Source organism: Pelodiscus sinensis, chromosome 15 (assembly GCF_052426305.1).
Source record: "Pelodiscus sinensis isolate ZL-2025 chromosome 15, ASM5242630v1, whole genome shotgun sequence".
Taxonomy (NCBI): domain Eukaryota; kingdom Metazoa; phylum Chordata; order Testudines; family Trionychidae; genus Pelodiscus; species Pelodiscus sinensis.
The window spans coordinates 26,187,728-26,476,085 of record NC_143066.1 but is presented as its reverse complement, the minus strand read 5'-3'; the positions used below and the strand labels follow the sequence as shown (position 1 = coordinate 26,476,085).

At 41.9% G+C, this 288,358-nt stretch overlaps 2 protein-coding genes across 6 annotated transcripts; one reads left to right on the top strand and one right to left on the bottom strand.

Annotated features, from left to right (window-relative positions):
* Positions 1-83,442: 83,442 nt before the first annotated feature.
* Positions 83,443-262,286, bottom strand: TRRAP (transformation/transcription domain associated protein). Of its 5 annotated transcripts, none has more exons than XM_075899522.2 (74): positions 262,148-262,286; positions 261,564-261,660; positions 260,500-260,656; positions 260,100-260,149; positions 257,003-257,113; positions 254,978-255,082; positions 253,851-253,934; positions 252,248-252,304; positions 248,088-248,213; positions 246,543-246,620; positions 246,217-246,305; positions 244,348-244,444; positions 243,806-243,944; positions 238,720-238,798; positions 234,378-234,612; positions 230,777-231,098; positions 230,580-230,677; positions 228,799-228,993; positions 226,680-226,871; positions 224,012-224,177; positions 221,032-221,288; positions 218,760-218,960; positions 215,499-215,650; positions 212,809-213,008; positions 211,739-211,956; positions 211,427-211,624; positions 210,496-210,756; positions 207,968-208,129; positions 206,299-206,395; positions 205,007-205,128; positions 200,695-200,865; positions 199,370-199,438; positions 194,950-195,003; positions 194,802-194,822; positions 193,622-193,741; positions 193,207-193,326; positions 192,747-192,911; positions 190,390-190,571; positions 189,895-190,093; positions 188,661-188,789; positions 187,599-187,865; positions 186,597-186,803; positions 184,931-185,089; positions 184,705-184,839; positions 184,387-184,497; positions 182,358-182,504; positions 173,598-173,811; positions 172,487-172,612; positions 170,334-170,480; positions 165,879-166,081; positions 164,067-164,188; positions 160,252-160,465; positions 157,336-157,515; positions 155,182-155,328; positions 152,124-152,243; positions 151,526-151,813; positions 148,553-148,690; positions 148,046-148,158; positions 143,449-143,584; positions 134,365-134,556; positions 125,135-125,363; positions 124,584-124,849; positions 122,904-123,004; positions 118,151-118,352; positions 115,840-116,004; positions 112,921-113,011; positions 110,785-110,984; positions 108,578-108,839; positions 98,542-98,767; positions 97,637-97,854; positions 95,717-95,901; positions 93,891-94,094; positions 87,265-87,459; positions 83,443-84,710 (listed from the first exon to the last, which is right to left on the bottom strand). In XM_075899522.2, exons 3-74 carry the CDS (start codon positions 260,597-260,599, stop codon positions 84,426-84,428), a joined length of 11,616 nt encoding a protein of 3,871 aa, XP_075755637.1. In that variant the 5' UTR covers positions 260,600-260,656; positions 261,564-261,660; positions 262,148-262,286; the 3' UTR covers positions 83,443-84,425. The 5 variants fall into 5 exon arrangements, with proteins under 5 accessions (XP_075755637.1, XP_075755638.1, XP_089638450.1 ...); XM_075899523.2 differs by having other exon boundaries at positions 125,168-125,363; XM_089782324.1 differs by lacking the exon at positions 261,564-261,660 and having other exon boundaries at positions 262,148-262,273.
* A 164-nt stretch (positions 262,287-262,450) lies between these two features.
* Positions 262,451-284,414, top strand: TMEM130 (transmembrane protein 130). The gene is made up of 8 exons (XM_006112822.5): positions 262,451-264,217; positions 268,215-268,517; positions 272,221-272,389; positions 273,270-273,439; positions 274,458-274,542; positions 280,230-280,432; positions 283,068-283,180; positions 284,024-284,414. The coding sequence occupies exons 1-8, from the start codon at positions 264,136-264,138 to the stop codon at positions 284,210-284,212; spliced, it is 1,314 nt and encodes a 437-aa protein (XP_006112884.3). The 5' UTR covers positions 262,451-264,135; the 3' UTR covers positions 284,213-284,414.
* Positions 284,415-288,358: the final 3,944 nt, after the last annotated feature.

Below are 288,358 nucleotides of genomic sequence, written 5' to 3'. Positions count from 1 at the left end.
TGTGGGTCCAAAAAGGTCTACATGATTTCAGGTGCCGGTGAGGGACACTGATAATACTAAAGCCTTGGAAATATCCTTGATTTTTTCCCCAGTTACCTTCCAAAATAAAACCGTGCTTTAAAAGATGGGGAGCTAAATATGACAGCTCCTCAAACATGATTAAAGCTACAGAATAAACAAACACAAACGGACAAAAGCACTTTCACCTGGCGGCAATTTCACTTCCCCCAAACTCTAAAATTCAAGATACAAAGAAGTAAAATATAGATGAGCTAGAAATTCAGAAAGTTTTCCATAGAAATGATTTCCTGCATAGCTCTGCAGGCAAATCGAGGCATGATCTACTGTCAGACATGGCTCCATAGTGAGCAGCAAAGATTATGCTTACTGCTAGATAAAGCCCTGGAGAATGCCTTCACACCGCACAACTTGAGCATGATGTGACAAAAGTGATGAGTAAGTTATACAGCATCTTATTTCAAGGTCTCTACTCAATGTGGAGCTAATTGCACATCCCACAGATTCTCCTTATGCTTTTAGGGTTTGTATAAAAAGAAAGCAATTAAGGTCATAGTCACGCTCTCTGTTTTCATTTCTCCTAATTTGTCTAAGTTAAATTAGCTCTTTTGCAGTTGAATAGAAAATAATTTTGACACCATAAAACATGCAAAATCACTACAGAATTTTGGAGGATAATTGTGGAAACCATCATTCCAAGTATCTAGAATTTACAGCCTCTTAAGCTGAGTGAAGTGGAAAGTGGCTTACAAAATTTGCCCATAAAGCTGTATTCCTCAGCAAATCACTCACTAACAAATTTTCCTTGCTTTATTGAAGCTCTGCTTGATATGAAATGATTAGGTACTATCATTCAATTTTAGGCAACATAGTATGCTCATAAGAATTAGAACTGGGCAAGTGCTGTTATGCAAAAGCAGAACAATTGCTATTGTGATGCTAAAAACAGAAGTGGCTTTTTAGTTTCTGAAGTTGGGGCGAGGGGGAGGGGGAGGTGACTAGAAATTAGAATTCTCTTATCAGAGTGAAGTGCAGAACATGGGTTTGGCGTGTGGCAGCTTAGTCAGTCATAATGAGCTCCTTCCGCTCTTCAAAATCTATGACTGTGCGTATGTAAAGGCCAGATCATCAAGAGAAGCTGCATTAGGAGTTCAAGAGGGCAGGATAGCTCTGAGGATCAAACTATGGGTGTTATATGCATGTAACTTAGGGCAATTTTCAGTCATCAGGCTCTGTGCAGAGAACTAAGTGCAGAGTGAATAACTGCCCACTCCTCCCTCCTATATGTACTGACAGAGTAGGGGGCTCTATTAGAGATCACTGCTTTCCTGTGACAGCTATGCACAGGATACATGTGCTATAAGTGTGGATCCTGTGGTATCTCCCAAGTACACAGTCTATGTGGCATCTCCCTCCTCTCTACTGTGAGGTTCCAATGTCCGCCTTGCACAGCTACACCACACATTCATGCCACAGTCAGTTCCATAGCAGTGGTCTGGTGGGCTTTACACCTCTGTGTGTATTTCCTCTTTAGTGATGATTGGCTATGGGACGTCCTTTGCCCTTCGTGACAGACCACCACCCAGCTCAGAATGGCCTCATGCTGACAGTGCTGTGTTCCAGAAAGGGCCCTATTTGATACCTGGTGGGAAAAGTGAATTAAATCTTTGTAGGTGTTCCCTCCTTGCCCCGTGTGTCCTACACAATACATACTTTAAAAAATGAAGAGAAGAAAACATTATTTTATACAGTACCAACTCTCAGACAAGACTTCATCACAAGGCTTGCAGTCCAGGAAAACAAAAGGAGTTATTCCCAAACAGAAGATAATCGTTCTCTCACCATCTGTGGCGGTTGAGTGACCAAGTGGCTAGGTTTCTGAGTAAGCAGGCAGGAAAAGGAAGGTGCAGGCCCCCTTTGCTCCTGGCCCAGCAGCTCTGAACCACCACTCCTTATTCAAGTCCTTAAGTTTGGATGTGACCCCAAGAGTCCAGATTCCCCTTATTTGAAGCTTCTCAGAAGGTTTCCCCCTTTTCCAGGAGGGGTGGGGGCTTACTTGCTCCCATGACTGCCAAGCGGACAGGAACTGGTTCATGTCCTTAGACTGCTGAACCAGGCTCCTGCCTCCTCACTAGTCAGCTGCAAACTGAGCCAGGCTCCTTCCTTTTCTCCTCCCTGCAAGCCTGGCATTGGTTGCAGGTAAAGTGGAGCAGAGCTAGCTGGGCCAGAGGCTTTCTTTAACTCCTGGGATGCTGGGCCCTCCTTTCTCCACTTCCTCACACCTTCAAATATAAACAACGTCAATATGGGTTCTCTCTCAACAGTAGGGCTTGTCAAGATGCCAGAGTAATTCTTGTTAGGCCATATTCCTAGGCCTCTTCCACTGTGCCAATGCTTTTCTACTCATTGTAGATACCTCCCTAATACTTTCTGTCCCCCAGTTGGTGCCATGTATTGATAGGCATTTTTCAAACCTAGGCACCTAGGGAACTTGCAATATGCCAGGGACATCTGAAAGCCCAAGACAACAGCTTCTAACTATGGATGTAAAATCCCATTTAGTTAGTTGACTGGTTAAATGTTAAGTTTAACTGGTTAGCTGATTAAATGGGGGCAATCGGAGGGGGTCACCATGGCCAGGCTGAAGCAGCTTCCCTCCCCCCACCTCCTACCATAGCTGAGGGCTGCTTTAATGACGCTAGAGTGCCCCTGCCCACAGTGCACGCAGACCAGTCCCACTACAGACAAGAAATGCCCCCTGCTAGTCTGGAGCACCTCCCCCATCCATGGCTGGGCCTGTGGGGTTGGAGCAGTTCCCCGGAGGGTAGGGGGCTGCTCCAGTCCCCACTGGTTAACCGTAACCAGTAAGCATCACCTATGAAGGGTGAAGCTTCCCTGTTAATCATTAACATCCCTACTTCTAACACAGCAATGGAGCCAGGCAAATGTATCAGGGTTAGCAATAATGATAGGCTATTTCTCTCAATTGTTAAAAAAGTGAAACAAAGGACCTTAATGCAGCTAAACAAGCTTTCAGAGATGGAGACTATCCCATAACAGCTGTATTAAATTTGTTCCTTTGTGGTTATCCAAATACATCAGCACTTCCCCATCCATTTGTTATCCTGCTACCCACAATGGCCAGTGAACCCTCCCTTTTAAACACCACATTATCAACTTAGCCATCTTTTAGTCCTATCCTTTAACCAAGGGCAAGAATATAATGAATGAAGCTAAGAACCACTGTCAATAGAACTCAAGACCACCGCTTGTGTAACCACAACAAGGAATGTGGCTTCCTCAAAAACTCAACAATATATTAGAATAAGAAAACTAGGTTAGTAGAAAGATCCTAGAGAGCAGGGTGTAAGAAAAGGAAGTGGGGATCAAAATCTTCATTCTTCTGAAATTAAGTAAAACTCCCATTTGCAAAGCAAATATGGACTGTCCCAAAATAAATCTCTGAAAACAAACTCCTTTCTCAACTGAAATAGATTGATCTTTGAAGACAAAAATGGAAATGTCAGGATACACTGAAGACTTCTTCCTTGCATGGATACGTAAGTATGCAATGCTTGTAAAATTAGCTTTTCACTTGTGCACATGTGAGTAGAAGTCTCTGTAGTGCAAGTTGACATGGATGCTTCTTTAAGAAGTGCCTGTCAATACAAAACTGAGGAGATGCTATGTGTTGCAAATGGACAGAGATGGAAGACTAGCTCTGTCTAGGACAAGAGGCTTGAAGTTACTCCATGCAAGTATCTCCCAGGAATGCAATTGGTTACAGTCATCTCTTCACCTCTCACATCACTACTTCCTGTCACACAATCTTCCTCCTTTAAATTAAACAGGTTCCTGTAATAAGTTGAAGGTCAGTAACAAAATCAGCAGGCCTGAATAAAGGCCTGAAACATAAAAACAGCAGACCTGAAATCTAGTGAGCAAGACTTTGGCTCAGTGGAACTGCAAGCAGGAAAGAGACTTGGCTAAAGAGAAATAGAGGAAGCCAAGTCAAGCATAAAGAATGCCAAAAGGTGCCAGGCACAGGATGTAAGCACATTCCAAAGGGGTTGTAACAGAACACCTCGTAAAGAAACATCTTGGTACCAACCACCTCCCCACAAATAACGTATATACTGACTTAGGTTCAGGGTCGAAGTTGACAGCATTCTGGATAGTAAGTAAACCCCCTTTCTGCAAGGTAAGGGGTTGTTACGAGGTAACAGAGGGTGGCAACCTGACACATCAGGAATGATATGCAACTTGTTTATACCAGTGTATAGAAGTGCACCGCAAAGGATGATCACCAGCTGACCATAGTGGAAATCCAGGGAACTTAACAGGTGTTAGTCCATTGCCACGGATTACATAATGTGTAGTGGCACAGTGGCAAGTTTGTTTGCTGACAACTATTATTGCAGGTCATTTGGCAATACATTTGCTCGGGTGATTTCGGCCACTTTTGCACAAAAACATGCTGCCTGTCTACACTGGCAGGGAGTTCTTGTACAAAAACACTGACGTTCTAATGTGTGAAATCAGTGCTTCTTGCACAAGAACTCTGATGCTCCCACTCAGGAAAAAGCCCTCTTGCGCAACTGTTCTTGCACAAGAGGCCAGTGTAGACAGACAACATGAATTTCTTGTGCAAGAAAGCCCAATGGCTAAAATGGCCATCGGAGCTTTCTTGCACAAGAGAGCATCTACATTGGCACGGATACTCTTGCGCAAAAGCACATGCCAGTGTAGATGCTCTCTTGTGCAAATATTTCAACGCAAGAACTCTTGCGTTAAAGTATTTGCGCAAGATCATGCCAATGTAGACATAGCCTCTCTGACTTGTGGTCTCTGGGGGCTCTCTCGGGAGTCTGTCATGTTAACTAATTGCACACAGTTGATGCGCTCAACGGGGGAGCAAATGCTTGTATGCATGCAGCCAAAAGTTTATCATCATTGAGCGAGTAGAAGACCTGTCAGGAACCCATTGGGACAACCCCAAATCCTGACTGACAACAGATCCTTTACTTACTGGAGGCAGCGCTCAAATTAAGCTTTGGGAGCCCACAGATATATAGTACACCCCACTTCTCCAAGATCATATTCTATTTACCCCCATACACTGCCCCAAGATTAATGCCACCATGTTGCCAAATTCAGAGCTGAAAAGCACCTAGCAGGAGTATCAACAGTCTCAGGCAGCTACTATTCCATTTTGGCCAAAAGAGGGAGCTACTATCACCAAGTTCTACTGGCAACCAGACAGCAGGGTTGAGGACCTATCCTTGACTTAGCAACTTCAGCCTCAGGAGGAAGGGATCCCTGTAAAACTCTTCCTTCCACTCCTCTTCCTCTGTCTCACATTTCTGTTGGAGATTGTTATGACCTTTGGGCCCTAGAAATCACTTCTTGCTTAAGGTGAGAGGGATCTCTTCTTGTCCCTGAATTTGCTCCAATCGGTCACAAACATGAACACCAGGATGGTCATTTGAAGACATACGGAATGGGGCACCAATATAACTAAAGTGGAGGCAGCATTTTTATTTAAGTAACTATTGATGAATAATTTTTTAGATCTTCTGTTGGCTCCATTACATATCGTCCCTCTACTGATGAAAAAAAAAGATTGTTGAAAAATTGGAAGGCATTCAAAAGGAAGCTAGAAGAATAATTCAAGGCCTGCAAAACATTTGTTTAATGAGAGACTGAAGATGTACAAACTATTTAGTTTATCGAAGAGACGATTACAGTGATTTGACAAAGTCTTTAAGTATGTACATGCAGAACAGATTTCTGATAGCAGAGAGGTCTTTAATCTAGCAGGGAAAGTCGTAACAAGATCCAGTGATTGGAAGTTGAAGCTAGACAAATTCAGACTATTCAGGGAGCAAATTTTTAAACAATGAAGATACAGGTTGTATTTCCCTTATCCGGCACCCTCAGGACCTGACTGGTCCCGAAGAAGGGGATTTGCTGAACAAGGGGAGGTCTCTCCCAACATGGCACGTGCAGCTCCTGGCTAGGACCCCAGCTGAGCCCTGCTGCTGCCTGCCTGGCTATGGTACCCCAGGTTGGAGCTCTGTGACTACTAGGGCTGCCGGGGGAGCCACAGCTTGTGGGGCTGCCACAGCTCCGTGGTGAGTTGCCTGGTCACCTCCTGTTCATAATCTATTCAGGATGACTACAGAGCCCCCTTTCTCAGCCTCCATTGATTATGATGTTAGAATTGTTTTTGAGGCTGTGTATGGCATTCTGTTCTGCATGACTGAGTTTGTGTGTTATATATTGTTGTTTGCTGACAATGTCAGCCCATGCACGTTTGCAGAAGCAATCGATGTAAAAGTCAAGACTCTCATTATGACCATTAGTAGGGGGTCCACATAGAAGCCTTCCTCTTCTGTGGGATTGGTGGGGGGGATCTTTAAGGTAAGTGTACATCAGTGTGTAGGAAATATTCCTTTAGGCGGAGGCGGCGAAAAAAGGCCTCCAGATCTCCATAGAACTGAATCATATTTGTGGGGGTGGTGGGGCAGAAGGAAAGTCTTTGAGATAGTCATTGAGATCAGACAAATTCCTCTGCTGGGCTAAGAGTACGGTTGGATAGGTTGACAATGTTGCTAGGTGAGTTGAAAGCACCAGGAATGAGAGATTGGTCCTGCTTTGGGCAGGGGGCTGGACTTTATGACCTCCTGAGGTCTCTTCCAACCCTATGATTCTATGATCTAGGAGTTTGGATAGTTTATTGTCCTTTTTCTTTTAAATGGAGATGAAGTGATCCTTGTAGGTGGCTTGCTGGGTTTTAATAAAGTGCGGCAAAGAGGAAATGTATGTGTTTGGGGAAGCTTGGCTTTTTATGAAAGTTTCTAATGATGAGAGCTCCTCCTTGATTTTCTTCTGTTTGTTGTATAGTATGCTGATAAGGTGGTTCCTGAGTGCCGCTGACTTGAAGATATAAATTGTCTCTGAATCGGAAGTAGTTGTGGGTGAGGACAAAGTCACAGATGTGCAGTGGTGTCATCAGGGATGGTGTTCCTGGTAGCCTGTAATCTGTCTTCATGTGGAATGTTGGTGTAAAGAGCTTCTGCACACCCATGGTGGCCAGGATGGTATTTTCAAGAAGATTACTGATGTTCTGTAGTTTCCTCAGGAAATTGGTGGTGTTTTGAAGATAGCTAGGTGTGCTGGCAGCATAGTATCTGAGGAGAGAGTCAATATGTCCATATAATCCTTTTGTAAGTGTGTCAATGCTTGAGATGATGGGTCATCTGGGATTTCCAGGTTTGTGTATCTTGGGTAGCAGATAAAAAACTCCTAGTTGGGGATTAGAGGGTTGTGTACATTTGGTCCTAAACAGTATCAGGGAGATTCATGAGCTACTGACCTTCATGCCTTCACTTACCTTCATGCCTCTAGCTTCCATCCAAGACACATTTCTCAATCTATTGTTTACAGCCAGGCCCTAAGATACAACCAAATTTGCTCCAGTCCCACAAACACCTCCAAGATCTATATAGAGCATTCTTAAAACTGAAATACCCACCTAGAGAAGTGAAAAAACAGATCAAAAAAGCCCGAAGAGTACCCAGACATGAACGACTTCAAGACAGGCCAAGAAGAGAAAACAAGAAAACTCTACTCGTTCATCACCTACAGCCTACAACTTAAACCCCTCCAATGCATCATCAAGAATCTACAACCTATTCTGAAAATGATCCCTCACTCAGGCCTTGGGGGGGAAGACCAATCCTCACCTACAGACAACCCCCTACCCTCAAATAAATTCTTTCCAGTAACCACGCAGAACACCTCCATCATAATCATCCAGGAACCCACCCCTCCAATCAACCCCGGTGCCAACTCTGTCCTCACATCTATACAAGCGATTTCATCACTGGACCCACTCACATCAGCCACTACATCAGGGGCTCATTTAATTGCACATCCACTAATGTGATCTATGCCATCAAATGCCAGCAATGCCCCACTGCCACGTATACTGACCAAACTGGACAGTCTCTATGGGAAAGAATTAATGGGAAAAAAATCAGATATCCAAAAAGCAACACACAGACAGAGCTGGCCTTACCATGAGGCAAACTAAGGCAGCTGCCTCAGGTGCCAGACTGTGGGTGGGTGGGGCACCACTAGGACCCAGAGAATTGAGACCTTTCAAAGTTTTGGCCCAAGCGAGGGGGTATGGGGGCGTCATTTGAGCTTCCCATCTCTGGTGCCAAAATGTTGTGGGCCGGCCCTGTACACGGAAACCTGTTGGAGAACACTTTAACCTGCCTGGGCACTCATTAATGGATCTCAAAGTCACCTTGTTGTTTCAGGCCAGTTCCACAAGCCAAATACAAAGGGAAGCCTTGGAACTTAACTTCATTTACAAGTTTGGGAGCCATCACAAAGGTATGAATAAAGACATTACCTGGCTAGCACACTACCTTCCACATCCTAATGACTAACCAACCAAAGAATGGATAGTTAAGAACAATTTACACCTTCTTTATCAGCTTCTTGTAACATGAACACTAACTCACTATTTTTTCCCTTCCTTCCCCGTACCACTCCATCCCCTATTTATTTTGTAACTGGACTTTTAATAATCCATTTATCTGAAGAAGTGGGTTGCACCCACGAAAGCTCATGACACCATCTACATGTTTTGTTAGTCTTTAAGGTGCTGCAAGACTATTCGGGGTTTTCTTAAGTTTCTCCAGTTACAGACTAACTCGGCTACCCTCTCAGAAGCTTATGAGAACAATGTACATAAGGACATGACAAAGTTTTCATTACTTATAGTTTTAAAGTCAAGACTGGATATTTTTCTAAAATATATACTAAAGCTCAAAACATTGTATGGTCTGGATGTTTTGGGCTGTGTGATGTTGGAGGTGAAATTAGATTAGCAGGTTGATCCCTCTTGCCCTTAAAATGTATGAATGAATCTATGAACAGTGTTAAAACAGAGACATATTCAAAAGAGATCAGGCAGAATACTGCCATTCACATGAGAGGTAAATAATGTGATCAAGTTAGGCAATATGTGAAACTGAGGGATCACTCCAAACCAACACCCCCAATTTTTTGTAGTGATCCAAATATGATTTTTTTCCCCAGAAAATTGACAGAAAATGGTGTGGCTCAAACAAAATATTTCATTCAGCCCAAAATCAAATGTTTCATTTTTATTTTAGGGGGGAGGGATAGCTCAGTGGTTTGAGCATTGGCCTGCTAAACCCAGAGTTGAGAGCTCAATCCTTGAGAAGGCCATTTAGGGATCTGTGGCAAATCTGTCAGGGATGGTACTTGGTCCTGCTATGAGGGCAGGGGACCTTTCAATGACCTTTCAAGGTCCCTTCCAGTTCTAGGAGATAGGCATATCCATTCATTTCATTTTGAACACTTAAAACAAACAAAATCAAAAGACACTTCAAAGCCAAAAGTTAGTTGGAATTAAAAATAAAAACCCAAACATTTAATTTGTCAAAATGAAACATTTTGGCTTATTCTGAATGTGTAGGTTGTTTGTTGTTCATGTTGATTTGTTTATTCGTGTCACTGTTATTCGTGTCACTGTTTTACCCAATCAATTCAGCAAAACTGACAAATTTATGAAACTTTATGGGGGTCATCAGATGTATTTTCCAATTAAAGATGAAACATTTTGCCCAACTCTAGCCCATACTGCAACTAAACCATTTTTCTTGCTATTCGCTATATATGGCAATTAAATAGTGACTTGAACATTAGGGGAAGGTGGCAAAGAGACAGCCCTGGGAGCTGCCATACTTCTTTTATCCACAGAACAGGTTCAGCAAGGTCCATTGCAGCAGTGCAATTCCCCCATCCTGTGCCTCCTCAATGCCTTAGTGTGCGGTGGACAGACCAGTTCTTGGAGAGTAGTTCATGTTCAAAAGCTGATCTCTCTCTGCCCTGTGGACGAGGGTTCCTGTTGGTGCTAAATAAGGGTAGTAAAATGTATTCAGCTGAAACGTGTCCATGTTCTTTCCTGCACATGTGAGAACATTTCTAAGCACAACACTCCTCAGGGTGTTCGTTCCCCAGCCAAAGCACGCACGCCGCTGGTGGAGCTGAGGCACCTGAACCCCACCTCTTCACACACCCAAACTCTGCTTGCATTAGCTGAGGAACACACACCCTATTGTGAGCTTTTGCCTCCTCAGCAACACACCAAGAGCAAGCCACAGACATGCCTCCCAGCCCCTCTGTACTGAAGCACAGAGCTCTCACTGTTTACTTTCAGCCATGGGCTAAATTCTTGATGACTGACTGTTTACAGAGCAAATGGCCACATTCAGAAAGTTCAGCAACCCCCACATCTCTATAATTATCTTGTTTTCTACGGTTTGGCCAGATGTGGGATGCACGTTGGTACTTTCCAGACATTCTATTTTCATCTTGGCATCATCCGGTGTCAGGAAAGCACGTCTGCACTGGGAACCACCCTGTGACAAATGAGATCTAATTTGCCCCTAAACTCATGAGAAAGGAGCATGTTTCCTTCTTCACCAGCTTTTATACAGAGTTACAGCAAGTGCTGCTGTCTCAATATTTTATTTGGATAAAGGGCCACATAGCCAGGCGGTGTAAATGGAGGTCAGCTTCAGTAGATTCAATGAAGCAATATCCATGTACAGCAGAGAAAGATCTGGTCTCAGAGATGTCTATTCACATTTCCCAGCAGGACCGAATAAAGCACTAAACACTTGTCATTTGGAATTTCAGTTCATATCCTATTTTCTTACTCCCTCAAAGAGACCACAAAACAATTGTAAAAAAGCCAAGTTGAGTCAAAACTCAGTAATACGGATGGTTTTATTATTAGAGAGACTGAGGGCAGTGTTGGCTGTAAGCTGAGTGCTTGGGCGGCCACTCAGAAGCGATTAAAATGCTGCCCAGCTGACTAACAGAGTGCTCAGGTAGGTTTTTTTGCTTCTACTGCTGGTGCACATTCGCACATGCCTCAGGGCACATTAAAATTTATTCTGCACATGATAGAAAAGATCAGAGAACGCTGGCTGTGGGTGTAATATTTTTCCAATTTAGAATCTTTTACTATTGTAATCTTAAAAGACGACTGCTTTTTTCATTGCCTTCATTTACTTTATTCATTCTGAGATGCCTGTCACAGGGTATCTGGAATGATGACAATCTGCCAAATAAGGTAAGCTAAGAGAGAAAGGAGGTGAAAAGGATAACAAGCATGATGGAAGAGAGGCTCAAAAGGGAGGGAGAATGGCTGAAGGAAGTGGTAACCCAGTGGTTAATGTGCCAGCCTAGAGCTCATGAAATCCCAGTTAAATTTTCCACTCTGACATGCATCTAAGTGGGTCTTTGCCCACGAAAACTTATGCTCTAATACATCTGTTAGTCCATAAGGTACTACAGGACTCCTTGTCACTTTTGCAGGTCCAGACTAACATGGCTACTCCTCTGATACTTGATAGAACCCAATATCTCAAGCCTTGAATACAGGTGTGAATAGGATGACATGGGATCAAACCAATCCACATAGAATCTGGTGATAGGACAGAAAGGAGAAACAACTGTCTCCCAGTAACAATGGTCTCGAGGCAAGAGAGATGCTTTGGTGTCTTGCACAAAAATTACGAGAGGGAGATACTTATGCTCAAAGAACAAGGGATTAAACTCAAATTCCCCTCTCCTTGTTTAGACAGCCAGGGTGCAGGTGATTAAGGCTTGGATTAAGGACCCCAGGCTTCTGGTCCCAGTTCTGCTACACAGATGTTGTGTGCAACCTTGGGCAAGTCATTGAGACCTTTCCTGGATTCAGTTCCCTCTCTGTTAAAGTGGGTACAATTACTTCCTTCCTTCCATTTCATCTAACCTGTTCGGGATAGGGACCATCTCTTATTATAGGTATGTACAGCTTCTAGCAGAATTGGCTCCTGGTGTCAGCGGGAATAGAAATGAGAATAGGAATGAACCATAAGAATGGCTGCTTGCAAGACAGAGGGGAAAGTTAGTCTTTAGGAAGTATCCTTAAATGTAGCCTACCCCAAACAAGGTCTTTTCAGTGTGTAACCAAAGTCTGAATCAACAGTTGTCCAGAATTGGAGTTCAGTAAGATCGTAAGGCTTCCCCAGCCCTTTAGCCTAGTGACTCTCCTGTCAGGAGGCCATGGCTGAGTTCCTTCTTTTATTTCCAACAGCCTGGTGCACATACAACGCCCTCTTCCCAACCTCTGTATAGCCATGGCAGCTGACAGCCTCCACGGGCCCCTGGGCAAGGTGTGTGGGACACAGCTGCACACTCCCAGAAGGGGTGGGGCCAGATCAGCTGGCTCTCTGCCATCCAGACTGTGGTACAGTCCCCACCTCAGCCTTCAGAGACATCAGGAACACACCTGCGGTGCTCCAGTGGCGATTTAAAGGGCCCAGGGCTAGGGCCCTCACTGCTGCCACAGTAGCAGTGGATGGGACCCTCAGGTCTCTTTGAATGACCAGGCCTCAGGGCAACTGCCTGCTTTGCCCCCCCTCTGTGTCGGTGGGCCTGGTTAGTGCAATCTGATGTAACGGAGCCAAAGCTTCACAGCCACACAGGACTCACAGTGCACACACAATTCTCCCCTCTCGGGAGAGATGAGAAAAAGAGCAAACCTGATAGTCTTATCCCTTAATACACTTGCCAGAAGGCCCTTGGATACCCTGGTGATAAAGGTAAGATGAGAACCTGAGTTGGCTAGAACAGACCACAACTGGGGACTACACCTTCTGGGGCTCCTAACCTAAGGATTGTGTCACTGAACTTCAAGCAGAAAAGATTCAGGTTTTTCTTACTGATATCACCTTATTTTATTCTACCATAAGCGGATGCAGGAGAAAGGCCTGGTGTTTCTTTCCTGCTTAACCAATCTTCCCATTTACAAGACTTCAACTGGAACCTGAACCAAATCTTTTTCTTTTTAAATGAAATCATTTCAAAATGTTAGTTCTTAAGGGTCTTGCTTCACACAGTGGCTATGCAATGTTCCAAGCAGAACAGTGATAGAAATGTAGCCGTGTTAGTCTGGGGTAGCTGAAGCAAAATGCAGGACAATTGGATTTATACTGGTTCCTTTCTCCCCTTCCACACAGAGACTTGGCAGAACAGGGAATAGCAGAACTAACTGGTTGCCCAAACAGCTGCCAGGAAAACTAAAAAACTAGTGGCTGCCATAGTTTAATCAGTTTTGCTTATTGGGGCTGTAATGGGGTCAACTCACCAGCGTGGCACCGTTAGCTAGATGACCTGTGGAATTAGCTGGCTGTTTCGGTGAGTGCCTTTCTCCAGCTGGTGTCTCCCCATGTTCTCCCATCAGCATGGTGTCCTCTTCAGGACACTGCCCTCCGGCAGTGCCCACTCCGGTCTCTGTGCCCCCTTCCGGGGGGAGGGGGGAAAGGTGTTATTTATCTTGTACACTCCAGGGTCCTCCCTATTCCCCGGGACCCCCAGTTCTTTCTCCCCAGGAACACCCAATTCCCCTGACTCCCCCCCTGCCTCAGTGATCCACTGCCAGTCTTCCTCTAGCTCCTGCCTCTGGGGAAGACTACAGTCTGTACTGGCCACTCACTCCAGGCAAAGGGTGTGGACCTGCTACCTCTACCTACCAGGCTGCCTTTCGCAGCCCTGCCTACCATGGCTGCCTCTCACAGCCCCAGAGGCTTCAGGCCTTACAGCCTGGGGCTTTCTTGCCCAGAGCCTCCCCAGCCTACCATGTCTGCCTCTCGCAGCCCCTAATAAGCTTCAGGCCTGGTAGCCTGGGCTTACTTGGGCAAAACCTCCCCAGCCCTGCTTTCTCTCCAGGAAGCCTCTCACTTCCCTAGCAGTCAGGTCCCTACTGCTCTCCAGCCACAACACCAGGCAGGTCTCTCTGGCCCCCCTCCAGGAGTCCCTCTTTATATCCCCCCAGCTGGGCCTCACTCTGTTCTTCACTCTCAGCCCCTTAAAGAGCCAGTGCAGGGCAAATGCCCTGTCGCAGAGCACGAAGGAAATGCTCCCATTATGAGATACTGCATTTGTTCCTGGTGGAAGAGATTTTGCTCCTGGAAATGGTACATAAAATGTTTGATTTCTATAAGAAATGATACAATGGATATACTTGATAAACTATTGCAAGTACTGTATGTACTTTTTTTTTTAAAACCATCTTTCTGTGGCTCCAAAGGAAATAGGAAAAGTAAAACAATGAGAAGGGAAATAATCCTGTGGAATTAATGAAAAGAGAAGGATAAAAGTGCTTCTGTCTGGGTAAAGGACACTGGCAAACCCAGGTGCCAGCGCATGCCAGGGCCTAACTGAACACTGACAAATGCATAGCTGGAAAGCAGTCTGATTCACCCACGTGTTAGTATTGTTAAAACAGGTATTAGATTTATCAATATGTGCTTAGTACTCAGACGTTATGAAATGTGCTGAGCTGCTGCATGCAAAAATCTCTCTTACAATATTTGTATCCCATGTTTCAAGGTGACATTTAAGACCATGTCTATACTTACCTCTGGATCGATGTTCTGAAGGTCGATCTTCTGATGTTCCATTTAGCAGGTCTAGTAAGGACCAGCTAAATCAAATGCTGAGGGCGCTCCCATCAGCGCCAGTACTCCTGCTCCTCACAAGGAGTAAAGGAAGTTGGCTGGATCACTTCTCCCATTGACCTTCCACTGTGGGGATGGCATCAAAGTTCGAATCAAGATATATCAACTCCAGCGACACAATTAATGTAGCTGGAATTGTGTATCTTAATTCAGCCTTATCCCTTTGTGAGAACCTGGCCTCAATTTTTGCTCTAAAAATATAAATCTCCATTTGTCAGGAAAGAAACGTTACCAAGTGTGAAATTTCCCACGGGAGGTGTCATCTCCATGTACGGAATAAATTTTGTTATGTGCGCCACGGCATGTGCAGATATGCATCACCAGTAGAGAAACATGCTGCTGGATGTGGAAGGCTGTGGGCACTCTGCTAGTCAGGTGGGCAGTATTGGAAACTCTTCTGGGCAGCCACCCAAGTGCTCAGTTTACAGGGAACACTGGTTTTTACACCACATGCACATACACAGGCTTGTCATCACATGTGCACTCACAGGGAACCTGGGAAGAGGTCTGGTTAAAAGGTAAAAGTTAAAATTATTTCTCCTTTGAACATCAGGGATTTAAAATGTGTATCAAAGAGTGACAGTGGAAGCGTTAATACTATCCTATCTACAGCTAAGTCACTCTGTCTTGGGATTTTCTAAGGTACCAATTACTGTGATATCTAAGTATCAACAATGAAGACCCTATTCTCAAATAATAGGAGCAATTTAAGGCCAATTTTCATGTCAGTTCTATACAGAATGAATGCTCTCCTACATAGCTCCCATAAAGGGAGTATTTTTTTTAAAAGCATGGAATTCCTGTTGTGCCACTTGCGGGACAAGCATTGAAAGGAGGATGTTCATATCTCCATGGCCAGGAAGTGGTTTCAAAAGGGCCAAGAAAAAAAATCTATTAACTCATGCTTACCACATTGCTGCAATCGATGTGGCAGATGATGAACAAAAGCACTGACCTTGCTAGCATGACAAAAATAACCTCCATGCAGAAAGTGTCATCTTGGGCACTTTATCCCATGTTTAAGTCCCAAACTGACTTTACACCAACATGGGGCATGTGGTACTGGTCACCAGAAAAGATGACCGGACCCTGTAGCAAATGTACTGCTGGTCTGTGTGAAAAGTAACGGTTCTATGAGCGATGCCATGGTCTTACCATCAGATTACTGTGCAATGTTCATGTCTTCCATCTTCATCTATAGTTTACTGTAAACCTTATCAAATAACAGCACATATTCCTTCTCTATTTGAGCTCACCTTTGTGTCTCTCAACTTAATCCCAAGGAAAGGTGTTATGCTAGTAAACCAGGTGCCAGATCTTGCCAACTCCATAGGCAGTGGTGGAGCAGTGATAGATTCCTAGCTGGAAACCTCACCTATATGTTAGCACTGGTCAAATTAGTGTTAGACTTTTAAGGATGTGTTTAGATTCTATAAAATGCTTGTAAGTGGCTGCCTGGAACCTCCCACGTAACGTCCACATTCCATGCTACAAGGCAAAGTAAGTTTGTTTTATGATTGTAAAAGTGCTGTATCCGAACTTGTGAACTCAGAGGGGAAGAGCGGATGATCAAAAGTAAGTGGGCCATCACAGAAGAAAAGCTTTGTTAACTCTCCCATCTATCCCATGCACTGGAGAAGTGCATGCAGGAGGCCTCATCACAGTAGTTTGAAGCTGGAAGAGGGATATAAAAATGTTTCATCTGTTTGTTGTTTGGATTCTTACAAGGGCCAGAGACAAGAAACAAAAAGCAGAGGTCCCTGTGGACAACCTGCATTAATCCCTAAAAAGACATTCAGTGCGGACACCTTTTGAATCAGAGGCTGAAACTCATTTATGCATATATGTTGCATGCTTTAACATGTAAATAACTTATTTCTTTTTCTTAATTAAACTTTAGTTATTTTATTACAGAATTTGCTCTAGACACTGTCTTTGATGTGAGATCTAAGGTACAAGTTGATAAGGGGTAAGTGATTGATCTCTTGGGACTGGGAGAACCCTGAATATTTTGTGATGTTTGTAATACTATTTTTCACTAAGTCCAGCTTGCCTGGGTGGCAAGATAGATTAGAGAGCCCAAAGGGAATCCATGGGAAGACTCTCACAGTGATGTAAGAGCTCACATTTGTTACAGGGGTTGGTGCAATCTAGTAACAGAAATTTGCTGTAGATGTCTCCTTCAAGACTCTAGTGCTTTAGCGTTTAGCATAGAAAACACAGGAGCTCTGCAGTCTTGATGGATTAAGTTTTTCTCTATATATTATACATGGCTGCACCAAAGGACCAGCAGCAGTGGAACAGAAGCATGAGAAGGGTCAGCATCAGGAAAAAGCCATAGGGTGACAGCATATCGAATTGGTTTCCAACACTATGAAACCAACCTATGCTTCTCTCTAAGATGATGGATGCTAGACAATGCTGAATTTCTGCAAATGAACATCAAGGGTTTTTTTTAAAAGTATCTTAGGCCAAACTTACAAAGCATCTAAAGAAGCTGAACGACACTCAATCCACGTCTTTAGGTGCCTAAATCTCTTTGTCAATCAGGCCCCTTGTTAATCTCTAGCCAAACATTAAGGTGCAATCACATATTTAAGGTATTTTATTTTCATAGTTAACATGCAGAAATGGGACATAAAACTTTGGGGAAGATCTGTAGTTCAGAAACACATGTGCTGCACATCAGTATGCAATAAAGATTATCTAGACAGGTCATGTCAAACTCGAAGCCTACTGAGGGCCGCACAAACAAATACTGATAGAAGTACATTTTCTTTGGTAGCCCTGAAAGCTATCGGAAAGTCATAATTATTTATTACAGACTATGCTTTAGGTATATTTTATAATATTTAGGTCTTGTTTTAATATAATACAATAATTTGATGTGTAAAATTGTTATTTGCCCATATAAAATAATTCTTAATTTAAATATAAATGTAAGGTACTTTTTAATTTTTTTATATAATACATAACTTGTTTTGTTGAAATAAAAACAAGTATAGACTGTGGTAAATCAATTAAAACATGCTTCTGTGAAAATTTCACATACTTTGTAAGCTTGAGATTTTGAATAAACATATAATATTCATGCAATTGCAAAAAATTGACATTTATTGATATAAAATTAATATACATTTTGTGATTTTATTTGGGAATAAATAAATAAAACACAAAATGTTAACAAAATATCCTCCTCCTCTCCCCCAGAGCCAGGCACTCCCATACCCCCATTCTAACTGAATCCTCCTCTGCTCCCCCAAAGCCTCCCCCCCCCCCCCGCTCCCCCTCCAGAGCCAGGCACTCCCAGCTCCCCTTATCCTAATGCCACTCCCCTCCCCCAGAGCCAGGCACTCCCAGCCCCCCTTATCCTAATGCCACTCCCCTCCCCCAGAGCCAGGCACACCCAACCTAATGCCTACTCCCTCCCCCAGAGCCAGGCACTCCCAGCTCCCCCAGCCTAATGCCTGGGTCCCGGAGCCGCCGCCACACATTTCTTACTCAGGAGGTGGGGCAGCAGAAGCACAGCAGCCAGCTGTGAGCAGGCGCTTGATGCCTATGCAGAGTAGCTGGCCAGCTGTGAGCACGTGCTGGAGTGGCCAGCGCAGGGCGGCCCGGCCGGTCGTGAGCAGTCGCTGCGGTGCCATGTGCAGAGCAGCCGGTCGGCCAGCTGTGATCTGCACTCAGCCACGTGCTCCAAGCAGCCAGCGGGTCGCATGTTATTCTTTTATAAAAATGCAGTGGCGGGCCACAAAAAAATGTTGATTGGGCCTCATGTGGCCCACCCGAGGCCTGTTTGGCATGCCTGATTTAGACCATAGAAATCCCAGTAATAGAGGCAATCTTAACTTGCACTCGCATTATAACTGCTAATAGTATCAGAGACTTGCACAGCTTTCAACCTTCCTTTGTCTAAAGAAAGCAGATGGGCTAGATTTTTTTTAAAGGCTTTGGTCCTTAGCAGGGCCTCGCTACGGTTGGGCCTCTCAGGACCTGTTGGGAGGTGGGGGGGTTCATTTAAAAAGAACATTGATTGCGCTGATCGTGTCTGGAAATATAGGACATAGATTCAACCTGACAATAGCTGCCAGCTACAGGAAAAGAGCAAACCCACCTCTTGACTCTGCCATCTCTATCCATGGGTGACACGCTGAAGGGTCCATATCTACACGATTACCGTAAGTGGGGTGGGCCCGGCAGCGAAACAGTGAACACCTTCCTCTTGCTTTGCCTAAAACCACCACACTTGAGGTCTGGCAAGCAGCAGCTCATTCCAGCCGATCCTGCCCAAACTTCCAAGCAGAACCTTAAATCTGGGTGGAGCTCCCCAGACGCCAATGGGATTGTGAGTTGCCTAAGACTTTGCCCACAAGCACACTTTCAAAACTGAACCTGTTCAGACAGAGAGAGAGACATCCTAGTCTTTACAATAATATGGCATTAGGACTGTTAGGCTGAAGAGGCCTAACAGAGAGATGGGGTGGGAGGAACGAAAAAAAGCACGAAAGAGAGAACTGAATGGAGAATTATCACGAGTACCCAGAAGGGCCAATATTCATGTGTTTTGTCATGTGCTTGAGGCACAGAACAGCTGCTTAGCTAATAGCATTATGCAGGATCATGACAGAAAAGAGAATGAGCAATATTAGACTATAGGAAAGGGAAGAATTATTGTCAGCGTACTTTTTCCCAAAGAATAACATAATGAAAAGAGTTCAGCTCAAGCCACTAAGGCACCCTACAAATCATATATATTATAAATCCGGAAAGCCCAGAGGCATCATGTTTATATAGACACTTAAATTTAAAATCAAAATACTCAATCTTTGTTGCTAGGAACAGAAATTCAATTACTTTGAGCTCTACGGTCTGAATAATATGCAGCATAAAACTAACTTTTGTCCCCAAGGTATCGCTCACTTGCGGGCCATTTAAATCACCTAGTTGCACGGAGGAGACAAAACAAATTAATCCAAAAAAGTAACACAATTAGCCTTTTATCCATGAAATCTGATCCAAATTGCAAAGCAGACGATGTGCAAAAACCATTCAACGTTCATCACGTCATGAAGCCCTCATCATCTCCATTATTTCCCCCTTTCTTTAATTCTATAAAGCACTTCAGACAAAGACAGGAAACATTTTATTACTAAAACGGCTTGAGAAGTCGATCTTAATACTCTTATTGCTGTCTAGGTGAAATAGTGCCAGATAAAAGCATAATGAAATTTCAAACACAATGTGATAGAAGGTATTCTGACGACAACAGGGAGGTATTTCAAGACTATTCTATAATTGGAAAGATTTTAATTCAAGTCAGAGATTGGCCACACAGGCCCTGAGCCTGTAAGAGGAGGTTACTCGCCTATGCGGTAATGACTGATCTTCAAGAAATGTGTCCCCGTGGGTGCTCCACTGTTGGTGTCGGGTGATCCTGGATCTGTGGTGCTGGGATGACCCAACACCAACAGTGAAGTCCCTATGGGGTTATCACTCGAAGAAGAAGTGATGTTGCATGAGCAGATCCTTGTGCCTACAAACAAGGTGACTGAAATCACCGAGGCATCACACCGGCACAGGTGACAGGAATGGGGCCAAAGACCAAAGCTGGATCCAAGGGAGCAGACACCCTCCTGGGCCCTGGGCAAGGTGCGGGGGGCTCATCTCCATGCTCCTGGAAGGAAAAGATGGGGACGGGGGCAGCCAGCTCTCAAGTGACTCCCGGATCATGGTGCACCCGTGCTCCCAACACTCGTGTGGCACTCTGGCAATGATGAAAGGGCCAGTTTCTGGCGAATGCTGCTGGTACAATAGCAGTGGCAGCCTTCAGGAGCCGAGGCCCTTTGAATTTCCAGGCCTCTGGGCAGTTTCCAGGCCCCTTCCCTCCCCCCACTGTCGGCAGGCCTGGCTGGCTCTAAACTCTTCTAATATTTGGAGGACTCACATCTGGGGGTTCCACAGATCTTTGACAGCACAGTGCCATAGTACAGTACCAACATGGCAGAAATGTCATTACTTTCTTTCCCACCCCCTTGTGTAAAATATTTCACGGCAACCTTGCAAAAGTCTACTAAGTCTGGGCAAGTCATTTTTGCCCCCTTCGTTTTGGAGAGTAAAGAAAATATCAGAAGTCTATTTACAACAAAGGCTGGGCCCAGGAACCTTGGCTCCTGAGCCACTACATTTTGACAAGGTTTCTAGAAACGTTAGCTGTCGTAGGGTCGCCATAGCAGCAGCCAGGTGTATGAACGTCAGAGTAGTTCTCTCATGCAGAATTCACCAGCCTACCCTTCCCCTGTGGCATCCAGATTCACTTATCCAAGGACAGGAGAATCCAACAGTATAAATCATTTTACTCATCCCTGCCAATTACAGTGAAGAATTATTTTCCTTGGCCAACTAATTCTTTCACACGTATTGCGTGCATCAGATTTCACCAGTCTCTCTACCCCATCTTACCCAAACAATTCCCTCATTATATCTTATTTAGGAAACAGTTGTATGTTATTGTAAACAACATATTTGTGTAAGGTTAGATTACCCAGCAAGGTAAGCATTCAAACACACATACCCAGGTTATTAGTGCAAGTAGGCTTGCAGACACTTGATTTGTGGCATGAAAATGGATCTACTGATGCATACTGTTATCCAACATGCATGTGAATGTGCCCATACCTGCACATTGATGCTACACCAAACTTGAAGTCTGATCCAGCCCCCATTTAAGCTAAGGGAAAGATTCCCAATACTTAGAGCTGGACCTGGATCAGGCCAAACATCTAGTCCTTTATGTGCAGGTGATGATCGTGAAAGTGAGGAATTACTGCTGAGTGGAGCAAAGCCAGGAAAGAAGCCGGTGTAGCACATGTTCCTCCAAACAGCTCTGGCAGTGCACTGTACCATTCTATTACTCCCCTCCATTGCAGTCCTGGGCTGATACAGTCAGGTGCGCTCAATCATGACTCACTGGGTAATGTTCATTAGCAGGCACTGTGAATCTCACCACATGTTGCTGGCAGGCTGACACAGGTTTTGAATTCATGGTTCAGATCTTACCCTTGGCCCAACTCGGGAGGCCTGGCCAACGATCAAATTAAGCCTTTGGCCTTCTTGATCCTAAAGCTTCTGGACATCACATCCGACCCAGCTGGGTGTCTCCAAGGTGTCAGGACACCGATCATACCCATATTCAGGGACTGGGAAAAGAGAGCCTCTGTCATATACCTGTGCTATGATTCTGCCTACAGCAGAGCTTGGCCAAAGGTTACTTTGTGCTATTTAAGCAGTGGAAAGCAGCCATGTCGGAGCAGAAAATCTGGCTCCCTAATCCCCAGAGGCCAAAGGTGAGTGTATTAAACCACTGGGCAAGGCCAGCTGATATATATATCCATTTTATTCAACTGAACTCACTTAAAATATAGCTTGCTATGAAGAAACTGGGCCACAGTATTCAAGAAAAGTAATGAGCTGTTCTTCTGAAGTCAGATGGCACTTTAATATTCTTGCAGGAAAGCAAGAGACAAAATATGTTTAATAAAAAGTACTGTGTTCCATTCAGATAAGAGAGAGCAGATGCTCAATGTATTGGTGATGTTTGACTCAGAGCAACAATAAAAGTCAGATCAATAAGTGATTCTCTCTCCTCACTTGGAAAAAAAAATCTGACTACCCAAAGTATCAGCATAAAGCACACAGGCAGGAAGAGCATGTGATGCCAAAGGTGCCCACTGAAGAAATATTAAGGGGAGGCTTTATTCTAGATAGCTGGAAAACGTCAAAGCAAAGCAACTTATTTATGTGTCATCTGTAAATAAAATATAACAGTGGAAAATATGAAAATTGAGTGGAAAATATGAAAATTGAGTTTGAAACAAGTCAGGCAGCCATTGCCTGGCAAACAAGCTGGTCTTTTCAACTTACCACGTTTGTCATGGTCATCAGCCAGCATGTGAGCCTAATTCAATTAAATGGAACACTGTGAACTTGAGAAAAGCCAAGCAGTCGGAAATAATAACTAAAAAAAGTAGAAGAGCTTTAGCAGAGCAACGCAAACTACTTCAGGAGAAGCTCAGGAGACTTACTGCTATTTGATTTGGGGTGCAAGAGAAGACATTTTTGGGTCTTGCTAGGCAGAAACCGCAGTGAGCGCATTGCTCATAATTTTCACTTCTCTGGGGCAGTCCAACATGGCAGTCCTAGACTGATCCAAATTCAGTGGGAAAATTCCCATGGATTTGAGCAGTGGATCTAGCCCAAAGGGTTTTACAATTAGTATAATAATTTATTCTTTGTATCACAGTAGCACCCAAGGCCTTGTGTGTTAAATAATCAATACAATAGGCTCCAAGTGAGATCAGGACCCCGACAATCAAAGTATTGTACATACATGTAGTAAAAGATAGTTTGCACCCTGGAGATCTTGCAAACTAAATAGAAGCAGTCAGAAATAAAGGGTTTTTTATTTGCCCTATTTTACAGAGGGGGAACTAGAGAACTGGGAATTCAACTGGCTTATCCAAGGTCACACCATAAGTCTGTGTCACAACCACGAAATGAAGTTCTAGTCCTGTGCTTGAACCACAAGACCATCCTTCCTTTGTTAAAGAAATATATTTTTTTAAATCAGTCTGCTCAGCATCCCATGAAGCTAAGGAAGTGCCACGCTCATGTGACATATGGAAAAATTGAGATACAAGGAAGTTCAAGTCAATGGGAGCTGCTGGGTGCTCATTGCTTTTGAAAGTCAAGCCACTGACCTAGATGCCTATCTTAATGTCCCCATTCTTCTAAAATGCTGGCCACGATTCACTATCCTTGCACTAAGTTTATTACTGTAGTGTTTTGAATGGCTATTATGAAACACGTTAGTACTCTTTTAAAAGTACAGTTATACCATTGCCTTCTTCAGACAGCTATCTGGATGAAGTAATTCCTTGATACTTATTTCAGGAAATATCAGTTCCATGTAAGTTGGAAACAAAAGAGGGTGACTCAGAGATTCCTTAGATGAAAAAAACAAAAACAAAAACAAAAACAAGCCACTTTTAGAACAAGGAGATGGAGAAAACCACAGCGGGAAACTTTGTGGTGCAACTTTACTAAGCTAGAACTTAGCCACCAAGCGGGTTGTTTGTAAGACTGAATTCCTCCTCTCCCAAGTGTGGATAGGCAGCTGCTTCATATTAGGGTTACACTGCTAGTGCAATGCCATAAAGACAGGGATTGGTCCAAGCAAGCATTTAATAGCTAGGAAGTTATTGCTTTCTCCTCTGCCAAGAACATAAATGTAATTGGTAACCAAGCCCCAGAATATACATATGTTTTACATAGGCCAACAGCCAAATGAATGTGATTTTCCTCTGTCTTCATAAACATGACAGATGCCACATCCCTTAAACTACTGCATTTATCAAAAACATTTTTATAATGATAAATGTCAGGATTTTGTTCTAAATGGCACAGAATAAGCAATGCAGATAATGGAATTAAAAAGGTATAAACACAACAGCTGATAGATTTTGGTCCGATGACAATCACTGAGAAAAGTCCCTTTGTTTTCTGGGAAGTATGCTGAGGATTGCTTTCATCAGCCTTAAAACTTCATACCACTACCCAAGCCTTACAACTCCAGGGGTATTGCCTCTCATAATTACAGATGTGACCACAGCCTTTGAGGAACAGTGTCACTGGACACACAAGATTTATTGCATGGATCCTGCTTAAAGTGCAAATAAAAATCAGATAGAAGGATATGCCTTTCTGGTTGGAATACAATCTGCCACCACATAGAACAATACCAGGTTGCTATTATCCTGTGGATTGTGTGTCATAAAGAACAAACTACAATGCCATTAAAGAAATGAGCTCTGGTAGAACTTGGGTTAGAGAAGTGACCTCTGCTCTCCTTTACTTTTCATTGTGGTTATAACCTGGCAGTAGACAGTTATAACGCTTCAAGAGAGCAATGTAGCAAAACAGATGAACTAAATACAAAGCTGCCACTGATATGAGAAGCAGCCTGATGAAGAACCATCAAATCAAGACTGTGATATGAAATCAAAGACTACAAAGAGATAGCAATCAAGGACCAAATTCTCCTGTCAGTTATTTCAGTGAAATTCCATAGAATTGAGTGGCTTATGAGAGCAAACTTTCACTCCATCGGTTTGTTCTCAAAAGCGGATGATGACTTTTTTTTTAAACTTAACTCTGACGTGTCTTGCGTACATAAAAAGGTCTCAGAGGGATTGCCATGTTAGTCTGCAACTTTAAAAACATCAAGTAGTCCTGTGAGACTAACAAATATGTAGGAGCATGAGCTTTCATGGGTTAAAAAAAATCACTTCATCAGATGAGTTGCAAGTTGTTGGAGCTAGGAGAGTAACCAGTTCCCTGGTGGCAGATCTAGTCTCGAAAATTCTAAAATGATAAACTTTGAAAAAGAGGTTAGTCTTCTGATTTCAGTTATATGGGCCTCATGTATGGTATGAGATTGGGAGATGTGCGTGAAGGACTTGACTTAAGCTTCTTTATTCCATGCATAATCTAGGGCTGTTACCACTCCTCTTCCATCCTTGGCAGTCTCTTACTATAGCGTTAGCTTCTCCTCATTGTCATTTGCCACTCTTGTTGGGCATTTCCAAGTTGTTTTTGGTCTGCTCCATCATCTGATGCCCGGGGGATCCAGTCCAACTCCTGTCTAGTGCTGTTCATTTCTTTCCTCCAGGTGTATCACAGCCATCTCCTTTTTCATTCCACAATTTCCTGTCCTCTTGGCTTCTGATTCATCTACAGCACCTATTCGTAAACTCGTGGCATTGACATATTATGATGTTGACATCAAGATGGAGTTTTATCAAATGTAATGGAGAAATACAGTAAACTGAAAGGCAAAACATTCACAGCCTAATTTACCACTGCATTACTCCTGTTGCTCATCAGGGCGAGACCATCAAAGCTAGTTTTGTGTGTCCCATGTAGCCAGAATTTGAACCTGTAGCGGACAAAAGGTCACTAAATCAATACTTTTGCACCATCTGCCTTCTCTCTCATTTGTTTACACATTTTCCCGCTAGGAATGGCAAAGGAATCATCATTGGTGGGAGGCTCATGCCAGAGAGAAATTACGTGTGATAAAATTCGACAGGTTTTAGAGGTCATGGCTGACTTGGATGCTACCTCATTGCTAAACTACAGGGAGATTTATTAGTGGGGAAAGCAAAGTGTAAACCTAAGTCCTTGAAAGCTAAAGAGAAATTGGTGGAACAATCAACTAGAAACAACAGAGAAAACTATCTAGAGGAGGAAAAGAAAAGACAATTTTCACTAGAATGTCATTCATCTAGCAGCATGACAACTCAGGACAATGTAGGTCTCATGGATGTGATAGCCTTGGGAGCTTAAATTATGTCCATAGCTTTCTGAAAAGCCTTCCAGCTGAGTTACAATATTTGGGATACCATGGAGGAAGCCGATGGTGGACAAGAGAGAACCAGCATCACACAATTGAAATTGGTGAAATCTCAAGGTAGGACAAGGATTATGGCCCTGATTCAACAAACCCTCCCTTATTAGCAAAGTAAATGCACATGCCTAACTTTCAGCATGTTTACGTCCCATTGCTGAATCCAGATAGTAAATGCACATGAAGAACGAGCTGCTAATGTGCTGAGGTGGTTCCATCTGGATCCAGAACGAGGCACATATCAGCCTGCATTGTAGCTTTCCACACTGTCAAATGTTTTTGTGTTATTAGTGATGATATTCGTCTTATATATGTATGCCCATTGTACTCATATTTTAACAGACAATGGAAGCCAAAATGAGATCAATCGACACAACAAAGTTGAACAAGAAGTTTCTAACTTATTGAAATGATTTGACAGTACCAAAGTGAAACAATTCAACAGCATCGAAATGTTGCACTGGTCCTGGATCAACATTTTTCAGAATGTTTTTGTTCTGCAGGAAATGTTGAAATTTGTGCAGATTCTGAATGAAATATTTTTCCAACATGTCAGAAGTTCCAATGGAATAGATATTCCTCTTGAGATCAGATCTAATTTACAGTTCCTCAGATAAACAACATAACTACCTACATATTTCTAGACCATTGACTTTTTCCAAGTGGAGATTGCAGGGGGCCCTGACCTGTCTGAAAGGGGGTTCTGTGCTCAGTCAAGAGTTCCATCTATTAGAAAGCTAAATGGAAAATGTTACAAGACAAAAGGCTGCCTGCAGGACTCTTGTGTGACCTTCTTTAACAACTCAGACCTACGTTGGATCCAAAACACGAAACAGAAAGTCCCCCAAGAATACTTTTTTTTGGGGGGGTGGGCAAATGGGTCTGTCTTGTACCTAAGAAGGCTCAGCAAACTGGGGCTAAAGAACCAGTAAATGTGAACTTGCAAACTACCTTTCCTTGCTGGTGTTTTCATGGGGACTCCCTTATTCATCAACTTTTTAACAAAACACAGAGATGATGAGACTCCACCTTACAGAACCTTAGTGTTGTGGATCATCATCGCTAAAAGATGCAGATAAAAACATCATATTACAGCATATTAGTAATGAAATGCCATGGTTTAAATGACAGCATATCCACTGAAAGAAAAATCCAAATGACCTGAGATTGCCTCTCCATCAATCATGTTCTGCATGGCAAGTTTACTAGATTTATTTATTTTTCTGGAAATGATTAATAACATTTAGCAATCTGATGACTGACTTTCATCAACAACAATTTGCTCCAACCGACTCCTGCGTAATGAGTTCACATGAGAAAATCTGCTGTCGTGATCGAACTTGGTAGTTTTGAGAAAGCTCCAACGTGATCATTTAAGTCAGCTGACTTCCTCAAACTACAAAATTCCTAGTGTTCATCATATGTGAATTGCTCTACCAGATTTATACTGACAATTTCCTCACTGATTCTATTTCTGTCTGTGCAGGAGGAAGGGTCACTTAACAGAAGCTCTCTATTGTTTCATTCATGGTTTGCATAACTAGAGGTGTGTGTCGTTGCTAAGGACCTGGAGACATGTAACCATCTAGGCTGTGTCTAGACTGGCAAGTTTTTCCGCAAAATCATCTGCTTTTGCAGAAAAACTTGCCAGCTGTCTACACTGGCCGCTTGAATTTCCACCAGAACACTGATGATCTCATGTAAGATCGTCAGTGTTCATGCGGAAATACCGTGCTGCTCCTGTTCGGGCAAAAGCCCTCTTGCGCATATTATTTGCGCAAGAGGGCCAGTGTAGACAGCACAGTACTGTTTTGTGCAAAAAAGCCCCGATGGCTATAACGGCAATCGGGGCTTTTTTGTGCAAAATTGTGTCTAGATTGGCCACGGATGCTTTTCCGCAAAAAGTGCTTTTGCGGAAAAGCGTCCTGCCAATCTAGAAGCGCTTTTCTGAAAATGCTTTTAACGGAAAACTTTTCCGTTAAAAGCATTTCCGGAAAATCATGCCAGTGTAGACGTAGCCCTACAGTCCTGCTGAAAAACATAATTGTTCATCTCCAGCCTTATTCTGCCACACTAACACTGGGTAGAACCTACTTAAAAAGTTAGCCACTTCTCAGTGTGAGCAGCACAGGCAGAATCCAGGTGCAGCGTACACGCTGAGATTCCTATTTGCTCTGTGGCTCAGCAGCAGACTGACATTTTCAGAGAAGATTTATAAACAGGGTAATCAATCTCCATGCAGCAGCCCACTTTTAAGATTAAAAAGAAACTCCAACCCATTCTTTTGTTAGCAGTGCATTGGCCACAGGGACTGGAGCAGGGAGGCGGAATAAAGCAACTGAATACATGCAGCAGCTGTAGGTGTATGGAGAATAGAACACTCTGTGTTTTTTAATTATCTACAAAAAATAAAAAACCCAACCCACACACCAGTCAAAATATGTCTGGTTAAGCAGAGGGGAAAAACAATAGTTTGTATCCTGCTGCCCACTTCCTTTGGTCAATCCTAGAAATAAACTTGCTACAAGAGGCATAACATCTCCACTCTACTTCCTCTCTCGAAGGATTTGTGGTAGATCCCAGAGACCACAAAGGAGAAATACTGTATTACACATACATATATATGTAAGTCTATATTTGGAAATAATGAATTAGAGCTCCCCTGACTAGTTTGTTCCCTCACAAAAACTGTAATTAGGTAAAGACAGCCTTCCTGACTTTGACAGCACATGGCATGTCTGAAAATCAATAGAAACAAACCCCACGCTCACCAGAGTTTAGAGAGAAACTAGACAGGAAATGGCATTGACAACCACCAAACAAAACATGACAGAGGTCTGATTTGTGGCTGTCAGCTGGAAATGTTTATAGGGAGAAGAGGGATGATATTTTTCTAGACATCTCCAGAGGGAGGAGGGATATAACAATAGATAATTCTGCCTCCTACACCACTGAGAGAAGATTTCAGTCATGAAGATAATATACCAGAGAACTTCCCATGCAAAGAAAAGCACCACACAGGGAAAATAAAAACAAAGAGCTGAACAAAATCCACCTCCAAGTGACATATTAACAGTTTGGTAGGGGGGAAAAAATCCCTTAGCAGGAATTACAAGAGTAAATCCCTTGAAGATAATAGCTCCATACTTGACTGTCATTTGATGTATCAGCTAATAAGGATGAGAGATTTCTGTTCCTCTTCTGCACAGGTTTGAAATCAAGATGGCATTTGGGTAGTAAAGGAAAGCTTGGACAAAAGATAGGTAGAATTATTAATGGGAGATGATGCGCTAAACAGGACTGTTTTTAAGTGACAGGCTCACTGGGCAACCTGCACTTTAGACCCCTTTTAATTCATCGCAGGGGTGCTAGGTAGGTGACAGGCTGGTTTCCTCCCCACCACACTCTGGGCTGTACCAGGAAGTCCAACCACTCCAGGATTCAGTCTCTGGGCAGCAGCCACACAGCCCAACTGTGTCGGGTACCTAAAAGCCCTTTTTCTCAGGGACCTTGTGACAGCAGCTGATGAAAGGGATTCGGAACTAGCCTCTTCCAAACAAAATAGCTTGTAATTGCCAAAGGGTTCACAGGATTTAGGAAAATGGGGTAACACCAAACAGTCCCATATGTGTATTTCCTTACTAAATTCAACTCCTCTATGGAAAGCTCAGGCTGGGCGGGTTAATTCCCATCTCTGGGTTGGGAAGCCTGTCTGCTAGCTGCAGTCCTTGGGTCTTGCTCTTCTGAACCTTGGCAAAACAAGCCAGGGGTTGTTTTTTTATGGCAACATACCCAGCTTTTGGGGGGGGGAAGGGAATGATCCTTCTCTCAGCCATTCTTTCACCTTCCCTGCTTGACTCCACTATCCAACTTTTCCCTCTAATTCCTTAGCAAGAAGCCCCTTCACAACAAACATGCCTTGTGTTTAGAAAATAGAATACAGCTATTGCCCAGCGCATGCCCAAGAGTCACCCTGCAAACAGGTTTAGCTAATGAAATCTTCCCTGGTACCAAAAAGAGTTTCATTAACCAGATTTCGGAGGGCCTAGCATGGTGGCAGAAAGGGTCGCCACTCCCATACTCAACATGCAGGTGCTGGGAATTGGAGTGGCCCAGCAGCCTGCTCCTCTCTGCCCTGCTGCCCTCCTGGCCCGTTGCACCTCACTTCTCCACTTGCCGCTTGGAAGCCAAGTACAGCCCGCTGGGGAGGGCAGTATGATGGGGCAGAGCGGAGCAGAGCAGGCTGCTGGGCTGCTCCGGCTCCTGCCACCCACTTGGTGACGATGGGAAGGCAATCCCTGCTGGCACTCTGCCATGTCTCCTGTCATCCCGTGGTTCCCTCCATCAATAGGACGGTTGGGGCAGCCTCCGCGGGTCCCCCAAAAGTGCGGGGCCTGGGACAGCCGCCTTGGTTTGTCCTATGGTTCTGGCTATTCCTATGAGTATGGGTTGCCGCATTGGCCCTAAGACTAACGAAAGCTCACGTAGGGCGAAATTAGCAATAACTGTCTCAGGGAAAGGTTACCATGCTACCTGGCAGGAGAATACAAGATTTCAGGTGACATAGCGAGATGTGAAAATAAAAGGCTAAAGCTATCCAAAGAGGGGATTTTACATTTATAAGACCCCCAGGTTACAAAGCATCCAAGTTGTCATTTTTATTTCCAAAACCAAAGGCATTTCCAGATACAAAACTACCTTCTACAGCTTCTTCGGCAGGGCTTCAACTTTTTGCCCTCCTTCATATATTCATGTTTTTCTCAAGGTTGAATATTTAATGATGATGGCTTGATAAGAAAGCCACGACATGCAATTGCTAAAGATAGAAACCTCCAGTCCCTCCCATTGCTTTCCAAAGGATACAGGCATATGGAACGTTGCTATACAATAAATTGTTTCATGACATTTTTCTGAAACCTGTTACGCCATGATCCACTGAATCCACTTTCTCCCATCTTTGTTTCCCTTTATGGGGATTCTATTTCCTCTGCATAGCTAGATTTTCAGAATTGCTTCTCTCTTTTTCTTTAAGGCAGCATTTATCTCCCTGATCGCTCCCCCAGCCTTTCAGGTAGTGGCGTCAAAGGATATAATTTGTAAAAGCACCTAGGTGATGCACGAGCCTGAGTCTCATTTTCTAAAGGGACATTGGGGGAGATAATTGAAAGCACCCAATGGCTTGTCTACCCTACAGAGACAATGAACCCTCCAGAGGTCGATGATCTAGCGTTTGTAGCCCCCAAATTGAACACTGAGTGCAGCCCCCGCCAGCGTCCAATACTCCCCATTCTGTGAGGAGTAAGGGAAGCCGATGGGAGTGTGTACTCCCATTGGCCTCCTGCAGTGTAGACACTATGATGGCTCGGCTTAAAGTAAGCCGATTCCTGCAGCACATTTTGCATAGCTGGATGGCCAACCTGCCAGGTCTAGTGTAGACCAGGCCTGAGTGAGTTAGGTTTGGATGCTGTTTTAAAATCCTCTCTCTATTGCTTTGTTCCAGTTGCTAAATCAAAACACTTTGTTTTATGGCTGCTGGTCAGTAAATCACTCATCACAGGGTCCTGGAGAGAAGAAAGGCAAAGGCATGAAACCCAGTTGCATCTACCTGTAGGATAATATGGGTACCCATAGAGTAGGGAACCCGGGTCTAGGTCTAACACAGAATGAATTGTGAGATTCCCCCCCCCCACCAGAAAGAAAGGCAAGAGACCAAATACTTGACATGAGTACACTCAGGCCTTGTCTATTGGAGTACATGTAGCTAGTGAAAACCAGACTGCAGCCACACTGCAGTGGGCAGTTACAAGGAGCAACGATGGCTCTGGCATGAGGACCCGCAAGAGCCTTTCTCCACTTTCTCTCCCCCTACCAGAGTCTCACCCTGACGTGGAGGAAAGCTCCGACATCTGCAAAACAGCAGGGTACTACACTGCTAAAAACAACGGTATGGTCAGAGAAGGCACAGCATGGGCAGATAGGGTGCATAACCTCCACGACGGTCTAAGGGTTCTGACATGTCTGTATTCTACTTACCTAAGCAAAGCCTCACTGTCTATGCTGGTGTTTCTACTCGAGCTGGGGGGTAGAGAGTATATTCAGTGTCTGTACTCTACTCGCAGGGTCTGCACTCTGAGCGTAGCCAGATCTTCGCAGAGATCAGAAAGGGGCCAGAGCTGCAGCTCACACTACACCCTAGGGGATGTCTACACTAGCCCCCTAGTTCGAACTAGGGAGGCTAATGTAGGCATTCGAAATTGCAAATGAAGCCCGGGATTTAAATATCCCGGGCTTTATTTGCATATTACTGTCCGGTCGCCATTTTGAAATTCCACTAGCCTGAAGTAACTGCCCGTGGCTACACACGGCAGTGAAACGGTAATTCAAACTAAGTCCTGGAATGAGGTGTAACAGTTAATTCAAACTAAGGAGTTAGTTCGAATTACCGTTTCACTGCCGGGTGTAGCTGCGGGCAGTTACTTCGAGCTAGTGGAATTTCAAAATGGCGACTGGACGGGACCATGCAAATAAAGCCCGGGATATTTAAATCCTGGACTTCATTTGCAATTTCGAATGCCTACATTAGCCTCCCTAGTTCGAACTAGGGGGCTAGTGTAGACATCCCCAAGGAAATCAAAATGAACCACCAGTATGTGCAGTATTGGAGAGCATGAGTATGCCTACGTGAGCCTTGACTCCACTCGTGAGGAAAGAGGGGACTGTTAATTCATGCTGAAGGCTATTAAAGGTCACCGACACAAGACTTTTGTTTCAAACCTTTCCGGTGCAGCACTTCTCAAAGCAAAGAGTATCTCAGTCCTCAACTCCGTACCCAGGAGGCCTAGAAATCATGGAGAATGAAACTGACACACAAGGAAGTGGACAGCTGGTTTCCACATGAAGCTAAGTGGGGGATTTCACTAGCGATTAAAGGACATCGCTTCATTGCTGAGAATTTGGCTGCCCAACGCTAACACTGCTTGACAACGCGGCATTTAAAACTACAAAATGCACTAACAGATTCCTCACCTCGTCTATGTCTACATTGCACAGTTATTTCAGAATAAGCTAGTCCAGGATAGTTATTCCAAAATAACACATCTACACTGCAGGGAAGCCTCAAAATTAGTCCAAGGCAGGCTTCCCTAATGTAGACGTGCTATTTTGATTTCGAGCCCCAGAAGGAATCACTTAAAATGGCCCTGGTGAGGGGCTATTTCGAAATAGCAGATGTGGAGTGTCTACACATGCCTTATTTTGAAATAGCTATTTCAGAATAGGCGTTATTCCTTGTAGAATGGCATTTACAGATTTCAGAATAAGCCATCTTATTTCAAAATTATTTCGAAATAACAGAATGGCTGTGTAGACGTTCACATTGTTATTTCAAAATAACATTAGTTATCTCAAACAAGAGTGCAGTGCAGATGCATCCCTAGTAAGATATGTAACACAGCAATGTAGCATGTCAGAGATTTGTTGCTTCTCTTGGTTGTGTGTCTTTTGAATATGTCCTGGACATAGCTCTTTAAAATAACTTCATGCACAGAGTTAAAAACTTAGACTCAGACATGAAATATTCACCTTTAGAACTTGCTAATGAGGTGAAAATTGCTTTTCTTCAGAAAAGTGAGCTAGAAATGGCCAAAAAGAAGGTTTGCTTTCCAGATTAGGTGCTAGCCTGGTCCAGACAGCTACTTATATCAGAGAGTTATTCTAGGATTTTTGTTCAGAAGGGTAAGAGAGGAGCTAGCAAACCTCAGGTGGAAATAATGCTGCAGCATGCTATGACATTAACCGAGGGACAGCACTAGCCATACATGGCAGCAGCAGCTTGCCTTTGCTATAAAATCTTATTGACTATTTTTAGCCTAAACAGAAGATTGTATAGAAATCAGCAGAACTGGCTGAAATAATGCCCTTTCTCTTTCCCCATTTTTATTAAAAAAAAAAACCCCACATACAACCAAAGTTACCATTTCTCTAGACAAATTCATGGAGAAAAACAAGTAAATGCAACCAGGTAAAGGACCACGCACCAAAGAGGGAAAGCAAGCCAATCATATGTTATCACTGCCTCTCTCTTTCCGTAACAAGCCAAACCCACCTGTCCTTCACAGACTCTGCTGTTTGCCAAACAATTTGCACTATTAAAAAAAATCTTAGAGCCACAGGTTATTCCTGGCCTACACACCATTGGTGGCCACTGGTTCCTATAGCTTCCAGTTGTGCACTAGAGATTCAGATTCAGCCCCAGAGAGATGATCCAACCCAGGGGCTGTTACTTTCACACACGCAGGCACACAGACATGACAAAGCCACAGCACAGTTCTTGGCGTAGCATTATGTAGTGCCCAAGCAAAGAAAGTTTTACATGCAGTTGCATCCTGCGAAATTAATTCCCGTAGATGTGAATGAAAGGCCTATTCCTGTAACACGTTTACCCCCATGAGTTATCCCACCAGAGGAACTGGGAATTGAGAGAGAGAGAGAGAGAAAGAGAGAGAGAGAGAGAGAGAGAGAGAGAAGGTAACAAGAGAGCCCTAGATTATTAAGAGCTGGGCTATGAAGGCTTTTAATTACATTTTCAAGTGTTCCATGGGCAAACAGAACACATTCCTGGTGAGCAGACAAGCAGCAGAAGGGGTCAAAATTCTCCATTACACAACCAATCAGCAAGCATCAGCTGTGTGAAGTATGTAGCACTTCTCATAACAATTAGCCTAATAGTGACTGCAAATATTGCAACTGGCAGCAAGAGGAGCACTAGTGAGCCCAGCTCCTTGAATTGCTCTCTCTCAGCATCTGGCACTCCTGATGCAAACAGAACAAAATAATTATATGCTCTGAACCTGTTAGCCATGCGTGCCAATAACCCTTACCTGCTTCAGGGCTTTCAATTTAATCATGGCTGTTGACGTGTCAGAATACACACAACATGATATTCACCAATCTACAGAAATACTCGAGGACGTGATGCCAGCAGGACCACCTGCACGCCTGAGGCTGAATCCTGATAGACTGAAATGCCATCTAGAGGGCTGAAGCAGGTAAGGGATACAAGCAGGCTGTCTCCTCCCATTCTGCTGTTCCAGGCAGGAACAAGGCCTTGTTTTGAGCATGGGAAGGTTAACGAGAAAGAGGCTGTCTAGACTGCAGGCTTCTTTTGGAAGAAGATTTTTTCAGAAAAGATCTTCCAAAAAAAACTTCTTCTAAAAGAGAGCATCCACACTGCAAAAGTGGATCGAAAACTGAATGGACACTCTCTCACATGAAAGCTGTGATTACTATGGACAGAGTGGCTACAAGGGCGCCTGTGCTTTTTCCTCTTCTTTCGAAAACTCCCTCTTCCCCATCCACACACACCTTTTTGTGAACGAGCTCTCGTAGAATGAGGATTACCCATGCGGGAAAAACCCCTCTGTTCTTTCGATTTTCTCACGGAAGAACACAATTGCAGCATGGACATTCCTTAAGTTGTCGGAAAAACAACCATTTTTCCGACAAAACTCTGTAGCGTAGAGATACCCAGAGTGAAGAAATGGGTCCAGACCCAGCTTCTTCTTTGAACACCAGTATAACAGACAGCCACAACTGAGCCCCATTCTAGACATTTTCTACCCATGATTCTACACACTGCATTCAGCTCCTCTGGCTAAACAATTAATTTTTAGCAACTTGGTATGACAACTTGCTGCACTTGGAGGCCCAGATTTCCTAGAGAGTTCAGCGCCCATAGGCCGAGCCGGGTATTTAAAATCAATGATCAGGTTTAACAGCTCATAGGAACAGTACCCCAGGCTCTGCACTGAATCACATCAGTGATCTGTTTATGGATTCCTTGTTCTTTCTTGCAGTTTGCATTTCTCCTTTAGCTGAAGGGACAGTTCTACCTCACAGGCAAACTCCTTCCAAGGGGGCCAATTCATTTTGTTTTATGCTCTCAGTAGGTGAAAGCCACTGCCCTTGTGGAGAAGATCTTTGCCAAGTGAGACTCTAGATCTGCACACGTGAATTCTGGAGACATTTGGCTCCAACATGCAATTCAACTTGACTAATCTGGTCACTTAAGATAACAGATACGAGCTTCCTTTTTCCTCCCTTTCACTTCCATCAGACTTCTAGCTTGAATGCAGTTCCCTCTTCTCTTCCCTACTCACCACAGTAGCAGAGATTCACAGAGTTAGGAACCAGTTCCTTAGCCAGCTGAAATCACTGTAGTTCCATTGATTTCAAAGGAATTAAGCTGCATTCTACAAGTTAATGAGCAGGCATTAGGTGTTTTAGTCCTTCCTTTGATGCATTTGGCACATTAGCCAGTTTGAAACAGAGAATCGGACTAGACGAGCTCTATGTTGTATTTCAGTACAGCAATTCCTATGCTCTCAATAGGTGAGACACAATGACAACCTTGTACGTGGATTTAGTTTCTCTATCTGCTATGAGTTTATGAACTTTAAATGATGGAAAGATTCTATAGTTCTCAGACACTACAAGGCTAATGCCTGACTGCTTTGCATTATTCAGTAGGACGCATACAATTAGCTCCTTATATGTAAAGCGGTATTCACGTCCCCATAAAATATAATTATGGGAAGCTGTAAATATGGGCCCATCTTCCTCTTGCTGAAAACCAAGGACATCCCTGGTATCTCAGAACAGGGGATACAGCTCTCTGTTCCCACTACAGAGGGCAAAGCCTCTGCAAAGAGAAATCCCATGGCACATTCAGAGATGCACTGACCCCAAAATGCAACACTACTAGAAGCAACAGGACAGCAAGAGGACATTGCTGCCCAATCATTAAGCGGGCAGGAGCCTAGATCTTGCGGGGTTTGGGGGGGAGGGGGAGAAATCTAGCTTTTATTCTGCAGCCACAAGGACATTTTCCTAGTGAAAAATGTCACCAGGCCATGGGTTTGGGTGGCAGATTTAAACATTCTACAAACTGTCTCTATCCTCCTGAAGTGTTCTCCCGCCCTCTCACCTGCCTGCTCCATGCTAACCCCACTGATTGCCATGCTGTGGGTGCAGGCATGAGGAAGAGACACGGAAGAAATGTGTGGTAACAAGATAGCAAAGTACTTTGCCTTTTGCATCCTTAAGTTCTGTTTCTTATTTTTGCTTAGGATTCCCAGTGTCGTGGCTGTCCAACAGCCTTGCAGACATTTTTCCCAGTCTGGGGTCAGAAGAGTGCTTTCTGTCTCACCTCCCTTGGGGGAGAAGGGGGAGCAAATTTGCCTGGAACACAGTGCCCCTACGAAAAAAGTTGATTCCTTTACCACTAAATCAGCTTTGGGGAACCTATCGCCTCACGTTCAGATGACAGCTGCTCTGATTATTCCACATCCACAAGCTGAAAGGGAACAAAGAAAAACAAGGAAGGGTAGGAATGATGAAGACACACGGAGCTGTCAAATGCCAATAGAGCAAGCAGAGATACTGGTCTTTTGAATGTTTTGAAAGCTTCTGAACACAAGTCCAAAACCTCATCCAAAATCACCAAAGACTTTGAGACTGGCTGGGCTGAATAAAGCCCATTGGAAAGACTGTCTCAGGTTGAAAGGTAAAACCATTTTAATCCAGTTAGAAGCACTTCCATGAGCAAAGTTTCAGTGCTTCAACCAGTGCCTGAGGATTGGATTTGGGTTGTGGACTTCTCCATACCTTGCATTCACCTGCAAGGAGTGTAAATTCTAGTGTGCACTAGCTTTTCCAGGCACTAAGGCTGCATCTACACAGCAGGGCTTAACTCGAAATAATCTACGCAAATTGAGCTACGTCAATTGTGCATCTTATTTCAAAATAGAGAGTGTCTACACAGCACTTATTTTGAAATCGAGCACTCTTCCTCTGACTTCCTTTACTCCTCATACAATGAGGGTTACAGGAGTCGGAGTAAGACAACCTCCAGTTTGACAGTATTTTGACACTCTTTTGAAATAACTGCCTCCTGTGTAGATGCAGACTAAGCTATTTCAGAATAGCGCTAGCTACTTCAAAATAGTGTTGCAGTGTAGACGTACCCTAACTGACCTGTGAGACACTGCTGGTGTGCACTAGAACTTCCCTAGTGCAAGTGCTGTTTGAAATTGGACTATATCAGCATGCACTAGGGAGCTTTTGGTACATGACTGCAGGGTCACCGCAGTGAGTGTGCAGTGGTAGTGCACACTAGAATTTACAACCCTCTAGCATGGACTAAGGCACCAGATAGACAAGCCCTCTGTTTACTTCACAGAGCAGCGTGGCCCAATGAATAGATATAGGTTCTGTACCTGGCTCTGATGCCGACTTGCTGGGTGGCTTTGGGCAGATCACTTCATTACCCAGTGCCATAGTTTCCTTTCCTGTAAAATGGGGATGAATGATACTAATCTCTTTTCTTAGGAATGTTGAGATCTACTGATGAAAGGTACTACCTAAGAACTAAGGACTATAATTAATAATTCCTCAGAGGGTTTTTGGCCAATGCCACCTACTTGTCTTCATTAATCATTTAACCTGAACTTTCTCACCATAACATGCTTGGCAATAAAGTATCATCCAGCGCTCCCTAGTGGATCATTTTAAACAGCATAAATCCCAGAGGATATGCAGGTACGAATTTACACCTCACCTCACTTCCGTCATCTTCCTGGCTCCCCATTCCTGCTGTCTTGGGTATGCTTTATGGTACTATAAAGAGGCAAAGAAAGCCACACCATGTTGTGTAGGCAGGCCTCAATAGGCCATAGTCCTATGGTAATGGCTTCCTGAAGTCTCATCCAGTGAACGAAATTGGCAAATGGGATATCTGAGAGTGAAAAAGTAGGCTGCACTGTACAAGAGGGAAGTGGCATTTGCATGGACCCACTGTGCCAGAAGTTCTATTGATTTCCTCATTCTGATGCATTAGTACAATGGGCCAAGCGACATGCACAGATTGCGCCACCCATCACTCCAGACTTCACCTCAGGACTAAGCCGTAAGCTATGCAGAAAGCTGCTGATTGAGATGAATGAGTCTTGGTCAAACCTACAGCACCTTTTTCAGCTTTTTGAATCCAGAAACAGGACAGGAAAAAGCCAGAAGGTTGGAAACAGACAATGGCCATTGCATTCAAACCTGGTGCTGGGGAATTACCCCACCCAGAAATCTTTAAAGGGAATATCACAACTGACAGTGTTCGTTAGCTGGGGAGTTGTTGACAGAGATGTAAGTTGAATTGGATCTTTCTCCTCCCCTTGCCATCTAAGAGAATTGTTACTCTCTTTCTCTTGCAGAGTATTAGCTTGTTTTTCTTTCCCTTTTAGGTAATTGTCTATGTTTTCCCATTTACAGGAGTTTTTTTGTTTTTTTGCCTGGGTTGAGATAAAAACACCCTCTATTCCATGTGCTGGCTCTCCTGGGAGTGTTATTTTCTCTCTCCGTGTCCTGTGGTAAGCCTGCAATCCTGAGATAGCACAGGCCACAGCCCACACCCGTACTGGGAAAGCTAGTTGCACAATTAGTCCGAAACACAAACAGGCCAAAGGAAGTGTATTTATAAAACAGTAGTTCTTATAAGGGCACTGCCTACTTAGTTTTTTTTTTTTTTTCCTCCCCAACAGGGACAAAATCAAACATTTCAGTTTTTTGACAGAGCCCTCTTTATGCAGTATGGGCGCGTCTAGACTGGCAAGATTTTGCGCAAAAGCAATTGCTTTTGCTTACACTGGCCGCTTGAATTTGCGCAAGAGCACTGACTTTGTAATGTACAAAATCAGTGCTTCTTGTGCAAATACTTTCACGCTCCCGCGTGGGAAAAAGCCCTCTTGCGCAAGAATACTTGCTCAAGAGGGCCAGTGTAGACAGGGAAGAACTGTTTTGCGCAAAAAAGCCCCGATGGCGAAAATGGCAATCGGGGCTTTCTTGCACAAAATCGCGTCTAGGCTGGCCACGGATGCTTTTGCGCAAAAGCACTTTTTGCGCAAAAGCACCCGTGCCAATCTAGATGCGATTTTGCGGAAATACTTTTAAAGGGAAAAAAATTTCCATTAAAAGTATTTCCGCAAAATCATGCCAGTCTAGACGCAGCCGCTAGCTTCATTTTTTAGGGACTTTAACTCTGCTTTACAAAAATTCGGCGATGCTCTTCGGCTTCCTTCCTGATATATGCAAGTATCTTTAGGGAAAGCCCAAGAATGCTATCCCCACAATGCATGGACCCCAGCCATCATCCACCTTCCTTGCCATGCATCTACCTGTTGCTGCCATTACTGGCCTTTTACAGCCTCTGAGGAACAAGGAACAGATAAACAAGTGAGCTGACAGCCTCCGTGGATCCCTGGGCAACATGGGAGGGGGCCCAACTTTGTGCTCCCAGAAGGGGCAGGACCAGGGCAGCCCTCAGCACCATCTAGAGTGCGCCATGCCCAACCCCCACCCTTAGAGATGCCTGCAGCATGCTGCATGGCACTCTGGTTGGGATTTAAAGGGTCCAGGGCTCCAACCGCCCACTGCTGATCACTGTGCCTCAGGGAAATTGACTTCTTCATTCCCCCCTGTGGGCAGGCCTGCAGATGAGCTCCGCGCAAGCAGTGTATGCACTTGCCAACGTGACCATGCTAGTACTAGAGTCAGCAAGTGTGACCGGGCTTCACTCACAACAGTGGTACTCACAATACAGTACATGATGAAATGTCTCAAATGTCCCAATTAAGCAGACTGGAACTAAATCTTTCTCTGCTGACTTTTATTTATACCATCTTTGGTGTTCCTTGGGAAGCCCAAACGGTGTTAGATGTAAATATGATTTTCCAGCTGATAGGATCCCTTCAATAAAATGGAAACACATGACAGTAAATAAACCTTCCGTGTAAAGGCAGAAAGCCTGATGGACTGCAGTGCAGGTTCGTTCTATCAGTAGTCTGTGCACAAAGGCAGAAAGAACAGTCATTTGATTTCATATCTGGGAGAAGTCCATTTACATTCTTGCTTTGCGAAATCCCTGCTGTGTTTAACTGAGGTGGAAATTTAGAATGAGCATAATTATACTCAGGCAGTGATCTTCCCAAAGCCATGCAATGTAATTTACTAAACATACACACATGGGAGCTAATCCACAGTCCATCAAAGTCAGTGGAAAGGCTCCCATTAACGACAGTGGAGTTGGATCAGGCCTACAGTAAGCAAAAGATTGAACTACGATCCCAAAAGTCTCAGAGGGATAGCTGTGGTAGTCTGTAACCTTAAAAAACAATGAATAGTCCTGTGGCACCTTAGAGACTAACAAAAAATATATAAAATATAAATATAAAAATATAAACATATATATGATATTATATATTTGTTAGTCTTTAAGATGCTACAAGAATAGTCGTTTTTTATGATCCCAAAGAGAAACATAACTTATGTCAACCCTAAAATTGCCTGCAACACATGTCAAAGGGCACTAAGGGTCCGTCTAGACTACATGCCTCTGGCGACAGAGGCATGTAGATTAGACTACCCGGCATAGGAAAATGAAGCTCATGAGGCATACCTGGGACTTTGATGCCTTTGATGTCGACTGCGGAGTGTCCAGATTACCGCGCTGAGCCGACAAACAGCTGATAGGCTCAGCGCGGCAGCTATGTAAATTTAAATGAAGCAGCGATTATTTAAATCGCCGCTTCATTTTCCTATGCCGGGTAGTCTAATCTACATGCCTCTGTCGCCAGAGGCATGTAGTCTAGACGTACCCTAACTCAAAACAAAGAACCATGTAAGCATGTCTATTGTAGGCCCCACACTACATGGACCTGAACACCACCTTCTGTGAGTATATTCACAATATGTGGGATTGTGGATCATTGGGCGGGGTCACCAAGTGTTTCCTACCTCCGTAAAGGTGCCATTCAGGGGCAAGTCAAGTTTTGGAAAGGCTCTTGCTGTCTCTAAGGCAGTTTGTCTAACTTAACATTACACAAAAAGAAAGGAGAGAACAACATATTGTTAGAAACTCATTTCTTTAAAGCTTCTATTTTATCACTGATAGAAACCTACCCACCAACTCGTCTGTGGAGATTATAATGACGACCATGACTAATATCTAAGGCACAGATATTCAAAGGTACTTAGGTGCCTAACTTCTACTGGGGGAATTGAGTGCCTAAATACCTTTGAGGAGCTGGGCTTCAGGCCCTAACCCATACAAGCTAAGGCAAAGGCCTTTGTGGATTTCACAGAGTCTCTGGCACTTCGTAGTTGAGTTCTCAACTATATAGGGCATACTGAATTACAGATTCTCAGATCTTCCAGCAAATATCTATTTCACTTCTTCAACAAAGCCGTTTAATGTGATCATCTAATTTTATTTGTTGTTGCAAATTCCAGAAAAGAAGAGGGGATAATAAACATCACATTTTAAATCCCTATTTGCTTTTCACTATAACAAAAGCTTAAACTGTATGAGAATTGTTCGGTACCTTTGGTAACATGAGGAGTTTGTATTTCCTAGCAATGTTGCTAAAGAACAGTAAGGTGAACTCGTGTTATTTCAAAGCCCCCAGCAGGAACTGAGAGATAGTAAGATGATGATGAAGGTCACAAAAGGGAAATACAGTACATTTAAAAGCACTGCATTAACATTAAAAAAGAATCTGATATATTTTCAAAAGAAAAATAATCATGGTTAATTTACAGAAAGCATTTTATCATGAACCATAACAATAATTTTTAGGCCATATGCAATAAGGCCCTGATTAGGGAAAGTACTTAAGCATGAGATAAAATTAAAGCACCTACTTACAAGCCTTCCTGCACAGGAATGATTTTCCACTTCCTATGTCTATACTGCAGGCTTCTTGCACAAGAACTTTTTTGTGAAAGAGATCTTTCACAAAAAGTACTTGCGCAAGAGCGCGTCCACACTGCCATGTGATTTTGCACAAGAGAGCATCCACAGCACCATGGATGCTTTTGCACAAGAAAGCTCTGATGGCCATTCATAGAATGGCCATCAGAGCACCTGTGCTTTTTCCTGATAGGGGTTTCTTGTGCAAGAAACCCCTGTTGTCCTTCCACACACCCCTTTTTGTGCAAGAGAAAGAGGAATAACTCTTGCGCAAAAAGCCGTCTTCTGTCAATCTACTGTTTTTGCGCAAAAACTCTGCAGTGTAGACGTAGCCTTAAAAGTCCAAAAAGGTTTGCTCCGAAGCCACTTGAAGTCTATACGAGTCTTACTGCAGCTATCAACAGGTTTTAGATCAGGCCCCAGCTTATTACTGCTCTTTCCTATACTTTATACATAGTCAATGAGGAGTCCTGTGGCACCTTAAAGACGAATAGATTTATTTGGGCATAAGCTTTTGTGGGTAAAAACCACTCCATGCACGTGATTAAGTGTTTTTACCCACAAAAGCTTATGCCCAAATAAATCTGTTGGGGTACATCTACACTGCGGGCTAAAGTTGAATTAAGCTATGCAACTTCAGCTACATTCATTGTGCAGCTGAAGTCAAAGTACCTTAACTCGGCTTTAGGCGCTGTCTACACAGCAGGAAGTCGAAAGGAGAACACTCTTCCTTCGACTTCTCTTACTCCTTGTGAAATGAGGGTTACAGAAGTTGGAGTAAGAAGCTCGCTATTTTGAATTATTTAGAAATAACAGGCTCGCTGTGTACACATGCTCTCTGTTATTTCAAAATAACATGAGTTATTTCAAAGTAAGCGTGCAATGTAGACGTAGCCTTAGTCTTTAAGGTGCCACAGGACTCCTCATTGTTTTTGCAAATACAGACGGACGTGGCTACCCCTCAGACTTAATACAGAGTGTTGGATTCTGGGTAAAGTTTGAAAGCACAGCTGGAAGGCAAACAATATACCTTGACCATAAAAATTCCTAGGAAAATTTTTCATTGAAAAACACAATTGTATGATTAAAAATGCAAAGTTCAGTAATGAATTGCAAAACGGATAAGGGAGGATTTATACTAGCCTATTTTACTGTTACTCCAGTTTTCATTTTAACACAGATACTGTGATGGGACTGATTAAAATCCCTTTAATTTCTCCTGCTTTTACTGTCAATTAAATTTCACTAACATAGGGAGTGGAGCACAGCAACAATGCAAAAATCAATTACCTAGAACAGAAACAAGATGATAATAAATACTGTGATATGTGTGTGTGTGTGTGTGTGTGTGTGTGTGTGTGTGTGTGTGTGTGTGTGTGAGAGAGAGAGAGAGAGAGAGAGAGAAATTTTTTTTGCAATACACTAAAATAAACTGGCTCAGCCAATCAGAATCTGGACATGATTTGCAGATACTGATGAATAACTCAGAAAATATGATTTCCTGCACTGTGTGCAATCATTGCACAGTTATGCAAAACCTGTGCTTGGACTAAAATGTGGCTATCAGCCAGTCAGAGCACAACATTTTTCTTAATCGTACTGATTAGCAACTATTCGTTCAGCATGAAAATCTTTGTTCTCTGATTGGCCAAAATCATTCATTTGCTTTGATGGGTTCCGGTACTCGGAAATGTTAAATGGGTTGACACCAACAAAAATGCCATAACAACCTCAATACCCTTCAAGAAATACTGAAACACACAAGGAAATTTGAAAAGCTCCCCCAGCAGGTCAGGACAGAGGGTCTGTTGAATAGGGAAGTGGTCTACAAGAGTAGGACACTTTTCTACTGGGCCTCCAACCTTCCTCCTCCATCTGCCCTTCCATGCACAAGCCAGCCAGATGCTTGTTCCAGGGCAACTGTGGGCCAGCTTGCCCCCTCTTAAGTAAAGAGGAAGAAAAATGGGAAGAAAAGCATGTTTCACTGGGCAATGTCTACACTCCACATTTATTTCGGAATAAGATATTCCAGAATAGTTATTTTGAAATCACTTATTTCAAAATAGCACATCTACACCGCAAGGAAGCCTCAAAATTAATCCAAGGCAGGCTTCCCTTATGTGGACATGCTATTTTGACTTGGAGCCCCAGGAGGCACTGGAGAGGAATAACTTAGCCCTCACCAGGACCATTCTATTTCAAAATAGCAGAAATGGAGCGTCTACACAGCCCATATTCCAAAATAACTATTTCAGAATAGGTGTTATTCGTCATAGAATGAGGTTTACAGAAGTTGGAATAAGCCTCCCATTATTTCAAAATAACACTATTGCTGTGTAGATGCTCGCATAGTTATTCCAAAATAACTTTGCAATGTAGATGCACCCCTGGTGTATTCTTTATAGTTCTTAATGGCGGGAGGAGCTAAGGTGACTGCTGTTTTTGAAGCTATATGCCACTCCTAATCTCAGTGATCACGGTGATCTACCCGGAGAGGATACCCATTCCATGTGGAGCCTGAAGCCATCATGCTGTTATGGCCTCTGTACCATTGCTCCCACTACATCACCCTGGCAGTGCAGCTGCAGCAGGAATCAGGTTGTCATTGGCAAGGTTACACGGAGTGGCAGTGGCAGACGGAACCAGGGGGGAGGTAAATACTGCTCCTAGCTTTATTATCTCCCATGTGGATTTCCACTTGGAAATCCAGACACACTGCAGGGGAGGGTGCTGTAGGAAGCAACATCTCCCTTTTCCTCCAAGCCCTCCCGCGCCAAAAATTGGCAGAGCTCCTGTGGAGGGTTAGCCGCACAGGGTTGAGGGAAGGCAAGAGAGCTTTCATCCTGGGAGTCTATTCAACACAGGATATGGTTATTAGCTTCTCACCAGGAAGCCCTCTTCAGTTATCATAATAATAATGCATGTCTCCATGGATACATTGCTTTCTTGATAGTAATTCACCCATGAAAAGACAAGAAAAACAGTCAAGAGAAAGCTTTGATATATTTTCTTTTCTATCTTCTTTTATTTTTGTTTCAATCTCACCAAATAGGAATTCACTTCATGTTTTAGGCATCATTAGGAGCCTAAAGACTGGAGCAGCTTTTAAGAAATTGGCCACTTACACCCAAGTTGCAGACACGTTTCTGGTGAGACGGAGTGCAGATGGCCCTGCATAAGAATGAGCAGGTCTCTTTTACAAAAACTAACAATGCAGTGAGCACAGAAGGACAAACCAAGAAGGTTCAAGTTCTAACCCTGAATCCATTACAGGCATACTGTGCAAATCACTTCACTCTCCATGCCTCAATTTTGGGAAAACGGGGATCCTATTGCTGTAAACAGATGGAGTTCCCATCCCCCTCCTCATAAAACATACATGCTCTTGGCCAGATACTCAGCATAGCTATGGTGAGGTACTTCTAAGCTATCTTTCTGCTTTGTCCAGATCCTGAGGCCATGGAGGAGCGAAATTATCTCCAGTATAAATTTAGAGCAGGCCTTAGGCTGCTGGGCATCACACTGGTCACAGCAGTCCAATAGGAATTGCTGCATGCAAGAACTGGGCAATGTGTCATGCATTCCAGTCCCCTCTCTCTCCACACCACGCACCAGGAGAGCAGGGGTGTAGAACTGGCTGCACCCATCTTTACTCTTTCCATGGATTTCTCTGTAGCAGCAAAGCCATTTAGCCCTGCTCGATATGCCAAACTTATCCCCTTTCTGGGGAACGGCTTTGTTGATAACCAAAATGGCAACCAAAATTGATAACCCCTCTTCTCCCCAATCCTCACGGTTTTTAGTGTTTTCTTTCAATCTCCTCCCCATTCCCACCCTTGTTTACTCTGCCCCACAGAAATGCTCAAACCCCTTTGTAAAACCCGCGCTAGAGATAAGTGAGTCCATCTGATAGTAAAAAATCAAAAGTACTTCCATTGTGAATGAATTATAGGAATAGAATGGGAAGTAACTATTTCCTTGTTCTTTTTTGTGGGTAACTTGGTATCAGTTGAGAAATTCACTGTGTCATTACAGAAAGGTTCAGCCAAGACCAACTTGTCCTGAATATTCAAGCTCACTGAGCTAATGCAACTCTGCCACGCCCAGCTCACTCAATGAAAACTGCTCCTGAATCTCCAAGGCTCTTGCACCAGGTGAATCTCTGGGTGGGCTAAAATGACACTCAGAAAAAATGCAGTAATCCATTACTGCTTTTCCTGGCAGAATTAGGAAATTCTGTGTGTGTGTCGGTCTGTCTGTCTGACAGGAACTGTGGTCACCCTGCTCCCCATCTTCCTTTCCTTGCCTTTTGCTCAGGGGAGATGCACTCCTTTAGCTTATCTGATCCCCTTCATGACTACAGAAGAGAGAAAAGGATTTGGGGCTTAATCTAATGTCCACTGAAGTTAATGGGGGTCTTTCCACTGAGTTCAAAGTGCTTTGGATTACACCCCAAAAAGCCCTTAGTGTCTGCTTACACACGACTAGAACCAAATTGTTTTCCAAAACAAGAGGGAATGCATTCCACCACTACAGCACCCAACAAAAAGTAAAACGCACGATTTCACTGGCAGGCCTGTATATCAAGGCCAGTTTCTAATTCAAAAATTCTAAAGACAACATGACAGGAGCCAAAATACAGAGTTTTTCAATACAGTAGTAAAGGACTTGGACTACACAAAATTGCACCAGGGTTTTTGTGGGGTGTGTTTTTAATTGTGAGGAAGTTAAACCTGCATAAGCCTCTGCATAGATGTTCTTGTTCAGTGTAAACCCAACTTATAACACTTTTACTAAAGTCAGTTTCCTGACAACATAAGACATATTGATATAAGACAGGGTTCAACAGATTTAAGAGTGTCTTTGTTTGTATGAGTTTAATTCAATTTAAAAAGTGACTTTAATTATATCATTGCAACTTTTGTGAGGAGATTACAAATCACAGCTAGAGATAGTTTGGGATACAAACAACCTCGTAAGACATGATGAGGCATTTCTCTAGCAATAACAATGGACAGAGAAAGATTGAAGGAGATTGATAGGGGAAATGAAAATGACGACATAAGCGCTGCATTAAATTTAGTGAACAGCTTCGCTCGGCTACATATAAATGTGATTTTTTTTTTACCACCGTCTCCATTCTGGCGTCTTTTGATGTTGAGCAACATATTGTATTAAGGCAAGATACTCTATTCCATTCCCAAATTAGTTGTCTTAGAAGCCTGGAAAACATAATAAATTCACTCACATTGGCTTGACCATGTTGCTTAGTTAATTTAGCGCAGTTTATCTCTCAGTTCATGCTGAGAAAAATGTAATTAAATGTTTGCTTGTTTTTATTCCAGTTATTAAGGACTTTAAAACTACTGTTTTGTGAATGTGTACATGTAAAGTGCCATTACCTGTATATTTATTTCCCCTAATACACTGTGGTAGCTTTCAGAAATTAAATAATAATGATAATATTATTATAATAAATATAATATATCTTGTGGAAATATTCATGTGTCATATTTTGACAGTTGTAGGGACAGTTCTCATGATTTTATTTTGAACCTCACAACATTTGGTGCTGTTCTTAAAGACCCACCTCTTGGAATCATGTGAATACGAGAACTTTCACTCTCAAGTATAAAGAAAGAAAAGATTCTAGGCCTCATAATTATGGAAATAAGCTTTGAAAAATATGACCAGTGTGCACCCTAAAGATAAAAAAACAGAAGGTAATTTTTTTTAATTATCTTTTAAAATCATATGGGTTTTTTTTTTAGCCAGTCCCAAGTTTGTGGGGCCTGATTTGTGAATGTTTATCCCTTGCCTTACTGTGTATATTTAAAGTATAAACAAACAAAAAATCAGGGTCCTATTGTAAAGGACACTGTAGAGGTTCAGTTCGATGACAACCAAGATTTATACAAATATATATATATATATTTAGAAATAAAGACCTGGAGGTCAAAATACCTGTTTAGTATTTTTATGTAACTGGATCAGAACCAATCCAGGTACATCTACACATGCTGCAATCACACCTCCTACCTCTGGGATAGGCAATAATTTTTGATGGGGGCCACTCTAAGAATTTGGTAAGCGGTCGAAGGCCACACTCTTCCATTACATTCATGGAGGAGGTGCAGGAGTCTAGGATGGAAGCTGGGTACAGAAAGGAGCTTAGGGTAAGGGACTGGTGTGGGGGATCTGGGAGGGAGTTTTGGTGAAGAAGGGGATTGTGACTAGAGCAACAGACTGGGGTGAGGAGCAGGTGGAGGGTGTGGGAGGGGAGTGATCTGATGATCTGAAGTAGAGGTGCAGGGGTTTCAGTTGTGACCAGGGACAGCGGATTGGGGTGCAAGGTCTGGGAGGGAGGGAGCTGTGACCTGAGGGGGGGCGTAGGAAGGGAAGCAGTGTCTGGGAAGGTGTATGGGGGCTGGAGCAGGGTTACAGAAGGTTTGTGTTACATGGGGTAGGGATGCAGAAGGGGGTCAGAAGGTTGGGGAAGGGAGAGGGTGGGGTACCCAGATGTAGGTTTGGGCTGGGAGACCTCACCTGGCTACCAGACAGCAGCCTCCTTAGCCAGATTCCTTGCCTGTACTGCTCAGGGCACCTGCAGGGGCCACCTTTAGCGCCCTGAACTGAATGCTGTGGGCCCAGGGGTTGAGAGAGGAAGAGCACTACATATGCTGCCTGTCCTGCAAACAGGCAGCTGCTATTGGCTGGAAACTGGCCAATGGGAGCTACTCGAGACGGGGGGAGGGGGGACAACATGAGAAGCCTTTCTCCCCTCCTTCTAGGCTCTCAGCATTCAGAAACACACACGTGGCCCTGCAGCTGGCTTTCCTGAGTGCCGAGCTGGGGCAGGGCAAGCAGGGAGGCAGTTGTGGCTCTTGTGGGCAGGATCTGGCAGCTTGATGGGCCAGATCCAACCCACAGATCATCTTTTGCCCAGCCCGGTGCTAGCTGCAGGGTAAACATACCCACTACTTCCAGTTGTAGAAGTGTGCACATCACCAAAGCCAGCCCCCATAAAAGCCAAGAGCTGGCAGCTGTTTCAGCTGAAAAAACAAGGACACAAATAGGCTTGGAGAGACTGAACTTGTCTTTTGGCCTTTAGAAATTATTTGACCTGTTCAGAATAAAGGCACACGGGTAAAGAGGAGTTTGTACTGTCCCTACCGGTGCTATGTGATATGCTTCAACAGAGACGGACTTAATTCTCTGTCATCCTGGCACTTTTCACACCCCCAATATGGAGGAGACACAAGAGAGAAGACATGGGAGAAAAAAATATATCTTTTTAAAATTATCTGATCGCTGAAAGCTCTGGCAAAAAGCCTCATAATAGCCAATGTTTATGCACAGTATGTTGCACTGTACATCCGAACACTGTTTGCTCTTGTGCTCTGTCTGATGGCTCTGCAGCAGCAATTAACTAGCAAATGCTATTTTCAGAGCTGTACCAACATCACGGATAATGGTGTGCAAACAAAGGAGTGAGCACAGAAAGCCATGTTCATTGCTAGCTCTGCTAGAAACCTGAGGGAAACTATTTGACAACTGGACAAAGCATGGTGGGGGAGAGATGTTATTTTGGGGGGTCCCTTTAAAGGCATATTATAAACTAGGGAGAGATCTTTTAAACACACACATGCAATAATGTGGTACGGAATGGGGTATTTTAGAAAGTAAAAGGAACACCTTGTGTATACTTACCCCTAGTGGAAATTCCCATTGAAAATTTGCAAATGGTTCCTGCTATTTTAAGGTTAGCAGCAAGGTTTTGGAACTGAGCAAAAAGTCTAATAGTCCACTGGTCCCTAGGGTTAACAACACACAGCAGTAAAACCCAACAGAAGCCAGTAGATAGAGACCCACTGAAAACTTATGACATTTTTGAAAGATGTTACTCTCCAAAGGAATTATGTTCCATAACTTATGCCCACCTGCATAATTATCCCAATTACAGTTTCATATTATTGCACAATATAAATACTATATATATATATATATATATATATATATATATATATTGCCTTTCCTCAGAAGACCACAAAATCCTATTACAAAGTTTTCACAGATATTAAGACAGATCCAAAACCGGGGGCGGACTGGCAATCAAAATAGGCCCAGGAAATGGGTTGAGAACGACCCACTTTTTCACATCAAAGAATTTTTTTTAAATTTACTCTTTGACCCTCATTAGCCACACTCCCTGACTCCCATTAGTCAGGCCCTCTGGAGGTAACGCTCTCGGGGCAAGATGGACACATGACCAGAAGTAAAAGGTGTCATGTGACCCCTCTAAGGACTTTTCCCACCATTTTCCTATCAATAGGGTTTAGTTTGGCCCCCTCCAAACTCCCTCACGCAACTATCCTGCAATTGCAATAACCCAAAGTGTGTGACATTAACTTGGGGGCGGAGAGGCTGGGGGAAGTGTTCCCTCTAAGAGTTTCCTCCCATGAGCAGAATGAATTTTGTGTTGTACACCAGTACTGAGTTCATGTGGCTTGTTTAGATGTGCTACTGTGGCACCCAAGTTATTAATAAATATCTTATAAACCTCTACCTTTTCCCTCTGCTGCCATGTCTCCTCCCCTTGCTCTATCAGCTCCCCTGGTGCCTGCTGTCCCCCAATCCCACAATCCTCCTCTGCTATCCTGACTTGGACTCTTGCCCTTCTCACTGCCCTCAGCCCTCCTGAGACCTGCTCCCCTCCATCAGCCCTTCTCTCCCCCCTGTGCCCACTCCTCCAGTAGCCCCACTCTGATCATGTGAGCTACCCCTCCTCATCCCCTCTCCTAACACCTCCCTCTACACACCTGCCCTGCCTCTCTCCTCTGGTGCTGGTCTCTCCCCTGCAGGTGTCTGCCCTTCTGGTTCACCCCCAGAATACCCTGGCACCTGCACCTTCCCTTATCCCTGTACCCTCCTAGTACCTCCCCTTTCCCTCACTGCCCCTGCCCCCTTTTTCCCTGATGCCCACCCCCTCACCACCCTCTGCCCCCGTGCCCCTCATGCCCCTGTGCCCTCATACATGACTTGCTCCATCCCTGCCTTCCTCATGCCCACCCCTTCTTTCAAGCCTTATCCCAGCACCTCCCCCTCGAGCCCCCAATGCCCTTACCCTCTCCTCTCCCAGCATCACCCCGTCCCCCCTCCCACTGACACCTCCCCTCCTGCCCTTTTCCTCATTGCCTCCATTTGGCCCCCTGGCATTTGTCTCTCCTCCATCCTGTCCCTTGGTGCCTTCCCCTTTCTTCTCCTGACCTGCCCCCTCCTATCAGCACAAGCCCCTTCCTCTCCCACCCCCTTCCTCCTATTTTCCCCTCCTCTCCACCTACCTTCTGCTTTCCAGTTTGCGGGGCTGGAGTCTGTGATCGGGTCCCAGCTGCTTCCAGGGCTCCAGACCACATGTTGGGCCTCGAACTGGGCCACACGGTGCAACTCTGGGCCGAACACTTTTAAAGTCCTGGGTCGTGACGTCACACCATGCCCGGGTATCTCCCCTCTCTGACGCTGCTCATGTGCTCCCTCGGCCCTGCTGTGCCCTGTACATGGGAATTTAAAGTGCGGGGCTGTGGAGCCCCATCATAATCCCCTTCCTCTTCCAGCAGCCTCCAGCCAGCCCTTCGGAGGACAGCCCGCTGGGCCAGTCCGCCCCTGTCCAAAACCTACAGAAGCCAATAACTTCACTGAATCCAGCTCATGTTTCAGAGTGTGCACGGTCCTTCACCTTTTCAGGTTATCAGTATATTGTATCAGAGATTCCCCAACGTAAGTACCTGCTGAGAATGAGATACAGAAACAAGGGGACAGCCACCTACGTTAAATGAAAAAAAATATGATTGATAAAAGAAAATACTTTTACCCAAAACATAATTAACTTGTGGAACACATCACCCCAAGATATCACTGAGGCCAAGAGTACAGCAGGATCAATTTAAAAGTTTAGATTTATCTATGGGTCATGAGGACATCTATAATCACATTTGATGGGAAGGTTGGTTTTACTTCTGGGGGGGAGGTTCCCTCAAAAAGGGATCCAAGAACTCATGCTTTAGGACCAAGACCACCCCTTCACTGATAATGCAGGAAAGAAACTTATTCTGTATTAATTCCATAATTATGCTCTGTTTGGTTTCTTCTTCAGAGGCCTCCAGTATTGGCTGCTATCGAGGACAGAATGAAGATGGATGAACAATTGCCCTGATCTGGCAAAGCAACTCCTCGGCTTTTACAGCTTTCCATACATCTTGTTATTTTCACTTCTTTCCCCAGAACACTTTTCTACCACATGGCTTCTCATTCTTTTTTTAATGTTCCCTTTTAAAATGTTAAAAACATTTGTTCCCATCCCTGACGCCCTAAGGACACATCAAACACACAGAAGATGTTTCTAATGTACGATTCTATAAGGTTACTCCGTTTGGGGGTTTCTGTATTGTATTTAATAAATCTGCCACAGAAAGCTCCTGGGATTTACTGTCCCATTTTCAATCACTTTGTGGCATAGAAATAAATAGCAGGAGCTATTGTTAGTATGCAGCAATGTATAGGATTTTGAAGAGCGATTTCCCTCCTATTAAACTGAATTATAGCACAATGTTTACCTAAAAATGAATGGTGTGGAATATTTTTTGCCATAATGATCCCTGGATTTATTTAAAGCATAATCCTCTGCAATATCAGTAACTGAGCTATGCTCCAAAGCCTCCGTGCAGTGAGCTTATTTCTTTCTACTCAATGCAATCAACATAATGTTTCTTTTATGTGTGAGAATTATTGGGGATAATAATCAGTAGTTACTTCTTTTTAGTCCAGTGGTTCTCCTTGAAGATAATAATGCTGCTCTGGCCCCATCTCCATGACCTACCACTGCTGGGTCTCTCAAAATGCAACACTTTCCAGAACAAGTGGAGCAGACATTAAGCAGTCTGCATTAGGCTGACATGCCATGTTGCCTGCTGGCACTGGCAAACGGGGATGGAGAGCATACAGCAGAGATGGGCAACCAAGACTAGAGAGCAGGCTGCATGAGTGACCCTCCTGAAACTCAGTGGGCTACAGGACTGAAGGTGGTGAGCAACCTGCAGCCCCCTTGGGGTTCCACCTCTGCCTTGCACCCGCCCCCCAACCTCCAGCTTCCAAGCCTCTTACGGATTGGGGCACTGGAGCCCCGCACTTACCTACTCCTCCTCCAACTTTTAGTGCACCATGAATCCTCTGATTCACGGTCTGTCCCGGCTCCTCCTCCTCCCTCTCAGAGCTTGAATGCCGTGAATCAGCTGATTTACAGCACTCAAAGTGCTGGGAGGGAGGATGAGGAGGGAATTGCAGCTCTCCAGTGCCCCCAGTGTACGAGAGGCCTGGGGAAGGCAATAGAGAGGGGATGCGCTGGCCGCAGGTGAAACCATAACGGGCTACATGTTGCCTACCACTGGCAAATAACAAAAGCAGGGCAGCCAGGTAAGGAAACAATGGGCCTTCTCTTTTCTGTGCTCAGAATTGGTTCAAAACTACAATATTAATTAGACTGGACAAGTTTGCATCCTATCCCCAACCCATTCACCCACTCAGGGATACATTCAACATTCATGCTGAAACCCTACTTTCTGTGGGTGAATGGAGAAATATGGTTGTATGGCAATTTCACACCCAAGATTAAGGCAACTGATGATAGGTTTCCAGGGTATTTGATTCATTGTAGAGACCATCTGATCTTAATTAGAAGTCAATCTGTTAACTCTCCATATTGAGTGGTTTATCTCCTTTTCTTATTTTGATACACACACCATATGGTTCAAGTCTGCTCTGTATACTGGTAGGAACTCTCCCAGGTGAAATATTATGTTTACAACTCTGTCTAAGTAAGTCTAAATTACTTTCATCAGCAACCACCAACCACTGAAAAAGCTTCACGCTCGTTTTCAGGTGCATGTTGGTTATTTTATCAATTGCTCATGATCATTTTCCCACCTGGAAAAATGCGGGGAACATTTGCAACCCCTCGTTTCAAGATGGAGCTGACAGAGATTTCCATTTTTAGATCACAACTGCATTGAAATGAGCTTGATGTCCATTACAGTTTTGAAAGTGGTTAGATGCTGTTAGCGAGAACAAATGATCTATGTGATACAGTTGTTTCTCCATAGGGACCTTCAGACTCTTTTCCCATGGGTCAAGCAGGAGCCACAGCTAGAAATAATGTTGGTGACTCATGTGAGTCAATGCTACTTCATAGAAGTAAGTGCTGCAGCACGCGCACACACACACACACACACACACACACACACACACACACACACACACATTAAAGATGATAATATCCTACAATAAGGTGTCTGACCAGGAGATGCATCATCTTGGAAAGGGTTAGGGATACATAAGGAAACAGAAGCTGGGCCCAAAGTGCAGAGGGGGAGATTGTCCTCTCTTCCCCTGGCTGTCAGTGGCATTTCTTTGTTTGTTAGTTATATATTTATGTTTGAACAATAAATGGGGTTCCTGTTCATCCATCCAACACAGAAGTGGCTTGAGCCCCCACCCAGTAACCTGGGAGATTCACACACCACCCGAGCACCTCTGAGAGGCGATGCTTCCCCACTCACAAACACAGAAAAAAAAACTTCAATGAAAGGGAGGGAAGTAACTTGGCATTACTCTGGAAAAACACCACAGAGTTCATAAACATAAACCACGAGTAAAAGTCCCACCCCAAGTAGGTTAGGCAGTTTCCTTTTCCTCTAAGTCCAGCAATGTAAATATCCCCTTCACATGCCCAACCCTTCTCTGCATCCCATTCACAGTTGCTGCCCTTCGTCAGGGCAGACCCAGAGTTCAGAGGGACATCTGCAGAGTTCATCTCCCAGCCTCAGTGGGGGAAGGTAAAGAGGCATCTTACTCACTCCGCTGGTCACTTGCCATCCACTTGGTCACTACTCTCTGCCACCACCCTGCTGGCTGCTCATCACGCCTCTGCTCACAGTCTTCTAGCCGCTCATCGTGCCTCTGTCGCCGCCCTGCTGGCTGCTCATCATGCCTCTCTGCTCATGGCCTTCTAGCCACTCATCGTGCCTCTCTGTCGCTGCCCTGCTGGCTGCTCATCACACCTCTCTGCTCTCAGCCTTCTAGCCGCTCATCGTGCCTCTCTGTCGCCGCCCTGCTGGCTGTTCATCATGCCTCTCTGCTCATGGCCTTCTAGCCCCTCATCGTTCCTCTCTGTCGCCGCCCTGCTGGCTGTTATTCACTGTCTGTTGCCATCCATCTCTTAGCTGTGACATCTGCCTATCAGTCTCAAGTGATTTCAGCACCCAGTGATTTCGACACTTAGCAAGCAGGGAAGAACGCACACAGCTCCAACACAATTAACATAAGACGAGGACTCCTAATGATGTCCATTTAGCATTGCTTTTTGAAGGGGGGAGAGGGAGAGAACAGGTGACACCAGTCCAAGCAGGGGAGAATATTATAGCCTCTTGACCAGAATAACCTCCTCTGACCCCTTCTTCCTCTCATGAAGCTCTGACAGTTGAGCCTCTGCTTAGCAAGGGTCTTTCTGCTAACTGTGAGAACAAACTGAGCATAAGCCTGGCCTTTCTGTATCCCCACAACATTACAAACATCAGGAACCATATTTCAGCTGTCCCTGCATTTAATACAAACACAGCTGGTGTTGGGCCACAAATTAACTTGATTACAATGAGCAAAATATCACTCTACATGCTGAGCAACACGTCTCTGTAAGCAGGTGTAAACTGTATTTACATCAACATGCCTAGAGTCTCTCCCCCTTTCCAGCTAGCTGTCAGGGAAGCATTCCTTCTGATCCTGCTTACACTTACAACTCCGGTTAGCAGGTTGAGTACAAGCCAACAGGGGAACCTGGCACTCAACGTGAGCCGATAGCCTGAGTTAAAAGACAAGTTGCCATCACTTCATTGCTATTTTTACCTGAGTTGAGAATATGCTTCCCCCCTCACTGGAGATGGAGGCTAAGGTGGCACATTGGGCTGGAAAGACAATTTGATGGGGAAGAGAATATGCAGAAGAAAGGTGATAATTCTGGTCATTTTTACCCCCTCACCCCTTCTTTGCCCATCCTTGCAAGGGGCACGTGTGTTAATAAACATCAGAGAAATCTGGCTACATAAATAGCATGATCCCCCCAGGAAATGCACCCTCAGGCAGGCAAAGACCTTGCAAAAGCAAGGGCAATGTCTAATCAGAACAACAAATAGAATTTATATTGAGCACAGAACGGGTATGAAGAAGCTAATCTCTCTGTTCAAACAAATAAACTCAAACACTTCCAAGAATCCCGACTGCTGCTGGGCTGTGGCATGGCAAGGATTTCAAGTTCAATCATTGCATAATACATCAGTAATGAGCTTCTCCGCTCTCATTATGTCTCTGTCAGATGGTAATAAAATGGAGTATTTGTCTCTGTTTGTGGTATGCTTGGAGAATATGCAGATATGCCAGTCCTCATTATATCTTGATAGAAACAAAACCTATTAGCACAGGTGCTGTAGATTTTAATGAGGGAGACACGTAGCAACGAATCCAGGTCAGTTATAATGAAATGGTTGCTCCTAGTTGAAACTGATAAAAATCTAATTATGTCCATATCAGTAGACTGCTTCATAGATGCACTGTGTTGATCTATTCATTGCAGGAATATATAATGGGTTTGTACCTAGAGAGTCGTTTATGATGGGCAGGTAAGGAATGAGCATGAGATAGGGGCTGCATTTCAAGCGGATGTCCATGTTTAATGGAAGACATTTCCTCTGGGGAAAAAACTGTTCGGTTTTTAAACTGCACTTTTTATGAACCTCAACAGAAAACATGTCCTAGAACAAGACAAGTTTATTCTTCTGATATGATGTAATCAAGGATGGAATTTTGAGCGGGTAGGAGGGTAGCAGCCATGCGCTCCGGGACGGGATGTGGACGCTAAGGGAGTGAGGGGAAAGTACCTGCATTCCATGCATTCCTCTCACACCTGGTTGCTGAAAGGAGCTCACCAGCCAGGTGAGAGGGGCACGCACAGAATGCAAGTACTTTCATTTAGTGTCTGGGGCACAGGATGAAAAGGAAGCCGCATCCCGGAGTGCACACCTGCTGCCCCCACTGCCCACCCGAAATTCCACCCTTGGATGTAATCAAGGGGGCTGACAGAATTTCCAGGACCCTGGGCAAGGTTTGGAAGGCCTGGCTCTCGGCTCCAGAAGGGATGGGGCCTCAAGTGGAAGGGGTGGCAAATAGCTTCCCCCCACCAGCCCTTCAGCACCGCCTCAAGTAGGGTTCTGGCAATGATTGAGGGCCCAGGGTTCCTAGCCACCACTACCACGACAACAGCGTCTGGGAACCCTGGGCCCTTTTGAATCACCGGGCCTAGGGGCAATCACCCTCTTACCTGCTCCATCAGCAGGCCTGCATTTGAATGGAAAAAGCTTTCAGTTCTGTCCAGGGCATAGACGCCTAAAGTCTGAAATCCTGTGTATTTGTAAGACAACCTATGGCCAGTTCAAGAAAACCAAGAGCCCCCAGCACAGCCACTCCTAGGTATCCCTCTGTCTGTAACAGGAAAGATTCAACCTATAGCCACCCCTCATCCACATCCCAAAACTGCTCTGCCATGCCATGGGGGACAAGAAGATGGAAAATGTCCAGACCAGTGTGTGTTCAGAGGAGGATGCTGCTGGGGACATAGTGGCAGGCCCTCTCAGAGAATAACAGAGGCCCAGGCCACTTTGAGTTTAAAGGCCCCAGTTCCCCCCCAACCCCACCCCACCCCACACATATCTAACTTCTTATCCACAGGTAGGGCCGGCCCACAACATTTTGGCACCTGAGGTGGGGAGCTCAAATGACACCCCCATGCTCCCTTACTTGAGCCAAAACTTTGAAAGGTCTCTTGTACCCTCCTTCCTCCAGCACAGCTCTCCACCATCTCTGTGCATCTAGAGCAGAGAGAATGCATATGCACCATCAGCAGACACAATTCAGACACTCTGGCTCCTAGTGGTGCTCCCCCCCCCCCCAGTCTAGCACCTGAGGCAGTCACCTCAGTTTGCCTCATGGTAGGGCCGGCCCTGTCCACTGGGTCATACTGAAACCAAAATAATACATGAAAATGAAAACTTGAGACATTTATTTATTAACCATTAAGTCATTATAGCAATAGCACGTATATTAAAAATGTAACTTTGTGAATTTCCACTGCAAGCAAAACTCTTCATTGTAGGAATGCTTTTCTGGCTGTGTGCGCAAACTCGTTTATAATTGAGGAAAAATCTAATTTATGTGCAACATCGCTGTTAATGTTAAGCATTGCGAGCCCATTCAAATGCTCTTGTCTCATTGTAGAATGATGATAGTTCTTTACTTTTTTAACACTTTGAATGTGCAGTCACCTGAAGCCACTGATGCAGAGAGACTGACAAAAATACATAATGCAATAGTGATATTAGGAAATACAGTGGACAGGCCAAGATCAAATATTTCTTGAAGCCGTTCTTTTGGCTTACAGTCTGATTGAAAGTTGGTGGAATGTATACATTTCAGGAAGATGATCTCATCACAGAGATCTCTTGAAATTTCATTGCTGTACCTTTGTTGAAATGGTTCAGCCACTGATAATAGATCTTTATCACTTAGTTCTTTGAACTCCCAAAGGAATCCAAAAGAGTACAAATTTGTCACAGTGACTCAAATTGGTGTGTAAGACTAGTTTTGATGGCGTCAACAAAAAAAAACCCCAAAACATTGACTCGATGATGCCTTTCTACATCAGATTGAGATGTTAGGCTGTGATTGGTTGAAAACTCAGATGAAATGTCAATAGCCTGTGCTATGATTTGAATTCAGAAAGGATTGTGTCCCATTGATCACAAATCTTTTGAATATCTTTAAGAAGTTGTTCAATGTTATCCCTCTCAACATCTAATGTAGCACTGCATACTTCAATTACAAAACTAGTTTTGTGGATAATTTTTAGCAGCTTCATCCAGATGGACGACATTAAAATGCATTCAAATTTGAATGTATATTTCTGAATTGACTTAAGCTCAGTGAGCCTGTGCTGTGAGAGTAAGAGATTGAAGCTCACTTAAAGACTCTCTCTGAGTCCAAATGCTGTGCAACTGGTTTAACGCCATCAACTTGTGCTGACTGTCTTGTTGTCAACATGCTGTGAAGGGAAACATGCAGATGGTGCTTAAGAATTTCCCACTTTCAAGGACTGCTAGGCTACATCTACACTGCACAGTTATTTCAGAATAAGCTATTCCAGAATAGTTATTCCAAAATATCTTATTTCAAAATAGCACATCTACACTGGAGGGAAGCCTCAAAATTAGTCCAAGGAAGGCTTCCCTAATGTAGATGTGCTATCTCAATTTAGAGCCTCAATAGGAATAACCTTAGCCTCTCACCAGGGCCATTCTATTTTGAAATAGCAGAAGTGGGATCCATTGGCATAGGCTTGGCCAATGCAGACTTGAAAATTTAATTTGAAGCCTCCCAGAATTTTTAATACACAAGCGGGGATTTCTTTTCCAGTTTTTTTTTTTCATGAAATTATCAAACAAAATTAATTGTTCTTTAATTGAAACCTTAGAACTTCCTGTAATTGTAACATATCAAACAACCAAAATCATCTGTTCTTTATTAGAACAGTCTGGAATTGCATCAATAATAATTGAAAAGTACTTCGCATGTTGTATCTTTTGAAGAATTTTTGTTTGCATGAATGTTCCACACAGCTCAATAAACTCATTTGTATTCTGGTAGATAGATAATGGACTTGTATACATTTTCACTCTTGTAATTCATGAACACACTTAACATGGCCTGATAAGAATGGGTCATACTTGCTAAGAAGATCAAGTATACCAAGAAAGTTTCCATTTGTAGGGTCACCGATACATTGACTAGAATCAGACAAAGCCAATCCCCATTCAGAAAGAAAAAGAATGACATTCAATACGTGCTCAAGTAGTTTTTTCCAGTTACCAGTTTCTGTGTTTATTTCACTCAGGAGTAAGTTTTCAATTGAACTGTCAGCTAGTGCTGCTCTACTAGCTGAGTTCCATGTAACAGTTATCTTTCTGCGATACTGAAGTTTCATGTGCAGGTATTTGGTCTTTCAACCTCCTCCAAACTCTACGGATGACCGGATGGATCAGACAGGATTGATGCATTTGAAGTATTACTGTTAAAAATGAAACAGGGTACACACAGTACAGAGCCTGCTTTTCCATGCTCTAGCAGAACCAGTCTCTTATGTAGATCTCTCATTAGGAAGACTTTGTAAGCAGATGAATGGGAAAAGCATGATTTTCAGCATCTTTCGGTATATTACTTGGAATCTAAAAACTAACTTTGAGAAACGACTGCATTTCAGCAACATTGCTCTTATCAAGAAGTCCAATATCAGGTTCTGATGACACTGTTGTTACACTGTGTCCTATACTAGTCATAAGTTCATGCTCTTGCTGCACAGCATCTCCAAGGTCCTAATTTTCTGCCTGCACAGTATCTAAATTGAGCATAGATTCTGTTGCTACTGTTGGCATTTCTATGTCTTGATTAATGACCTCCTCGTTTAGAGGTAGTGGCATTGAAATGTCATTTGTGGGTACAAAGATTATCATCAGAACTGGAAGTGTCACTACCAGTATGGTTACTGTCTAATGTCTAAGGTGTCTTTTCTACGAGAAATGATATTATTGGCTTTAAACCCTTAACTGCTGCTTTGCTCTGTTGCTTTTGCTGTCTCTTACTTGCATCACTTTCAAATCTTCATTTTTATTAAGCGGTTCTTTTAAAACACAGTAACACAATAAATTAATTCATTAAAGACTACTGGTTATACAAAATGTTAATTGTGTAGACTTAACAATTAATATTATATCAAAACAGTTTGGGGGTGTTATTTACTAAAGCCCTTATAGCCTTATTTTGAAGTCTTGAAATTTCATCTGGTAACATGTTCCTGTTATTAAATTTCTCTAATAACTGGTGCGTTATTATGAATATCGACACAGGGCAATTGCCAGATTAGATATAAAATTTATTAAACAACTAGAATTAAAAGTTTACCGTCACAAAAAAGTTTTTAAAGGTGAATCTAAAACTGGACGAAGAGGTAGCTTACAGCTGAGCCTGATATGATTATTGTATACAAAGACACACAAGAAAAAACAGGAATACAAAAATCTCCTACGTAGAGATAAACATCTAATTTAAAGGTTAAACTCACCCTCAGACCAAGCAAAATCACTTTAGAGTAACAGAATTAATTATGACTTTCAAAACCTCTAAACTATGAAAAGACTGTAAACAATGTTTCGTAACAGAGAATCACTAATCAGAGAAGCTACTCTCGTCACGCAGATGAAAACTCGGATGTGGCTAAAAGATTGGCAAAAGTTCGAGGTCCCATAATGATTTAAATCAATTTTTGCAGGTGTGTGTCACTTCTTTTGTTGTCTTTGTTATAACTGCAAGGTGTATAATAAATGGAAATGACTTGGTAGAAAAATGTCAAAATTTGAGGTCCCTTTACCTCTAGAGGCCTGGGCTAAGTGGCCCTCCTGGCCCCCTCTCCTCGGGCCTGCATAGTGTAGGGGAATGCTGTGACATGTCCCAGCCAGACTAAGATAGCACGGGAATCTTGGTTCCATCCCACCCATGAGCTGACAGTCAGCACAAAGCAGCTCACACTGGGCACGATGTGGCAATGCAGCACGAGAGTAAATATCACGCCAGAATTTCAACCCCACCCTGATAAATAGTGACCCTCCCCAACTGTATCTTTGGCACATTGTTTGCACTGGCCTATAAGCTGCTCAAGATGCTGCTCAAGCTGCTGCCACCCTACTGAAGAGAATAAGACAGACAGGATAAATCCCCCAAGCCCAGGCATGGCTCCCTGCTCAAGATGAGGTGTGAACGTTTCCCTGACATTCCCTTCCCTTGGCTGGAGTCAGACTGTGACCTGGTGTTCGAAAGGGGAAAGGCTCTTTCTTTTCTTTGAGATACAGGGAAATACAACTGCTACTGTGAATGGAGTCCATTGTGAGCTACTGGACTGGCCCGAGCTCCCATTAACATGCTTAGAACCCACATGAGTGTCCAGGCAGCCCAAAGTAGACCACTGCACAAAAGCAATCACACAAGTTTAACCCCAAACCTACATGCTGATTTTGCAAGTTCATACACAGAGGCAACATCCCAGGGTTGTATGCAGCCCTTTTGAAGGCAATGGGATTAAGCACATATGTAACTTTAAAGATATGAATAAATATTGTGCTGGACGGAGACCACAGAATTCTAAATAAAGGTATTAACAGTGTAGCACCATATCTTTGACAATAGACAATAGCCAATGATTCAAAGGACCTACCTCCAATTATACAGGTTCCATTTTTGTATTTGCTTTACCTCTGGGCTAATTTACTTCAGCCTTTTGTTTCCTGTTCCTTGCCTGGTATGCCTCACAGAGTAGCTGATCACCCTCTCATGGTTTACAGAAATATTTGACTCCAACCATTTAGCCTAATATCGTGCACTCACTACTGAATGGCCTCCCGATTTATTTCTGCTATTTGTGTACCACTTAGCAAACATTCTCCTTTTCTCTCGGTACCACCCCTGGGGAGAATGCTAAGTAGGCGCTCTGGTCTCTACAGCCACACCATGCATTAGCTCCTCAAAGGTAAACAAAAGGCAAGAGCACCGTAATCCAGCTTATATAGGTTTTGTTAAGAGTTGTTTAAAAGGCAGAAAAGCATTAAATAATAAGATGATTGTTGGAACAACTTTCGCTCAAAGGAATTTAGCAAACTGTGATTTAAGGGGCCATTTTTTTCAAGGTGAGTACAAACAATGGCTTCCAGGAAGCAATCTCCCATTGCTTCTCACACTTTCTCTCTCTTTTACATCAGAACACTGCCATAGGTACGGGGACTAAGGGTGCAGGAAGCTGCTGCCACACTCCCTGGCTTAAAGTGGTTTCCATTATATACCAAATTACAGTTTGGTTCAATGGTTCTCAGCACCCCCACTGTACAAATTGTTCCAGCGCCCCTGGTTACTGCCAGCATATTTGCAGAAAACCCATCACTATGTTTCAGAATCTTCCTCCTCCATTCACTCAGGTCACATCTTCACATGCTGCACTGGAGATCGATCTTCTGGTGTTTGATTTAGCAGGTCTAGTTAAGACCCGCTAAAACAAACTCCGATTGGTGCCAGTAATCCTGGCAGTCACAAGGGGTATGGGAAGATGATGGGAGTGTTTGCTCCCATTCGCCTCCCTCTGTGAAGACGTGCCAAGCTCGGCTTAAAGTAAAGCCAATTCCAGCTATGTATTTTATGTAGCTGAAGTTGCATACCTTAACCTGACCTGCCAGGTCTAGTGTAGATCTGACCTCAGAGAGGCAGAGGCATGCACACCTTGAACCTTTCCCCTATAGGTACCTCTATGTTGTAATAGAAAACCTGAGGCACTAGTCTCAGAGCCATGGGCTTAAATTACAGGGCTACAATTAGCAAAGTAGATGTTCAGGCTCAAGGTATATCCTGGGCTCTGGTACCCCACTCCCTGTGGAGTCTCAAACATTTCCACTGCACTTTTATAGCCTGTCACCCTGAGCCCCATGAACCTGTCAACTGACTCAAACCAGCCCGTGAGGGTAGACATATCTTAGGCCTCATTGCACTCCCAGAGGTGAAGTGACTTGCTCAAGGCTACTCTGTGACTCAATGGCAGAACTGGGATTACAACCCTTGCATTCCTTGGGACCCATCACTATGCTCTAGTCTAGTATATAATTCAACAGATTGTATATTAAGGGACTGCTGAGTCTTAAGCCTCTCTTTCTGACATAGGAACATAAAAATGGCCATTCTCGGTTAGACCAAAGGTCTATCACACTATCCTGTCATCTGACAGTGGCCACTTCCAGATGGGAATGAACAGAACAGGTGATCCGTCAAGTAATTCATCCTCTGTTGCCCATTCCCAGATTCTGGCAAACAGACGCTAGGGACACTATCTCTGCCCATCCTGGACCTATCCTTTATGAATTTATCTACTTTTTTATCTTAACTTTCACATCATCATCTGGCAAGGAGTTCCACAGGTTGACTGTGTTGTGTGGGGAAAAAAACCTCTTTTTGTTTGGTTTTAAACCTGCAGTCTATTAATTTCATTTGGTAACACCTAATTCTTGTGTTATGAGAAAGATTAAATAGCACTTATTTTCTCTATATCAATCATGATTTTACAGATCTCAATTATATTCCCAATTAGTTGTTTTTTTTTTCCAAGCTAAAAAGCTTTTCCAGTCTTATTAATCTCTCCTCATACTATATCCACTGTATCTCCGTCGTCCATATGCTGGTTGACCCCTTGTGACGTCACGTCGAGGTTCCCCCACCTCTGCACCCAGTAGTGGCAGGAATAGAGAGAGTTTATTGCTTTTCCAGGATACAGCACAGCATAGATGTAATCTGGTTACCGGGCCAGGCCTAGGATGCCTCAGCCCCCCCCCCTTGAGATGGGGGGGAGACTGGGCCCCTAAATCCCAGCCCCTTGCTTAGGCTGCTTCCTCCATGATTCCAGACACAAAACTAAAAACTCTCTTCCAGCCCTGCCCCCCAGCCAGGTGTTGGCCTCCGCCCTCCTTCCTTTGTCTCCCTCCCTGGGAGGCTGAGCCTGGGTGGCTGGGTTAATACACATTTGGGAGTCAATGAGAATCTCCCACAGAGCAGACAGCCCCCCACTACGCCACATCCCCTCAGAGAATTCCAGTAGATTGGTGAGACATGATTGCCCTTTGCAAAAACCATGTTGACTCTTCCCCCAACAAATTATGGTCATCTATAGATCTGACAATATTGTTCTTTACCAGAGTTTCAACCAGTTTCCCAGTACTGAAGTCAGGCTTAATGGCCTGTAACTTCAGGGATTACCTCAGGAGCCCTTTTTAAAATTCAGTGTCGCATTACGTATCCTCCAGTCATTGAGTACAGAAACTGATTTAAAAGATAGGTTACAGACTACACTTAGTAGTTCTGCAGTTTCACACTGGAGTCCCTCCACTGACTCATTTCGAAGCCTTGGACATATCATTTAAGAGCCATGTATCAAAAGCCTTGTGTATAAGATGGAGATAAAACACGTCACAGGGTCATTGGGAATACTACTTCTATGTGCAGATCTTTTAAATGTATTTGGATTTCTTTCAACCAGCCATCCTATGTTCTCTGACTTCTTTAAAGAAGTGGGAAAGGCACAAAAATATGTGAAAAAATGCCTCTCTCACCTTTGTTCTATTTATTCTTATTCATCACTGCCATCACAATCATAACAGCAGCCCCATAGGTATCCATCTTCCCATATATTTTAAATCCCCCTCTTTCTACCAATGTTCCTTTAAACACACACACACACACACAGAGGAACAGTGTTTCCTACCAATTGAATATGCAATCTGATTTCTCTAGCATTTACCACAATCCAGTCACAGGGAAAAACTCTCTCAGGAAGCTATGTGCTGTGGCAGAGAAAGCTATAAGTGAATATTATACATGTGAAGTTACATATTATTTCCTGCATCCGTTTACTGTGTTCACCTCTTCAAAAAATTCATGCCTCGGCTTTTGGCTATTATGTTGGTTTTTCACTTTAAGATCAAGTCTGGAACTTGGTGTGTCACTCGCTGATATTAGATTAAGTCATTCTGCATCATCTGACAGCCTTAGTAGCAAGGATACTATATTGGAAAGCTTAGCTGAATGTTGATAAATAAACCAATTATAGATTTCAACAATCAGGAAATAGTTTTACCAATTTATTCAACGGCGTATATGTTTCCTAGTGCAGAAAACCTGTATATAAATTATGAAGGGTGCTTGTCTTTTTATTATTTATTAAAAAGAGATTATTTAGAAGTTATCAAGAATCCATAAAAACGCATTCAGCAATGTAATTGCTTGGAACCTTTTCTGCCTTTCTGGTGTGACATTTCTCACCTTCAAAGGGACATTTGCATCAAGAGGTGAAAACAATTTCAAAACTCAATGCTGAGAACACCTGGAGTTGCTATTGCTCATCTTTGCCAGACACTGACAGTTTTAAAACTCCTGAATACAGAGATAGCTCTGTAATTTCCTAAGGGAGCCAACTGCAGTGAGACAGCGCATTGTTTTTCCCCATGATAGCAGTTCAAATCATCACACCGTCGGATTCTATGCATATCTACAGACACATGTGATTGATTGAATGGAGTGTGGGAAATCCGGCTTAAATTATTCAATTTTAACTAAAATGTACTTAAAAAAAAAAAAAAAAAAAGAGGGCAAACCTATCCCCTCAAGATTTTTGAGAAAAATGCATAATCAAATTGTTATTTCTAATGCAGTACAACCAAGGAACAGCCGTCACGGTCCAGGATCCCGTTACGCAAGGTGTTATATAAACACAGAACAAAGTTACATCACCCCCCTTTACTGAGGAGCTTATGATCTTCCATTAGAATACCATTCTTAGATTTCATGAGAAAGAACACAAAATAGAATGATATAAAATAAAATCTATCAATACATAATTGATACGTGTTTCAATTCATTTTTAGGGGAAAAAACCTGGTGGACAGAATCCCCATAACCATAGGGTTTTGGTTTTTTTTAATCATTGCAGGCACCAGGGATAGATTGGGACACAATTCCTAGTATGGAATAAGCAAGGATATTGCTCCTGAAGGGATGCAAGAGTCCACACTGGCACAACACACAAATGATTCCTTGGCAGTTTCCATGGAGTTTTGCAAGGAATTAATGAAGAGATCAGAGCAAAGGTCTTTCAAATCCAGCAGTTGCAAAAAATGGGAATCAGAAGTACTAATCTGAAAAAGAAGAGGTGGATCTAATGACCCTGCGAGGAAGTGAATTTTGGATGCATGACATGTTTTGCTTCGGTCAGGAAAAGGTGCTGTTCAGATGAGATGGTAACCACTTGAACCTCTGGGGAACTCAATCTGGATTCAAAGGTGTCAGGAAAAATGCCTCAGGAATCTAAAAATCCAGGGTGTGGGTATGCAAAATATGATGAAATTGAGACCCAGCTGCAGGCATCTGAGCTTTGGGGAGGAATCCAGTGACTGGCTGACTGCAAATTGAAAATGGCTGTGATGCTTCAGGCTAAGGTCTACACTTCATGCACGTTTTTGCACAAGTAAAACGAAAGAACAGAGGTTTTTTTCCAGTGTAGGTATTCCTCTTTCTACGAGGAATAACTCCTTTTTGTGCAAGAGCTCTTGTGCAAAAAGGTGTAGGTGGATGGGAAGCAAGGTTTTTTTGTGCAAAAAAAGAGGCAAGTGAAAAAAGCCCAGGTTCCTTGGCGGCCATTCTGTAAATAGCAATCAGAGTTTCCTTTCGAGAGAGTGTCCATGCAGTCTGGACGCTCTCTTTTGCGAAAGCGCATCACTTTTTCAATGCGCTCGTGCAATGTGGATGCTCTCTTGTGCAAGAAGTTTTGCAGAAGTTCTTTTCTGCAAAAAGCTTCTTGCACAAGAAGCCTATATTGTAGACATAGCCTCAGAAATGCACTCTTTCGGGTAATAGTTTGAAAGCTCGAGGGAGGAGCAAGAGTTTTGAAGGTGCCAAATTGCAGACATAAAATAGATAAAAAGTCAAAAGGTAATTCAGAAATGTGAACTACACCCAACATTTCCAAAATCCTGCCAATAGTCACTCAGCTCATAGCCAAAGGCTTTCCTATTGAGTTATAACTACTAATGTAACTAGATTGTTATATCCACGTAGCTTGTATTCTCCTCCACTGTTAAACCTTTTCATAAATCCCCAAAGATTTTCACAGGCTCAATCATATACAATACCTCGCACCTTGGGGCTCTGCCTTGCCTAGGAACTCCAGATATTACTGCAATACAAATCATTAAGAGCAATAAAAATTCGAACAGAATCTAATCGATTTTTAAATTGTTTTCGAAAAGGAAAATCATGCCTCACCATCTACTAGAATTCTTTGAGGAGGTCAACAATTAGATCTAACAGAGCTAATAATTCTAACAGATTTATTTAGGCATAAGCTTTATGGGCCCAAATAAATCTGTTCGTCTTTAAGGTGCCACGTGACTCCTCAGTATTTTTGTGGATGCAGATTAACAAGGCTGCCCTTCTGTCAAGGGGCACCTCGCCCACCCGCCAGAGAGGGCAGCAACAGACCCTTGGGCACCCCTCAAGTTCCTTCTCTGGGTAGAGTGGCCTAATAGCCACAAAGTCTATGCGGTGCAACCTGTGTTTAGAGTAGTACACCCTAGTGGTCAGAAAGTTAATATGCAATCCCCTAGTGTTCAAGGTAGTACAGCCCAGCAGCCTCAGAGTCAATATACAGCCCCTCTAGAGATAGATTAGTACAGCCACAAAGTCAATATGCTCTCTCTCTAGGATCAGGGTAGTACAGCCCAACAGCCACAGAGTCAATATATACCACCTCTGGAATCAGGTTAGTATGGCTCTGTCAGGGCTGTTCCTCACTGCTATAAGCGTCTGCTTAAAAGTTCTCTCCAAGGCTACAAATTCCCTGGCTTTTGAGATAGCTGCCACCACCCAGTGAAACAAGAGAGACCCCTTTCTTCTTGAACCCAAGAAGGAAGCACTTGGACTTCTTCAAGAGGGGTATCCCCAAGCTCTTTTACCACAAGAAAGCTTGGAAAAAAGAGAAAAACTGTAGCCTCTGGTAGCTGACCTCTAAGTCTTAGGCATGCATACATAGACAGGACACAAGAATCAAATCATCGCCTTAAAAAAGGTGATTTTATTAACAAAAACAAAAAGATATACTTGATAAAGCATACTTGGGTGCTAGTGTTACAGAGCAATTAAGCAAAGAACAGATTAAAACAGAGAGAGAAAAAATGACAGCTTAAATAGTGAATGGAGTGGGGGAGAATATGGATTTTACACAGAAAAGTTTTACCAAAAAGCAAAATAAAGAAAAATAACCTGATCGCGACTAAATATACGTTTTCCTTCTACTCATGATCCATACTGATCCATACTTCAAGGCCCAGTTCACTCCCATGTCCGATATTTTTTATAGGCATAGTAATTCTTATTACGCACCTGCTCCCTCTGGCCCTTAACTTTAAATTTCCACACAAATTGCGTAGGAAAGGTATCTACAGTATATGCAATTCAAATTTCAGCCCTGACTGAGCAGCTCTAGAGGTTTTTATAGCCAGCCTCCAGTTGGAGCATGCCCAGCATGGCTTTGAGGGTGGGGCATTCTCAGCCAGCTGGGCCAGGTTAACCCCTTTGGCCCCAATGAGGGGCTGATACACCCCACCACATCTAATAATAATTTGGGCATCATTGATTCATGAACATTTGGGATTGGCCTTATTGCCACAAGCCACTCTCTTCTCCATAATTTTATATATAAACTGCCCCAAAGCCCATGTACATGCTTATTGCTCCACATGCTCCCTAGCCGCAGCCTGTTATAGGTCATGGACAACCAAGATCCCTTGCTCTTTAGACAAATCTTTCAAGTTTTTATTACTCTATCCTCACTAAACCGGGGTGGCTTTTTTTGGCTCAAGCAATCTCTGATCTACCACAAATTCATATGATCAATACTATTTCCTTTCTAGCTTTAATTTTAACTCCACTGTGTTTCTGTACATCTGTAGTCACTGTGGCTATGTCTACACTCGCGGCTTCTTGCACAAGTATGGCCGTTCTTGCGCAAGAATCTGCAGAGCGTCCACACTGCCCACCTGCTCTTGCGTAAGTAAATTTACAGAACAGCGTGGTAAGAGAGGGCTCTTTGCACAAGAGCTACACTCTTTTTTAACAGGTGTAAGCCCTCTTGCACGTGCTCTTTTTTAACAGGTGTAAGCCCTCTTGCACAGGAGTTCTTGCGCAAGAGAGCAGTGTGGACACTCGGCAGGGATTTCTTGCGCAAGAAAGCCCTATGGCTAAAATGGCCAACAGAGTTTTCTTGCACAAGAGAGCGTCCACACTGCCATGGGTGCTCTTGTGCAAAAGCACAGCTCGCACATGGCAGCGTGGAAGTTTTCTTGCGCAAGACTTCTTGCACAAGAACACTTGCACAAGATGATCTTGCGCAAGAAGCCACCAGTGTAGACATAGCCTGTGAGTTCAAGTTACCTTACAGTGGTTCAGTGGGAACTCCAGCCTATACCCAGAATAAAAACAGCCAACACCTTGATTGATCCAGTGTTGTGCAAGTTTACCAATGGCTATTCCAATCAAAATGTCTTCATGGCCACCAACAGGTTCTTCTGTTGGAGGGATGGGGGAAGGTTCATTGCCTCCCGGAGAATGTGATGCTTCAATGAAGCCAAACCTAAATTCTAGGTCTCTTTGTTTAGGCAACAGAAACAAAGAACCTGAAAAACATCTACTTGAACAGGATTGTAGCCTTCGAGCCTGACAAAGGAAAAGGCAGAGACCAAGATAAACAGTAAGGAGTCAGGAAAGACTCTATCCTCTATTCTCAATAATAAGAGAGTAGAGGACACTCACGATACTCAATAGATCAGGGATTAAAGTTGAAAGACAAGAAACAAAATGTAGCCATGGTGGGAGTCCACTAACATCTATAGAATTCCTCCAGGGAGGAGTCTGCCCAAGGAGATAAAAAGGGTGCCTTTTTATGGACAATTCAGTTAAACTTTTATGCCCATTCATCCTGCATAAAACAATAGAAAAAATATTTCCCTCAGCTGCTGTAATCAAAGTAATTGGGTTTCCCATCAAAATCATTTGTTTTATTTACAGAGGGTATATTTGTGGATTAAAGGATTAAACTCTCTCTGAGTGCTTTGTCCGGTATATTGCGCATAATATTTAGCGGTCCTTAATCTGCATCTCATTAACACAGTATATGGATCTGCTCCTTTTTTTTCTGCATGATGTGTTGTTTTGGTTGGGTATATTTGTGATGTGTAACAGAGGTTCAAGATCCCAGAATTCTTCCTTCCTCCATTGAGTTCAATTCTGCAACCAGTTTTGCTGATGTTCGGTGTGTTTCATGGCCACAATTTCTTTCCTTCTCTCCCCCCTGCCCTGCCCTCTCTCTCCCCTTCCTCCAAGCCCCACCCTCTTGCCCCCTGCAACACAAGCCAGGGGATTACTGGGAGCCAGATGCCAGGACTGGTGTCCCTTCTCCCCTATCCGCCGCCACACACACTCACTGCAATGGCCGGAACTGGAGTGGCCCAGCAACCTGCTCTGCTCCATGCCACCGCCCTCTCAGCCCACTGTCCCCACTTCGCTGTAGCAGCAGGAAGAACACCCAGGGGCGAGCGCTTTGCTTCCTGCTGCCGCAGAAATGTCAAGCATAGTGGACTGGGAGAGGGCAGCAGGGCAGCTCCAGCTCCCACCACTATGGGGAAAGGGCTGCAACCCCTGCTGCCACTATGCACCAGGTCTATCTATAGGATGGTTGAGGCAGCTGCCGTGGGGCCCTGCAAAGCACAGGCCCTGAGGCGGACACCCCGAACCAGCCTGTGGACGGGACGGCCCTGGCTGCTGCTTAATGTGTCACCATCTCTGCTATAGGTAATAAGAGGGTGACCAGACATCCCATTTTTAAAGGGACAGTCCTAGATTTCAGCCCTCCAGCCAGAGTTCCTATTTAAAAAAAGAAGGGGGGGCAATTGTCCCATCTTTTCTGTCTATCCTCGCCAATCAGTACTGGTGGGGCCAACTGCTGGCTGGATCCTTGCTCGCCAGCAAGGAGGAGGAGAGAAGTCAGGGCTTAATTTGTAATAAGAGGTGCTGGAGCTCACCCCCACTCATACTTTCACAATTGATGTGGCAAGTCCAGATGTGAATGGCCAAGCCTAGGTCACTAGGGCTCTGCCCTTGCCTATATTAAGCAGTGGGGGAAAATTAATAAATCAATGAGGTGGATGAAATTGATGACAACTCAAAAATGGCCAAAATACTAACCAGTTCTGAAGTCTACCTGCAATCAGAACCAGAATGCAGCCTGAACGGAATGTAACCTGTGACAGTATCCCAGGGGATGGTGGCATGGCTCAAACAAGGCAACTCTTAGGTCTGGAATGCAGACCAGACACACTACACTGGCAATAGTTCCTTGTGAGATCATCCATCACTTCCGCAATCCACTAAAGATCTAAAGATCAAGGCAGCTGCAATTTGCACAATTTTTGCTATCAGGGCTCAGACCTCATTCTTCTGGCAACATGGACCCTTAGCGGGGCAAATTTTCTGCACCCAACTCTAAGGCTCAAGGCAGTTATTTCCTGAAAAGAATAATATTGAGTTTCCTTTCAGGAGAATGGAACCAATCTCACCGCCCCTGACCTAGACATCTTATTTTATACATCTTCTAAATCGTACCTTCTGCACCACCACACCCCTGGGAGTCCCTGGGGGCATGCCCCACACTTTGGAAAACAGTAGTAAAGATCTCTCTAATGTGAGCCTCCTTCTCCATCCTTATATGGTTTGATAAACAATGAAATAGTTCATAATGCTGACATTTAAAGCATGATTTGAATTCACCCCCAGTTGGCATGCACAGGGCAGTTCTCACTACAGAGCTATAATTCAGGCTCCCTGCAAATTCAGGCAGATATCTATGCATCATTTACACTCAGGTCAATTTTTGAGAGGTCTCATCTTCGATAATAACTAGAAGCTTCTCCTTTTCTTCACTCCCCCTCCATGGAATTGAAGAGGTTTATTCATGCCCCTTCTTTCCCCACCCCCTCCAGTTAGCTCTTTGCTATGGATGCACTGCTCACTTTGCTAAATGTTGCTAGGCAAAAATCTTATGTCATACCAGTTTGTTACTGCCCAATGAAAATGAGCGAAGCAACAATAAAATTAACAAATCTCCCTGCCCTCTCTTTTATTTATTTTTTTCAAAAAATGCTGTTTAGCAGGTGCCTGTGTGGGTTTGTTTGTTGTTGTTTAGGATTATGATGCTTGTAAAGTGTATTTCAGATCTCCGTCTTCTCCTCTTTTGTGATTAAATCCATAAAAGCAGACAGAATAATAATGACTTAATTTATGTTCATATGCTTCCTCCCACTGGTATGCTGCTTCTCATCTGAAATTGTATTTGATTCATGAACACCACCTATTAAAGATGGAGGACAGATATTACCAATCGTGATGAGAGATCACAAAATGAGGTTCCCTATGATAGCAGGTCCATTTGCACAGTTTTATTGCTGATTCATTCTCTCGTGCTGTACACTCTGGTGCATTCATTGTTAGCATTTATCCTTGCTACTTCGGAATTATATTTTAAAGGAGGATATAGAGGTGAACTGTACCACTCTCCATATATGGTTCCTATCCAGTGATTCAGGAAGAATATGGGAATAATTGTTATCTAAATTCTATAGATGTACTGGGATGAATGTACTAGGAAAGGTTTGGAGGGCAAAAGCAATTAACTCATGGTGGTTGCTCTTTGTTGAAAGAATTCTGCCACCTTAAACCTACCTAAATAAATAAAATGGGAAGAATTAGAGTGAATGTACCAGGGATAGCATTTTCCCCATGTATCTACGTGGTTTCTTTCCCGCAGTAGCCGCTACTGAACATAAACCCATTATTATTAACAATATAGTAGTATATAGAGGCATCATCTGAGACTGGGGTCTCCTTCTGCTAGGCACTATACAGCCTATAGAACTGGGGTGTCCAATACACTAGCAGCATGTGGCCATTTGGCTGGTTAAGTGTGGCTAGTTGTCTTGAACAATGTGGCTATTTGGCCAGTTGAGTGTGGCTGGTACGCTATAGCAGTAGCCACTATAGAGGCTTCAGAACTGGTTGCACACCATGGCTACGTCTATATTGGCAAGATTTTGCGCAAATACTCTTTAACGCAAGAGTTTTTGCGTTCGAGTATTTGCGTAAGAGAGCGTCTACACTGGCATGTGCCTTTGTGCAAAAGATGTGCTTTTGTGCAAGAGCATCCGTGCCAATGTAGACACTCTCTTGCACAAGAAAGCTCCGATGGCCATTTTAAACATCAGGCTTTCTTGCGCAAGAAACTGATGTTGCCTGTCTACACTGGCCTCTTGCGCAAGAACGGTTGTGCAAGAGGGCTTATCCCTGAGTGGGAGCGTCAGAGTATTTGCACAAGAAGCACTGATTTTATACATTAGAACGTCAGTGTTCTTGTGCAAGTACTCACGGCCACTGTAGACAGGTGGCAAGATTTTGCCAATGTAGACGTAGCCCATGGGTATAGAATAAGAGTCCCTGCCTGGAAGCGCTTATTAATTACGAAGATAAGACAGTGGGTGGGAAGGAAAACAGAAGCACAGACTTCTGTGACTTGCCAGAAGCAGACAGGTTGAACCATCAAAAATAGAACACAGGTCTCCAGGGCCTCAAACACGTGCCCTTGCCACTAGACCTCACTGCCTCTCACATGGCACAAGTGGCTACTCGGCAGGAATTCATTTACAATTCATTTAATTCCATTCCTAATTAACTAATTAATTTTTGTGCCACCTAAGTGGAGCTCCATTTAATCTAAATTCAGCATTAGCAAATGGGAGTGTGAGGGTTGAGAGCTGTCAATGTCGCAGTATTCTTCAGCAAATGCAATCTTCTTCTTTGCTTAAATGTCACTGAAGTGACCAATTAAGGGTAATCTCAAATCAAATAGATGTGTTGATGCTTTGTTTCACTGCAGTCCAGAATGAAGGGCTATGACATTCACTGATAAGATATGCGAATGGCTCTGAGCAAAATACTGTAATTTACAGTTCTCTCTTACTTTACTAACAGCAGATCTGAAAATTGGTGTGCACCTTGTACAGGTCTATTTTGCTGTGATGAATGCAAAGGGTTACAGGAACAGACATTTCATAACCCAGCATTAAGACTGATTGAGCAATCATCTAAAAATTATTTTCTTTGCATAAGCATTTATTAATGCATTTGTGATAAAATGTACAGTTAATAAATTGGCTGTCACGCTTAAGATGGATTCCCTTCAACATCTATGAAAGAGAAAGCATATTTTACTGATCTACAAGTGTGCTGAATGCAAAAGGAAATTCTTAAAGTTGACATTTTGGGTAAAATGCTTTATCAACAGTCACTAACATTGAGATTTCTCTTGGAGCTGAAACTCCTTAGACAATCTGACAAACAGAGTTTGGGGTCTGTGAGAGCAGTGATGTTTCATCCTAATGATTTCATTCAGCTTGGAGATCAGCATTACGGTGAGTCAGGTAGCATGTGTCTCATCTGCCAAACGAGTCTGAATGAAAACAGCCACATGAAGTTAACTAGATTTTTTTATATATATTTTCCCTGGATGAATGATGTGCCATCTTGAAAACTGAATATTGAATTTATGTTTATTTTGCTAGACCCACAGCACCGAAAGTAAAAAATATTTCATCTAACTTGGTTAATTAAATAAGCATGTCTGAACATTCTTTAATGGAAAGTGAGAAACTAGTCGTCTCTTTTCTCCAAGCTTGCTTTTAAACTGTTACCGAAGTACTGAGTGGCTCAGAAGGACTGGTAATAGGCTACAGACTTTCACTGCTACACCTTCACTGCAGAGTTAAGATGAGCTGGCTACACTTGTGAGAACTCCTCTCAAAGTAACCTACCTCAGGTGAGAGCAGCTGCACTGCAAAAGACGACTCAGTCTCCACAGGGAGAGGTGTTAGCAGCTGACAAAGTATGTTCACTTGAGCTTTACCTAAATCCCCTCTCAGGCTGGCCAATTCGAGCTACTTGAGGAAGGGGTTTGTGTGTGCGGACAGGATTCAAGTGAGGGGCAACACTCAAGTAATAACGCAAGTTAATTCTGCTGTGAAACAGACCCCGAGGGAATGTCTTCACTGGACAATTGACCTGGGTGCTTACTGGGGTTTTAGCCCAAACTCCTTACCATCCACACAGACAAACTTCTGACTGGGGTTTGGAGGTTCTTTAAGCTTTGATTACTTTATGTAGCTGGGATAACATTTAGAGCCCAGTCTCCACTTTCATTCAGGCAGTGCAGGAAATATCACTGACATGCTGGTAGTCCACCAATGCCGTTCCTTTAGCTTCCTGAAAGTTCTTTCACAACTGATACAAATAATAGGGGAAAAATCCTACGGCATCTCAGCACAAATCACCGTGGGATAGCGTGAGCCAGGCGCGTGCAGAAACATCTTTTCATATGCACTCCCTCCCAAAAAGCTTGCTCTTAATGTCAAGAAATTTCAGTGTCCACGCCCGGAAGGCTGAAAGAGTAAAAGCAAGAGCAATACATCTCCAGAGTAAGAGCAACAGACTGAGTTGAACTGGTAAAACTAGTAAGACTGTAGTGCTTTTCACCCCAGGACCTCAAAGCTTTTTACCAACAGCATCACGACACCCATGTTAACTATCTAATTAGCCCTCTTTACAGATGGGGAAAGCCGATGGGATGAAATTGCTTACCCGAAATCACTGAAAGAGCCAGAATCCTGGAGCCGAGGGCCAATCCTTTCCGGAACCTCTTGACGACAGACAATTCTCTTCTCCACTCCCACTTAAGCTGAGAAAACGAAACAATGCAACATTCATTAAACATGATATTTTAAAGACTTATCTATAAAAGTATGTCACCCACACAATTTACATCATTTTAATGCAGCATCTGTCATTTTCAACCCCATCTTTATGTGGTAATTGCTGTGCTTATGAAAGGAATCCAGGGAAAGTTGTTATTATATACAATGAAAGAGGCTTACCCCACTCATGACATAGCTAGACCTCAATTAAAATCTCTAGGCAGCCATATATTGCTGCATATGATACTTATTCACATAGCTGACCTCTTCTAAAGTGGCCTTTTGAACTGCGACTGATAAGGAAATCTTGCTGAATAAGCAGATTTCATTCTTTAATGCCAACGTCTCACAAATAACGATGCTGGGTAATGGATGGAGGCAAAAATTAATGCGTTAGCATCAAAAGAAATAAATAGCCTGCAAAGGTCTCTGTCCTCTGCAGATAACAGACTGAGAGCCCTTCCTTAATATAACTTGTGAAGTAATGTCTCATTGTGGCTGGAATGAGGGTAAGCAAGGATTGATTGATTGAGGCAGAATTCTGACAACAGCTTACTGACTCTGGGTAAATCTCATACCTTTAACAACATTTTCTTCAAAAAAACCCGACAGCGCATTTAAGAACAGGAATCAGATGGCTGGGGGAAAAAAACCTTGTTTTATTAGCAGTTTGCTATGACATCTGATTTCCTAACGCTGGATTAAGTAGAGAGATCCCGCTGACACTGATTAAGAAGCAAGTTATGTATTTGCACCAAGTGCTAAAGATGCTCCTGTTGTTGAATGTGACAAGAAATAGAGTCTCTGTCCAGAGGTGCTCATAAAAATGAACAACTAGACTGCAAGAACATAGGACGGGACCCATACGCTAATGAGTGCTTCTAACTCAGACGTGCAGCAGAGAAGCCGCTGTTTAACAAAGCCAGACCATGCTGCATTGACAAAAACTGAAGGCCGTACCAAATGAAACAGTGGGATTTAGCCTGTCTGAACACAGTGCTGCAGCTGGAACATAACCATGACCCCTACTCTTACAAACAGCACGATACATCTTCCAGGACTACACAAGGACAGGAGAAAATTTTACATCTAATTTTAAAAATGGAATTTCCAGCAGCACTTGTCACTGCAACTGACATGCAGACATACATCCCTCATCTAGCCTGGATCCACCTAGCCCACTAGAAGTGGTGGCGGAGCATTCATTAGGGTAGCCCACGTTATCCTGGATTCATTGCAAGTGAAGTCTGATCAAAGCTAGGTTGAGGACCTACGCGCTCGCCATGACAGCGGGATCCAGTGCGGCCCAGCAGCCGGCTCTGTTCCACTCTACTGCCATCTCCTCGCCCCAGGGGCAGATGACCATTTTGCGGGGCCCAGGGCAGCCCAATTTCGCGGGGTCCCCCTTTGCCACGGCACATGCGCGGTGGCGCTACAGCGCATGCGCGGGCCTTCTTGAAGCGCGGAGCCTGGGGCGGCCGCCCCGCTCGCCCTGCCCTATATCCGCCCCTGCCTAGCCCGCTGTGTTTGGCTTCTCCGTGGCAGCAGGAAGCAGAATGCCCTAGCTCCAGGGACATCAGGGGATAGCTGAGTTAGTCTGTTACAGAAAAAAACAACAAAAGGTCTGGTAGCACTTTCAAGACTAACAAAACATGTAGATGGTATCATGAGCTTTCATGGGCACAGCCCACTTCTTCAGACCACCATTCGGAAGCTGAGCATAGCAAGCCAGGAGAAGACAGTGGGGCAGAGTGGGGTGGGCTGCCGGGCTGCTCAGGCTCCTGCTGCCACAGTAAGCGTGAGGGAGGTGGGGTGACCCTTGCTGCCATCCCATGCCAAGCCCTTGGCAATCTCCCAGTTTGCATTGCATGGGGCAAGGGCAAAGGGATGGGGCAGAGGTGGAGTAGGAGCAGGGTGGGTGTGGAGTAGGGTGCAGTGGGGGGGAGCAGGGCCTGCGGTAGGTGGGGTTGTCCCAGGCCCCACGCCTGTGGGAGTTGCCCCACGCTCCCTGCCCCCATTAGGGACAGCCTATCTACATGCACTGTAATCACACATCCCTCTTGCGGCGTAGACATACCTCAGAGAAAAGAGTGACATCTACTGAATAACCAGTGGTATTGTCTGCAGCACTCAAATCTCTCTCTGTGGACTTCCAAGCCAACATCTTCAAAGTGCATAGCTTATGAGAGCAGAGTTTCTCAAAATCCAGTCTTATGGCTGAAGAAATATGCTAGAATGTGAATGTAGATATTGTTCCTCAAGGCATAACTGGAAGTAGACACATAGTAATGATTTCTTCAGTTCACTCCTGTTGATCATGGATGGAACAAAGATATTGAAGTGAAGGATGAATGCAATGCAGTTAGTGAATGGATAAGAATTACCCTCTCCCAATTATTTCTTAAAATCTCCATGGGAAAGCTCCATTGACTTTCATTGACATTGAAATGGCTAGGGCTTTCAGATTTCACCTTATCTTCAAAGTACTCTCACAGGGCCACCTACCATTTTACCCAGGCTATTTGCTGACACTCTTGTACACGTATGCATGTAAAGCACCCTACACACTCATTGAATAATAATAAATCACATGTAACATATAAATGAATTTACAAGGGCTCTTTCAAACCTGTCAGAATGCTAAATGCACCCTCACAGATCTAATTAAAATACTCATATGTTAATGTGAAAGTAACATTGTTCATTTTGGGATTTTGCCCTCTGAATAGGCTCTTGGACCACAAAAGAACATTTTAAGCATCACATTTGGAACAGATCACAGTTCTAAAAGCAACCTTATTCTACTGCCATTACAAACAGAGCTTTTATTGTCTGCTGCTGAAATGCTTTGAGTCATCTTCTTCCAATAATAACTAAGCTCTTTCTCTTTGCACCTGACAATTCACGGACAGCCCAATTACAGGGGAGCAAAGCAACATAACAGTATTGGAGGGTGGAGAAAAACCACCATCTAATGATAAATTATTTCATTTTGGAGTATAATTTACTTAAGCAAATTAACTAATACTCTAGCCTACTTTGAAAGTAGATGAATTCTAGAATAATAAATGGCTGAACTGCAGTCTCAAATTAGGACAGAACCAAAATATTGTTAGAAAAACGTCCAAAGACTCAAAAAATACTGTCCGCTCGAAAGAGCTGACAACTAGAGCCCGATGCGGGTATAAAATTGGTATATGCCTCTGCATCCATATTTGCAAAAATGAGCCAGGGTGCAGATACCTGCAGATATCCTGAGATCTGTAGGGCTCTACTGACAATTATGTATTGCCCATCCAAGTTCCCCAGTCCATGCTTTGATATACCATGTTTCGTGGCAAATTTTCAATACAAAAAAACTGTCTCAAAACATTAAGGTTGCTAAATCAAGCATTCAAAAATGAGGGCACATCAAGTTCAGCCTCACTGTGCATTATGATAAACTGCCTTATTTTCATTATCAAATTTCTTTTCCACAGAACCTTTGACTCAGTGCATGGAATGGATTTGCTCTGTGAATTAACCAAGCCTGGGTAGTGCAGACTTGTCTGTCAGACCCCTGCCTAATTTGTTGCAGAAGTTGGGAGCGTATCCTGCATGAGGAGGGGATTTTCAGGAAGAAACAAAAAGTGATCACAGGATTAAATCAGTGAAAGCTGCCCTGAAGAACAATATTCTACCCTAGCTTCTGCTGCAGAGTTCCTGGGGGATGCTGGGCAAATAACAAGCCAAACTTTTCACAGATGGTCACTATCTGGGTGTTCCAACACTGGGACTTGGTTAGCAGAATCAGCCCACATAACTACAACATAAGTCAATAGGAACTGTGCTCAACTATTTAATGCTAAGTACACTGTATGATCAGGACCTTGGAATTTCAAATTGGACATCCAGAATTAGTGTCTACTTTTGATTTGAATCTCTCTGGGCACATCTACACAGCAGGGCTAACCTCAAAATAAGCTACACAACCTGAGTTACGCTAAATGTGTAACAAGCTGAAATAGCTTATTTCGACTTTTGATTCTATCTATATGGCAGTTATTTCAAAATAGAGCACTTTTCCTTTGGCTTCCCTTATTCCTCATAGGCTGTGTCCAGACTCAGGGTTTTTTTTCGAAAAAAGTAGCCTTTTTTTGAAAAAACTTCACCTGCGTATAGACTGCAGCCGCGTTCTTTCGAAATTAAATCGAAAGAACACGGCTTTTCTTTCGACGGCGGTAAACCTAATTTCATGAGGAAGAACGCCTTTTTTCGAAAGTGCTCTTTCGAAAAAAGGCGTTCTTGAATGCAAACGGGGGTTTTTCAAAAGAGAGCATCCAGACTGCCTGGGTGCTCTCTTTCGAAAAAGCGGCTTGCTTTTTTGAAAGTTCCGCTTGCAGTCTAGACGCTCTTTTTCGAAAGAGGCTTGCAGTCTAGACATAGCCATACAGAGTTACAGGAGACTGAGTAACAAGCCTGTTATTTTGAATTTATTTCACAATAATGGGCTTGCTGTGTAGACGCGTACTATGTTATTTCGGAATAATGAACACTGCTGTGTAGACATATAGCCTCTGTGTCTCAGCTTCCTATGTGTAAAGCAAATCCCTCACTTTACTAAGCCCCTCTGAAGATAAATTAATGTTTGTGAAGCACTTGAATGCTATAGTGATGAAGATCATAGAAAGGCCCATGTGGAAATTAATGTTTATGTCTTCACAGCAGTGTTTCAACTGTGAGCAGTAAATGAATGCAGGGGGCTGCACATTCAGCAATGAGAATAAAATATATAGTAGTCTCACATTAATTGAGCACTGTCCATCCTGTGCACTAAAAGGGGCAGGCAGAGATGTACCTATGGGGTGCAGGGCCTGGAGCAGAAATGATGAATACGTCCCTTCTGGAACCACCACACCAGCCAATCATGTCAGCCTATGGAGCCTGGCATGGTCACCCCAATTTTCTGTACCCAAGGGGTGACTCTGGCTGTGGGGGTTTTGTTAAAAAAAAAAAACCAATAGTATGTAAATTAAAGACTTATAATGTATCACAAAAAACAAAGGGTCATATTAACATGGGTGAGGCAACTTTAATTCTGGGGTTGGAAAATGTTGGTTGTTTGACCTTGCAATAGTAATAATGTTCTTTTAACATAATGTATGCGCAAATATATATATATATTATCACTTGAATCATTACACATATCTGTATCTATAGATACAGGGGTGTGTGTGTGTGTGTGTGTGTGTGTGTGTGTGTGTGTGTGTGTGTGTGAGATAAAGTGATACAGGTGTGATTTTACTGGAGAAGAAAACCTTAAAGGCAGTAAACATGCCTTCAGAGCTAATCTACAGTTGATGTATTTGACTTTTAAGTATCCATTCAGCAGCATGAGTATTGCTTAATGTATCAAGCATAGCTGTACAGACAACCTCGAACAATAATCATAGAAAATGAGATGTACTGATAATAGACAAACATATAATTAGTTCTTAACGACAATCAGGAATTTCATTCATTATGTACTGCCGTACGTAAAGTTACCTATTAAGACAATTACAGATCATACAAGATGGAAAAAAGCTTCCAACTTGATCATGTCTCCCTCAAGAACAGTCATCTATAAAATAAACATTAATAGTAACAAATCTACCAAATTTGTCACATGAAGAGTGACAAATCTACCACTTTGGGGCCAGCACTGGTGCAAATGGTAGAAAATCACATAAAAAAGCATGAAAAAAACCCAGACACTAAGGGTACAACTACGCAGCAGGGCTAAAGTTGAATTACAATTCCCATCAATGCAATTGCCTTTGTTCAGATCACAGGCATTTTTTGCCTCATTTATAGTGTTACCCATGGTGTGGGTCCTTTGACACTTATTTCATTTTCCTGTACCTAAAAATATACTACATTGGCATAAGTACCATAGAGCATTTTACAAAATTATTTATTTTTAAAAATCACCCTGTACAAATTTAAGCATAACATTCTCAACACTGAAGGTTTATAAAAACGCTAACAGAACAGAAAGACTCAAGTAAAACATTAAACTGAGGTTGTTTAAATTACAAAGAAGTTACAACAGATTCTTTCTGAGGAAGCTACAGTAACTACAGAAGTCTAATCAAAAGTATCAGACCAGTTCATTTTATAGCTTTTTCTGCTTTTCTTTATACCATTTATGTCACATACATGTACCAATGGATGAGTTCTCCCTTTATAAAAACTTCTTTTTATATGTTGTCAAACACTTAACTAAATATCCAAAATTGCTTACACTTTCACTGTACATAACTTGGGCTCCAAGAAAAGCCAGCAAATTGTTGATCATTTTTCTGTATACCTAACAAAAAGCCATTGCTATACATTTTGTTACAAAAATCTCTGTACAAACCAGCTTTGCTCTTGCAAATTTCTCAAAGGATTAAAACTGATAGTATTTAAACAATCCAGGAGTTCCTTCATAGTAGTATCATGAAGGAAAATGATTTAATAAAATTTCACCAGGTAAAATTGAAGATCTGGGAATACTTGTTTCTTAAAGTGTATAAAAAAATTACATGCTGTAGATTTAGGATATGCCATTCCTAAAAATCTAACAGTGCTAGTATTATAGCACTTAGATTCTTCTGTACACATTTTAAATCTCCTTCCCTCATTTTAAGCTATTTGTGAAAGCTGTCTTTGAATGATGAATCAGCACAATTTTTTATACATGAAATACCACTGACATGGAAATTAACTTAAAACAGTAAAAATGTAGTACTTCTGTAAACATGATTAAAATGAAAACTGAAGAAAAAGGCAGTTACAGGTAAGCCATGGTTTGAAATGAGTTCTTCACATTTTCCTCTGACCACAACACATGGCTCACAACACAAGAGCAGCAATAACGAGATCTACAGTTCAAGTTACAGCCAAGGATGCCAGGCAGGGTCCATACGACAGAGATTATCCAAGCTATTTGCAGCTGCTACTAGAGTGTTGACTTTGCTTTCTCCTCCCTCGAACTGAGCAAGATTATGTAGTCGAGTCATAATAGCAGTAACAGCTTTCTGAACTAGTGAAACCAGCTGCTGACTGTCCATGTTTTCAGGTTGCCCGGCTGCAGAGAGTGGAGAGGAAGTATCCTCTTGTGTTTTCTTGTGCCAAGCAATTATTTCATCCCGTAGCACAGTTTTCAAAATGCCATCAACCTGCATGAAGGAGAAAATTAGATAATTATGTTTAACTAGAAGACGTGTCAAGGGACTATGGATTTTTAACTAAATTGTAATAAATTGCATCTTGACATTTTGTTCTCTTTGTACTCTTAACCCATTAGTGGCTGACTGCTTTAGAGGACAAAGATTTGCAGTAGCAAGTTTACTCTAAGAGATTATTCTTTTCAAAGAGAACTTATAAAATGTTGTGACGTTTCTCCTATAAAATATTTTTCATACCTAGATTGCAAAACTGAACATATTAATACAATTTTACACACACTTTTGCCAAATAGGTGATTAAGGTTTATTTCAGAAAAAAATAATGTTTTATAATAGAAATAACTTGCTGAATGATTTGTATGTTATGTTAGCCTGAAGTTATTGAGTTTAGTCAGCTCTGACTCTTACCACTGAAGTCTGGAAAGGAAATTCTGGTGCCACATCTTACCCACTTGCATAAATGCAGCATATTTCCCATGAATGTAATTAGTAGTTACTACACCCAAAGTTGTAATTTCTCATTTTGATTTGTTTTAATTGTGGATTTCTCAACTGAATTTTTAAAGTTTCAACTAAATGGCATCTTAAGGGCACTCTATTGTTATTGACAGGAAATGCACAAAAACAATTTCCTTTTTTCTCTCTTCCATTGACAGCTGATTTCTTGGTAGCAAAATATAAATTCCAGAAGTCTGAGCTTTTGAGGCTAAGATTCATAGTTTATAAAACCAAGTCTTTCTAGCTTTCTAGGCATCCCAGATATCTCTACTTGTAACCAAAATAGTATTTTGGAAAAAAAAGAATGAAAGGAATTCAGCTTACTACAGTTAAACACCAAGCCAAATTTTCTCAAGTCAATATGAGTGCTAGAAGTGCTATGTTTCATAACTCCAAATGAAGTCAAAGGAAGGTGTAGGTGCTCGGCACCTATGAAAGTCAGGCTTATGATGTTTCCAACTGTACGCCCCAACCCAGAGGAGGGCAGGGGGCACACAAAGGTCACATCAAAAATCTGTCTGCATATGTAAACATGGTATGTCACTCATACAAAAGACCTCACTTTCCCCCACTGAATTTTAAAGAGAACCACCACAGACTGTATGAGAATGCCTAATGGCTACAAAAAAGTAATTGCACCAAGCACACTGTAAGTTGCTGCCTAAGTGCAAGACACCTCATTTTTGTAAAACATACGAATTTAAGGAATTTAAGCCAATTTCTTTTGTAAATTCACTCTGTCAAGAGCTAAACTCCAGCAACATACCCTTCTTGTCTAATGCAGCCTGTAAGGACAACCTTGCCACCAGATGGTGCTCACTCATAAATGCTCTGTACTCTTTGGAATCATTTGGCAACTTGTCCACAACTTTCAGCACTTAATCCTAACAACAGTGGTTCTAAATGGCCAAATCCTGATGATGAATAAACTTTCTACCAAACTAATCCAATTTCTCTGTGTCTTTGTCTCTGGGGCTAGATCTTTATTGCCTTTTCATTCACAGATGTTACTACCAAAGCTCCTGGGTTTAGGTGTGAATAAAAATACTAATGACTCTGGCAGTGAGTATGAAGGGGAGGGAGTTTGACAAAGGATTCTAGCAGGCCTTAAATGGCCTAATTACAAGAAAAGCCAATCTAAAGGCCCTTTCAGTCACTGATGACATTGACAAGTGGGTGTTGAAGATGGTATTGGTACCTGGGAATGGTACCACATGGTAGGAATATAGTTGGTACACCCTGCATGAATGGTGAGTCTGGAATGGATAGGCAAAGTGGGTCCCTGGTAACCTCAGATGTCAGTGCCATCAGAGCAGAATCACCATAGACTAGGTCAATGCTGTAAAACAGTGTTTCTCAACCAGTGGTATGAGTACCCTTAGGGGTACTTGAGAGAAGTCTGGGGGGGTATGTCAATACAACTGAAATTTGGAGAAAACTGAATTTTTGTTTTAAGTTTTACAGTGCTTTATTATTTTTGTACGTTTTACACCCAAAAATGTCATCGCTCGCCTGGCTATGATTAAGCTGTTTAAACAAATGTGTTGCAATGGTAGAAAAAAATTGTGTCTGAAAATTGTACGTACTGGGGTACTTTTTTTTTTTTAAAGGGGTATTTCATAAAAAACGGTTGAGAAACACTGCTGTAGAAGTTCCTAATTCTGGAGTTAGAGACAATGGTATCACGTGTACAATTTTACAGTGCTAAACAATGAATGGATACTGGAGAACTTCTAATTAGAGCTGGCTTAGCTCTAACTTTAGGCTGATTCTGACAGGGATCTAACCCTTAAAAATGAAAGCGGTCTTCTGGCTAGAAGATAAAAAGAATCTGACTCCTGCTGATTGGGTAATACTGGAGATGGAGAATGGTGTCTTCTCTTCAGCTCCTTCCAACGGCAGGATGCCATCTACTGTGGTGAGGCATTCCAAGGCAGAACAGAACCAGAATTCCTGCATACCAAGCATGCTGATCTCTACGGTATCCATTTAGTGCAAGTATGTTGTGTCTATAAAACACTCCTAAAAAGGTAACTATGGTACATACCTTAAAGTTTGGCTGTGCAAAACAGCGAGCCACTGCAATCATTGATGCAGTCAATGGGCCAGACACGCCAATGGTTGTAAGGAATTCAGAAATGTTTGGTGTAAGCCGGAATGGGACAGGACGATTGGCATCCAAATCACCAGTCGCATCATTAATGTCAAATCGGAAGTATGCCACGTTGAGCTTGCCGGTATCCTAGTTTTTAAAATGAAACATGGGTATGAATCTTCATATAAGGAAAGGAAAATAAATGTGTAAAAATCACATTGATTTAAAAAAAACACACAAAAACAATCAGCTAATACTCAGAGCAATACCAGAGGGTTACTCACTTTGTACAGTAACAGAGGTTCTTTGAGATGGTTCTTTGAGATGGTTGTCCCTGTGGGTGCTCCCCTTACCTTAGGTGTTTGGGCGCTGCTGCATGCCTAGTTGGAGATTTTTGGTAGCAATGCTCTCTGGTGAAGATGCATGCAGAGCAGATGGTACATATGGTGCTGCCAATACACACGCACAGCAACCGTCCCCTCAGTTCCTTCTTTGCCCCGGAAAGGGAAATCAACCAGTCTGAAGCAGAGGGGAGGAAGGGCAGGTGGTGGAACACCCACAGGGTCAACCATCTTGAAGAACCTCTGTTACTGCACAAGGTGAGTAACCCTCTCTTCTTCTTCTTCTTCGAGGAGTGTCCCTGTGGGTGCTCCACCTTAGGTGACTAAGAAGCAGTACCCGTGTTGGAGGGGAGAGCTTCGGTTAGATATTACTATGCACAGCAGCTAGGATGGTGTGTCCAAAGTGGGTACCCCAGGAAGGGTGACTGTCCAGAGCATAGTGTCTAGCGAACCCATGAGCGGAAGACCACATTGCTGATCTGCACATGAGCAGGATGCCACATACGTAGGCTGTAGAGGCTGCCATGTCCCTAGTTGAATGTGCCCGTAGCTGAAATGGAGGTGCTTGGCCATAGTGGCATAGGCTAGTTTCACCCACTCTATTATGCACCTAAGATATTCTCTGGGTGGAAATAGGCATGCCCAGGGATCTCTCTGAGGTGGAGACAAATAACCTGTTTGTCTTGCGGATTGGTTTAGTTCTGTCCAAGTAAAAGGCAATCACACAATGAATGTTCAGAGTGTGCAGTGTAGCCTCTTTGCTATCAGCATGAGGCTTTGGGAAGAAAATAGGTAAGTTTATGGGCTCATTAAAGTGGAATAAGGTGGGGACCTTTGGGAGGAACTTAGGGTGAGGACGGAGAACAATCCTGTCTTTGTGGAATATGATGAAAGGAAGGTCTACCATGATCTCACTAACTCTCCTAGCAGATGTGATGGCTACCAATCAGACCACCTTCATAGAGAGATAGAGCATGTTGCCATGGGTTCAAATGGTTTAGAAGTGAGCGCCCAGAACCAAGTTGAGGTCCCATGATGGAACAGGAGGCTTGGTTGGTGGGTATTTTGTATACCCCTTCAGAAATGTTTGGTTGTTGGATGGGTGAAGACTGATTTATTATTAATGGGTTGATGAAGAGCCATAATGGCTGCGAGGTGAACCTTCAGGGAGCTGAATGACAGCCCTGATTCTTTCAACTCTAATACGTATTGTATAATGGCAGACAGCGGTACTGTGGCTGGTTCTAAGCTTCTTTGCTCTGTCCACTGTGAGAATCTTGGTCATTTGTAAAGGTAAAATGTTCTCGTTGTTGTTTTATGGCTGTTCAGTAAGATTTGTTTGATTTGATCAGAGCATGTTGTTTCTACTCAGGTAAGCCATTGAGGAACCATGCATGAAGGTTGAGTGCCTGTAGGCTTGGATGATGAGAAAGCAGAGAGAGGCACCATAGTCATCTCGTGTACCAAGTCTGTCTCGGCCACTCCAGGGCAATAAGTATTACTGTGGTTGTCTCTGATCTAATTTTGTTGACCACTTGATGGATGAGCAGGATGGGAGGGAAGGCATGGAGAAGCGTTTCATTCCACTGTATTATAAATGCATCTCTCAGGGAATGCGTGCCAATGCCCGCACATGAACAATATTGTGGACACTTCTTGTTGGCACTGGTTGCAAACAAGTACACTGTGGGGAACCCTCATTTGGTGAACAGTTGTTATAGGATTGTGGGGTTCATTTCCCATTCGTGATTGGATTTGAAATCCCTGCTAAGATCATCGGCAGTGAAGTTGTCCTTGCCCAGTAGGTATGAGGCCTGAAGGTACATGTGTGTTATGCACCAAGTCCAGAGACAGCCAGCCTCCCTGCATAAATAGTAATATCTGTCCTTCTTCCCTTCCTCCTCCCCCCTCCCTCCGCGGCCACCTGTTGATGTAAAACATTGCTGCCTGATTGTCTGTAAAAATCTGACAATTTTATATTTTGTGTATTCAGTATAGGAAGTGTGTTGGCACGCATAGAATACCACCTTGAGTTCTAATACATTTATGTACGGGTTGGATTCCTGTGGGGACCATTGACCCTGAGTTGTGAAAGGGCCTAAGTGAGCTCCCCAACTTGAGGGAGGCATTCGTCGTGATAGTCATGGATGGAGGACATCTGTGAAAAGGCACCCAGAGCACACATTTCTTGAGTCTGCCACCAATCTAGAGAATGTTTGATTCTGGCTGGGATGCTATTGTATTGTGGCCCATACACCATCCTCAGCCATAACTACATTGGTCTCATATATAGCTTATGTGCAACACCACTGACATGGCTGCTGCTATGTGCCCTAGCAGCTGCAGGCAAGTCTTCACCGTTGATCATAAGGTGGTCTTCAGAATCACTTCGAGGTCCTTCATAGTATGAAATCTCTCGTGAGGTAGAGATGCTATGGCCCCCACACAGTCGAAGTGAGCCCCAATAAACTCCATTGTCTGAGATGATTGTAGTTTGCACATGGAAAGGGTTATCTCTAACTCTAGAGTCTGAAACAGAGTTCTGGTCAGTGAGACTGCTTTTTGTGCCTTCAGACTTGTGCTTGCTCTTATGAAGCAATCACTGAAGTACAGGATTATGGAGATCCCTTGTCTGCGCGGGTGTGCAGCAACCATCAGCAGAACCTTTGAGAAGATTCTCAGGACTGTGGAGAGTCTGAACAGAAGCACTGTATATTGGAAGTGTGCCCTGCTAACTGTGAATCTGAGATATTTGTAATGTGCGGGTGAATGGATACGTGAAAATAGGTGTCCTGGAGGTTGAGAGTCAATAGCCAATCCTCTTTGTTCAAGGCGGGGATTATAGTGGATAGGGTGACCATCTTGAATTGTTGTGGTCATATTTGTCTGTTGAGCCTTCTGGGATTTAGAATCAGTCTCCACCCCCTCCCCCGACTTCTTCATCATGAGGAAGTAGTGGGAGTAGAACCCTTTCCTTTTGTATTGATGTAGTACATGTTCTACTGCACTGAGGTGGAGTAGATGTTCAATCTCCTGGAGAAGGATGGCATCCTGAGATGGTCCCTGAAGAGGGATAGGAAAGGTGAGTGGAAAAGAGAAGTAGAAGAAAAAGGGATGCAATATCAATTTTTTACAATATTGTTTACAGTACTCATCTGTTGGCCTTTACGGAAGACCATTGATGGTAAAAGGGTGCTAGACTCTGACAGAATAGGTGAAGAGAGTGAGGTTGCCCTGAGCAAGGAGATGTTACCAGATTCTAGACCTAACCTTCAAAATGTTTGTCTTGAAGTAGACAGCTAGTAGGTGGAAGGTTGATCAGAACTTTGATTCCTCCTAATCTGGTGTTTTCTCCTGTTCTCAAATTGCCTTTGCACTTGGCTAAAAGGAGTGAGTCTATACCTCAGAGTGAAACTTCTTTCCTATTTGTGTTTTACTGCAGGGACATGAATACCAACCATCTTCAAGGTAGCACTGGAGTCCTTCAGAGAGTAAAGGGAGGCATAGGTGGTGTCGAACAGTGTGGGTCCCTGAAAGGGGAGATCAACTACGACCTGGACCTCATGCGGAAAACTGGACAAATGTAGCCATGACAACCTCCTCATCACCACTGTAGTTGCAACAGATCAGAAAGCAGCATCAGATACATCTAGCGCGGCTTGAAGGGCCGTGTGTGAGATAAGAGTGCCCTCATTAATACTGACAAATCCTGAATTGGTCTCTTTTGTCCTCTGGTAGTGCCTCAATAAAATGTATCATCTGCTCGAAAAAGTGATGTGTGTATTTGGTCAGTGCGGCTGTATAGTTTGATGTGTGTAGTTGTAGAGATGCTGAAGAATATGCCTTCCTCCCTATGAGGTCAAAGTGTTTCCATTCCTTTTCATAGGGGATGCTTCTTGTCACAGCCTGCTTGTTCACTGCAGTGCGGTGTGCAACTTAGGCTTTTTTTGGTGCTAAGGAGTTTTTGATTTAGTCTTCTTGGGTGCCAAGTCAGAGGCGGGCAGTGCTGGCTGTGCTGAGTTCGACTTAGGCTTGTCCAATGTCCTGTCAGCCACCCTTGTGAGGTTCTTAGACCCTCAGGAACCATGATATGTTGATGGTCCCACTATCTCCCTGTCTGGAGCCTTAGACTGGGTTGGTGCTGGGGGTATTTCAGGCGTTTGTCCCTGTTTTTCTGAGGGGGAGTTACCCTTGCTCACAGAATGAAATCTCTTCCTGGACAGGTCTAGGGAAGAGTCTCGAACAGAAGAGGCAGATGGGGCCGCCTTCTTGGACATGGCCACTGGGAAAGGCTGCCAAGGTGGGGTAGAATGTTCTGGATTGGAGGCTGGCCCTACTGTATTCTCCAGGGAGATCAACTTCAGTTGTAGCTCCTTGGCCTTCCACGTCTGGGCCATCAACTGCTTGCAATATTGGCACTGAGCTGTGCCGTGTGCCTGGCCCAGGCACTGGACATACTGAGAGTACCCGTCTGAAACAGGAACGGAGAGCCTGCAGGATAGTTAATGTTTGAAACCTGAAGAACCTGGCATCCCAGGGAGGAAGGGTTGTGAAGGCAAAAATGTAGCCTTAACAAGTGAAAAAGAGAAGAGGTGTGGTGTGGTGTGTGGTTTTTTTTTTTTTTTTTTTTTTTTTTTTTAAGAACACTGTTTTTAATTATTAACTGTAACAACTACGACTAACAGGTAACTCTACATTACCTGAAAACTAGAAAAAAAAAACAATTTTTGTTGGAGAGATCAGCGGTTCCAACCGACACCGGCAGAGAAGGAACTGAGGGGATGGTTGTTGCGCATGCACAGTGGTGGCACCGCATGTGCCATCTGCTGTGTGCGCACAGCCCACCGGAGAGCACTGCTACCAAAAATTTCTGACTAGGCATGCAGCGGTGCCCAAATACCTAAGGTAAGGTGGAGAACCCACAGGAACAGTCCTCGAAGAAGAATTTAGGCTTACTCCATCTGCATCAGTGAAGTGCACTTAAACCGCCATATGCCAGGTATCCCTAATCTAAGAAGACTCATGGTACAGAGGAGGAAGCACCTTTGCGCACTACCACTCTCACTTCCTTCCTCCCAGCTGGGGGAACAGCAGTGCATAGAGCTACTTCCCCTGAGGCTTTTCCCTGCTGCCCCCATGGTGGTAGGGGGCCGTGCCTGGGAGCACTGGGGACGTGGATCCACGTGTGCTCTCAGAAGTGGGGCAGCAGGTAAGCGCTCCAACTCTGCCGCCTCATGTCCAGGCTGCACAGTGCCCTCGCTGGCCTAGCAAAATCTTTACTCTGTCATATCTTGTTTCCAAAGGGTTGCCAAATTAAAGAGGTTCAATACTTGAACAAAAATGGGTAACTAGAATTTCAGACATATACCAGTCTCCTACAAATCATGTGAAAAAAGAAGAAAACTAAGAATCACACTAACTATAGGGTATCAGCCTATCAGCCTAAAGAACAGGCTCTTTTGCGGCTGTTGTGTTGGATGAGCAAGTAGAGGCAGAAAGATAAATGTTCATGCTGTTCACATCTCAGCAAAGCACTGCATTGTTCACTCTGGTAAGCACCTGAAAGCCATGGCTAAGTTATGGGTATTCATTAATCTTTTAATTGTTACATAGAGTACAGCTCTCCAAGCACTAAAATTATATTAAGATATACCATCTTTGCTCTACTACGTAGGCAAGTCTTATGTTAGATGTTTATGTTAAAGCAGAAAAACACTGCCGAAGGGAGCTGCAGTTTGATATGATATTAATGCTAAAGAGGGGGGAGGGAAGAAGGAGGAGGAAAAATTGAGTTAGAAAATGAGTATTTCCCATAAGAATATGAAGCTCTAAAATAAGTTCTTCAATTTAATCACTTGATATTTGACACAGAGAAATAGCCAAGACAATGATTGTGGAGAACGGAAAAGGGAATTTGATACTGCATATGCATCTACACAAACATTAGTTAGATTTCATGAGGTTTTGAGACACTTTTGGATGAATAGGTACTGTCCTTCCAAAAGCTGAGAATTCAGAGGGTAAACATATGAACCCACTGATGGCATTTTTTATCATTGCGGTTTTTTTGCATAATCATGTAGTGAAAATAGAGGCCTACTGAAACACACTGTTGATTAGACTCAGGTCTGTACATCATGTGAAGTCAAATTAGTGTACAGTAATTTCAAACGGAACTTACAAAATTCCAGTCTATCCAATATGTTAAAATGTGCATCGGCAGTGACTACAACATACCTGGGCAATCTGCAACATCTCAGGGTTAAGTCTATTTAAATGGAACACAAATTCTGCAAAGCCAATTAATGCCAACTGAATTGTGAACATCTTTCGAAATGTCCAGTAATCGGTAGCATTTGGGAATGTATGTAAAGCCCATTCCTTAAGCATACTGCGTGGCACCATGTTACTCTGTACTTCTTTAAGTATATCTCGTAGAACCTAAAAGCAAAGCAAAAAAGACAAATGATTTTTAAACCACTATTCTCTATTGACTGGTCAATTTAAAAAGATATCAACACTAACTAAAGTGCCAGCCTGTTCTGCCCCAGCTGTTTGATTTTTAAGGCAAAATCATGATTCAAAACTAAAGAGAGATGTATTCATGCCAGTATTTTTTTCTAACTCTTTTATAAACATGTTTACAAATTTTGAAAGTATGTATTCCAGACCCACCGATGGCGGGCGAGGAGAAGGGGGAGAGAGGGAGCAACTGCTCCAGGGCCCAATGATTCAAAGGGGTTCAAGGCTCCCAGACACCCCCCCATTGAGGTGGCCAGAGCCACGGGACCTTTAAATCACCGCTGGAGACCTATGAGCTGCACTGCAGAGCCCAGGATGGCAACACTCCGGATGGTAGAACTAGGAGAAAGCTGCAGAATACAAGATCTTCGGAGCAAAAACGTATGTTTATACAGCACTTAGCCCAATCCGGTAGCCCTTGCAATAACAAAGCTAAAGAAAGGCTTACAACCATTTCTATAGCTGCACACTGTGCTATGGCATACTCCCCCGAATGTAAACATCTGCAAACGACTACCGTATTTACTTACTGTAGCATATACTAGTCTAATTAATTAGAAAAAGAAATAAAGTTAGGATCTTTTTCATTGCACTCAAAAGAGAATCATCATCACACTGGCTTCAATTAAATGACTGTTAACGATGAAGTTTCATAACCTAAAGGAATCATCCTCAGAATAGAAACAGATGTAACATCTCATTTTGTTTTTTTAACACAGAAAGGCTAAAAGACTTTATTGAAAACACCACATTCAGCGGATAAGCATATTGTCTATTTTACCAACCAATCTGATACTGGATGGGCACTGCTTGACTGGGTGGCTCCTGGGAGTTAAAATGGGATCTGGAGCCCTCCACTCAGCAAAGCTGAATATTATTTAGGTTCAAGTTAGCGGTGACTTAATATACTTTCCCTTTGATTCTGGTGAAATAAATCCATGGTTACAGTTCAGCTTCTAGTGAAGAGGCATCCACTTGCCAAAATCTTACCTCATGACTGTCACGATTGTACTCTCACACAAAAAGATAAACCTTACTCAGACATGCATCTGACGAAGTGGGTCTTTGCCCACGAAAGCTTATGCTCCAACACTTCAGTTAGTCTATAAGGTACCACAGGACTCCTCGCCGCTTTTTCAGATACCACAGAAGAGCAGCATAAGGAAACTTGCACCCATAGCTATCAATACTGTATCTGTTTATGTGGAGCTAGGAATTCTGCTTCGGGTGCTTTCAACTGATACCTTTCAGGTGTACCAGACATCCGACTAGAAAATAATATACTTAAACACCGCATTTTTATTCTATGGTACTTAGAGTTACAATTATGTAGTTAATAAAGTAGACTAGGTAGTGAGTCTTTTTTGAGGACATAAAAGTTTCCTAAAATCTTTAGAATACTGATGAGATACTGGTGCTAAAACAAACAAAAACCAATATATACACACTGTATGTAGCAAACACAAGAAAAGAAAGCCAAGTATACTATCACAGTGCCCCATAGACGTTAGTTTGGATAATATTAAGCACAGATTCAATACCTGATGGCTGGCTTGGGTCCCTCGTGCTTGGACTGTTGCCAATCTGTCATAGTAACGAGAAATAGGGTTGTCATGCTCGATGCCTTTCTTGGCACAGCGTTGCTTATAGATTTCCACCAGGGAAAGAGAAGAGGGATTGTCTTCAACCAGACGCATCTGTGGAGAGACTGCCACAACACGGGGGACTAAAAATAAAATTTTAGAAAAGGAAGAAAACAATTAATACATAATCAAAATACTAAGAAATGAGAATTAGCAGACAGATACCAGCCATTGAATACTTTTGTGATAATCAACTGAACTATGCCAAGTGGAGATTTTCACTCCTCATAAGGTACTAAAGAATTCTATTTTTTTTTTTAAAGGAAAGCTTACTAAAAGAGAAGCATTTTCTTTTTCACTTGATGTCATACCACACAAAGGAATTTGAGTGGGAAAAACATTTCTGTACCACACTGACTGGGATGGTTGAATTCCCTACAGCTACCCCATCTCAGTAAAAATCTAGGGATTTACAGTTCATCCTGTGTTTCTTATTTGCAGAGAAAAAAGGAGAATTTTTGGTTCACAGACTAATCTAACTACTGCAAACATATGTTTTCAGTATCCAATGAAATCACTCTGGTCTCACTCCAATATAAAAACACAACTTTGAAGAATATATGCATTTGTTTATATATATAAAAAATTAATAGAACTGAGGTGAACCCACAACTGGAGAGAAAGAATATCACAAAAATCTTCACATGATAAGATTACTTATCTGAAGAGATACACAGTTAACATCTTAAGTGATTTAGAAGCCAAAGGACTTAGGTAATTTTGCATTTTTTCCTACAGTCCAGTTGCAGAACTGATCCTAACTAGGTTTTGCTAAATCACACAATGCATGTCTGCTACTTGCATTATGCACACATTTTATGAAAGAAACAAACTAGAGCTCTTTTGTAACTAGTTTTATATGGATGATAATATTTCATTTGTTTGGCAATCTTGATCTTTTGGTCATCAGATAGATTGTTTTTTTACTGGGAATGAAAGTCTTGAAATAATTGATCTCAGTTTACCTGTAATGAGTCCCACCTTCTAGCCTTCACTTCCACCCCCTATCCTTATTTCAACAATTTGATTTGGTTTTCTCCAGTCATTTGACCCTCCCTCCCCCCGGCCCACACAATATAATTTGTATTACATGCAAAACTGTAATTAATAAGTTAGTTATTCTCTTGTGCTTCCATTTAACCCTGGGAGAGAGGGGCAGACAGGAGATTTCACTTGTAGGCTCTGTCAAAATGTATGATAGCATAACAGCAGTGTGTACTGAATCCCCTCCCTATAAAATAGATATCTGAATTACTGAACTCATAAATGTTTAACAGTAAACAGTGCTACGCAGTGCTGATGAAGCCTTTTATTTTAAAGCTAAGAATTAATAATAGCCTCATAGGTAGAATATGGAAAGCATACCAAATTCAAAGTTTTACATGACCAGTTGTCTTCCAGATGCTTAACATCTTCCCATTGCCTTTGGATTATCTAGATGTAGATGGGGAGAGTCTGGAATTCACACATCACTAGTTTTATTTTAAACTGTGCAGCGAATGTTACCGGGTAGCTCCACGTATTACCATCCCAGCAGACATAATGCAGAGATATGGTCAATCACTCACAGATGCCTTAGCTCAACACAGTATTTGTAACCTCTTCTAAAAATGTCACAAAATACCACACATCCCCTTTCTGTTTGTACAGTGGAGTCACCATGCCTGGAGAGCCTCTGTGATCAGCAGGATTTACTTCAATTTATTCTGATGTCACACATTTAAAACTTTAATTTAAATATTAGATCTTCTCAAGTCACCTTAAGAAAGGGGATTTTCATAGGCACAAAGCATTTTCTAAAACCTGCTCTTACTGTACCTGTGAAAAATAAATGCCTCTTTGTGGTTTCTTTTCTTTTCTCTAAGCAGGGGTTCAAAAGGCGAAGGAGCTGTAATACTCGCTCTTCTCTGCGAGACTCTGTCAGGCAAGCATCATTCATTACTAGGTATGGGTAAATCTTTCCATTATGGCCTCGTATATAGAGTCTTCTGGCTGCAGTGTTGTGCTTCTGCACTATCTCCACTCTGGGCATAAACCTATCAAGAAAATAAACAGATAAAAGCACCTGAGCTTTTAAAGTTTAAAGCTTTTGTTTTCTTTTGAAAGATTTTTTTTAAACAGAAATGCCATATTTAGAGGTAGGAAGAGACACCTTGTTTGCTCTTGAGATTCTGTAAAACCAACATTCAACTATGACTTCTTTAAAATGAGATGCATTCTTATTGTAAGTTACATTCTTAATACAACCCAGCAGAGATTTGTATTCTGTTAAAAGTTATGAAGAAAGTTTTCATCTTTGTCTTTTCCACATTTGAGAATGAAGCTTTCAATCCAAGCTATTTTCTTGATCAAATTTTGAGAACCACAACACTGATAAACAAGACTACCTGTACTGACTATAGCAGTTAACATAAATATTCTGCATTTATACTAACATAAAGGAGATTACAATGAACTTAAAAATATTATCCTCCAATCCTATTTAAAGAGTAAGAAAATTATTATATGAAATTATTATATGGATCTAAAATTAGTATTGTGGTAAGACATGAGAATAAAACATACCATTAGAAATTTCATTAAGTCATTTCATTATAGAAACACACAGTGTGCATTTCTGTCATTGGGATTGATAGTGTATCACAAGAAAGGGGGGGGGGAGCATTTTTAAAAAAACCTTTATTTTCTTAGTTACATCTAAGTTTTACCCAATGGTAGTTTACCTTGCAATTTTGATGTAATAATGTGTTGGCTTTGGCATAAGGAACTCTCCAGGAATCTCCACTTCTGCTGTTTGAGCTGAGAAATTACTTAGAAAACGACACTTCTCTTCTATGAGGAAGAACTTTGGAAGCTGCTTAGTTTTTGCCTCTAGGATTTTGATCCACTTCTTCAGTTTAGAAATAAGATTATGAAGTTTCATGGAACCTGGTACACTGAAGTCAAAGTCTGAAAGAAAATATTTTTAAAAAATATATCATTCCGAATGCTCTACAGTATATTTAGCTATCAGACATTTGAAGCTGGCATTTTAAAAGTTCTTCCATCTTTGTGTCCTCAAGCAAAACATTTTTAGGTGCACCAGATACAGCACACCATTATACATTAAAGTAGATAAACAGTGGTAAAGTGGAGGAAAATGCTAAAAATGGTTCACACACACACTAGAAAATTAGCAATTTCAACACACACACAAAAATTGCCTTACCAAACAAGTCAGTGAGTATGAGCAGTTCCTAAAAATAAATAATGAATAACAAACACAAAACAAAAAAAGCAGATATGTTCAGATTAATTTTGGGGAGACAGAATGGGAACTGAAACTACTTGTGAAAAGCACTATCGTTGTTAAATATCAGTAGAGTACGAAGCATAAATGAGCTAGGGATCTAAGTACTTCAGCTGTACAATCACAATTCCATATTGCATACAGGTATGCTTCATATAGTTGCAAGGTTCTGTTGGGTATTTCATCTCTGTATGAAGTTTGGGTATGGAATCTTATAGTAACAAATAGATGACTTAATCCAGCAAACTCTGTTGCTTCCTTTTCCTGTACAAAGCTCTAAAACATCTCCTTGTTTTCCAAGCTCTTTAGCCTACATGGATCTCTCAATATCCTGCTTCATGGTCTTGGGGACATTAGAAATTAATGCAGTGAAATCTTTGAGTATTATTAGTGTACACGATTCACAGTCTTTGGTTTTACATAGTTCACCAATTGAGATATCATGGAATGTGCGGGGTATGGATTAGGCTGGATTAGAACAAATCATATAGACAGAGGAAAAAAGGCTGATTCTTATTTTCCAATCTAGTAATATGATCTTCCTTTTGACTTAAAATAAAATTAACTGATATTTGATACAGCTAACATCTTTTTTGTCCTATTTCATTCTGTATCTGAGTATAGACACAGTTTAAAAAAATAAGATGGAAGAATACCAACGGTAATCTCAAAAGTCTGAAATAATTCCAGAGTGGGAAAACTGCTGTCTGCTATTCAAAACAATTCTTATTTCTTACAGCTCAGAATAGAAAAATATATATTTTTTTTCTTTTTCCAGGTGTTCAATATTTGTATGAAACTACTAGGAGAATGGATAAGACATCCAGAACAGAAATGCCACCACGCAAAGAAGCAGCTCTATTAATCCTTCACAATGTCTCCAAACTAGCCTAGTGCTTGTCTAAGATCAGGTCAAGGACGAACAGCCGGTTGAAGCTGAATCCAAACAATACAAAGTTTACTGTAGTTTACAGAAGATTTGCATCAACATGCTATCCCCTCTAGTTTAAGATACACAACCCACAATTAGTCAAATGAATCTGCATGACTCTAGATTCTCACTGATGCTACACACTCACATATGCAAATAATGCTTTCTGCTATTTATGGCAGGCTTGCTAAGTGTTCCTGGCCTAAGTAGTACAAGACTTTGTTACCTCCTGATTGGATTACAACAATACAGGCTACCGGGCGTGAATGATCAACCCTCTGGAAATTCTAGTAAGTACAGAATGGAGCAGCTCTTTTTAACAACTCAGATATTGCTAGAATTTCAAACTCTGATTGCTAGAGTGGCTCTCTATAGGGTATCATGTCCAAGTCAAGATTTTCATCCTTATCTTCAGATGTCTCAGTGAGATTATTAAGTATCTTAAACGGTTGCCTACAACCCCTGGATGAGAACTAGGATCAACAACTTTATCTCTCAATGGAACCATCAAGCACTAGGATAAAGTGTGGCTTTCTAGGAGAGCACACTTTCCCCAGGGTTGATCTGAGACTGTAGAACAAAATCCTTGACTGTAGAACACTCATCTTGACCTTCTCTCACTGCACAGTTTAAATAAAAATATATTTTAAAAATTCAAGTAAAAATAAAAAGTTTAAACCCACACTGAATTTTCCCCTTGCAGAGAGGCAGAAAAAACAATCCATGTGTAAAGTGCACTAGTGGTAGGTGAGAGAGAGAGAGACAAACAAAGTAAGCAAAGTAACCTTTACTATTGGACCAACTTCTGTTGTTTGAAGGCGCAAGTTTTTGTACTACACAGAGCTGTTCTTCAACATCCAGGAAGAAAATCAGAATGTCTGAAACTAAAAAGCTTGTTTCTCTCACCAAAAAAGTATTGGAATAAAAGATACTGCCTCATCAACCTTTTCTGAGCTAAATGCAAGTCAGAATAGATTGTTAAGCATAATAGGGTCACTAGAAATGAATAGGACAATTTAGGGTGAGTTGTTATGCTGAAGAAGTTTGAAAATATGTAATCAAGAGTAGCAGGCAAATGTGGTATGTTACAACCAACTTTCAAGCAATTCCCCAACCGCATCATCAGAAGCAAGCTCGCAACAGACCGGGATATATCAAGGCAAAGGAGCACTAGACCTTGCCAGAATAACAGATGCAGAGCCTGCAGACAGAGCTCCACTGTTTGTATGATCAATACCACAGATATCATAGCATTCAAAATCCATGAATCCTGTGTGTGGTTAGTACAATATATGATGTACTTCATCCACTGGCCCAACACCTACTATGTGGGTGAAACCAGACAAATACTAAATCTTATCATTTTGTGTGTGAAAGCATTGAAGACGAAACACCCCATCATTCACGTGTGAGCAACTTTCACAAAGTGATCACTCCTTTTGTGGCCTTTATAATTATAACTGTAGCCCTCAAGATGGGCAAGTTAGTATCTTTTATTGGACCAGCTTTTATTGGAGAGACACAAAAAAGTTAAAGCCACACAAAGATCTTCTTCAGGTTCAGGCAACATACTCTGAGCAGCGAAAGGCAACAGATTGCTTAGCATAAGAAGAGAGTATACTGGGTCCATTCAAGATAGAGAGGCCTGTTAAAACTTCTATCTTATGCTTAACAATCTGTCCCAGTTTGTATTTATTTCACTTTTTCTCCCTAGAATTGAAAAAAATGTTCCTCTGCCAACAGAAGTTCTTCTAATAAAAGATATTACACCTTATCTGCTATCTCGTCTTTCATATCCTGAGACCAATGGCTATTGCAAGCTACTGGTAGGTGCAGAGGTACCCAGTGCTGACAACAGGATAAGAGCCCATATAGAACATAATTTATGAGATAAAAGCTGACATTTGTGTAAACCTGTTACTTTGTCAAAACACACTGCTTGTTTCAGTTATTCTCAGAAATGTCTTCCTTAGCTTTACTGGGTTAGAAATGCAATACACATTTCCTCAGAGGCTATATGAGATTCAGTTATAGTCGAAAATTTCTGCATGCAAAATGTCCAATATGGCTCAATACTAGAGAAAATTAACAGATAATCTCAGAGATGACAGCACATTTAGATAGTTCAGAAACTATTGTTCAGCCTGTTACATAAGTAACATTTTTCTAGGTCTCCCATATAACTAACTATTAAGCACTCGAGGGAAATACATTTAAGTAACTGTGAGAGTAAAACCTGAGAGCAAAGAAATTGGACCACAAAAATCAACTGTGAACATCCATATATAGTGCACTAATGATGAAAAAATTACATGCATGCTACAATATTTACAAACACACTGGGGCTAAATTTTCCACCATAACCCTAACTAGAGGGGTCACAAAAAGCTACATTTTGTACATAAATTTGGTAACTTTCTCTACAAGAAAATTTTATAGAACCTAAAGACACCATGTTTTTGTGGATGTACCTCTTATGTACATAATAATTGGTCCAATACACTTTTAGACACAATTCAACAAGTGAAAAAGAGAGAGACAGAGTGTGGGAAGTGCATACATGCATGCACAATAATCTCCTAAAAAACTGACAGTTGCTACAAATCCCTTAGCTTTTTAAAAGGTAATCACCATGTCTTCATACACTATGTATACACACACACACAGCCCCTCTCCCATGGGTGATAACAATTTAATGTATTCCTTACGGTATAGAGGTTTTTTTTTTTAAATCATAACAAGATTTATCTTCTATTCAGATTTTTAAAAGTCAAATTAAAAGAAGTTATTTTCTTTGTATCAACATTAATGGTATTTTATACTCTGCCGGCTTTACAGCAGCAGCTACTTTAAAATTACTGTCAGAGAAGTACTAGTATCCACAACAATGCTGATACACTACATATTTTGGCATGACAACATCCTATATTAAAACAAGATTTAAATATTAAATTTCAATTTATTTCAAAAGATTAAAAAAACATAAAAGGACATGTGCAATTCCCAGGTTACAGATATTTAGAATAATTTTGTGTTGGACTCTAAAAACTATTACTGTAGTTAACGCTCAGTCCTTTTTCTGTTTTTATTCAGTATATGCAGCACAACTATAATGACTACAAATAGTGTTATAGAAATAATTGATTATAATCCCAAGCCTACCCTCTAGTGAGCAATATAAGTAAATGACTTTACAAAAAAGTGACAATAGGACTTCATCATTTATTTCTGTAACTCCATGAAGTGCAGAAAAATGTCTCCAAATTACAACTATAGTATTCTAGTGACATGCAAATAACCTGCATGGTAAAAATATGCTAGAGTGTTCATTTTTTTACACCACATCATTCATTTCACTATAGGAATCACTCCAGTTTGGTGAAAATGTCAATTAAAATGACTTTGTTTTGTTTCTCAGTAGCAGACAGGAACCACAATGAGTGAGCACAATTAATTCATCTTTTTCGTTCATGTAACATTGGCTCCACAATAGGGATATAAGTGACTAATCAACTACTGGATAGGCATAACCTTATCGGATAGTCGAGTAGTGACTTGACTAGTTGCTTCCCCCCTTTGCTGCCTCTATCAGAGAAGCAGTAAAGGGGTGGGGAACAGGAGCCAGCTCTGGGGGGAGCCAGCTTAATAGCCGGTTCCCCCCAGCACCATCGGGGGAGGGAGGTAGGGGAAGCAGAGGTGCAGCCGGGGGGACCGGGAGCGAGCTGGGAAATCAGCTGTCGTGGATTGCTACCCCACCTCCCCCTGGCACTTCTGCTGTCCCGGCTTGCTTCCCCTGCCTACCCCCCTTTTGCACCTCTGCCATCCCAGCTTGCTTCCCCCCCCCCCCACTATGCCTCTGCCTGGTGTCTCTTAGTACATTTAAAACAAGAGGTGCAGTGGGGGGAACCAGCAGTGGGCTGGGAATCAGCTGCTGGGGCCAGGAGCTAACCCCGCTGCAGCTCTGCAGTTTCCCCCATTATTAACTAAACGAGTAGATGATGGAAATTACATCGACTATTCGAATAGCTGATTACATGCAATGTAACACCCCTTACTGCACACAGAGCCCATCTGAGAGGAAAATACGTAATTTCAGCTGTAAAGAAAAGAGGAGAAATATCACTGGCATATCATTATGGTGAAAAGACTTCTAAGCTTTTCTTTGCAGACAGCTTAATTTCAACAGATGATGTTTTATGTATCTATTTGAACTGCTGCTAAAAGCTAAGTCTTGCTTCTTGAATTAGTTCAAGATTTATTAATTCAATGAAGAAACCATACTTAAATAAAAAACATAGAAAATATCAGAAAAATATTTTTTTTTAAAAATGTGGGATTGACTATAGATACCACCACCATTTTATTAAACACATTTGCCTATGTGAATCGGTATTTTCAGATCACAGCAAACATTTTTACAATTACTAACATAAAAATCATCAAATTACCAAAAATTATATGCATGTATTCATGTTCTTAAAAGAAGTCTGTCCAGCTATGCAAGTTCAGAATCTTAGCATGTAGCCATAAGGAGGACTCACTCCCATAATCTCTTTTCTCTCTTTTCTTATAACTAAGGTTAAGAGTTTGCCATGGTTATTTTTACTACAAGTCTCGCACAGGTCATGGAGAATAAACTAAAATTCATGGAAGCCTGCAACCTTTGACTTTTACTAATAATGACTGGGGTGAAACTAATGGGGGGGGGGGAGAGGATGACTGAAGACCAAGGCTTATTGGGGAGGAAGGTGTATCCAGCAGCTGCAATTGTTGAGAGCTCCAGGGTCCTCGCTGCCCACTGCTCAGTCATTCCCCCCACCTGCAGTGACTGATGCCTTGGGACCCCCAGAGTGGGGTAGGGCTCTCAAGTTCCAGTCAGCAAACTCCTCCAGCCCTATCACTCCAGGTGTGGTGCTGAAGAAAAAATGTCAGAGGTCTCTGACCTCCCTGGCTATAAATATAGGTTATAGAAACAACTGAGATAGAAGGTGCTCAATTGCCACAGTAATAGGTGAAGGTAATAAAAAGAGGAATGGAACAGACCAACAGACATTTGCAGTGAGGGCGCCAACACCAGACCGCAATTAGGGTCTGACCATAGCATCTAGTCAGCCTAATTGCTCTGAGAAATCTTGACAATTTTCAAGGAAAGGGCCCCAAAATCCAGCAGGTAGAACACTGAGTATGGCTGACACCAGTCATGCTATGGTGCTAGAGTTAAGTCTCTAGTCCATACTAAAGAAAATGCCAGGGTGTCTGTTGTTTTCTTGGCCCCGTGGAGTTTAACTGTGACAAGAAATCCTTCTGGAACTCTGCAGAGCCAAAACTAATTTGGAAGGAAAACCCAAGAGCAACTAACATCTTTTCAACAGTAATACTGTCAGATGTAGATTGCCTGGCTCTGAATAGACTATGACACTAAAACCCATACAAATTTAGTACTTGTACAGAATAAGAGAGTCTCTGAGACACTGGAGAGAGCTAGAATGCCTATCACTCCAAGAGAAAAACCTGTTGCAGTTCTAGCAGGATTTGAATCTTGGGGCCTTCTGCCAAACCTTTGGGGTATGCTGAAGAGGAAGACCAAGGAATCAGTCCTAGGTAGGAATTCCCAATTTGTGAAATAAAGTGAAAGGGAAACTTGTTTAGGATGAAGTGAATACAGTTGCTCTGTCCTGAGACATAGGCATAGAGAAGAAACTTAAGCAGTAGAAGATCTTCTCCTTCCATTATGTGCTGGCTTTGGAGCACAAGGTTGTATAGTGTGCGCAACACAGACTAACAGACACTGCTGAGAAAAATCTACAAGAGTGTTCAGGCGCACACACATCCTACAGTGGAGCACCCACAGGGACAAATACTGGAAGAAAACAGCTTTTTTTCTGAGGGACCCAGAAACATATAGTTTCCAAAGATATATGTAAATCAGTTAATGTTAATTTAGAAATGACTTAAGAAACCACAGATTACTTTTAGATAGATTCTTAATTGAGATACACGTCACAGAAGACTTGTCACAATAGATGTTGAGAATTATAAATACAAACATGGCCACTTCTAAATGTGACAGAGAGCAGTTTCCCATTGACTAAGAATGAACAGACCCATAGCACAAAGAAATATAGGCACAATCATTGTGCAAAATGTTAATACATTTGCTATGTCCAGTAAAAGTAATTAAGTTTCTATTAATTTGATATTGTAGTTTCTACCACTACTGCAAATTAATCACAAACCTAATTTCATGTTCTGCATAATAAATTAAATTACAGAAGACTACAGAAAGGAAGCACACTCAATTTAATTTCATCAATTTTTTTCACATTTCAATTTTGAATTAAACCCCAATTTTAATAGATTAGAACATAATCTCATCTAGCACTAACTAAAACAACTGTATTAATCTTGTAACCACTCATGCTTAATCATAATTGAAAAATAAATTTTGAAGTCTGCAAAGAAAAAAAAAATCAGGCAAATTGCTTATTCTTAAACTGAAATTTAAAAGGAACACTTTGTATCTTGATTACTTTAAAACATTCTTTATTTCATTAAATAGCTCCAGAAACAACTTCCCCGTTTTAGGTTTGTTTAAACACTGATGCATATAATTTTTCTAGGAATCTGACAGGATCAAAAAGCTAAGAAACTTTAGATGTCATTTATAAACCTTGAAATTGTGCAAAGAAAATACATACAGAATAAACTGAACATCTAGTAGTACAAGATATTTTCATTCTTAAGATGGACACTACAAAATAATTAATCTTAAATCTTACAATTTTTTTCCTAAGAGACTGGGCATTACTATTTGTATTTTGTATTTTAAAGCAACTACTTCCTTCTATGTTTCTCTTAGAATTCCAAGTCTAACTTCATAATCATTCTGCTTTAAAGCCAACAAAAATTAAGATCTCCCAGTTGTTGTATCTGGAAGGAAACAAAATACTAATGAAATGGATAAAAGCTAAGGTAATATAAAAAACCACTATCAAAACAATATCTTCAGTGGTGACTAAATATTTCCTAAAGGCAGTTGCAATATGCAAATAAATGTTTTCAAAAATAAAAAATCCTTATTAACTATATTTTGATTCTCTGTAATTTTCAGACAACTGGGGATATGTGAAATGCCTCAAACTACTGTTTCCTTTCTCATAGCCTTTATCCATTAAATTTAATCATATGGTTCACAACTTCCATTATCTACTGTCATGCAACTGCTGTGCTTCAAGGAGTACATCATGCAACACATAATGTGCACAAGGTATGTAGGTCATATCTGTGACTGGGAGCTACTTTCATAAGAATCCCAACAGATCACTTATTTTCACATCATAGTCAGTATGATGCTTCTGAAAAACCACTATAACTCTACCTACTGAACTCAATAAAGTGTGCAGTAGCAATTCTGACCTTGAATATTGACTACAGTAAATTCCATAATTACTTATGAATATTAACATCTAAAATTTTAAAACAAATGAATCAAAGTACGGTTTAGAACAATAGTTTAAAACTTAGTTCTACATTTAAATATGCCTTTCCAATTCAGAAGTATGATATTTTTCTGTTGAAAGAGTTCTATTCCACTTTATCTAATTTTTAATCTTCTGTCAGGATGAGACAAGGAAGTATCATTGCACTAGAAGCAAATTTCTACGATCTGAGAAGCCATGAAATCCCCTGCCATGAAAAGTCAAGCTTCTGTATCTCACAGACAAACAACAGCTGACTGGCCTTGATACTTTTGAGTGTTTGTTACATTAAAACTGCTTTGTAGTCTTTTCTTAGGAAAATGACTAGATTTCAGTTGAATGTCACAGCCATATAAAATATAACAATTCTGCCGGCAAATAAAATATGAAATACCAAAGCAGCTACTTCCCAGAAGGATCCTTTTTATTAGACCTGAATATTGTTATGGATTCAATTTAACTAACACAATTACGTGAAATTTGAGTAGAGAATTTTATAACCTAACAATCCAATATTAATATTACTTATTAGCTGTTGATATTTTTGGAAAACTACAACTGTTTGTTGGGATTTTTCAGTTGACAATTGCCATTACATTTTAAATGACTTACATTGGAATGCTTTTAGTACAGTAAAGTATTTAAAATAAAGACTATTGAACTATTAATGGTTTTCATCTGTCATTCACTACAACACTCAGAGTGTGTTTACTCCTTTCCTGAAATGCTGTAATTTACTTATTTTTGTCAGTAGGTGTAATTTGACTATAGTTACATCAAGAATGGAAAGACTACATATGTACTATAAACGTTCTTTCCTTTATAGTACATACTGTACTATAAAAAGTTGTGGTCTAATTTTCTTTCATACTTTCCCAAGAGTACAGGAATGCACAGTAACTAGAATATCATAAGTTCTTAAATGATTTAAATTTATTTGTTCCAAGTCATTTTTCTTCCTCAGAAGAGTAAAAGTCTATTTTCAGATCTGAATATTGGACAAATAATATTTTAATGGTAGATTATTAATATAAACTTGAAAATACATTGTAAGATTTTACCTGTTGTAAACTGCCCTTTTAATTTCTGAAATACAGGGTCTTGAGCGGTAGCCTGTGCTCTTCTAGCTAACGACTCTGAAGCTGCACTGGAAAACATAGTGGAGACATTGGACACATTCTCCAATCCTACTCCAAAGGTACTGACTAACTTTTTGACAAAATTTAATGTGTGGGGAGTGATTTTGGCATCTGAAACTGCTCCACTTTTCTCAAAGGCAACTGAATAGCACTTTGCCAAGCCTTGTTGCAGTTGTCTAAGAACCTAATAAAAGAAAAAAGTCAGGTATGTTAGATCTTTTGATTTGACACAAATATACATTAATGCTATAATGTAATGCAGTACTAGAATACATTTTCTAACAGTAAAAATATCCTGTACTTGAATCTAGATTATGAATCTTATTTATATAAGGCCTCTTTCTGCTTCTATTCAGTCACTGGAAGCAAGAGCTGTCCTTTTAGTCAAAATACAGAAGAACTTTGTTTATTTGAAGTAATGACTAAGATGCAGTTTAGCAAAGGAATCAATATGGGCCTACTACTGAGAGTTAAAGCATTGAGTCTTACCATTGAAAAACAGTAAATTACACAGATGGTAGCAAATAAAGTTCAGTACAAAATATATTTTGTTCATTTGACAATTGGGATTTAAATTCTCAGTATTCTGAAGTACATTCGTAAACATAATGAGGGTTTTTCAATAAAATAATGAATTGTTAGTAATATGAAACCTTATTAAAACCTATTATTAAACCTTTTCTTAGATGGGATAAGAAACGATCATCTTTTGAGGCAAATGCTCAAGTGGATAATCTGGTCAAATAAAATTCCATTGTATTATATCTGCTATACAGGCAGTCCCCGGGTTACGTACAAGATAGGGACTGTAGGTTTGTTCTTAAGTTGAATCTGTATGTAAGTCGGAACTGGCGTCCAGATTCAGACACTGCTGAAACTGACCGCCAGTTCTGACTTACATACAGAATCAACTTAAGAACCCCAGGCGTCCCCAAGTCAGCTGCTGCTGAAACTGATCAGCAGCTGATTCCAGGAAGCCCGGGGCAGAGCAACTCTGCCTGGGGCTTCCTGTAGTCAGCGCTGGTCAGTTTCAGCAGAAGCTGACTTGGGACGCCTGGGGCAGAGCAGCTGGGGTGCTGCTGGGTTGCTCCAGTAGCGCCGCTCCTCGGTGCTACTGAACCAACTCAGCAGCACCCCATCTGCTCTGCCCCAGGCGTCCTGATTCAGCCGCTGCTGAAACTGACCAGCAGCGGCTGAATCAGGACCTGGGGCAGAGCAGCTGGGGTGCTGCCGGGTTGGTCCAGTAGTGCCCAGAGCGGTGCTGCAGGACCAATGGGCAGCGCCCCAGCTGCTCTGCCCCAGAGTCCAAAACAAAAGCCTGGTCTGCTGGGGGCGGGGGGGAGCACACTAGCTGCGCCCCCCCCCAAGCAGACCAGGGACACGGGGAGCAGAGTCGCAGCGGCAGCGGGGTGCCGCGCCTCTGAGGCTTTGCTCTGGCAAAGCCTCAGAGGCGCGGGACCCCCCCGCGGCTGCGGCTTCAGTCCGGGTGCCTGTGGTCTGCTGGGGACCGTCCCCAGCAGACCACAGGCACCCGGACTGAAGCGGCAGCAGCGGCGGTTCCCCGCACTTCTGAGGCTTTGCTCTGGCAAAGCCTCAGAAGCGCGGGAACCCGCCCGGTGCCCCTGGTCTGCTGGAGACGGTCTCCAGCAGACCAGGGGCACCGGAGCAGCTTACGAACGGGGCTTTCTCGCCCCGACCTCTGGGGCGAGAAAGCCCTGTTCGTAAGTGCGGATCAGACATAAGTCGGATCCGCGTAAGTCGGGGACTGCCTGTATTTACTTCTCAAAATACACAGATCAAATTTAAATTTAGACTTTGTGCAGTAGCTCCCAATTCTATATCACAAACCATCACATATAGAGGGAAACACATAATTCAAGAATTTAGGTTTTTCCAGCATCTACATCACTTCTTGAAAAATACAGAAATAATAAACTGCTTACAGATGAAGGCAAAATTGTTAGGGTTATTTTTTTTAAACTGACCATTGTCTCATGTACCAATTTACTAAACAAAATCTATAGAAAATATTGCCAGATATGAAAAATAGTCTAGAAACATACATCTAAATTTGATTGGCATTTTATGCATATTAAGTAATTCTGAATAGTTACATTATGTCCAAATACCTCTTCATGCCAATTCTCCCTGAACCAGACCATTTGATCTACAATGCCTTCCAAAGAGGACAAAAGTGTTGGATGCAGTTCTCGCTGCATATGCATAATTCGGCTGCAGCGCCACATAGGGGCAGTGGCTCTTATTGGCCCAGGATCTGATGCAGAATGAGACTGATTTCCTACTGAACTTGGCTGCTGCTGTCCAGAATCTGGGTCAAAAGTCAAACAACACAGTTAACTTTCGGAGAACTATGAAAGAGATGACTGCATGGTATTCAAAACATCCTGAATTTGCTTCCAATGGAAAAAAGCTAATTTTCTATAATGCAGTGGAAAATAAAAGATTAAATCAAAATTGTTTAAAACATAATTTTGCTGCAAATGGTTCTTTGTTCTTTCATAAAGTTAAAAGCAAATAATACAGTTTTTATAAAATGAGTGAAGACTTGTACCTTTAATCTTTTTGCATTGGTTTGTACAATCCATTTCCTCTTAAAGCTAAGATATTCAATTCCTTTCTGCTTTCATGAAACCTTATACCATAACTGGAACAACACTGATCTATTATCAACAAGTAGGAAATTTATGCTCCAGAACATCTCTTACTAAGGCTAATTTCTTATACAAAGACCACTAAATGATATTATAATTAACCGCTGAATTTCAGGCTATGAGCTTGCAACTTATTCAACAATGAGACATAGTTTCAAGTGATACTATATGACTAAAGATCTCTGTTTCGGAACATTATTTACGAGTTTAAAAGTATGAGTCAAGAGAATGATCAGCTATCATCTGTTATACATAGAGTGCTATCATTATTTTGAACGCAGAACATCCATTACAGTATGTAACAAAAAGATAGCACACAACTAATAAAGAAATAAAATGTAATTTCATATTATTGTACGTGAACATTTTTCATCTGTAGAACCACATAGAGGAAAATACTTATTGTTACTTAAATAGTGCCTTTTAAAAAACATACGCAGAACTAAATACACTTATTTCACAAGTGAAATGAGTGATTATCTAGACAATGCACTTGTAATAAAAAACAATAGCTATAACAAAAGGAAAGATTTAAATTGCTGAATGGTATTTTTGGAACTATTTTTGAGAGACTGCGCAGGCCTAAAAAAAAAAAATAAGTAGGTTCTGTGGAACTGCTCTGCACAGAGATTTGTTCCTTAAAATAGTTGCCCATATCTGTCATCTCCTCTCCACCCCCAACTGCTCAAAATCCAAAATTGCTTCAATTTAGTTTGCACTCTTGTTTATTGTCCTTGAAAATACAATGTGACAGTGAATTTTAGGGAGCATTTACAGAGGAAGTTAAATTAAAAGTAAAAATGCAGAGCGCATATATGGCAAGAAAAGTTTCTCTTAAACCCAAGCATATGCACTAAAAGCTGATTCTTAATGAGTTATACTCATCCAATAGGGAACAGAGTGGCATGAGACCTATGCATCCGATCAAAATAGGTTTGCCAGGTGTCCGGTTTTGAACCGGACAGTACAGTATTTGAGCTTTCTGTTTGGGAAACAAATTGAGAAAATATAAATGTCCAGTAATTTTCTAAATAAGATGTAATGTAGATTGTGATGTAATGTCAAGGGTGTCCAGTATTTTTCTTGAAACCATCTGGCAACCCTAGATCAAAATGATCCAAAAAGAAGAAAGGACAACTTCCTGGTCAATATTGTGGATTAGGAATCTGGATACGTTTAGCTGCTTCTCTGATAGACACCCTGCGTGACTTTTCAATGATTCTGTCTATGCCTCAGTACCCTATTTGCAAACTCAGGATAACAGTACTTCCATAACTCATAAGAGTTTAATGAAGATAAAAATACATGAATGATTTTGCAGTCTGCAGTTATTACAGTAATGAGGGCACATAAGTATGCAGAACTTAATATGACTATATTCAACAAAATTGTTAGGTATTCATAGCTATTTGCAGACAGACACATGCTAAACCCAAATGAGTTTACCATTAATTATTCCCTTAGCTCTAAGCCTTGATAAGTAGCTACCCTTCCTAATGAACTTGATTTACCATGAAGACAGGGAATATCCACTGGATAGGCAAAGTTGCAACTGCCAATTGAGCACAGTGAATTTTAGTACTAACAACTCACCACTTTTGTAGCGTTCTCGTTGTTCTATCTTCAATGTCAGATAGAGGGTCCTGATAGGGAAATAGACAGCCTGGGGATAGACTCTTCCCACCTATTTGAATATAAACACATAGGAAATACTAGTCAATATTTTGTGGGTATACAAAAACAATCTATAAAAAATACACAAGAGATCAAGTATATAATTATAGTAAACAAGTGTATTTCAATAATTCCGTTTTATTTAGAATTTATTACTAAAGCTCATTTCAGAAAAAAAAATCCAAACAAAAAAAAAGAGGACATAGAATCATAGAAATGACACAATGCATATCTGCACACTGTTGTAAGAGTATCAGAGGGGTAGCCGTGTTAGTCTGAATCTGCATAAACGACGAGAAATCCTCTGGCACCTTCCAGACTAACAGATTTATTGGCGCATAAGCTTTCGTGGGCAAAGACCCACTTCATCAGATGCATCTGACAAAGTAGGTCTTTGTCAAGAAAAGCTTATGCGCCAATAAATCTGTTAGTCTGGAAGGTGCCACAGGACTTCTCGTTGTTTATACTGTTGTAAGAGATAGCTAATTAGGATTCCCACTACTGTATTGTCTAATAAATCTCAGAACAGCTTAATGCAAGAGTACTTGACCAGCTCAAAGATCTTATTCATGCACATAAGAGAAGAAAAACAGACATAATGACACCAGCTAGCCTTTAAAGTAGGGCACAGTTCCCAGTTAACCCAACGTTGGGCCCAATAGAGTAATCTTACTCCACATAATTGTAGCACTGAATATGAAAAATAGCCACTTACTGGAAAGTGATACTACTTTCACCAAAGGCTTTCTGGTTCTTATAGAAAAAGCTGAGTATACATTAACATGAAGTTTCTGTCTTTAAATCTATAAATCTCATTGTCCATTAAATGAGTGCAACAATGTATATGGCTCGGCCATATGAGGTAGCCAACCATAAGATATGGCAAAAAAAAGTTTCTTAGCAAGATTCTTCTTTAAAAAGTATTGAGAGAGTCAAATATGTAGAAACAATCTTAAAATGTCCATTTATAACTGGACAGTGATTACTGACATGATGTTTATGCAGTCTATGGAAGCAATCCAGGAATAAATGATTTTATGAGAAACGTATCTGTTGTAAAATCTCATTTCCAGTTAAGTATCAGAGGGGTAGCCGTGTTAATCTGAATCTGCAAAAGTGGCGAGGAGTCCTGTGGCACCTTATAGACTAACTGAAGTTAGTCGCCTCATTTCCAGTTAAGTTCATTTTTAAATTTCTTCTGAAGCCTTAAGGGCACAAATTAATCACACACAAAACTTTGTTCTTTTGCACATTTCATCCTGTAATCACAAAAGAATGTGAGGGACTTATAAGCCCAATGACTTTCAATGGGACATGAGATCTTAAGTCACCCAGCACATTTCAAAATTTTTAGAAAAGGACTTGATATATATTTGTCCTCAACAACTTGGAGAAATATTCTAAAGCAAGAAGAACATGCATCAATCCTCAGTAGACTCCTGTTTTGCAAGACGCACCAAGACATAATGAAATCAGGAGTGTGACCCAAAATACTTTGCTCCCTCAAGGATGCAGGGGAGTATCCCTCTTCTAAATCTCCATTTTATTGTAATTCTGCTATCTTATATTCTTTTTTAAGGCACAGTAATTTTCTCTTAGGACCCTAAAAAAGGAAGAGGCAAGGACGAACAGACAGATCATAGAAGCACTGCAAAAAATAGAAAGGGAGTCATGAGAAAAGGGATGATTTTTCCCCTTGGCAGCATCCAAGGGATTGAAGGGACACTGAAGCCCAAAACAGCCTAAGCTATAATACAGCTGGTTACTATGATTTCATCCATTAGCTTGCATTTCAGCTTTGCATTAGCTTGGATTTTCAATCATATTAAGATTAACACAAATTATCCTTTTTTACTATGAAAACAAGGGTCCTAGGTAGGTAAGAAGCCTTCACTTGACCATGAAGAGCTAACATGTTTTAAACTGATCTAAACTAAGTGCTAATTCCTATTCAAATGATAAGCCAACAATATCTGAAATATGTTAACACGTTTAACCAAAAACAATCAAACAATCTCCTCGCTCCTACACCACTCTTTTTCCCAGTCTAGAGAGGATCCTAGTGTCGGTAACAACATGGCCAATAATGGGGGAATTGAAGGTGAGATGGCACTACGATGGCTCAGTTCTGCATTCATGCCATAAGAATGGACGCAAGCCTCTTGTGAAGACTACTGCAAAAGTGGTCTTAACACTTTATAGATTGGTAAACTGAGATTTAAGTGATTCACCCAAGTTTATACAGCAAATCACTCAAAGAGATGAGTCCAGGAGTCTTAATTATTAGTTTAAATCCTTTAAACCTCATTGTCACTTCTCTAAAAAATTTCATAATGCCGTCTCTGAGTAAAATTCCACATAGGCTTTGCTTATTATTCTTGCAAGACTAGGCATTTTTAAAATTTTCAACCAGTATCTTAACCCCAAAAGCAACCCAAAACAGTATTTTTTTAAATCGTTGTAAGTTCAAACAGAACAATTCTGACATTCCTAATCCTGAATTATATGCATAATTTCACTGTGCATTTTTAAACCTGGACAATTATATTCACAACAATGTAATACGGAGCATAGCTCCAGAGGGAAAGTTGTAATGTTCTGTTGCACACATGATATACAATAATAGGTTTTATTACATCTTGTTTTTATCAAAAATTCACTTTGAAATTAAGATAGCCTGCTTACATGGGAAAACATGCTCATAATTGTATACTCAATAACATTTTGAAACCTTAGCACTTCCTTCATTTACCTTTTAAAAATATTTAAACTTACAAAAAACAAAATTCGAACTACAAAGAACTAGAAATTATCATCTGTATCATATGTCCACCCTACCTGGCTAATGAGATTCAGAAGCAGCTTCCCCTCTGAGCCGACCAAGCACGTTAACAACTGTGGAATCCAAGCCAGCCACTGGATAGGTGGGACACCAATACAATATTTGTCTACTGCATCAGCTAGTGTGTTCTTATCATCATCAAAACTCAGAAGCCAAAGAACCTAAAAGAAGAAGAACAAAAAGAAGCTTCAAGATGACATCTGAATTTGTATCTTTCTGACAAAGTATTTTTAAAAGATGATGTATAGAATCTAGTCACTAGTAATGTACATATTTTACCCATAAATAATTGTTTAGGCTCTAAATATTATTTAAAAAGTTACAGCAGAAGAAAGCCCTGCAGTGTCAAGGCAAAATTATAATAAATGGAAAAAAATATTAAAATTGCCATTTACAAAAGTGAATCTGCACGGTCTGTGGAATCCATACAATCATTACAGAAATACATCTATTATATTTTATATTAGCGTCCAAATAAAGAACTTCAAAATGATACATCCTCAGGAAAATTCTTTAACTGTACAAAAAAGCTTCAGAAGGGTAGACAAACTAGTCTGTAACTAGAAAAACTTAAAAAACAACAAATAGTCTAGCAGCACCTTAAAGACTACCAAAACATGATGGTGGTAGCTTTCGGGTTGTGACCATGAAATCTCATACTACCAACTACATGTTTTGTTAAGGTACGTCTAGACTACATGCCTCTGGCGACAGAGGCATGTAGATTAGGCTACCAGACATAGGAAAATGAAGCGGCGATTTCAATAATCGCCGCTTCATTTAAATTTACATGGCTGCCGCGCTGAGCCAACAAACAGCTGATCAGCTGTTTGTTGGCTCAGCGCGATAGTCTGGACGCACGGGTGTTGACAAAGGTATTTGTCGACCACCCAGGTAAACCTCATCCCAGGAGGTATACCTGGGTGGTCGACAAATACCTCTGATGTCGACACCCACGCGTCCAGACTATCGCGCTGAGCCGACAAACAGCTGATCAGCTGTTTGTTGGCTCAGCGCGGCAGCCATGTAAATTTAAATGAAGCGGCGATTACTGAAATCACTGCTTCATTTTACTATGTCTGGTAGCCTAATCTACATGCCTCGGGCGACAGAGGCATGTAGTCTAGACATACCCTTAGTCTAAGATGCTGCTAGACTGTATGAACAAAGATAGGAAATGGAGAGAGGCAGGGCAGGTGTGTAGAGGGAGGTGTTAGAAGAGGGGATGAGGAGGGATAGCTCACATGAGCAGAGTGGGACTACTGGAGGAGGGGGCACAGGGAGGAGAGAAGGGCCGGTGGAGGGGGACAGGTCTCAGGAAGGCTGAGGGCAGTGAGAAGGGCAGGAGTCAGGACAGCAGAGGAGAGTGAGGAGTTGGGAGGAAGCAGGCACCAGGGGAGGAGATATTTCAGCAGAGGGAAAAGGTAGAGGTTTATAAGATATTTATTAATAATTTGGGTGCCACAGTGGCACATCCAAACAAGCCACATGAACTCAGTACTGATGCACAACACAAAATTCATTTTGCTCATGCGAGGAAAGTCTTACATCCACAAGCCCATGGCTTGCTCGGTCCCCCAACCTGCCACCTGAGCCCAACACTCCCGAGACTGGAGCCCCCTCCCCGAGCCAACATCCTCTTCTCCTGCATCCAAATTCCCTCCCAGAGCTTGTACTTCTCATCCCTTCCCATACCCAAATCCCTCATTCCCACCCACACCTCCTGTCTCAACCTAGTGAGAGTGTATAAGGCGGGGGTTAGCAAGTGATGGAGAGGAGGGGAACAGAGCAGATGAGGCCTCAAGGAAGGGGAGAGGGATGTTGGGGAAGGAATGTGATTTTCATGCATTGGTGGGGATTTTCATGAATTGGTGGGGTCCTCCCCCACCCCTCCCTTTTTTTTGCTTGTCAAACCTAGGGGTTCCTTGAAATTCTGAAAAGATGAAAAGGGTTCCTCGGCCAAATAAAATTGGGAAACACTGTTATAGACTAACAGATGTATTGGAGCATAAGCTTTCGTGGGCAAAGACCCACTTCACCAGATGCATGCATCTGACGAAGTGGGTCTTTGCTCACGAAAGCTTATGCGCCAATACATCTGTTAGTCTATAAGGTGCTACAGGACTCCTTGTCACTTTTACTTTTAGAGATTATTAAGAAGTTGTACAATGTGTGTAAACCATACCAAACGTGTGTTTCATCTTATTCATCTGTGCTGTCCTCAATGCTGATGTTCCAGGGGAAAAATTAGGTCTTATGAAGCTGTACAATAATCATTTTTTAAAAACAATATTGTTTAAGTCTTACCTTTGCTAAATATTTTCTTGATTTGCTCTCATTCTGATGGCGGCATGCATGTAGATAGCAAGTAATGGCTGATACTCCGAGGTGCAGCTGACGTTCTTTCACAAAGATATTCTCCAAGTAGTCACCCCACATTGCCCAAGCCTTCACTAACACATCATGCATCTGCACAGCTGCCGAAAAAGCTTTGTTTGCTTCTTCAGACCTGCAGGATTACAGTAAGTGACTAACTGGAATATTTTACCTTAATAAAAACTAAGCTGTATAATAATAAGTAACACAGTAATAATAAACAGGACGTTCAACCTGCTTATTTTCATAATACTAAAATGCATTTTTATTATTCAGTTCTCAAGTAATGATTTTTTTTCCACGCTGTTAGTTTTCTATTAGCTTTCTTATGCAAAGTAGAATGTTTATGAAAATAAATGTTTCATAATAGGAAGACGGAGATATTGTTACACCACTTGGAAAAATGAAAAATCTTCCCGTTAAAAAAAAGCAACCCTGTCTGTATTTTCAAGCAAATTCTCCTAATAAATAATGAATATGGAACTAAATATACGAGCCTTCCTTTAGAATTCACCTGACCCTGCCATTTATCCTCTCATCCTTTGAAGTTAGGATCATCTCTGCTGTCAAAATCCAAATTAATGCTCTTCATACAATGTCTGAATTAGTCTCCTACTACAAAGGGGAAAATAATTATTATTAACTCTTATAATATGTTTACAATATATGCCTCTTGTGTTTAATTTCATTGTGGGAACACCACACTTTCTCCCTCATTTTTCTGCAAATTCTCTCTCTCACTTGTTTGCTTAGCAGCAGGCATGGTATAAAACCAATTCAGTCCTAATCGATTTCATTTAACTAGACTACAGATAAGGCATTTTGTCAAGGGAAGATCTTTAGTTGGGAGGGTAAAGAGAAACAAACAATAGTTTTCCACATTAACATTTTCCCAAAAAGTATTTCAGTCACAGTGGAGACTTGCTCCCAAGCTGCACTGCGTTGTGTCTCAGAAGCAATAGCTGAAACTGCTTACAACTCGGAGCACGGCTGTTGCAAGGCAAACAAGCAACACTTGTTTGCAATACTGGTGGAGAGAAAGTGGGGAAAAATGACACAGGAAAGGTGAAGGAAGGGTGCAGCAATAAACATTTCTCCAGAATGCACAAGGGGCAGAAGAGGAAAAAAACAAAACTGGGGAAGTGCCAGGCTTGGACTGGTAACCTATTGGTAGTACATCCAAATTCCTTGTCCAGCACGTTCAGGAGTTGAAGATGAAACTCATATAAACAAGCAAGAGAGCTTTTTGCAGAAACCTGAGGGGAAGAGTGCGGGATTCCCACACTGAAATTAATAAAGCACCAAAATCAACATGATTTGGAAGTGATTCCTTTCATTTCTCCAAAGCCGGAAAATGTGGCTTTCAAGTAAAAAGGTGAAGGGGGGATTGAGGAAGATCACAGATCTGACAGAATTAATATCTTAATTTCAGGAGAGAGAAAAAGTGAAGGTTTTGGGAAGTAAAAGTGTCTCAGAAAACATGACAAGTATCATAGAGTTATAGATTCCAAGACTTGAAGGGACCACTACGATAGCCTGAAAACATGTGTATTGTAATACAGTCCATTTAACGTTTCCTAAAATTGATAATCTTAAAACCTTAAACATTTCCCATTCTGATTTTTTTTCCTAATACAGAAGGTTGTGCCTTTTGTGCTAATTATCCCAATAGTAATTAAACTCTTGAATCTGTAAAATATGGTGCACAAACTAAGTACATTTCAAGCAAAACAATTTTAATAAATAAAAGATGAAAAGCTTCATTGCAGCATCAATTTTATCTCTCTCACATATGTATTGCAACAATGAAATGAGGAATCCTTCAAAGCTCTTTGGGCTCCTTTGATATAGAAGTGCTCTAAGATAAATACATTCCTTTTACTAGATTAGCACTGGAATAAAACACGCTAGAGTTAAGTAACGCTCATGTCTCTCTATTAACAGTGATCCTTAAAAACCTAATTTTAATACAAAAATATGAATATTCAATTCAGAAGACCACACAACTTGTAATTATCTGTAGCACTACAAAAACGAAAGTGACTAGCATTAGGGAAAAAAAATGATGTAAATTAAAGTAACCTTCCCTGTCAAATAGCTTATTAAAAAACTAATTACCCTCAATATTACACAGCCACTTTATTTTCCTCCAATAGCTTTCCATGTCCTAGGTTGTATAGTCTTGGAACTGATTACTATGGGAGCAGTCTGATAAATGACTCTCTTTATCACTACTTTCCATTTCTACCAACAGGCTTTGTTGCTAGTCTTCTCTTTCTCTCCCCTTTCCCGTATTATCTATCACTCTGACACCTCAGATGACTCTCTATTCTACTTCTATCACCTTATTCACAAAGTGGGCGGCAAAGGGGGATGGTACACCCAGAAGTGACCTTTCCCTTCCAGTTCAGTTGATAGGTAGTAAAGAATTCACTCATTCACTGGGGGACACAAATACAAAACTGTCACTTACATTTCTGAAATTCTACACTTAATTTGATATATTTTTGCAAGAAAGTGAGAAGAGTAAATATCTTATAATTGCATTTAAAAACGTACTATTCTATTGCATAAATGTGATTGGATTATAGACAGGCAGCATCAATTATTCATGTCAACTGCCCACTTTACAAATTTAAACTGCCTATCTTTCAGACAAAGTGTAAAATTAAGACCCATTTGTGGTCATTAAAGATCCTCTTGAACTTCTCATCAAAGTAATAACATTCTGCCTGTTTAAAATTCCTTGCTACTTCCATTTGAGAAGAAGATAGTCACCATTTCCTACCAACTTCACTCTAGGAGTGGCTACTTTGTAGTGGTACTTAAAGTGATTCCCCTGCATAAAGCATACAAGAATGATGACTGCATGAATGGGTATGCACATTCCCGATGAATTCTACTGAGACTACATAGGTACCTCAGGATAAAATTTGACCTAAAGCTTATAAAGTAATTTGCCCTCTGGATTAAAAGTGCCATATCCTTCTCGACAGTAATAAAGCATTTATTAACATGGAGGGAAAAACAACAGATAGCAGGTACCTTTTTTGAAATGAAGCCTTAGAATTAAAGGTTTTTAATCTGCTACAGGCAAGACCTTTACAGTGCATATCAAGCTTTCAATATGATTATCTAAAAGCAGTTTGTGTATGGCACCGCCATATTGTATAATATAGCACAGTGTCTAAGTCAGAGGTGGCCAACCCGAGGCTGGAGAGACGCATGTGTCCCTTCTCCCCTCCCCAAGCGCATTTCGCAAAGCCCCTCCAAAAATAGCCCTCTCCTTCCGGCACCCTGTACTGACATTGGCAGGACCTTGGCAGGGGAGCCGTCTGGCGCAACCATGAAAGCTGCAGAAATAAAGATGGCGGCTGGAGCCTGCTGTGGCCAAAAAGCCTCAAAACATGTTTAACTGCAGTTTCTTAAAGGGGCAGAGCATGGGGCTCCTTTTAAAGGGGCAGTCTTTTTTTTTTTTCCCCTCGACAACTTTTCCCCAGCTCTTTGCACTGGATCCACTGCTATCTTGGCTCTTTGCCCAGAATTGGTTGGCCACCTCTGGTCTAAGAAGACTCATTCTTGTCACCATTTTATTTCTTATTCCTTTAATAGCTATTGTTTCAGAAAGGGATGTACAGTGAGCACAAGCCATAGAAAAACAATACCACTTTTGTTCAGCAAACAGCTCAGAGTTTAAGGGTTGAGCAGGATTTTTTCATAAGTAAACTAGGGAATATCAGGTATCAGGTAACTGAATACTTGTGTAATCACACAAATATTGTCGGTCACATGACTATTTGATAGTCCCCTGGGGTGGGGCCAGCAACTAGTGCACTACCAGCCCCACTCCCAGGGAGAACCCTGCCATCCTGTGCTTCTGCCTCTATTATCAGGAGGCAGAAGGAGAGAGAGGGTGGTGGTGGATCTGCAGAGCTGATGAGTATTGGCCAACCCCCTCTCCTTCCGTACTGCTGCATCTCTGTGGGGGGTGAGGGAGGAGGATAGGCGGATTCAGTGCTCATGCGGAGCCAGCTTTTAAGCTAGTTCCTCACAGGCACTAGCTTCCACTCTGCCCCCCTTGCTGCATCTGATACAGAGGCGGCGGCCAGGGGGGGAGGGGAGAAATGAGTTTAGTCAACAAGATTACCTGATAAGCCTAGGCTTATCGATTAATTGTATAGTTGACTACACGTTGACATCCCTAAAAGTGAATAATTTTCTCAAAATAATTCTCTACCCAAAAACTTATTGAATCATATTGGATGTCTGCATTCAGGAGCTTCCATCTTACTAGGATATTATATTTATCATATAAGACAACCCCAGAAACGACAATGCAAGGAACTAGGCAGAGAACTTCTGAGTCCTAACTTCAGATCTGTCCCTGACTCACTGCGGAATCTTGTACAAGCCAGTTGACTTTGCCTTTTCTCAATATGTAAAACTTCTCTAATAGAGGGGGTGGAAGGTTTACTTGACCTAGTTTCTCCACAGTATTTTGAAGTGATGTATATTACTATAAAAAACCACAAAGCAGCTAAGAATTGGTATGCATATTCACTTTTATCCTATTTTATACTGGTTTAACATTTGAACAACTTCCCTATTAAAACATGTTGATAAAATATGTATGTTGCACTTCTCCCAGATGCATGCTGCTATTTCATTCAACCAACATACGTACTTGTTAATCTGAGCCAAGAACATTCCCTTCAGTGCATAGAACTCAGCCGTCATTTCCTTGGTGAAATACTTCAGATTAGTTGATTCAATAACTTCAAGGCCCTATTAAACAAATTTTTATGAAAAAAGCTTGAACCGTGCATTCTGTATCAATAAAAGGAAAAAAAGCTTCCTAAACAGCTGCCAAAGAGAAATTCCCTTTAAATTTAATAAGCAACCATTTGCTAGCATTATTTCATTTATTTAAAAATTCTTTCTAAAAATCTAAACATATGCAGAATTTTCTTCAACTTTTCTTGACCTTTCTGGAAAATTCTTTACTGGGGCCTACCGTAAACTAGTGTATATAACCTGCACTCGTGTATAACCTGCACCCATGCATAACCCACGGTTTTGCCTGAACGTGTAAAAAAAGTTTTAGACAACCCGCGGACATGTATAGCCTGTGGGTTATATATGCTACTTTAAGATAATTGCACATACCAGGATAAACTGCATCTTCTGTTAGGTAGCCAACCTGCTGCCAGCAGGGGGAACGTAGAGCGCAGAGCAGGCGAGCTGGCCTGCCTGCAGGAGGGGAGCCGCACTTGCGCCCAGGCTCCGCGCAGCCACAGCCAGGCACAACCCACCCTCCTCCGGGCGGGGGGAACAGAGAGAGCAGCGCAGGCAAGTAAAAATAAACTTGTATACCCCGCAGAGGGTGAGGGTTATAAAAACGTGTATAACCCACGGGTTAGATACGCTAAAAGACAGTATGTCTTATACTTGGTACGCAATAGACTATATTTCCTACTTTTAATTTCACTAAACCTAATATTTAGTCCTGGAATTCGGCAACTGTTGCACTTGGGAGTATGGATATAAAATCCTGTTTAAAATGTTAGCCAGACAAACTATATGTTTAACCAGCCCACCTCATCATGAGTGGGAGGCCACTAGAGCAGGTGGGATCAGTCAGGTTGGTGCTGTACCAGCTGGCTAGTCACCAGTTAACTTGTTACCTTGGGGTAAGCATGCCAGTTAAGCAATGTCTACCAGGTAACCAGTTAACCGGTTACCCCTTTACATCCGTAATTTGGAGCTACTGTTAAATTCCCCCAGAATTGATTATTGTGTATCAGCTTCTTTTGCTTACCATCATATTCCTTTTTTCTTGTCATTTAATTTACTTTTACTTTAGTATCCTGATGCTCATCACACACAGACAATAAGTCAAAATATAATTTAAATTTTCACTTTGTCTTGTGACAGTCTTTCCCCCAACCTCTGTGCACACAGTATATCTTTAAATTATCTTCTATTTATTTTTCAGAACATTCATTTTCTCTTTTTACTTCTTTTGGTGATTACTCTTACTATGTTCTGTTCAAATACTTTTAAAATAAAACTCTATTTGTTACTTCAAATGACCATCTTTATTCACTCATCTGATGAAGTGTTACCCTCGAACGCTCATGATCCTATATATTTGTTAAGTCTCTAAGGTGTCATCTTTATTCAATTATTCATTACTTCCTGCTTTATACTACTAAACCATTTCTTGCCTTATTGGGACCAAACTGTACCCTTGTTCTTTATGTGGTACAACTACAGAATCAACGGAAATTACATCCAGCTTGATGGTATATCAAGCCTTCAAAGTCCCCAGCAACATGCCTTGACAGAGATATTAGTAATGTACCTGCATACACTCATTTTTGCCCATGACTCCTGCCAGCTGAAGGTAGCATTTAACTTGCTGCCGAATCTTCTGAAAACAATCCACAATAGGCACAGTAGGGATAGTATGAATACGACTCAGTATGTCCAGTGCTACATTGACCAGTCCTTGTTTTCGAGCTATCTTTCCATACTGGATAATTGCTGAAGCTGAAGCATGAACTCCTAGCATAGCATTATTGGAACTGGGATCATGCTGAGAGCTATTTTCATAGGCAGTTACAATGGCTAGAGATACAAAAAGTAAAAAGTTAACATAAATCAAACGTTATAAAGAGAAAATACACGAGAAAATGAATTATGAAAATGGAAATTTAAGATATTCAAACTTTTCTTAGCTTTGAAAATGTATGTTTTTGATACAAAATATGTAACACTTTAAAAGTGAGTTTTATTTCAAATTGAAAATTTAAATATCAAAATTAATTATATTCTTGAGTGACTGAAACTTACGAATGGGCATACATTTACAAAACTAATATTTTTAAAACAGTGGGTGGTCTGGAAAATTACATGATGAATGCATGCTGGACCAGGCAGTTTTACCCTGGTAATGATGCTGTCTCCACATGAAAATGCTGCTCCAATGGGATAAGTCATCTGACACAATAGGTAACCTGTTCCTCCAAGTTTTTACAACAGTTTTCATATCATGCAGGCTGTTATTTCTCCCTAGATTAGTTGGTTGCAACCCTGCATTTATTTGTGCTGCTTCTTGAAGTTCAATGATTTGCTGTGCTGCCTAAAAGGATTAAGGAATATAAATCAGAAAACATACAATCCTGGTCAGTAAACAAGAAAGTCTATCTTTAGTCTGCAGAAGTACAAGTTATTTTATCAGATGATTACCCACCAATAATTTGATTAAGTCAATTAGTACACAGCTGAGATACTGACTAGCTATTTTTCTCTACAATAGTATGAGTTTGTGCCAATATCCCTGGAAAACATTTTTGGCACCAGCTAAAAGGGTAACTAATTTGGGTAGCTAGCTAGCATGGCTCTCTCACATATAAAGTGGAACAGGCAATATATTCTATTTATTTTAGTTTGGTCTAAAACCCTTTCCACAAATCTTGCATAAGAGCTCTGTGCATGTAAATACTCAGTTTTTCATGAAAATGAGAAGCAGCAGACGTGGTGAACCTGCTGTTTTTTGCATCAGTATTTCTTTCCCCACACATCACTAACCCAAATGACAACATTGGCTGGCTAGATAGTTGCCACCCTAATCACCAAAAAGAAAACCTTTAAAATTTATTTAGATTTGCATGTGATTCAATTATTATTACTGCTTGAAAACAAAGTAAATCTGACTGGAAGTCTTCTTACATCCAATCTGATTTTATATAAACTTCGGATGACCAGAAAATAACAGCCTCCACCCAGTTTATGATAAAGTAGCAGGCGGGAGTAAAAGTACTGATCTTAAATCAACGTTTAACAGAAACATTTTATAAAATCTGTAAAAATGATTACTAGTCCTTCCTAAACTCCATCACTTATTAAAATACGGTCTATGCTAGCTTTAAACTAAAACACTTTGTATATGTTAATATTCCTAGTATTTAACCAGTTTAAAAGTGACTTTTACAGCCATCCAGCTCGCTCAAATCAAGGAAAGAAACAATCAGAAGATGGCAGCAGTCACACACCTACAAGAAACAGCAGACATTTTGTTGGACTTCAACAATCTACAGAAAACATCCACATACTTTACTGGAATCATCTGTAGTACAATTAAACCAATATGCTATTATCTAAACTACATAATAGATAACATTTGTATTCACTGTTAATCAACTCAATAAAATAACTGGTCAAAAATCAGTTTACATTTACTAAGTTAAATATCTTGAAACAAAATAAATTAAGGAAAGTAATATTTTCCCACAATCATATCAGTATCAGCTCACACAAAATAGCTTAACCTTCATCCTACTTCATTCATCATGTAAATTTAATTTTCTTGCAGGTATTTAATCACACACTATCTGATATAAAAAAGTAATTACTGCAGTGCAAATTCATTGTTTGGTGTGTACTTCATCATTCACTGCCCATTTTTATCATTTTTACACTGGGGACATATACAGATTATTTTAAAATACTAAGTTTAACTGATGTCACATATGTGGAACCTTTTAAATATTTTATTTAGCAACATTAATCCTTTCATGCTGGAGGGCCTCGGCACATCCATTACCAGTCTTTTGGGGGGAGAGGGGAAAGGAGAGGGAGGGAGGGAGGGTGGAAGCTAAATAAATTCCCAATTCTTGGCAGCAAGGAGTCAATTCAATCAAGACATTCTCCAGATGGAACTTCTCAAAGAAATGAAGAGTTCTGTTATTATTTATCAAAACTGTATTCTGACACACACATTTTAAAATGTAGAAACCTTATGTATTCTTTCACTCTTCATTTGATGTACCACAAATTATTAGGAAAATTCAGGGAAACAGGCTACTTATATAAGACATATTCACACAAGCATAATGATTTCAGTTACATATTACAGATCTTTCATATTTACGACTTGTCGTTTATGGATTATAGCCAGTACTAAGAATAAGGAAGGGAGACCTATCTTAACTCTTACAAGAGCCACAGATAGTAAGGGAAACTTCATAAAGCATGACCACCCATTAAAAACGCTCAAGAGGCTTTTTACACATATGTATTGTTCGTGCAAGGTGTCAGATTCTTAGTATAAAAACTAAGTCCAATTTATGCGTAAAACAGATGCACCACAGGTAACAACTCTGCAAGTTTTCTGGAATTGTCCTGACATATCTTACCTTCTTTTGTATGCACCATGTCTGGGCTTAAGAACTACCTTAACATATAATCAATTTAATATTTTCTACTAAAATTACCAACAAAGGCAAAGGTGGGTTTTAATGACATAAGGACATGTCCAGTAAAAAATAAACAGGTAGTGCTATCTTTCAGACATTATTGCACAGGACTAGCTTTGAAACAGTAGCCTAAATGTGACAAGTTAAACTTTCTAAAGAATAACTAACATGAGGCAACTTTCAGTAACTAGTAGACTTTGTATGACACAAAAATAAGAGCAGAAGGTAAAATTTTCAAAAGTGTCAGGAGCCTAAATCAAATTTTATTAAGTAATTTTAAGCATGTAGGATCCTCCAATTCAATGAGACAGCGTCCTAAAGGCCTCAGTCACTTTACCAAATGCTCTTAACTCACTTAGACACCATTGAAAAATCCTGGCTTTCCAGGTTTATCTGTCATTCATAGACACTCATATATTTTACACTTTAGACTGTGGAAGTGTGCCATGTAGTCAAGAGTGTGATGAAGCTGGAAAACACATGCTAGCTGGTAAAGATGGAGCATAAACTATTTTCAAGGGCAGTTGAAAGATATTCAAATTTTAACAACAAAGTGAAAGAAAGAGTTCTATTAATAATCAGAATATCCAAGTTCTGACCTTTGAAGCTTTTAGGAAAAAAAGTTCCCCTAATTTTATTTACAAGTTTACAAGTCTGATATTTGAAAGCTGGGTGAAAAATTAAAAAAGGTAATTATTTTGCATATGGAAAATTCAATGTCATTATTTTTCTCTGTGTCCCCCACCCCCAAAATTAGAGTCAAGAAAAACAGATCACTAGCTCACAAAAGTATCTGGATAGCTAAAACGTCCCCTCCACTTGGCAAAGATACTGATTCACTAAAAAGTGGGGAAAAGATATCTGTTGAAGCTCTAAAATGTTTATACAGGCAGTTAAAACATTTGAAAGATATGAAATTTTAGTATTTTGTACTGCAAGATGTGAGGTTGGAGTCCTTTTTGGCTGTAGTGTAGTATTATGAGCATTGTGGAAGAGACAACTAGAAGCTTAGTGTTTGGAGACAGACGGAATAATAACAATGAAACATGCAAGATGTGCCAGTCCTTACTGAGTTAGCTATAATATCATCAGCACCTGTCATGACTCTTTTTCTCCTTTGTCTATTATGACTCATACTTGCTGTGTCATGTTGAACATGAATTGCACACTTCTGGGGAGAGGCCTTTAAAATTTGTGTAAAGTGCCTCATGAAGACATCTCAGTGCATAAAAGAAGTGTTCTCAAAAAGGTTTTCACAACCCTCCAAGGGTATGACAAGAAAAAACTCTTTCCTATTATTTTTCATGTGGATCTTATTTTTGAGTAAGGTGTACATAAAGGAGAAAGATTAAATATACAGATTTTGAATATGCCCATAGTTATTATACAGAGTTTGAATATGTCCATCATTATTACCTGAAATACCAATAAAAACTAAGTAGACATAATGAATAAAAAACAAAACAAAAAATAGTACCTCACACCACATTATATACATGCCAGAATCTCTAGCCCTGAGTCCTAGCAGGTTTTAGAGAAGGTCATTAAACATGACAAGAAAAAGGACTATTTTTTTTTAAACGAGCCTTACATAAACACTCTCAAGGTCCTGTCTAAGAAGGGAGAGAAATACAGGCAGTCCCCGACTTACGTCGGATCCGCACTTACGAACGGAGCTTTCTAGCCCCGGAAGTCGGGGCGAGAAAGCCCCGTTCGTAAGCTGCTCCGGTGCCCCTGGTCTGCTGGAGACTGTCTCCAGCAGACCAGGGGCACCGGGCGGGCTCCCGCGCTTCTGAGGCTTTGCCAGAGCAAAGCCTCAGAAGCGCGGGAACCGCTGCTGCTGCCCCTTGAGACCCGGTGCCTGTGGTCTGCTGGGGACGGTCCCCAGCAGACCACAGGCACCCGGACTGAAGCCGCAGCCGCGGGGGGTCCCGCGCCTCTGAGGCTTTGCCAGAGCAAAGCCTCAGAGGCGCTGGGAACCGCCGCTGCTGCCGCTCCAGTCTGGGTGCCTGTGGTCTGCTGGGGACGGTCCCCAGCAGACCACAGGCACCCTGACTGAAGCCGCAGCCGCGGGGGGGTCCCGCGCCTCTGAGGCTTTGCCAGAGCAAAGCCTCAGAGGCGCGGGGAACCGCCGCTGCTGCCGCTTTGACTGAAGCGGCAGCAGCGGCGGTTCCCCGCGCCTCTGAGGCTTTGCTCTGGCAAAGCCTCAGAGGCGCGGGACCCCCCCGCGGCTGCGGCTTCAGTCAGGGTGCCTGTGGTCTGCTGGGGACCGTCCCCAGCAGACCACAGGCACCCAGACTGAAGCCGCAGCCGTGGCGGGGTCCCTGCCTCTGAGGCTTTGCCAGAGCAAAGCCTCAGAGGCGCGGTACCCCGCTGCCGCTGCAGCTCTGCTCCCCGTGTCCCTGGTCTGCTGGGGGGGGGGGCGCAGCTAGTGTGCTCCCCCCACCCCCCAGCAGACCAGGCTTTTGTTTTGGACTCTGGGGCAGAGCAGCTGGGGCGCTGCCGATTGGTCCTGCAGCGCCCGTGGGCACTACTGGACCAACCCGGCAGCACCCCAGCTGCTCTGCCCCAGGTCCTGATTCAGCCGCTGCTGGTCAGTTTCAGCAGCGGCTGAATCAGGACGTCTGGGGCAGAGCAGATGGGGTGCTGCTGGGTTGGTCCAGTAGCACCCCAGCTGCTCTGCCCCAGGCGTCCCCAAGTCAGCTTCTGCTGAAACTGACCAGCGCTGACTACAGGAAGCCCGAGGCAGAGTTGCTCTGCCCGGGCTTCCTGGAATCAGCTGCTGATCAGTTTCAGCAGCAGCTGACTTGGGGACGCCTGGGGTTCTTAAGTTGATTCTGTATGTAAGTCAGAACTGGCGGTCAGTTTCAGCAGTGTCTGAATCTGGACGCCAGTTCCGACTTACATACAGATTCAACTTAAGAACAAACCTACAGTCCCTATCTTGTACATAACCCGGGGACTGCCTGTAGCTATTTATGTCTATTATTCCAAAGAAAGCATTCCTTGCAGAAATATAGATAATAGCATGTCTGCTTCTGAAGTCAAAATAACTTCTGTTAAAAACGATTCAAGAGTTGGGAGTTCAGAAATAGGAAATAGAAAAGATAAAAGATAGCATGCCCTAAGTAGCAAAACAGCACAGAAAGGACAGTTTAGCCTAGTCTCTGTTTACTATATGCTTGGTTTTCCATCTGAAACAGCATTTGTCTCTATACACAGAAGGCAAAAATTAGCGTGCACGAGACAGCATATGTATAATTTAGAATCACAGAATCATAGAATCCTAGGGCTGGAAGAGACCTTAAGACTATGCATAACGTACTGCAGTTCCACTAAAAAGTAGTAAAGTCTAATGCTACAAACATTTTCTTCCTACTTTTAAAATGACACCTTGATATTTGCCAGAAGAGTTATGTCAGTTGATATAAGTGGTATTGAATGAGTTATTTCTTTTTCTGCTAGAGGTTCCTGCAACCAAGAATTAATGAGTTATTCCTCACTTCTCTCTCTGTATAAGTCACTGCAATGCTCCACAGCAAGAATTTTAGGTCCAGAAACACCCCATTTCAGGGGTAGGCTGCTTCCACTTCTAGCTTTTTTTTTTTTTTTTTTAATCCAGCAGGATGTAGTTGATTTTTTTCTGCAGTAAAAGCAGATTAATCCCAAGACACGGAGAACTGTGATTCCCTGGTCTGAGGATGGACTGTTGCACCTTTCCTGCATCTGGCATTATCCACTGTATCTGAAGAACAGCTGAGATTACCTTTGCACAAAATACAAGCATGCTTCTTATTCTCCAGGATACATGATGAGATGGCGCCTACATGAGCTTCCCTCCTTATATCAGCACAAGAGATAATTTGATGTAACCATGATCAGTGCTTCTACACTATGCTGCTATAGAAGTTGTCCCATTTTAGCAGCTGTAGTGTAGACATACCCTCAAATACAGAAGTATTCCATCTGCCCTTCCTTTTCCTCCTCTACAGCACTAGGGGAAATTCTCTGAAGGAATACTCTTGTACAGGCACTTGCTGTTCATCCAGGTACATCACAGAGCTAGTAAAGCAGGATGTGAGCTGGTGGCTCCTGCTCCCTTTCATGAAGGTCACCACAGAGGAATTTCAAGGAGGAAATATGAAGTAGGCAAGCAGTACTCTTGTAGATCATCTGGCTCACAAAGTGGATTTGAATCGGCCAACATACTGAGAAAAAAGATGCTTCTGTAGGCATTTGACAATTATTTTCCTACATAGTCTCCCAAAAAGTCTGTTGGAAAGAACTTTTCCTTGGTGTTCTGACACTGATTTTCATGGTCAGACACTGCAGGAGAGAAGTAAAAGAGAAAGGGCTGCAAAGGAGTGAGAAGGCACCTAGTCTCCTAGCTGTCTGATATGCCTGGTGGAGAGAGGAGTGAGTCATTATACAAAATGGAATCTTTAGGAGAAATTCTTCCATTATGACATGTGCAAAGGGACATGAAAAACCAGCCTCTGGGGAAGTCTTGATTTTGACTTCTACATGGAGACATGCCAGTTGTCTGAACAAAGAGCTTCATTCTTTCAAAGGAGAGATCCTCCACCACAGTCTGCATCTGGTTCAGATGCAGGTAGTGAAGTAATAATGTTAATCTCATCACAACAGTCATGGAAATGGTCCTGGCACCTGTATCAGTGACACCAAGCACCTACTGCTAAGCTGGTTTTGCAACCAACTGCCCTTCCTAGATGACTGTGTTCAAGGAAATCTGGTAGCTCTCAGTTTATCAATAAAGTCTTGTAGTTTACTGTAATTCACAGAGTCATATTACACTCATATTTCATCATGAATGTAATCAGAGATTTTAAACTAAGGCATAGGTGCCAGATGATGCTGGTGTCAGGAGTGCCAAGGATACTGAGCAAGATGGCAATTGCTTTCAGCTATACCTGAGCTTGCAGAGGGAACTTCCCACTTTCTTTTTTGATTTGTGAGGAGTCCCTGACTGTTTCTTCAACTCACTTATCCTTCAAAGTTGAAAGATGAGAAAAGACTCATGCCTGCCAAAGAGTTGGGCTCAGAGAGTCACCTCTATAAAGATAATTTTCTGGCAGAGCTCTCAGTCCTTGCAGGATTTTGGATGCAGCTCCTAGCAGAGGGAATGCTTTTTGGGGACATGGTCCTCACTGAGGCAGTGAATACACTAGGATTGCTTGTCAGTGACCAGGGTAGCTTCAGTGCATGTGTTACACTGCTTGAAATCTGAAGGGTTGGGCATACCCTTGTCCCAGGGGCCTGCCTCTCCTTCCCCGTTCCCTGGGGGAGGATACAAGAACAGAAATGTTTTCTTTCTTCTTTCTGTTTTTTTTTAAGACATGGCCAAATAAAAGTAAAAAAAAGAGTTTTAAAAAAAATAAAAGCGTAACAACTGAAAAGTAGAGTTAATGATCCTCTAATCAATCATATAATCATAGAATACTAGGACTGGAAGGGACCACAAGAGGTCATCGAGTCCAGTCCCCTGACCTCATGGCAGGACCAAGTACTGTCTAGACCATGGGTTCCCAAACTAGGGGGCATGATGAAAGTCCAGGGGGGGCGCAAGGTGACCCAGCCTCCCCCCCCCCCAGGTTTTGCTGCTATTTTTGTTTTTCAGCCACGGTCAGTTCCTTTTGGGGGGGGGGGGGGGGTCAACAAGTTTTGCTGCTATGGGGGGAGGGAGGATTTCTCAAAAATCAAAAAGAGGGTGTGATGCCGAAAAGTTTGGGAACCACTGGTCTAGACCATCCCTGATAGACACTTACCTAACCTACTCTTAAATATCTCCACAGATGGAGATGCCACAACCTCCCTGGGCAATTTATTCCAGTGTTTAACCACCCTGACTGTCAGAAACTTTTTCCTAACGTCAAACCTAAACCTCCCTTGCTGCAGTTTAAGCCCATTGCTTCTTGTTCTATCCTCAGAGGCCAAGATGAACAAGTTTTCTCCCTTCTCCTTATGACACCCTTTTAGATAGCAGTTTTCAGGTATCATGTCCCCCCTCAATCTTCTCTTTTCCAATCTAAACAAACCCAATTCTTTCAGCCTTCCTTCACAGGCCATGTTCTCTAGACCTTTAATCAATTAAGAGCTAAATGCTCCATCTATCCAGGGACAGTTCAGAAGGAACTGAAGCCCCCACATGCTCTGGGCTAGCCTCCTCTAGGTCCTCAATGCATATAAAGAGGCAGCACGTGTGCAGGCCTCATGGACTCTGTTACCGAAGTTCTCCACTCAGCAGTGCAGTGATACAGATACACCTACAGCAAAGCACCTACAGGCACACTAGTCAAAGAATAGTTTCCATATGAGGCAAGATTAAAAGAGTGGGACCATTCAGCTTGGAAACGAGACCCAAATATGGAGAGAGGGGAGAAGAGAAGCAGAGGTGATATAATTAAGGTATATTACATCACGAATAGTGTGGAGAAAGTGAGTAAAGGAAGTAGTTATTTACTCCTTCACATAACTCAAGAGCCAGAAGTCACTCAATGAAAAAAAAAAATCAAACAAAAGTACTTTTTCACACAATGCAGAGTCAACCTGTGAAACTTGTTTCCAGGAAGATGTTGAGCAGGCCAAAACTATGCTAAGGTTCAAAAATAATTAGGGATGTTCATGAAGAACAGGTCCATCAATAGATATTAGTCAATATGATCAGGGATGCAAAACTCCTGCGCCTCATGTCCCTAACCTCTAACGGCAAGAAGCTGGGAGTGGAAGACAGGGCATGGATTTCTTGATGATTACCTGTTCTGTTCATCCCCTATGAAGCACCTGTCACGGTCAGAAGACAGGATACTTGGCTAGATGGACCATTGGTCTGACACAGTATGGCCATTTTTATGTTCTTAATCTCACCTGGAGAAGGGGAGTGTGGACATGTGACACTACATGAGGGAGCCTTCGCCACTCTCGAATGGCTAAACTGCTGGCCATTTCTACCAAGCGCTCAATGAAGTTAAGTTGCTGTTCTTCAGGATGACAGATTGCTAGATAGCCTCTGTACATGTTGACCTTCCATGCCATCTCTTTTGGACAACTCAGCTCCACCTAATAGCAAAACAGAAAATTAGCTATGAAACACAATGTTTTTTGCATAAACATAAGAAAATCTGAAAGCAAAAAGAAAGCTGACATGGACATACAACTTAATTTTTAAAACTTGATTTTTTTAAATTGACTATTTTCTAGAAATTCCTGTTTCTGAAAGAGTATGCTTTAAATAGTATTTCCTGAAATTAAAAGTCAAAATCTTTAATCTGTGGGATTTCTGCTTACCTGTTGATAATCATATCTTTTCAGCAACATAAATTGACTTCACATGTCAACATATTGCACAGATGCTAGACTACCTAGCTGGTCTTGTACACATCAGAAAGTGTTTTAGGAGAATAAGCGGACAACATTTTTTTTTAAATGATCTAGCACTAATTATATGATTATGTGAAAACAGTATCTGCATACTGGGGCTCAGTCAAAAATGACACTCAGAATAAATAAATATAAAGCTATTTTCAGAGTCTTTTTAAACACAGGAAATAGCAAAAATAGGACAATTAGAAGAAGCAATGCACAATTTAGGCGTGGTATATAAATGTTTTGCAACAAATGTACTGAAAGGTTGATTATTGCACACATTTGAGAGCATCTGACTAAAAAGTGTGAACATTGAAATTAGCTCAGAAATATTTGCAAACACTCATTAGTACTCAGAGCAGACAGTAAAGGCCTGATTCTGTATGCCTTGAGCACTCAATTATCCCAGTGCAGCCTCCCTTTGTATTCATATACTGTACTGCAAAAGAAATTCCAGCTACAGTGGCTTTGTTTTGGTTTCATTAGCTTAAAAATATCAAAGGAATCACTTTGATTTGTTAAAGTAATGTATCAGTCATTTTAAATGTTGCTTCAGCTTATCTTCAACTAGCTTATAAGCATGAGCCTGTAAAGAGAAACCTACACTTATATAAAGAAAATCACCCCCCTCCTCCCCATTATATGATACACTGGATCATTAAACACAATGCCAGTTTGAGCAAATGAAAATGAGACTTGGGTCCTATATCAAGGGCCACTTGTTATTTTAATGCCTCAATTTTAAAAGGTAGATTATTAAAACTGTTTCATAAAGATTTAATAAAATTGATATAAAAGTGACATCTTTTCTGATAGTTCCCTATGGCTCAAAAGTGGAACTACATAAAATGAATACGTTTACTAGAAGTTGTCAAAGTCAGATTCAGAACTATCAACTAAGAGTATAAATATAAGGAAACCAGTAAGTCTATCAAGAGAGAAGTAATTATCCTTTCACATCCTGCTGTTTATGAATACACGTTCCTGATGCTATTACATGAATCCGTCTATAGCCACAGAAACCCAATTTATAGCTTCAACATGTTCTCTTTAGTCCATTAGTAAATGTCCCATTACTGAAAGTATCTCATTCATACAACTCCAGCTAAAAGATATCTACAGTTACTGGTGATTGTCACTTTTACTTAAACTGCAAGCCATCTGAAGTAGAACCTGTCAGACATGATCAATTCACTCAGCTACAACTCAAAGCTTAAAATCTTCTGTACAAGATTTTCTTTATTTTGCTGCCATAGAAAGCTTACCACAAAAGTGTTTTAAAAAGTTCTGTGTAATTATTCAAGAACTAGTGTGCATACTTGAAGTAAAAATAGAAAAAAATATAAATTAAAATTGTCTTGACAAAGCCTTGGCTGGGTTGATTTAGTTGGGACTGGTTCTGCCATGGGCAGAGGGCTGGACTTGATGAACTCCTGAGTTCTCTTCCAGCTCTATGACTCTAGGCCTTAACTGGCTGCAGGTTTGAGCAAACCTGGGGCTTCTAGCAAGTTCCAATTTACCCCAGGTGCCTGCCTGATTATGCTGGACTATGGGTACGTCTAGACTACATGCCTCTGTCGCCAGAGGCATGTAGATTAGGCTACCCGACATAGTAAAATGAAGCAGCAATTTAAATAATCGCCACTTCATTTAAATTAACATGGTTGCCGTGCTGAGCCGACAAACAGCTGATCAGCCTCCTGGGATGAGGTTTACCTGGGTGGTCGACAAATACCTTTGATGTCGACACCCGCGCGTCCAGACTATCGCGCTGAGCCGACAAACAGCTGGTCAGCTGTTTGTCGGCTCAGCGCGGCAGCCATGTAAATTTAAATGAAGCGGCGATTATTTAAATCGCCGCTTCATTTTACTATGTCGGGTAGCCTAATCTACATGCCTCTGGCGACAGAGGTATGTAGTCTAGACGTACCCTCAGGCTTTGGCCTTTTGTCACTTGGGGAAGACAAAACTATCTATCCAAGCTCCAGCATGTATTCCCTCCACCAGTGAACAGCATATGGTTGGCCTGGGTCTGTCACAAAAGACATATAATCAAGTTACACTATACAGTGACTGTGATATGTACTTGGAAACTCCTTTCCACTCATGACTTAATGCACTAGCCTCTCTCTTTGATGGCCTGGATTCAATATCTGGCTTAATTTCCCACACCAAGGCTATGTCTATACTTGTGGCTTCTTACGCAAGTATGGCCGTTCTCGAGCAAGAATCTGCAGTGTCCACACTGCCCACCCGCTCTTGCGCAAGGAAATTTACAGTATGGCGTGGTAAGAGAGGGCTTCTTGCGCAAGAGCTATGCTCGGCAGGGATTTCTTGTGCAAGAAAGCCCTATGGATAAAATGGCCACCAGAGCTTTCTTGCGCAAGACAGCGTCCACACTGCCATGGGCGCTCTTGCGCAAAAGCACAGCTCGCACATGGCAATGTGGACGTTTTCTTGCACAAGACAAGACTTCTTGCACAAGAAGCCGCAAGTGTAGACATAGCCAGAGAGTCCTAACTAAACAAATCCGCTCAGCCTTAAGGAATTCTTTTTCTCCAGATGAAAAACCTTTCAACTTACTTTCATAAAGATCTGGATAGTACTTCAAATTCAAAGTAAAAATAATCCAGTAATTATTACAGAACTGCATGTGTACAAATATACCAGAAAAAAATGTATTTGGGTAGCCACATCAATCCTATAAATTTTTTCCAAGTGATCTAAGTCTATATATTCTGAAATTTTTAAGTAATCCCAGAAGAAAAACTGACACCCATCAGTTGCATAATACAGATGGACTTTTAATAAAAGTGGCATTTACCATATACCTGGAACCTTAGGGATGCAGCTTTAAGGGTGACTTATTGTACATGTTTTACTTATTTAAAATTGTTTAAAAGTTTTCTCTCAAGTTAAAGTATCTACCTATGGTTGCATTATGTCTTAACTTAAAAAAATGTTTAGTAGCCATTTAGCTTTATAAAACCTATTTAAATCTCTGTATTCCTGACTTCTGAACGCCTAGGGGGGAAACACTTCTAACTGACTAAATATTTCCCCTATTTTTTTATTCTCTTACCTTCTTATCCCCCCCTCTCTCCCTTTGTACTCTGGACCCCATACTCCATTCATCTGAAGAAGTGGGTTGTGCCCATGAAAGCTCATGATACCATCTACATTTTTTGTTAGTCGCTAAGATGCTGCAGGACCATTCATTGTTTTTAAAGTTTTTTTTAGTTTATCGACTAACATGGCTCTGAATTCTTTAAATATGTTTGCTATATGCAGCATGTCTCCTGCCTTTTGATTGCTCTGTAACAGTCAAAACTTAGTGTATTATATCTAAAACACAATAATGAACTCTAACAAATCAGCAAAGTCAACAGCTGTCAGCTGCAAACCACACATTTTATCAATCACTATGTGAAAAATAAGATCACTGCACTCCCCTTCCACACCTGGTTCCTTATCTACAAACAAAGAAACAGTACCTGTGCCACTTAATGAATTTCAGAAAATCTGAAGGGAAGAGGGGAAATATTTACTGTAGGCTTTTAAAGGTCACATACTTAAAATAAGACTCACATTAAACTATAAAAGCAGATTCAAAACCTGTTATCTCCAATGCATTTAAACACATTTTGAATCTGAAGTCTGAAGACTTGTTTGATTTTTAAATCTTGGCACATTGAGGCTTATCAGCAGTAACTTCTGAAAGGTGTAAGATATGGAGCTTCTTACAGTAGCTCATATCAGTAATGCTAACTTGATGAAGTCATACCATGCTTTCTACCCCAGGTTCTTATTACCAGAAGTTAGTTAATTTGTTATAATTACAGCAGAATGGGGGCTATCCTGTTTATTGCACTCAATGTAGCATGTATGATTACCTGCCCTCAGGGCGGGTGGCATATACGTGAATTTGGTGCAAAGAGCTCCTGGCCCTCAGAGACTGTGTACGGGCTTTGGAGGCCAGGGTGGCTGAATTGGAGGAATTAAGGGAGGTTGAGAGGTACGCAGATGAGGTTTTCCGGGACACTATTGTATGAAAGGCTCAGGGAAGGAGAACATTCAAAAGGAGCAGAGGGAAATGATCCCATAGTTGGGACCCTCCTTCCAGAGGATGTTATGATATCCTCTTGCACTGAGGATACATCTCCAGGGGAGGGAACTCCAGTCATTAGGAAAAGGCAGGTAGAAACATAGATAGCTGGATTTGTGACAACCAGGAGAACTGTATGGTGACTTGCCTGTGCGAAGGCTATGGATCTCTCGAGACATCTAGATAGTCTTATGTGTAGTGCTGGGGAGGAGCCGGTGGTCGAGGTACATGTAGGTACCAATGACATAGGGAAGGGTAGGAGAGAGGTTCTAGAGGCCAAATTTAGGACCACCTCTATGGTAGCGTTCTCTGAAATGCTTCCAGTTCCACTCGCAGGGCCAGGTAGGCAGGCAGAGCTTCAGAGTCTCAATGCATGGATGAGATGCTGGTGTAGAGAGCAGGGGTTTAAATTTATTAGGAACTGGGGAAACTTTTGGGATAGGGTAAGCCTATGCAGAAAGAATGGGCTCCACCTAAACTAAAATGGAACCAAACTGCTGGCACTTAACATTAAAAAGATTGTAGAGCAGTTTTTAAACTAAGGGCTGGGGGAAAGCCGACAGGTGCGGAGGAGCACATGGATAGGACAGAGACATCTATTAGGGGAGGTTCTAGTCATAGAGATGCTCTATGTTCTAGTCAGGAGGAGAGGATGGAAGTATAAGTTGGCTCAGATGATACACAATCAAATGAAAAAGAGTCTAACACATCAGGAAATGGCAGACAGATAAATAGTGACAAATTATTCAAGTGCTTATACACAAATGCTAAAAGTCCAAATAGTAAAATGGGTGAACTACTAGTATGCCTAGTTTTAAAGGAGGATATTGATATAGACACTACAGAAACCTAGTGGAATGAGGACAATCAATGGGACACATTCATACCAGGGTACAAAATATATCAGAAGGACAGAACAGGTCGTGTTGGTGGAAGAGTAGCACTATATGTGAAAGAAAATGTAGTATCAAATGAAGTAAAAATGTAAATGAGTCAAAATGTTCCATAGAATCTACAGCATAGGAATTCCATACTCCAATAATAAGAATACAGCAGTAGGGATATATTATCGACCACCTGCTCAGGATAATTCAACAAACCACCAATAAAATCACGACTGATATGGAAAAAGTGAATAAGGAAAAGTTACTTATATATTCCCACAATAAAAGAACTAGGGGTCACCAAATGAAATTAATAGGCAGCAGGTTTAAAACAAACAAAAGGAAGTTTTTCTTCAATCAGTGCACAGTCAACCTGTGGAACTCCTTGCCAGGGGATGTGGTGAAGGCTAGAACTTTAACAGGGTTCAAAAAAGAGCTAGATAGATTCATGGAGGGTAGGCCCATTAATGGCTATTAGCCAGGATGGGTAGGAATGGTATCCCTAGCCTCTGTTTCTCTGGAGGTAGGTGATAGGGGAGGGATCACGTGAGGATTACCTGTTATGATCCCTCCCTCTGGGGCATCTGGTATTGGCCACTATTGGCAGATAGGATACTGGGCTCAATGGACCTTTGGTCTGACCCAGTATGGCCTTCCTTATGTTCCAGGACAAAAATTATCAGTAAAACCCTGAAAAAAAGTTGTCCTTCTGCCTCCTTCTCCACCTAACTTATCCTAATTACCTCCTTCCTACCTCAACTCCTTGCCCAGCCAGCCCAGTTCACCCCTTCAAGCTCCTCATCCAATTTCTCCTCTCACCCTCCTCTGGCTTCCCAGACCTCATCAAATCTTCCATCTCCCCTCCACACCCCTCCGAATCTTTGAGCATCTCTTCTCTCCTGGCTCCTTGTCTTTGCTCAGCCAGTCCAAGTTCTCCCCCAATACCCTAGCTCCTTGACAAATCAGCTTCCTATCCACCCATTGTTCAGCACAGTGGTGTGTAATCCAGTCAATCCCAAGCCTTCCCTCCCTCCCCACAGTTCCTCATTCAAATCTCACTGTGACATTTCCTACCTTCCTTTTCCATCCATGACTCCCAGTCCCATCCTCCTCGCCCATCCACTACCAGTCCCTCAATATTTCTTGTGTTAATATACAGTTCTTTGATGGGCTTTTATCGTTTCTGCTTTTTAATAAGATGGCGCTCTCCTTCATACTGACTGGGTCCCAGCAAGGGATTCACTGAGACCATAGAAGAGAGACTCCCTGCTCTAGTGCCTAACCCCCCTCCAGCGCAAAGCAGTGCTACTCAGACCCTCATTGGTTCAGGTACCAAATTAGCAAACAACATCACCTAAAAAAAAGACAGTAGTGTCAAATTATTGTTATATATCTATTTCACACAGCAAAAGGAAGAAATTTAAAAAAATCACCCTAAGGCAGACACCCAGCATGGAAAATTACAGCTTAAACAGTTAAAGATTGGCAAAGTAATAAACACCGGAAAACAGGGTCTTATAATGAGAAGTGTCAGGCAACCTTAATAAGAGATGGTGCTAGCGGCCCTGCCTAATATATGGTTGTTTAAAATGTAGTTTTAGAGTTTAGTGGATTTGTTGTAAAATCAATATTTGAGACTCAAATTGAAGTCGACTCAAAATAAGGCCAAATGAAAGGTGAAACCCAACAGTTACTTCAGAGGTCTTTTAAAATTTAAACAGAAAGTGGAAGAATATTAACACAGGAAGCAGTCCTCATCCAATAGGTGTGTCTGTATAAATATCCTTTCTGAAAGCAAAATAAATTGTGCCATTGCAGAGCAGAGCAATGAAATTTGAGGAAAAATTAGAACAGGTATTTGCCAAGCATGTAATTGCAGTATGTCAATCATAGCACATAAACAGCCTGCAGAGTCAGTTTGCAACACTGACTGGTACTATCAGCAGCCTGTGATAATAGAAAATACACTCCAAATCTCAGGCATTCAGTATTTAAAACGTAGCAAATAAAATGTCATGTGGGGCTTACTCAGTTCTCTTTTGCTCTTTTATAGACCCAGCACCAGTGTGCCACTCCTAGTAACCAGCATATTAATGACAAATGGGGGCAGAGAAGTTGCTTTTGTTGAAGTAGCTTGTGCATTAAATATTATGCAAATCATATCTGAAATGAAGTATACATTAAAATATACATATGTATACACACACAGACACACTAAAATATATACATTAAAGTCTACATTAAAATATATACAAGTTTTAGATTTTCAGCTTTATGCCCTAAGGCTGCCTTTGAGTTCTACTCCTGCAAGATTAACAGTGCGGATCTGGTTGAGGAAAACAACATAGCAGCTCTATCGCATACTTCCCATTTCCCCAAATCACCTGAAAAACTTGCACCACAACTCCACAGAGCTGGAGTCCCACAGTTGTGCAAGGAAGCAAATCCAGGCAAAACCCTGGCTGAGATGATTGAGTTGGGGCTGGTCCTGCTTTGGGCAGAGGGCTGGACTCGATGACCCCCTGAGGTCTCTGTCAGCACTGGGATTCTATGATTCTGACAAAACTGGGGGGTGTTTGCTTTACATGCTATTATTTCCCCCTCCTCAATCTCATTTTTTAGCAAAATGAAATGCTGACTATATCACATATTATGCTACTTCCCCTTCATATTATGCACACACCTGTAACAAAAAAATACCCAGCATAGGTCGGGGGGGGGAAATAACTTGCAAGAAGTTCAAAAAGCCAAGGAATGTAGGAAGGGGCACTGGACCACTATGCAAACCTTGGAATACCAGACTGCTCTGGAGTAAGCATCCTTCTCCCTACAAAAAGGGTCAATTAAGAGAAATCAAAATTTATCGAGACAGTTTCCTGGGTGCTTACACAGGTTTTCCTATGTAGGTGTCAATCTGGGCCACTGCACACCATAACAGACTATTCACAGTAGATGGTTGTGGAAGCAGTAATATTTTATTATAAAATTCTGGAAGAAAGATGATGGGAACACCTGGCCCTATGCAGAGGGCTGCTCCAGCCCCATAGGACCCACTGCAGGCAGGGACTGCTCCGGCCAAACCCTGTCCATGGTGGGCCTGCCCTGCCCTGCCCCCGCCCCACCTCCCCCCGGGTGTGGGTATAACCGCTAAGATTTGCAGCAGTTACAAAGTTTCCTTTTTAACCAACTTTTTATAGCCCTATTCCCTATATATCACCACTGCCCCCCCCCCAACATGTTCCCCAGTGGGCCACTCACTGCTTTTTAACCATGTGACACCATACTGTAACCTTCATCCAAACAGGTGACTAGTACCCTGCTACAAAGTATCAATTCTGAATTATAAGTAAGCTTTGTAAAGACACTAGGAGAGAGAGAGGAAGGGGGGGGAAGGAGAGACTTGAGTTTGTCTGTTGAAACAATATGCTTTGGTTGCCAAAATGCCCAGCTGTGTATTACATAGAAAAAAAATCCCTAAAGAGCAGTTTACTGCTTCTCTGAAATGAGTTGTAATGCTGAGTTGGAAGAAACACAATCAGTACAATAAACAATAAAACCAAACATTATCTCTGTACATTCTCAAACAAAAATATTCACCTGCACCAGTGCTTCCTTCATAGCAGTCCAGTTTGAGACCCTCCAGGCACATTCAAGTACCAGATAGGGATTTATATGGCCCTTGGATTGTCCATACTCTGTCAACGGTTCCCACTGGTTCAACTCTTTTGAGCAGCTATGAAAATGAAAACACAGTGTTATTAAGAGTTACTTAAAAGTGACTGCAAGTATTTCATATTAGGAGATTCATGTACATTTGAAACATGCTTAGAAGGCACTGGAATGGTTGTAAATAGACTGCAGGATTTAAAAAAAAACAGTGTCTCCACCAACAGCAGATTATACTTTTGCGTTGATTTACGTATAGCAGTTCTGAAGTCAATTAAGAGTGTAGCAGTATAATATTTTTATTCCCCTGAGTCACTCTATCTTAAACGTGCCGGACTTAGTTTATTTTAGTAACCAATTGTGATGGGGCATCTGCCCTGCACTGATCCTTTAAGGGGTAGAAACCCAGACCAGAGGAAGGGCTGAGAGCAAAACCCACAGCTGTGGCAGATAGTAGATAATTAGGGCCCAGTTGGGGCTACATAAATAAGGGCTCCTGGAGGGAGGAAGGGAGACTCTTGCTCTAGCTGCGGAGCAGGAGGGACCTGGCTGCTAGGGAAGCTGGGGGCTTCCTGGGACAGAATGGTGCTGGAAAAAGGCAGGCAGGGCTGGGGAGCTCTGGCCTGGCCTCACTCCCAGGCTGCAGGGCCTGAAACAAGGCCTCAGGGTTACATAAGAACGGCCATATTGGGTCAGACCAAAGGTTAATCTCGCCCAGTATCCTGTCTACCAACAGTAGCCAATACCAGATGCCCCAGAGGGAGGGATCACAATAGGTTATCTTCATGTGATCCCTCCCATCATCCACATCCACAGAAACAGAGGCTAGGAATACCATTCCTACCCATCCTGGCTAATAGCCATTGATGGACCTACCCTCCATAAATCTATCTAGCTCTTTTTTGAACCCTGTTAAAGTTCTAGCCTTCACCGCCTCTCCTGGCAAGGAGTTCCACAGGTTGACTGTGTGCTGAGTAAAGAAAAACTTCCTTTTGTTGGTTTTACATGTTCTGCCTATTAATTTCATTTGGTAACCCCTAGTTCTTTTACTGTGGGAATAACTAACTTTTCCTTATTCTCTTTTTCCATACCAATCATGATTTTATATACCTCTACTATATCCTCCCTTAGTCTCCTCTTTTCTAAGCTGAAAAGTCCAAGTCTTTTTAATCTCTCTTCATGGGGGATCTGTTCAAAACCTATAATCATTTTTGTTGCCCTTTTCTAAATCTTTTCCAATGCCAATATATATTTTTTGAGATGAGGCAACCTCATCTGTATGCAGTATTCAAGGTGTGGGTGTATCATAGTTTTCTATAGAGGCAATAAGATATTCTCTATCCCTTTTTTAATGACTCCTAACATTCTATTTGATTTTTTGACTGCCGCTGCACACTGAGTGGATATTTTCAGAGAACTATCGACAATAACTCCAAGATCTTTCTCTTGAGTAGTTGTAGCCAAATTAGTCCCCATTATATTGTATATATAGTTGGGATTATTTTTCCCAATGTGCATTACTTTACATTTATCAACATTAAATTTCATTTGCCATTTTGTTGCCCAATCATTTACTTTGGTGAGATCTTTTGGAAGCTATTCACAGTGTGCGTTGGTCTTAAATACCTTGAGCAGTTTGGTATCATCTGCAAATTTTGCCACTTCATTGTTTACCCCTTTCTCTAGATCAGTGCCCCCCAACCTTTTTGTGGCCAATAGCACATTCATGTTTTCAGAAGTGTGTGGCGGGCGCCAACAATTTTTCAAGGCTTATTTAGTATTTCTACATTAAATAATATGAAAAACATCATATTTAATATATGAATCCATAAGATAAAAAAGGTAATTTTACATGTAAAAGGTATTAATTAAATTATTCGGCAATTACTCTTTCGCCTTACCATGTGAATTTCCTATTTTCATATTAAATGTGAATTGGGTAAATTTGATAGAAACTTAATTTAGTTGGATAATGTTTATGTTAATTATATTGTAATTAATTTTTAAACAAAATTCTGCATTAATAAAAAGGGAGGGATGTCCAAATGCTGTTGAGCAAAAAAAGCACCCTCCCCCCCCAAAAAATATCATGGCACCTTTAAATCTCACTCTCCCCATCCCCACCATGTCTCCTCCTCTTGCTCCATCAGCTCCCCTGGTGCCTGCTGCCCCCCAACCTCCCACCCTCCTCTGCTGTCCTGACTCCTGCCCTTCTCACTGCCCTCAGCCTTCCTGAGACCTGCCCCCCTTCACCAGCCCTTCTCTCCCCCGCGCCCACTCCTCCAGTACCCCACTCTGATCATGTGAGCTACCCCCTCTCTTAACTACCCTCTCTCTTAACACCTCCCTCTACACACCTGCCCTGCCTCTCTCCTCTGGTGCTGGTCCCTCCCCTGCAGGTGTCTGCCCTTCTGCTTCACCCCCAGAATCCCCTGGCACCTGCACCCTCCTGGTGCCTCCCTCTTCCCTCTGCCTCCCCTCACCACCCTCTGCCCCCATTTCCCTCATGCCCCTGTGCTCTCACACATGACTTGCTCCATCTCCGGCTTCCTCATGCCCACCCCTTCTTTCAAGCCTTCTCACAGCATCTCCTCACTCTAGCCCCAACGCCCTTACCCTCTCCTCTCCCAGCATCACCCTGTCCCCGCTCCCACTGACACCTCCCCTCCTGCCCTTTTCCTCACTGCCTCCACTTGCCCCCCCCCCCCCGGGGCATTTGAATCTCCTCCACCCTGTCCCTTGGTGCCTTCCCCTTTCTTCTCCTGACCTGCCCCCCTCCTATCAGCACAAGCCCCTTCCTCTTCCACCCTTTCCCCCTATTCTTCCCCTCTCCTCCCTCCCTTCTGCTTTCCAGTTTGCAGGGCTGGAGTCTGCTGTGATCGGGCCCCAGAAGTCCCTGCAGCCTGGGCTCCAGACCACGTGCCAGACCTGGAGCTGGGCTGCTAGGCGTTCAGAGCCCCAGCCCATCACAACACGACCACCCCGCCAGGTGTGCTCACCGCCATCCCACCTCTAGTCAGGCACTGCTCCCCCAAGCACCACTCAGCACATCTCCTTCCTCCTCCTTCCCCGATCCACATCTGGCCGTTTTAAAAAATGGCGCCACACTGACGTGGCACCACCCCTTCCGGTACGTCGCACGTGACTTCATCCCCGGTGCAGTCCTGGCTCCACCTGGGTTGACGGCGCATGCTCACACCTCTCATAGCCATGCCCGCTTTCCCTCCCCTCGGCCCGATACCTTCCCCGGCCGGGGTCGGCTTGCCGGCCTCCTCGTTGGATTCCCTCGGCCCAGTGGAGTCTTCTGGCTGGGACAAAGATGCCAGCAGCGCCCTTACCGGCTCAGGTGCAGAAGTGCGGAGCCCTGCGGCTCTGTCCCTCCGGGCCAGTCCGCCCCTGCATTAGGGTGTGCCTAATGCAGACTAGGCGGGTGCCCATAAATGCCCCAGCGGGCACCATGGCACCCCCGGGCACCATGTTGGGGACCACGGCTCTAGATCATTTATAAATAAATTGAATAGGATGGATCCCAGGACAGACCCTTGGGGGACCCAACTAGTTACTTCTCTTCACTCGGAAAATTGGCCATTTATACCACAGGGATGTTAAATTTTATTACATTATGGTCGCTATCTCCAAGCAGCTGCTCCAAGAAGCAGTCATTTAAGGTATCAAAAAATGTTATCACTGCATCCCATCCTGAGGTGATGCCTATCCAGTCAATATGGGGATAGTTTAAATCCCCCACTATTACTGAGTTTTTAAATTTGACAGCCTCTCTAAGCTTCCCTGGCATTTCATAGTCACTATCACTGTCCTGATCAGGTGGTTCATAATATATCCCCTACTGCTCTATTCTTATTATTGGAGCATGGCATTACTATCCATAGAGATTCTATAGAACATTTTGGCTCATTTAAGTTTTTCTTCATTTGATTCTACATTTTCTTTAACGTACAGTGCCACTCCCACCATCACGACCTGTTCTGGCCTTCCGATATATTTTGTACCCTGGTATGACTGTGTCCCATTGATTGTCCTCGTTCCGCCAAGGTTCTTGGGCTGTGGGGAGGGGGCCAGGATAGGCAAAGGCAGCAGGTCCACCCCCTTGCCGATGATGAATGGCCACTTCAGACTGCAGTTTTCCCCTGAGGCAGGTGCTAGATGAAGACTGGCAGTGGGTCACTGAGGCAAGGTGGGTATACGGAAATTGCTGGTTCCCTGGGAGGGGAGGACTCCAGCGTACAGAGACTGATAAACACTGGAGTGGGCTCTGCCAGAGGGCAGTGTCCTGAAGAGGACCACGCAATCTGAGTGATGCAGGTCTGAGCTGGAGTGTGACATGAGGACATGGAGGGGCACTCGCCAGAGGGACGCGCCCTGCTTCCAAGCTAATTCCCAGTACCACCAGCAGGAGGCACCATGGCGGTGAGTGTCTGCCCTGTGACACCAATATTTTAAACTACTAGAGAACTTCTTTTATATAGCTTTGTAACAGCATCATTCAATACTGATTTTAAAATCTTACCGAATCCAATGGTCTTCCCAGAGTTGATACTCAGGGAATATAGCAGGGGAGGCATTATTTCGTTCATGTTCCTTTTTGGCTTTTTCCATAGCTTTTTCATAAGATTCTTGTGCCTTAAAACAAAAAACAAAACAAAACACTTCATTTTAGTTTTATAGGGGCTCTAAACATGTACCTATCCTGGCATTTTATTAAGGTGTTTTTGGAAGACACATACATAATTTTAAAATTCATTTTAAATTCTTTTATTATAACCCCCTATAATAATTAGGAAGATTAACTTATTTTTCTATTAATAACTTTATGCTTTTTGGTCAAATTAGTAATGAACTGCTGGAAACTAATTTTGATTATACTATAGCCTCTTAGAGACATCATCCTCAACTCAAAATAATTTTCTATTTGTGAACAAAGTACACATTTTGCAAGCTTTCACAGTCTGCTTACTCAAATAGTTAATCTACATAAATCAGGATTTAACAATGTGCTTATAACTGCAAATACTACCTGTTCAAAGAAGCCATGTTGTTCATAAGCAATAGCAGTTGCAGTCTCTGGAAATTTACAGCGCTTCTGCCATAGTCCAGCCCACATATCCTCTTCTTGTAACAGAGAATAAAGCTCAGCTAGGGAATCCAGTATTTCCTAAAAAATACAGCAAGTAATAAAGCACATACTTCTCAGGTCAAAATGTTGTTGTAATCTTCTGTGATCAATTTTTTTTTATTAAGTAAGGGTATGTCTACACTACAGCGCTATTAATTCAAAATAGTTAATTTGAATTAAGCTAATTCGAAATAACGCAACTATACACAAAAACTACTTTGAAATAGCACATCCACACTGAGTGGACCGTGAACCGAAGTTAAGGCTGGCCGGAACCAGTGCTGCAGGACATCAGGTTAGGACTTAGTGTGTGGAGCTACTGTCTGAGGCTAACTGAGCTCCGGGCTTAAAGGGACTCTACCCCCATCCCAGACAGACAGTTCTCAGGGTTCCCCATTTGCTTGTCTACCTCGATGAGGGACAGCAAAGCAGTCCTGGCTTGGAGTGCTGAATGCCTGAACTCGGGAAACCACAGCACTCGGCCACATGGAGCCAGAGCTGCCCCTGGGCACGCTGGTGAGTCTCGTTGGGTCACTGCCATCAGCCCGGCTGCACTTGCTGCAGGCTGCCATCTGGGGGTCCATCGGGAGGCTGTCAGGATCCAGGAGGCTCTGAGGAGAGTGTCTACCTCAAGGAGCCCTCAGAGCCTCCCCGGTCCTTCCCTCCGGGGGCTCGTGCCCCATTCCTCCCTCATGTCCTTCCACTTTCCCCTCCCTAGCCCCCTTTCCTGATGTCAAATTAAAGACATGTGTGTTCAAAAATAGAAACTGGGTTTATTGAACAAAACTGGGGGAGGGAGGATGAACCTCTGGGGTGACTGGGAAAAGGAGGTAGGAGAGGGGGGAAGAGAGGGTGGGAGAGAGGAGGGGGAAACCTGGGAGGAGGGAGCTGGAAGGGGGAAGCAAGGGGAAAAAGGGGGAGGGGAAGCTCAGGGCTCAGGGTTGGAGGTCTCACCGAACCAACTTGATTTTCATGCAAACCTGCTCCGAGGTTCGCATGTGTTCTTTGATGGCCAGGCTGGCAGCTAACCTGCCATAGACAGCCGCGTTCCTCCATCAAATGCAGAGATCATGGACGTTGGGGGTATCCTCCCCAAACCTGAATAAGGTCCATGATCTCCAACCTGGACCAGGAAGGCGCCCGCCTTCTCCAGCCCCTGTCAGGCTCCTGGGAGCTGGCAGACTGTTCCTGGGGAGTGGTGGAGAGCTGGCTTCCAGTGGCTTGCTGGCTCATATTCAGGGGCCCTGGTGGCCACTGCTGGCTCTGGGCTGGCAGGCTTGGAGCTGGCACAAGCACTTTGTCCATGTTCTATCCCTTTAATGGCTCTGGGGCTGGAGGAGAGGAGAGTAAGTTTTCCTGGTTATGCCCAGAGTGGCCACCAGGGCTCCCTGGGAAGGGCTGGACGCCCCTTATTTCGAATTAAGTGTCTACACAGCACTTAATTCAAAATAGCTATTTCAAATTTGGCGTTACTCCACGTAGAATGAGGTTTACCAAATTTGAATTAAGGGCTCCACTATTTTGAATTAAATTCGAAATAGCGGTTTGCATGTATAGACACTATTAAAGTTAATTCGAAATAACAGCTGTTATTTCAAATTAACTTTGCAGAGTAGACATACCCCAAATGTCTTACACATTAAATCATGATATTTGGCATGCTTAAAGTATGATATAAACCATTCAACATATTGTAAATGAGACAGACAAGAAAATGACAGTTAAATTTTAAATATGACATTTTTAATTATATGTATAGACCTCCACTGTATGATCACCCTTTAAAAACCTAGGAAGTAAGCAGTCTATTATCATCTGACATTTTAAAAAAATAACAGTTCACCATCGGCTTCTCTCAAAACTTGCACGTGTTCAGCTGTCTTGTCTCCACTAGTATATTAAGTCATATTATGGCAATTAACATGATATTCTACACATTATTGCACTTAGTATGGACAGATACTTCCATGGTTAACTTGTGTCAGCTAGCTGAAGTTCAAGTGCTTTGGAAGATAGGGTCAAAATTCAAAATCATCTAGACAAACTAGAAAAATAGTTTAAGGTAAATAGAATGAAGTTTAATAAGGACAAATGCAAAATGCTCCACTTAGGAAGGAACAATCAGTTTCACACATACAGAATGGAAGCAACTGTGTAGGAAGGAGTACTGCTGAAAGGGATCTAAGAGATAGTGGACCGCAAGTGGACCATGAGTCAACAGTGTGACATTGTTGCAAAAAAACACATTAATCTGGGATGTATGAACAGGAGTGTTATTAGCAAGACACAAGAAGTCATTCTTCCATTCTACTCTTTGCTGATAACGCCTCAATTGGAGTAGTGTCCAGTTCTGGGCACCACATTTCAAGAAAGATGTGGAGAAATTGGAGAGGGTCCAGAGAAGAGCAACATAAACAATTTAAGGTCTAGAAAACATGAGCTATGGAGGAAGACTGAAAGAATTGGGCTTGTTTCGTTTGGAAAGGAGATGATTGAGAGGGGACATGATAGCAGTTTTCAGGTATCTAAAAGGGTGTCAAAGAGGAGGGAGAAAAATTGTTCTCCTTAGCCTCTGAGGATAGGACAAGAAGCAATGGGCTTAAACTGCAGCAAAGGAGGTTTAGGTCAAGGTGGTTAAACACTGGAATAAGTTGCCTAGGGAGTCTGTGGAATCTCCATCACTGGAAATATTTAAGAGCAGCTTAGCTAGACATCTATCAGAGATGATCTAGATGGTGCTTGGTCCTGCCATCAGGGCAGGGGACTGGACTCAATGACCTCTCAAGGTCCCTTCCAGTTCCAGTATTCTATGGTCAAGTTAGCTTACTAAAGGTGGAGTAGATCTATCATAATTGAAAAAACATTATGCATTACCTGTTGAGGAGGAGTTATGCTTTCCTGCTCATAAAATTCTGTTGTCTGCTTAGGTTTAATCTGAAGACTCAAACCTTTTTCAAAGGCTTGATGTTCTAGCATCAATGTGGAACGGAACCACAGGTTGTGAGTTTTACCCAAGTACTTAAGCACACAGGGCCTGATGGGAATGGGAGGAACACACTGTGACATTGCTTCCACAAAACAGTTTAGTGCACTTGGTTGGCAGTCTCGCTGCACTTGGTGGCTACCACTGCATAAGAAAGGGCTTATTTCACCTGCGAGAGCCTGGAATATAAAAAATGGAAACAGTGAATATTTCATTCAGACCATTCCAATACTGAAGTAATATTTGAAGTCTTACTAATGCCATACAGATCAGAATTTTCATATAGTAGTTAAAACATGAAAAGATTAATTCCCTTTGAAAACTGAAGAGGCCAATTTCTTTAAAAAAAAAAAACAAACAAAATTAAGATGTATAGCAACAAGAAACACTATAAATGGATCTTTTAAAGTGAAAGAACAAGTAATTATGGCAGAAAATTATCTACTAAAATGCAGCTACTATTAGAAAAGACTAAAAAATTATTCTTACATGTTGCTGTCTATCAGATAAGATCTTCCACAATCGGGAGAAAAGCTGGATCCAAGTCTTCTCTGCTAATGGTGTAGATATATGACACAACTGAACAAAAGCACTTAATAATGCTCCAGTCTAGAAATAAAAAGAAACAATTAAGGCTGCAAAAGAAAAAAGTACTTTCAATGAATCTGCACCATGAAAGAGTTACTGTATGATACTGCCCAGCAGCTAAGCTTCACCAAGACACGTGGGAAATTGTGTTATTTACTTTCCAAAGTGTTCCATAACCAATACAATTTTTCAAAAATTTCCCTGAAGTAGAAAGAGAAAACTACAATGAAATAAATGTAATCCTATTTGTGTTAAGACAACAATTCATGACTATAACAGCTACAAGGAAGAAAAGAGAAGAGGGTGATCATTCAGGTTGCTGATTATTTGGTGATAAGACAAAACAAATGCAGGCTATGGTGCATCTACACTTCCATGAAGATTGATGCTCCAGAGGTTGATCTGGCGTTCAATCTAGCAGCTCTGGTAAGAACCAGCTAAATCAAATACTGAGGGTGCCCCGTTGATCCCGAGGAGTAAGGGAAGTTGACGGAAGAACTTCTCCCATTGACCTCCCACTGTGGGGCTGCTCCAGAAAAACTAATGCAAGGTATATTGACTCCAGCTATGCAATTCATGTAGCTGGAGCTGTGCATCTTGCACTGATTTTCTCTACCAGTATTGACTTGGCTAGATTTACTCATACGATCAGAGAATCACAAAATAGCACTCATCTAGCAATTAGCCACTTATGAAATAAGAGATGGCAGTAGTTTTCTTATCAATATATAGTTCAATTTTAAATGCAGGAGGCATATTGGAAAAACCCTAATTTATGCATACTGAACTTAAGACCCCATCACCTGATTTCACCCATTCCAATGCAGGATTTATTTTCCAAGTTTATTCACCTTTGGCCTTTAACACTTACTACCAGCAAAACAGTACATAATTTCCACCAACAAAAGTAACCGGAAAAAACAATTAGCAACATTTCAAATTGTCAGTATAACTAAGCAGTTCCCACAATTTTCCTTAATACTGTAAAGGCTCTTATTCGGCTTGTTTAGTCTCAGGGCTTTGGACATTAATCAAGACCTTACTTTTGCTTGTAAAAGCTCAAGACTATTGAGGCCAAAGCACTCAGTACCACAGACACCATGGAGCAGCAGTGGCAGCCACGAAAGTGACACCAAATATTTAGTGGCGGGATAAAGCCAGGTAAAATGGGCTACCAACATTACATACCTTGAATCTCTGAGCTCTACTGTTTGCAGAACTTGTGCAAAGTGAACATTATGCTTAGGAAATATACAGTATTAGCATAACATAAAATGAACAGTGGAACTAAAGAAACAAAAAAATGTTGTGTCTGTGGCTCATTTTGGAGATTTCAATATTTCAGCAATTGTTTTCATTGTGATTGTTGATTAATCGCAGTTAATCCACTTTATCAACTCAAAGAATGAATCACTGTTTAAAAATTAATCATAAGTTGCAGTTTTAATCACACCATTAAACAGAATACCAATTAAAATTTAATATTTGGAATGGTTTTCTATATTTTCAAATATATTGATTTTAACTACACAGAATGCAAAGCGTACAGCGCTCACATTATATTATTTTTAGTACAAATATATGCACTATTAAAATGATAAAAACAGAAGTAACAGTATATTTCATTTTACTTCTACAACTATTGTAGTGCAATCTCTTTATCTTGAAAGCACACCTTACAAATGCTGATTCCTTTTGTTTTGGGGCACGATTATGTAACAAAGTAAAACTTTAGAGCCTACAAGTCCACCTAGTCCTACTTCTTGGTCAGTCAAATTGCTAAGAGAAATAAGTTTGTTTACATTTATGGAAGCTCATGCTGCCTGCTTATTTACAATGTCACCTAAAAGTGAGAACAAGATGTTCACATGGCATTTCTGCAGCTGGCACTACATAGTATTTACATGCCAGATAAACTAAACATTGTATGTCCTTTCACCCTTTGGCTATTATTCCAGACGACATGTTTTCATGCTGATGACGCTGGTTTAAAAAAAAAGTGTTAATAAAATCTGTGACTGAACTTCCTGGGAGAGAACTGCGTTTTCTCCTACTCTGTGTTTTACCCTCATTCTGCCATATATTTCACATCTTCAGTAATGACTCAGCACATGTTCTATTAAGAACATTTTCAATGCAGATTTAACAAAAACATACAGGTACCAATGTGAGATCTCAACATAGCTACAGCACTTGACCCAAGATTTAAGAATTTCAAGTGCCTTCCAAAATCTGAGAAGGACAAGAAAAGAAGCATGCTTTCTTAAAAAACTCTGATTCAGAAGCTACAGAACCCGAACCACCAAAAAAGAAAATTAACCTTCTGCTGGTAGCATTTGACTCAGATGAAGAAAAGGAACATGTTTCTATCTACACTGCTTTAGATCATTATTGAGCAAAACCCATCATCACCAGCTTGAACACATGAAGGGACATATGAATCTTTAGCGCATCTGGCATACAATATCTTGCGACACCAGCTGCAACAGTGTCATGTGAGTGCCTGTTCTTATTTCCAGGTAACTTTGTGAACTCTCTTCTGAAAATGTAAACAAACTTTGTCAGTCATTGGCTCAACAAGAAGTAGAACTGATTGGACTTGTAAGCTATAAGTTTTACATGGTTTTATTTTTGAATGCAGGTATTTTTGTACACAATTCCACATTCGTAGGTTTAAGTTTCATGATAAAGACTGCACTCTAGTACTTGTGTTAAGCAAATTGAAAACTACTGTTTTTATTTTTACAGGGCAAATATTTATAATAAAAAATATAAAGTGAGCACTATACACTTTCTATTCTGTGTTGTAATTAAAGATCAATCTATCCAAAATTAGGTTACAAATACTATTCTATCATTGCACAAGAGCACAATTAATCACATGATTAACTGTGATTAATTTTTTTAATTGCTTGACAGTCATCGTTTTCATGCTATGTAACCAATAATCTGGACCAACCTTAACTTCTCGAAGAGAATCAAGAAATTTGTCATGCCTATTGGTCAACATGTGTAGCTGGTTGCCTATGTCTTTCTCAGAAAGTTCCTTGGTTTTAGGCGTACTAGTCTGATCTCCCGGAGCCAATTCAATGTCAATCTCCACATCCTATACAAAAGAAAAGGTCATTTATAATGTTGATAATTCGAGTAAACAATTATCACAACTTCATTTCTGTACAAATACAAAAAAAAAAAAAAAAGTGTTCTGCTTATTATTTCAGCTTTTTTTTTTTTTATTAAAGGATTTGGACAATTAATTCCCACTGTTAAGGGAGAAAGAAAGGGCCAAAGCAGTAATCTAGATGGAAAATTAAAAAAAGACACTAAAAAGGGATCACAGAGCTAGCAAGTTAAATAATAGTAAATTACTCTTTAAAATGCAATTTTTACAAGTACATCTATTTAACTTCATTCTTTGTGCACACCAGGAGTGCTGCCAGAGTCAGTGAACATCACTAAAGCCCTAACAAATTCATGGCCACGATAAAACACATCTCTGACTGTGAAATCTGATTTTGTGTGTGCTTTTACCCCACACTACAGGCACTCCCTGGGTTACGTACAAGATAGGGACTGTAGGTTTGTTCTTAAGTTGAATCTGTATGTAAGTCGGAACTGGCGTCCAGATTCAGCCGCTGCTGAAACTGACCGCCAGTTCCGACTTACATACAGAATCAACTTAAGAACCCCAAGCGTCCCCAAGTCAGCTGCTGCTGAAACTGATCAGCGACTGATTCCAGGAAGCCCGGGGCAGAGCAACTCTGCCTCGGGCTTCCTGTAGTCAGCCGCTGGTCAGTTTCAGCAGCGGCTGAATCAGGACGCCTGGGGCAGAGCAGCTGGGGTGCTGCCGGGTTGGTCCAGTAGCGCCCAGAGTGGCGCTGCGGGACCAACCGGCAGCGCCCCAGCTGCTCTGCAACAGGCATCCGGAGAAAAGCCTAGTCTGCTGGGGGGGCGTACTAGCTGCGCCCCCCCCCCCCCCAGCAGACCAGGAAGACACGGGCGGCGGAACGAGACGCACCGCGGTCCCGCCGCCCGGGTCCTCTGCGGCTTTGCTCCCCGTCTCCTTGGTCTGCTGTAGACCAGCAGACCAGGGAGACGGGGAGCAAAGCCTCTGAGGACGCCGGCAGAGGGACAGCCACGGCGCGTCTGGGCTGCCCCCCTGCCGGCTTCCCCCGAGGCTTTGCAAAGCCGCGGAGGGGCTCGGGCAGCGGAGCAGCCCATGCGCGCCTGGGCTGCCCCCCTGCCGGCTTCCCCCGAGGCTTTGCAAAGCCGCGGAGGGACTGCCTGAGCCCCTCCGCGGCTTTGCAAAGCCTTGGGGGAAGCCGGCAGGGGGGCAGCCCAGGCGCACCTGGGCTGCTCCACTGCCCGAGCCCCTCCATGGCTTTGCTCCGTGTCTCCCTGGTCTGCAGACCAGGGAGACGCGGAGCAGCTTTTCTCGCCCCGGAGTACACAGGCGGCGGGACCACAAGGTCCCGCAGTCCGTGTCCTCCGGGGCAAGAAAAGCTCCGTTCATAACTGTGAATCCGACATAAGTCGGATCCGCGTAAGTCGGGGACTGCCTGTATCCAGATTTCACAGAGAAGTTGCAGTGGGGGATAGGAAGCAAACGGCTTACAAAGTTATTTTATGGGGGTCACAGTATTCGGCTACCCTCTGAAGCTCCTGAATATGCAAGGCACTGCAGTCAGCCGTATGGAGTGGAAATCCATCAACTTCACAAAGAAACTTGCACAGATCCAAACTGATATCATCTTCCTTTATTTCGAGTTTTCATATCCCCAACTCATAAAGCGCAGCTTTGAAGGCAGTACCACTGTAAGCAGCAGTGCAGAATTAAGGGTAACAACCCCACTCTACAATAATCTTGCAACCCCACCCACAACTCTAGTTTTGGGTGAAGATCCCTACAATTACAACATTGGGAAGTTTCAGATTTCAATACCCATAATCATGAAATTTAATATTTTTAAAATCCTAGGACAGTAAAATTGACCAAAAATGAACTGTGAATTTACACACATATATAGCAATTCAGACCAGCTTTATGAGGTGGCCTATAAACAGTGCTTGGTAAGACATCATGGTCTCCTGTAAAATAAAAATAAAACGTTACCTCTTCTTTGGATTCGCTGTTTTCTCTTTCTCGGGGCTCTTGTTTGACATGGGTTACCATAGCAAATGCTGCCCGATCATGACTGTCAGCAAGGTTGATTACATTAGTGATAGATGGAAGCATAGCTCCCTGACAGCTTGTGCCAATTGTAGTATTTCTTTCACATACTGCCAACAGGAGCTAAGAAATTAAAAACAAGGAAAAGGTTTCAACCCATTGTGTGTGGTGTATTTAAGAACACATGCACATGATTTATTTTTTATTACACTTGATTTATTTTTTTTGCCTGACATAAGAGAATTTTGTCCTTCCCAAAAATAACAGTGAACAGGGGCAGGGGAAGACTGTTTTAAAGCTTGAACTCTTGACCTTCCCTTTAGAAAGTGAGTTTGGATGTCAACTTGGCCTGAGACAGAATTTTATCTCCTTTTCATCAGACCAACTATTCCTACCAACTAGTTCATGAGCAGAAGTTAAGGGTTGACTATTTACAATTTTGTATTAAAAGCTATTGTTGCTATATTTGTGATATTCCTTGCCTCCCTGCATTTCTGAAACAGGAACAAATTCAAACAAATCTGAAAAAAAAACCCCACAAAGATTTAGACTTAAAGTAAACTCAGTTACAGTCTCTGCTGTCTGTGTTCAAACTCTAATGGATCAATAAGGAACAGAAGATGGCAAATAAAGTTGCCTACCACTTGGATAGTGTGAGTTAGTACGATGGATCTTTGGTCATTAAGCCACACCTGTATTGGCTGTCTCAGTAGGGCTAAAGATTTAATGGGCATGGAGACATGAGTATCTTGTTTTTGATAAACATGCCTGTGACGGGGCATCCTCGCCCCGTCCCTTCTCCGCGGCTGCCGCAGCACTGGGCAGCTGCCGCGGCGAGGAGGCTCACCCGTGCGCCGCCTGCTCCCACGCCACTCAGCTGTCGCCACGGGCTGATGTCAGAAAGGGCGACATCAGGGGTGCCCTGGGGCGAGCGGAGGGAGCGAGTAATGGCCCCGACCCCAAGGAAGGAGGCGGGGTGCGCCGTCCCGGCCTGGGGGCGTGACGCAGTGACGCTGGTGTTGGGCGGGGCCGGGGCAAGCCATCGGCATGGCCCCTGCCCATGATAGGAGGGCCAGGACGGCGATTCAAAAGGGCACACCAGCCCAGACCAGGGAACTGAGACTGGGAGAGAATCCCGAGCCCGAGCGGCAGGTCCAAGGCCAGGAAAAAGCGGCCAGCCACCGCCAGGAACCGTTGCGCCTCCACCAGCAATCCTGTCCACAAAGGAGAAGGTGAGCTCCGTGGTAGAGGGGCTTTCGGGGGAAGTAGCTCAGGGAGGAACCCGGTGTGGTTGGCGGGTCGGTGCGTTTCGGCGGCTCGCCCCACTGACCGGACCAGATCCTTCACGGATCTGAGTCCTTCGGGCCCTGGGCTGGGGCCCGTGAGCTAGGGCGGGTCCGGGCTCCCTTTCCTCCCCCCTCGCATTACCCCTTGTCGCCATAACGAGGGTGTTGTGACGGCACTATAAGTGGGGAATAGAAGGTCGCGGTTGATAAAGGGGAGGGTGATGGTAATGCCGGTGATGAGCACCCGAGACAGACTGTAGGCAGTCCAGCGAAGGACTGAATGAAGACAGTCGATTGGGGCACTGAGGCACGGTGTGGGGAGGCGGTCATGGGAGCGCCTCCTGACAATGCCCCTTCTAGGTCAGAGTTGAAGTTTATCAAATGGGGAACAGCAGGACTTCCAGCCTCTCATGTCAGATATATTCAGATATAGAAGTGGACTTCCATCTTCTGTCACTGGTAATGTGGTGAGTTCTGCAGCCTTTGGAGTTTCCATTTGACTGTAGCTCCCAACAGGAAATGCACTTCCACGTTAGAATAGGAAGATCAGAGATGGCATAAGGATGAAGTTTTCTGCATCTAAGTGCTGTATTTCTATTTATTTATTTAGTGTCCAAGGGCATGCCTACACTACAAGCTTATTTCAGAAAAAGCTATTCTGGAAGATATCTTCCGGAATAGCTTATTTTGAAATAGAGCGTCCACACTAGAGGGAAGCCTCCAAATTAGTCCAAGGCAGGCTCCCCTAATGTGGTCTCTTGATTTTGAGCCCCAGGAGGCACTTGGGAGGAATAACTTAGAATGGCCCTGGTGAGGACCTATTTTCAACATAGCAGCAGTGGAGCATCCACACACACCCTCTTCCAAAATAGCTTTTTCGGAAGAGACGTTATTCCTGAATAATGCTGCAGTGTAGACGCACCCTAAATCTACATAATATATACAATTTTCCACTACAATACAGGGCTTACTTAAGAAGAGATGTAGAAGATTCCCACTGTTCCTTGTCACACTGAAAGCTGCTCTGCGCTCTCTCAAATGATGAAGTTAAAAAAACCAGCTGCTTTCTTCTTAGTTATTTTATACTCAAATTTTGATACAGATAATTTCAAAGAAATTTGTGAATAAATGTGTTCAGAAACCAGGTTTCACCAACAGGCAAACTTCCTTTAAAAATCTCTCATTCACAGCTCTGACACACCATTCTCAACGGTCTTTTAGGAGTCAATTTGTCAAAAAGATTCCTCCTCCAGTCATTTTTTGAGAGTCATTTTTTCCTTAAAGAAAATCTGAACACAGACTATGCTTTTCTCAGCTAAACTAAAGCTTTAAAGCCTAAAACACAGCCACTGGAGTCATTGTTAATTGGATTCAAGAACATGGTTACCTAGGCATCGACTTTTTAATATGAACCAAGCATCTAAAATGGCAGCCTTGTTATGGAGAATTTTACAGGGTTATATCCTTTTTCAAGATATATACCACATAAAACAACTGCATATTCATAAGGGAATGGAGGAGAAAATATCACTTCTAAAACTACATTCAGTTCTCATAAAAATGAATATCTTACCTCAATGCACTGCTTGATCCAAAAGTGGTTTCCCATTGCTTCCCAATTTTGAGAACAAGTTACGTAAAGGAGACGTTCATAGACACGACGCTTCATGGAATTATCAAAGACTTCAAAAAATTTGGCTCGGATGAGAGGCTGAGCACAACGCAACCCCGAAAGGAACGCAGGTTCAAGTTTAGCAGTGAGTTCACTTCCAGAAAGATTCTCATCCCTAGGAAGAACACATAAGCAATTGATAATATATATGCCTTTAAAAAAAGTGTCACCTATTTTATTAGACAAAAAAATATTTTATTTTGTTCTACCTGTTTCTGGACTATGGTTAATACCTAGAGACAAGTCTAGCTTTGACTACTAAAAAAAACCAAAAAGTGCAAGCATCTATGACATCAAAAATCCCCTGAGAACACCTTACATGAAGGCAAATCACAGCAACGAAATGCCACAATAGTATGGTGACCATATTTTCTCAACCAAAAAGGGAGATACATTAGCCAGATCCCCTGAACCCTTAAGCCCCACCCACCTGCCACAGGAAGTCCCACCCCAGGGGGTAGTATATCCGGGGTCAAGGTAGACACATCACCGGAAGTAAAGGGTATCATGCGACCCTTCTAAGAACTCCTCACACCGCCCTTTACCAATAGGGATGGGTTTTGGCCCCATAGGACCCCCCGCCCCATGCAACTATACTGCAATTGCATTAACTCAGACTCCAGACTCAGACCTCAGTCCCATGGCTGCAGTGCTATGGGTCCAACCTCAATTCAAAATGAGATCCAGGATCCAAGACCCGGGGGTTTCGCAGGCAGGGACTGTGCCAGTGCCCAGAGCAGCCTCTCTCCATTGGGAGTCCAGCCTGCTGTGATGAGGGACTGTTCTAGAAGGGGCTGGGAGCTGGCACCAGTCCCAGTGTGACCTAACATTAACCAGTTAACTGATTTAATGGGCATTTACATCCCTAATGAGATGTACTACAACTGCATTTGTTTTGAAGTTACTGCAAAACTATCAAGCGTCCTCCATTTCTACAAGTCATAACGACAATACTGAACTAAACATGACAATTACAGGGTGGAGAAGACCATGTCACTAACCCCTCACAACCGCTGCTTGAAAGGTACATTTGGGGCTGGGCCATTTTATATGTAAAGCTATTGAGAAATGTATATATCAATACCATGATGGCAATGCCTATATTATGTAAATAATACCTAATAATAGTTGCCAAATGAGACCACTTCCCAGCCTGCTCACAAACGGCCTGATCTAATTTAAGCCTTAAGCTAGGATCGGGCCCAAAGAAATCTGCTGACATTGCCCAAGAAGATCTAGTTAACATTTAGTTAGTCTTCAAAAATATAAGGGACCAATCAGTCAAAGCCCCTCTGCCTGGTAGAGGCAATTTTTGAAGAAAATCAGAGAGCCTCTGAATTGATTCCTCCTGACAGCAGTGCTCTCTCTCACTGGACATGGGATCTTTAGCACAGGTTTCACTTTGCATGTAAGAATAACTTAGAAATGCATTGTCACAGCTAACTCCATTCAGGTCTAGGCAATGTCCAGCCCAAAGACAGAAAAACAAATTCCTTGAAATTGGAAGTCAAAACATCTCATCTCCTCACAGAGCTCACAAAGGGCTTGTTTACCCAAACACACAAGTCATGACAACCCTCTCTGTAGAGACACAATACATCTTGCCTCCCTGTGGACGCAACAAGTGTTTTCACATGGCCTCTTAACACGCTGTTTAAATGATCAACTGCTTGGATGAGGAACACTCAAAGAGTCTGTCCATCATCCACACTGGAGTGACATGGTGATTTCACCTCTGTGGTAAAAGATCTCTCTGTGGGCTCTTGTGGAGCAGCAGGGAGCCTGGGGTGGAGAGGGCAGGGTGCCTCTATTTCAGTGGTTCTCAAACTTTTTGGCCTGTGGACCACTTGTCTCAATGTAAGCCTTTCCATGGTCCACGAGTTGCTAATGGAAACACGGTTTATAACATAATTATGCCCAAGCCATTTTCCTAGTGCTGCAGCCAGGGAGAACTGTTTAATTTAAATTATTACACAGATTAAGTGTTTTAACTTTCTCATGTTAGTTTATCAAACTTCATTTTAAATAAAGTAAAATATTAATTTATTTCCAACACAAAAGGTTACAATGTTTTCTTTATTTATAGCGGGGGGGAGAGACCTTTTCTGGACCAGGGGGTCAATGACCCACAAAAGAATCAGTTGGGGACGACACAAGTAAGAAGGAAAAAAACTCTTTCAAAACCCCTCAGCCTTCACTGATGTGGCCCCCAACTGAGATACTTCACTCCTTTGATGCTCCAGCCCCACGGGGAGAGGAGGAGGAGGCAGGGACACTGGAGGTTCAGGGTTTCCCATAGGCCAGAATTACTTTTCTAGGGTTCCAGAGTTACTGGATTTTATGGACCCCTTTAGGCTCTGGGATAGGGACAAAAATGAGGGGTTCAATGTGAGGAACAGGTCTGCCAGCGAAAGGGACAGGAATGGGGTGCAGGATCTGGGAAGGAGGTGGGGTGCAGAAGCAGGCTGGAAGTAGGGTGTCTGACCAGGAAGGAGGAGGTAGGACCAAGGGAGGGTGTTTGAGCAAGCTGGGGTGCAGGGTCTTGACGGGGGGGGGAGGAGGAGATTGAGGGGGATTGGGTCTGGGCATATGGGGGGATGCTGATCTGACTTCACACCCCTTTGCAGTGGGGAAAGGTTATAGACAACTCGCTGCCATTCCCCTGTGGGGTGGAGGGGGATTTAGCTTAGCCCCCCACCTACAGGCACCCCTTAGCATGGCCAAACCACCCCCCGCAGTGATGAAAACTCTCAATGGGGACCCCTTAGCATAGTCAAACTGTTCCCCACACAGTGATGGGAACCCCCTAATGTTTTCTCCATGAATACACTGTCAAGATGTGGGAAGCTGGAATTTTAGGCGGTGGAACGGTGATCATGCCTGTAGTGCCCCAGTGGTATCTTACTCGTGAACTTCTAGCTTGTTTGTATACAATGCTAGTCACTGGAGACAACATTGAAAGCTAGGTGTCATGCATCCAGGGGCAGATGTTTCAGAAGAACAGTTAAAGAACATGTGTACATGACACAAAACTCCCCTAAAATCAGCAAAAAAGTGATGGTTAAGTATAAATTTCTACTGTAGACATGGCAATCTGTGATTTGTACTGGTAGAGTTTATTTCTACTTGATATACCAGGTATGCTTCATTGACACAAACTGCAGTTTGCCTTGTCTATATTTAAGAGTTTGCACTATTGCTACTATTCTGCTAGCTGGCTGTGAAAAGCTGAAAATAAGGCATCAGTTTAAAATGTAATACTCCTTAGCAGCCATTATAACTTACTAGAAGCGAACACAGTATCTTGGGTTAAGACCATTATAGTAAATGTTTTTCTATACAGGGCTGGAAGACCCAAAAATTGTGGCTATATAACTAAAAAAAAAATACCCATTACAATAAGCTTCCAGGAGAAAAGCTTTGTACAAAGAGGAAGGAGAAACACTGCACTAGCAGTCAATGCAACACGATCAACTACGAAGATGCCATAGCGCCTTTTCTTTTTTCTTGAAAGAAGGACTGTGAGACGACTTTGTATCTCAATATCTAAGTGACTATGTAAATACATTCACTCCAGTCTCAGTGAAATGAACTTATTGTGCATTTTATAACAAATCTAATATAGCCCCAAAAGATGGATGGCCTGTTATAAAGGTCATGTAAGGTACAAATTATGAACCAATAAGCTGTAATACTTGATTAATTGCTATAATTACCTATAGACATAGTTAACAAGGTCTAAGAACTGGGCATTTAATTCAAGGTCTTCTGGAAAACGCTTTTCAATGTAGGTCATCATTTTCACTAGTAAAATGGACTTCTCCCGGAGAGTAGGTGTCTGTTAAAAAAAAAAAAAAGAAAAAAAAAAAAGAGAGAGAGAGAGACATGATTAATTTTCTCAATTCATCTTGAAACACAAGGAGAAATGGCATGTTCAAAGTACATTTCAGCCTTCCTATACACCATTTTTTTACTCCTACACTGTTGAAAAATGGCTTGAGACAAGGTCATGCTTCCTAAAAGTTAAAAAGTGCCAAACCCCAAAGTATTTATAGTTCTAGAATAAATGATATGTTGGATCTGTAAATGGAGGCTTGAAATCATTAAAAGATAAAAAGCTTAATTGTTTAATAGCTAGTGCCACTATATAAATCCATGGTACATCCATACTTTGAATACCGCAGGCAGTTCTGGTCAATCCCATCTCAAAAAGATATTGGAAGGGGATGTAGTACAGAGAAGGGCAAAAAAAAAAAAAAATGGATCAGGGATATGGAACAGCTTCCACATGAAGAGAGATTAGAAAGACTAGGGCAGTTCATATTAACAAAAAAGATGACTAATGGAGGATATAATGGAAGTCTATGCAATCATGCGTGAATGGTGTCGAGAAATAATCAGGTGTCATCCAATGACATTATTAGGTAGCGGGTTTACAACAAACAATGAAGTACTTTTTCCACACAGCACACCGTCAATCTTAGGAAACCAGGTTAAAAAAAGAATTAGATATGTTCATGGAAGAAAAGTCCATTAATGACACTTAGTCAAGATAGTCAGGGATGCAATCCCATGCACTAAGTATCCCTAAACCTCTTGACTGCCAGAGATTGCAACTGGATGACAGAAGATGGAGCATTCAATAAACTGCCTTGTTCTGTTCATTCTTTATAAAGCTTCTGAGACCAGCCACTTGCTTATCACAAAAAACTTAGAAAAGAACAATGTGGGGAAAGAACGCTACACTTAAGACAAGAAATACAAGAATAAAATGGTTTTGGGTAACTGCATGAGAAAAGTGCCCACCATGCACAAAACAACAGACATACAAATATGTACCCATCACACCACAGCAACAAGATTTTCAATACTCTAAAATTTTCAGCCTGTAAACTTAGAAACTTGTATCAGAATCTTAAACTCATTTTGGACCTTATTCACTGCCAAATTCTTTCAGAAAGTTGATGTATGTAAGGATAATGCATAATGTTATTGCAAGTGATACAGATGGTAAGATAAAGCTTCACCTGCAAATACAGTAATTCCTCACTTAAACGTGCTCACTTAATATGTTTTCGCGCTAGCACGATTTTTTTTTTTGAACATTTTTCAAACACCACAACTCCGTCTCCGCAATAACACAATTTCCCCTCGGGCCGGCCACCGGCCGGCAGCTGCGCAAGGTTTACCCTGCCTCCCTGCAAAGCAGCAGAGGTTTCATGGGCAAAACTCAATTCTTCAGATGAGCTTGAGTGGAGGGGGAAAAAAACAATTTTACATAACCCTATAATACTTGCTTTTAGACACTTTAACCTCCGCCCCCCCCCCCAGCAAAGCACTATTTCACATGAAAGGGAAATGTGCTTAGCATTCTTAATGCCCTCTTGCTTAGAAACCCAAAGTGTTCTTGCAGATTTAGGTCCTTACAGAAGTCTTTAACAAACACTGAATAGAAAATGAAAGTTACAGGTTTTCATTAGGTATTGATCGGAATACGGATTTTCACCTCATTTAATTTTTCAATTTACCTGATTGGCTGCCATTGGAGAATTGTTTTTCACCCACTCTTCCACTATTTTTACCACTGCACGAAGAATTTTAGCATCAGTAGATTTTTCAATGAGAGATGTTAGAATAGCTTGTATAAAATTTTTCCTCATCTCCATACTCATCACAGCAAGACGAGTTTTCACGAGATCCAAGCTTAGCATTACAAGTTCACTTGTACCTGCTAGGAACAGAAGTGTGTAATTTTATTATCAGTCATTTCATATATCAGAAAAAATATTTTCAGTGTGAACTGAACTGTAAAACTTTCTAGTTCTAACTTTGCTAACAATCTACAAAGCTCATAACTGCTAAATATCACCTCTTCTCTCAGGCTACAGAGAGGCAAATAATGAAAACTTTAAATAACAAACACAGAATCACAGAAATGTAGGGCTGGAAAGAATCTCAAACTAATCTAGTCCATCACCCTGAGCTGAGGTAGGACCAAGTAAACCCAGACAATTCTCACAAGTATTTGTCCAATCTGTTCTTAGAAACCTCAAATGACAGGTATTCTACAAACTCCCTTGGAAGCCTACTCTGTACTTAACTATCCCTATACTTAGAAAGGTTTTCCTAATATGTAAACTAAATCTCCCTTACTGCAGCTTTAGTAGGTTACGTCTTGTCCAACTTCCAGTGAGCATACAGGGTGGATAAAAAAAGAATCCAGTGATTCTCCCCCCACCCCCAAACAAAAATTGGATTTTTAAATTTAAATAGGATTATTTTTTATTTTTTAAAAACCAATACTAAATTTCTTGTTTTAAAACAACACTTACAATTAAAGCTCGCCACAATATGCTACTCTTACAGTCTCATAAAAATGAATTAGTCTGTCCAGCCCTTGAAAGTTCTGGGCTTTCAATTTCTGTTTCTCATCAGACTAACATGTGCAAAGACAGACACAGGCTGGATAGGATTGTTTTTGTTCTGGCTTACATGGTGGTGGCCAAGAATGGCATAGCTAGTTAAGACACTGTGTTAAGATAGGGATAACATATAAGAAAGGATGGAGGCAATAGGGAAGGCCTTCTCGTTCATACTGAGAAAATAGGGCATTAGCTAGTTATCTTAGGTGCCTGTACACAAATGTAAGAAATCTAGGAAACAAATGGGAAGAATTGGAAGTCCTGGCACCATTAAGGAACTATGATGTTATTGGAATAAGAAGAGACTTTATTGGGTTACTCACATCATTGGAGCACTGTCATGAATGGGTATAAACTGTTCAGGAAAGACAGAGGGGAAGAAAAGTTGAAGGAGTTGCACTGTATATAAGAGAGCAGTATAATTGCTCAAAGCTCTAATAAGAAACTGGAGAAAGGCCTTTTGAGTGTCTTTGGGATAAGATTAGAACTGAGAATAAAAACGGTGATGTTCTGGGGGACTTCTACAATAGACCATCAGACCAGGAGGATGAGGTAGATGAGGTTTTCATTGGACAATTAACAGAAGCTTCCAGCTCACAGCCCTTGGTTCTCATGGGGGACTTCAATCACCCTGACATTTGGGTGGCTAGGCATAGCAGAGCACAGAAATCTTCTCCAGGAAGCTTTTGGAGAATGTTGGTTCCACCAGAATTTGACCCAGGAAGTCATCCCCAACTAGAGGCCATGTCCCTTTTGACCAGCTTATAAACAGGAAAGAATTGATAGGGGAAGTAGAAGTAGGTGGCAACTGGGATGATCAAACCATGAGATGGTCAAAGTCCAGTATCCTGACAAAAAGCAGGAAGGAGAGCATCAGAATATGGACCCTGTACTTCAGAAAAGCAGACTAACTCCTTCAAGGACCTGAAGGACAGTATCCCCTGGGAGGCTAATATGAGGGGGAAAGGAGTCCAGGAGATCTGGCTGTATTATAAAGAAGTCTTTTTGAGGGCACAGGAACAAATCACCCCTATGTGCAGAAGGAACAGCAAATAATCCAAGCTGGTCACCTGTCATAACAGAAATCTTTGATGAGTTTAAACAGAAAAAGGAAGCTTACAAAAAGTGCAAGCTTGAACAGAGGACTAGGGAGGAGTATAAAAACATTGCTCAAGCATGCAAGGGTATAATCAGAAAGGCCAAAGCACAGCTGGAATTGCAGCTAATAAGGGATGTGAAGGATAACACGGGCTTCCACAGGTATGTTACCAACAAGGTGGTAGTTAAGGAAACCACTGGACCCTTACTGAATGGGGAAGGCAACCAGGAAATGAATTATGTGAAAGGATGAAGCACTGAATGCTTTTTGTGCTTCAGTCTCCACAGACAAGGTCAGCTCCCAGACTGCTGCACTGGGCAGCACAGAATAGGGAGGAGGTGAGTAGGCCTTAGTGGTGAAAGAGCAGGTTATGAACTATTTAGAAAAACAGGACATGCACAAGTCCATGGGACCAGTTCTAATGCATCCGAGGGTACTGAGAGAGTTGAATGATGTGATTGCAGAGCCACTGGTAATTGTCTTTGACAGCTTGTGGTCATCTGGGAAGTCCAAGATGATTGGAAAAAAAGGCAAATATATTGTCGGGAACTACAGACTGGTTAGACTCACCTCAGTCCCTGGAAAAATCGTGGAGCGGGCATCCAAGGAATCCTCTTTGAACACTTATAGGAGAGGTAGTCAACATGGTAACCTAACTGCTGCTATGATATATAACTGGTTCTGTAGTAATGGGGAAAGCAATGGACAGGACATACCTAGACTTCAGCAAAGCTTTTTATGCAGTTTCCCACAATATTCTTGCCAGCAAATTAAAAGTAGTATGGATTGGATTAATGGATTATAACGTGGTTAGAAAGCTGGCTAGATCGTTGGCTCAATGGGTAGTGATTAATGACTCAATATCTAGCTGGTAGCCAGCATCAAGAGGAGTGCCACAGGGGTCGGTCCTGGGGCTCGTTTTGTTCAAGATCTTCATTAATAATCTGGATGATAAAATAGACTTTACCCTAAGCAAGTTTGCAGATGACACTCAGGTGTGGGGAGAGATAGTTACTGTAGGGTAGTGATAGGATCCAAAGAGACCTAGAAAACTGGAGGATTGGACCAAAAGAAATCTGAGGGTATCTGAGAAAACTGCAAACTTGCTGAGGGTACAATCTATTTTATCATCCAGATTATTAATGAAGATCTTGAACAAAACCAGCCCCGGGACCGACCCCTGTGGCACTCCTCTTGATGCTGGCTACCAGCTAGATACTGAGTCGTTAATCACTACCCATTGAGCCCAACGATCTAGCCAGTTTTATATCCACATTATAATCCATTAATCCAATCCATACTACTTTTAACTTGCCAGCAATAATACTGTGGCAAGTCAGCCTGGTGGTTGACTCTAAGAACCGCGTGCCAGAGGCAGGGAGTGAGAGATTTCATGCTCCCCCCACCCCCAAGCCAATCATGACCTGGGGGCGAGGGGAGCGTGCAAAGTCTCCTCCCACCCTGCAAGGGGCTTGGCACTTAAAGTCAACCACCAGCTGTTGCTCAGCTGCCAGGTGACTAATAAGCACAGCACTCCCTTGCAGGGTGGGGGCAGACTTCGCGTGCTTCCCCCACCCCCAGATCCTGATTGACCTGGGGACAAAGGCAGGAGCGCATGAAGTCTCCTCCCACCACCTGGGGGTACGGGTGCCTAGAGGAAACCACTAGCTGTTCAGAATAGCTGGTGGTTCTCTTGGGGGGAGGGAAGACTTCACATGCTCCACAAACGAATGAGGGTCTGTGGGAGGGGAAACACAGAAGTGTCCTGGCCCCACCTCTTTCCACCTAAAGACCCGCCCCTTCCAGGGAAGCCAGGGCCACTTCAAAAATTTCTGAAGTGACCACGGTTAAAAATTATTGCCCCTCCCTGAGCTAGGCTATTCTCAGCGGTGGCAGATGTTAGAACAAGGAGCAATAGTCTCATTTGCAGTAGGGGAGGTCTAGGTTGGATAGTAGGAAAAATTATTTCACCCTGAGGGTGGTCAAGCACTGGAATGGGTTACCCAGGGAAGTGCTGGAATCTCCATCCTTAGAGATTTTTTAAGGCCTAGCATGACAAAGCCCTGGCTGGGGTGATTTAGTTAAAGGTGGGTCGTGCTTTGAGCAGGGGGTTGGACTATATGATCTCTTAAGGGCTCTTCCACCCCTAATCTTCTATGATCTAATTATTTTTATATATACCTCACATCAAACATTTACTAATAAAGTGAGATTTGACTCAATAATACGTTATAGTTTTATTTAGTAGGTATTCAGAACACGTTATTTTTTCCAGTCAATATTTTCAACAAGATTTCTCATTTTTAAATGGGGCAATTTTCAAATCATTCAATACACTATGGCATTCAAAACCTTAACAAATACACAAGCATCTGAAACCACTGTAAATCTCTGCATTACGAAGGGATTACATAATTTAAAACCTTTATTGACTTAATGGCTTAGAAGCCCTGTATTATTACCTGTGTTTGCTTCTGCTGTTCCTGATGTAGCCTGTGGATTCAAATGTTCCCTGACCATTTTCTGTAGAGATCGCATGAAGACTGAAATCAGCCTGTCTATGTAGCTTGGATTGTTACTGCATGCAGACTTCAGAATCATTAAAGTACCTACAATATAAATAAAAACTCTTTAAAGGCAACTAAAATTATTCCAAATTGTGTAACCAGATGCCCTACTTTCAGTAAACTAAACAATTCTGTGTGTGTCCCTGTGAAAGGTCAGGCAGAGTGCTCTTCTTTAGGACAGTTATGTCCTAACTCGGATATACAGTGCTCTCTGTTACAAAGACAAGAAATCTACACAGATGCATGATAGAAAAGGCTAGCAAACTAAGATAAATTGCAATATTTTTCTATTTAGCACTCTCAAAACGTTCCTTTCTGTACAGTCAGAAGCTTAGTTTTTTCTGAGAAATATATCAAGCTATTTAATTGTTGACTTTTGACTTATTAAAATGGCTTTTTCATGCCTTGGAACAGTGTGAGTTCTTAAATCCCACAATATGAAAACAAAGCATCATACTTGTGGGATATATACATAGGAGGATTACATCGTGTCATTAATTAGTTTCATGTATCAGTTACTCAACAAATAATAAATCACCCATAATTAAGAGTACGTACTTGAGCTATGCAGAATTTGTCTTTTAGTGTTAAATATGTTTCCTAAGTGTCTGTCTTAGAACAAATATGTATTTTTCCCCTCAAACTGTACATTTGTTAACAATGCCTGTGCACATATATTGAGTATAAATGTACACTCATTTGAAGTTTGTTGGTGTTCATGTACAGCAGCTGATTTTACAAGATACATAGCAACACCTGTTCTCACACTATCTACTGTTAAGACTAGAAACTCTATTCTGGCAGGATCAAATATTTCCCACTTTGCTGCATCTTCATAATTCCTCAAAACCCCCACATCAATATTTAGAGTGTCAGTGTTTTGTTAACAGATAGAATAATGGCTTTGAAAGATGTATCTTAGTTTATCCCTCCTTCCCTCCTCCGCTCCTCCCCGCAGATTTGCCTGAATTCAGATAGCTTTTAAGAGTCTGGGCATTTTTTCTACAAAAGCATCAATAAGATATATACTGACTCAGGAAAAATAGTAGAATCTAACCTTGGAGTGTGCTTTGGACAAATGATAAAAAGTCTCTTTCCTTGGTTAGTGTGTTGTACAGCACATCCTGACACCTGACAAATAGGCAATTCCCTAAGTGAAATTACACCTGCCTACACAGATCACAAAGTAGGATATTGAAGGACATTTGCCATTTAAAGCAGAAAGCTTTTCTAACTTGTGCAATTTCAAGTCTGCACTATTGACAGAACCAATTCTGCGCCAAACTTGCTATGACTAGCCAAATTATCTAATCGTTCCAACATATCTCAGTTGTAGTCACACATTCAGACAAGAACTGAAGAGATGTGTTTCCTGGTCATTTAATCAATGTAAATAAATATTCAACTAGGAATGCATTTCATCTTTTCAAGAATGTGCTTAATAAAAGTACATTCAGAATTGTTTTCTTTTCCCAAAGACTGCATTGTATCTGAGATTTTTCAATATTCAGAATCCAAGTTATAAATAAAGATGACTGTTACGTGATTTAAATCAGCTAACATTACTATGCCTTCTATGCATTCAAAAGAAAAATACTGGACAAAAATGTTTAAGTGTATTTACTTAATAAACATACAATAATATGATCTTATGCACCAAAAATATTAAGTGTAGATTTCAGCTGCTTCAGCTGAAGTTTTCAATAGCTTTTACTTTGCAACACTGTTCATTTAAATGCCTTTTCTCCTTCCTTTATGCCCTTAGTAACAAAGATACCTATCCAGCCACCAGTATTCATTTGCAATACTTACCTTCAAGCCACCTACTTGGAATGATAGAATACAATGAGCCCTGTAGTCTTATTCCTCAAGGCTGTCAGCTTTCATCCCATGGTCATGTCTACATCCAGATTTCCCAGGGCAGCACATAGCACTATCTACATGGCTATCCAACCCCCTTACAGAAAATAAAATAAAACCTAATAACAAAGAACAAACCGATTAGCAAGCCAATCCATATGCATATATGAAAGGAACAAGAAACTCACCGAAGAGTTGGGAAGGATTAGCATTGGTGGCTTTTTCATAATTAGTGAGTCCTTCATAAATGACCTTCCCAACTGCCGCATATAGGCATTCCAGCTCTTCGTATTTTGACGCTACACTTGAAGTACCTGGGACAGAGTCAACAACATAATAAACAAATATGTTTTTATAATATAGTAAACTTCCGATAATCCGGCACCTTTAGGACCCACAGGGTTCCGGACTATCAGATATACCGGACTATCAGAAGGGAGGGCTAATGAGGGGCCTGGGGTGGGGTGGGGTGGGGTGGGGTGGGGGGGATGGCAGGGCGGTGCTGCGGGACCAACCCGGCAGCACCCCAGCTGCTCTGCCCCAGGCATCCCCGAGTCAGCCGCTGCTGAAACTGACCAGCGGCTGCCTCGAGGAAGCCCAGGGCAGAGCAGCTCCAATTGTCCAGCTGCCTGGAGCACATCCGGGTTCCAGGTGGTGCCGGACTATCAGGAGTGCCGGACCACTGGATGCCAGACAACTGGAGTTTTACTGTATTATAGTTATTAAAACGGCAAGAGGGGCTCTTTCTGAACTTTCTGTATTTGCATATATAAAACCTCTATCTATTATACAGCCACTGTGGCGTCTGTATTGGGCATCACTTCCCCAGAATGATCACCAACATTTTCCTAGTAATAACACGATTTAGATTAATTTAGTAGTGCTATGACAGGACTTATCCTTGTCAAGTGTTCCACTGAAGCCTCTCTTTACACCCAATTTCCCTGTCTTGTCCTAGTAAAACCGTGATGTTCAACTACTGAGACAAAAAAAGCATTTTTCAAAGCAGAAAAATGGTAATTGCAAAAGACATTAAATTTATAGCAGGCATTTCTTGAGTCAAAGTAATGACTGCCACAGGTTATTAAGTTTTTATGTCAATGGATAATGATGTATGCCACACTATTACTTAATTCAACTTTTTTTTCAAAAGGTTGAAAGTGCAAGCTAAAATGGACCATAAATGCAGAACACATAAAACAGAAGATTAGCATATTAAGAAATGCCTCCCTGCTCCCGTCCCGCCAACCACTTGTTATGTAGTGATAAAAGAAAGAGGTGGAGGAAAATACCACATACTTGGTTCTGTAGGGAATATACTCATTAAGCGAGAGAGTAGACTGTGGACAGCCCTCAAAACCTTGGTGTTTCCACATGTCATACAAGCTGCTACTCCTCGTTGCAGAGGTTTGAAGCTGCTGAGGATAGCTGGAGACTGCAGTACAGTTAATAGGAAACTTAAGACCTCTAACCCAGTGCAAATGTTGGCAAAGTTGGCCTGATTGGGCTGTTCCTAGAAGGACACAGTGGAAAAAAACAGAGAGGCCATTAAATGTGTTAGCTCACATCAAACCTGTGTGAAACCTATAACAAAATGATTTCAGCCTTCCATATTACAAGAGTTTCAACTAGAACATAAGAACGGCTATACTGGGTCAGACCAAAGGTCCATCTAGCCCAGTATCCTGTCTACTGACAGTGGCCAGCACCAGGTGCCCCAGAGAGGGTAGACCGAAGACAATGATCAAGTGATTTGTCTCCTGCCATCCCTCTCCAGCCTCTGACAAACAGAGGCCAAGGACACCATATTATCCCCTGGCTAATAGCCTTTTATGGACCTAACCTCCATGAAATTATCTAGCTTCTCTTTAAACTCTATTATAGTCCTAGCCTTCACAGCCTCCTCTGGCAAGGAGTTCCACAGGCTGACTACACGCTGTGTGAAAAAGAACTTTCTTTTATTAGTTTTAAACCTGCTACCCATTAATTTCATTTGGTGTCCTCTAGTTCTTCTATTATAGGAACTAATAAATAACTTTTCTTTACCGGCCCTCTCCACACCACTCATGATTTTATAGACCTCTATCATATCCCCCCTCAGTCTCCTCTTTTCTAAACTGAAAAGTCCCAGTCGCTATAACCTCTCCTCAGATGGGACCCATTCCAAACCCCTAATCATTTTAGTTGCCCTTTTCTGAACCCTTTCCAAGGCCAAAATATCTTTTTTGAGGTGAGGAGACCACATCTGTACACTAGTGATAGAAATGTAGCCGTGTTAGTCTGGTGTAGCTGAAACAAAATACAGGACTATGTAGCACTTTAAAGACTAACAAGATGGTTTATTAGATGATGAGCTTTCGTGGGCCAGACCCACTTCCTCAGATCAAATAGTGGAAGAAAATAGTCTCAACCATATATACCAAAGGATACAATTTAAAAAAATGAACACATATGAAAAGGACAAATCACATTTCAGAACAGAAGGGGGTTTGGGGGGGGAGGGGGAGAGTAAGGTAAATGTCTGTGAGTTAATGATATTATAGGTGGGGAAGGGTATTCAAGATGTGGGCGTACCATAGTTTTATACAGGGGCAGTAAGATATTCTGAGTCTTATTTTCTATCCCTTTCCTAATAATTCCTAGCATCCTATTTGCCTTTTTGACTGCCGCTGCACTCTGTGTGGAAGTTTTCAGAGAACTGTCCACGATAACTCCAAGATCTCTTTCCTGATTTGTTGTAGCCAAATTAGCCCCCCATCATACTGTACGTATAGTTGGGGTTATTTTTCCCAATGTGCATTACTTTACACTTATCCACATTAAATTTCATTTGTCGTTTTGTTGCCCAATCACTCAGTTTGGTGAGATCTTCTTGGAGTCCCTCACAATCTGCTTCTGTCTTGACTATCCTAAACAGTTTTGTATCATTTGCAAACTTTACTACCTCACTGCTTACCCCTTTCTCCAGATCATTTATGAATAAGTTGAAAAGGATTTGTCCCAGGACTGACCCTTGGGGTACACCACTAGTTACCCCTCTCCAATCTGAAAATTTACCATTTATTCCTACCCTTTGTTTCCTGTCTTTTAACCAATTCTCAATCCAAGAAAGGACCTTCCCTCTTATCCCACGGCCATGTAATTTACACAAGAGCCTTTGGTGAGGGGCTTTCTGAAAATCCAAGTATACTATATCTACTGGATCCCCCTTGTCCGCATGTTTGTTAACCCCTTCAAAGAACTCTAATAGATTAGTAAGACAGGATTTCCCTTTACAGAAACCATGTTGACTTTTGTCCAACAAATTATGTTCTTCTACAAGCTTCACAATTTTATTCTTTACTATTGTTTCGACTAATTTGCCCAGTACTGAAGTTAGACTTCAGTAATTGACTACAGACTTCAGTCTGTAATTGCCAGGATCGCCTCTAGAGCCCTTTTTAAATATTGGTGTCACATTGGCTACCTTCCAGTCATTAGGTATGGAAGCCGATTTAAAGGATAGGTTACAAACCACAGATAACAGCTCAGCAATTTCCCATTTGAGTTCTTTTAGAACCCTTGGATGAATGCCATCCGGTCCCGGAGATTTGTTAACATTAAGTTTTTCTATTTGTTCCAAAACCTCCTTTAATGACACTTCAATCTGGGACAGTTCCTCAGATTCATCACCCACAAAGGACAGTGCAGATTCAGGAATCTCCCCAACGTCCTCAGCCGTGAAGACTGAAGCAAAGAAATCATTTAGTTTCTCCGCAATGGCATTATCGTCCTTCATTGCTCCTTTTATAGCTCGATCATCTAGGGGATCATCTACAATTTTCTTACACCAGCCAAATTTTCCAAATGTGCAAAATATGAGACTTTATAAGCCACTGACTGCATAGATGAAATGTAGCTATTAGCTTGACATTTTAACATTACAGAGGTGGAGAAAGCAGCACAGAAAGTGGCTCTCACTCTTGCCTACCTAGAAACTGCTTGGAGCAACAGGCTGCATTGTACTTGCCTGTTGAAATACCTTAAAAAGAAAGATCTTGGAAGAGAAGATATAGAACAGCCTATTCTGATGGACCTTTAAAAGAAGTGCTTTTAAGAAACAGATGCTTCAAGCCCAGGAATGGATTGTTGAAACTAAGCCAGTCTAAGGACTGGAAAATAAGATTTTGCCAGCTCTTGTCTCCCATCCTAAAACATAACGCCTATCACAGCAAATTAGGCTCTATGACTTCACCTCATAGAAAGCAATATATGACAATTATTATTCATTATTTGGCTTACTGTAGTGCCTAGGAGCTCTAATGCCAGGTGCTGTGCACAACACAGAACAAGACACTTGCAGTTTCAAAGAGCTTACCATCCAAGTGTTATACAAGAACTGTGGCCACCCACCTAACTGCCTGTCTACTACGAGGTGGGCAATAATTTTTGCAGGGAGGCCACTTCACAAATTTTGGAAGTGGTCGCGGACCGCCCGAAAGGGCGGGATCTCAGGCGGATGAGGGTTGTTCCCTCTGGTACTGCACAACCCTGGTGAGGGGAGGAAACTTTCCGCACTCCCTCACCCCCAAGTCTTGATTGACCAGGAGGTGGGTGAGCATGTGAAGTCTTTGCCCCCACCCCCGCCCTACCAGGGGCACGTGGTGCCTAGAGAGAATTGCCAGCCGTTTTGAACAGTTAGCAATTTCCTCTGGTGCCACGTGTCCCTGGCAGGGGAGGAAACTTTGCATGATCTCCCTACCCCCAGTTCTCGATTGGCCTGCGAGTGGGGGAGTGCCAGGGCAGCCACAGACTAGATCAACTGGCTTGGTGGGACAAATCTGGCCTGTACATCCTATATGGCCCACTTCTGGTCTACTAAGTGCTGGATGCAGCGAGCTCTGCCTTTTCCAACTCTGTGATACCTACAGGACAATAATAAGCAAGTAGAAAATTTGCACGAAATGACAAACCAGAAGTCTTCTTCTCCAGAGCACTGGAGGGGGTTAGGACAGACTGCAACTGGAAGCCCCAGATGACCTTGCTCTCTCAGTTGCTCATGCAAGTAACTTTACCAGGCTTCCCATCACTCTTAGTTCTTATATGTATCTGGAAAAGGGCTGTAGGAGCTTTCTCCTGCACATTATATAGCAATCCCCCCCTTGCCTCCTGTATGAAGTAGGCAACTGAATGATGTTATCATTTGCTATAGGCAGTGTTGATTTGCTGGAAGCTCCACATGTAAAGAACAAGAACAAAACAAAAAAATACCATTATTTTAAGTCGAACCAAAAAAAAATGGTGAATAAAAGTGAGAAAAAACTTTGTTTCGCATATTTTCAATGAAAGCAAAGGAAGTGAAGAGCTACATTTACACAACAGATCTGGAAGATGTGGGGGAAGTGCCCCAGCTTATAATTTTTAACCCAATGGGACAAGGAGACCTTCAAATCTCCACTCGTGAACTCAGATCTCCCTGCTCCCAAGTGAGTACCCCCAGGATAAAGGGTATTATGATGTGGTGATCTCACATCTCGTGTTGAAACTTTGTATAAGTAGTCATTAGGCCAGAAACAGAGAATGACTCTATAATCCAGTGGTCAGAAGTAGGAATGTAATAGTATAGTCGATTAACCGATAAGCAAAAGCTTATAGGTTAACGCTATAGAATACACGCATTCCTCCCTCCCCCCGCACCATCACCACGACCTGCCAGTAAAAATTTTTAGTATGCTGGCCAGTAGTCCAGCTCAGTCCCGGCTTGCACTGGCTCTTGGACCTACCCCAGTGTGGCTCTGCATTTCAAGTTTATTAGAAGCCAGACAGGCAAGCAGCCCAGCTCAGTTCTGGCTCGTGCCAGGTCCGGAGCTCAGACCCTGCCCCACCAGACAGGGGCTGCCTGGGGACTATAGAATAGTCGACTAACCGATAAGAATTCATGAAGTTAACTGACTATTCAATTAACCAATATTTAACATCCCTAGTCAGAAGACTTATCTCACGTGGGCCGGGACACGCTTGGATCTTAGGTCTACCTCACTGAATCTGCTATACATTTTAGAGAGTTTATACATCGGTCTGTCTTTGAGTTTGTTTGTTCAAGAACTCCTCCTAAACAGTAAAAGCTAGAACCACCAAATTTGGTATGTAGCTTCTTTTTATCATAACTTAAAGCAAGGCCAGGATTTGGTTGTGCCAGAACAATGTATGTGGAATGTTTTGCATCAAATGGAAAGGGGGAGGGAGATGTCATACAGGGGCAGTAACACTAACGAATGACCACAGGAGGGCAGAAGAATGGGCCCCGCCGCCCCAGAAAGCGGCCACCCACCATGCTGTGCTGACCCAGGAAGAAGCTGGCAAGCGGCCTGTGCAGCTTCCCTTCCTTCCCTCCCCTCCCCTCTCCGCCCCAAACAGGGTTGCCAGAGGGTTTCAACAAAAATACTGGACACACTTGACATTTCTAAACAAGATGTAATGTAGATTATGAGGTAAATACTGGACATTTATATTTTCTCAATTTGTTTCCCGAACAGAAGGCTCAAATACTGGACTGTCCGGTTCAAAACCGGACACCTGGCAACCCTACCGCCAAATCTTTCCCAAGCCGGCCCAGTGGAGCAGCCGCCCACTATGCCGCATCACCCCCCTAAAGAGAAGCCAGATGGTGGGGACTGTGCCCTTCCCCTCCCCACAGACCCGGGCAATGTCTACTGTATTTAAATCTTTATATAAAGTGGAACAGCTTAAACAGGAAAATCTGAGAAACCCATCCCCAGAATATCCTGGGGTTAAGTACTCACGTGATGAAGGGGGGACGAAATAGTATTTTAAGATCCCTGCTCAGGAACAGGGATTCAAATCTGAAGCTCTCACATCCCAGATGAGCGGCCTAAATACCGGGCTGAACATTATAAGGGGGTACCATCATTGCTATTACCTACATCTATTTCTTTTCCTCCACTATTGTGCCTCAAATCCCCTTGTGAACAGTCTGAAAAACTGAAACAAGATGTTTCACTCATGTTATTTTATTTACTTCAACAAACAATTCACTGAAAATCAATCCAAATGTGCATTTTTCAGTTAAAAAAGTTTCAGCCATAAAACTTGGCCCAGATCTAGTCCTCAGTACAAGCCCTGCCTCTTCTCATTAGAGAAATATTCAAGTATGGTCTTCTTTTTACCAAGTCCTGTTGTTATTTCTAATCAGCCTCCAACACCTAATAAGGCCTGCACTCAAATATATTTGCATTGGAATTACTCAGATTAAGAAAGGTGGGTGGGAAATAATTCTGACACAAGGCTGAATATGTTATGGTGTTTCATTTGTAGGATGGAAGAGACTATGATGTGCTGAATGCAGCTAAGTAATTGAATGAGTTCTATTGAGCGTGGATAACATTTGCTCTTGAAATGCTGAATTTTAATGGCAGTTCTCATTAGTTGTGCAGTATTTTGAGAAGCACCAGTAGAGTAATGAGTAACGAATAATGAAGCATCAACTACAGAGTTTTAAAGCCAAATGCACAAGGGTTTATAGAAATAACAGCATAAACCACCTTTCAACAGAGGTAAATTAAACCATCTTCAATGGTAGGAGGAGAAAATGATTACACAGTAGCTACCTTTTAAAAGTAAGATTACCTAAGCAATTGTCTTCACAACAGTGAAATTCAGTAGCTAAACATTTGTCAAACATTTAGAAAAAGGAATTGCGGTAAAAGGATTGTTTTAAAAAAAATCTTAAATTCATTTATTACTGCAAAGAAATATGAACTGCCACTGGTTTAATGCACAGTGAAAAACCAAAAAGCGATCCTAATATATTAAACACAATGGCTACGTCTACATTGGCCCCTTTTCCGGAAGGGGCATGTTAATTTCAGCGATCATAATAGGGAAATCCGCGGGGGATTGAAATATCCCCCGCGGCATTTAAATAAAAATGTCCGCCGCTTTTTTCCGGCTTTCAGAAAAGCCGGAAAAGAGCGTCTACACTGGCCCCGATCCTCCGGAAAAAGCGCCCTTTTCCGGAGGATCTTATTCCTACTTCAAAGGAATAGGAATAAGATCCTCCGGAAAAGAGCGCTTTTTCCGGAGGATCGGGGCCAGTGTAGACGCTCTTTTCCGGCTTTTCTAAAAGCTGAAAAAAAGCGGCGGACATTTTTATTTAAATGCCGCGGGGGATATTTCAATCCCCCGCGGATTTCCCTATTACGATCGCTGAAATTAACATGCCCCTTCCGGAAAAGGGGCCAATGTAGACGTAGCCAATAAGACAGTTCATACTATCTATAATAGTACGGTACAAATAATCTAGTTTATAGTATTGTAATATTATATGGCACACTGCCATGCAAATATATTACACGTAAGGATGTCAACAACTAAAAAAATAAATATCAATCATAAACAGTTTTAATTGTACTGTTAAAGAACAACAGAATAGCAATTTAAATTGATATGGGTGTTTTTCTACATTTTCAAATACATGGATTGTATTCTGATATACAACTAAAAAGTGTATTTCATGTTACTTTATTATAAATATCTGCATTGTAAAAAACAAAATAATGTTTCAATTCACCTCATACAAGTACTGTAGTGCAATCTCTACCGTGAAAGGGCAACTTACAAATGCATTTCTTCCCCCATAACTGCACTCAAAAACAAAACTAATGTTAAACTTTAGAGCCTAGAAAACTTTAGAGCCTAGAAATCCACTTCTTGTTCAGCCAATTGTTAAGATAAACACGTTTGTTTACATTTACAGAAGATAATGCTGCTCACTTCTTATTTACAACGTTACTTGCCAGATGTGTTAAACATTCAATTGACTTGTAGACCCTAAAGTTTTACATTGTTTTGTTTCTGAATGAAGTTAAATGTGTTTAATTTTTTTTAATATAAGTATTAATATTAATAAACATATAATACCAATTAAAATTTAACAGTGTAATTAAAACTGATTAAACACGACTTTTTAAAATATAGTTAATTTGTTTTACATGAACATATGCATTAGCTGTCATTGACAGCCCTAATTTAAAAAATGATTACATGTAGAATGCCAATCTTTCACCAAGGTGGATGATATCTTTTTCTGGACCAATTTCTGTTGGTGAGAGTGTGTCAAGCTTTTGAGATACACAGAGCAACACAGAGCAATTTTTCAGGTCTCCACTGGCAACAACTCCTTGCTGGAGTCATTTCCCCATCACCTTTGTCCAAGTTTCCCTACTTGCTAACGCCCACACTTTATTCCTCAATCCTCAACATTCCAGTTAGATTACTTTCACCTTTACCTCTATCCTACTTAGGCACCAGCAAAGGAAGCATTTAAATTAGAACAATGCAGGAACAGCCTTCCCGCTTTTAAGTCTGGTGCTGGGCACCTCAGTGGTCCCCAGCAGCCAAGAGAGCAATTGTAGAAGACAGCCCTGCAGCCCTAGTCTGAAGCATGTCCTGCATGGACAGAATCTTCAGCAACTTTAGTCGCCAATCTTTTGTAAGCCCCTGATGAGCATGTGCAAACAGATTCATAGGCTCCTTTATTCCCTTAATTTCATGCCTATCTACTTAATCTGTAGTATTTTACATTACCTGTTAGAACAAAAATCAGTCTTAATGACTGAAAAACTAAAATTATTTACCTCTAATAATAGCATCGCTATAGATACTTGACAAAATCACTGATGTGACCTTCCATTTTCAAATGCTGACTTTTCCTAAATCTTCTTGTCAAGAAAAATGACAAGAATAATTACACAAAAAAACCCTATCAATTTATTTCAGTAGTTCAAGTAATGACAGTGATTAAACTAGGAATTAAATGGACCAACATTTAAATTAAATATCTCTACAGTGATATTATGCTGCTATCTCCAATACATAGTCCAAACCTAAGATCTGTATATTATAAGCAAAATGGGTATCTCTAATATTGTCTAATAAAGAAATAGGTAAATTGTGGAAGACCTTAAATATCTTATTAAGCTGGTACTCAATTATGTCCTGTGTTACTCAATCTTAAAGCTCTATAGGGCTGTTAATCTTAAAGCTCTACATTTAACTTACCACAGTCATTAGCAGTTTATCAAACCACTGCAGTTTGAGTTCTGATTTTGGCCACATATCTGGTCGTAAAGCTGTCTTCAAAAGGTTAACACAGCGTCGGGACAGCAATTCTCCAGGAGATCCAGCAGTGTTTGAGTTGTCATTTACCTAGCAATTAATCAAAATTATTGCAAAACGACAACCATTTATAACCATGATCCTTAGAACTCATTAATTTTTACACATCTTATGTGAGCATATCGTTGTCTAGTTTTGGAAAGGCTTAGCTAAAGTCACTATTCTGACAGTCTTGGTAACTAAACAAAAGGCTAGTACTATAAATTTACGTACAAACTGTTAAGATTCCTTGAAAAAAAAAAATCTCAAAGCAACGTCAGGTTACAATAATATTTTACAATGTACCGTTACTAATAGGGTGTGTCTAAACTACATGGCTCCGTTGATGGAGTCATGTAGATTAGGCTGATCGGCAGAGGGAAATGAAGCCGCGATTTAAATAATCGCGGCTTCATTTAAATTTAAATGGCTGCCGCGCTCTGCCGACCAGCTGTTTGTCGGCAGATAGGGACAGTCTGGATGCGCCGCTGTCGACAAGGAAGCCTTTGTCGACTGGCTCAGGTAAACCTCGTTTACCTGCGCAGGTAAACTTGATGATCAGCTGGTTGGCAGAGCGCTGCAGCCATTTAAATTTAAATGAAGCCGCGATTATTTAAATCGCGGCTTCATTTCCCTCTGCCGATCAGCCTAATCTACATGGCTCCATCGACGGAGCCATGTAGTTTAGACACACCCATACAGCCGAGCAAACAACCCACAGGAAATATTTTGACTAATTTAATCTTTCATGTTCAGTTTTTAAATGCCCAGGTCACATGATCAATAGATGAGAAAGCTAAGTAATAACAGGGTTCCTTCTAAGCTGCGCATCTGCGCAATCACTCAAAAAATTTTACACCTGCCCACCTCGCCTTCAGAGCCGCTTAGCAGCACTCACCACCACTCATTTTCCTGCTGGGCCAGAAGGTGAGTGGTGGTGGCGGCGGCTTGGTGGGGCCACATGGCAGCGGGCAGTTGCCCTGCCTCCGTTTGTTCCCGCTGGAGCCAGGGCACGGTGAGGCTGTCCCTGCTGAGGCAACATCACTGGCCCCGGGTATGGTTCCAGCTACAGCGGGACGGTAGGAGGGGAAGGACATGACAGAGCTGCCACACGGTGGGTGGCAGCAGCAGCTCTGATGCCGGGTCTAGAGCGGTCACATGGCCCCCAAACCTATCCCAGTCTCTTGGCTGCAGCACCAGCCAGGTGGGCAGCTGCCAGCCAGCAGCCCTAGCCCCCTTACCCACAGGAGTTGCCAGACAGCCAGCTGGGAGCACTGGGCAACGCAGCCCCAGCTTCCCCCTTGCCCACTGGTTGAGGAAGCAGGGCAGCCCAGCCCCAGCCCTTCTTCCCATAAAGAGCTGACAGCTGGCTAGGGGCTGGGCAGCCTCACTCCTTCCCCCACTCCTCCCAGCAAGCAGCTTCCTGGGGGACCAAGCAGCCTGGTCCTGGGCCCACCTCCTGCAAAGAACTGCCAGAGGAATGGGCAGCCCAGCTCCAGTCTCCCTCAGTAAGGAGCTGCCACTCCCTGGCCTGAGCCCCTCCATATATATAAGTAAAATGTTGTTAAGAACTGGTGGGTGCCACAGTAGTGCATATCCAAACAAATGCACATGAAGTCAATGTTGGTGCACAAGACAAAAAACTCACTCCACTCACGGATGGGAAATCTTAGAGGGAACACTCAGTTTTATTCCAAAATATATTTTTGTATCTCAGAAACTAAAGTCAATTCCTTAAAGTTCTTTAAATTTAAATTTCTTTTGTCAGCTATGCGTGCATCTCAGAGTATATCATCTTTTGAGACGATCATAGTCATTGTTGATGTTTATACGTTTATCGCAGATTGAAAGCCACAGTATATAATTAAAGGTTATTTGCATTTTTTATACACTAATGAAGCACTGGCAAATACATTTCAGAATCTCTCAGTACCTGGCAAGCAATTCTAATGAGGAAGTTGACCACAGTATCTGTATGCTGCTTGTCAATTGGCTTTGAAAGAAGTGCATCAGCTCCTGGCAAGGACTGAGTACGTCCAAATACCTGTGTACACAATTTTTGTTCAATAAAAGAAGATAATGGGGCATAACACATTATACTATTATTTAAGCACAAAGTACAACTAAGAAGAAATCTTAGTTTAAACAGTGACTGGGCTTTCGAATTATGAAGGAAAATGAATGTAAAAAAGGTTGCTTAACCTTAAAATTGCTGTTTATAAGGACAAAAAGGAAAGTGAATAGTTCTTACTGCACTTATTGCCCCAGTAGCTGTCCTGAATCGTTTCACCTCTTGGCTAGAATCAACAGACAATCCTCTCTTAACAGCGGATGAGGCAGAACTTGCTCCTTCTCCACTTGCACTTGGATCCATATCTGAATCTGGCTGAAATATCAGTCACACACACATTTAAAACAAACAAACCAACCAACCATGACAACATTTTGAGGTTCATGAAGTCTGTTATTACTCCTACCTGTTGATCTTTAATTCTCTGCAATTCCCATTTGATGACCACTTCAGCAAGGTCCACAGCAAGTTTTCTTTGTTCTATGGTAACACTCGGAGTGAAACCCAATCTCTGCATAGCACTAACCATATGCTGCACCAAATGGTGTCTTACGGGATAATAAACCTGTAGAAATGGATTCAAATGATGTAATACGTAAACTTTTTATATATATATATATTTTACATATTCCCTACCACATACAAAACAGAATGGTAAATTAACTGACTTTAAGACCAGAGTTAGTTATATCTGTACCATGCTCAATGCTCTGGAATTAAAACAAGAAGCCGGTCCTTTGGCAAGATAAGACATTTCTGGACAGATTTTCCCTGACCAATAAGTAATACAGACTAAGGCTAGAGCTACATTAGATAGTGTATAGCTGCATCAAGGCAACTGTGTGGCTGCAAGCGCTCTAAAGTAGCTGCTCTACAACGACGAGAGAGCTCTACCGTCGGCTTACCTGCTCCTCCCTCTGCAAGTGGTGGTAGCTGTGTCAGTGGGGCTATGTCTAGACTACACCCCTCTGCTGACAGACGTAGATTAGACACGTCGAAATTGCTAATGAAACAGGGATTTAAATATCCCGCGCTTCATTAGCATAAACATGGCTACCGCTTTTTTTTTTTTAAATGGAGCTTTCAAAAAAACGGCAGTCTAGACACGGCTCTGTCAAAATTAAACCCTTTTTCAGCAGATTCTGTAAGCCTCATTTTTTGAGGAATACAGGATCTGTCAAAAAAAGGGTTTATTTTCAACAGATCTGCATCAAGACTCCCAGGTGTTTTTTTTTTCCCCCTGCCAAAAAAGTGCTGTTTTGGAAAAAGCAGCGGCCATGTTTATGCTAATGAAGCACGGGATATTTAAATCCCTGCTTCATTAGCAATTTCGACGTGCTTGATTTGCATCCCTCTGTCGACAGAGTGATGCAGTCGAGATGTAGCCTGGGAGAAGTTCTCCTGTCAACATAAGTGTTGGTGCAGACAGCACTATAACTTATGTCGCTCAGAGGGTAATTTATTTACAACCCCCCTCCCCCACCCTGAGCAACATAAGTTATGCCAACATAAACTGCAATACAGACATATACCTCTCTAGTATTCCATTTTGGTTGCAAACCTTTCCAACCTTCATTTTCAGTGCTTGTTACTGGTACTTCTGTTGGCTCTCTATTTACACTATTTCATATCACATGCAAGCTAATTTTAAATGTGCATTTGTATCAAGATCAAACTGACCCTTTTCTTAAATTAAATTGGTATTTCTGGCATTTGAACATTTTAGGGAACATGATTCTTTCACATGTGGGTGGAAGAGGCTTTAAAAAAAACAAAAGGTAATATAGAAAGCATGTAAGAAAAGAGAAAAAAAATGTCAAAGTAAAAGTTACAAGAAAAGAAAAAGACAGAAGCATTACAGAATTGGCCAGATATATTGTTATACTAATTACAGACATTTTCAGTTTTAAACTTGTATAATACACACATATACATAGAGAAGCAACTCCTTTAAAAATATTTGTTCCTGCCATATAATTTGGATCACGCTAATTTTAATTTAGTCTGTATTCTATCTCCTAAACAATCGGGACAGATTATCCTAAATGTGTAGTTGACTGTTACATACATACCTTGAAATGCTGTACTATTAAATGCAAAATATGGACTAATTGTGGAACCGTATGGCCCTCTTCTACAATGATTTTTCGTGTCCAGTGAGTCAGCATCTGATGTCCATCCTCCATTCGAGCGGGCACCGCTGGAGTCAGAATAGCCATTGCTTGCCTTACAATTGCTCGAGCCTCCATTGCATGAGCTTTTAGAAGACTGTGAAATACCTAAAAAGGAGTGATCCTCTTAAACATGGTACAAACATCTTATTCTGATTAATAATATGTCTCTTTAAGGACTTTCCTTGAGGATGTAGCAAGCAGTTTTGCTCCCCTGCCCTGCCTATTATCCTATCCTTCCCCCCTCGTCTTCGGCTAAGTTTTCTTATATTCTCTCCCTTACAAATCCCTTGACTTGTTCCTGCAAACACCATTATTTCAAATGATACTGCCAATGCCCCGATTTTAAGAGACCTCTAATATTACCAGCTTCTCTGCAGCCTCATTTTCCTTATTCACCCATCTCTGAGATCTATGAAAGTGTCATCCATGCCCACTACCTTGAATTGCTGTCATCTCTCTCCTTTGTTACCTTCTACCCTCTCCATATTCTAAAACTGCCATGGAAGTTAGTCTTAACATGGAGAGAAGATCATTGTTGTTCTCATTTTTCATGATCTTTTTGCTGCCTTCGTTATTATGGACAAACCCCTTCTTTTCAAGACCCTCTTCTCACAAAACTTCCCAGATTATTCACTTCTCTCACTACTGCCTTCACTGCTCCCTTCTTGTAGATACCCTGGTGGTCACTGGCCTGTTCCTTCTACACTTGCTCCTTGGGTGATCTTAACTGTTCTTACAGTGTTATTTATCACATGTACACAGATTATTAAAAACTACACCTCCATTGTCCATTACAGGCCCTCCATTACAATACAAAATAACAGATTAAAGAAAGAATACACCAGAAATAGTAGATATTAGCATCCATTGAGCATATTAGTTCAAATATATACACAATACCTGCAATACTATCTTCTTATGTATGGCAAATTTTGCAATGATGTGCGCTAAAAGCAAATGCCCACTGTACTTGCACGCTGGGTCCACACACGCCTTAGACAAGAGACAGGGCCAGGCAAAGGTCATCAGGCGCCGTAGTTTGCTGTTCCGGTTCTTATTATTGTCATGAATGTGATGTGGGGCATGTTCAACAAGAAGTGTTGCAAATTGCAAGAGATAAATTCTGAGTGAATCCAGCATGTCTGCCTGCTTTTCTGGATCAAGTACCTATTCCCAAGAGTGAAGCGGTAACAAGATGAGAAGAGAATATATTCATGGACTCTACAAGTTTTCCCAAATGCAAGAACAAATGCAGTTCAGAGTCTATGAAAAACATGTACTTTAAAGGCTGATATCTACAGCAACAGATAAGATGACTTTTAGAGCAATGTACTTTTATTACCAACTACCAGCACTTTCAAAGGAATGCACTACTGCCCATTTCTCATCTATTGCCCAAATTAACTTTGCTTACATTGTTTGCACATATATCTATATTTAGATACAGGTTTTCACAAGTGTTCAGTACACACAATACAGGCCAGATTTTCATAAGAATTCAGCTCCAACATTGGTAACTGAATGACAAGAACACATTTTTGTAAGGTGAACTGAGCACTTCCAAAGATCTAACCTTCAAAATATCTTATATTTGCTGAGGCACATGTTAGTTCTATGACTGAATTTCAAGTCTGTAACAACTCTTCTAACCAAGAGGCAGGTGATACAGGGGGTTACCTCAGCAAGACTTCATTTGTAAAGATACATGCAGAAATCCTAATGAAATCACAAGTAATTTGATGTTTTGTAATCTCATTTTAGCTCCTGGTGGATACAGAATTTCATCACAATTCAGAATCATTTTATGATTCAGTATAAATTGATCACTTGTATTTAGAGAAGGCCCTGGCCAGAAGTAATAAGAATAATTCAGATCAGGATTGAAAGGTAATTTACCATCTTAGGTACTTTTTTTTTTTTTTTTGTGCTTCTCAGCTCTTTAAACCTAGCAGAGATTGATACCTTTGTTATAAAAACACTGGTGATACTCTCTGGATTATCTCCTTCTGGGTTGGGTGGTCCCAGAAGTTGTTCTCCTTCTGCCTTTTCAAAACTGTGTAAGAATGCAGGATTCAAGATATGCTGCAGAACCTACAAACCAGGAATAAAAAAAAGTTAATACTATGCCATTAAGTTCTCTAAAAAAGCCAATTACTTATTAAGATATATGGATTATTTCTGATTACTGGCAAACCAAAGTACTGCAGCTTCAGAACCTCTTGAAGTACTCTTTCAAATTTAGAAAGACTGGTTGTAAAAAAGCCTCAACAGAGAGATGACTATTTTTTCTTTTGATGACACAAACTGGTTTCCTAGAAAGGGCAGATTCAGGTTTTGTTCACACATCCTGCAATCTAGACATTGGATATGGATTACGGAATGCATTTGGGCGGGCTATTCTTAGGATTAACGGGGCCCTATGCAGTACTATTAAACTGGTACCCCTATTCCTAATGGCAGCCGGGAGGAGGAGTGGGATTTTTTTTAAAAGAGATGTGAGATCAGCGATGCACTAATGAAATATTTTTAAAGCAAAATTAAGGTCCTGTTGACTAACACAGTAAATTCAGAAAATGACAGTATACACTTCAAGTTAGCTAATGCCTGTTAAATGGCTTCATTACCACTTGAATGGAACTTTCACAGATTCAGTGTACTGCTAATAGGTCTGGCAGGCTTTTTCACTTTTAAGTTAACTAGATCCTCTCCAGAAGAAGTGGAGACAGGGATATAAAGAGGTGGTGCGCGGACATTAAGACACAGTGGTGCCCCAAACAGCTGTATATTCTGTATATGGGTAAGGACAGCCCTGTGCACTAGCATGTTGTGCTGTAACTTCCCTGTTTAAAGAGGGACACGTACACATAAATTAAAGTATCTTTTAGTGCACACCAGTTGTGTGCCACAGATGGATGTTAAGAATGTAGCATGCTAGAGCATTCTGCAATTTACATCCCATAGTCTGAACTACAAGGCCACACAGGCATAACTTAAGAAATACTCAACTTTGAAAGTTAAGGAATTACTGATTCCATCTATTACTGGTCTTCTCCAGATTTGGTATTTTCACATAAATGGCTCTGTCAATTACTGAACTCTTGTTGCCATTTAAGCAAGCAAGTTGTGTTGCCCTAATTCCCAAGATGAAAACTAAACCTAAGTATCAGCCTACCATGATTTAATTGCTTTAACTTACCTTGGCTTTCAGCTCATCTCCGAAGTTTGGGTCACTGAAATCTACAAATCGAAAGAATAGAGCCCGTTTTTGGGAAATACTATAATTTTTTGGGATTTCTTCCTCCATATACTCCTTTAAGAAAGTCATATTGCAGAGGAAACGGCCTGTAAAAGCTCGAAGCAGCTGGAAGAGCAATTCTATATCACCATAATTCCTTCTGGAAAAAGAAACAATTAAAACCTCTTGTGAGAAACTTGAATCAGATTATTTTCTTTGAGGACTTAGTAGAAGAGTGTCATCATTGCTTTTATAGTGGCAGTTAAAAAAAAAAACAGGAGTTGCTGAAAGTAGTCTTGATTTTGGTTCTACTGGCAGCACCAGGGATTAAACTTTCAGTCTTTTCTTTCACAAAGCTTTATACAGAAGTTTTATTTTGGAAGTACAGAAAAGATGTACACAAGTGGAAAAAAAACCTAATTTGGTCAATAAAAAAAAATAAGTACTTCTATATACCTGCAGTAATTCAATAAGCAGTATGCCAGTAGTTTAGGTTCTTTCCAGTTTGTTGCAGCCATATTCTCCTTACGATGTCTTTCTTGAAAAGCTTCACTAACCCACACACGTCTTAACTGGCTCACTAAGGAATGCTGATTTGCCAACCAACATTCATCATTTTTAACTATAATACTTATGATCTGTGAAAAAAACAAGACAAAAGCATAATTATGTACATACCTAATAAATAACAGCAACCAAAGAGACAAGGTAGTAAGATAATAATCTTTTATTCAACCAACTTCTTTGATGAAAGACTAGGTTTCAAAGGAATAGAAAAGTAGCCGTGTTAGTCTGGTGTAGCTGAAGCAAAATGCAGGACTATGTAGCACTTTAAAGACTAACAAGATGGTTTATTAGATGATGAGCTTTCGTGGGCCAGACCCACTTCCTCAGATCAAATAGTGGAAGAAAATAGTCAACCATATATACCAAAGGATACAATTTAAAAAAATGAACACATATGAAAAGGACAAATCACATTTCAGAACAGAAGGGAGATGGGGGGGGGGGGGGGAAGGAAGGTAAGTGTCTATGAGTTCATGATATTAGAGGTGATAATTGGGGAAGCTATCTTTGTAATGGGTAAGGTAGTTGGGGTCTTTGTTCAATCCCCTCTCCTCCCCCCCAGAGAGTGTCGAATTTTAGCATGAATGACAGACATAGTCCTGCATTTTGCTTTAGGTTTCAAAGTGATAGAGATGCAGCCCTGTTAGTCTGGTGTAGCTGAAACAAAAGACAGAACTATGTAGCACTTTAAAGACCAACAAGATGGTTTATTAGGTGATGAGCTTTCGTGGGCCAGACCCACTTCCTCAGATCAGTATGTGGAAGAAATGTGGCATAACCATATATACCAAAATGATACAATTTAAAAAAAGTGAATGCATGTGAAATTGACAAATCAAATTTTAGAACAGAGTGGGAGTGAGGGGGAAAGGTAAGTTTCTGTGAGGCAGTGACATAGGGGTGATAATAGGGAAAGGTTACCTCACAGAAACCCTCATAGTTCTGTCTTAGGTTTCAAAGCTTACTCAGATCTCTTCTTCAAGTCTGAGAAAGAAGGTGTTAACAGGCCTCTTCACCTTGAATGGTCCCTTAAAACAATGGTTCTCAAATGTATTTGACTGTAACCCTTCCCTTTCTTTGTGTGGATAGTCCTTTAATTGCTCTTCCCCTTTGCTCTTGCCAATCAAGTAAACATACCACTATCCTGCTCTGAGACAGAGCAGAGAGCAGTGGCTGCTGGCCCAGAGCCCAGCTTTGAAGACAAAGCAACTTCTCATGCCTTTGCAGAAAACATTTCAGGCCTCCTGCTCCTCAGTTTGAGAACATCTACTTTAGAATATGTGCTAACTACTGATGCTAAGCTATTTGTTTGACTTTGTATTTAGCTGTGACACTCTTCATACCTTTCTCAGACTCAAAAGCTTGTCTCACCAACAGAAGTTGGTCCAATAAAAGTCATTACTTTATACACCTTTTCTGTCAAATATAAGGAAGTAATTCATGTATATTTCAAGGGAGACCACTGAAGGTAAAGTGGCACATTAATACCTAACAAACAAGGGCAGGGTGGGGAAAAGGGAGCAAAGAGGGGAAAATAAAATACGTGCGTAAATTTAGTGTAACAAGCCATAAATCCAGTGCCCCTCAGCCCATGATTTTTAGTGTCTAGCAAAGTTATGTATTTAAGATCCCCGGCTTGAAGGTGCCTGGGAGCTTAAATGTATAACTTTGCTAGACATTACAAATATGAAATACGTGTTAACTACTTATGCTAACCAATCTGTTTCACTTTGCATTTAGCTGTGACACTGAGTAGGTTTCCCAGACTTGAAGAGGAGCTCTGGTAAAGTGAAAAGCTCATCTCTCTTACTAAACAGAAGTTAGTTCAATAAAAGATATTACCTCACCCATATTGTCCCTCTAATATCTGGGACTACCAAAGCTATAACAATCCCTATATAATAGCACTCTTGATATACGGGGACATGTTTCAGACTGATTTAGGGCTAACCATGGTTTTACAAAAACTGTCCATAGAAATGTTCCCATTAATTCATTTTCCTTTTGCTTTTAGCTCTAATGAAATATATTTGTAAAAACGTTTAACCTTTCTTTTCAGCACTGGCAGCATTGTGGTAGTAAATGAGAAGCCAAAGAGTCAAACAGACTATTTTCCTTAAACCAAGTAAAATGGCAGGTGAAAGAGAAATTAGCTTTTTTTAAAAACTATTTTACAAATCTTCCAATACATGTGTGACATTACTCAATGTACCTATAATAATTTAAACAGATTTGATCCAAAATACCTTGATTGCCTGAAACTGAAGATCAAGACGCATTGTGCTGGTGCTTGGTGATCCGGGCCTAACAGCAGTTTGGGTACCACCAGGTAACAGTAAAGTGATAAATCGATTTGGATTAGCTGCCAGGACATCTCGTAAAGGCTTCGCATCTTTGTGTTTTAAAAAGCTCTGGAGAAAGGCAACCAACCGTAAAAGGAATTAATTTTGAAGAAAACATACTGAAGGTTGTATCAGTGTACATTTGTGTTCATTAGCTTTAGCTTTACCTCTAGGACTTAATGATTCATTTTAATTTTGCGCATGAATTTAATACTCATAAAAAGGTGCCAAATTAACTATCCTCAAGACTGAAGTCCAGTGTTCTGTCTCACAGAGGAAATACTACATAGGCAGAGTAATGGTAAAAAGGTAGATCAGTAACTTCTAATTTATCAAAATTGGAATATTATTTTGCAGAGATTACCATGAACATTCTGCTCCACTGTGGATCATTTAAAGTCGCTTCCATCATAAACAGCTCAACAGTCTGGGATGGATGACGTGTCAGAAACTTTATCAGTGGTTCTCTGAATGGACTGCCAGCCTGAAACATTCATAATGTTAATATAAATTATTTCCCTTCATTCAATTTATCAATTCCTTTCATATTATTTGGCAAATTATCTGGTAAATTGAATTTGTTAGCAATCATAGCCGCCTAAAGGTCTTAAAACAATCAAGTATTATCAGTCTTAAAAGATGAAATAATTTGTTACAAAATACATTTTTATACTAAATCCGACACAGGTGGCTGGAACAACTAAAAAAAACCCGCTTAAAATGGCAGTATTATAAAAGCAATAAAGGAAGCAATTAGCAAAATTAAATTCCCCTTTTACCTCTATCAACATAGCCCGTTCTGTTTTCATCACAACCTCCAGCAAAGGTTTAACCAGTGTCTGAGGAGCTGCTGGGATCAGATGAAACAGGTTTATGATTGCTGAACAAATCTTCATTTCCTACAGATAAAAAATAAAACATTATGAAAACAAACTAGCACTTCCTAACTAAATGTATAAATATATTACCACCTATCTTACCAGGACTACATTTCTCTGCCTATATATTAGCACAGCTGGCAAACAAAGGCAAGGAGTTAACATATAAGCTGCAACTACTTACCCAATTCATGGAAGGAATCTGTCCTGGGGAAATATATACATGTTTTTCCCATTTTGGTAACATGTTTTAGTAGGCATATTAATTTATTTGTGTTTCTTAGTGATATTTTAAAAATAAAACTATACTGTGTATAATGGGAATGGTGATGAGGGAAGATATGAGGACCCATTGTTGGACTATACTGAGAGGTTCACAATTCAAAAACCCAAACTAGCAGCTCAAAACCATTTCCCATATGCATCCCACAACAACAGAATAAGAATGAAGGAAAAGAACCCTCCCATCACTGTTCAATGCATGTTGCTTATGGCTGTCTATTTTAAAAATCAGCTTTGCTCTCCCATCAGATATTTATTCTTCTAAATGTATAAGCGAATTTAAATGTGTTTTATATTTTTCTAGGGCAATTAACTATTTTCTTTTTAGAATGGGAGTTTTATTTAATGAATAGTATGCAAGAGGGAAAAATCCATTTCAACATACACTATGCATCATATTTGTAAGGGGATGTTATTGATGTTTTCTAAATTGAATTTATATACAAACCAATAAAGCCCTGATCCTGTAATCTGATCTGCACAAGCAGGTCCTTTGGGCCACCCACACAAATCAGACTACTGGGATGGGGCTTAAATTTATAAAATCAATTGAAATATTAGAGCCTTTGGGAAGCCCTTAAGAGTTCTGTCCAAGCTTCCTAACACAAAACATGCTGAACATCCTTCACAGCAATGTTACTAAAACAACTCTGCCACAGACAAACATAAGACAATTCACAGCACTGCACTCAAAGGCACAATGCACTCTGCCCATTACATAACAATACAGCTAACATATCACACCAAAAACCAAACACAACAACAAAGAACCTCCTGGTGCCTCCACTGAATTTCTCACCTCTACCCCTTCCACGGCAGGCTGAACCAAAACAAAAATTACAGCATGAAAAAAAAAAAAAAAGAAAGAAACACAAAAATGTAAAAAAGGTATATGCTATTCTTCAGATTGCAGTCAGAAACTGACTTTAATAGGGTTATGTTCTCACCTCAAACTGACAGAATGGAGACAACGAACATCTCCCGCACTCTGAAATGCTCTCCTGAGAATGGGGAGGAAAAGCATCTTTTTTTCTATTTGTACATTGTTTACATATAATTTCCCGTACACTTGTGCACAATAAAAATATCAGGGATGAACAAGACAGTGGAAACAATATTCAGGTATCTTCAGAGACAAGTATCGCCCACGCAGACAACAAAGACCTTCAATGCTTGAAATATCAAACTACACGAGTCCTTTTAATGGACTTCACCCCTCCCCCAAAAACAAAAATTTCAAATTGTCACTTAAGCAGCATTTTTGATGAAGGGGGGGAAATTACTGCAACCTGCTTGATCAAAAGCTATTTATATATTTCATATACAGTAAGGAAAGACTAGTTTTATATAATGAAGCTCTTAAGCATCAGATTCATTATTTAAAATTTCATTTGCAATTGGAGTGCAATTTTTTTTTTTTTTTTACAAGCAAGTCATACATAAGCAGAATAGTGATAGAAATGTAGCCGTGTTAGTCTGGGGTAGTTGAAGCAAAATGCAGGACAATGTAGCACTTTAAAGACTAACAAGATGGTTTATTAGATGATGAGCTTTCGTGGGCCAGACCCACTTCCTCAGATCAAAAGCTTTTGATCTGAGGAAGTGGGTCTGGCCCACGAAAGCTCATCATCTAATAAACCATCTTGTTAGTCTTTAAAGTGCTACATTGTCCTGCATTTTGCATACACAAGCAGGGTTATCTTAGGTTTTAGGTGGCAAGGATGAAGGATAAAAAAAGCTGAATCATTCTGGCTCCCTTACTTTATACCCGAGGTTTACCTGGACAGTACTTCTTACATCATTTTAACTGAGATTTTTAGCCTTTTTAGTTAGTTTACAACCATGATTTGTTTTCCTTGAAAAATGTCTCTCTTACAGCCTTTTGCAGTAAAATATTTTACTAGGAAGCAAAACCATTAATGTCTTGTCAGCTAATCAGAGCATTCAGAATTCTGAAAGCCACATGACAATACAGGTTAACAAGATAACAAGATAACAAGAGTTATCAAAACTAGCTCTGAGTCCTATTCACCGCCTCACACCAATTTATAGATGAGAAAAGTATAAAATACCACAAGATCATTTTTTTTTTTTAAGAAATAGTGCCTCAAACCACTCTTGTAGCCTCTCACCTATCAAGCAGATGTGTTTTTCCCCCCTCAGCCTGCAAATCTCCACTGAAGTTATGATTCCTCTTAAAACTAGCATTCACACAAGGCACTTCAAGAATCACTCCACAATAAACAAAAATTTGCTTTTAATGTGGACTAGTAATATTTTGGAGCCTACTAACCCCAAGAAAAAAAACAAGTATTAATGCCAACTACAATTAATTCTCTTGAATAATCTCATCCCAGTTTTTCTCTCTCAGGAGATGAAGTTACAAACACATCTCATATATGGACGAATAAATAACATCTGCTATGTAAACTATGTGAAGATCAGTATCAGATTGCATTTGCTTCAATTGAATAATAGTTATAGTATTAAGGACTCTTGAGATGAACATCTAATAAAAAAGTAAAATTTAAGACTGAATTATCTTTTTTTTAAATCAAGTGCCTTGTAAGAAAAACACTATTTGAAAATGTTCAACATGTGTCAAACATTCACCTTTTTTGTTTGAAGGGGGAGGGAGGGTCATATTTGAAAAAACATAAAAAATACATAGACACAAAATATCGTGACAGAAAAACATTAAAAGCAAAAGAATGTACAGCTGAGTGAAATATGTGTACAGGCAGTCCCCGGGTTACGTACAAGATAGGGACTGTAGGTTTGTTCTTAAGAACATAAGAACATAAGAACGGCCGTACTGGGTCAGACCAAAGGTCCATCTAGCCCAGTATCCTATCTACCGACAGTGGCCAGCACCAGGTGCCCCAGAGAGGGTGGACCGAAGACAATGATCAAGTGATTTGTCTCCTGCCATCCCTCTCCAGCCTCTGACAAACAGAGGCCAAGGACACCATTTTATCCCCTGGCTAATAGCCTTTTATGGACCTAACCTCCATGAATTTATCCAGCTTCTCTTTAAACTCTATTATAGTCCTAGCCTTCACAGCCTCCTCTGGCAAGGAGTTCCACAGGTTGACAACACGCTGTGTGAAGAAGAACTTCCTTTTATTAGTTTTAAACCTGCTACCCATTAATTCCATTTGGTGTCCTCTAGTTCTTCTATTATGGGAACTAATAAATAACTTTTCTTTATCAGCCCTCTCCACACCACTCAGGATTTTATAGACCTCTATCATATCCCCCCTCAGTCTCCTCTTTTCTAAACTGAAAAGTCCCAGTCTCTTTATCTGTTGATCAGTTTCAACAGCGGCTGAATCTGGACGCCAGTTCTGACTTACATACAGATTCAACTTAAGAACCCCAGGCATCCCCAAGTCAGCTGCTGCTGAAACTGATCAGCGGCTGATTCCAGGAAGCCGGGAGCAGAGCAACTCTGCCTCGGGCTTACTGTAGTCAGCCGCTGGTCAGTTTCAGCAGCGGCTGACTTGGGGACGCCTGGGGCAGAGCAGCTGGGGTGCTCCTGGGTTGCTCCAGTAGCGCCGCTCCTCGGCGCTACTGGACCAACCCAGCAGCACCCAAGCTGCTCTGCCCCAGGCGTCCTGATTCAGCCGCTGCTGAAACTGACCAGCAGCAGCTGAATCAGGACGCCTGGGGCAGAGCAGCTGGGGTGCTGCCGGGTTGGTCCAGTAGCGCCGAGGAGCAGTGCTGCAGGACCAACACAGCAGCGCCCCAGCTGCTCTACCCCAGGTGTCGTGGGCAGAAAAGCCTGGTCTGCTGGGGGGAAGGGGACACTAGCTGCGTGTCGCCCCCCCCCCCCCCCCCCCCCCCCCCAGAAGACCAGGGAGACGCGGAGCAAAGCCTCGGAGGCCGCCCGCTGCGGGCGTCCTCCGCGGCTTTGCTCCGCATCTCCCTGGTCTGAGCAGCAGACTAAGGAGAAGGGGAGCAGCTTTTCTCGCCCCGGAGAACACGGGCGGCGGGACCACGGCTCATCTGGGCGTCCCGCCGCTCCCGTCCTCTGGGGCGAGAAAAGCCCCGTTCATAACTGCGGATCCGACATAAGTCGGATCTGCGTAACTCGAGGACTGCCTGTAATACATATCTAGACAAAGAACTATTACAATGGTGCCCCACTGTGGACTGTAAGATGACTACTATAAAGACTCATAAAACTGTATCTATAATCATCATGTTCAGGAAAAAAATGGATCCCAATAGAAGTATATAGAAAGCCACTGGAATCAATATTAGTATTTTGTCAAACATGCAAAGTAACCTACTCTTAAGTCTTAATGCAAACAGGAAGTTAACTGAATTTCATTACAAAATATCTAACATCACTTTAGAAGTGCTGACCAATTTAGATTAGATTTTTTTTTGATGGGACAGGAAAAAGCAGTTAAAAAATATATAATCTATTAATTTCTTGGAACAAAAACAGCAAGCCCAATTTAGTTCTTATTTGAAACAAGACAAAACAGATTCCTTCCTAGTCTGAAAGCTTTGACAGTAGTAAAAATCTTTACCCTTAACAAAAATTACCGGTAATATAACTGTAGACATAATACAAACTATAACACTGAATGCGATAATTATTCCTACTAGTATTATAAAACACACTTTGACTTTAAATTATTCAATTTCCAATTTACGAGAAAACTAAATTCCCACATTTCCACAAACTATCACTTCCCACAAAAAAAAACCACACCCACACTGACCTTAAACAAAAATGTTAAGATGTAGCTCAAAAATCATATTTAAGATGGAAGGAGGGAGGATATGTTGTATATGGTATAAATTTGCTGACAAAATAGGACATGAACATCCAGCATATTAATTAAACTAAACTATAAAACCAAAAGGTGAATTATTAAAAAGATGAACTATTGAGAAATTATGTCATTGATCAAGTAATCTTGTCCATATAGACAGTAGACAGATCTCCTTGATGTCAATGGGGGTCTGTCCACACAGGCCTCATTGTGGGATTGAAGCCTAGGAAATGGCGCACAGTTGGATGAAATTCATCCCACTGTACAGGATCTCACCAAAGATCCAGCACACCATTTCAACTTCAGAGTGAAAAGTTGAGACACTTGTACATGCACTATCTTTACTAGGTAAATTTCAGTCACTATAAACACAAATTTTAAATGCAAGCCAAAAGCTTCCTGTGCTAAGTTCTATCACAAACATTTGAAAAAAGTAATTTTATGCAGCCTTGTAATAAAAACCTCTGTGGATAGCCAGCTATGGTAACATTTACGGTTCAATGACTTCTATATTTGCTCAAGTTTATATTGTTTACTTCTACTTCTCCCTCCCCCATAAAAGGAACTATTAACTTACATTTCCATCACTTCTCTGTCCTCCTTTGTGTGTAATTACTACCACTTCCATCCATTTGCGCAGGTGTTGCTGTGGGGAAATCCAACATTAGTATGATTATTCTAATTTTACAGTTCCAGTTATGAAAGCCATAGCAAGATTTAATATGAGATAAACCTGTTGATTTTTGAGGGAACTAACTAACTAACTAGAGGTAGTGATTTCAGATCCCTTGATTGGAGATGTTAACTTGCCGTTTGTGACTCAATGGTTTGCAACCTACAGGTTTGGTAAGACATTCAACTGCTTCTGAACTGCTCAGGTACCTTCAAAGGCCAAGAGAGCTTTTAAACGTGTATTTGATTGGCTTTTTTTATTATTTTATTACAGTTATTCCTCGCTTTTGTCATTTCCAGACTACAATACTAATACATCCTACTTGGGTCTATATCTAAAGCCTAACAAGGAACTTTAGCTAGCGAAATATACAGCTGTTCTCCTTTCTTAGAGATTCCTTCCACATGGAGTGGATTACACAGGGACAGCAAAAATCTAATGGCTGCCAATTCATTCCTTATGTTGTACTGCAGCAGCTCATGTGATACCTCATGAAGTCACGAGGATGTTAAGGTCCTCAACTTTGGAACCACTTCAGCCAGAGCCCAAATCCACTGACTTCCAGGCATACCACTAGGTGCATTTTCTTCAATTTTCAGAAAAAGGCTCAGATATGAAAGTGTGCATGTGGGCTGACAGGGAGAGTATTTATTAAGTCTGATAAGCAAATGGGAATGGATGCTCATATTTGGTCAATGATTTGCCCATGATTTAATATACAAATCAATAACCAAGTAGAACCAGTTATCTCCTGAGTATTAAGAGCTCCTGACAGAAGGATAGACACACATTTTTTAGCAATACAAATACAAAAGATAAGGCACGACCATCATTTTAACATTAAAAAAAAGATGCCAGCCTATTCAGGAAGAGTTAAAAGCAAAATGCACGTTTCCAAGACAACATTTACCATAACATTCTGGCAACTGCTTGTTTAGAGAGAAATCTGTCCAAAGATATTTCAGTGTAATTAAGTCAGACTTCATTAAAAGAAAAAGTTTATTTTTGTTGTTTTTTTCCACTTAAACTAAGCTGCTTTAGAAATGATGATTTTCATCAAATTCTAATCATGCAACTATTTCAAAATACAAGTCAATATAAAGGAATTGTAAAGCATGGAAATCTTTCGTACAAATCTATTCATTAAATCACTATTAAACTTGTTTTTTTAATATTCAGTTTTATGGATGTCTGTTGAAAGAAGAGTTCTTAAAAAGGATTGGGCTTACCATCATCTGATCACAGAACTTGTCATTAAAAGAGTTTGGAAAAAGTCTAGTGACAGAAGTCAGACGGTTCACAACATTCAGCGTCAAGCTTCGATAATCTCCCAACATCATGAGCAAAGGTCTCATGTGTGTGTGAATTTGATCTACTTCTATTGTAGCTCCTTCCAAGAACTGCAAGGAAGTAAAGCACAGAATCACAACAGAAATAAAATAAATTCAGTTTCCTCTGTACAAACACTTTCACCAAGTAACTGCAGCACTAATTTTATATTTTTTGAAATTCACAAAAAAATGCTTTTGGTGGCAGAAAGATGGAGACTTTTGAAGAACATGTTCAAACCAGATACATTGTTCAGCTTACAGAATGTGCTGCAAACAAAGAGATTCAGTTAACAGGATTTTATTCCTATAATACTATTGTTAACCGTGGAGTTATAAAATTTTGACTAGTGAAGTATATAATCATTTAATTTCCTCTCTCATTTAACTGGCAGTTTTAAAAATACAACAGAAAAAGATCTTAACTGAGAAGTTAAAAAACACACTCTAAGCTCTATGTTACAAGCATAACCACATGCTTGAGACTGTACAGGCTGAACCTCTCTAGCCCAGCATTCTCTGATCCGGCAACATCTGTGGTCCAGCATAATTTTAGTTAGCCCAATGTCAATTTATCATGGACATGATTTTATTCTCACCGTGCCATCATATTTGTTTACAGTCACCAGTACTGGCTCTCAATGTTCTGTGCTGTTATTTAGCTCTAATTTACCCCAAAATGTCTTCTAAAAGCCCAGTAAGCAGTGGAAGTGTTGGTAGTACTGCTAGGAAATATTCACCTCCCATGGTTTGGCAAATTCTCTGGTTCTGCACCCATCAGGCCCAGTGTTCCCTTTAAGCTACCTGGCAGCACAGCTTCACAGGTGATTAATCAGCCCCGCCCAGTCAGTGCACTGAGCCTATTACTAGGCAGGGCAGATTAATCACCTGTGAAGCTGTGCTTTCACACAACTTAGAACACTGGTCAGGATCCAAGGGTGCCAGACAAGAGAGGTTCAACCTGAATTAACGAACACCATTCATTATTGTACACACACCAGGTTTTTTTCCCCCACAACATACCAAGCACAGTGTGTATTTCCATCTACCCATGTTGCCTAATTACATTTCAAAGGAGTATTATAGGAAAATTTGACCAATAATCACAGCTAAGGCCTTAGCAAGTGACAAGAGTGACAAAGAAATGATACACAGAGAGGCACCCACAGTACCCTCTAGAATATCCTACTGCAAACGGAACTTCAAGGATAGAAACTCATTCAAATCAGATCCACAAGCACAATTTGTAGGTTTTGCCTGTATTAAAAAACAAAACAGTAGCTACAACAGTTTACAGGCGTACAGCTATGTGCTATCTTATGCCACGGGCAAAATTGCAAGGTTTTATCATTATTACTAAAATAAGGACTGTGAAGAAGCTATATTTAGAGCCAGTCTTATCAGCTAGTGGTTACAAACTAAGGGGAAAAACAACTAAAGAGAGTTGGCAGTTTTTCAAAGGGACATTATTAAGGGCCCAAAAGCAAGCTATTCCGCTGCATAGGAAAGAGAGAAAATATGGCAAAAGGCCACGTTGGCTTAACCAGGAGATCTTGCATGATCTAAAAATAAAAAAGGAGTCGTATACAAAGTAGAAACTAGGACAAATTACAAAGGATGAATATAAGCAAACAATACAGGTATGCAGGGGCAAGGTTAGAAAGGCAAAGGCACAAAATAAGCTCAAACTAGCTATAGGAATAAAGGGAAACAAGAAGAGTTTCTATAAATATATTAGAAGCAAGAGGAAGACTAAGGACAGGGTAGGCCCACTGCTCAGTGAGGAAGGAGAAACAGTAACAAGAAACTTGGAAATGGCAGAGGTGGTTAATGACTTCTTTGTTTCCGTCTTCACCAAGAAGTCTAACGATGAAGGAATACCTAACATAGTGAATGCTAGTGGGAAGGAGGTAGGTTTAGAAGATAAAATAATAAAAGAACAAGTTAAAAATGACTTAGAAAAGTTAGATGTCTGCAAGTCACCAAGGCCTGATGAAATGCATCCCAGAGAGTACGCTTATTAAGTCTGCAGATGATATCAAGCTGTGAGGGGTTGCAACTGCTTTGGAGGATAGGGTCATAATTCAAAATGATCTGGACAAACTGGAGAAATGGTCTGAGGTAAATAGGATGAAATTTAACAAGGACAAATGCAAAGTGCTTCACTTAGGAAGGAACAATCAGTCTCACTCATACAGAATATAGGGTTGCCAGGTGTCCAGTTTTTGCTAAGACTGTCCAATATTTGGGTCCCCTGTCTGGTTTAAAAAACAAACAAAAAAAACACCACACAAACAAACAAACAAACAAACAAACAAACAAACCCACACCACAGAAAATACCAGACATGTTAAATGTCCAGTATTTCCTGTTTCTCTCGGCTGGAAGCCTGGCGGGGACAATTTTCCCCTGTAGCATATGGAGGGGAAGTGAGGAGCGCGAGGCCATTTAAAGGGGCAGCGCCTTTTTTTTTTTTGGCTTAACTTTGGTATTCCCCCCCCCCTCCACACACACACACACACACGCACCTCCACCCCCTCTTTTTTTCCCCCCCACTTCATGACTTTTGTCTCCTCCCCCCCCTTTTTTTCCTTCTTCAACAGAATTTTTTCCCAGTGGTTTTTTTTTGGGGGGGGGGGGGGGGAGCGCGGAGGAAGAGGTGTTCAATATTTTTTGTTAAACCATCCATCAACCCTAATACAGAATGGGGAGCAACTGTCTAGGAAGGAGTACTACAGAAAGGGATCTAGGGGTCAGAGAGGACCACAAGCGAAATAGGAGTTAATAGTGTGACGCTGTTGCAAAAAAAGTAAACATGATTCTGAGATGCATTAACCGAAGTGTTGTGAACAAGACACGAGGAATCATTCTTCTGCTCTACTCGGCGCTGATTAGGGCTCAATTGAAGTATTGTGTCCAGTTCTGGGCACCACATTTCAAGAAAGATGTGAAGGAAATTGGAGAAGGTCCACAGAAGAGGAGAAAGAATGATTAAAGGTCTAGAGAACATGACCTATGAAGGAAGATTGAAGGAATTGGGTTTGTTTCGTTTGGAAAGGAGAAGACTGGGGGGACATGATAGCGGTTTTTAGGTACCTAAAAGGGTGTCATAAGGAGGAGGGAGAAAAATTGTTCTCCTTAGCCTCTGAGGATAGGACAAGAAGCAATGGGCTTAAACTACAGCAAGGGAGGTTTAAGTTGGACATTAGGAAAAACTTTCTGTCAGGGTGGTTAAACACTGGAATAAGTTGCCTAGGGAGGCTCTGGAGATATTTAAGAGCAGGTTAGATAGATGTCTATCAGGAATGGTCTAGATGGTACTGGGTCCTGCCATGAGGGCAGGGGACTGGATTCGATGATCTCTCAAGGTCCCTTCCAGTTCTAGTGTTCTATGATTCTATGAAATTCAGTTACCGGTACATTTGTTGGGCCAAATTCTCTAATGCGATCCAAAGGTCATTTTGCATTGCCCCAGTAGTGCAAAGGAGCTGGAATCTAGTTAGCTAGTAGGGATTTCCTTTGGTGCAACTAAACCCCCCTACTAACATGAAGGCAGCTCCCGCATCTGCTACCCCTACTCTCCTGCTACTGGAGAAGAGAAAAGTGTCTTCAGAACAAGTCAGGAGATTCTCTGCCACTGGCAAAAGTTTTTAATCCCCTTAGCTCCTCTAATTCTTGCTAAGGCCAACCCTTACAATCAGGGACCCATAACCATGTTGGTCATCACTACAGAAAGGCTGTCACAGGAAGGAATCCGATCCATAGTATTCATATGACCTACAAATCACTGACATTATTAGTGTGAATATGTACCTTGTGTAACATGCTATGAATGCCTGCTTCTTCATTATATCTTTTATTAATTAAAGTTGTGTTGGAGCTATATCTGCAAATGGCAAGCAGAAAGCTAATATTCTGGATTGGGAACAGGTAGACACATCCATAAAACTTTAAAATAACAAAGCTGAATATATTTAGTCCAAAAGAAAAATGTGTTTCCTGGCTAAAAGCCACCCGAGGAAATTTGTATGGGTAAGATCAAATCTTGCCCGCCACATTTCATAGAAACAATGAAAGCAACTTAATTACACTAGCGCCACTCTAACGCAAACATAGCAGCTATTAATCCCAGTAGATATACTGCCTCCTCATTACACTGCTTGGGAAAGGCATACAGACCCACACAAAGCAGCATTGTTTTAATATCACTAACCTTTCTCATACATGCCTCTCCTGCCTCCTGCAGTTCATTATTCGTTGAGTTAAGTGCCTTGAAAAGTGCAGCAATAATTTTCTCTCTAGACTGAGGCAGGTAATTGCAGGCAGCTAATGCATCTGCAAAAATCAAAATATTTTTGTGTTCCTTGTTAATACAAAAATACAAAATTGAAATACAAGAAGAGAAAGGACCTTTTAAAATTTTCATTAGATTTATATAACTGACAACTAGAGCTTTAACATTTTTGCCACAAGCAACCGACATCACAAGAATAAAAAAAAAAAAAATACTGGGATCAGTATTAATAGCATTTTAAATTTATCTGAGTACTATTCAAGAAAGTCATTTCAAAAATATTTAATTTTAATCCTTAAGAAGTAAAAATCATTACTGTAAATACCTGAACTAAGGAATACTATCACTGGAAAAAACTGTCAACCAGCTTTGCTCTCTAATACATGCAATCACACTGTCTACCACAATGATCTCTGATCTTTATACACCCCAAATCATTTTTTGAATTTAAGGGCAACTTAGAAGCTATCTTGCCCTTTCCCTGAGGCCTCACCCTTTCTCCCACCCTACTCACTCCATCCCCCCTTCTCTCCATCATTCACTCTCCTCCATCCTCACTTTCACTGAGCTGGGGCAGGGATTTGGGAAGGGATGTAGGCTCTGGACTGGCACCAAGGGGTTTGCAGTGTGGGAGGAAGCTCCAGGAAGACCTTGGGGCAGAGGACTAGGGTGCAGGAGGAGATAAGAGGTGCAAGCTCTGAGCTGGGGCAGAATGTTGGGGTATAGGAGGGAGCTCTGAGCTGGGGACAAGGTGTTGGGGTATGGGAGGGAGAATGGGGTCTTGGCTCTAAAAGAGGCCTGGGTTTTGAAATGGACAGTCCAGTATTTGAGCTTTCTGTTCGGGAAACAAATTGAGAAAATAACATAGATGTCCGGTATTTTCTAAATAAGATGCAATATAGATTGTGATGTAATGTCAAGCGTGGTGCAGGCACCATCTACATAGCTCCCAATGGCCACAGTTCTCTTTTGCCAGCCAAGGGAAGCTGCAGGACTGGTGTTTGCAGGCAGGAGCAGCTCACAGAAAACTGGCCTCTTCCAGAAGCAGCATGGTGCTGGAACAGGCAGGTAGCCTGCCTCAGCAGCAGTCCCACTGCACCACTGGAGAGTGCAATCAAACTAGAGAGTCTCCAGGATCAACCAGTCGATCATAATCAACCGGCTGGTGACCACTGGTATACCACAAACTATATTTACATTCTTTAACTTACTTAAGGCTGCAATTCGAAGAGGTACAAGTGATGGAAGACTTTTGTAACAGGGTAATTTCATTAAGGCAGCATCTTCAGCCTCACATAAATTCAACAGCTGAAAGTTAAAACAAAAAAAAGTTAGCCTACTGATTACTGTGAAGTCATTTTTCCAGTAGCGTGCTCAGCACAGCAATAATCCTCCTGCCACAGGAGACTACCTCTGTCAATAGACAATGTTCCATTCCCTGGATCGAGTCTGACATTCAAGGTCAGGAGGATGTAGAAATACTGCTAAATTTGTCTATAGGTCCTGGTTATGGAGGCAGAAAATCACAATGACCTGAAGCAACCTCTAGAGCCAAAGTAGGCTAATGGTGTTGGAAAAATCCTTTGAGCCCAAAAAACAAAAAAAAATCCATGATGGGGATGCAAGTGAGTTTTTGCAGACCCAAGAAGGGGGTTAAACTCAGGAAGCAGAAGTAAATGTTGATGCAGGTACTTTGCCCTCAAGTACAGTAGAATCTAAGGAGGTGACAGAACATTAGATCTGTGATACCTAGGGTTGCCAGGTGTCTGGTTTTGAAATGGACAGTCCAGTATTTGAGCTTTCTGTTCGGGAAACAAATTGAGAAAATAACATAGATGTCCGGTATTTTCTAAATAAGATGTAATATAGATTGTGATGTAATGTCAAGCGTGTCCAATATTTTTGTTGAAACCATCTGGCAACCCTACTGATACCTCATACGTAGGGGACAAAAAGGGTGCCACTTACTATACTTGGCTTCTTAACTTCTTCTCTTCCCTACAGAGACACTCTGCATGCTCTTCCCTATCATAAAGAGAAAATATGGGCCGCATCTGTCTAGATGCGTCACCAGCTTGCCTCTCTATTATGCAAGTTCTATTTGATGTTGAGGACCTTACACAAGCAAAAATTTTGTTGGGGCACTGCAGAGTAAAGAATGGAACACTGGGCAGCTAGATAATTATATTTAAACTAAAGTAAAGTACTAGGACACTGAGAAAGTCCCCAGTTTTCTGCTCTCAGTTTCAACAGAACGTTCAGTTATCTGTGTCTTTAAACTTGCAGATTTATTTCAATGGAACCCGCTTTTAAAAAAATATCCAACTACACTCTAAGCAAATTATCTGGAGGTTTCTAAATTAGAATACGGTACTCAAGGCTGATCTATATACAATTTTATAACCAATTCAGTTAAAGGAGTTATTAATATAAACCAAGCCAATAAAATACTTGACAAATTAATATAACTGAATCGATGCTGGGGGGGTACATCAATTCTGTTAATTAATATAAACAATGTATGTAACCAAGGCCTGACAGTTAAAGATTGATACTGAAAATTCACATTACACACCTACCTCACTGACTTTTAAAAACACTCAGCTCTTTCAAAGCTATTCATTTAATTTGTAGATGAACACAGCCAGCCTTTCATAAGTTCACATTTCAAAGGTTATTATTCTCACTGAGAACCAGAAAGTTTATTTTTTTAAATGAATGCTGAAATTCAGCAGAAAATACTGATATCCAGAAATAACAGGGTGAGCCTCAACATACACCAAGCACAGAAATGCTGCGTGTTTATGCCCCTTGTATCTACTTATGTTGTCAGTGCTAAATACCAGTTTGAAATATTCGAATGTACAAAAAGGGAAGTACCTCTGTGTAGAAAACCTTGTGTTCCACAACATTTAGATCCATTGTAAACAGTCGGGGCTGCAGTGTTGTACAAAATGTGTTCCCTTCCATGAGCCCAATCTGGGCATTTGCAGGCTGATGTCTAAGTAAGTGCTTTTTGGGGGGAACCATGTCTTGGAGAACCTACAAAATATCATTTAGAATAGCATCTTGATTACAGGGCATACAAGCTTACATAAATGCCTATTAGCTTAGCCATAATGAGATGGATAGAAACATGAGCAATCTCACAATACCTATTTAGAAATCACTGGACTGAAAAGAATTTCTTTGAGCCAATGTCATTCATGATAGTTTGCTTAACAAGCCATTACACATTTTTAACTAAATATTTTCTTATTTTTATGGAATTAATAGCTTTTTGTCACTATTATTCAGTCAGAAAGAGTCATGATAACTGTTATATGCTTCGTATGAAAAGGCAAAGATCTATAAAAACTGTAAACATTAAAAGGCACCACTAGACGAATAACTGTCAAGATAGTAAAGGCTATAAATATATCTATATTCTTTTAAATCATTACAACTCTAAAGATATTAAAAATGTTGTCTGAAGTCAACAGAACATTCAGAGATTTTAGGATAAACGTGTTAAGTCGTACAATTAGAATAATGTTAGATCCTAAAGAGTCAGAAAGTATGAAAATACTTATGTAATGGGGGATTATTTCATCAACTTCTTATTCTCACTTATCTACCCCATATCCACCTGTAACAGTCTGAATAATTGCCACTGTTAAGTGCCGTCTGTTATATGTCTAATTTAAAATAGAGAGGTCTTTTGTTGTAGGAGATCCTATGCAGACCCTTTTTATTATCTTTTAAGTGGAGGAAAAATAGGCAATCTCCTGCATGCAAACTTTGGAGAATTTAACATTGAGGCAGTGGGCACAGGCACAGCAAAGTCTATATGGACCATGTATTGAGGGTAATGTGAGATTCAATCTTCAACTTGTACCAGAAGGCTGGCATGGAACAAGGTCTACTCACAATGTGAGGAACTAAAATTAACCAAAGTAACATAATATTACACCGATTCTGCCCTAACAGCTAAACATTATTTATATAAATCTAAGTAACAATCCAACTCTGAAATGTGCATAGACCAGTGAAACCTAATAAAGCTAGGTTGGCTTATGTAATGGGCTATACAAACCTCACTGTACAACAAGGGGTTAAGGAGCCGCTCTGGACTCAGCCAGTTCTACCCTGACATACAGTAATTCCTCATTTAACACTATAGATGCATTTCTGAAAATGTTCGTGCTAAGCGAAAACGTGCTATGTGGGGTCAATTTTCCCATTAAAAATATTTTTCAGATGGCAGTGACAAAGTCAATTTTTTGTTAGTGCTGGGTCCTCAACGACAACATTAGATATCTAGCAACATAAGATAACTAGCAACACAAGTTGCCACGGTTTGTTAAAACACAAAGATAAATGTGAGCGAACGAAGGAGCGCTGTGACCACACATATTCATCTGCTCATGCACACCACCACTGTTTTCACCCACTTATACCACCATGCAAAGTAGTCCACCACTTGATTATTTTCGTGTTATTTCAGGGACAGTTGTGTTATTCGAAAAACGTTCCCTAAAAAAAAATCGTGCTATTGCAAAAACGTGTTAAGCAGGCACATGTTAAACAAGTAATTACTGTACTAGCAAAGTCTGGAGAAGTTAAAAGAGTAGTGGAACAGCTCACATGTAGGCAGACCAGGGAAGAAAACTGACCTTCAACCCTCAGCTCTTGAGGAAAGAGCAACTGACAGCAAAAATTTCCCCAACAGCCGCTGCTGAAGAACCCTCTCTGAGGGAAGAGACTGCCTGATCCTGGTGTCCCCCCCGTTTACTAACTCACTTTAGTTGGGTTAATTCTCCTTACTTTTTGTTTACTCTGAAAGGGGAGAGACTTTGAAGTGACCTCTCAGGAAGAGGAAGGCCACCACAGAGGTTGGGCAGCCAGCAGCAGCAAAACCCAGTAGAGAGAGAGAGTTGCTACGTCAAGCCCCACCAAAGTGCAAGCGGAAAGCTTACCCAGCTTGGTTGCCCTCTACCACATATTAGCATTAAAGGCTTTTAAAACGCACTACAATATTCTGTTTAATGATGAAGTTTTAAACTGTAAACTAGACCATGAAACACTGTGCAAACCTGCTATCTTCTTCCTATAGAGAGTGGCATCCCCCTTCCTTGCATATGATAGGTCAACGGGCAAATTGAACGAAAATAGCCTCAGAAGTAGGCTTCAGAGAAAGTTAGCTCAGCTACTCACTGCACCAGTAGAATATTAGTATAAGGAAAACTACTATCATGGACTGCTACTGTAAAAGTCATATGAAAAAAAAAAATCGAGAATTAACAGTACTTTAGAGCTTGCTTCAATAGCATGTGAAAACCCTTTCAAAAAGCATTTTCAAAAACAAAAGCCTTAAGCTATTTTAAAATACTGTGGGATCTCAGTTAATCCCCTTGTGATATCCTCACCTCTTTATGTGGCTCCATAATCACAGTAACACTTTTCCCAGTGACCTGTGCAAGCACTTGCAGTGAATGCATGGCTTGCTTTCTTACAGTGGAGTTTGGAGAGGTTACTTCTCGAACCAAGTCATGTGTCACGTGATGGAAAGACTTTTCCTGTGCTGCTAGGATTTCTTCTGTTTTTTCTTCATCTTTTAAAGGAGTGGCACATCTAATCAGAAGCTGCTCTAATGTGGTCTTTGCCATAGCAACTGCTCCATTGGAAACCTAAGAAATCACAGGTTTTTTTTAGTGTTGCTGTTATCCAGATTAGCAACCTTTACAAACATATGTTCAGTTATGATTGGCTGTTTTGCAAGAAATGTAATGTTAAACACACCTTTTTAACCTTTTCCCCCTTTCATCCAAAGGCAGCAAAGTAGAATGCAATCTCAAATGAAATTCTAAAGTGAGAACACCCTAATAGCTTGGCCAGTGAGCAATTTAGGTTTCAGAAAAGGTCAAGAACTCTATTCTCTAAGCATCTTCTACTAAACAAGAACTATATTAAAGCTGATCGGTAGCAAGATATTCATTTTAGCAAGAAGTAGAGTTTAAAATGAAGAATAATATTTGTCCACTCAAATCTCAGCATAAATTACCGTTACTTTGTTGATTAAATGTCTAAAGGCCAAATTTAACCTCGAAGTGAGCAAGTGCAATTCTAATAACTACACTGAAGTTGCACCCCTCGCCCCCCAAAAGTCCACAGCTAAATTTAACCCAATATGCTTGAGATCTTCACTAGGTTCAAATAAAAAGACGAACACATTCAACAACTGTTACAGGTATACTAAATAGTGAAGTAATAACTCAGATTAGCAAGAGTTTATATATTTAAAATGGGAAATTGTGGAATTTCATAAACACTCTTTGAAATCATCCATACATTAAATACCTCTCCTGTGAGGTCCATCATGACAAACAGCAATGCCTTGAGGAAAGTCTGTTGGTTCTGGAGGACCCAAATTAAAGGCAGTCGTTCCATGAGGAATTTAATTGACACCACACCTCCTAGTTTAGCATACCAAGCTTGTTCATAACAGCAAGCACATAAACGCTCCACAATGTATGAAAACAAAGGAAGCTGACAAGCCTAAAATAAAAAAAATCCCTATTCATTATTTAATTCAATCAATGCATCACATTTCCAGTTTTAAAGAGTTCAAGAGTACTATTAAAACAGGCTAAAACTAAACAATTATATTACCCTTTCTTTTGAACCCAGAATAATGCTTGCAACATCGAATATCACAGCAAGAGCCACTTCCCCTATCTTGCAGAGCTCCTTCTCCTCATAGGCCATACAGATGGCTATAGCGTCAATTAGCACCAAAGGATCCATTCCTTTAGATCCATTCTCTTCACTATGAAACATGGCTGTGCTGGGCTGGCTTCCAACCTGATAACACTGCAGCAAAAAAGGGCCTACAATTTATAAAGGGGGGGGGGGGGGCGGGAGAGAACAGAAAGGTTACTTCAGCATTAACAGTCTTTAAACTTAGATCTTGCTATCTTCTCTGATCAACCCATTACAAAACTAGTGGAAATTATGATTATTTACATGTAAATGGATTATAATTTTTTCAGTTTTTAAATGAAAACTTATTTGAAATGTTTTATTGTCTTTAACTTGGTTACCATATACTATAAAATATAATAGTCTTAATTATAATTTAAATACTTTGAAGAGATATATGCTTAGAGCATCTTCCCCCGCCCCTCCAATCATTTGAACTATGTAAAAAAAGATACAAACCAAGGTTTAAGTGACATTTTATATGTGGAAGATACTGCAGTACTCTTCACTATTTATTCAATTTCTTTTTTGGACTTCAAAAATTGAGAAAGACCAAAAAGGAAATGCACCCAAATACCAGCGTGGGGGGAGGGAAGGGGAAAAAGTGGAAAGCCTATCACAAAAATTTTCATTCAAGTTTACAAGTGCATTCTACATAGGTTTATATAAGTCTTCAAAAGTGTTCTGCTCCATTATAAACTATGCACATTTCACTGTGATAGATTTTTATATATTTTAAAAATATCATTAGGTTATAACTCTGCATGGCTTACAAAACAATTTTTTTAATGAAAAATAGAAGAGAAAGTATAACCATATTCACATAGGTATCGTAACAATAATATAACTAAAACAGGCTTATATGCACCAAACTTCCATTTTATGATCATTTTTAAAAGCAAACCATATATTGCAAATGATTACATCTTCCTCTCCAGTCTGCTGAAAGTTCATGACATTTCTATTCTGCATGTACTCACCACATTGCTGAGCTACTGCCACCATTGTGTAATGGCGAATTAGGCTGGCTACAAAAGGCAGAGCACTAGGTCGCAGATCTTTGATGACTGCTGACATGAATGCTCCGGTCAATGCTTGTTCAAATGTTTTACGGGCAGGAGTATCCTGTGCTTTGTACCGATGTGAAATAATTACACTTGGTATGGACTTCTCAGTAAAGCTGAAAAGACAAAAATAAATCTATATTATAATCCTAAACTACCATGCCAACAGTTCCACCATTACCATCAAGGACTTAATTTACAATTTGTTCCTTACTTCTAACCCCCACCCCTTCATTTTGATAAAGCTAGATCAGTTCATTTAATCCATTTTAATTTTGGCAACCAGTGGCAACATGATGGATGGCTCAATTTCATCATGAACATTCAAAGCCAGTGGTTCAGAAGAGGCCACACACATTACAAATAATATGTATACAGGCATAACAGTGGAATTCAATTACAGAATGGCATTTTTGATATTTTCACACTTCTATTAAGTATGACGACATTTGATTTTGATCTTTAAGGTTTGAAATGTTATGTATCTATTAATTCACTGCCCAATAAAACCTATTTGCTGAAAAGTCCAAATAGACTTTTAGAAAAAAAAAGTTACTTATGTCAAATCTAGAAAAATATGACACCATTATAAAAAGAATCATGCTTTTTAGCTATATTATTTGCACTGAGGGAATCAAAGTAACATATATACATCATGTGCATAAATGTGAAAAATAACCAAAATGCAATGTTGTTATTCTGAGCCATTGGTTAAAGCAGTAGAAAAATAACTGCTTAATTTAACCCCAGTTCAAGCAAATACTTTGTCTTTCCAAGATCAACTTTATTAAAAAGTTTCATACTTCCATGGAACACTCCTGACTATCTAACTGCACTGCTTTTCCTACTCGAGCTTTTGTACAAAACACCTAATATCTGTCTATGCAATTTCAAAATACCAAAAAAAGTTTTAAGCAGCTCATAATCCAAAGGATTCCATTAGTCTGCTAAAGGAAGAAAAAAAGAAAGCAAATGTAAGAAGATTTTTGTTGGGCAACTCTGGAGAGGAACAAGGAAGGGCAATCTGGAAGGAGGGGATTTTTTCCAGGAGGTACAGAAAGTGGACATGAAAATGGGGAAGGATTGGCTTAGTATACTAATTACTAGATAGAATACTGTATGACTTTGGCCCCACTCCTATCCATCATCAGATTCAACTTCAATCGTGTAACCCTGTTGGTATGTCTACACATGCAGTGATACATGCAGTGACACAGACACAATAGGTATAAACAGGGCTCGACAAATAGTGTAATCTACTCACCCAGGGTAGATTACACCCCGGAAAAGCCGGCGCGGAGCGATCTGCGCATGCGCAGAATGATCTGCGCATGCACAGAACCGCACAGCTGGCGAGTGGGGCTCATCGCCGCTTGGTGAGCCTTAGGTATAAACAACATTGTAAATGCCGAGGCATAAGGCACAAAGAATAAAGCAGTGTCCTTCACAAATGAACCTTAGAATTAGGGAAGCCAATATGTAATCAACTACATGATTAACAAATAATCCTAGGTTTATCGGTTAATCTTATTGACTACATGCACTCCTCCCTGCCTCCGCAAGCTGCCTCTGTATCAGGCAGGAACCGGTGACCATGCTGCAATAGAGAGGTAGCAGCATGGAGGGTGAGGGAGCCAGGTGGGAAGTCAGCTTTCCAGCCAGCGTATCCAGGGGGAGAACAGGAGAGGCTTGCCGGGGATAGAGGAAGCTGTGTGGGATGCCAGTGTCTGTGGGGAGCTCGGACCCATGGACAGACAGGACTGATGCCACCCGATGCTGCTGCCTCTGTATCAGAGGCAGCAGCACAGGGTGACACTGGCTGCCAGCCCTGCCTCCAGGGATTACTGAATAATTATGTAACCACTAAAATTTGATTAATTTTAATTAATCAATCACTATCTAACATCCCTTCTTAGAACACATATCCTCCACAGCTCTAGGTGCCCAAGCTGTGACTCCCATGCCTACACTGCTGTTTTCAGAAGGCTAGTGTACTGCTGTGCCTTCCTCTCAGTCTTTTATTGTTGTGAGGGAAGGCTCTGCAAGAGGGGAGCCACAGAAGCCTTTCACTACACTGGGGAAAGGCTCTTGTAGCTCCCCATCAGCAGAACCTTTCCTCACCAGAGTCAACGTTCTGGGCAAAGGGAGGCAGGCAGCAGAAAAACATTTGGGATCAGTCAGCTCCTGAGAGTGCCAGAGCAGGGAGGACTCACCTGTACTACAAGAGTGAACAAATCTATGCCAGGCTCTAGTATACTCCCCACCATAAACACTCAGATTCAGCCATCTCTGTACTGTGTCCCAAGTGTGGTGTTCCCCCCCAACAGAAATTGGTAGGAGGGAGAAGCAGGGAAAGGAGAATCTCTGAGTATGAGCATACAGCCATCATTTATGGTAAATAAAGCAAAATTCTGAAATTGTTCCTCAAAGGAAGGGAAGCCCATATCTTTGGTCATTTAAAAAAAATAGAATTAAGTACTAGAAAGCAAGCTGCAAGTAACTATTCAACAGAGGGCATGCACTGTATAGACTGAATTTTTCTCAAAATTAAATTAGTCTTTGGCCACTTTTTACATAAATATAAATGCTTTAAAGGATCATCATACTTGGGATGTGCAAGGAGCTGGTATAAGGCATGTTTATTATCATCGAGGCTCATCATGGCAACCAAGAAACACTTGATCACTTCCCAAGCCTGCCTCCGATAATATGGTTCTGTGTTAGCACTCTTCAAGCAGTCCAAAGCAGTCTCAATTGCCTGCAATGAAAAAAAGATGACATCAACCGAGCACTGGTTATTCATGTTGCCTTTTAATTAGGTAACTAGCTTGTCACTCAAATACTACTATTACTACTCTTGAAACCTCAAATTAAAAATGTTTTTGTATAACTTTTGTAGGGTTGAGTGAACTTGAAATTGTAAAGTTGATTCTAGTTTTGTGTAAACGGGAAGCTCTTAGTACATTGTGGCAGACCTCTGCACACATTCAAAAATGTGGATCTGCATCCACAATAAATAACTTGTACCTGATCTACTATCCACAGTTCACTTTTTATATATATATATATATATATATATATATATATATATATATATATATATATATATATATATATATATATATATATATATATATATTTGCATCTGCACCTCCACAACAGCGAATGTAAATATAAAAATGTGTATCTGCATCTGATATGCAAAAATGGTAAACAATACAACCACATCTACAGATGCATGCATTGGCAGATTTACAGGGCTATACATCATGGCTAAAATCATGGAAGATTTATTCCTTCCTTCCCTCGCCATTCCTCATGTAAACACTATCTCTTCCCTCCACTAGTGATTACTGCACATAAATTCCCACATATTCTAGATATAAAATGCTGTGTGCACATGTGTGCGCAAAATTGGTTCAAAAACACTGTATTTCCGTAGATTCTCTCTTTGTAGTTGATTTGTTCCTTTTCCCAACCAATACAAAAGTTTTATATCATACATTGTAAAACCTGCCATAAACAATTGTTAATGGATGCAAATACTAGGGGTATGTCTAGACTACATGTCTCTGCTGGCAGAGGCATATAAATTAGACCAGTGGTCCCCAACACGGTGCCCGCGGGCGCCATGGCGCCCATGGGGGCATTTGTGTGTGCTCGCCAAGTGCTCAGGGCTGGCCTGGCCCCGGGAACGTGGCGCATGCATGGTGCCGGAGCCGGCCCTGGGCGCATGGCGCATGGTGAGCGCCAGCCCCGGGAGTGCCGCAGATTGGCCACCCGCGCTCTGGGTGCGCGGCACATGGGGGAAGCACCGGCACTGGGCGCGCGGTGCTGAGGGTGAGGGCGCCGGCCCCGGGCATGCAGCACTTGGAGGGGGTGCTGGCCCCGGGCGCGCAGCGCTGGGGGGGGGCGCCGGCCCAAGGCACGCAGCGCTTGGGGGCGGTGGAGGGGGCAGGCCCAGGGCGCGCAGCGCTTGGGGGGAGGGGGTGCCGGCCCCGGGCGCGTGGCTATGGGGGGGCCCGCCCTCTGGCGCCCAGCGGGCGAACGGCCACGCCCCCTGGCACCTTTAAATGGTTGGGGACCACTGAATTAGACATACCGACATAGTCAATGAAGTGGGGATTTAAATATCCCCCGCTTCATTAAAATAAAAATGGCTGCCACATTGTGCCGGCTCAGCTGATTGTCGCCAGAACACGGTACTCAAGACGCGGATCAGTCGACAGGGAAAGCCGTTGTCGACCGATCCAAGTCTTGATTGCCGCATTGTGCCGACAATCAGCTGAGCCGGCACAATGCAGCGGCCATTTTTATTTTAATGGAGCAGGGGATATTTAAATCCGCGCTTCATTGACTATGTCGGTATGTCTAATTTACATGTCTCAGCCGACAGAGGCATGTACTCTAGACATACTCTATTTGTTAAATGGAGATCAACCTTCCATCAAAGGAAGAGAAGAACTGTACTCAAGGTATTTGGGATATCTGAAATTGTCTCTTAAGATCAGGTCTTACATATTTTATAATTTAACCTTTACAACTGTACACACTTTATATTACATCCTTCCCTGAAAATAAAAAACCCACACCTAAATACAGGACAGACATGCATCAAATGTGACCCATGTGGAAAATACATTTGGGGGGCATGAAATAAGAAATTTCATTGCTTAACTGATTGTAAAATGAAATGCAATCATCCATGCTTAAGCAGTTAATATGAGATTAGGTAGACAAAAGTGACCTTAGAAAGCCTTTTGCTACAAAGGGATATTTTGTTTCTTTCTAAGGAAAATCATCTTTTCATCTACTGAATTAACTAGTTGCTTTATCATCTTTTAAGCAACCTTATCAAAGTCTCGATGAAAAGAGCAATGAGTTCTCTTAGACCACTGAAATGGAACTTCTCACCAGAGCACTAACAGGAAAGATGGATTTCTTACTGCTTCAGCTCATTCCAAATTTTCTAAAATTCAGCATTTACTTTCAGCACCCATTAAGAGTACTGTAAACAGTCTTGTTTCCTGATCAACTCTAGAAAGTTGACCAGTATTCCATGTAATTGAAGATGCAGGTTGTGAAACAAAAGTCTTTAGATAACAGGCAAAAACCCACAGCATAGTATACACAGGGAGGGCATCCCATATGTGTCAACCAAACTTTGGCCATTTTCCTATCCTTACAATTTAATAGACTTTTGCTAACAAGTTGCTTGGTTTTTATGACTCTCCTTTGGGGAGAAACAGAATTCAAAATTGGCAGAGAACTAAAAAACAGTCGACTTGAATTAGTTTTACATGTAAAAACAATGGTATAAGAAGTTCAACAAATTTTCCAACTCCATAAAGACTGGATAACGCCCATTGTAGGAGAACTCTAGTGAATCTTAGGCAAATATCACCAGCTACATCTCCATAATTACTTATGACTAATAAGTCCATAGGGTTCTTCTCCTTCCCCCCACCCCATGTAATTTTATGTATTTCAAGGCAACGGAAGACACAAAGTGTCCTGAGAACACAAGAATAGATTTTGTTTGCTATTGAAGAATAGGTTTATGGACCATAAAGTAAATAATCTAGCGTGTGAACTATTTGGCCAGATACAATGGTAGAAAATAAAATAATCCTTTCGTTGTTTTCCATGTGCTTGAAAAAAACATAAACCCTACTAAATGCATCAGGAATCTTTTATGCCACTTATATAATAATTTCAATAAAATATGTTTACAGACAGTAACAATTCCTCGCAAAAGCTAGGAGTACATGTTCTTGGAATTTTAATGAGGCTATTTCATAAGCAAATATTAATAATACAGAAACTTTTCTGGAAGGAAACTGAAGAGAATAAAAGGATAAGCTTACCTTTTCCATTGGAAGCTGAATAGATGCTTTACAATCTGAAAACTCTACTGTAATACTGGGTCCTTGAATTTCTGTAACTATATATTGTAGTTTCTGGGATTCCTTTAACATCTTCCGGTTACTTCCACCAAATTTACCAAGGACACGATAAGCCACATGGGAAATGCTGTCAGCAGGATTGCGTAATGTACGCCATAAAGCCTACAGAATAATTTAAATATTTACATGTGCTATATTTAGAAGTGTTACTTCTAAGTGTTAATAATTAAACTTGCACATTTCTATTTAAGATCTTTTTTCTCAATGAATAAAACTTCTTTCGAATACCATAGCAGATATTACAAGAACTTCCTCTTTTTGAAAATCAAACGTTTCCATGATGTTGTATTTAAGCAGCTCATTTTTTATGGTTCTGAAGAGTAGCACTGCATCTGTAAAGAGCTCAATTTAGGTTTCATAGCTGACACAGGAAGAGAAGAGAAGCACGATATAAAAAATACAAAAGCCCACTGAGGCTGAAGTAAATCTAGGTCAGTGTGATATTCAAAAAGGAAGCTGCATATACAAATGGCTTGAAAAGTAAATGCTCTATTCAGAGTGCAAAGTATATTAAACTTTTTCTGCATTTGACGAAGAATACCCCATTTTAGAAGAAATGGGCAAGTTTACATAGGGTGTAGCATTTCAAGATAATCCTCCATCTAAAAATATGAAAACCCTGAAGTAATCCAACCTACCTTTAAAGAAGTAAAACATGGATCAAATCTACATGCTACATAGTTTAGAAAGAGCAGATTAAACAAAAAAGTCCATTACCTAAACCATCATCTTTAGCAGGGCTCGACAAACTAAAGGATCTACTCGCCCATCGTGAGCAGATTTCAGCCACACGCCCTGTTTACCGGCAGCGCGCACATGCGCAATGCGGTTCTTGCGCATGCACAGTGCAGGGCTGACAAGCGGCTTTCGCCGCTGTTTGTCAAGCCCTGATCTTTAGTATTTATCAATTTTTTGTATTGTATCTGCCACCTTACTACAGAATCTCAGCTTTTGGCTTTCAAATGTTTTTTCTAAGAACAGGGAAGACCTACCAAAATGTTATGTCCTGGTTAGGGATGTTAAATTACAGTTATCAAGCTAAATCATATAGTTGATACAGTTTGTATCAGCTATATGATTAGTCAACAGGATCGCTATGCATTTTAAATGTAGTAAGAGCTGCAGAGACATAGCATCTGCGTGAACCAGCATTGCTCGGTCTTTGCTTGCTCTGAGTCCTGCAGCCGCTGGTCATAGAAGACAGCCCTGTCTACCGCGAACAGGGGCTACTGCTGGAGCAGCCTCTCTTCGCAGCAGCCAGCCCCTGAATGCAGCTAGCCCTGGCCACTACACATAGGCGCTGCTTAGTGGCAGTTGCTCATGTCCGCGGGGGGAAGAGATGGGGAGAAAGAAGGGCAGCCCCCCACTGGGACTTCTGCGGACAGAGGCTGCTTTGCAGCAGCCTTCCCATTCCCCCCCAAAACACACACACACACTGCCTCTGATAGAGGCAGAGGGAGGGGGGCAGGTGGCACCCCAGAGTCAGTGCTGGGGGGAACCAGCTTGAGTTTGCTCCCCCCAGCACCAGCTCATGGAGGAAGCAAGAGGTGGGGGCACCACAGGAAGCACAGGGACAGCAGGGACGTAAGCGGGGGCCCTTGTTACATTTCAAAGACTGAAATGCCGCAGTGGAAACCTGTGCAAGTGAGGACTGCTTCAGTCCCCATTTGTGCCCATTCCCCACTGTGCCTCATGGAGATGGTGCTGGGAGTGGGGGGAAACCAGCTTTTAAGACAGCTTCCTCCAGTACCAGCTCCTGCTCCCCCCACATTGCTGTCACAGAGGCTACAAGGGGGGAGCAACTAGTGGAGTCACTACTTAAGCTTATGCTTATTGGATAGTCGACTTACATTTAGGGTTGCCAGATAGTTTCACAAAAAATACCAAACATGGTGGGAAAAAAATTGGTCAAGGAAAACAAAAATACTGGGCTGTCCAATCCAATACTGGACACCTTACATCCCTAGTCCTGGTCTTGTTCAAATTTTAAAGTTTCATATATGCACCAAACCAGCTTGAAAGTTCTGTCTATACTTTGTACACAGACCTAATGGGAAAGGTTCTCAAAACACAGACCACTCAAATTCAGACATCCCAAATTTCAAAGCAAAGGTTTTGTGATACTTAGGTGATCAATGACCCCTACTGGTTTTAATAAAAACTACATATTTACCTGCATAAGCTCTGCTCGAACCGGCTGAATATGATCATACAGGAAGTCTGGCTGTAAATTATCCACACACAATTCAAGAGTTCTCAAACCTTGGCTAACAAGGGTCTGAGATCCATTCAAAGCTGACACCAAAGGATCCATCAACATTGGCAGATAAGGGAGAAGGGAGCTCAATCGAACTGGTACAGTGAGACAGAGTTCTACAAACAGATCTTTCATATGCTGTTTGTGCAGGCCACTTTGCAACATATTAAGTCCTGAAAAACAGTAGGGAGGTCACATATTTTTAAAAACAGACACTATAATAATATGTCTAAAACAAGACAGTAATTTCCTAATCACAATCAGTGTACCTGAAGGCAGCGTTTCACAAATGCCGATCCGCGGACCAGGGCCAGGCCGTGAACCGCTGGCTAGTTGGCCACAATAGCTGTTTGTGGAGGCTCTGGGCGCTGGGGTGTATCCCAGTCCAAGCCCCCAGAGCCATCGCGAAAAGCCAGCTTCAGCTCTGGCAGCCACCCACCATGTGGTGGCTGCAGCAGCTGAAGTCAGCTGCTGTGCTCAGGGGGCTGGGGCACATATTTGGCAGACTAGCAACATTTTATCTGCATATTCATCATCTGTATACCAAATATGGAACTAAAATGTTACCAGTCCACCAAAAATTTGTGAATGGGTTTGCCCAGCGGCTGTATAAAAAAAAGGTTGGGAACCATTGCCTTAAGGTTACTACATTTAATACATTTGGTAAAGCTGCTTCTCTGTATCTGTTCCCCAACTATAAGTCTATTACTTGATGGCTACATCTAGACGGGCATGATTTTCCACAAATGCTTTTAACGGAAAAGTTTTCTGTTAAAAGCATTTGCGGAAAAGCGCATCTAGATTGGCACGGACGCTTTTCCGCAAAAAGTGCTTTTGCGGAAAAGCGTTCATGCCAATCTAGACGCGCTTTTGCGCAAAAAAAGCCCCGATCGCCATTTTCGCAATCGGGGCTTTTTTGCACAAAACAAATCTGAGCTGTCTACACTGGTCTTTTGCACAAAAGCTTTTGCACAAAAGGACTTTTGCCCGAACGGGAGCAACATAGTATTTCCGCGAGAAGCACGGATTTCTTACATGAGATCATCAGTGTTCTTGCGGAAATTCAAGCGGCCAGTGTATACTACTAATAAATATGCATACTACAGGCAGTCCCCGAGTTACGCGGATCCGACTTATGTCGGATCCGCAGTTACAAACGGGGCCCGTCTCCCTGGTCTCCAGCAGACCAGGGAGAGGAAGCAAAGCGGCGAAGCACGGGGGCAGCGGGACAGCCCAGACGCGTCTGGGCTATCCGCTGCCCGCGTGCTCCGCGGCTTTGCTCTGCTTTGCTCCCCGTCTCCCTGGTCTGCAGGCCAGGGAGAAGGGGAGCAAAGCAGAGCAAAGCCGTAGAGCCCGAGGGCAGCAGGACAGCCACGGCGCATCTGGGCTGTCCCGCTGCCCCCATGCTCCGCGGCTTTGCTCCGGACGCCTGTGGTACAGCAGCTGGGGCGCTGCCGGTTGGTCCCGTAGCACCGCTCTGGGCGCTACGGGACCAACCCAGCAGCACCCCAGCTGCTCTGCCCCAGGCATCCCCAAGTCAGCCGCTGCTGAAACTGACCAATGGCTGACTACAGGAAGCCCCTGCCCCGGGCTTCCTGGAATCAGCCGCTGATCAGTTTCAGCAGCAGCTGACTTGGGGATGCCTAGGGTTCTTAAGTTGAATCTGTATGTAAGTCAGAACTGGCGTCCAGATTCAGCCACTGTTGAAACTGTCCAGCAGCGGCTGAATCTGGACGCCAGTTCCGACTTACATACAGATTCAACTTAAGAACAAACCTACAGTCCCTATCTTGTACGTAACCCGGGGACTGCCTGTACTTCTCACCCCTACTTTCCATACATAAAAACTTTCCTGGCATTTATTCCATAAGCCCATGTAGTAATTCCATTTGAATATATTTTACCCAATGCACTCTATGTACAGACTGGTTTATACTAGGAATGTGAAAGTGAACCCTATACACGGTTAACCAGCCCTGTATGCACAGGGAGCCACCTGTGCCCACCCCATTACTGTTCAGCTGTTACACATTTACTTGATTATATGTAGCTTAGCTATATTTGTTAACTGAAATGAAAATAAAATTTCCTAGTGCAAGATGGGTAGCACAAGATTTCACTTTCCGTATCTTAATTACTTCTCTTCAAATCTTGGTAGTTCTGCTTGCTCTCCTGTTCAGCAAGCATACTTCTGGTTGCTATCTTTTCAGTCATGCCTACCCTTTTGGCCAATCTCATTTTGTTTAATTAGCTTCAGAGGGGTAACCATGTTAGTCTGTAACTGGAAAAACTTAAACAATGAATAGTCTAGCAGCACCTTAAAGACCAACAAAACATGTAGATGGTATTAAGCATCTTAAAGAACAACAAAATATGGAACTGGACCTTTATTAACTCCATTCATCTGAAGAAGTGGGTTGTGACCACGAAACCTCATGATACCATCTACATGTTATGGTAGTCTTTAAGGTGCTGCTTGACTTTTTGTTTGTTTGGTTAGTTTTGTTTAATTAGTTTGTCTTAAAACACTGTCACTATTTGCTTTTTAAATCTGAGAAGAGCCATTCTTTTCTTTGTAGCAATCTCCCCACATTGCCAGGAGTCTGGACATATTGCTTCTCCTACCCTACTGTTATTCCTCAGTTCTCCATGCCAACAAGAATGAGCAGAGCAAAACTCGCAATGGGAGGCAGAAAGAGACAACAGCAGGAGCTGTGGTAGCCAGAACAATGGAGACTGAGGCAATGACTAGCAAGAGGAAATAAGCTATATTCAGATATTTAATATACATGACAAGAATCACTACTGGTAAGATCTATAAAAACATTTATACCAGTGTAACAGAACTTTTTTTCAAAATACTCATTTAAAAACAGGAGAAGATATTTGTTCTGACCTTGCAATAAGTTTGGTAACAGAGGCAAGAACTCTTGATACAGGAGATCATGACTGCCTCCTCCAATAGATCTGAACAGTGCTCGGAGTAGAAGGAAATAGTTGTATGGTTCCTTGGCAGTCTGTGCAAGTTCCATAGAGCTGTTCACTATCTTGTGTAAATGCGGCTATAAAAAGTAAAGCTTCAAGATTAAAGCATCCATTTCATCATCACTATTTAAAGTTCAACAGAATACAAAGTTATTTGCCTGTCAATCTTCTAGATGAAATAACCTTCCTTGACTGCCTCAAATACCTTTGATACAGGTAAGCAGCAGAAACACAAGTTTAACAAAGAGGCTGCTAAAAGGTAAACATTAAAAATATAGAAAGTTTATTCGAATGAGAGCTAAGAAATGTATCACTCTCAACCACTGGAGACATGGGTTCACATTAGTCACAGATGAAAGAATTTGGTCACTTATCCTGCTACTCTGTACAAAACAAAATCCTGAATCTGACATAATTGGCAGCCTGTGCTCCGAAAACCTTTAAGGATGGACTAGCAGAAATATCACAGATAAATGACAGAGTTTTACAGTACCTTCTCGCTCTAGATCTTGCTCTATCATTAAAGCCTTCATTTTCATTAGCACTAACTTCACTAATTTTTTATTAAAAGCACTCAATATTTTAAATCACTCTGCATTTAGAAAAATCACAACATTGGCTTCTGAGATTGTAGAACATTAACAGCTTGTGGAAACGATTAAAAATTGGAGGTGGTATCAGGACTGTCTCATCTCAGGTACGAATAGTGAAATTACTATAGGTTTTAACAACATCTGAAAGCACTGTACTCTGCTACACAACTACCGTGAATAGCTTTCATCATTCAATTAAATTGTCTACTCAAGGCCACATCATCAATTCCGTTGAAATAAAAATGTAACAGAAGCAGGGAACTGTGAAGGCAGTAAATCATACTATTTAAATTGGATTTAAAGTTTATAAAATCTAAGTGACCTTGATCTTGATGACAGGTGAGGGGAAACTTAGCACATTACATAAATATTGTTTCAGATTACTTTTTCCTAAAAAAAATAATCTATAATAAAACTTAGATTTGAACTAGTAATCCGTAAAACTAGACTGCTCTGTCTAGAGAGCACTCAACCAGTCCTTTCATAACAAGTCCCCAAACTAAGTATCTATCCATATAAAATCGTTTGGGGGAGAGGGAATAGGAGGAGGAGCAGGCAGAAAGGGTTATATTAAAATAGCATTCCTTTTTCGCCTATATCCACAGTAAGTGGACCTAAGAAAACATCTTACTTTGTGTTTTTTAAGTATAGAAACCATCACATTTCTAAGATTCTTTTAATGAGGCACCTTAGACAACACTTGTCACGGTCTGTTTTCCAATATAGACTTCGATGGCATTACTTGCACATACTACTGTCATTAAAGCTATGTCATAATACAGGCTACAATTAAGCATTAATGACTAGAGAAGATTTATTAAAGGAGGGGCAGCAATTTGAACTTTTTATTGTGGCTGCACCAGCCATGGGCAACCAAGGCTTAGCGAGTGTGCCACCTGAGAGGCCCTCCTTCATTTCAGCGGGCCACAAGATTGAAGTTGGGCATGTGCACTAAGCATTGCCCCAAGAATGATTAAATACATTGCACTTGATTCCCCTTTATCACGCCTTTGCAACACAAAGCCATCCATTTTATGGGCAAATTAAATTGCCAGCAAAATTAGCATAAACAGAGCCCTGTATGGATACAAAACTTTTATTCACATGAGCAGAAATATATAGGGCTCTGAACATAAAGAAGCAGAGGGAGTGCATGGCTCTCACAATGTTGTTAGCAATCAGCATGCACTTCCCGTAGGCCCCTGCCTCAATGTGTGTTACTTTTCATTTTGCCAGGGGCTGCGTGACCCTTCCCTCCACACTGTAGGCCCTACTCCCACTCCACGTCTTTCCTCATATCCCCAAGGTGGCCTCTTTCCTACCTCCTCCCCTGACACACCTGTCCCTTCTCCTTCCCCTCCCTCTCAGAGATTTAACACCACAAATCAGCTGATTCCTGGTGTTCAAGATCCGGGAGGGAAGATGATGATCAGGGATAGAAGGTGAATCATCTGATTCACAGCACTTTAGAAATGCTGGGAGGGAGTGGAAGGAGTAGGTAAGTGCAGGGTCCCCAATGTGCAAGAGGTGCAGGGGGAAGGGGCAGAGGGAGTTCCATAGGTCGCACACAGAAACCCAATGGGCTGCAGGTTGCCAACTACTGGGCAAAAGTGATAAAAATACAGTAAGATACACAGCCCAACATGAAAATCATTTGACCAGGGAAAACTTTATGGAACTCCCAAGAAGACAACTCAAATATTCAATCATAAAGACTTATAATTTTCCACTTTATAGTTCCCAAAATGCAACAATCATTCATGAATATTATTTCTTACGAACAGGCCATCCTCTGATTTCTCCACTATTGTTATTAATGGGGTTTGTTTGTTTGTTGTGGAGGGGAGGGGTTTGAAAACAAAGAACATTTTTCAAATGTTAAAATGGCCATTTCAGGAAAAGCATTTACTTGTCAAAAATAGTGAAGAAAAATTTAAACACAATAAAATGGAATATTTTACTTCCCTTGGTTAAAATGAACTTTACCTTCAGCATTTGTTCATTTTCAGCTGCAAATAGTGAAACAGAGCCGAAGACTAGCTTGAACAACTTGAGATATAGATTGGACAGCTCCACGTTAGAGCCCATTTCTGGCAGCCGATCTAGAAGATACTCCACCAGAATTGTAGCAAAAAGGGCAGAGGTGGTAAGATTTGCCAAAAAGGAATTAGCAACAATCTGTCAAAAGAAGCAGATAGGGCAACAGTAACTCCATTATGAAAAGAACTTGGGGAATGTCAAATTGGTCCCATTTTTTAAAAAAAATAGTCACTGATGTTATTGTTCCACCATCAGAGACTTAGCTCAAATTAGGCACAAAAGATACATTATCGTGTTCCCTGTGCAACACAAACTTTTCATTTAACTGACCCACCTCCTATAGTTTTTGCACAAGTATTAGACTGCATTGTGATTTTAAGGGTATGTCTACACTGCAAAGTTAATTCGGAATAACAGACATTATTCCGAATTAACTTCCATAGCGTCTACACAAGCAAACCGCTATTTCTAATTAAATTCAAAATAGAGGGGCGCTTAATTAGAGTTTGGTAAACCTCATTCTACGAGGAGTAACGCCAAACACAAATTAGCTAATTCAGAATAAGCACTGCGTAGATGCTTAGTCCTAATTAGCTGGCCTCCAAGCCTTCCCAATTTCCCCTGGTGGCCAACCTGGGCCAAACCAGGAACACTCTTCTCTCCCTCCCCCCGGAGCCCTTAAAGGGGCAGACTCTAGCCACAGTGCCTGTGCCATCTCCAAGCCTGCCAGCCCAGAGCCAGCAGTCACTGCCCCAACCCAGTGGCCCCAAAACATGAGCCAGCAATCCACTGGCAGCCAGCCCTCCACTGCGCCCAAGGAGCAGTCTGCCAGCGCCCGCAGAAAGTAGGTGCCTTCCTGGTCCAGGGCGGAGATCAGGGTGGACCATACTCAGGTTTTGGGGGATGCCCCCAACGTCCATGATCTCCGCACTAGACAGAGGAACGCAGCCGTCTATGGCAGAAAAGCTGCCAGCATGGCCACCAAAGGCCACATGCGAACCCAGGAGCAGGTTTGCATGAAAATCAAGTTGGTCCGGCAAGACCCTCAACCCTGAGCTTCTCCTTCCCCTTCCTCTCCTTGCCTCTCCTTCCAGTTCCCTCCTCCCAGGTTTCCCCCTCCCCTCTCCCACCATCATTCCCACCCCAGTTTAGGTCAACAAAGAGAGTTTGTTTTTGGCAAGAAATGTGTTTTTATTTGACATCAGGAAAGAGAGTAAGGAAGGGATAAGTGGAAGGAGGGAGGAATGAGGCACAAGCCCCCAATGGGGCACACCAGGGAGGCTCTTAATGCTCCTCAGGGTGGAAGCCCCCTGATGGACCTCTGGGATGGCAGCCTGTAGAAACTGCAGCCAGGCTCACAGCAACACGTCCACGAGAAGCACCAGAGTGCCCAGGGGCAGCTCTGGCTCCGTGTTACAGAGTGCTATGGTGTCCCAAGTGAGGGCAACCAGAGCATGCAGAGACAGATGCTTTGCTGTCCCTCATTGAGGCAGGCAAGCAAGCAGGGACACTTGAGACCCGGCTGCCCGGGGGAGCAGGGGTAGGTGTTCCTTTAAGCACAGGTGTCAGATAGCCTCAGGCAGCAGCCACACACAGACACTCCTGACCTGATGCCCTGCCTGACCTGGTTCTGGCTAGCCTTAAATCTGATTCTGTGTCCAGTCAGTGTGGATGCAGTATTTCGAATTAGCAAAATGCTAATTCAAGCTGCATTTTGTGTTTAGAGGCGTTAATTCGAATTAGCTTAATTCAAGGTCACTATTTCGAATTAAGATAACTCGAGTTAATGCTGTAGTGTAGACATACCCTATGGGAATTAGCACAGAAGGACAGTAGTTGAAACTTCTGGCAGCCATAGTTGCTACTTTCTGCAGAACTAAAAAAAATCTACTACATTCAGTACCTGAACGCCTGAGTCCATTGATACTTGCACTGTTAACTTGAAATGCTTAAATTTCAGTTACATGGTTTAATTTTACATACAAAACAATAACTACAGAAAATAAAAACCATCTTAGCAGAATATTTATATTGTTTCATTGCTGTATAAAGCAAAGCCATTTACCTGAAGGGCATAGTTTTTGGAGATCCTTTCCACCATATAAGGAACAGTAGTTTGAAAGATTTCTTTAAAAGTTAAAGGATTCATCATTGTGAAAACACCAGCAAAATGCTCCAGGACCTCCTTTTCCTCTTTCATCCTGACTGTCTGACAGTTCGCAACTCGAATATACGTCTGGCCATTTCCTGCTATTTGAACCTAATGCAACAGAGTTAATATACAGTTAAGTAAAATTGTCACAACATAAACCATCTCCCTATTATTCTCAAATTATCTATATAGAATACCAGTTGTCTATATTGGCTTACATTCAAGATAACAATGCCACAGCCCTGGGAAGCTTTCAAAACGTACATCAGAAAATTGACATTTTAAGCATAATTATGAAATTAAAAGTCTCCAAGTCATAAGAAGGAGGAGGAGGAAGAGACAAAGATCACATTATATTTGGGCAAGTACATAATTTCAGACCAAGCCTACTTTAAACTACAGATTTTAGTCAGGCATATGGTAAGTGAATTTCTTCACAATTTTTTTTTGAAGGCAGAATTGTTATTTCATAGATTCTGATCTCCAACATAAAATAGGGCATACAATATTTGTTTACAAAGTACATATTTTTCCTCACAGAGAAACTATTTTATAGACCTTTAAATTAATGAAATTCTATAGCAGATGCATTTCAAATATAAATTCCACACAAAAAAATAAAACCCCCTAAAACTTAGGTATATAAATACAATCCCATAGACTTCATTTTCATAGACTCATAGAATGCTAGAACTGAAAGGAACTTTGAGAGGTCATCAAGTCCAGACCCCTGCCCTCACAGCAGGACCAAGCACTATCTAGATTATCCCTGATAGATGTGTGTCTAACCTTCTCTTAAATATCTCCAGAGGTGGAATTTCCACAACCTCTATAGGCAATTTTATTCCAGCGTTTAACCACCCAGACCGTTAGGAAATTTTTCCTAATCTCCAACCTAAGCCTCCCTTGCTACAGTTTAAACCCATTGCTCCATTGCTTTTTATGCTATCATCAAAGGCCCAAGAGAACAATTTTTCTCCCTCCTCCTTGTAACACCCTTTTAAATACTTGAAAACAACTATCATGTCCCCCCTCAGTCTTCTCCTGTCTAAACTAAACAAGCCCAATTTTTTCAGTCTTATCTCATTGGCCACGTTTTCTAGACCTTTTATCATTTTTGTTGCTCCTCTCTGGACTTTCTCCAATTTCTCCATATCTTTCTTGAAATGTGGTGCCCAGAACAGGACACAATACTTCAACTGAGGCCTAATCAGCGGAGAGTACAGTGGAAGAATGACTTCTTGTGTTTTGCTCACAACACACCTGTTAATACATCCCAGAATCATGTTGTTTTTTTGGAAACAGTGTCACACTGTTGACGCATATTTAGCTTGTGGTCCACTATGACCCCTAGATACCTTTCTGCAGTACTCCTTCCTAGAGAGTCACTTCCCTTTCTCTGTGTGTGAAACTGACTGTTCCTTCCTAAGTGAAGTACTTTGCATGTGTCCTTATTAAACTTCATCCTATTTACCTCAGAACATTTCTCCAGTTTGTCCAGATCATTTTAAATCATGGCCCTATCATCCAAAGCATTTCCAAACCCTCCCACGTCGGTATCATCTGCAAACTTAATAAACCAACTCTCTATTAATCTTATACATGAATCAAAAAAGAGTCTGTGTTAAAACACAAGGCATACAAAGCTTCTGCATATAAAAGTATCACAAATACTTTCTAGCCAGACTCGATACCTGATAAATATCCAAAGCTTGCATTGCATATTTCACCAGCTTTATATAGATTTGTGTCTCCTTTGGCTGCAACTGTTTGTTAGGAATGAACTGTGCTTCTGGAAGAAGGAAAGAATAAGCAAAGTTTGTCTCTTTTACAAGTAAAATTTGACTTTTTCTTATAAAGTGCAAAATGACAAGTCGATGTGCAATATTACCACCAGGTGCTTTGCATGATGTTATGCCCCACGTAATTGTCTTGACACCACAGACCAAAGTTTTTACCAAGCTTCGGCAATCTGTAACCTGGAACGTCTGCTTATCTTCTTTCTCCTTTTCTCCTTGTTTTTCAAACACAGGAACTGGTGCTGGGGCTACAGGAGTGGCAGGGGCAAGGGATGGAACAGGAGCTGCATTTGGTCCTGTTGGTACTCCAGGTAAAGCAGCTTCAGCTGCACCAAGTTCAGACTGTGGCTTACACTTCTTAAAAATAACAGAAAGCTGGTACCGTGCTATTGTATGAAATTTCAGAACAAAAACCTGAGACAGAAGAGAAAAAAAGGGGGGGGGGGGGGGGACGACACTGAGTTTATTTTGAAGATTGAACCTAACATTAATACACTAGAAACAAATAGTTTCAGACCTAGACAGCTGGGTTAATAGAAATTATACTCACAATCTCAAAAATATCAAATAGCTCTATATTAATTCAAGGGATCACTGTTGAAAGTCTCTTCTGAATCGAATGATATTTTATTTAACTTAACACATTCCAAAAGTAAAAATACTTCAAGACTAATAAAGCTCCCCAAAATGAGATTTGGTCTCATTATGTTTACTTTCCTGATCTGTCTGACATCAGAGCCATGCCTCAGAGAAACATCCCTTGTAATTCCAATAACGCAAACAACCTTAATTAACAGTGTTTTATACTTCAAACTCTTAACATTAAAATTAGAACTTAGTAGCTAAAACCGCATTGGAAACAAAACCTATATTTTTTGTGCTACAGAAGACCTGTACTTTTCAAACAAAAATCAGAACTGTCATAAACACTCCTATAGTACTACTTGCAGGTCTCCTAGTTTTCATAAACTCATAATTCTATGCTTTTCTCCATTGCTTCATATTTTTCACCTTCTTTCAATAATGGTATTGATTATTTTTCTGAATTTCAACTTCCAGTTTGATAAATAAGCAAAAGTCACAGGATACCTGGAAATAAGGCCCTGTCTATATACTACATGGCACCACAATACCATCTAATCTTAAAGAATCTTCATATTTAGGGTCAGATCTATTTTGTGTACTGAGTGAAAAGCATAATGCTTTACAATCCACTATTAATCCTTTTCTCCCCTACCCTCACCCTTACTCCAGCAGCAGAGCCGTGATATTAAGGAATCATTATAAGCAGATGAGAGAAGATGGGGAAGGGAGAAAACCAAAATTTTCAAGGATCTAATGTGTCTGAGCCTGCCTGCCCAGAAGACAAAGAGTATGAGATCACAGACTGACCTGGCTTTGATTCCTACATCTGCTCTAAGACCTCAAGGCTGCACTACAAAGGCAGTGTTCACCCTGACATCTTTGTGAAAGTCTCCAGTTGTTAAACTAAATGTATAAATACTGCTCAGAGAACATTTAGGTCACAAGGCGGTAGGTGTGGAGGCCACTAACATTTGACTGCAGTGGGAGATACACAAATCTCAATGTAAACAAGGTTCAACAGAGGACGTGCACTTAACCCTTTGGTAAAACTCCCAATATATAAAGCAGTTCCCTCTGCTCCTTGTTTCCCACCCCCTTCTCTTTTTCCTACCCCCTTCTCTCCTCTCCATTTATTTTGGGTCTGCACATCCTAAACTCATAACTCCAGTCATCTGAAGAAATGGGCTGTGCCCATGAAAGCTCATGATACCATCTACATGTTTTGTTAGTCTATAAAGTGATACCAGACCTTTTGTTGTTTTGAAGTTTATCCTGTACAGCAGTGGTTCCCAAACTTTTTGGCATCACGTCCCCCTTTTTGATTTTTGAAAAGCCCTCCCTCCCCCGCTCCCCCCAAAAATAGCAGCAAGACTTGTTGAGCAAAAAAACCAAACAAAACAAAACAAAAAGGAAAAAAGGAACTGAACAGGGCAGCAAAACTTGATGGGGGGGAAGCCGGGTCATCTCGCACCCCCCCTAAAATTTCTTCACACACCCCAGTTTGGGAACCCATGCTGTACAGACTAACTTGGCTACACCCTGAAGGCTTTTAGGGCTATGCATCAAATATTCAGCTGAAAAGATGGGTATTAGAACAAGAGAACCTAAAGATGCTGTTTATTAAATAGAAAGGTATGGGAACACACCCACTATTCCACAAAGGCATGCTAAGGACCTTAAATTAATTAACAATTCAATTTTCCTGTTTTAGAACATAAGCGGAACACCAGCTGGGGATGAAAGCATTTTCCCTTCTGGTTAAGATATTGCACAAGTTTTAAATCGTGTCTCTGAAATCTCTGGAACTGGACACTGCTCACAGCAATGTAAAAAAAAGATTAGACTGAGTGGGGATATTATAGCAGTTTTCAAGTATCTGAAAAGGTGTTACAAGAAGGAGAGAAAAATTGTTCTCCTGGGTCTCTGCTGATAGAACAAGAAGCAATGGGCTTTAACTGCAGTAAGGAAGGTTTAGGTTGGACATTAGGAAAAACTTCCTAACTGTCAGGGTGGTTAAACATTGGAATAAATTGCCTAGGGAGGTTGTAAAATCTCCATCACTGGGGATAATTAAGAGCAGGCTGGATAGACATTATCGGGGATGATCTAGATGGTGCATGGTCCTGCGATGAGGGAAGGGGACTGGACTAGATCGCCTCTCAACATCCCTTCTAGTTCTACAGTCTGGACATCCTTGGTCCAGCACCCTCTGGATCCAAGTGGTCCCGGATGAGAGAATTTGCCGGACCAAGGAATGGCCCCTGCCACGGGCCCCCTTCACCCTGCCGGGCCCCTCCTCCCCACCTCCAGCTCCTTCAGCCCTGCTGCCAACCAGGCAATACAGCTGCCCTGGCCCTGCTGCCATAACTGCTGCTCCAGCCAGCACAGCAGCATGCAGCCCTGGCCCCACTTCCGGCCAGTACATGACCCCCATCCAAATGCCAACCTGCCGCAGCCCAGGCTCTGCAGCTACAGCTGCAGCCCCAATCAGGCTTCCCCTGTAGGGATGCCACGGCACTGTCCTTGCTGCCGGGCCAGCATGCATGGGCTGCGCTGGCCCGAGCTGGGTTGCTATGGCCCCAGCTCTGCTGCCACAGCCCCAAAAGGCTTCCCTCGTGGGGTTGCCGTGGCTCTGTTCCCACTGCCAGGCCGGCACGCAGCCCCATCAGGTTGCCGCAGCACAACCCCACTGCCGGGTCAGCACGCACGGGCTGCCCCGGCCCCAGCTAGGTTGCTGTGCTGCCCCATCCTGCTACCATGGCCCTGCCGCTGAGCTGCTGATGCTCAGCCCCACTACCACCAGCCTTGCCTTGCCCAGGGCTTTCAGCTGCTGGTCCTTCTGTCCCGGAGCTCTCTTGTTCAGCAACATTTGTGATGTTGCCAGATGAGAGAATCCTGGTTTAGGGAGGTGCAACCTGTAGTATTCTATGAATAGACAAGACTAGATGGTGCATTTCAGTACAGTTATTCCCATATGTTCCATGGAAGTGAATGGAAAAGAGGCAAGGGTATCAAGATGCATGTGGCAATATATTAATTTAAAAATAAGAGATATGGATGATAGTTTCTATACAATTGCAATATTCAACTTCTCAACCAAATCAATACCTCTAACATCCTCATGAGAATATCTCTGCCATTTCCATTTTCTTGTTCACTTTTGGAACGGATACAGTCTACCAAGTTTAGAAGAAGCTTGCAGGACATAGTCTGGATACTGCTAGGCAATGACTCGTCATCAATGTTCTTGGCAAACAACTGGACAGCAAGGGAGAGATCATTGAGTGGTAAATGCTGACGGACGTGATGTACCAGATCTGCCAGTGTACTATATGCAAGTGGCCTATGGATAAAAAAAAGAAATAAAGACACTGTATTGATTATACAGTTATAATACATTGCTACTCAGACATCACTAATGGTTCCTACATTAAAACAATTTTAAATATTGAAGTTTAAATTGTAATAGCTTCATTTGTACATTAACATATAGCTCTCAATATAATGTATTTATCCACAGTCAACCTGTGGAATTCCTTGCCAGAGGAGGTTGTGAAGACTAGGACTTTAACAAGGTTCAAGAAAAAACTAGATACATTCATGGAGGTTAGGTCCATCAATGACTATTAGCCAGGGCTGGTAGGAATGGTGTCCTTAGCCTCTGTCAGAGGCTGAGAATGGGTGACAGGAGAGGGATTGCTTGAAGATTCCCTGTTCTGTTCACTCCCTCTGGGGCATCTGGCATTGGCCACTATTGGACGACAGGATACTGGGCTAGATGGACATTTGATTTGATCCAATATGGCTGTTCTTATTTTCATGTTATTTCCTGTATATAAATTATTATACATGTCCTTTGTGCTTTAATATAGGAGCACTAATTGTCCAACAGAACTTGTTTAAACCCTAATATTCCCTCCTCTGCTTTTCTTTCTCCCCTCTCCGTATGTCTCCAACACGTAGCTTGGTTTAATGTTTGCTTGTTTTGAGGTAAGAGAATGTAACTTTAAAATGTTACTGGTTACTTTTCTCAGAAACTTTCATAATTCCTGTCCCCAAAAATTGAGAACATTCAAGTTTTTATTCTGTACACCATTATCCCATGGGGCACATTTAGACGTAGCACATAATGACCATGTTAGGAAAAATTTACCATGCATCTGTTGAGGCAATAAACATCTCCACATGTACATGAAAAATGCCATTAAATATGCAAATATAAGCTTGTATTTTAACAAAAACAGGGGTTTCACACTCATTTGGAAATTGTACTTATCTGGCAATTGGACTGTTTCCTACTGTACATATGCAGAAATATTCACTCAGATTAAAGTACAAATACCAACACACTAACTTACAAAAAAATCAACTTGTATGAATAAAAGAAAATTGATAATTATTATAGAAAAATTAATTGTTTTAATACATTTAAAACGTTTTAAAAGCATAAGTCATTGAGGGACATATGTCCATCTGAATACTTGAATTTCACAATATTTTAAAGTTACTCTTGCTTAGTTAACAATTCCTAAACTCCATGTTTCAGTGACTGTCCAGTAAAAAGGACTAAGAAAACACTACACAGATCTCTCAACTGTGATCATCATAGATACACGTATTCCATTTACTTTTACAATTATTTACTGAGAATTTTAAGAGTGTATGTTCAGCAAGTGATTTAAAATCTTAAACTTTGTACAGAGGTCAGAATTTGGAGCTTACATAGTTTGTTTCTCTTCACGGTTTCAGAGTCTCTGCAGTCTCTGCAGAACTGTGTCCAGTTCTGGGCACCACATTTCAAGAAAGATGTGGAGAAATTGGAAAGGGTACAGAGAAGAGCGACAAGAATGATTAAAGGTTTAGAGAACATGACCTATGAAGCCAGGCTTCATGAACTGGGCTTGTTTAGTTTGGAAAAAAGAAGATTAAGGGGGGACATGATAGCGGTTTTCAAATATCTAAAAGGGTGTCACAAGGAGGAAGGCGAAAATTTGTTCCTCTTGGTTTCTGAGGACAGGACAAGGAGTAATGGGCTTAAAGTGCAGCAGGGGAGGTTTAGATTGGACATTAGGAAAAAATTCCTAACTGTCAGAGTGGTCAAATATTGGAATAAATTGCCAAGGGAGGTGGTGGAATCTCCCTCTCTGGAGATATTTAAGAACAGGTTAGATAGACATCTGTCAGGGATGGTGTAGACGGAGCTTGATCCTGCCTTGAGGGCGGGGGGCTGGACTCGATGACCTCTCGAGGTCCCTTCCAGTCCTATTATTCTATTATTCTATTCTATTATTCTATTCTATTATTCTTCTATTATTCTATTCTATTATTATTCTATTATTCAGGGACCCCATACTGTACTATAGGTTGGACTCCCCTGGTTCAGCACCCTCTGGACCCAACCAGTCCCAGAAGATCTCCTCAATCCGGCAAAATCCTTCATTTCTGGACCCCAGCCACTGGCCCTGCCACTGGTCTCCGAGCCAACTCCCCACCCCCTGCTGGCCCCACTGCACTGCTGACCTCAATGGGCAGACATCACTGCCATGGCTCCGGGACCCACCGGGCAGCTATGTGCACTACACTGGGGAGCTGGGTCCTGCCGGGCAGCCATGAGCACCACAGCTCCCTGCCCCAACAAGCTACTGCAGCTTCCAGCACCACTGGATAGCCTGGTATGAGGTCTCCCATCCCTGCTGGGCAGTCACACTACCATGCACAGAGCAGCCCCACCATCAGCTCATTGCTCTGCTGGCCCTTCAGAATCCGTACCACTGATCCTCCACCGGGACTTTCAGGTCCTGCAGCATCCATTCCAGATCATTAATGTTGCCAAACTAGAGAATCCCGGTTAAAAGAGTTTAAAAAATGAGTAGAAAAGATCCCTCTCCACTCATCCTGATGCTTCCATCTTGCCACAAGGGCATCTGTAAAGCCCCGATTTAAGTGCTATTAAAACAGCAAGTCAGACTAGAGATGTAAAAGCCTAGTTAATCAGTAACTGGTTAAACGTTAGGTTGGCCTAACATTTAACAGGTTAACTTAAGGTTTGACCAGTTAAGAAAGGCCCAGACTGAGGATCGCTCCAGCCCAACTAGAACAGCCCCCGATGCTCCCGCTCACACTGGAGCTGAAGCAGGCTCTACCAGCTCCTAGCTCCTGCCACAGCAGCCTCTGCCTGTGGGGCAGCCGGACTGCCCACCACAGACAGGAGCTGCTCTGGATGAGAGCAGCCCCAGTCCACAGCGGGTCCCTTGCAGGGCTGAAGCAGCCTTTCACATCCCTAGCAAGAACAGTGAGACAACCCCTGCCAAAAATCTCTCATCCACTTACCGGAGAGTAGGAAATACAACTATTTTCTTAAGCACAATAAAAGCTTTCTTATCTGGCATGTTGGGATAATGGGAGGGTGCCAGGAAATAAAAAATTCCAGTTAACTGACAGGGAGTTTGGAGGCAAGCAGTGCTGAGGATTGGAGTACAAGATGCTGGATATGAGGAGCATTCATCTAGTTTGGCTCCCCATAAGCAGCGACGTGTCCCGGCTGCTCCGAAGCAGAGGTGTGGCTAGGTGTGGCTGTCCCAAGCGCTGGCTCTGCAGCTCTCATTGGCTGGGAACTATGGACAATGGGAGGAAGCAACACTCAGAGACACCTGGCCACACCTCAGTCTAGGAGTAGCAGGGACACGTCACTTCTTCTGAGGAGCCACCCAAGATGAGCACCACCTGGATCTGGCACCCTAACTCCCTGCCCACCTGCAATCAAAGTCCTCTCCAATGCCACAACCCCACCCCCACACTGTGAACCCTTCACCACCATTCCTCCATTTAGGAGCAGCAGGGGAATGTCGCCACTTCCAGAGAGCCACACAAAGCTAGGTAGGGAGCTTGCCAGCCCCACACCAACCAGACTATAAGCCAGACTTTCTATGAAGATTGGTACAGGACTGAACAACACAGCTTTTACTATAAAAAGCAGTGAATGATTTAGAACTTTGTATATTTAAGAAAACACTAAATATAAATACCATTAAATCCCATTGACAAGCAATCAGACAGATGAATGTTTAACCAGTGAGCCTCACCTGTTTGAGGCTCACCGATTACAGTTAACCAACTGGGGACAGCGCAGCTGTGAGCAAGGGGCAGTCCCAGTCTGCAGGGGAAGGACAGAGGTTGCTCATCCCATTTAATTGATAACATTAACTGGTTAACTAATTAAACAGGCTTTTACATCCCTAGTCTGTACTCCAGGTGCCCCTAATTCTGAAGCACTTATAGTATGGACGGGGGGAGTGGGGGCAGTGACATGCTCTACTGGAGACTTTTCCCCATCACTCCCATACTCCTCACTCCTTTCCTAGCCTGACAAAATCTTTAATCCAGCAAACCCTGTTTCCCAGGGTTGCTAGATTAAAGAGGTTCATGTGTACCACTGGTTTAAATCTCATACCTCAGTGTTTCTCGAGCTGTGTATCCTGAGCCAATTAGTATAGATTCATCAAACAGCTTGTCCATGCATGGAATAAATTCTGTAATACAAAAAAAAAACCCACTACATATATCACCAGGAAAACAACAAAACAAAAGTTAATGAAGCATTGCATCAAGTAACTAATGTACTTAACCACAGCCAGGCTACAATAAATTATACAAGTCATTTTTCAAGCACACAAAAAGCAATATCTTAACAACAGAAAGTCTGTTTACTTAGGAACTTTACACTAGTTTGCTCCTTAAATGATATACTTTAGCAAATAATCAAAGCCATAATTTGGTATAAAAAAAAACTCCAAGAAACAAAAATAAAAAATGTGAGGGGAAAATCCCTAAAAAGCAATTTCATAATACATAAAAGATGTTATCAACTTATAGTAGGATCAAATGTTATTATGTCCTACAACCTATTTTATTTCCACAATTTTAAATGAATAATTTCAAACCCCAAATACGGGCAGTCCCCGACTTACGCGGATCCGACTTAGATACGAGCGGGGCTGCCCCAGAGTACACGGACTGCGGGACCTCGCAGTCCTGCCGCCCGTGTACTCTGGGGCTTTCTCTGCGTCTCCCTGGTCTGCAGACCAGGATGACGCAGAGCAAAGCCGCGCCTGGGCTGCCCGAGCCCCCGTCCGTCCACCTCCCTCCCCCACAGCTTTGCAAAGCCGCGGGGAAGCTGGCTGCGGGGGGGCTCGGGCAGCGAGGCAGCCCAGGCACGCCTGGACTGCTCCGCTGCCGGCTTCCCCGCGGCTTTGCAAAGCTGCGGGGGGGCTCGGGCAGCGAGGCAGCCCAGGCGCGCTCCGCGGCTTGGCTCTGCTTTGCCCCCCAGCTGCTCTGGTCCTGATTCAGCCGCTGCTGGTCAGTTTCAGCAGCGGCTGAATCAGGACGCCTGGGGCAGAGAAGATGGGGTGCTGCTGGGTTGGTCCAGTAGTGCCGAGGAGCGGCGCTACTGGAGCAACCCAGCAGCACCCCAGCTGCTCTGCCCCAGGCGTCCTGATTTAGCTGCTGCTGAAACTGACCAGCGCTGACTACAGGAAGCCCGAGGCAGAGTTGCTCTGCCCCGGGGTTCCTGGAATCAGCTGCTGATCAGTTTCAGCAGCAGCTGACTTGGGGACGCTTGGGGTTCTTAAGTTGATTCTGTATGTAAGTCAGAACTGGCGGTCAGTTTCAGCAGCGGCTGAATCTGGACGCCAGTTCCGACTTACATACAGATTCAACTTAAGAACAAACCTACAGTCCCTATCTTGTACGTAACCCGGGGACTGCCTGTACTGAAGCAATAGGTGTCTGAAAAGTAAAAATAATACTAAGCAAAACTATCAATGAAAGTGAAATGGAATTTTCATTGTTTAAATGGAGAAATACAAAAATAAAAAAATAAGTGTAATGTCAAGTAGCATGGAAACTGAAATCTTTATACTTTTAAAAATGTTAGTACTATAAGAAATGTTGCTTTTAACATGTTTTTTAAAGTCCATTGGCTCCTTTTAAACAAACAATACACATGGCTGAGGTTACAATGCAACATCTTTTGTCTACAATTTATCACACAAAATATACGGATCTCAAAATACAGGATGGGTCATGATGAATACATGAAAGCATTTAGGCATAACCAACAAATTAACAGAAATAGACAAGGGAGAAATGTTCTTTAAGAAGAGCATCTAAGAGCTTGGAAAGCTAACTAGTTTTTTCTGTCTGGGTACTGCAGATGATGGGAAGATGACGTGGAGAAGACGTGCTCATGTACAGTAACCAAGAAGTCAACTGCTAGACAAGCCACAAGAGCAGAGAGTGAAGTAGAAAAAAAAATCTGCATTAGGTAGGAATACATAAAAACTAGTTGTGTATTTAAAACGAAGGAGGACAATTTTGCATGGATTCTTGAAATGAAAAGGAAGTAGGGTTGCCAGATGGCCTCCCAAAAAATACCGAAGACACGGGCTAAAAATTTGTCGGGGGGGGGGGGGGAGAGAACACACATCATGGGTGGCTACTACCAAGAGACACCAAGCTGGGAACAAAGGGGGAGGCAACAGAGTCTGCTCTGCAAAGCAGTCGCCTGCTACCCAAAGCAGAGAGAGGCAGACCCGGGGGGCAACACAATGGCAGGGGGGAGAAGGGCGACCACGGGTAAAAAGGTGACTCCCCCATAGCCAGGTCTTTGGGTGTCCCAGTGGGAAGAAGGAGAAATTCCACCCCAGTCAGTTTTGGATGAGAGCCCATGGAAGGTGCCTAAACGCAACTACAAAGCACCTGCAGGCTTCTCTCCTGGACTACGGGACCACAACGCACTTGAACAGCACTCAGGAGCAGGGACTGGGCTTCTCCTCCTCCCCAAGGTGTCACTCGTCCTCAGATGCAATCAGCCGAGGGCTCCCAGCGCTGATTGCACCCCGTCTCCCAGGCACTCCCCGCCCCTGCCCAGCTTCTGCACGCAACCAGAGGCTCCCAGTGCCGATCGCATCCCCGCCTCCCAGCTTGGGACTCCCTCTGGTTGCGTGCAGAAGTCCCAGCCACTCCACCCACCCAGCTTCTTCACGCAATCACAGGCCCCCGTTAGGAGGCAAGCCAGTGATCAGCGCTGGGAGCCTGTGGTTGTATGCTAGTTAGTACCATAAGAACAGTTAGTCCCAGCCACTCCCCCCACCAGGCTTTTGCATGCTACCACAGGCTCCCAGCGCCGACTGAGGCCCTGTCTCCCAGCCACTCCCCTGCCAGGCTTCCATCCAGGGCCCAGCTGGAAAAACAGAAAATAAAGGACATTGCACATGTCCGGAATTTTCTGAAATTTTTTACCAGACAGAGGGTGCAAAAGCCGGACTGTCTGGTAGAATACTGGACACCTAGCAACCCTAAAGGGGAGCCAGTAATTTGGAGATGTGCATGCAAGTGCAAGGAAGATGACGAGGAGGAAAGGAAAACATCAGCACAGTTGCTAGAGAACTCTGATTTAGGAAGGGCCCAGAAAAGGAAGAAAACAATATTAGCAGATGTATAGTTCTGGGTTTTTTAAAAACACATTAGGAGGTCTTTAGAATCAATTAACCGTCTACTACTATAAGAGATTAAACCAAGAGTAAGCATTTCAAATGCAGAATTGAAACTAGTATACACAGGGCATACCTCAGACGTGGTAAAAGAGAAATGTGGGGGGGGGAAAAGAATGAAGAAGGGTAAGAGTGGAGTAAACTGAAGATTCAAGTCAAGGAACAGAAAAGGAACTGTGCTTAATGATCACCCTCTTGCTTTGTCTTTGTTTTGCTAAATATCTTCAGAGGAAATCACAAGTCCTATTAGTCAAGACTAACAAATTTTGATCATAAGCAATTAAAATATTCAGCATGAAAGCCCCATTTTTAACATCTATCTTTGTGGTTTTGTGTCACTACCCTAATTTGTTTCAATCATCTGCATTAAAACCAATTAAGTAAATTAGACTATGCACAACATGCCATTAAGGGGTTTCTGCTAATGGCTAATTAATATGACTTCATGTCAAAGATTTAACAAATGGCAAAATTATATGAATACCCATGAATTTTGAAGATTCAATCTAATTTATATCCTTTTAAATCTTTTGAAAGAAAAATGGCACTTGCAATTCAGAACAAGCAGCAACAACTGGAATGTAAACTTTTAAATATGTCTGTACTCAAAGCTGCATTTTAATTTTAAGCAGCATTAACAAATGAGATTTTGAAGTTAATTTTTAAAACCTTTCCCTGGCAAATAAATTATGATTAATACTGCATTTACTGCACCAGTAGTGGAAAAAAGAGGACACCTTTTCTCTCCCCTGCCTACCCCTCAGAAAATTAAGCTCAAAAAAGCAGGGGAGGGAATCAGAATGACAAGTACTACATCATTTGTCAATCACCATAGGGGTTGCACTTTGAAAATGTCTTCCACTCGGACATATCACTAGTTCACACATCAGGTCCAGTTTTAAGCATCAGGAATCCCTCTCAATCACGTAGCATCCAAAATAAAACTAGTTTTAAGTGTGATTACAATACTAAACCCTAAAGCTTGGAAAACCTAAGGAAAACATTCTGTACTACTTGCTCTGTACCTCCCCAGTCCCGCTCTAACACCTGAAGCAGCGAAACCTTGTTAGCACACATAGATCTGGTCTACACTAATGGGGAAGGTTGAATCAAGATACGTAGCTGAAGTCAACGTATCTTGAGTCGAGTTTCCCTGCCGTCCACACACGGGGAGGCCATCAGCTTCCCTTATTCCTCACAGGAGCAGGAGTACTAGCCACCCTCTGAGTTTGATTTAGCAAGTCTTAACTAGACCAGCTAAATTTAACTTCAGAAGATCAATCACGGCAGTGACATGGCAATAGTGAGCTACTCCACCTACGATCAGTGTTCCCTGTAAGCTGATCACTTTGGCAACCATCCAGGAGAGATTCAAATGTCGCCCAGCTGATTAGCAGAGTGCCTACAGCATGTGTGTGTGCACTTCAGCTGCCCTTCCCCCTACTGCCCCTGCCCAGAGCCTCAGAACTGCCCCCTGGGAACACAGGCAGGGGCGCTGATGTCACTCTGTCCCTCTCCCAGAGTGAGAAGGGTGGGGACTTGGAGAAAGGTGTGGGGTAGGGGTATTTGGGTTTGAGGTAGATTCTGGACTGAAATTCAAAAAGTCATCTTGTGCTTAAAGAGATTGGAGACCACTGCTATATAGTAACAATTTTGCAACGCCCAAGTTTAAAGCAGGTGAGAACAAGCTGCCAGGGCACCTTGCTTAGTTGTCCATCCCACTCCAGGATATAGGACAAGTTATTTTGCCTGGGAAAAAAGAAAAAAGTTACAGAAAAAAGTTGTGCCCAATTTTCCCAACAACCCTCATTCAAAAAACTCAAAAATCAAATTAAGTCCACTTTAAGCAAATTTAAAATCATTATCAAATCATGGTAGAAAGGCAGACAGAAAGAAAGCCAAAGCATCTGAAGCTACTAGGAAGAGTTTGAATTTGAGACATTAATAGTTTCTACCCAGGCTACCAAAAAAAAAAAAAATACATACGGCTCCTCAAGTCTGTGGTAAGAATGTGCTTAGCAGCTATTAGAAGTTCCTTTCGGAGATGTGCAGTTTCCGCTGGACAATTGGACAGTAACTGCAACATTCCTTTTACCATTTGCTGAGAGTACTTAGCCACCAAATCCTGTAAAGTAAATATGCTCAAGTTACATTTGCAATGCAGATCATTTTAAACAACAGTTTGGTTTTTAGTATTTATAATTGTCTATAGTCCCACCTGGCAGAAATTCACTGATTTTCTTTAAAAATTCTGCCTATAAAAAGGAAGTTCAGCAGACAACTGTTCTGTATGCACTTTTATTAGCTAGAAGCTTTGTCTGCAGACTTGAACCGGATGCTCTAATTGTATATTTTAACCTCTCTCAAATAGAACAAACTTGTAACTCTAAATTTGCTACACAAGTCTCCTCCTTCCCTAGCCCCAGACGCATGCTGTGCTGCTCATCCTCCTCCTCCTCTTCTGGCTGTTTCCTTATAACAGAACTTACATTACTTACAATAGTGAAAAAATCCTTTGCATAACCTACCTGGTATATTCTTATAATGTAAGCCAAGAATGATAATGTTTTAATCTGGGCAGCAATAAAGTCAGCGTACAGCTCCTTATTGTAAAGTTTGTGTTGCCTGAAATTGAATTGAACAAGTGTTATGTTTATTTTGTTCATCCTCTCTTTTTACAATGAGATTAGAGCTCATGAACAGAGTTTAAAAAGGGCTTCAGTTTGCTGTATAGTTGAAGTACAGTATACCTAGGCACTCCAACATTCCCTTACTTGCCCTGAAGGGGCCTAAACCCAGTAGGGGAGGACCCACCATTAACAATCCAGGCTTCTTGCCCATTCAATTATTTGCCTGTCAGGTAGCAAGCAGAAAAGTGTTAATGATCAGGACCCTGCATACACTGTGACACACCAGAAATTCTGTAACAGCATTTTAAGATTTTGAATTTAAGTGAGCAATTGATAACAACAAAGCCATCAGAATGTCAGCACTTCGAATGCACTTCAGACCACCATGCAGTTTCTGGTTTTCTACAGAATTCCAAGATGGTATTCTGATACAAAAGAGATTACTCTATACCTCCTCCTCCAAGGTCATCACCACTTACCCTCAGGGCAAGACCACTCTCCCTAGCTTTGTGCCTTTTAAGCACTCTCTCACTTTAAGGAATTGAGAAGATAACAGCCTCTTCCTTTCCACCCTCCAGAAACACAGAATGCTTACCAGGCATTCAGTCTCTCTGACATCAAGATGTTAAAGGTTAACTGCTAAGCATATGCCTTAATGGCAAAGCAGAGGGGCCTCCTCCCACCCCACACACACACCAGCTGAGTAGCACCTGCTGCCATGGGCAGCCCCCACCGCCCACAGCCAGTGGTTAACAATTTGTTTAACCAGTTAACTGATTAACTATTCTGGTGGTTTTTACATCCCTACGGACTGACTAATATCCTGCCTACAAATCCAAAAAGAGCAAGAACACAAGTTTTGTGTCAGGATGAAAATTCCATGAGCGTAGTCCTAGTAAACATAGGGCCCAGCAAACACTACCCACTGCAATAGCAATTTTGGGGATCTTGTTAGGATGTCCATTTAAAAATCAACTGACACAACTAGCCATCAGATGATAGTCTGGGTCATTAATGAACTGGGACAAATTCAGGACAGCAACCTGGAAATATTCCAAGTCTCTAATGAATTTATTCGGAGCCAGGATAATTTTATAAGAAACAGCTTTACGTCAAAAGTTGCCTAGATTTATTATAGTTGCAAGCAAACAAAAGCTAATAGATGTACTTTAAAGTAAGTTTATCTTTTAAGATTTTGGATCATTCTCAAAAGGCATAGATAGCTACTAGTAAACTACCAATATAAGAAAGGCCATAGTGGTCAGACGAATAGTTCAGTTAGCCAAGTATCCTGTCTTCTGACAGTGGCCAATGCCAGGTGCTTCAGAAGGAATGAATAGAATAGGGCAATTTTAATCAAGTGATCCATCCCTTAACATTCAGTCCCCCCTTCTGGCAGCCAGAGTCTTAGGAAAGCCCAGAGTGCAGGGTTACATCCCTGACGATCTTGGCCAATAGCCATTGATGAATTTATCCACTCGCCCTTCTTGAATTTACCTAATCCTTTTTTAAACCCAGTTAAATTTTTGGCCTTCTCAACTACCTTTGGCAATGAGTTCCACAGGTTAAGTGTGTATAGTGTGAAAAAGTACTTTCTTTTGTCTGCTTTCAACTTACTGCCTATTCATTTCACTGGCTTACCCTGGTTCTTGTGTTACTTTTAGTCATGAAAAAAAAAAAAAAACCCTATAGTGCATGAGGCATTTTTTAGATCTATCACCAATATCACCTGGATTCAACTAAAATAGTTCATTAAAGTAGTCTTACCTTGCTTGCGAGGATACCTGTATTATAATAGTGTTCATGATCAAAGGCACAAATTCAGCCACCACATTATGAATGTTCAGTTTGTAGAGCTAAAAAGAAATAACAACTTCTAAAACTAAATCAAATACCCATATTTTTCATATTTGTACTCTGCAAAGTATCTGAGAATATATCAAAACAAACAAATCAATGGATCATCAAGGTGGCTTTTTCCACAAGAAAAAAGATCCTACATCAATTTTAACTTACAGCCTAAATGAGATACCGTATACAGACTATGTGACAGGCAATAATAAAAATATTCACATGCGAGAAACTGTACTAACCTGATACATGAGAACAACAATAATGGGAAGCTCAGCCAACACTTTCAAAGACAGAGACCCTCTGGGAATTATAGAATGCTGAAAGAGTTAAAAATATTTTAATATTCTCAAACATTCCTTCTCAAACAAAAAATGCTAAAAAATAGGATAATTAATCCCCTCATAAAAACATGTACATTATTTATTGTTCTTTTTAAAAATAAAATACATGGGGTAAACAATATGTAATTTCAGAGAACATAATATTTTATGGACTTTTGGCTAAATAAAAATTCTATGCAGACATTTCTTGATCTGTAACTGTATTTAAATGATAAGTTCAACACCAAAAGCAAGAGGAGTGAGAGTCTCACAGATTTTAAACAGGTAATTTTTCTATATACTAGCTACTTCTGGGTAATTCAAGACACAGAATCATAGACATCAGAGATGGTGTCACCTGCAAACTATCCCTTTCAGGGGGCTGGAGCTCCACTGCACCTAGACCAGGCTTAGCCATTTCCCCAGGTGGAAGGAATGTCATATGAATGTTGTATTCAGAGAACATTTGACTAAGGCCAGGTCTATACTAAAAGGGAAGGTCGAATCAAGACACACAACTCCAGTTACGTTAATTACGTAGCTGGAGTCAACATACCTTGTTTCGAGTTTCTGCGCCATCCCCACAGTGGGAGGTCCACAGGAGCAAAAGCTCCCATTGGCTTCCCTTAGTCTTCGCAGAAGCAGGAGTGCTGGCTGTTGACAGGGATGCCCTCTGAGTTTGATTTAGTAGGTCTTAACTAGATCCATTAAATCAAACTTTGGAAGCTCGATCATGGCAGCATCAATCTTCTGTTTAGTGAAGGCATGGTCTTAGAACCAGGCCTGCTGGGAAACAGAGTAGCCTGTGATCATTCAGGGAGGGCAGACTTTTGAGAAACCACTCTATCAGAGAGCAGAAAGCACTACCTGAAAAAGATCAGTGAAGTGACTGAGGCTGGGTAACAAGCCAGAACTCCTATGCAGAAGGCCCAGGAAAGCAGTCTGCTAGGAGCAAGAGCCAGCTGAGATAGCACTCACCTTTCACTCAGGCTGTTTTGAACTTTATGGTAATAAATCATATTCCCACAAGGGGAGAGTTTTTGAGAAAACATTAACAGTGTGAATGAAGTATGATTGATTTAGGAGGAAGGAGAAACTGAGGGTAGCAGCCGGGCCCAAAGCCAGACCAAGTAAGCCCTAACACAAAGAGGCCATATGAATTAACAGTCTTTTTTTTTTCTCCTCTCTCTCCTTCATGTGAAGTCATAACTTACTCAGGGCCTGATCCAATTCCACATCAAGTCAATAGGAGTTTTTCTATTAATTCCATTAGGAGTTGAATGCAGTCTATTTATGCAATGGGCCCAATGTAAAAGACGCATTGTCTTCCTTTCCTACCACTCTGGCTAATACAAGTGGACATGCCTTTTATCTGTTTAGATGTTTTCAGTAAGATTTTATCTTTAACATATGGACAATTTTACAAGTACTCAGTGTTCGAGGTTACGTAGTCAAAATACTCACTGTTCTTGTTTCGCTGTCATCCCGTTCAGGATTTACTTTCACCACAATTGTTGTAATCATACCAACCATTTCTGGGGTAGGAACAGTATTCTCTGGGATCACCTGAGGATTCTCAAAGTATCGATTCTATAGACACACAAAGCAGAAGCTTCAAAAAAGAGAAACACTACCACTAAATTCTTCAGGGGAAAAAAAAAGATCACTTTCTTTTTAGGAGTTCTTCAGGTGTTTTTGTGTCTATGGATCCCACTATAGCTGCAAGCCTACAAATTTTGAACCAGCAGTTTCCACTGGGACTGAATATTTGCTGAATTCACCCTTGCATTCCCCAAAGAATATAAAATATGGAGCAGCCCCACTAAGTTCTTTCATTAATACAGAATTTCCAGGTCAGGACTTGAGTGGGAAGGAGGGTAAATCATGAGATCCACGAGGACAAAAACATCTTCAAAGACTCCAGTCACTGTGAGGCAATAAACCTCTTTCTTCTCCATGTATTTGTCCATACAGATCTCACTACAGGTGATTAAGTAACAGATACTTCTCAAGGAGGCGGGTAATAGAAATCCTACTTAAAAATTACTGTAGGAGAGCTCTACCAAACTGGGCATCTGATCTCAAAGCTGCCACCATGAAGCAATGCTTGGCAAATGTATTCACAGAATTCTAAATTCTCATAATTCTTGGAAATAAAATCTCCCCTGAAACAAGAAACAACTTGACTAAGGGTTAGTACAGCGTAGCTACCTTGAGAAGTAAGAGATTCTTTATTGACTTTCAGCCACTACAGTGGTGCATTTCCACACTACTCTCCTTGAGATGCTAATGTTCACCAGGAACACTTCCACCTACCTAGGACTGGTAGTTTGGGGCGCTGAGCCCACAAGCTCCAGAGCTAGTTTTCCCAGTCCCTGCCATTTCTTGAACCTTCCCCTGCCCACTCCTCACAGGGACATAGGTACCCTTGTCGATTTCACTGCTTGTTCACACTAGTAGCAAACCAGTGCATTTAGGGAAGCCTATTTGGCAATACCTGTTTTAGAATACTCTTTCAGATCCCACTCACATGATGGAGCACCTTCTGCTTAGATGATCTGCCAAATCATTCTAGATTATGATTTTATTCTAGATCTTGATGCAGCTATATATGAGACAAAGCATGGAAAGTAGAGGATTCCATGCAGAATATTAAGGCCAGGTCTGCTTTCTCAGTGTAAAGTCATATGGTGCCAAGCAATGGGAACCAAGGAACATGAAAAAAACATGAGATTCATGATTCCCTCCAAAGTTTCTTTCAGGAACTATTCTAGACAAATGAAAAGATCTTCTAGGTTTCCTAGGAGAACCACATCTGCTGCCACATGAAGATGAGCAGAGTTCTTCTAAAGGAGGTGAAGATTCCTGACGTGTAGAAATAACTCAGATACCATAGTATAAAAGGTAAACACTGGTACTAGACAGGTTCATCTTTGGTCTCTGGACCCCAGTACCAGCAGTGGTTTAGACACCACAGATAAAAGAGAGACATTCAGGAAAGGAGATTCAAATACTAGGGACATAGCTAGCTAGATCAACAGGAGATGTAAAAGTAGCATGGGCAGAAAGAAGAGGTGGGACTGATGTCAATGGTTATATAACTAATGGTTCCCAATGCAACTGTCTCAGCAGGTAACATCATCTTATCACAATACAGTACCAATGATTTGATGACATAAATACAGTTAGCATTGGTGTACTGTAGAAAAAATACTGGTCACTGAAGACAGAATCTCCATCCCTGTATCAAAAGCATGAATGTGAGTTTGAAGGTGTAGGCTTAGGCAATTCAAAGGCGTAATGACTTTTATCCTTCTTCTTGGCCTGTATCAGGAATGCTGGCTGGTGCCAAGATGCATCCAAAGATCTCTGCTTTTTCAGTCACATTGGTAATGTGATTCTTCAAAGACTGAAATTCTGTTTGCGTCAGCTCTCTTTTTGCTAAGAGCAAATAGAAAGGTCAATGTTTCAGGGACTCCCAGACTCAAAAGACCTCTTGGCCTTCTAAGCTGCATCTCTTATAGCCAAAGCACAAGCTGAAACAAGTTCATAAGTAGGAGCAGACTGCTCTCAAGCAGGAATCTCACACTTAAAATCTTATTTTTTCCAGCAAAAATAACATCAAGTGGTCAGCACGTGCCTTCGATGTGAGCTTTAAAAAGAGATTTAAATAATGTAGTGGTTTGGGACAGGAGATTCTCCAAAACAAAAAAAGCATTTTGGATATATTGGTCACAGGAATTGCTTTCATGGATTTAAAAGCCTGGAGACCTAGTTTTGGCCATCAGGCCTGAGACTTGGAAGGAAAACATGGAGTTTGTTGGGAGAGGAGGGAATGGGAGAAGAGCAGGGATGAAAGGGATGGGGGGTTAAAGTAAACTGGTTCCAATGAATAAAACCCTAGTCCTACAGAGAAGCAGAAAGACAGTGTGCTCCAACTCAGTGCCTTGGGCAATAAGAAGAAAGTGAGTGATGGTTTGAGCTGCTCCATTTTTATACCCTCACAGTAGGTGGCACGAGGGTGTACACGACACATGGGCAGCTCCAAAAGGAAGAGATGGCTAAAAGATTCCAGTATCACGCACATAAAACAGTCACACATACAGTGGGATCTTTCTGGACACAGACTTAAAAATCCTGAAATTGTATAGATTAGTAGCACTACATTTTAATAACATTGCTAATGACGTGATAGGTCCTGCCAAAAAACTGCAGCTGCATGTGTGAAGCCCATGACTTGAACTAAAGTGTCTCTAAAGCATCACATTATGGATGCTGCACTCTTCCTGTGTTAGAGTAAAGGCTGACTTTCAACACAATGAAAACAACAAAAACCAATCTCTATTGCATGATTGCGAACATCAAAATAATATCACTGAAAAGACAAAAAACAAGTTTCACACTTTCTGTTACTAGCAAAGGGCATCACACTTAGAAGTCTTGAATACAAGACTAAAAACTACAGACTATGAATTCTCATTTTAAATCACATTTGATTGGAATACAGGCAGTCCACGGGTTACATGGATCCGATTTGCATCGGATCCCTACTTACAAACGGGGTGAGGCAACCCCGCACTAGCTGCTTCCCCCCAGCAGACCAGGGAGACGCAGAGCGGCTTTTCTCAGCAGACACCTCAGCTTGAGAATAAAGGACTGAGGGAAGTGAGCTGTGGGAGAATAAAACTGAGCTCTGGAGAAATGTTTGGCTAGAGTTTCCCCTACAATATGTACCAGTTCCGACTTACATACAAATTCAACTTAAGAACAAACCTACAGTCCCTATCTTGTACGTAACCTGGGGACTGCCTGTAGTCATCTCTACAAATTCAACTCTATTTATTAAGAGGTTAAGAAGAAGCTTGAATCAGATTTTCGAGTCCAGGCTCACTTACAAACGCATGCCTCCAAATGCTGGATATTGTCCCACACAATAAGGCACGGCAGCTAATTTTTAAAAAACTGTTTGAGTCAAGACTCAGGCTCAAAGGCAAAAAAATTAAGAGCCTCTGATTACACTAATAGTGACTTCACTTGCTAATGCTAGTTAGATTGTGTTCTAAAATGAAGGTTAATCAGAAGGTAAGAATTCAATAGAAGTCTGCTAATTTCTCATTTTTAAAAAAGTAGCACTTGTATTGTTACCTTGTTATTTTCTTTAAACAGCATTAGTTACATGTCACTAACTTCAAAAAAAGTCATTTTTATACATTTTAAAACTAGCACAAATGAAAACAAGAAGTACTGCTTTCAGACACTGACTATAGACACTATGGGTAGGTCTAGACTACAGAGCTTTTCCAGGATACCTCCGGTATCCCAGAAAAGCTCTGCCGCATCCAAGGAATATGTCTGCTTTTCCAAAAAAAAATTCGGAAAACCAGATGCATTTTTTCGGCATCCCTGTTTACCTCGTTTTATGAGGAAGAAGGGATGTTCCGAAAGAGGGCTTTTTTCTGACATTTGGCCCATCTACACAGGGACAAATGTCAGAAAAGCCTCTTTTGGAAGAAAAGCGGAAAAAGATATGCAAGTTACAGTTCACAATTTGCGCATCTTTTTCTGACTTTTCTTTGTAGTATAGATACAGTCTGTGATCCCAGGTCACAGGGAATAGGACTTACCACTACTTTTGGAAGTTCTTTGTAAATCTGTTTCACAAAGTCCAAAAAATGATGAATCTAGGAAGGAAAGAATGTCAAGTTTAGTGGAGGGTAGGGGAAAGAACGGGGAATCCATTTCATTACTTTAGGGTGGGCTGCAGGTGACCGGGCCCACTGCAGACAGAGGCTGCCCTGGAGTCCCATCTGCATCAGTTCTGTCTGCAGCACACTGTCCACCTCCACAGCTTGCAGCGGGGGTGGGGAGAATAGGGGGAGAACTGCTGTGGACTCCACCAGTTAACCTTAACCAATAAGCCTCACCCTTAATGGCTAAACATTCATATCCCTACTTAGCATCCTTGTATCAATATTACAAAAAACATACTCTTAAAAAAATATTTTGTTAAATTAGGGCCAACACATTAGTTTCACTGAAGTACAGGGCTGAATCCTCAAATTAAAATATAGATTTGGGAAATACTTTGAGAGAATTTCTTTTGCCCCCCCAACAGTATTCCCTCTAAGCTGCTCGACAGCACAGCTTCACAGGTGATTAATCAGCCCTGTCCAGTCAGAGGCTCAGGGCTCCTTGCAGGGAGCTGACTGACTGGACAGAGCTGATTAATCACCTGTGAAGCTGTGCTGCCGCACAGCTTAGAGGGAACACTGGTCACCAAGACAGTTTACTGTGAACATTTAAATAGAAGTAGAAAGACCCTTCCAATAATTATCCAACATATATACACCATCATTATATTATTCCAAAAACATTAAAATGGTCTCAAAGGTGGGATTGGAGAAGAAGAGTTTTGATTTTCCAGTTCTTGTAAGATACTCATCAGTAGGGTTTTGAGTGCAGTATAAGAACTTACATAGATTGCTGACTTTCTACTTGCTCCTATTCTGGTTTCCTTTCCTTCTTTCAGAAGGAACATAATCCCCAATTTTCATTCGTCTCTCATGGGTTTCCTCTTTTTGGTGATTCACCACCATATCCTGACATGTTAGTTCTCCACCTTACCCACTCATAGGCTACATCTACGCTGAAAGTTTTTGTGGCAGAAAATATGCTAATGAGGGACTCATTAGCATAAGTCACAATATCATTAGCATATTTTCTGCCACTTCTGTTTTGCGCAAAAACCCCATTTTGCGCAAGAAAGGATCTTTCTTTCAATCCTTATGTGCTACCTCCATTGTATGTATTTATTCTCCTTCTAGTCCCACCCCCATCATGTTTTTACCATAGTTTTTACACACAGACTTCTGGAAAAAATAATATTAGAGCAAAACTTACTGAAAGCCAATCAGTTGAATATTTGGGTAGAATAGAAGATTGTTACTCCGCTGTAATAATCTAGTCAGATGGCTCATAAGGATTGAGAACAAAACTGATGCTGCTCCAGATTAAAAACCATTGAGGGAAATCCTGGCATAATCTTTGTCTAAAACATTAATTTTCATGAGAACTTTTGAAATGCAGGATACCCACTCTACATTAACATCTATAATCCGCTGAATGCAGGGCGAAGTTTTTATCAATTAAATATGCCAGAAATAAACCAATTCAAACAAAAAGCATGCAGAATAAATCTTCTATATCATATAATAAAACAGAACTTACTTCTTGAGTGATTGGTGGCCGGAATTGTTTGTGTAGTTCAATAATTATTCTCAAACAAATAAGTACATTTTCTTCATTCTCTGTCTGGAAAACATTTGTTTAATTAGTCCATTGTATTCTTAAACAACTTCAACTTAAATAAATTGTATACAGTTCCAATTCAACCTCAGCAACCTAGGAAATTTCTGACAAATATAAATTTCCACAAGGAAAACATCTCATTTTTGACACGATACTCATCAAAACCCAAGCTTGCAATCTGTGTGTATGGCTATCCCATTAAAATGTCAATGGAAATATTGAGTCTGTATCCATGGAATGATTTGGCCCCAATCCTGCAACCTACTTTACATAGGCAGATCCCTTTGCAAAGCACCCATTGATTGACCAAAGTCAATAGGACTCCTCATGGACACAGTGATTCTTTCACATAGAGCAGGTTTTGTCTGGCCTCATTTATGCAAACAAGAATCTGAAGGGAAAGAGGGCTAAAATGGGCCACTGGTCCCTTCCTCATTACATAGGTAATAAACTAGTCTAGAAAACAGTTCTTTCCTGACATCACCTAGAGTAGCCTGTAGCACCTTTGTATCACATAATAAAATACAATTTCCTTTTTGGGTGATTGGTGGCCAGAACCGTTTGTGTAGTTCAATAATTATTCTCAAACAAATAAGTACATTTCTTCATTGCTCATCAGAGGAAGTGAGTTTTGCCAACAAAAGCTCATGGATTTCTCGTTTTTTAAAGTTACAGAGTAACACGACTTCCCATCTGAGACTTTATCTTACCTAGAGTAAGCCAACAAGAGCAGTCTGGTGTCTCAATAAAATCCTACCACACATTTCAAGAATTAACATAAAGGTAAAATAAAACCCAGAGACATTATATATCAAAACAACATCATATAGTGAAAATTAATCAACTGCCCCATCCCTCCTGTCCCAACAACTCAAACAGTAAAACTAACAACAATGAAACAAACCCTTCCCAAAGTGACTCTAAAAATTATCTACCCCATGCATCAGTGTAGTCAGAATTCTACCCTATTGTTTCTGGGGAGAAGTAAAATAAAGACATTTTTCTCAAAATCTGAAGCACAGTTTTAATAAAATAAATAACAATACCTCTAAAAATCTAAACATCACAGACAAAACATTTTTGGTGTGGGGACGAAGATGTTCATTTGTTGGTATTCTATGAATTATTTCAAGAACTAGCTTTCGCAATTGCTGAAAACAAAACAAAAAACAAACCAAGACATTTATTAGAACTTAATGAAAACTTAAGGATAATCCTTAAATAATTTTTAAAAAAACTTCTTGCTCAATATTATTTTAATGTCTTAATTCAATTAAAATGAAAAGCTACAGGCTTTTTTTTTTATTTAAAAAACTATTTTTCTTCAAACAGATTAAATGTCTACACAAATATACAAAATACGGTCTTCTAATGTTTAAATATTTGGCTATAAAGGATGGCACAAATTTAGTTTGCATTCATAAGCTACAATTTAAATTACCAGCATATTTTATCACTAACTACTTGACTGTAAAGCTTCAACTTTTGCTTTTAACTCTGAAGTACAAACTTAGTCAGTTGTGATAGAAGAGTAGAGATGTAAAAAATCATTTAAAAATGTAACTGCGTAACCACTAAAACTCCTAGGAGTTACACGGTTATACATGCCACAGGCTCTGCAGTATGAAGCTTATATATAAGTTTTACTCTGCAGTGGGACGGCCAGGCTACGCATGCCCTGGACAGGGGCTTCTATGTAGGGTTGCCAGGTGTCTGGTTTTCACCCGGACAGTCCGGTAATTGCATCTTCTGTCCAGTAAAAAAGAAACCCAGAAAATACAGGACATGCAAAATGTCCAGTATTTTCTGTTTTTCTCAGATGGAACACCGGCGGGAACATTTTTCCCCTGCCGCGTCTGGTGGGGTGTCCCTGGGGTTACTTTAAAAACTTCCCGCAGCCTCCCCTACAGCACGGCCAGATACTTCGGGTTCCTCTCCTGCATGTGGGAGAGGCACACGCAGGAGATCTGGCAGGAGGGAGAAGCTCCACGTGCTAGAGCCCTGCAGCATTCAGCCAGGCAGCAGTAAAAGAGGCTACAGCTCCTTCCCAGGCTCAGGCGGCTGCAGAGGTTGCCAGCAAAATTCCTTTTGAGGTGAGCAGGTGTGTGGGATGAAAGGAGAGGGAAGGAGAGGATCCATTCCCAGAGTGGGAGGGAAGGGAAGCCCCTGAGGCCCCTTCCTGCATGGGGCACCTTTTGGAAGGAAGGGGAAACAACAGGACCAGCATCTCCCCTCCCCCCCCGACCCCACCTTCCCTGAATAGGCTAGCTAGCCTTTGGCAGACTGGAGCCTTAAAAGTTAAGGAGGCATGCAAGACTGGAGGGAAGACAGGGGGATGGATTGTGGGGGGGGGAAGAAATCACCCCCAGCTACTTCCCTGCATGAGGTGCATTTAGGGAGGAAGGGGTGGCCACATCTGGGCAAGCCCCAGAACTCCTTCCCTGCAATAGGCTGGCTGCAGCAAAGAGCAGTGTCTTGTAGCCCTAGCTAGCTCTACACTGCCCACAATGACTCCTTAACAGTTAAGGAGGCACGCCGGATCTGAGGGAAAGGCTGGGGGGAGGGGAATCCCTTGTAAGAGGAGGAGGGAAGGGAAGCCCCACCCCCCCAGACAGAAGACAGGCGTCTTCTGTCTGGTAAAAAACAAACAAACAGGAAATACCGGTATTTTCTGTTTTTCTAGGACAGAAGGCTGGCGGGGACATTTTTCCCCTGCTGTGTCTGCTCAACCAATTTTTTTCCCCCACCACGTTGGGTATTTTTTGTGAAACTATCTGGCAACCCAACTTTTATGGCCAGCCGGAGCAGGTGGGGAGCTACTCCAGCCCTTATCAGGTAATCAGTTACATCCCTAGAAGAGAGGTTATTAAAGTACATATTTGCAAAATGGAATGGCCAACTTTATTTAACAAGTATCTTACTGACAGCAGCACAGACTTTTTCTATTTTGCCTCTGTATATATAACCTATATTCAAAAACAGATTTGATCCCTTAGCGTTCTATAATCACACACCTCTATATCTGAATTAGTAAGTTCAAACTACACAAAAATATAATTGTTGCTGCGTACCTGTGCTGGTTTTTCCTGCAGAAACTGCACCTCTCCATCCTGCAGAAAGGTGAGAAATCGAGGGATGATGTGTTCCAGGAATGTAGAATACTGAGGAGATGATGTTACATTCTAACCATTAAAAGAAAAAAAAAATACTTTAAGCACAGGAATATTCTCATTTCAAGTGTGAGTTAACCACGTTACAGACTGCCATCAAAATACAAAAGTTATATTCCACTAGCCCTGAAAAAACTTAGCAACCAACCAGTCAAAACTGACATTAAAATGAATAAAATTGCACATAGGAAAAAATACCCCAGAAAGGGAAATATAACCCCTTATTCTCATCTAAAAAACCTGCTCAAATACTATAAATATTACCATTTCAAAAGGAAAGGATTGAGTGCAGTGAACTCACTTACATTCAAGCCTTCTCACCACAGCTAAGTGCAGATAACAGTTATTTCTTTAGATTTATGTTCCACAAGAGTCAGAATTAACCATTTCTACTTCTTTTTATTATAAAGTCTGAGCCCATGTTGCTGTTTTGTTTGCTATGCAGTACCAGAAGAGCAAGCTGCTTCCATTGTAAGTGCTGCATTTAATTCAGAAGCCTAGTTTAGCCAAAGTACATGAGAATGTCTAACAAATGTGTAGATTAAGCTCAAACAAGAAAGCAGCATTTTATTAATTTATAGTTTGAAATATTTCAGCTATCTATTCCCATGCCTCTTTTACATTCACATACTTAGAGAACATGTTACACAGCCAGTCCATTTTAACCTATGGGCTCCTAATTGTATTTTTTGGCTTGCAGTAGAGCTTAGAGACCCCAGTCATAAACCAGGATGATCCCTCTATATTAGGCATTCTGCAAAGCCAGTCTCTGCTCCAAAGAACTTACAGTGCAACCATAAGATGACAGGTAAAGACAGTAGGAGGACCGCAGCGACACATATATTAAAACTTATTTAAATTAAAAGGAGCACTTATCAGCTGAGACTCAGAAGCAGCAACTGCAGGACTTTTCTTGCACCCTTGCAAAACTAAGAAAGGAGCTGTTCATCTAGTACCTCCTTTTCTCCTCAGTCCTATGTTCTCCCCCCGTTTGATTTCTCTCTTGCTCTCTGGTGATGTTTTTGACTCCCCAGCCCTACAGAAGAACTCAGAGAATTCAAGCTGTCCCTGCTCAACTGTCTCCCCTCCTCCTCTTCCCCCAGCCAAGCACACTGAATGGGCACACAAGAGACATCCCTCAACATCTGATAGTCACTAAACCAAGGATGGGCAAATACTGGCCCATGGACTGGTTCTGGATCCCCAGGGTTATCCCCTAGCGGGCTGCCGCCTCTATATTTACCTGCACCCCTGAAGGTATAGGCTACTGCAGCTCCCCTTGGCCAAGGATCACCATTCCCAGCCAATAGGAGCAGTAGGAAGCAGTGTGGACCGGGATACTGCTTCCTGCAGCTTACATTGGCCCGGAACAGCAATCCACAGACAGCAGAAGCTGCAATAGCAGAGGCCCAGGTAACTAAAGAGATGGTGGCCCAGCAGAAACTAATCCTGGCAAATTACCATTGCTTTATTGCTCACCCTGGCACTAAATCCATCATGCTTGCTGGCCCCAGCAACCAGTGCAAGAAGCAAAAGCTGCAACAAGTGTGCAGGTCTTGCTCCTACTTTATAAAAATTCTTCCCATATATCTTCACTAAGAAGCAGAGGGGAATTGAAATTAACAGGACTCTGGTCAATTTCAGAATTGCTCTTCAGAGTCTTTTAGGGCAAAACACAGAAGAATCTAGTCAATGTTGATTTCAGCTACTGCCCAAAAGACATGGAGCAACTCCAGAGACACAGGCTCAAAAAACAGAGTATGGGGAAGTACTCAAGACCTCTTATCTCTTTCCCAACTTTCCAGCAACTTGGCAGCTCTGGAACAGGGAGAAGAGAAAAAGGTTTTCCTTTCCTGCAGCAATTTCTGAAGAATGGTATTCCAAATTCATCTGACACACAGGCACAATAGACAGATATGAAAGATGGCTACAGATGTCAGAGTTGCATAGGCACACAAAAAAATATATGTATGTATTCATGTAAAAAAGTAATGCCTATGTTCTTTCAATACTTGGCTTTTTTGTATTTGATACTATTTTCTCTATGAGGGAGCTATACAAGCTTGAGTTGTGTGCTCCTAAGTTTAAAAGCATTAGGTTTGAGTACTCATGAGAAATCCACGTGGCAGTTCATTTGATATCAATGTCAGAGATCACCATTCTTCAGAATGTACCTTTGGGTATAGCATAGAACGGAGATCCTCAATATTTGTCATTAAATATCATGTGACATTTTTTATTAATGTGGATAGACTTGCCCAAGTATTCCAGATTAAATTCTATTCGGCTAAAGTACCTAGAATTCAGTACTTCTAAATAAAAGCAACACATAAAAACAGGGGATTCCATTCAGATTTTAGCATAATATTGTATAATGGTGCCATTTCTTGAGCAACAAATGGCAAATCTAGTATTTCTACGTGGTATTCTTAAGCATCCCAAATGAACCTAAGCTATTTTCCCCTGATCAGCTGAACTGAAAAGGGTCAGTGCTATCACCTTCACTTCACTGCAGTCCTCAAGGAAGGAATCCACACTTGACAATTCCTCCTTCTCACCTCTCAACTGTTGCATACAAAAAAAGCAAGCAAACCACTTCTTGGAGAGCTAAATGTGCATCTGAACTCCATTAGAGAAACAATTCCACAGACAAATGTATCAAGGTTATGCAGTAAACACATTTGATTAGTTTCTTTATTCAAAATGTACTAAACAAAGATTTTCTGTTCAAACAAATATTTGAGAAAAAAACCTGGAGGCTACAAGCTACGGACCTCTAATAATTCTGCAAGTGAATTGTAATGCACTCTAAACTTAATAATTAGTATATGTTTTAACTTTTAATAGCCATTACTCTTTGGTTCTGTGTTTAACAAAGAAAACCGGTATTTCCTTTTTAAACAATAAAAACAGGATCAGAAATCCAGATGACATACACACCAAGAACAAGAAATGTGGCATTTAGATCATTCAAGAAATACATTAATTTTGCAATTACCTCAAAATTCTCACTGACTTCTTGCATCATTTTCAATTTTGTTTCATCGGCTGAAAATTCACAAATTTGAGTGAAAAATTAAATATATGTGACAAAAACCTGACAAATACCAAACATTCACAGGTAAAAGAAGCAATCAGATCTTATCAGTTTAGCTATCATTGCCCAGTTATAAATCAATCACACACTTTCATACTCACATTTCATACTCACACACTTCACTCTAAGGCTCATGTAAGTAATGCTCATCATTTTGCTTCTTCAAACAATCAAAGATAAAGAAAATGCAAAGTGAACTCCATTCAAATTTACCAACCAACTCTGTAGACAATATTACAGAACTCCCTGAAGCAAATGAGTAAAGAATCACATTTCCTTAAGAAATGGAAAATAAACTTACGAGTATTAACATCTGTTAGAGCAGCCACAAACTGGAGGTATTTCTTCATCAAAGTGGTTTGGTCAACCACGGTGGGCCCTTGCGTTGAAACAAAGGCCATTTTTGTTTTGGACTAGACTTGAGTATATTAAAAAAAAACTGAAAAAAATCAGCCCACCTACAAAAATAAAAAAACATTGTAAATATGACAGCTTATTGGTGATTTAGTCCTGTGACATCTTATTTTAAAGGGGCACCATCAATTTAAAAGTCATATTTGTCATATTTATTTACATACAATTGCAACTTATATTCTAATTAACTGAAATAAGAGAAAAAAAGGTTACTTCATGTTTTACAGATTTGCATACTGAGTTTTCCATTTTCTTTGTATGGGTCTATCAAATGGCAACAGGGGAGAATAACAGTTTAAGGTTTAGGAAAATACAGTGATAAAGGCACACAAACTGGCATAGGGAAGTCAGAGGAAGATACACAACATAAAAAGTGTAACAACATATTTTAACTTGACTAGATTTCAAATTGATAATGTCCTTTTAAGTACCTCTCAACAAGGTTTCAGGGTACCTCAATCAAGTTTTTCCACAAACATGATCTGAGTTCCTAATATGTAAAAAGAACTTCAAAGCAGTAGCGTCTCAGTTGGTTTTAGTTTTCATTGTGTTACAGACCTTTACTGCTGACCTCATTTCACAATCCATGTTTATTTTCTATCATATCCAACATTTTAATTTGATTTAGCTTTCAAATCAATCTATGTTTCAATAGAAATACACTGCATTTTTAACTACATCTTTCTTAATGTCTATGCAAATACTGATTGTTTAGGCTAATCACAAAACCTCTCTGTTCCTCAGTGCTTCCTTAGCTGTAAAATGGGTAGTTCTGTAATCGCAAAAATGTGACAGAACTTTACAGGAGTTTTTTGACATTTTTGTGATTACAGAACTACCTAGTTTACAGCTAAGGGAGCACTGAGGTTTTGTGATTAGCCTAAACAGGAAGGCAGCTCATGACAGCACTGGAAATACAACCTTGAAGTCTCAGCTCCTCTCTATCCTTACCTTCTCTGTCTTGGTGGCTCTCTCCTGATTGAGGGTGCCACTTTCTCTTTGACTGGACTCCATCTATGCTGACCCCATTCCAGCTAGTGCTCTTGCTCTGTAATTGTGTGAAACCAGTTATGGATCTTAAAGATGGGCATAAAGGTGATATTGCATCTCCCTCTACCAACCCGGGTTTGCTCTGAGGTCAAAGCCCTTGGCATCTGTGCCCTCTCCCCAACCTTTCAGATCAGATCTCCTGACCCTCCAGCCTTAGATCCCTAAGCCCCACAAGCTAAGCCTCCCCACCCCTCACATCCTTTCCCTCATCCCCATCCCGATACTCCAACGCCAGACTCCTGCCCATCACCAGCAGGGCAGTCTCCCCCAGCGCCCACTACCAGGTCTAGGGCGCCCAGCTCACTCTAGGGCAGGGCTCCCCCACACACACACGCGCACCCCGCTGTAGGGCAGCCCCCGACAGGGCCTCTGCGGGACTTGCCTGCGCGGCCCCTGCAGACACACACCCCGACCCGCGGCCTAGTCCCCGAGCTCCCCCCACCGCCGAGTCCGGTCTCTGCCCCGCAGTCCGCCCCGGGCTTTACCTCCCTGCGCGGCCTCCTCGCTCGAGAGCCCCTCCTTTGTCGCCCTCCGGCCTGAGCCCGCAGCCGGGCGCGGCGCATGGGCCCCCAACGCACGACGGAAGCCGCCGGGGTTCAGTTCCGGCCGCCGCCGCTGCCTGCGAACGGCTTCATTCCCCGCCCCCGCACGCGCATCCCCGCCCCGCCAGCATCCCCCCGCTCGGCCCCTAGTCCGCGCGCGTGGGTGGCCCCTCCCCCTCCCAACAGCGCGCCGGTCACGGTCTGAGGGGGCCCCGGCTGGGCGCGCTGCGAACCCTCCGCGCCACACGCGAGAACCGGGCTCGGGGATCCCTTCCGGCCGCAAAGCGGGGGGCGCGGCCGGGCAGCCCAGCAGCTAGCGCCGCAGGCAGAGCGCCCAGACCCGGCCTGGCTTGTCCATTAGCCCCGCACCAGCCTTTACCCTCGGCCCTTGCAGCGGGCCCGGGCAGCGCCCTGTAGCGGGCCCCGCGGGAGCTCCCGGGCAGAGCGGCTCCCAGCGCGGAGCATCCGCCCTGCTGTGAAAGCGACAGGCTCCCCGGGCTGTGTGCTAGAGCGGAGGTTGCACAGCCACACGCGCTTGGCTCTCAATGCCGAGACCAAAGATGCCTCAACAGATCGGCCACACACAGCTTTTCCCACTAGAAACAGGAGCAGGGAGGAGACGGGGACAGCTGAATGAAGCAAGAACACGGGATACAGAAAGTCAACTGCTGGAATACCCTGTTGGCCTGTACTGTGTATCATCATTTTTACCCCGCTCTTTGGGTGAAGATCCACAGACTGAGATATCAGTATATATTCTTCCATAGACCTGTACTGGACCCAACAGCTGGATTTTAATGAAAGCAACAAAAAAAAAATTCTGCCTAATTTGTTTTGAAAGACAGCTCTACTGGTTCAGTGGCTTTTGATTAATAAGCGGGGTGTAGAACAGAAAATAGAAGGGAATAAAGTATGAACGTTGGAAGATGGGTTGTGGAAGAAGTATTCCTGGATAGCAGTCAAGTTCAGAAACTTTATTTGCATGACAAACTATAGAAGTGTCATCCAACTTAGCAAGGTATACTGCAAGGAGCAATTAGTTAATAATAAAGTAGCTATTTCATATTTTGTGCTGTACCCATCTCTCTCAATCTATGCTTTGTACTATACTATTGTACAATAAAATATTTTTATTAAAAGCAGCTAATCCACCCAGCCTGCCATGATTCTCCAAAATCCTAGTGTCATCTAGTTTGTATGAAGGATCTCATGCAAAATAAGGCCAAAACCTAGGTGTTTGTATCTCTGCATGGGAGTAGTTCCAGTCTATTGTATGAGTCTAATTGCATCCAGAGACTTACAAGTTTTCAAGATTGGGGTCTTAAATGTTATTGGTTTGCACTGTGTTATGAGTGTATGACTCAAATTCATTACTCATCTGTTTTAGAAAGATTTTTAAGGCAGCATTTTTCTTAACCATCAGGAATATGATACAGGATTTGGGCAGACTACGTCACCTGTTTTCTAATGGAATATTAAGCCCTACAGAAATCAGTCTGTTGTAACTTTTAACGTGGTGTTTTATACAAAAGTCTGCAAGATACACATGGCCACGCATACCAAAATACATTTATTCTATTACCTTGTACCAGAAAACTGTTTTCAAAATTTTTGCAGCTGTAGGAGCTTTTCACTAGCACCCCCATAGGGATTTTCTCTGCCTCCTTTTCTAATCCATTGGTTTATACAGGTGTCTAATACAACTTTTCTAAACTGGTTAGGCGTGGGCAGGATTTGCCAGGAAAAAAAAGCAAGAAAAAAAAAACCAGACAGTGCAGTACATCCACATTGCCTCTAGGCGACAGCAGTAGTGACTACTTGCTACCCACCTCCTCCCGGTCCTGGAGACAGAGTGGAGCCCACTTGGAAGATGAAGTCTGGCTATCGGAGCTGAACAGACAGTAGCAGTTTTCTCGGGGCACTGACTACAAATGGCCCTGGCTTTTTTCACCCCGAGCATCCTCCAAGTGACTTGCATGGTGCTATTCCTTTTCCATTCCAAGTCAGCGGCAGGTAAGGTAGATCTGCGCCTTTCTCAATCCAGGGCTAATGAGCCAGGGGTCATTAGAATTCAGCCCTAAAAAGCAATCTTATGCTGCTGTAAACACAGAATGAATATTTATTTCCAGGCAAGCCCAAAATCAACTGAGCATTTCTATGGTTTTCCTGAAAATAAAATACTCTAGCTGCATTTTCAGCAAGGTTTGCAGTGTCATATTTCTCCTATATATATATATATATATATAGAGAGAGAGAGAGAGAGAGAGAGGAACAGATTAAATGAGAGATCTTTTTGCCTGCTGCTAATTTCTGCAGTGCTAGGTTTCTGTGGAGAGTGATAAAACCCTGCTCTGAAACGAAGGGGTATAGTTAAACCTCCTAGCTTGAACATTGGTTATTTATAAGGAAGACTTTGTTTTCTTGTTCTGGGGTGGATTGTGTATTCAGGATCCTGCTTGAATAACTGGAGCAGGTGTGAAGGAGCTGCACCCCAAAGGGACATCTTCCCGTGAGAAGCTGGCAATAATGAGTAAGTTCTCTGGCAGAACAAAAGGGGGGTGGTGCAGCTATGTCTGCCCTTTTCCACCCACAAACCTCGATCAGATGATGTGGGAACTGCCTCTTCATGGTGAGGCTTAGTTAGCAACTCTGGAAGGAAGGGATCTCAGACAAGACTGAATCTATCAGCTCCCTTCTTTATTTCCATCTTGATTGGGATGCAGTGAAGCATCTCTGCTCCCTCACTGCTGTTAGTCACAAATGACTAAGACAGCTTGCCCCTCCTCTTGCTCCTTCCTAGCTTTGCTGTGTTGCATCTGAAAAGTGAGCCAGGAGAGCTGGGTTAAATACTTCATTCTGCCACTGATGTATTGTGTGACCTTGAGCTAGCCACTTAATCTCCTTCCCACTCCGTTATCTTATTCAATATGTCCCCTCCCCAGTGTCTTTTTTAGATCTGCCACTGATTTCTGGTATTTTCCCCAATTTTTGCTGTAGCAAAATGGACAGTGAACTAAGTGCAGATTTTTAAAAGGTCACCTTCAGCAGGAATTTCAGTCTTTCTAGTTTTGCACCACCTACTACTCCCTGCCAGTGCACAATTTTTTGGATTTTCCCTCCTTTTTCTCATTGGCCTTCAGTGCAGCAGGACCAACTTTCAACCACACCGCAATTTAGGATATAAATGTTTCCTTTAAATTGGGGTCGGAGAATGGTTCTTACCCAGGTTGAGAGAAGTAGAAAAAGAAAAGGTTAGCGGAGAACCATAAAACAAAGTATGTTAACTTTGTTACACATAAGGCTAAAGGAAATTTTTTTTCTTGGGTTTAATAAGGAAATACAGGAATGAAATCTGTAATTAGTTTTGGACACTAATCTTCAGTCCAAAATTGTGCTAAGAAAAACATTGATTAAAGGAAAAATGTAGCCAACAATGACTCTATTTAAAATTTGAGCTCTGCAGACATGCATCAGAACTGCTCACCCAAAATGTTTTCTCTGCACTGAAGTTGTGGTCTTTTTGGTTTTGGTTTTTGTTTTAAATGAAGCAGGAGTGACTTGAAATGGAGGTATGGCTACAAAAGCCTGACCCTAACAGGAAAAGTGAATAAAGGGATTCCCTGAGCGAAGTAATATGGTATTAACTTGTACAGTATTGTCAACTTCAAGAGATCTAAAATCATGAGTTGGACCCCTAAAAATCATGAGATTGGCCCAAAAATCATGACTTAAAAAAAGATTATATTGTTTTTTAATTCAGTCTCTTAATGTTTGAATTCCCTCTGCCCTCCCAAGTGGGTAGCATGTAACAATTAGTGTTGCCCTCTCTCCAACTTGCGTTGTATACGATTATTTTGACTCCTGCTGCAGGAGCTCTCAACCCCACATCTGCCCACCACCTGCCCAGCAATTATTCCTGTTCCCCAGTTCCCCGTCAGTTCTCTCCCCATCCAGTGCCCTCAGTTCAGACCCACTCAGTTCACTTCCCCAGCCCCCCATCATCACCACATCAACAGTTCAGCCACCCTCCCCCATCAACCCCACCACAATCAGTCCATCCTCCCAGCACTCATCCATCTGCTCAGAACTCACCATCAGTATGGGCCCTCTACCCCATCAGCCCTCACGCTCCTCACTTCACCGCCCCCCCTGCACCCTTCTGGCATAGTTCAGTCCCTCTAGTCTCATCTCTGCATCTTTTCACTCTCCCCATGCTTTGGGGTGGGAGGGATAGCAGTTGGTCCCCTCACCCACTTCGCAGGCTGCCATGGGAACTACCACCTACAGCTAACAATGGACTTCTCAGCCGCCAGCGGCTGACAGCAGGAGATCACCCAGCCCGGGCAGAAAAAAATCCTGAGATTTGAGAGTTCAATCACAAGATCATGGGCAAGACCTATTTTTCTTTAGAAATCACGTTTCTCATGATAAACTTGTGAGAGTTGGCTTGTCCATTCAACTTGTGAGCTTCAGTTTCTGGATTGTGCTGAAAAAGCCAGAGGAAGAATGCTTGTTGTTTTTGTAGGTTTAAAGTAAAACTGGTCTTGTTTCAAATGAACGACTGACTCTGACATGACTTGCCAAGCCCAAACCATCACACCGATTTCCATAAGACAAACTCTGCCCTGGTAATGAGAGGCTGAAATACCAACAATTTTAGTGCACCTGTAGAGGTATTTAAGCACCTCATGGCATTTTCCTAATCACCTGGGAGCCTCATTCCAACTGATTTCAGTGGGAGTCAGATAACTAGCCACTTCTGCTAGGCACAAAACTGCATCTTTAGATGCCCAAGTACCTATAAAATTCTGGCTCAGGTTTTTGCCCCCTACTTCCACTAGCACTGAATTTGCAATCTGATTTAAGTGATCTTTGAAGCCTGCATTTTTCTTTTGCACAGAATCTTTCTCTTGACTATATTAAGGGTTTTTTCTTTCCACCAAACAAAGATGGTGTAAAAACTATGTTCAGGCTTGTACCTGGTGACATAAAAAGAGAAAAATAATCCTAAAATGGAAGAAGTTTGGACATCTTAGAACAATCCTTATCTAGAATCATTGGGTTTAGCTTGCAACATTTCAGAAGTCAAACAAAGCTGGGGAAGATTTATTACTTTACAGATATGTTTTGCCCCTTCTCTTTGTTTACACCAGAGCAATTGTGCAATACGGTCTGTGACTGCCAGTGGGGGCCTGTCCATTACCGGTCCCCAAGCCCCGCCCCTTCTCACTATTGTCAGTCTCTCTCTCCATCCCATGGCACCCTGTCCCCTGAGGATGCAACTTAGAGCATCACTGCAGAGGGAGGGGCAGTGCCATGTGGCAACAGTGATCATGTCCCCTTCCCCAGCTCTTTCCACAGTGGCAGGAGCTGGGCAAGTACAATCGCTCTGATGAGCTCTCCTTCGCTGCAGCAGCCGCAGTGGTGTGTGACTAGTTCAATGCTAGCCTCCTCACCGCCTGCGCAGGGGACAGGCTGCCATGGGGAGGAGAGGATGGGGTGGTGGTAGGACTTGGAGGCTAGTAACAAGCAGGCTCCTCCCCTCACGCTGGGAGTCCCAAGCAGATTGTGCAGTCGCTCTAGCTGGGAGTTTGAGACCCCTGGTTTACACTTTTATTAAACCATCCGTAAGGTCGAAATCCACATCTAAACTTCCCCAACGTTTTTGGGGTATTCTGATCTAGCAATTTGGTATGGACCCTGCTCTATATTTTAACAATTCTAGGACCCATTCCTACGAAAATATATGTTTTTATTGCTATTTTTTATTTTAACGTATTTTAATTCTAAATAATGCATAATAGTAATGGGGCTAGAGAGAAGAGTTATGTTTATACATACATTTCTAAATACCAAAGTGCCAGTGCCCATTCAGAAATTTGATTGTGTTTAGTGCCATAGTGCTCAAAAACCACATAATTACAGCATGCTAATACTTTTTTCACACGTTTGATCCCTTAGAGACTATATATATTAAAAACATTGTGACATTTGTTTTCTGATTTTATAGTGCAGTATGTTCTGGAAATCAACAACAATGGCCCCATCACAACGGGAGCTCAAGCTACAATTCATGCCAGATTGAGTATGAAGAATTATGATGTTGTGTTCATGAGTGACCTAAAATCCTATTATTTTAACTGGATTTTCACCCCTCTGACTTTGATTGAGAAATCAGAACAGCGATTTAACTCCATGATTACAGTGACTGGTGAATTTCCTGGGGATTTTCCCATTTTTGTCTGGGTAACTGAGACACGCTGCTGGTTATGTCAGCCCATCGCCAAAGGCTTCACTGTGCTTCATGTTACAGGTAAAGTATCTTTAGAGCAGCTTGTTCAAGTCTTCACACATTCCACTGAGACAATCGCTGAGCATTCTGGGATTCAGAATAGTGTTAGGTACAGCCATGTTGAGCCTGACTTCTATTAGCTGGGTTCTAAAATAGTTTATTTGCTCAGTGGACAGAGAGATTTTTTGCCATGAGCTGTGGTCTCCATACAAACTTGTAGACTACCTAAGACAGAAAAATCAGTAAAATGCTTGCTTACAAAAAAAAAAATCCTCTGTGGCCACTGCTAGAAACCTGATGTTTGAGCAGTTGTACTTCACCTTTTTCTGCTAGTTGTGTCTCACAAAAGCTAGAGCAAGTCTGGTATGAATCAGGCCAGTTTTATTCTGTGAAATCTAGAATCCTGAAGACACAGATTGTTGCTATCAGTGTTACATTAGCTCATCATATCTAGTTCCAAACTTCAGCTGACTTCCAGCAGTGGCAGTCTACAAGTTTTCCTTTTTATCAGTCCCATCCAAGTTCTACACAAGACATGACTGAAGCAGAAATAACATGAGGCCTTTGGTATGGTAGAGCTATTATACCTTGTATTAAAATATCAATAGCTGGAGCATACTTAAAAGTCACAAGTGGGACTATGTAGAATGTAGCGGTTCTATTATTGTTATTGTTTGTGCTATTGTAACACCCCCATTATGCAAAGCATTGTAAAGCATTGTACAATCAGAATACACGACTGTCCCTGCCTCAAAGAGTTTACCTGTTCAACAGATCTGGTCCTATGGATATTTAGAGTTACGTGATCTGATTCTACCAACCAGTGGCCCTATCCTCAGGATCATTGAGTGGTCTGTGAAAAGATTTTCTCCACCAATACATAACCGATTCTCGTCCATCAGGATCATAGTACTAGCCACAGGTAACATCTGCAAATTTGAGGGAGGATTAATGAGGTCATTCTTTGAGAACCATCTGACACAGAGTTTGAGTACAAGATCTTTTGGGCCTCTCCTGCCGCTTACTGCCAAAGTGGAGCCTCTCTGCTTAATTCTTTCAAACTCCAGGCTCCATTTCCATTGGCTTATGTTTTCAAGGCCATTTTCACAGGCAAAAGGATGAGAAACTTTTAAGCCTAAGAAAGCTCATATTTTCCTTTACCTTCCTAGTTTCCCCAGACTCCAGATTTGCAGGGCTCAAAGAAAAGCTCTAGGGTCCAAAAATAAGTCTGTATTACATTTATCTCCAGATAGTTCTGCACAGTCAGTTTTAGGGTGCATCTAGACAGCACCCCTCTGTTGGAATAAGCTACACAATTTGTATTGTGCAAATTGTGTAGTTTATGCCAAGCCTAAATCGAAAGAGCTTATCTTGAAATTTGGCACTGTCAACATAGCGCCAAATTTCAAAATAAGGCACTATTCCAACAAATCCTTTAACCCTTGTGGAATGAGGTTTATAGGGATGCCGAAATAGCACACCCACTATTTCAGGAAATAGTGGGCACTTCTAAAGATGCAGCATTGCTATTTCGGGATATTTCCAGTTTGTTTGCAGATCAACAGAATTGTTAAGATAGCAGCAGAGATAGATTAGGGGGTTGTGGGCTCTGGAACAGAGCAAGCGGGAGTGGGACCCCCACTCCTTGGCAGGTGCACCAGGGGGGTTCAGGTTGGAACCCAGGGGTGCCCCAATTGGCCAAGGCTCCATTGGCCCAGTGGCTAGTCTGCCTCTAGATAGCAGAATCTATATTGCTGGTGGTAATCTGTCTAATTGATCTAGTTATCTATAATGAATTTATCCCTTGGAAGCTGATCATCAACCTCATACATAATCTAGAGAAATCCCAAACCAGTTTCTTACTTTGCAGGTTGCACTCACAATGCTGGCCATTAGGGATATGGCTACATTGCAATTAAAAACTTGTGGCTGGCCCATGCCAGCTGACTCCAGCTCCCAGGGCTGCTTAATTGCATTGTAGACATTTGGAGTATGCTGGAACCCAATCTGTGGGATCCTGTGACGTGGGAGTAGGGTTAGGGCCAGTATTTCCTCTAATTTTTCCCACCCCTAAGCTGGATGAATTTAGTTATGTGTACCAATGTGGAGCTGATGTGCGACATCCCCTTCATATTGGTGGAGCCAAGGGGCTCTAAGTATGGGAGGGGAGCTCAGGCCTGGGTTGAGAATTGGAGTACAGAAGAGTGAGGGCTCTAGCTGGGGTGTCGGGCTCTGGGGTGGGCGGGGGTTCAGGGGCTCTGGCATGAGGCAGAGAGTTGGGTGCAAAGGCTCTGTCCGGGGAGGCTTGGGGAGGCCCAAGGATGAGAGGCTCAGGGCTGGAACAGAGGGTTAGGGTCCTAGTGTGTGAGGTCTCTGGCCGGGGCCTGTGGGCTCTGGGGTGGAGTCAGTTTGGGGTAAAGGAGAGTGCTTCAGGCTACTGTGAGGGGAGGGAACTCCCCCATCTCTCTTGCAGCAGCACCTGTGCTGGGAGAGAAAGGCACCTCTCCCCACCATGGCAGCTCTGGGGCTGGGGCTGCATGATAGGTGCCTCTCCCCCAGCAGGTGCCAGCCAGGGCTGAGTTGGAGCTGGGAGAGGGCCACCATGGCCATTGCAAATCCTGGAGGCTGGGACTGGGCTGGACCATTTGGGCCATGGCAGGCAGGAGGTTGGGCTAGAGCAGGGGCGGATATAGGGCAGGGCGAGTGGGGCGGCCGCCCCAGGCCCCACACTTCAAGAAGCCCCGCGCATGCCCCGTGGCAAAGGAGGGCCCAGCGAAATTGTGCTGCCCTGGGCCCCGCAAAATGGTCATCTGCCCCTGGGCTAGAGTAGCAGTGGGACAGTTGGCTGGTTCTTGCCTTTGGCAGATTCCTTCAGCACCTGTGCAGTGCTAACTAGGCAGCTGTGCAGTCACACAGCCATGCAGCTTCAGGGACTTAGGTTAGGATTGCCAGCCCTCCAGGACTGGCTTGCAGTCTCCAGGAATTATAAATTAATCCTTAATTAAGGAGCATGGCCTGTGATGAAATCTCCAGGCATATAGCCAACCAAAACTGGCAACCCTGCGAGGGTCTCAGAGCTTGGGCTACAGTCTGAGCCCAAATGTCACATTGTAATTAAATAGCTTTGCAAGCTTGAGCCTCACGGGCCTGAGCCACCTAGCACAGGCCAGCTGAAGGCTTTTAATTGCAATATACACCTCCTTAGGCCATCTTTCTGCCTGTAAACCAAGCAAATATGAGCAGATCATCACTGAGAGATAATACATTTTTGAACTTCATTATGCTGTTTGCATAGAATCGCTTTACACTGTATAAGGGTAGTTTAAATCCTATAATTGTGTATTGCAGTCAGCCATTTGCAGTAATTAAAATATTTTCATACGCTTTGTTTTAGACAGTGTGTATAGGTTAGATTAATGGAGGGGGTGTCAGAGTTCCTGAAGTGAAATCACTGCCCCATCGAAGTTGATGGCAAAACTTTTCTGGACTTAAATGGGGCCAAGATTTCCCCCCTTGGATTCTATTGCAGGCTGTGACACCTTGTGTAAATCATTTAATCTGTCTTCCTAAATTTGCCAATCCGTGAAATGGGTAAAAAATGTTTTTTCACCTTCACAGGGGTGTTGAGAGATTAAAATAATTAATGAGGCTTTGCAATTTGTAGGTAATGCTATGAAAGTGAGAGAACATCTCATTATTCTTCCTTTATCATCATTTCCTGCAGAGTCAATAGTAGGGAATCTTACCATGACACAAATAGAAGACAGCATGTATGTGGAACCAGATTCTAATTCTGCCACAGACACTCTGACCCAGATTTCTTTCTTTCTTCATGATCCGAGTAATTACTTCAAGTTGTCATCATTCATCTACAACTGGGATTTTGGAGATGGGTATGTCTAGTTGATTTATTTATGCAAAGGCTCTGGATGCTTCTGGTAGGGATGTGTAACATACGCATACACTCACAGTCTTCAGGTAGTCTAGAGGCTCACAAACATTTAAAAATGTAAGCTTTGTCCTAGAGTCTGTCTCCAACCACGTTTGATTATGATACTAAAATGCTGATGTGTGCTAAGCTCCCCTAAAATGCAGAGGTGTTGAGGTCCAGATTTTAGGTTAAAAGTGCATGTTTCATTAGAGAGAGTATGCTAGTGCAAACACATAGAGCTGAATAAATAATTCATAATAAATAATATATTTATTGACTAGAGCATGTTTCTCTGCTTATAAAATCTCCATGAGCAGACTGCAATTTTCTCAGATGTATTTTTAAATAAATTATTAGAATAATCTATTGGATTCTTTTTCTTGGTTGTTATTGAATGGTGAGTAGATACTACAATGACTAGCCATATCTTCTCTGTTTGGAAGAGTACATAAGCACATGTAGCACAAATGTTTGGATGTGTACGTTTCAGATTCGACTTCTGTAAATAGTGGCCCATATTCTTTTATGGAAGAATTTAGTTTGCCTGTGGCACCCCTGCTTTAATAAAAGAATAAAAGAAATATTAGCTCACTGCCACTATCTAATTCTGTCCCAAGATGATATTTAGGGACTATTGTGTTGTTGTTTTCCTCAAAAAAATTAAAGTAAGAAAAACATACAAGGGAGTCTAATTTTGATCTTCCTTGAACCATGAACTTCTGGGAGTTAGTCCTGATTTACACTGGTGTAACAAGATGACTCAAGCCTTCATTGATCTAAAATGTCTGATGCAAGTCGTTTCTAAACAGAGGTGATTCTAAATCTTTTCATGCTACCCACAGAACTCAACAAGTAACCAAAGAACCAGTTGTCTACTATCATTATTCTACTATGGGGCATTGCAAGGTACATCTCAAAGTTGTAGCTGAGTGGCAGCAAATTGAGAGCGCCACACAAGAAAGAAAGATTGTGCAGAAAACGGGAGATTTCACCACCAAATTGGAGTTGCTGGGTAATTAAAAATTGCTTTGGATGCACAAAACAGAACTTTATGCATTGATGCACAACCTGTAGTATAATGTAGTTTCTAAAACTTAAACATAATAAACAAACAGAATATGGAGATCTTTTAAAGAGCATTGTATCAGACATATCTATGGCTTATTGACAGAGCAAGTCAATTTTTTTAAAAAGACCTTTTCATTATCAAAAGAAAGATTTAAAAAAAACCTTTCAATTAAAACTGTCATTTTCTAAATGTTCATGTTTAATTAAATTAGTCATGTCTCGAATCTAATTTTTTTCATAACTGTTATCAAAAATTTTCCAGGTTTCAGAAAGCTGGTTTTTAGTAAATTAAAATTTTCAATTAAAACTTTTGTGGGAAAAAACCCTCAGAATACAAAATTGAAGCTCTATAAAATATTTTGAATTTTTAAACATTATTTTGAGACTTGTTTAATGGCTCTATTTATTATTGCACACCGATTAGCTCTTTTATATTTGCTTTGGCAGCTAGAAGCCATCACAATGGACAATTAATAAATTCATGAAATTTGGCTTGGCAGAATTCAATTTTTATTTTTGATAATGTCAGCAGATAATATCTGTGTTTAATTTTAATCTTTATGTTGGAAGATTTACATTCTCACAAGTGAAGAAAATTATTGGGGGGAGGTTCAGAGAATGGTGGGGTCAAACCATAATTAATCTTTATGTTGGAAGATTTACATTCTCACAAGTGCAGAAAATTATTGGGGGGAGGTTCAGAGAATGGTGGGGTCAAACCATCATTATTTAATGAAAGCAGCCATTGAAGAAAATGTAATGTTTTTAAAGATAGCTGACAAAACATTGGTTGACCTGAAGTTACTCTATTTATTAGCAAATATATATATATATATTACTGCTGTGACTAAAATAAGCCATCATAGAAGAGTGCAGAAAATTAAACTTTTACTGGAAAACAAGAAATTATTTTTGTTTTTCTTTAAACTGCAGTTTCATGACTTTGTCTCTATTCTTTCCAGATGCTGTTAAAAGTATAAATGTCATAGGCTCCAGAGAAACTCACATAATGGAAAACTTAAATTTATCTCTACATATCAACGGCAGGTAAGTAACATATAAATATCCTTTGCTGTAAAACCCTGTGGCATTTTTCTTCAGATTTCCTGAGTGTGCACGCGACGGAACTGCTCCTTAAAAAGATTTATTTTCTATGAACAAAATATTGCAAATTACTTGTCCCTGACTCCAAAAATCTCTCATACCGCAAGAGGTTGCAGGAATGCAGAATATTAATAAACAGTACTTCTCTTTAGAGCTTCCTACAGTGCTTTACAACATAATATAAACACTACTGAAAATCAAAGAGGAAGGAGAGAAGGAAAAGTGCTGTAAAAAGGAAGGAAAATAAGGGGCTTTTAAAACTGTGTTCTGGACTTTTCTTTCTCGTTGATCCGTATCACTAAGGAAACCTGCATGCTACATGTAGGATACATTAACCAATAGGCCTACCAAGGCTGACACTAGGGATGAGAAGTGTAGGTTTCAATTTCAGCCAGAAAACAGCAGCCACAAGATGAACCAGGCAAGAGGAGTCTGAGGCCTTGTCTTCACTTACAGGGAAATTGATGCTGTGGAGATCTATCTCCCAGGGTTGATTTAGCAGGTGTAGTAAGGCCGCACTAAATTAACCACTGACCGTGCTCCCATTTACTCTGGTACTCCATTGGATTGCAAGAAGTAAAGAGTCGATGGGAGAGTTTCTCCCATCAACCCCTTGCAGTGGGGACACCATGGTAAGCTGAACTCAGGTACGTCGACTCCATCTACATTATTCACATACCTGGAGTTGTGAACCGTAGTTTGACTTTGTCCCCTCGTGTAGACCTGGCTTGAGTGGCAGCAAATCCAGCAGGGGAGGAGTGAAAAGGTTCACTGCATAGGAAAAAACTGGAGAATAGTGAAGAAGTTAACCCTAGACCATTGGTTCCAGGGAGAAGAGATTACAGTGCAAAGGTTGGTCTTGAGCCTCTTCCCAGTATACCATGTAGTGCATTTACTGGTGGCTTGGGACTAATGGCTCAGGGCTATAAGAACAGGAGAGCAGCAACACAAGTTTAGCTTTGCAATTGCTCTATCAAGCTGTGGGACTGTGGCTAAGGGGAAACAGCTGAGCAAGCCCAGGCCTGCAGGGCTATCAGAAGCAGCTGTGGGCCTCAGAGAAGGAAGGCTATATAAGGCGGAGGAAGGGAAGCCAGAGGGGGTGGAAGGAGCTAGGGTGTGGCTCAGTGGAGAGTGAGCACGCGCGCGTGCACACACACACACACACACACACACACACACACACACACACACACACACACGGTGCACAGGCGCAGTCTGGACTGTAAACTTTGTAAATAGAAGGTGGTGGGAAAATATGATAAAAGCACGGGTGACTGCACCAGAAGGCTTGTTGACTGATTTGTGGACCAGCCGGTATACCAGACCAAGGAGCCTGAGCAGGGACTCTGCTACAGACTGAGTGGAAGCCATCTTTTCAGATGGTAAAGGAGTTTCAAAATGTTTCACTCTGGATTCCTGCATCACTAGAGGGAGCTATTTGTACAAATACAGCCTTAAAATCTATCCCTCCGGAACGAGTCTTCCTCCAAGTGAGTGAGGCTTGCCAGGTCTGCCTGTGAGAGCTGGCTGGGTTGATACAGCCTCTGTCTGTGCATTGCAAATGGAGAGCAGTAGCACTAGTGGAGGTATACCTAAGGCTCCTGCCAGATGCCCAAGCTTTGTGACACCAGGACATGGCTGGTAATTTGCCTGCACATAAGTCAGTCTCCGTTAGGCCAATGTGCCACTCATAGGCTTATGCCAGAAGTGGGGACCCTAAAGCCAACCACAGCTTGTGTGGATCTGGCCCCTGAGGCTCAGGGCTAGATGCTCTAGCCCACTGTGGGGAGTGTCTTTTTCCTTCTCAGTGGGGTGGCCACATCAGGTTTTGGGTTTTTTGTTTTGTTGGTTTTTTGTTTGTTTGTTTGTTTCTCACTTGTCAGTGGACCCTGACCTAAAAAAGGTTCCCTACTCCTGGCTTATCCATTTGCAGGGATAGGGCCTAGACTGATGTAAATTAACATAAACTTAATAAAAAAATGTGTCAGGAAAATGTTAGACCCCTGAATCAGCTTTTAGAATAAACAATCCCTCTACAGTGTAAACTCTAACCAGTCAAATTAAAATCTGGCCCAAGGGATGGAATTTGTAGGTCAGAAGCAGAACTCAAAGGCTACGTCTACACTGGCATGATTTTCCGAAAATGCTTTTAACGGAAAAGCTTTCCATTAAAAGCATTTTCGGAAAAGCACGTCTAGATTGGCAGGATGCTTTTCCACAAAAGCGCTTTTTGCGGAAAAGCGTCCATGGCCAATTAGACGTGGTTTTCCACAAAAAATCCCCGATCGCCATTTTCGCGATGAGGGCTCTTTTGCGGAAAACAGTACTGTGCTGTTTACACTGGCCCTCTTGCGCAAATGATTTGCGCAAGAGGGCTTTTGCCCGAACGGGAGCAGCACAGTATTTCTGCAAGGACACTGACAATCTTACATGAGATCGTCAGTGTTCTTGTGGAAATTCAAACGACCAATGTAGATAGCTGGCAAGTTTTTTTGCGGAAAAACTTGCCAGTCTAGACACAGCCAAAGTGAGCCAAGCACGAACGGACTTCTTCCCTTAGCAACGAATATGCTACATGGCTGGAGGAAGGGGTGCTGATAAACTTAGCCTTTCTTGACCTTTTTTATCACCAGAATCAAAGTCCAGAGAGCAGCCGATGAGCCTTTATAGGACCATGTGGAGCAAAGGTCTGAAAAATGTAAATAAGGAGTATAAGCAAAACACAGTAAAACACTATATGGCCCAAACCTGGTAGATATAATGGCGTTCCTTGATTTATTTCTAGCAAATCAAGAGCATTCTTAAATTGCTTTATGATGAAGCTGTGATTTACAAAATCAAACTTTATTTGCCTTTTGCCAAGCCTTTAATCCAAATAGTTGTGTTGAGCTCATCTGTTGTTCTTTTATAAGTCTTTTTATGAGCAGAGAACATACATGAAAATCCTAGCTGTGTCACAGAAACACAGACATTGGCCTCTCTCATTGTCCAAGGAACAAGAAAAATAACATTTTCTGATCTCTGGGAAAAAAGTCTATTTCTGTTTGGTCTACGTGGGGAATCGATGAAAAATAGTCTACGTCTAGACTGCAAGCCCCTTTCGAAGGAGGCTTTTTTGCAAATATCTTTCGAAAAAGCCTCTTTCAAGAGTGTCTAGACTACAACCAGTACTTTCAAAAAAGCAAGCCACTTTTTCGAAAGAGAGCACCCAGGCAGTCTGGATTCTCTCTTTTGAAAAAGCACAGTTTGCATTATATAGCGACTTTTTTCGTTAAAAGTATTTCCGCAAAATCATGCCAGTCTAGATACAGCCACAGAGTCTAAACACTAAACCCATCCTTACAAGTTTAATGCCTATCTCAAACAATACTAACACATAGCTGAGCTGGGCTGATCTCCATCTATGAATTTGTCAGTGCTTGCTGAAACCTACAGACTTGGGAAAAGCTGGCACCTGGTTTACCAACTGCAGAAAAACAATACCACCTGATTTAGGTGATCAATGCCACAGCACAAAAGACAAATAGTCAATGTTTGCCAAAACCCATACACTGAAAGTTATTCCATCAGTCCTCACCCCCAGAAAAGTTTTGGCATAAGAATGATTCATGCTATTGCAGAAATGAAGATTCATTAGTGTGCTAACAGAACCGGGGAAAAGTCATCGGAAGTGTTAGTTAGAACATTCTCAAATGGTGTGAATCAGTGTAGTTCCACTGAAGTCAAGGGTGCTGATTGGTGCTCCCTGAGTTCCACTGATTGGTGCTCACTGAGACTCCAGTCTGTTATTCCCAATAAAAATAGGCTGAGACATTTTAATTGTAAGTATTGAATTGTGACATGATCTGTGTGTACTGTTGTATTTGTCTAGGCTAGGAGTCGGCAACCTACAAGAGCAGAGCCTCATGCGGCTCTTTGGCTTACCCTTTGTGGGCAGTTGATTGCAATCTCTGGGCCACTAAAAGTCCTCCAGCAGAGCAGGCTCAGGCAGGCTACATGCCTGCTGTGGCTCCACACCACTCCTGGAAGCAGCTGGCAGCTGGTACATAGCTGCGTGCCCCTGGCAGGGGAGGAGACAGCTCTGCATGCTGCCTCCACCCCCAGCACCAGCCTCTCAGCTCCCATGGGCGGGGAACTGGCCAATGGGAGCTGCAGGGGTAGTGCTTACAGGTGCAGGCATGGAGACCCACTGCATCCCTCAAGGGGCATACAGAGATGTGCCAGGAACTAGCCTCTTCTGGGAGCACTTTGGGGCCATAGCAGGCAGGCAGCCTTCCCTGGCTATGTCTACACTCTCAGCTTCTTGCGCCAGAAATATGCAAATGAGGCTAAGCGTGGAATATCGCCGAGCCTCATTTACATACCTAATGAGCTGCCATTTTTGCAGAAGAGGCTCTTGCGCCAGAAGGAGATGTCTACACTGCCCCTTCATGCGCAAAAAACCCCTCTTGCGCAGTGCCGGTATTCCTGTAAATAATTGGCGTAATGGCATTGCGCAAGAGTATCAGAGGGGTAGCCCTGTTAGCCTCAATCTGCAAAAGCGTTGAGGAGTCCTGTGGCACCTTATAGACTAACCGAAGTGTTGGAGCATAAGCTTTCAGATGCATGCATCTGACGAAGTGGGTCTTTGACCACGAAAGCTTATGCTCCAACACTTTGTTTAGTCTATACGGTGCCACAGGACTCCTCGCCGCTATTGCACAAGAAGGTTATTCTTGAACAAGAAGGGGCAGTGTAGACAGCTCCTTCTGGTGCAAGAGCCTCTTCTGCAAAATGGCGGCTCATTAGGTATGCAAATGAGGCTCAGCGATAGTCCACGCTTAGCCTCATTTGCATATTTCTGGCGCAAGAAGCCGCGAGTGTAGACATAGCCCCTGTGTCTCCCACCGAGAGCTTGCATCCCTCACTCAGCAACCCTACCCGCTGCCCCAGGCCCAGCCAGTGCACACTCTACCGTTGAGAATGTGACACTGATTGGGATAAAAATTCATCAAATGTCCAGTGCAGCGCAACTATATGACCCCAGCACCCAGATTCCTTCCCAGAGCTTGCACCCCTCACTCCTCCACCCCAGCTCCCTGGCCCAGGCTCAGCCAAGAGCCCCCTCCAACATGCCCTACTCTTTGGCCTCAACCCAGAGTCTATGCACTCTGATGAGTAGCAATAACATTATTATGTTCAGTTATTATTAGTTGTTTATTATCTGCTGTATACCTGCTATCTTTGTGTATGTGTACAAGTAGCTTTGCGTCAGATGCAGTTATTGAAATATTTAGGTCTAAAACAAAAAAATGGCTCCCCTTCTTTGAAAGGCTGTCAACCCTTGGTTTAGGAAATCAGAAACAATTATTCGGATTCTGTACGTGGAACTGTCTGCACCACTAGCCTCTCAGGCATTTGGCTGTTATGTGTATATAAAATATCCATGGCTACATACATGTTATGAAAAAGTGTAAATAGATAAATGTGTGTACTTCAGTTGTAGCATTAGTTCATTCTAGCATTGGTTCAGTGCAGTATTATTACTTACACTAACCATCAATGTTTTCAGAGTTCCTGTACTATGTGATTCATGCATTCCTATTTTAAATAATTTTTACAAGCCTCTTCTGATTTTTTTCCCCTTTCAGCCCTCCACTCACTTTATGCTGGCTCATAAAGGCTGAATGTATTCCACTTGAAGGGGAGAAGTGCCATCTAGTGGCAATTAATGGCTCGTCTTACAATTTGAACCATACCTTTCATAATGCAGGAGAATACTGTCTCAGCGTGAGAGTGGAGAATGATGTGAACATGTTGCAGATGTACCGTGAGATTAAAGTATGGTCAACAGGTGAGACTTCACTTGAGATGTGTAGGAACTGCCATTTTGGCTCAAACTAGATGTTTCATTGACAGTAGCCACTACCAACAGCTTCAGAAGAAACGACAACAACAAGAAACCTCTTAGTGGAAAATTATAGAAACATGAGCCTAGAGATGATTTTTTCCTAATCTTGAGCAGCTAGAAGTTGGCTTCAGCCCTGACACATGAAGGTTTTATGTGCTCATTTTTTGTTTAAATCTCCTCACTCATATAACTCTGGAAGTTCTACTCCTTTTAAAAATCCTATTAAGTCTAAATGGTATCTTGCAGCAGTAAGTTCCAGAGAATAACTGACTTGTGTAAAAATGCATATTAATCTGTTTTAAATTTCCTGACTTTAAATTTCACATTTTCTCTTGCTCATTCATTGCGAGAGACTAAACAGAGCAAACGTACACATTTTCCTGTGCCCTCATAGTAACCTCCTCCCTAAAATAAGCAGTTCCAGTCTTCTCAGTCTCTTCCTTGATATGGAAGTCTAAATTGTAATTATTCCCATTACTAATTTCTGCCCCACCAAACTCCTCCCCTCATCGCCCCATCAATCTCTCTGTTATGCTTTTTTTGTTTGTTTTTTGTTTGTTTGTTTTGTTTTGTTTTAAGAAAAGGCAATGAGAATTGAAACCAGTTTTCAAAGGTCCATCAGGGGCCAGCACTGAGCAAAGAGTTAGTGCTAGCAGGGGAAGGGAACATCGCTAGGACAGCCTTTTGAAGCAGTGCTGAAAGAATGCCTCAAAATTCTCAGAAGTAGTAAGAGAGCATGGCTTATAAGATCTTGCCCGTACACTGGTGACTGCAAAGCCAATCCTTCCCCCATCTCCTGAGCTTATGAATGTGTCCCTGGCTGCACCTCTTTCCTGTTCACCTCAGGAGCATGCACACAAACATATAGGGTACGTCAACACTGTGGAGCTAATTTGGGATACTGGAAGTATCCCAAAATAGCTATTCCATGTCTATTGAAGCAGCCCGTTATTTCATGTCTCAGCAACCCTCATTCCACGAGGGTAAAGGGGCATTTCGGAATAGTGAGTTATTTTGAAATTTGGCGAGGTGTAGACAGCACCAAATTATGAAATAAGCTATTTCAAAATACATTGGAAAGAAGCTACGCAATTTACATAGTGCAAATTTGTATTTTATTTCGAGCTAAGAGTGCTGTGTAGATGCACCCTTGGGAGCTATATAGGAGCACGTTGTCTTTCTACAGACCATGCTAGGGGAGAAGGAAAGGATCTTTACAATCTCTCCTTCCTCCTCCCCTTCAGCCCTCCCCGTTCTCTCATAAGAGTTAGCCCCATTCTAGTCCTCGGTCATTAGCCTGAGATAGCCAGCATAAGTGCCAGCTCTAATGATGACAGTATCTATGGACTAGACCTGTGACTAAAACCATCACTTCCTTTTACGTAAGCTGCTGTAAATTTAGGCTGGATTTGAACCAGTAGCCTAGAAGTTATAGATGCTGAATCCCATGATCAGTTCAGAATTCAGGCAGCCCTGTTAAGAAGGTTTACCAGCCAGGCATGAGGTTTGTTCTGATCTAGTCTGCTTTACTTCATGCACCAGGAAACAGAATTGGTAGAAATTAATATATTTGCAAAGCAGGTTTGCTGGATGGAATTTCTTCTTGCGTTCGCATGTGGATTTTCTGATTGTATTGTGTATTCTCTTTTCTCTGTTCCACCACTTCTCCGGGCCCAATGCTCTGCACACATGGAGCTGAGGAGAAACCAAAGGGACTCGATTCCACTTTTCTGTCTCCTCTCCTACACTCCTGGGACCAGCAAAGGACTGGTTCAACTCTGGACAGAACTTAGAGCAGATTTGAGGCTGCTTTACATTACCCCAGCTTATGGCTGCCCTCCCGCAACACATGCCCAATACAGCTCCTTGCTCTGGGAGCATCAGAAGACACAAGTGACCTGAAAAATCCTCAGCTGCCTACTTAGAGCTGCTTCAAGGATCCTTTGTACCTCAGTGTAGTCTTAAAGTATATTTAAAATGCTACATGGCGGTGGAGGAAAGAGGAAGTACATTTTACAAAGTGAAGGCTGATTTATAAGAATTGAAAATGGTCTCTAGCATACACCACAGTTATTCAAGTACAGTTGTTGCAGTCACACAGTCAACCTATGGAACTCCTTGCCAGAGGATGTGGCGAAGGCTAGGACTTTAACAGGGTTCAAAAAAGAGCTAGATAGATTCGTGGAGGTTAGGTCTATCAATGACTATTAGCCAGGATGGGTAGGAATGGTGTCCCTAGCCTCTGTTTGCCTGGAAATGGGTGACAGGGAGGGATTACATGAGGATTACCTGTTCTGTTCCCTTTCTCTGGGGCATCTGGTATTGCCCACTGTTGGCAGACAGGATACTGGGCTAGATGGACCATTGGTCTGACCCAGTATGGCTGTTCTTATGTTCTTACATCTATGCAGTTTGCTTTAAAAAAAAAGTGTTTGGGGGAGACTAACCCATGCCTGAGGGCATGGTCTCTTTCACTCTACACAGTCTTAAAATTCCTTCACCTAGAATGTGCAGACTTCCCCTGGCCTGATCATAATGCATTATACACTAGGCACATTCCCTTGTGCTCTTTCCTCAGGTATTCACCCGGCTTTCTTCGCCTTGCCATGTATTGCTTTGATTTCAGTGATGCTGGGATTTGTTATATACATGACCCTCCGAAGCACCTCACAGCAGAAGGATCTTGTCGAGGTATTGGGGTAGTGTTGCTATGAACTGGGCAAATAATTCAGAACAAGTCACGGGATGAATTTCTACCTATGCTTTGTTTGTTGTGTTTCTTTTTTTAACATGCTTTCAGATTGCCCACAAGCAGAGGGTGATTTTCTCAGTTATATTTGAAATTACTCAACAAATAGTTTCACCAAATTATTCTTGATCTGTAGTTCATTCCACAGCAGGTTGTTGCATGAATTCATTGAAACCATGCCAAGTGACTTAAGTGACCACTTACACAGCTCAAATTTCTGTGTCTTTAGCATGAGGTTAACTCATTGGCTCAGGTTGCCATGCAAATTCTAATGGAAGATTAATTTAAAATAAGAATTTCCATTAATATTTTCCAGTATTTTCTTGTGCTGAGGGAGGGGATTGACTGGTGGGAGAAGGTGCAGGAGTAGACGGGAGTTTGTAGGATATATCCTGAGTGACCGTGTGTGGATGAATAGATGGAAAGAAGGATAGTGTGATAGTGAGAAGGGAGGCTGGATAGTGAAATAGGACAGGAAGTTTGGTAGAATGGTACTAAGTAATCATATGAGCTTGCTTGTAACCTTCATTCACCCATCATCCTTTTTTCTTTACCTAGTAAAGTTTTTACTTGTTGTGTTCTGTCTGTAATTAATATGCACGCTCCTACAGTCAGGGACCATATCTTCCTAGATATTTAGAAAGCACATTTCAGACAGTTCCACAGTATAATAAGAGGCCTGTTAATAGAAAAACTGACTCCATCTCCATTTCTGATTTTTCTTTCACTTGCTAGAGTAGCCTAGCTTTGCAAGTGACTTCCCCCTCTTTGATTTTGCTTTCCAGGTTGCTGACTTTGATTTTTCTCCTCTGTCTGACAAAAATCTCTCGCCTTCTGATTCTGAGTCAAGTTGTGGTCAAATATGCTGCAGATCCTGTTTCCTTCAGCCACCTCAAGAATATTGGGAGACTATCAGGGAGAGTCACAGACTCCTTCATCCTTTATACAATCCAGTCAAAACTTACACAGTGTGAAGAACACAGCTTCATTTGGTTACCTTAACTGCTGACCTTAACTTTTCTCTTATGATGAGCTAAAAGCCAAGTGCTGCATGGATGGTTTATTTTTGCTGGTACATCGAGAGATTAACTACTTATTAGGCCCAATGCTAAAGAGTACTTCATCATGTAATCTAAAGAGCCTGAATCCCAATAAAAGTGGCTTTGTATATTTGAATTACTGTAGCGAGCACTGCCTAATGATTTAAATGTAGTATGTTATTTTTATGAGGGATTATGTTAGGTGCAAATGTTTGCCAAATTCACTCCTCTGTGTAATTTATTTGACCTTCCCCCATCCACTCCATCTCAATGTGTCTTGTTTAAAAAATGCAAATGCTTGAGACAAAAAAAAAAAAAGCTTTTCTCTTCTTCCACAGCTGCAAAGGGCCACCAACAAGGGGGGGAGGGGAATGAGGCAGTTCCGGGCCTAGCGATTCAAAGGGTCCTGGAGCTCCTGGTTGCCACTGCTGCTACTATGGCAGCAGCTGGAGCCTCAGGCCTTTTAGATTGCCACCAGAGCACTGCGCTATGCACTCCAGGCAGCACTAAGTGCTAAGGGGAAGAGGTGTGTGCTGTGCCCCGGGCAGCTCTGAGGGCTGTTCAGGGGTCCGCGCAGCACACTCTGGGCAGCGCTCAGAGCTGGCTGTCCTGGCCCCGGCCCCGCCCCTTCCAGGAGCACATCTTGCCCAGGGGCCCAGGGAGGCTGTCAGCGCCTCTGCTGCTATACAACATTCAGCTTACCAGGAAACTGAACTAGGTGGAATGAGGTTACTGTCAAGCATATTAGTACTTAAAAGAAAACCTATTTGTTCTCCAGATTGGAAACATGCTTACTCTAACACTTTTCACAATGAACCCGACTCCCTAATGATTGTGTTGCTAACATGAAAAGGATCTCAATTTTAGCAAACCATACTCATAAGGAATTTGATAGATGACATTCCATGGGTGGAAATCTGCAGATACTAATAACAGATACAGGGCATATGTGAGAATATTACTTGCATGTTCCTGATACCTTGTTGATGGCGCAGTGTAGTACTATGGTCCTCTAGCCCAGGAGTGCCATCTTTCAGATGAGGCAGTCACATATGGTCCTTCTTACCCATTTTTAATCTCTACCTAGATTGTCACTGAAGTTCCCACAAACAATAGGCTAAAATCAGTGCTGGACCCTCAGTCAGAGCAGGTTCTGCCATTCAAAGTGGTAGGAACTCACTGCTTAGTGCATATCAGCTACTTCATTTACCACCGTCCAATTCACTGCCCTACCAGCACTGGACTTACTATTGTACTAGAACCCTGACATCCTTTGAAAGATTTTACATAAAATCAAATTCTGTTCCACTTCTTTCCTTCCATTCAGTACTGATATCTTGCCACCTGCTCTCTGTTTTATATGTATTTCATTATACCGAGTATGGGAAATACATGTATAATCATTAACAGGACAGCGATCCAGAATTAGGGTTCCTAGGTCCTCTTCTTGTGTCTGACACCAGTTTTCTGTGTTTCTTGAGGCAAGTTAGTTCACCTCTCAACTCTTCAGTATCCCCACTGGTAGTTGGTCTCATATCTAACACAGAGCAGATGGGCTATGATGCTAACCGAATTCATATTTATAAAGGGAGTTGGGATCCTCTGAGGTGACTACCCTCAGAGTGATCTAATCAATCAAAAACAACGAGGAGTCCTATGGCACCTTTTAGACTAATAGATTTTTGTGGGTTTAACCTTTTATAGGTAAAAACCACTTTGTCAGATGCATGGACGAAGCGTTTTTTACCCACGAAAACTTATGCCCAAATAAATCTGTTAGTCTATAAGGTGACACAGGCAGGACTCCTCATTGTTTTTGCAAATGCAGATTAACATGGCTACTCCTCTGACTCTAGTAAATCAAGTTCTGTTAGTAGGTACCTTCCCAAAAGGCACCCTTCCCCCGCCCTTTTTTTTTTTTTTTTTGTAAGAAAGGCTTCCATGGTGCATTTACAAGTGAACTATGGACCCTTTGAATTAGAAAAGGCATCCTTTGTGTTCCCAAGGTGTGCTAATGTCAAAAGCTTATCTTCAGCGGACAAGGTGGCTTTACTTACTGTGTGACGCAGTCATTGTTCTCAAGCACTGTTGAGATAATATCAATTTGAAAAATTGCCAGAAGGCAGAGGACTAGTTCCTGGCTGTCAGCATACCCCACAAAAGGTCATACAATGCCCTGGAAAGGAGGCATTTGATTTGCATCACTGAGCTACCAGACAGGTCTCTTCCCCTCAGTGGCCTCACCGAACTGTGCAGCCCTCTGCAATTGCTCCGTGAGGTGGGAAGTTCAGATCATGAAGAGAGCTGGTGATGTTTGATGCTCATGTGTGACCCTTTCATACCTAATGCATTGTGGGACATGCTAACCTAGGTGAGGGGAGTGGGTACAGGGAGTTTCTCTCTTCCTCATACTCCCATCACACTCCAACTAGAGGTGCCCAAAATTTGCCTGCAGGTAACAGCAGAGCAAGGGTGGTCAAATATTGGAATAAATTGCCAAGGGAGGTGGTGGAATCTCCCTCTCTGGAGATATTTAAGAACAGGTTAGATAGACATCTGTCAGGGATGGTGTAGACGGAGCTTGGTCCTGCCTTGAGGGCGGGGGGCTGGACTCGATGACCTCTCGAGGTCCCGTCTAGTCCTATGATTCTATGATTCTATGAACACAAGATGCCCTAGAGAGAGACATGAGGGTACGGTGAAGATACAGGTAGGACTTTGCTAGAGTTGGACTACTTACATCTGTATAGTCCATCCTCCATTCACCCTGAGAGAACTCTGAAGATATGTGCCTGTTGGCACCACTGCTTCCACTGTGCACCTCCTCACTCTCCCTGGTATACCACAGTGCCTCAGCAGTGGTTTGAATCCACAGGAAAGTGACCAGGCCAAACACTGGATGTGGAATCTATCCATAAAGGGAAGTGGGAACTGGGATACTCTTGAGTTGAAAAGGAATAAGTAAAAGGCTAGGGTGAAGGACTGGCCTATGCCTAAAAGAGATCGATTACTGAGGCTATGTCTACATTATGGAGTTATCCCGGAAAAACTCTGCCGCTTCCAGAGAACACATCTGCTCTTCAGAAATTTTTTTTGGAAGAGCAGACGCGCTCTTTTGAAAGCCCTATATTCCTCATTTTATGAGGAATAAGAGCTCTTCTGAAAGAGGAGGTTTTTCCGACATTTGGTCCCGGGTAGACAGGCCAAATGTCAGAAAAGCTTCTTCCTAAAAAAGAATCAGAAAAAGGTACTCAAATTGTGGCTTGCAATTTGCGTATCTTTTTCTGAAAAAAAACCCCAAGTGTAGACATAGCCTGAGAGAAACAGGAAATGGTATCAAGAAAAAAAAATTCAGAAAAGAAAGCAAGTCCAAGAAAATAATCTGCTCTCATCTTCTGTAGAACAATGCAAGAAAGGTGAGAAAGAAACCAGATAATTTCAAAGGTTAAATACAAAAGGGCAGGAAAGTGGAAGTCAATATTGAAAAATAATGGGAAAGGCTAATTCCTTAGAATAGATTGGAGAAAATAGAAGGCATTGGAGTAACAGAGATAGCTCTTGCAGGAAGTTTGTGTAGGGAGCTATCATTATTTATTGAAAGTACAGATAATTAATAGGCTTAGTTTGTACTAACACCCCTCCCCGTCAATCTAAGCTATACAACTTCAGCTACGCAAATAGCATAGCTGAAGTCAACGTACTTAACATGGTGTCTTCTATGTGGTAAGGTTGGCAGAGGCTGTTCTCACGTTGACTCAGCCTACTCTTCTCATCCTGGTGGAGCACTAGAGTTGATGGGAGAGCACTCAAAGGTCAATTTATTGCATCTAAGCAGACACATCAATTGCCATGGATCGATCACTGCATTGTCGATCCACCATATAGTGAAGACAAAAGTAAGTTGGTGTCAGGAAATCCATATATAAGGATTCTCCTTTTGTAACACCAGGATGATTGCAGAAATCAAAAAGGGCTTGTTAAAATGCAAATCAATAGGTGATTTGAACAACTGTAACATATTAGGACATAAGTAAACACTCATGAATACATTTTTGGACATGGTACAAGACCACTTCCTGC

Coding starts and splice junctions, on each gene's coding strand:
- TRRAP (XM_075899522.2), bottom strand. CDS start 260,599: ATGGCCTTTGTTTCAACGCAAGGGCCCACCGTGGTTGACCAAACCACT. Junction 190,094..190,389: donor TGCTTATTGAATTACTGCAG/GTATATAGAAGT, acceptor TTCTTTTTCCAG/AAGGAATTATGGTGATATAG. Junction 110,985..112,920: donor ACGAGAACGCTACAAAAGTG/GTGAGTTGTTAG, acceptor CTTTTGACCCAG/ATTCTGGACAGCAGCAGCCA.
- TMEM130 (XM_006112822.5), top strand. CDS start 264,136: ATGGCCCTGGCTTTTTTCACCCCGAGCATCCTCCAAGTGACTTGCATG. Junction 268,518..272,220: donor CACTGTGCTTCATGTTACAG/GTAAAGTATCTT, acceptor CATTTCCTGCAG/AGTCAATAGTAGGGAATCTT. Junction 283,181..284,023: donor AGCAGAAGGATCTTGTCGAG/GTATTGGGGTAG, acceptor TTTGCTTTCCAG/GTTGCTGACTTTGATTTTTC.